The sequence below is a fragment of the Plectropomus leopardus genome, chromosome 9 (assembly GCF_026936395.1).
Source record: "Plectropomus leopardus strain MGB_pleo_1.0 chromosome 9, ASM2693639v1, whole genome shotgun sequence".
NCBI classification, from domain to species: domain Eukaryota; kingdom Metazoa; phylum Chordata; class Actinopteri; order Perciformes; family Serranidae; genus Plectropomus; species Plectropomus leopardus.
Window position 1 is genome coordinate 10,030,125 of NC_142184.1, and position 262,397 is coordinate 10,292,521.

A 262,397-nucleotide genomic window follows, 5' to 3' on the forward strand; every position below is an offset into this window, starting at 1 on the left:
GCCAGATACTGAATGCAATAACTGCAGGGAGTTTATGGATTTGGATGGATTTTGAGCAGATTAATTGTGTGAGTATTGCATTATGATAATTTTTTGGATTTTTTGGGGAGAGTTTTATATGATTCTTTCTCTGCATTATGTTTTTAAATGTACTTTTATTTAATTAATTATGCATATGTAATAGGCTTCTTTTTGACATATTCATTTTCTTCTCCCTGATGCTTGCACTGTAAAAAGAAACAATTTATTTTAACTTAAAGAAGTTAGTGTCTGGGTTGCCTTTAACTTTTAGGTAAACTGAATTTAGACAAGTTAAAGGTTATTTTCAACTTATCTTCTCAAATTCAGTCAACTTGACAATGTAAGGCAGCCTGGTGCTTACTTTTTTAAAAAACGTTAAGTCAAATCATTTCTTTTTACAGTGAAGCCTTTGTTCTATTGGCTCTTTAGTTGTTTCAACTGCATACTTTTCTAAAGCAGGATGAGGATGTTGAGCAGCAGTTGAAGGCTCTGTCAATAAGCTTGTGATCAAATCTTCGCCATGCCCTTATGACATTTTTTCGAGAAAAAAATACAATTTCATTTCTCCACCAAAATGTAAGAAATGCTAAGATAAAGGCCTACTGTATCATATTTTAAAAAGGTATTCTTGCACCCTTTAACCAGTGACTTAGCAGATGGTCAAGGAAATAAAACCACTCTTTTCCTGCTGCTCTCAGCCCTTCTCCAACTCCCATGAACAGCTTAGAGCTCTCATTACTTGCTACCGGGATGTTTAGCATCGAAGACACAACTCCGTGCATTTAGACATCTGCTGAATTTAATGACTGTGCGATATTCTACGACCACCTGTTATTTAAAAGTGAAACTTTAGTTTTTAAGTTTGTCCCACTGATCACTCATCAGCACCCTGTAAGGACATTCAAATGTTTTCACACCATTTCCTCAGGAAGTGACACCTCTGTAGTTCTACCATATGCTGGTTTAAATATGGTTCCCATAAATACAATAATGGGGCAATACCATTCATACCAGTGACAGTTGTTTTCAATGGGCCTAACACCTAAAAGTCCAGTGTGAATGATCTGAGGGGTTATAATGGTACAAATATATTATGATATAATAAGTATGTTTTCTTTAGTGTGTAATCACCTGACAAAGAAGAAAGATTTGTTGTGGTTTCATTACTTTAAGCCGTTTATATCTACATAGGGAGCAAGCGTTTATCGACATAGTTCACCATGTTGCACCGCCATGTTTCTACAGTAGTCCAGAACAGACAGATCAAACAATTTGCAAACAATTAGCATTTTCACATTGGCTACCAAAGTTAGCTAAAAGTGTCGGGAAAACACTGATTTTTAATGTGAAACTACATGTTTAATCATCACTGATTAGTTTTATAGTTTGATGAGAGATTTGTCAGCCTTGGAAAACAGCATGGCTCCCACCAGTGTTGCTCACAAACGCCCATATTACAGCCCAAAAGCACTGAAATATGTTTCTGAAAACTTTTTAGGTGAGAAATAGTCAGTGCAGGAACATACTTTTGCTTTATATTTGATCAGCACTGCTTAGTTTTACGGTTTGATTAGAATTGTTCATTTACACATCATTATAACACACAGCTGTTGAAAATCAGTAAAGAATCTCTTTAAAGAAAAAAAATTCAACTGAAAACACTTTGAAACATCATAATGGAACTCTTGATAACTTAAGTGCCAATGTTGTATTCAGGTTATAATTTGCATTTGTAAACTTTTCCTTTGTCTTGTTTAGTTTGTTCATTTGTCTATTTTTCAGTGACCAGACAGAAAGGATTTTTGGTCGTTCAGTATTCGTCATGGTTTTCATTTACTGAAAGTGAATTGGGATCCATATTTAAAGAAAGATTATGTGCATACCTGTGGCAATGATAAACTGCATAATATCATTCACAACTTAAGAAAAAAACAACAACATTTATGTATCCCATGTCTTTACAACTTTAGAAATTTTGGCTTGAATCAGTGCTAGAGCTGACTGTTTAATGGTCATTTTAATAGGTTACCATGCAACTAGACTATAAACAGCAAACTGTTACATCATGGCGTGCACCTTTAGCAGCTGAGCCATCGCAGCTCTTGTATAAAGCCCTTCAAATGTGGCCTCTCATGGTTCCTGCCCCCTCCTGTGTCGAGTACATTTTTCAAAAGGATTCCAGGAGCATTCAGGCTCCTAACTGCAATGACTCTCTGCTGAATGTCTCCCGACTTTGAACTAGGAAGTATCCATATCAGACTTCTTGAAACAAGTCTTTCTTCTCTGTGCAAAGCAAACATGAGCATATCAAGTCTCAGACCACTTTAAATAATTTCACTTGAGACTTTTGTATTCTCCACAAACCCTTTTGTACGGCTTTCAAACACAATCTGTGAACATGTCTTTTGTTTCAGCTTTGTGTGTTGTGGGATGAGTGAAGGAGATCAATTATATTTCCAATTGAGTTTAAAGGTGCCCTGTCGAGTTCTGTCAGCCCAGTTGAAAGAAGAAAATGTCGGCATTAATGCAAACCTTGTACATGTTAGATTTACATATAGCATAGTGTACCATATTAATGTTTCTGAAGTGACACACTTTATGATTTTATTATTGGAAGGTAGAGGAGATGGGAGATGGTGTGTCGTGTCTGCCAAGCTGCAGATAAGGCACTAAACATGAGTGGTTTTGTAGTGACCTGCTGCAGCTTTTCCAGCAGGGATCGTGACATGAAAAGTGGTTGTTTTTCATTAAGACATTACTGTGTTTCCTGCGGCAATAGTGGCGCAAAAGTGGTTGTTCTTGATTGAGACATTGCTGCATTTCCAGCTAGGATAGTGACACAAAAACAAGTTGCTTTGTTTAACCGAGATAAAACTTTTCTAGTGGGGATTGTGCCCTCAAAACTGGGTATTTTATCCCAAAACACACCATAACCACATGATAACCACAGTGTTGTAACATAAAGTTTCAGTATACTGTATATGCTACATAATGTGCAAATATAACACATCCGTAGTGTGCAGACCCATACAACGGCAACATTTCTCCTGTGAACAAACAGAAGTTATGTTTACATCACCTTATCAAAACATATTGTACGTATCCTTGAGCTCTAAAAAATGTGTTGCATGCGTTTCCTTTATCAGAAAGCATTGCAAGTATTTTAACTCAAGCATTGTTTGCATCCATTTTTAAAGACTGTCTTTATTGGACAGATAAAAGTGTATAGGCTGACTGGAAATGCATGCAAAGGAGATAACACACTGCAGTATATCTTGACATGTTACAACCACCTTTTAATCCCTGAAATAGTATGAACCACCAGCATTGTATGCCTGTGTCACCCTCTTGCGTGTGCATCCCTGTGTGCAAGCATAAGATACACAAAATTGGGACCCACTCATAGTAAAGCAGCTCCAAAGCGTCACTGAGGTCAAAAACCCCACAGGGAACTGCTCACATATACCAAGAATCAGTTTCATGACCTGCCTGCCCTGAATCAAAGGCAAAAGCAGACAAATACAACCCTGTGTATCTATATGCGGTGCTGCACAATTAAGAGGAAAAATGTATCAGAAAACCTCTGAAATCTAAGTAGGCCTATTTTTCCGTAAAAAGAATAATACAACAGTATCATGTTCACAACTGATGGATCCCAATCAGGCAGTTTTAATCCCCTCATCCCTCTGTAGATCTGTGCTGAAAGCCAATGTTGTTTCCCTCACATCACAATGTGTTGATCCAATCTAAAAATGGTGCAGTTCAAGTTTTCAACAGTAAACAACACAGCAGGCAATCAAGTCTGCTCGACTCAAACTCAAACATCACCGCAATGCGATGTAAACACCTGCTGTCTTGTCATTTCATATTTGCATGCACAAAGCAGCGAGGTAGCGAAGTCATCTAATTAAGTATCCTTTAGCTGTTTTGTACGATTTGCAACAAAGACAAACAAAACAAACCCATCCATGGCTTATGGGATACATTTTGCTTCCTCTGTTTATGTTTTGACTGGCATAAAGTGGTATTTAAGGAATACAATTCTGTGGGGACATCTTAGGCTGTTTCATTTTGTTTTCTTTTTCTTGTTTTTCTTTGCTACAGAAATCCCCTCGATTGTAATTGTTATTTGTGGTACCAACTGTTTCCCCTAAATCAGGGACCTGTTTCATGAAGCAGAATAATTGTTGGAAAACAGCAGCCACCTCAGTGGCAGATGTTAGGGGGGTAGGGGTTGTTGAGTTTTACTCTCAACAGTCGTCCACACAAGTTTAATAATCATGTTTTTTTTGAGAAAGTGACGTTAATTCTATTCTACCAGGAGATTTCTTATATTTCACACTTATAACACCTCTGAAAGCACAAGAGGTCTGTTCCAAGAAGCAGCTATTCTTCATGAGCACTGATAATTTCATTTTTTCACAGCAAGTTTTTCAGATGATCAAAGTGTTGGTTCGATCAGATGCCTGCTGTAGGTGTTTGTTTGGGGAAAAAAAATCCTCAATGGCACATTTCACGCTCCCTGCTTCACGGACAATCACCTGAACAAGTGTTTTGTTTTGTTTTTTATTTGTTAACAGATGTTTGGAAAAAAACTGCTCACCACTTCTACATGCACTAGACAGATGCGTCACTCCAGTAAAAATGCAGCATACACCAGAGAGACGACCACGACACCAGCAGCAACCAAAGCCCGGGTCCAAGCTGAAGGTCAAAGGTACACAGTCAATCCAGTGTCTTGGCTTGATGAATTTGCACTAAAAATTCAACTGTAAAAATACCCTTCCAAATAGGCTTTCATTTTTACTAAAGACATTTTGACAAAGCTCAGGTTTAAATAAAAATATGAATTTTAATGAGTTAAATGGCTGGCTCACTTTCACATTTTCATGGTTTGAATAGAACGTAGACAACTGGCAGGTTTCCATAACAGATTTGCACAAATTTTCAAAATGTCGATAAAACACAATAGTGAGATAACTGCGTTTCCACTAAGTGATGCTATACGACTTCTCTTCTTGCAATAACTTTCCAAGAAGTATAGCGATGGATGTATAAACAGGTTTATTTCTATTGCAGCCACAGCACTACTTGTCACTATTTACAATCGAAGGCAACGTAGGCGTTTTATGCGAGCGATAATGGAAAGACAAGCCCCTTATATGTGGGAGTGGCCACGTATGAGAGATTTCTGGGAGGTGATAGTCCACGATGTCATGGAGGAATTGTGGACGTTTTTGAAGAGTTATGCACCTCTTGTAGCACCTGTTGCATCATGCCCGAGGGAACCAGTTCCTACCGACAAGTGCATAACCAGAGCTACTTATAGACTGGCTACCTGTGAAGTGTCCTTGTGGCTAAGACGTACATCATGTGACCTATAAAAGCAAAAAAAAAAAAAAGTTTCCACTGCAGTTTTGTGTAATGTGGCTTTTCTGAATCACCTGAAATATCAACTCGTGAGCGTTAAAAACTTTTTTGTGATAAAGTGGACTTTTTAAAAAATTTACATGTTTCCATTAGGCATATTTTATAGTGGCATATTTAATTTGTGCAATTTGAGGGTGAATGGAAACCTGCATATTGTTAATGTTATGTGGCTGCTGAGGGGCCTACCGGGCACAAACCCATGAACCCAAAATGTCAGGGGCCTCCTGGGCCATCATCTGCAAAATGTCACTCAAATTACTGCTGTGCATAGTAGGAACGTCCAGTAACTCACCTGGTAGAGTGGGTGCCCCATGTAGAAAAGGTTATGTCTTTGTTGCAATGGCTCTGAGTTCAGCTCCAGCCTGTGGCCTTTTGGTGCATGTCTCCCCCTTTCGTTCAGTTATTACGGTCAGACTTTTGTTAGCAGCTCTGCAGCTACTCACAATAGCAGTCGTGTTAGTACAACTGGATATATCGCTGTCAGCAGAATTTAGGACATCTCCCTCCATAGGGCAAAACGATGGATGGTCACAACACTTTGATCAACTGGACATAAAATGGCTGAGTTATTGAGCATGAGTGCACTTTCACAAAAACAACCAACAAGTACTGCAGTGATGATTTAGCCCTTGTCAGAAACACTTTAGGATGCAATAGCAGCCTACATGCAAAAGATATGTGGTCAAATGTGTCCCAGACCACCTTGGTAATTGGTTTGACTGACTTGACCACAATGCATCTTGGTGGTTGTTTACACTTGCTACATCTTTACCTAGCCTGTGCACTTACAATCGGATCAGCCAAAATGAATGTTAATACCCAAAATGACAAAAAGAGACACAAAACAACAAAAAGACTACTACAAAGAGATGCAGAAGAACAACAAAAGAGGTAAAGACCCACAAAGTCTAATAATCTCATGCTAATAACACATGTGCTTTTACTACTATGACAAGTCAAGTGTAAACGTCCTCTATTTAAAAAAAGGCCTAAACAGAAATAAAATAAGATTATGTATTGGACAGGATTGAAATGATTTATTGTTTAAAGTTATCAGCTGGGAGCTTTGAACTTTTAGATTACATTCATTGGGTGGACAGGGTTAATCAAAACCCCTAAAACTAACTAAATGAAAAAGAAGATCAAAGTCACACACGCCTTATGGTTTTTATTTTATTTTCTAATAGATCAACAATAAAAAAAAAGTTTCATAAATAATTTAAATGTAACAACAATGAAATTTGAAGGTAGATAGCGAATCCCACTGATTAGTAGCTTTCTAGTGACGCTAATATAACTTTGGCTCCTTGCTGTGCTGTCAATCACGTCGTCGGCGGTCATCAGCTGCAGCTGTTCTCAGTTCAGTTTGATCCTCAGACCTCAGGCAGGAGGTTGCTCCCAGCAGCTCTGTCGGGTGTTCATGTGACTCACTGCAAAAGACGTTTTCTTATACAGATACAAAGAACAACTAAGCACTGGTTTGGCCACTTTTTAATTTCTGCGTCCTCTTTGTGACATGTCGCTGTTTGTGGAGGACCCTGCTAACCTCTCTAAATCTAGACTCAAGTCAGATTTAGTCGCCCACAATGTCGCGCTGCCACCTGCTAAGAGCAAAAAGGAGGTTTATGTGAAGTTGCACTTAAAACACATCGACCGGACAAACGCTGCGGATTTTTCTAGCGACGAGGAGGGAGATCATCAAGAGCAAGATGTGGCAGTGAGTGATCAAACTTTTGAATGTAATGCTAATTGACTTTTGCAGTCACAACGTGTAACGTTACGTGTTGACTTGACATAATGATAGCATTAAATATAGGAGACCAATAACAACAGAACAGTGTTTTTCCGTTCTGAATAGTAAAAAACATAATTATAAATGTGATGCTTGGTAAAAGGCATTTTAAAAATGCTTTCTTCAAGGACATCAACTTAAAAAAAAAAAAAAACAATTATAAAGAGGGGCCATTGTGCATCATAACAAGTCCTCTTTATTTACAGGGGGTGGCAGAAGTGAAATTTGTTATAAAATTTTGTTTTGATCCTCTCTTGAATGTCTGGGGGCAATGCATGAACCTCCCTCTAACATAAATAGGCCCTAACCATATGTTTTTTATATTCATATGAAGGCCAATGCAACAAGCATACTGCATGAGAATAAAACTTATTTCCAAAAAGCAGCACCATAATTTCAGTCTTTACAGTTTCTGGTGATGATAAATGGTTTAATTTTGAGAAATTGTAAAGAAGAAATGCCTTTCAAACCTGCTGGTAGGTTTTGGAGTTCAGCTGAGATTAAAAATAAAAAAGTAAATATGTAATACAACCACTTTAAGTTGTATGTCCCTCCCTAAACCCCAAATTATAAAAAAAACAAACAAAACATCCCTCTCCAGTGATTAAAAAAATATTTGACAAGCCACTTCTGTTGTGCACCACCCCCTCCCTACACACAAATAACATACAGGCCTATTATTATTACTATTAATAATAATAATGATAATAATAATAATAATAGTTATGAACTGAATTAAATGAATGCTGTGTGAGGTCAGCAGCTGTGGAGGAAATAGAGGGAGATCTGGGTCACCGCTAGTCCTCTCAGCTTGCGGTAGTATTTTGACCATGAGCCACCAGCTGTATAGTTGGTATAGATTTACACGAGACATTTCTGTAGCTGGCTTCTGCCATTGCAATCTTGTGCATGTGTTTGCCGCACCTGTCACTTTCATTTGTGGGTGCCAAGAAGAGCACTAGCACTTGAGGTCTGGAAGTTGTTTCTGTGCCGTGTCATGGGGTAGAAAGACTGTCTGTTTGGGCAGACTGTGTTTAGTCTATTAAGCCTCAACTATGAAATGGTGTAAAGTCAGGGGTAGAGTTTAATATCAAGAAACTGATGCAAGATTTGCACTTAGGGCCTAATACTGATATTTGGAGCTGAAATACTTAGGGAAATTCAAGCAGAGTAATTGGAACCACTTTGATATTCACTTAAGCATTTAAGTCATTATTCAAGCATAATACAAACTGGTTGCAGCCTTTTTAATGTAGCAATTTGCTTTTTTTTTACTGCTTTATATAAAGCTGTATCAATTAGTCCATTATGAGAATATTAATCGCCAACTATTCTGATAATCAATTATTCATTTCAGTCCTTTTTTTAGAGAAAAAAAGTTAAACGTTTGCTGGTTCCAGCTTCTTAAATGAGAAAATTTGATGTGTTTCTTTGTCATTTATGATAGTAAATAAAGAGTTTTGTATTGTTGGTTAAAGAAAAGAAGCAAACTGAAGATGTCACTTTGCATACTGGGGTATTGTTATGAGCATTTATCAGAATTTTTATTTTATACGGACTACACAATTAATAGTTTCATTGTGAAAATAATTGATAGATTAGTCAAAAATGAAAACAATCATTAGTTGAGACTAGTTTTGTATCATAGCTAACTGAATATCTTTGGGTTTTGGACTGTGAGTTAGGCAAAACAAACATTTTAGAACTTTTAGAACTTTTTTGGCATTTCACACATTATACTAATACAAGATTAAATTAGAAAATGATTGGCAAATTGATTGATCATTAGATAGATAATAGTTAGATGCAGCCCCACTGATTGTTGACAGATCATTTCAGTGTTGCTGTTAGGAGCTGTGACAATTATGAGCATTTTACAGCCAGATAATAAACCTATCATAGTTATCTCTCTGCCAGATAATACCTGATAAACCAGCATTAACTGATATCCTCTTCTTCTGTGGTTGTTCAGAATAGGTAGATGTTATAAGAACAGAATAGAATATTAATTCAGTACCCAAATAAAATGAGCATTGAACAGATTTGTAAAATGCAGCCTCCAGCTGTTTTTTATGCTCTGCATCCCACACCTGAAAACTGCTGACGTTCAAGCTGCAGCTTTTGTTGTGTATCAAATAGCATTCGGTAATTTCAACAAATTGTGTTTTGTGATGACAAGGAGGAGGATGCAGAGATGCCCGACCCATGTGGTTTGACTGACGATGACCTCAAGGCTGCGCTACTCAAATATGGGGTTAAAGCCGGGCCCATTGTTGGTGAGGTTGCACTTAACACTCTCAAAATTGGTTTTCATTGTAGAAAATTGATTCCTTCTGGCCATCAATAATGCAGCTTTATTTTAGTAATTGTGTTAAGACATCATGTTCACCTTCACTCTATTCTTTTTAAGTCTATTCGATCCCATCTGAAAATACTAATTGCCATTGCATTGTTTGTCTGTGTTAGCCTCCACCAGAGCCTTGTATGAGAAGAAACTCAGGAAGCTGCTTCAGTCTGAGGAACAAGGCCATCTGAACAGAGCAGAGAAAGATGTGTTGTACTCAGACAGTGAAGAAGATGAGGAAAATGGGGAAGAGGAGGATAAAGGGTCAGGTATGACTAATCAGGGTTTCCCACACATCCATTTATTTGTGGCGGCTCACCACGATTAAAACAGCTGCAGAGACATATTGATTTTATATCTTTGTAGCTGGACCATTATTAGGAACACTAGTGGATTGCATATTGGTTATCAATTGCACAAAACTCTTGGGAACGTAAAGCGTATTCTGGGCACAGACGGAGCAGCAGGATCTCAGACGCAGTTAAAGTTAAACTAAGCGTTCATTGTGTTGGATCTAGAAGTCTGCAGCACCTTCTCCTCTCATCCACCAGATCAACAGATCAGTTAACCACTCCGCGACACAAACTCCTCAAACAGCTGCTGAGGGAAAAAATAACTCACAACAAGTTCCAACACATTGTCATCCTAAGTTGTCACATATTGCCACTTTGGAGTGGACTTCCACATCTACAAACTACACTCAAGGTATCCTTGTCAGTCTGCTGTTGACGTTCTCTACTGTAATCCCACCACAAGCACACGGTTAGATTATGCCGCACCTGGTTATCTTCAGGCAACAAAAGCACATGGCAACCTTAATGGGATGTCAACAAACATATACGCTGGCACAGATGGTTAGGCTTAGGCAAAAGAGGCACGGTAAGGTGTAGAAAAACCCCCATCACATTCAGACAGGAAGTCTGGGTTTGTTGAACCCATCCATCCCCTCTCTTGCCCACCCTCTAGGGACCTTTCTGCTTGTTGTATCACGTCATCAGCCCCAGCATTTTACCCTGTCCATCGGCGTATCATGCAGGCCTGACCGGTTCCGTCTGGCCACGTTCTCAACTGACGCCAGCTGTGTTAAGGCAGGTGCCATCTGGCTGTCCGTTGGCGTATAATAACAACTTGAATGGTCCTGTCCGGCTGTGTTCTCAGCTGACAACGTCCAGTGGCGTAACGTGGATGTGAAAAGAGGCTTTTGGCGTTGGGATCTTGAGCATTGCAGTGGCCGTGGTATTTGATGACTTTGGAATGAGAACGGGTTATAAGTTCTGCATTCGCTGCGTATTCCAAATTCAAAATTCAGAGAGGGAATACAAATTGATAAAAAAGGAGCACGAACATGACACAACAAACAAACAAACAAAAACACCCCACAGATTATAATTATGTGGGAAACAATGTTAAATGTGAAATGTCTTTTCGTTTTTGTGAAGATATTTATTTTTATGCTTTGTATCAGATAATAATTTGCTTTGTATTGTTTTATGTGATTTGAACAGATCCTGAAGAAGCAGAAGAGGACGATGTTGAGCAATCAGACAAAGCACAACAAGTGAGCAGTCAGGTGAGAAAATTGCAGGACGTTTTTTCCTGTCTTTGGTGCAGTGATTTGGAGAACACTACCTGCTGGTTAAAAGACCTTGCATTTTAGCCATCACTAACTGTAATCTTGAAATAAATCTCCCCTACAGTGCCACTTAGTGGTTGCAGATTGCAACTGTAGACTTGTGTTCTGACTGGAAGGGTTCACTCTTTGCATGACTCTTTTTTACTTTTCACAGGTAAAGTTGTGGTTTCAGAATGGAGATTTTGTTTACCCACAGTGCTTTTTACCTTCATCAAGGCTGGTAAATACTACAGATATTCATATCTTTGCACAAAGTTCTGTCAATCTGAATTCTCAGGGGACGCTGATATGTTTTTATTTCCTTTTGTTTGATCGGCTTGGTCTTTTGTAGCGCGCTCATGCTTCTAGAGACAGTGAACCTAGTCCCAAGTGGAATTCAGGGAATGCGGTAAAATCATCAGAGCGGAGTCGGCCTCACTGCTTGCAGATTCCCGTAGGAATTAGTAAAGCATCCTCTGTAGATCAACGCTCAGGATTAGGATCAGGGGTAGGCTGGTCTTATTTCACTTCTCGTGGATTTGAAATTCTCTGCATTCCTTTCTTAGACTGTAACTTGATTGTGTGTCCTTCTCAAGCCACCAATGGGATATTTTTGTTTTACACTCATGGGCTTTGGTATTGCACTGGAGTATTGTGTGATGAATGATATATATTTGTGTTGCTGTTAACATGATAAAAATACAAATCCTTGCAGTTGCCATGTGGATCACAATCAGTAACCAGTGGCAGTTCATCGTTTTCCTCTCAGGCCTTCAGCATAACTCAAATGGTTGAAGAGGAAAGTTAATCCTACTTGCTTTCAAACCCACATTTCACATCTTTAAAAATGAAATTTTTGTTGTGCATTTTCATTGTTTAAGTGCTCAGTCAGTCATGTACATTCTTACCCGTAACAACAGATGGAGAGTCGGAGGTCACTCTCCAGTAGCACAGACACAGAGAGAGTGTTGAATGGGAGCAATGTGCAGGAGCATTGGTCACGGTCCAACAGGGTCAGTAGTGCTCATTGTTCAGCCACACTTTAAGCTCAAACTTTGGTGGTGGTTAAAGGAATACTTCACCCCACAAATGATCAATTGTATATCACTTATTCACTTCATGTTTACTTTGAGAAGAAAACTTTATTTTGCACGCCTGCATTAAATCAAGAATCCAGTAATTCTTGATAAATTTAAGTCATGGAGATCCACTTTTAATAACCACAAAACTATATCAAAAAATCTGTTTACAAACTCAAACAACTCGTGCAGTACAATCCAAGTCTCATTAATCCAGTTCTATGTCCAGCCCTTATGGCAGCCCTTTCCGACTGGGGCTGAACTAAAAGAAAACTCATCTATGCTCTCTTTAAAGCCAGATCCATTGACAAGTAACATTGCTGCAAACAGGAAGCTGCTGGTGTACTGTTGCCTCCATCAGAAAGTTAGTGTTAATGTGTGACTTCCTGTTTTAGATTTTCTTTTTAAAGGTTAGTTCAAATTCACAGAGGTAACACAATACTACAAAAAACTAATAAGTGAGGTGGTCAACTAGTACCTCCTGTATTTAGCAAGGCAACGTTAGTGGTTTTATAAGTGGAGTCTTGCTTTGAAGAGAGCATAAATGAAGTTTCCGGTTCAGTTTCTTGTTGAAAAATGCTGTCTGTTTGGGAAGTACTGATCCCAAAACTGGATAAATAGCAATAGTTGATAGTAATAGTATAGTAATATTTGGATTCAACTTTTTTTTCTTCACAAGATCAACGTAATTGACACATAAATGGTCATTTGTGGAGTTAATTATTACTTTAGAGTGGTTGGGGAAGTTCACGGGTGGGAATTTAGACTGTAGAAATCCTAATCTGTTATATTTCTTTTCCTTAGCTGAAAAGGACGATTGTGGACAAGTTCACCATGGAGAACCAGTCCCTTTACTACACTCCTGAGGCATCAACTTATAAATTGGAAATGAAGGCATAGACATACATGATGAAACATTTTTTATCACTTGATGGGATGTGTGTGTATTGTCTATGAGAACACACTTTGTGTGGTGTAACTTCCATGTGTCACTGTTACTGTGTTGAACACCACCTAGAAAATTATACACGCTTAAGTTAAAGGTCCCATATTATGCTCATTTACAGGTTCATGCTTTTATTTTGGGTTTCCTCTAGAACATGCTTACGTGCCTTAATGTTAAAAAAAAACAAAAAAAACCCCCAAAACCAAACATTATTTTTATCATAGTGTCTTTCTGAATATAATACATTTTATATATTTAGATTCAACAGGACATTGGTATTGACAGACCAAAAAAAAAAAAACCCACACATATGTCATTACACGAGTTGTAGGTTATTGACATAAGACACAGTGATACAGTTAAGCAGTTAGACCATTAATCTTTCAGTTCATTTTTTGCCATTTCCCCCCTGTTTGACATAGAAAATATTATTTTCTCCTAATGTACATCATTTGTCAGATCCTTCAGCTACATATCAAATATTGTTGGGTTCTCAGATATCCAAAATTATTGCAGCAACTTTCTCACTAGCAGTGTGGACAGATAGATGATCTGAACTTCAAACTCATTCACTCTGCTCGACTCACCCCAAATATAATGCGGTAAGAGGGGCCGGGGGAAACTCTTTCTTAAAAAGCCTTGGACAAAAAAAAAAAAAATCAAATAGATGACCCCCAAAAATGTGCAACTTGTGGCAATGAAAGACTTGATGAGACAGATTACTGCGATTAAGACACACTTTCTGAATTTAGACTGTGCATTTCTTTGTGCATTAAGCAATTTGATACTTTCACAATTTTTATATAGCCCCTTTACCTGCTAAAGAATAAATAGAATTTTGACTTCACCCTATGTGGGACCTTTAACAGTTGCTCTATTTTAACATGTCAGTTTGTGTCAGATCTCTGGTGATAACATTAATGAACACCCTTTTCCTCTATTTCTATCTGACTTGCCGGGCCTCCTCCTCTTTGGGAATCTGCTGTCTGGGACATTTTCCTCCTTTTCTCTGGTCCACTCTTACAGAAATTTCTGCTTTCTTTTCCAGCTTTCTCAGGAGCCTGTGAAAGATACACTCGAGGACATATTTCCAAACACTGATGCCACACCTACAGGGATCCAGTAAGTGCCACGCCAACACTATTACAGTACACCGATTAAATGTTGTTAAATAAAAATAAGATTTTACCACAGTACAAGAAATGTACCGGAATTGTAATTTGTGTGTGAAATGTGGACAGCTTTAACAGTGGCACATAGTAGGTTTTTTTTGGATTATCAGCATATATACGCTGTTGTATTCTAGCGCCACACGTCGGAGACCTATCAAGGGCGCAGCAGGGAGGCCTGTCCAGTACGTGTATCCAGACACTCCTGCCAGTCCCACAACCCTGGAGAGACGAGAGGTGGAGCGCCGCCTTGTGCCCATACATATACGGATTTTTGTCTTCCTCACCGTGGCGTGCCTCCTGTACCTCATTTATGTTTGTGTTGAGGATGATGCTTTCAGTCCATTTGTGGCTTTACTGGATGGCCTAAACCAGGGGTCAGACAGTGAGAAAGGGCTTTTGCTTCAGGCTGAGACACAAGACACACCAGCACTCTCTGGACAGGAGTAACTCTTATATTGACTTACAGATGTTGCTTTTTCGGTGATGCAAGCCTTGTTCAGGGATATCTTCAGGAAGCACATGTTGCTTTACTATTGTGTGTATGTGTGTGTCTGTATCAGAGCAAACCTCAAGTCCAGTTTTACATTTTTATATGTTTTGCTAACGGATGTGTAACCAAAGTGCTCCTGTCCATGTAGTTAGCTGAAACAATTTTTTCAAATTTATAAATAATAATGAGAATTCTATATTGTTTTTCTATGACCTAACCCACATTGTGTAATGCCATGGTGCCTTTTCAGTGAATTAATGTTGCTGTACTTGTTTGTATTTTTTAAATATTTGAACCATATTTCAATAAAGGATGTTTTGCTTCATACTTTTTGTTTAACTGATGATACTTGCTAAAGTGAAAACAAACACATGCAGACATAAAAATGATGGCATTAGTCGTATGGTAAAATCCACTTTCATCATGTCGTCATGATTAAGATTACAAGTTAGATAAGGAAGTGCACCTCAAAATTTTACAGAAAATATACCCAGCTAATTGTCTTATTGCAAAGTTTACAGGCACTGATACCCCCTGCTCCTTTTATAAACATATAGAAACTATTTCACATCCCTTTTTAATGTGAAATATTTAACATATTTTAGAAAAATCTTGAATTTCTTTGAAACCCCTAATTCAATTTGTTCCTTTAATATTATCTAATATAATAATCCAGATAATAGCTGTCTTGAATATCTATTTTTTTATGCTAAATGCTAATCTATTTATTTACAAACAAATATTCTCTCAGTCACTTTCTGAATTTTTACATTTTTTCTTATAATTTAAGGCTCTTCTCAAGTGTCTCATTTGATTAAAAAACAAAAACATGCAAAACCTTTGGAAAATAAAGCAAATTTCCCCTTGAATCCTCTGACTGAATATACTTTTTTTGCTCTATATGCTAGTACCCATGTTCATCACTTTTTATTATTTACTTTTTTTTATTTTTGTTTGTCATTTAATTGTCTTTAAAAACTGTCCTTTGTACTATTCATTTATATTTATGTCATTTTTTCCACAATATGCATGTAACTATGTTAAGCATTTTTATGATTTATTTATTTTTTTTAATTTGTCGTGTTTGTTTTTTTCTGTTAATCATTTTTATTATTTTCAATTTTTATTTTACTTTTTATTTATTTACTTTAAGTAATCAAATACTTTACTTTATTTATTTACTTACTTTCCATATACTCGCGTCATTATTGTTTTTTTATACAGAAGCTATAAAGGCATGTAACCCTATTTATTTTATTTTATTTATTTTTTCATTTTGTCTTTTTGTGTTTGTTTATTTAATGTAATCATCATTAAATGCTCTCATTTATACTCTTTATATATCATTATGTAATTCCTTTTTTTTTTAAATATATTTTTTTTACTCGTTTTGCTATTAATTACCTGATATTTTGTACATATTCATTTTGTAAATAAAAAAAATGCAAGTTATTCTGGCGCCAGCAGGTGGCTCTCCTTCAATAAACCTGAACTAATTCAGTCTGCACTCAGTCACAGTGAACGAGTTCCGCTGTCACAACAGACAACAATGACAGAGCCAGGGCCAAAGTTCAAAACAATTAAGTTTTTAAAGATTATTTTCTGCAGTTTTTTCATCACAGTGCTGCTATTATTTATCATAGCGTCTATCAGGACTCTTTCACTGGACGTAAATGTCGGACTTCAACTCGCAAATTGGGAAAAGACGAGTAACATCTCACCGCTCATAGACCAGCACCAGAGAGAGGAGCTTCTTGCAAACTTTAAAGGTAAATGTCGCTTGCTAATGTGCAAATAATCGTTAACTTTTGTGGAAAGTAGCTTAAAGAAACGCTTAGAAAGCGGCAGTGGCAGATGTTAACCGACGTTGTCTCTGTATTTATCCAGAAGCTATCCGGATCCCCACCGTGTCCTTCTCAGAGAGGGAGAGCAACGCCACCGCGCTGCTGCAGTTTGACAGGCTGCTCCGGAAAGGTAACGACACAGGCTGCAAAGAAACATGTCACACTATCAATTTCCTCATAAAGTGTCAGTAAGGTGTTCACGGTGTAATGGTTTCCCACGACGTAATTTAGCCGAGCAGGTCGAGCTAACTATTAGCCAAAGTTCAACAGTTAACAAGCCTAAATTGATGCTGTGCATGTAAGTGCTGTGCTTTTTTTCTGTCTCCTCATAACTGTGAATTTATTTATAACACACAGTAGAGTCTAATTCATCCCAGTATGTTATTTAAGGTAGCTTTTCTACGATTAAAGAGGTGGTTCACTCAACGTTACAGGTGTCAGCAGACCCTTTGTAGGAATAGCTGCTAGGATCAACTGACTGCTCAGCTAAGTCTATAATCAAGGATGACAAATAGTTTCTTATTTAATTTATTTTATACGTCTTCTATTCTCTTCTTGAGAATCAAGAATCTCCTTTTCAAATGAGTCCTGATCAAGACAGCAATAATGATTTAACAAGATCAAACAAACACAACAGCAAAAAGTTCAAACAAACAGCAAAAACATTTTCACACAAAAAACAACCCCAAAACAAAATAAACAAACAAATAACAGACTTGTGTGCAGTAATGGGACATGTGCATTCAGTGGCAAATTGAATTGGCTCAATTTCTTTAAAAAACATGGGAACAAAGTGACTAGCCAATTACTAAGAAAAGGCCTCAATATTAGCAAGGAATTAGAATATTAGTAAATTAAAAAAAAAGTTTAAAAAAAACAAAACAATTAAAGAAACAAGGAAATGGTCTAGAAAACATGCTTAAAAATTATAATAATTATTTAAATCTAATTTTAAATATGTAATTATGGACATGTAAATATAGTTTTACCTAGCTTTTTTCCCCTAGCTTTTAAAACATATTTTCTAAATCTGCTAATTTCTTGCAGTTTTTGGAACATTTCTTACCAAGTTGCTCATGCTGCTTTTTCCCCCATGTTATTGAAAAAAAAAATCTTACCATTATGCTTAGGGTTCAAAGGTTTCAATAATGAAAGGTGTCTGAATGTAGCACAAGAAAAGTAATGTTGCACCAGGTTTCAGGGGGTTAAATCGCCCATGCTTATAATAAAATCTAGTTGAAGTTGACTGAGGGAGCAAAAACTTTAAAAGCACTTTCACCAAAGACCATGCGGGTTTAGGAGTGACACACATAAGTTGTACACACTACAAAAGTTGCAGTTACTGACAGTTTTAGAATAAAATATAAAACTCTGTTTCTTGTGAGTATTAAAATGACCTTTATGTGTACAGTAGACAGAATTTCCCCTTTAAGCTCGACTTCTTCTTCCTGTGTCAGCCTTCCCAACAGTTTTCTCTTCAAGCCTGGTTCGTCATGAATTGGTGGCCAATTACAGCCACCTGTTTTCGGTGCAAGGATCGCAGCCTGACCTGATGCCGTACATGCTGCTGGCCCATATTGATGTAGTGCCTGCCTCAGAGTCGGATGGCTGGGAGGCTCCACCATTTTCTGCTGCGGAGATAGATGGCTTCATCTATGGTAGAGGGACCATCGACGACAAGGGCTCTTTAATGGTGAGAGAACAAGTGATATTTTGTGTGATCATGCAATTCAACAGTGTAAACTAATATTAGCATCAGCATATATTTATATTTCTAACTAACATACTAATTCTATACGTTGTATTGTAGCATAAGGAACAGTTTTATATTTTACACACTTTACACACTCAGCACTTTATACATGTTTATAATTTTGAATATTTACATATGAGTACTAATTACTGTATGTCTTTAGATTTTAGATTTTTACATTGTCACACATTATAGTGTTAATTGTTTTAGTTTTGCTGTGTTTCCATTTTGTATTTTATATTTTTACATACTTTGTGCTGGTACATATTTCTACATTCTCTAATACTCTATCCTTGGCAACAGAGCAACTGTAACGAAACACAATCACCCCTCAGGGAACAGTCAAGTATTCCTAATTTATGATTTCTGATATGCTTTATTTATTTCCCAGGGAATACTTCAGGCTCTGGAGTACTTGCTGATAAAAGGCTATGCTCCACGCAGAGGATTTTACATTGGACTTGGTCATGATGAAGAAGTACTTAAAATGTTTATTAAACTCTTACTTTTTTAAATTTGGACTTAAATAAGATGTCATATGTTAATGTTTGTGTCCTTCAATGTTTCTTTTTAAAGGTCAATGGTTACAAGGGAGCAATGAACATTGTGCGTGCACTGAAGCAGCGTGGTGTGCAGCTGTCGTTTGTCCTGGACGAAGGCCTGGCTGTGCTTGATGGAGTCATCAGTGGTCTTGAAGGACCTGCCGCTCTGTAAGAACCTGTCCTGCTCCAAACGTGATATTTCTTTTTTATATTTTCTGTGATAAAAATTATATAATTTGGATGAGTCAGACATCCTAGCAAGCTTACAAGAAAAGCATTAAATGGTATGTCTCTATTGAATTGTGTAAAGAATATAGGTGATTGTTATAAATCTATGTTTTATGTGTGTGTACTTGTTTAATAGAATTGGGATAAGTGAGAAGGGTTCTGCCACTGTAAAGCTCAGTGTGTCTATGGTTCCTGGTCACTCCTCAATGCCTCCCAGGGAGACCAGCATTGGGATCTTGGCTGCAGCAGTCAAAAGGTAAGAGTTAAATTTTCTCCAAATTTGGATTTTTAACTAGTTATATTAACTAGACCTGCCAAGTGTCAAATGCAGGTAGATATTTTGTTTTGCGAGTAAATCTCGGAGGGCTATCTGTCACACCGGCATGTACCAAAGTAGTCATGTCTTACACTATGCTGAGAGTCTCTGCTGGGTTTTGGTGTCATATGCTGGGTTCACACTGGACATTCAACGACCACAAAGTGTGCTGATTTTTTATGAGCGCTGCTTGTTTTTGGTGCCTGTGTTGACCAGTCAGACTGTTCACACTGGACACACCACGGCGCCGAACTACACGGCCCCAAGCGCTGCAGCAGGCTCGTGTTCAGCCGCGATAGTTTTGGCATCTGTTCTGTAGTTTGAGCAAGCGAATTTGGGAGGAAATCACACTAAAAACTCTTTTATGAACAATGTAAACCATTTAAATTTTTATTTTATTTTATTAAACATTTATTGAACTAGAAATAGTCACATTGAGATTCAGAATCTCTTTTTCAATATTAGAAATGTTGAATATGATTCAACATTTAAATGAATGATTTGATCATGATAAATGATAAAATATGCATCCAGTTCTTCCACAATACTTGTCAGTTGTGTCTACAGAGAGGGAGAGAGACATGCAGACACACAAAGACAGACAGGCACACAGTGAAAAAATCCTTTCTGATTTTGAAATCGGGCTACATCATATACATAAGAAGAAAATAAAAGAAAATAATGGCACGTCATTACATGATTGTTAAAATTATTGTAGCAGAGGGACCATGAATGCAGTACTTCTTATTGCTTGTGGAGACACGGTCTGCACGGGTTGTCTATTCTTCAGCGAGAAATGGAGATGAGATTTTAACTGACAGTTTTGATGTCTGTCAACAGTAGTATGCCAGATAACTTAGCCTCAAGGGCTACAGTGTTTACCGTTGCTTTTCAACATAATCAGCTGCTCCACACTGACGTGATCATAACCGTAATCATCCAGGATATCAGTCTGGACTAAGGTCGCAGACCGGATATCTTCTCCAATTGTAGGGGGTGAATCAGGGTTGAATCAGTCCATAAGTCCTGTGGTTTGAGCCCAGCTTTGTCTCTCTGTTCATGCTGTGCCATGTGTTTATCTACACTCTACATTTTTACCACCCCTGAAACAAAAAGCCCAAATCTACGACTTCAACTGTGTCATGCTGTTTCCTCAGACTAGAGGAGAACCCTATGCCGAGATTATTTGGTCATGGACCTGAATATGGAACATTTGAGCATCTGGCGCACAAGGTAAAATAACTTTTTTTTTAGTCCAGCACTCATCACGAGTAGCACATTAGATCCTTCTCTGTTGTTTCTAAAATTCTCATTTTCGTCTCCAGTTTGGGCTCCCACTGAAGTTTATAATGTCGAATTTGTGGCTGTTTGCCCCACTTATTGGCAGGTAATTGCATCCTAAAATTAATTTACTGTGGTGTCTTCTGATTGTATCCATTGAAATAAATCAGTGAACATGTTTATGTTACAGAGTACTTGAAAGAAAACCAGACACTAATGCTTTTGTGAGGACAACAACAGCAGTCACCATGTTTAATGCAGGAGTTAAGGTACAGTTACAAAGTATTTCAAGTTTAAAATAGAGGGTAATTTACAGGATATTAGATTAAAAATAATGCACTTAGTACAGTCTGAAATTCTTTCCTGCCATGTAGGTGAATATCATCCCTTCCCTCGCTGAAGCTCATGTAAATCTACGAATCCACTCAGCACAGTCTTTACAAGAGGTAGAGTCAGAAATGTCATTCCTCTTTTTCAGAGTCCTTGATGTCTGTAAATATTCTGAGTTGAATTAGATGTTTGCTGTCTTGTCTAGGTCCTGGACCTAATCCAGTCTACAGTTGGGGACCAGCGAGTGAAGATAGAGTTTGTTGAGGGGTTTGACCCTCTGCCCGTCAGCTCTGCTGATGAAAAGTCCTTAGGCTTCCAGATCATTAAGAAAACTGTGTTGGACATGTTTCCAACAGTAACAGTTGCTCCAGGTAGAATCCAGTTATTTAATTATGCAAAAATTTGGTTATGAAGATCCGTGTGTTTCATAAGTGTTTTGATGTAATGTTTTAATGTGCAGGCATCTGTGTTGGGAACACAGACAGTCGACACTTCAAGGACCTGACGAATGATATTTATCGCTTCGTCCCTGTCTGGTTTAAACCAGGTGATGCTCAGAGGTAAGAATCCAGTTATTCTAATATTAAATAAAAAAAAGTCTCAACAAAGCATGTTGGGGTCAGTTAATGGCTTGCACAGATTTATCCGTCAAAGACGAGGGCAACTTCTTGATCAAAAGAGCTTTCTGCGGTTGGTGACACATTAAGCTCCAAAAAACATAGTAAAAAGAGTTTTAAATTGAGCCAACCTACTGCACAATTTACCTCTAAGCTTTGACAATAAAAGGAAATTATCTTGCAAGAACAGTGCAAAGAAGTTGCATAAAGAAAACGTATTTTCTTATTCTTAGATACCTTAAAGGTTTTTTCTTTTTCTTAGATTCCATGGCATCAATGAACGGATTTCCAAAAAGAACTATGAGGACCTCGTAGTATTTTACTTCAGTCTGATTCAAAACTGTGACATTCAGAAGCTCCCTGAGCCTCACAGCTCTGCCCATGAACTCTAAGGAACAGAAAGAATGGTAATAACACAAATGCAACTCAATGGTTTGTGTTAGTATTAGTATGAATTATTTCAACAGCACCTAACGTGACCTTGACTTGCTATATAATGACTATATTTCAGACAAAATTATGTTATTTTACAGCCAGAGGGTACAATTCTACTTTTCACTTCAATCATAGCGTCATATAAACAATGGACTCAAGCATATTTAATGACATACAGTATTGCCTGAACATGAACATGGGATAACTATGTGGCATAACTATATGAGACTGCTGTAATGATTTTTGAATTTACAATCCTGATGGTACTATTTAATGAAATTGCATTTTTGTTGAGCTGCTGGTTCTTACTGTGGAAATGCTGAATGGTGATATTTCAAAATTTATTTTTTTTAAAATTTTTTTTGTTGAATCACATACAGTAGTAGAAGAATTCTATGCTAGGCTTGGGTAATATCTATTTTTTCATACCCTTCTGAATTTCACCGGGGTATATGACGGTGTTATTGCTCCAACAATTGCCGTCTCTATTTTGGTCAAAACAAATCCTTAATTAACAGAGTGAGATGTGAAATATTTAGTTGTGCAGTCTCTCTGCCGTTGTGGCTGTTCACAGTCCTATAATGGCATCCCGAACACTGGCTGGAGCAATGTCTTTCAGCTCAGCTGCCTGTTTCAACAGCAGAGACTGACCTCTGGTGGCGCTTGCTGTGCACTACACACAATGAGTTTTAATAGAGAGGTGTGCATCTGAATATTCAATGGTACTGAAAATCATCCTGCTATGATTCCTAAATACCCTGATATACTTTAATATCATGATACTGACCAAGTTTATTCTGTATTATCACTGACTGATTCTTTACAATGAATCATGATATATAAAGGTGTTTTGAATATGCACACCATCTTGAGACAGGCATTGTAAAACAGTACAAATAACTTTTAATGGCGGACTAGCTGGGATTGGCTCCAGCCCCCCCGCAACCCTTACGAGGACAAGCGGTTACAGAAAATGACTGACTGACTGACTGACTATTTATCATGTAAAATATTTGATTAAATTCTGTACATATTGCACAATACAGAAACAAAATCACAATTTCTCCACAATTTATGTTGTATTAAAAGTAAAAGGTTTATTCCAACAATAAACATATGAGCTCAAGAGTACCATAAAGTACAAAAAGTGGATAAAGCTTTTTTCTTAGCAGTGATAAAATAAAAAGAAATGAGACAAAACAGCTTCTAGTAATGCACTTTTTGTGTTCAAATTTGCATTTCACCACTCATGGATGGTAATTATGATGATGCATGCTCATTTAGGGCCAGTTGCAGCATTTGCAGCTCTCTTTGAAGACTAAACCCTTGGCGCAGTATTGGACATAGGTAATGCCATTGGCACAACTGTAATAGGAGTTTGGATTATTAGGGTTGGAGTGTAGGCCAGTCTTATCAATGCAGAAATTGAAATCTGGTTTCCCAGCAGTGGTTGTGGTGGTGGTGAGGGGGGTTGTAGTGGCGGTAGAGGTGGTGAGGGGGGTTGTAGAGGTGGTGAGGGTAGCTGTGAGGGGGGTTGTAGCGGTGGTAGATGTGGTGAGGGGGGTGGTAGTTGTAGTGGTTGGGGTTGTGACGGCAGTATTGGTCAAGGTTGTGGTGGTACAGCATTTGCACTTCTCTTGGAATATTAAACCCAGGGGACAGTATTGGACATATGTAATGCCATTGGCACAATTGTAAAAAGAGTTTAGGTCATTAGGGTTGGGGTGTAGGCCAGTCTTATCGATACAGAAATTTGCATCAGGTTTCCCAACAGTGGCAGTAGTGGTGGAGGTGATGGTGAGGGGTCTTGTAGAGGTGGCAGTGATGGGGGTTGTAGAGGTGGTGGTAGTGGCAGTTGTGGTGGTACTGGCTGAAGTTGCAGAACCAGGCTGGCCAACAGGGTCTGCAGTTGGAGTCTCTGGATTAAAAGCAGTTTGAGTACTATCATTGCTTTGTAAAATGAAGCTTAACTGCTGACATTTCACACGTGAAAGAAAACATTTACACTTGATAAAACTTAGAGTACAAGCTAATCAAAGTGATTACAATCTCATTAAAATACCGGGATAGTATCGACATTTTTCACAATCTTTGGGCTTACCTGAAATCAGGAGACGATGCAGATGGCTAATGAGGGGGTATTTTCCCTCTTTACAGAACTGCCCCTTGAAATCATCCAGGTCCAGAGACCAGACAGAGACTCCTCCAAAGTTGTTTTCTTTTATATACTTCGCCTGAGAGAATGTTAAAAAGACACATAGCACATGCAAACATACATACATAGCCATTGTTTAACTTAATTTTTATCACAATTTATTGTTTTCTGGAGAATTGCTGAGCAGTTATGAAATGCCTACCTTGTAATTAATGCTGTCTCTGTTGTCAAATCCCACCCACCGATATCCTGTGGTGCCATATGGGACTTTCTGGTCTTCAATCCAATGGATTGTTTCTCCTTCAAGATAAAAACAAATCTGAAAGGAAAAGTCAGATGTCAAATTTTAATCCAACATTTAGGGAGAACCCAAAACATGATGCACTGTACACATCAAAATCTATATGTATGATTACACTATTTATTCAAAATAGTTTAGAGCTTTCACTTTCACCTCGTAATAGGACCAGATACCCGCCTCCCTGGTGTAAAGGCCTGCATAATTAGCATAAGTGGCTGGTGCTCCAACCTCATTGGATGAAGAGGTCAACGTAAAGGTTCGCCCATATGCAGCAAATCCCAAAATGAGCTTTTCCGCAGGTACCCCATTGTTCAGCCAATACTGCATTGCAAAGTCCTGAAATATGGAAATATACATAGCTTGATGGTTAATATAAGCAAATCTTCCAATGGATTAAGGTTCAATCCTTCTTTTTTTCTGAGATAAAGAGCAAGCCACCGTGGGCCACTGGCAGAGTGGCATTTAGAGCAGGTAGTTTGTACCTGTAGTTTATATGATAATTTAATTGTGCTGGCAGATATTGCTCCCTGATGTCAGTGTTTCTGTCCCATTCTGTGAAGTTGCCTGAATACAAGAACATGACTTCAAATTTAGTATTCATAACAAAATGGCTTTAATAATATTGATAAACACATTTGGAAAAAACATACATTGAAAAAATAAAAGCTCAATTCAAACTTGCTTTCTAAAGTTGACCATATTATTATTATATTATATTATATTATTTTTATCATCTGGGGAATTAAAATAAGTTTAAAAAAAATCAGAATATGCCTGAATTGCAATAATTGATGAATACCATTTGAAATCAATAGGCTATATAAATTACAGTAGGAGTTAGTATACTCACACTGGTTAAGTATATGCTGCTTGCAGTGTCTTGTGATCTCCAGTGTAAGGGACTGTGATGAGCAGTGACACCCTCCCAGGGGCCACGAAGATCAAATGCCATCACAACCATAAAATCCAGGTACCTAAAGAAAGACAAGTATGATCAAGGTCACCAACCCATGAAATCCACTAATCACTGGAACAATAATTGTGAAATTAAAAAAAAAAGTTTAGTTTACCTGCCAAGCTCAGTCATTTCATAACTGATATCAATTATTCCTTTGTCAGCAGCCAGTGCAGCAGTGACCAGTAATCTGGGATAGCCAGTTAATGTTCCTTCAGCCTCATAAGCAATTAAGAGTTCCTATACAACACAAAAACATGGGTCACTCTAAGCTGATTAAATATACTGAATTGTAATAATATTCATCATGTATACTATATTTCTGCCTTGTTATGGATCTGACCTTGCACAACAGTGTGAATCTCTGTTTGTCCTCTGGAGCACTCCCTCGTGTTCCAGGAAATTCCCAGTCCAGGTGAATCCCATCAAAACCATAATCTCTCAGTAGTTTGATAGTAGACTGTATGAATTTTTCTCGGTTGGCTGGTGTTGATACCATCATGCTGAATCTGAACATTTAAACAAAAGGGTGCACTGAAAAAGTCATGTCACATACAGTATTAAATCAAATGTATTTTAGTCTGTTGTATTGACGTATCTCACCTCTGTGTGCCAAAGACCCAACCACCCACTGATAGAAGGGTTTTGAGATCTGCATTTCTATTGAGAGAAGTAGTTGAGCAATGATTAATTCATGCTTAAAAATGAAATACAGTTGGCAGAGGATTTAAAGCGTAAAGCACTGACCTATCTTTTAGTCCGTTAAAGGAATTGTAACTTTGTTCGTAACCCGCCTCATTAGGGTCCACCTCATTGGCATAATTTATGCCAGAAAAGGCATAGATCAGATGGGTACACAAGTTTGGATCAATATCTGAAATGGTGAACCCCCCTTCATTTGCTCTATTTTTGGACCAGTTGGTGAAGTAACACACCAGTTTGGAGGAAGTGGCTGAAACATGTACAACATCAGTGAGTTACTTTGTGGTAAAAATTATTAACAACACTTATTATTTAGGGACTTCATTTAGATGCTGGTAAGACTTTTAAAGCAAAATGTAAACTCACCCAAACTGGCAATGATCAAAGAAAGACCTTCAAAGTGACAGTTGGCATTAGCTAAAGAAAACAAAGCTTTTGAAAACATTTATTTAATTGATTTAAATTTTGCCTTACCTGCAATTAGAGTGAGCTTGTTCATGTTTGTGCTGTGGGATGAAAAATGGAAAAAAACAAACATTAATTTTATTTGCATATGACAAATATATCCACCATAATAGCCATCATTCAGGCAAACATTATTGCATTATTATGATGTTTTTGTGACAAATAATAAAGTCATATTGAAATTTTAAATAATGGTAATTCAATAACCAAACTATCTATAACCTCATAAAAGTCTCTCTCTTGTCAGTGCTTATGGTATAAAAATAATTTGATTAGACTCTCCTAGGTGCCATTATTATCATAGCATGTCAAGTTAGGTCATTGAAGCCCAATAATTTATTAGTCAGTTTGCTTTTTCACTTAAGAATGACAGAGTAAAAGAAAATGAACTGCAACTTAACATATCTATCATTTATGTCTTGTTTATGTCTGTAATACTCCCATTACTTATCTAACCAGCACTTTAAAGCTGTAATGGGCCATACTCACAAATATTTAAAAGGAGGAATTGAATAATTCAAAGATAATAAAAAAAGTCTTATTGTCCTATCTCCTAGCCAAAGCAGACAGCTCCTTTCAAAAATAATTTGTATCATTTATTTGTTTTTAGCTGGATCTAGGGCTGGCACTGCATCAGATTTTCACCACACAATTTCTCTGGCCATGATTTCTCAATGATTATATATTATTGTGATATTGATAGAAAATTTGAAAAAAAAATGCTTTCCTTCAAATTCAGATGGAAAAGAGCCTGTAACCATAACTGCATAAAATCGTACAAAAAGATAAAGTAGACTTAATGGACAGTGAAAAAGGCAACCCGATGGTGCTGGAGGAGGGCAACAAAGCAGTAACAGAAAGAAACAGAAATGATTTAAGAGGCGTCAAATTATTTACATGACATTATTATATGTGTATTCTAAACAGGAGATTACTATATCACTGCGTTTGTAAAATACTGGAATAATGTGACAATCCGAGCTGGATCTACCAGTTTTCACATAAATTTATCTGGATGAAGAATAATTCAATGACCAAAAAGCTTCTGGAATTATTAAATCACATAACAAATAAATTAGAACGTTTTATCACCACATCTATTCAAAAATCACTACATTATTTAATAAAAAAAGAAGAGGTTAAATAGAAAACTACCCTGTTGTACTTTACTAATAATTTTACGATGATTATCAGTCGCCAAAACTCATGTTGGTGACCTAACATGTTGACTACTGTATGTTTTTAGTAAAGTTTGTTTTTGTTTTGTCACTCTGGAATGCCAATAATTAAATCAGTGATAATTTAATCAATCCCCCCCACACACACACACACACACTGTATGGGAACATACATTCATTATTCATTATTGTTTTCTTAGTTTAAATAACTGAAAACATGGTGTAATAATAGCAGATATTAGGTTGATACTTACAGCAAGATCAGGGATGGAGGCAGCTACCGTCTCTCTCTGACTGAGGACATGTGATGATGAGGCCTTAAAATAGGCAACCAAAGAGGGTGGGGCAGATTTAGGGGATGGTGACAATGAATGCAATGCTCTCCATGAAGCTGTTTTTTTTCTTTTAGTTTGCAGTTCGACACTATTTGAAATCAATACACATTTTTATGAATTTAACTTCTGTTTTTAAAGTGATTGTTGTGTTTATTGACATGTCAGTCAATAAGTGAATCATAGCAAGGTCCAGTTATTTGCTTTTTCTTGATGCTGTTAATATTTCCACCTCACGTGTACTACTAACATCCCTAAACTCTGACAGCGTGTCTTCACCAGGATGAAAGTAGGAGATGTTTGTTGAGGTTGGACATTTTATTCAGACTGAGCTGGATTGCTCAGTTTCCTTACAAATGGCTATCACTCTGATGTTACTTGATGCCCACTGAGAGTTAGAAAGAAGAAATGGGTAAAATATAATGATAGTAAGTCCTCAAACAAAATCTGTAATCAAGAGTTAATGGTTACGTTGTCTCACATTTCTGGGAATGTTTTCCAAATTGGTGCTGCTTCTCTTAATATAATAGGTCTTTTTTCCTTTTTGCAGCAGTTTTTCTTTTTAACTCTCTTCCTGTACCTTATGTTTACTCTAACCTTGACATGCAAAAAAAAGACAAAATGCATTGATTGCGATTGATTACAAAATGTTGAAAAAGCATTACATAATGCAAAGCATGATTTGCTGGATGACATCTTGGCTTCAGTGTAAGCAAAGGTGGCAAACAGCATTCCATGACTGTCCCAGCTTGGCAATTATATTTTCAGTATGCAGATCTTATTGTTTGCCAGCACATACATGCATTCACATTGTCCTGTGCACAACAGTGACAAACGTACCATTATTTTTTATTTGGTTTTTTTTTTGCCTTTGGTAACACGTGTTCATCAAGGTTACACGTGTGCATAAAAAAACGTACTGTGAAAGAGTACAGAAAGGTACCCCATATGAGCTGGTTAGCAGTCTTTGATCGTCAAGTAGTTCCCTTTTGGCTGTTCAAACATCGAGACTTTAATCTAAACATGACTGTGCTCTGGCCATTAGGGCCCCGCGGTCTTGGAGTGGCTTGCCAGAGGAGATAAAGGTTGCAGAATTAATGACTTTAAATCACTTCTTAAAACCAGTTTTTATATATACTCGCTTATATGTGATGTTGTCTTTTAATTATCTGTTTATTTATCTTTTTATTCTGTCTTAAACCTTATTCTTTGTCATATTCTTCGTTATCTTCTTCGTCGGTGTTCGGCATCCATTGTTATATAATATATTTCTATATAAATGAAGTAAATAATAATAATATTATTACTTTTATTATTACTGTTACTTTTATTATTGTGTGACGAGTCCATTATGACACTTACAAACGGCTCCAGTTTAAACTGGAAAGTGGTCTCAATTTGAATATTTAGAACTCTTACCTTTTTATAAAGTCATTCCTAAGGTATATTAAAGTTAATTAATTTTCCATTCTTACATAATGTTCATTGATGCCTATTATAGAACTTTCAGAATGTGAGGTGTAAATGAAAGGTTTGGGGAGGTGATTACGTATTGATGCTGACACATCGGAAATTATGGAGGGTGTTTTCTGTTATATAACATTGTTAGACATTATTAATCATTACCATTGGGCACATTGTTTCTCTTAGTATTCTCTCCTTTGATCTCTCTTTTTTATGCAGTGATAGGTGCGAATGTTTACACATTCCCTGTGTCTTTTTAAATCAGTTGTTACCATGCCATGTATTGCACCAGAGTTGGCTTAAAACTCATTTTATCTGCAGTCTCTTGGCAGGTCAAAATTATATCATCCCTCACAACACTAAACAAACTGGACAAACAAGACAAGGCACATAATGTAAAGGTACTCACACACACACACACATGCACGCACACACACCATGTGAGTACCAGTTGTTTGTAAAAAACAAAAAAACAAATTCAAAAGCAAAGACATTTGTATCTAACTAATACAATGCTGAGTCAGTGATTATAAAGTTGAGTGGCTTTTAGAAGATCTTCCAATTTGACTTTAAAGCTAGCAAAATTATTTTTGATAATTGATTATATAAAAGACACAATTGTGAATAATATAACATTCTCTAAGCTCAGGAGATGATATTTCTCCAGAGTCCTACAGTGATGATTTTAGTTTGGCTTTTCACCCAGAGGGCTTGCTTGTACAAATACTCTAATGGTTAAATGAATGTTTGTCCAGTCTGCTCCCAACCATGTAATACCGTAAGACATGTGGGAAAAGATGATAGCATGCATAAATATCTTGGCTGCAACCATGAAGACACTCGTTTCTTAGCAATTACAGTGTAGTAAGCGCTTTATGTATGAAACCACCCTTTTGCCAGCTTTGTACATCTTTGATAAAAAGCCATTATGCTTCAGGGACAGCACCGGGAAATCGAATGAATGAAAGATATTTTAAACTTTTTTTTGTACACTGGTATAGACTGTGACCAAAATTGCCGCATTCATGCAGGTGCATGATGCAGACTGAAGTCTCTACTGTCAGTGAAAGAGTGACAGCTCACTCATTATGTCAGTATGTTTGACATGGATTAAATGCACATTGGCATGTCCAGGTTATGTGTAGGTATAACTAATGTGTTTTCATAAACAGACGTTTCTTTCACTTAAAACAGTTGTGTTTGTGCTATTTATTTGTAATCGTTTTTACATTTAATAACCTGTATCATGTGAGAAGCAACTTATCCCCAGGTATCTTCACATTATCTAATCTGGCCTCGCATTCAAAAGTGTTTGGACACCCCTGTTGTAGAGGAAACATGCATATAATATAATATGTTGGCAAACAAAACATATAATTAAAAAAACCACAACGAAAATAAATACAGTGATGTGAACCCTCTTTCTGCTTGTTTTGCCAAACAAAGCTCTACATAGGAGTAAAACATAGTTGCGATAAGTCTGAAATTATCTTCCCATGACATTGCAAAAAAAGGTTCTTCGTGTAAAATTATATACAATCCCAGTGTCTGCAGGACAATTTAATCTACATAATGATGTGTTGTTTTCACAATGCACATAGTCAATAAATGTGCCTTCATATGCACTAAGTTGTTAGACAACCTGAACAACCAACACCCATCCAACACCCTTTGTCTGTCTGAATATATAAAAGCAGCAAATTTAAAATTACAATGAGTTTCCCTCTGTAGCAGTTCTTTGTCTGATGGACTGGTTAACACATTTTATTTACACTGTTGAACACACACAGAGAGTCTTAACAGTAGCTTTATATCTCTGCCACGCATAAGCCTGGATGGGATCATGTGTTTGGTTGTGTATGTGTGCAAGTGTGAGTGTATCCGTCTGTCTGCAGCTCATCTCACATACTAAAGGACCAATTAGCCTAATATTTTGTGTTCACATTCATTACTGAATGCTTAAGGGCCTCTAGGGGTTGCAGTAATTCATCATTGTTGAAAAATCTGTTTTATTGACTGTTTTATAGCATCTCATATACACCTTATACCTCATCTAGCCTGTTGTGGGCCACATTTTAGCCTTTGTTGTGACTTAAAATCTGACATCCATTAAAAAACAAACAATGAAACTGATCTTATTTTGTACCAAAGCATTTGCAGATCAGCTATATATCCAATATGATATGATACACTAAAATAAGGCAAACAACGAGAATTATTACCTTCCGTTTTTATGATCTTTTCCACTATCTTGGCTATAAGGGAGGTGGGAGGGACAGTTCAACCGGCCATAGCTGTCTGCAGTCCGGCTGCAATATTTTGTTCCATCCACAGTACAGTATCACTACACATTCGGAGGGACGTGTATTGGTTTCTTTTAAATTGCTTTATTGATGTTGAGTGGCTGCAATCGGTCTGGGCAGCTGCTTGGCCACCTGGCTATACTGACTGCACGTTCCTTATTAGTAGCTGTTTTTTGTTGGTCTGAAATAGTAGCTGAAAATAGAAACCATTGTGCTGCTGATTGGGGTGTTCTTAAATAATCACAGTATTAGCAGCTTTTTCACATCACAAGGAATCGTTTTATTCATTATTGATATGAAAAATAGGACCTCACTTAGTATAGTCCAGAGTCTCACAACAGGTGGAAATCTTTTCACTAGCTGGCTCTGATGTAAATAACTACCAAACTAGTCTTGCTTGTGGGTCTTCTAATTCATACCTTAATTTATTGACTTTTCCATGAGTCTTAGTGTGGCAAGCTTGATTCTACAGTATATTTCATTCCCACCAAAATTTTGCTAAATTGCAAACACAACAATTAATGTGAATTCAGCCAATCCTCGTGAATTCTGCGTAACCTTGCAATTTTGTCCAATCACCATAACTTTTACCATTTAAAATGGGTAAAATCTAATTTTACTGTAAGGCTATGTGCAACATTCTGATTCACTCTGTGATTAAACACATAATATTAATCTGTGTTATCTCATAGACAAATAATATATGATGAACAAGCAAAAAAACAAAAGTAGAAAAAAAACATACCAAGTGCGCCAAAGTTTGTCTAGGAAACTTGTGATATTGTATTCACTTCTACTAATTAGCTAATAACTTTATTAATATTTATGCATATTAACATGCAGATATACAATATCTAAGTATATGCAATACACAACATCTTTACCATTATGTAGGACAAATCACTCAATGGCTAAATGTGAAACAGCAAGAACAAAACTATGCATTAGCTTTAACTGCACCAAAAAGTGACATTTTCATCAACCATATCATTAAGTAAGGCATGTCAGATATATATAATATAATAATATAATATAATATATATATATATAAATATTGCTATTAAAAGAACTGGGTTAGATACGCCCATAATTAGCAAACAAAATGCAAAGCTGTGAATTGATAAACAAAATATTAATAGTGAATATTAACTACATGGATTGCAGGACATTGCCATTCTTGAAATGTACAGACATTCCAAAATTGAGGAAAGTGTATGTCAATGAATTCTGAGAGGTTTGGTGTCATCACCTTAATGCTTAGTTTTGTGTTCTGCTAACTGAAAAGTGGAGGAAGTAATTTGGAAGAATTGTTCATTTTTCTGTTGTTTCAAGTCATTTTCCTGTCTTTTTTTGTTTTTGCATTTCAGTGGGGACAGGTAGCTTATGAAAATCCATCTAAAAATGACAGTGCTTACATTTCAAGCTAAAAGATAATCAGTCCATTAAGTGATATTCAACTAAATATAAACAAGTACACACCCATATAACAGATTTAGATAAACCGACAACTGGAACAACCTTATATTGAGTGTTGATTCTGAAGAAATTCTACATACATCAGCTTTTGATAGAACACTCCATTTATTGATAAGTGTAAATATTAACACTCATGGACAGTGAAATGAATTATTTCCAACTCTCTGGTTAAATGCAAGTCAAGGACAATGTGCTAAAAACTTGCCCTGATGGGCAAATTTGCAGGTGGCCTATCCCAAAAGCACAGTTGTAAAAACTGCCAGGGTCTTCAGTGTTGGGGAAGATTCCAGATTGCTCTCCATTACAGGGGTCAGAGGAGGCAGCTGCAGGGACTGATGTTGTCGGAGCAGGAGTTGTAGGGGCTGGTGTTGTTGGTGCAGGAGTTGTAGGGGCTGGTGTTGTGGCAGCAGGAGTTGTAGGGGCTGGTGTTGTAGGGGCTGGTGTTGTTGGTGCAGGAGTTGTAGGGGCTGGTGTTGTGGCAGCAAGAGTTGTAGGGGCTGGTGTTGTTGGTGCAGGAGTTGTAGGGTCTGGTGTTGTTGGTGCAGGAGTTGTAGGGGCTGGTGTTGTGGGAGCAGGAGTTGTAGGGGCTGGTGTTGTGGCAGCAGGAGTTGTTGGTGCAGGAGTTGTAGGGGCTGGTGTTGTGGCAGCAGGAGTTGTAGGGGCTGGTGTTGTGGGAGCAGGAGTTGTAGGGGCTGGTGTTGTAGGGGCTGGTGTTGTTGGTGCAGGAGTTGTAGGGGCTGGTGTTGTGGCAGCAGGAGTTGTAGGGGCTGGTGTTGTTGGTGCAGGAGTTGTAGGGGCTGGTGTTGTTGGAGCAGGAGTTGTAGGGGCTGGTGTTGTTGGTGCAGGAGTTGTAGGGGCTGGTGTTGTGGCAGCAGGAGTTGTAGGGGCTGGTGTTGTAGGGGCTGGTGTTGTTGGTGCAGGAGTTGTAGGGGCTGGTGTTGTGGCAGCAAGAGTTGTAGGGGCTGGTGTTGTTGGTGCAGGAGTTGTAGGGTCTGGTGTTGTTGGTGCAGGAGTTGTAGGGGCTGGTGTTGTGGGAGCAGGAGTTGTAGGGGCTGGTGTTGTGACAGCAGGAGTTGTTGGTGCAGGAGTTGTAGGGGCTGGTGTTGTGGGAGCAGGAGGTGTAGGGGCTGGTGTTGTGGCAGCAGGAGGTGTAGGGAGCAGGTGTTGTAGGGGCTGGTGTTGTTGGTGCAGGAGTTGTAGGGGCTGGTGTTGTGGCAGCAGGAGTTGTAGGGGCTGGTGTTGTTGGTGCAGGAGTTGTAGGGGCTGGTGTTGTTGTAGCAGGAGTTGTAGGGGCTGGTGTTGTTGGTGCAGGAGTTGTAGGGGCTGGTGTTGTGGGAGCAGGAGTTGTAGGGGCTGGTGTTGTGACAGCAGGAGTTGTAGGGGCTGGTGTTGTTGGTGAAGGAGTTGTAGGGGCTGGTGTTGTGGCAGCAGGAGTTGTAGGGGCTGGTGTTGTTGGTGCAGGAGTTGTAGGGGCTGGTGTTGTGGCAGCAGGAGTTGTAGGGGCTGGTGTTGTTGGTGCAGGAGTTGTAGGGGCTGGTGTTGTTGGTGCAGGAGTTGTAGGGGCTGGTGTTGTGGGAGCAGGAGTTGTAGGGGCTGGTGTTGTGACAGCAGGAGTTGTTGGTGCAGGAGTTGTAGGGGCTGGTGTTGTGGCAGCAGGAGTTGTAGGGGCTGGTGTTGTAGGGGCTGGTGTTGTTGGTGCAGGAGTTGTAGGGGCTGGTGTTGTGGCAGCAGGAGTTGTAGGGGCTGGTGTTGTAGGGGCTGGTGTTGTTGGTGCAGGAGTTGTAGGGGCTGGTGTTGTGACAGCAGGAGTTGTAGGGGCTGGTGTTGTTGGTGCAGGAGTTGTAGGGGCTGGTGTTGTTGGTGCAGGAGTTGTAGGGGCTGGTGTTGTGGCAGCAGGAGTTGTAGGGGCTGGTGTTGTAGGGGCTGGTGTTGTTGGTGCAGGAGTTGTAGGGGCTGGTGTTGTGGCAGCAGGAGTTGTAGGGGCTGGTGTTGTTGGTGCAGGAGTTGTAGGGGCTGGTGTTGTTGGTGCAGGAGTTGTAGGGGCTGGTGTTGTGGGAGCAGGAGTTGTAGGGGCTGGTGTTGTGACAGCAGGAGTTGTTGGTGCAGGAGTTGTAGGGGCTGGTGTTGTGGCAGCAGGAGTTGTAGGGGCTGGTGTTGTTGGTGCAGGAGTTGTAGGGGCTGGTGTTGTTGGTGCAGGAGTTGTAGGGGCTGGTGTTGTGGGAGCAGGAGTTGTAGGGGCTGGTGTTGTGACAGCAGGAGTTGTTGGTGCAGGAGTTGTAGGGGCTGGTGTTGTGGCAGCAGGAGTTGTTGGTGCAGGAGTTGTAGGGGCTGGTGTTGTGGCAGCAGGAGTTGTAGGGGCTGGTGTTGTGACAGCAGGAGTTGTTGGTGCAGGAGTTGTAGGGGCTGGTGTTGTTGGTGCAGGAGTTGTAGGGGCTGGTGTTGTGGGAGCAGGAGTTGTAGGGGCTGGTGTTGTGACAGCAGGAGTTGTTGGTGCAGGAGTTGTAGGGGCTGGTGTTGTGGCAGCAGGAGTTGTAGGGGCTGGTGTTGTAGGGGCTGGTGTTGTTGGTGCAGGAGTTGTAGGGGCTGGTGTTGTGGCAGCAGGAGTTGTAGGGGCTGGTGTTGTAGGGGCTGGTGTTGTTGGTGCAGGAGTTGTAGGGGCTGGTGTTGTGGGAGCAGGAGTTGTAGGGGCTGGTGTTGTGGCAGCAGGAGTTGTAGGGGCTGGTGTTGTGGCAGCAGGAGTTGTAGGGGCTGGTGTTGTAGGGGCTGGTGTTGTTGGTGCAGGAGTTGTAGGGGCTGGTGTTGTGGCAGCAGGAGTTGTAGGGGCTGGTGTTGTGGCAGCAGGAGTTGTAGGGGCTGGTGTTGTTGGTGCAGGAGTTGTAGGGGCTGGTGTTGTGGTTCTGGTAGGGGGAGCTGTAGTTGTCGGCACTGTTGTGGTTGTTGTAGGACGAGTTGTGGTAGTGGGCACAGCTGTTGTGGTGGGCATTGTTGTTGTGGAAGGGGGAGTTGTGGTAGTGTGCATGGCTGTGGTTGTGGTGGGCATTGCTGTGGTTGTTGTGGGGGGAGCTGTGGTAGTGGGCACTGTTGTGGTTTCTGTGGGAGGACTTGTGGTAGTGGACATTGTTGTGGTTGTGGTAGGGGGAGTTGTGGTGGTCGGCACAGCTGTTGTTGTTGTGGGCATTGATGTGGTTGTTGTGTGGGGAGCTGTAGTAGTTGGCACTGTTGTGGTTGTTGTAGGAGGAGTTGTGGTAGTGGGCACAGCTGTTGTGGTGAGCATTGTTGTGGAAGGAGGTGTTGTGGAAGGGAGAGTTGTGGTAGTGGGCATAGCTGTGGTTGTGGTGGGCATTGCTGTGGTTGTTGTGGCCGGCGCTGTGGTAGTGGGCACTGTTGTGGTTGTTGTATGAGGAGTTGTGGTAGTAGGCATTGTAATGGTTGTGGTAGGGGGAGTTGTGGTGGTTGGCACAGCTGTGGTTGTGGTGGGCATCGATGTGGTTGTTGTGTGGGGAGCTGTAGTAGTTGGCACTGTTGTGGTTGTTGTAGGAGGAGTTGTGGTAGTGGGCACAGCTGTTGTGGTGAGCAATGTTGTGGAAGGAGGTGTTGTGGAAGGGGGAGTTGTGGTAGTGGGCACAACTGTTGTTGTGGGCATTGTTGTTGTGGAAGGAGGTGTTGTGGAAGGTGGAGCTGTGGTTGTGGTGGCCATTGCTGTGGTTGTTGTGGGGGGAGCTGTGGTAGTGGGCATTGTTGTGGTTGTGGTAGGGGGAGTTGTGGTGGTCGGCACAGCTGTTATTGTTGTGAGCATTGATGTGGTTGTTGTATGGGGAGCTGTAGTAGTTGGCACTGTTGTGGTTGTTGTAGGAGGAGTTGTGGTAGTGGGCACAGCTGTTGTGGTGAGCAATGTTGTGGAAGGAGGTGTTGTGGAAGGGGGAGTTGTGGTAGTGGGCATGGCTGTGGTTGTGGTGGGCATTGCTGTGGTTGTTGTGGGCGGAGCTGTGGTAGTGGGCATTGTTGTAGTTGTTGTATGAGGAGTTGTGGTAGTGGGCATTATTGTGGTTGTGGTAGGGGGAGTTGTGGTGGTCGGCACAGCTGTTGTTGTTTTGGGCATTGCTGTGGTTGTTGTGGGCGGAGGTGTGGTAGTGGGCACTGTTGTGGTTGTTGTATGAGGAGTTGTGGTCGTGGGCACAGCTGTTGTGGTGGGCATTGTTGTTGTGGAAGGGGGAGTTGTGGTAGTGGGCATGGCTGTGGTTGTGGTGGCCATTGCTGTGGTTGTTGTGGGGGGAGCTGTGGTAGTGGGCATTGTTGTGGTTGTGGTTGTGGTAGGGGGAGTTGTAGTGGTCGGCACAGCTGTTGTTGTTGTGGGCATTACTGTGGTTGTTGTGGGCAGAGGTGTGGTAGTGGGCACTGTTGTGGTTGTTGTAGGAGGAGTTGTGGTCATGGGCACAGCTGTTGTGGTGGGCATTGTTGTTGTGGAAGGAGGTGTTGTGGAAGGGGGAGTTGTGGTAGTGGGCATGGCTGTGGTTGTGGTGGCCATTGCTGTGGTTGTTGTTGGGGGAGCTGTGGTCGTGGGCATTGCTGTGGTTGTTGTCGGGGGAGCTGTGGTAGTGGGCATTGTTGTGGTTGTTGTGTGGGGAGCTGTAGTAGTTGGCACCATTGTAGTAGTAACAGTTGTGGAAGAGGGCATTGGTGTGGTTGTTGTAGGGGTAGCTGTGGTAGTGGGCATGACTGTGGTTGTGGTGAGCATTGTTGTTGTTGTGGTAGGGGGAGCTGTGGTAGTTGGCACTATTGTGGTTGCGGCAGGAAGAGTTGCGGTAGTGGGCACTGTTGTGGTTTTTGTAGGGGGAGCTGTGGTAGTGGGCATTGCTGTGGTTGTAGTGGGCATTGATGTGGTTGTTGTGTGAGGAGCTGTAGTAGTTGGCACCGTTGTGGTCGTAACAGTTGTGGAAGAGGGCATTGGTTTGGTTGTTGTTGGGGGAGTTGTGGTAGTGGGCACTGTTGTGGTTGTTGTATGAGGAGTTGTGGTACTAGGCATTGTAATGGTTGTGGTAGTGGTTGTGGTGGTTGGCACAGCTGTGGTTTTGGTGGGCATTGATGTGGTTGTTGTGTGGGGAGCTGTAGTAGTTGGCACTGTTGTGGTTGTTGTCAGAGGAGTTGTGGTAGTGGGCACAGCTGTTGTGGTCGGCATTGTTGTTGTGGAAGGAGGTGTTGTGGTCGGGGGAGTTGTGGTGGTTGGCACAGCTGTTGTTGTGGGCATTGATGTGATTGTTGTGTGGGGAGCTGTAGTAGTTGGCACTGTTGTGGTAGTACCAGTTGAGGTAGTGGGCATGGCTGTGGTTGTTGTAGGGGGAGCTGTGGTAGTAGGCACTGTTGTGGTTGTGGTAGGAAGAGTTGTGGGAGTGGGCATTGGTGTGGTTGTCATAGGGAGAGTTGTGGTGGTGGGCATGGTTGTAGTTGTTGTGGGGAGAGCTGTAGTTGTCAACACTGTTGTGGAAGGAGCTGGTGTTGTGGGAGTGGGAGTTGTAGGGGCTGGTGTTGTGGGAGCAGGAGTTGTAGGAGCTGTTGTGGGAGTCGGAGTTGTAGGGGCTGGTGTTGTGGGAGCAGGAGTTGTAGGGACTGGTGTTTGAGCAGGAGTTTTTGGTGCAGAAGTTGTAGGGGCTGGTGTTGTGGGTGTGGGAGTTGTGGGAGTGGGAGTTGTATGGGCCAGTGTTGTTGGAGCAAGAGTTGTAGAGGCTGGTGTTGTGAGAACAGGAGTTGCAGGGATTGATGTTGTTGGAGCAGTTGTAGGGGCCAGTGTTGTGGGAGCAGGAGTTGTGGTAACGGGAGTTGTCTGGGCTGGTGTTGTGGATGCAGGAGTTGAAGGGGCCGGTGTTGTGGTAGGAGGAATTGTGGGAGCAGGAGTTGTTGGTGCAGGAGTTGTAGGGGCTGGTGTTGTGAGAGCGGGAGTTGTAGGGGCCAGTGTTGTAAGAGCAGGAGTTGTAAGGGTTGGTGTTGTGGTAGCAGGTGTTGTGGGATCAGGAGTTGTAATTGCCAATGTTGTTGGAGCATGAGTTGTAGGGGCCAGTGTTGTGGGAGAAGGAGTTGTAGGGGCTGGTGCTGTGGGTGTGGGAGTTGTAGGGGCTGGTGTTGTGGGAGCAGGAGTTGTAGGGGCCAGTGTTGTAGAAGCAGGAGTTGTAGGGGTTGGTGCTGTGGGTGTGGGAGTTGTAGGGGCTGCTGTTGTGGGATCAGGAGTTGTAGGGCCCGGTGTTGTGGGAGCAGGAGTTGTAGGGCCTGGTGTTGTGGGAGCAGGAGTTGTAGGGACCAGTGTTGTTGCAGCAGGACTTGTAGGGGCTGGTGTTGTGAGAGTAGGAGTTGTAGGGGCCAGTGCTATAAGAACGGGAGTTGTAGGGGCTGGTGTTGTGTGGGCTGTCGTTGGAGCAGGAGTTGTAGGGGCCAGTGTGGCAGCAGGAGTTGTAGGGGCTGGTGTTGTGGGAACAGGAGTTGTAGGGAGTGGTGTTGTGGGAACAGGAGTTGTAGGGGCAGGTGTTGTGGGAGCAGGAGTTGTAGGGGCAGGTGTTGTGGGAGCAGGAGTTGTAGGGGCTGGTGTTGTGGGAACAGGAGTTGTAGGGACTGGTGTTGTGGGAACAGGAGTTGTAGGGGCTGGTGTTTTTGGAGCAGGAGTTGTAGGTGCTGATGTTGTGGGAGCAGCAGTAGTAAGGGCCACTTTTGTGGTAGGGAGTGTTGTTGCCTTTGTAGTCAGATGAGTGGTAGTCGTCTTTGGGATTGCAGTTGTGGCCAGGTTCATGGTTATAACAGGGGGATTTGATATCGTGGTTGTTATGATTGGTGTATTTGTAGTTTTTGTTATAGCAATGGTTTTTGTTGTGTTTGTGGGAGTAGTAGTAGAAGTGAGGCCAGGAAAACCTAAAAAGGTCAAATAGTGTTATAATTTCTTTCTTGCACTGCTATATCATCACATTACCCTTTCTGTTAATGTTATAATTGCCAATACAATTCTATGCCAATGATGCTGATAGAGATGATCAGATATACTTTTAAAACCTCCACCCCATGACAGGATAGGATGGAAACAATTCAGATTGTGTTACCTGGAACCAGGAGAGTGTGCAGTTGGCTGATGAAGGGGTTGTTTCCCATGTTACAGAATTTTCCGCTAATGTCATCGAGGTCCAGAGACCAGACAACGGCTCCTCCAAAGTCATTAGTCTTTATGTAATTAGTCTGAGAGGACGAGAAAAAAATATCACTAGTTGAAATGATATTGATAAAATAACTGTTGTACTAAATGTTTGTACAACCAAGAATTTGTATAGGATTCCAGTAGCAATACTTAAGTTTGAATTAAACAGATGATTACCTTGGTATCAATGCTGTCTTCATTGTCAAATCCAACCCATTGATTTTCTGCAACCGCATATGGAACTTTCTGATCAACAATAAGCTGCGGTGTAATTCCCTCAAGGTAAAGGCACATCTGAAAAGGAGGGTCCAATGTCACATTTAGATCAAATTTATTCCTTCAGACAGAATATTACACACCCAGAACAGTAAAAGCATTAGAGCAGCCTCTAATAAGGCTATTGATATAAATCAATTTTATTCATAGCCTGCAGTTTTACCTCATAAGAGGCCCAGAATCCTTCTTCACCGGTGTAGCAGCCTTCTTCACCGGGACCACTGGCTGGTGCTCCAACATCACTGGATGCAGAGGAGAGGTCAAAAGCTCGCCCATATGCTGCAATCCCCATGTTTAACTTTTGTGTGGGTACTCCCTGGTCCCTCCAGTACCGCATGGCAAAATCCTGTTATGTAGAAAAGTAAGGATTAAAAATGAAAAGACATCTCCAGAGATGTTATAGGTCTTACAATGTGAATCCCCATACTTACAGTGTTCAAGTAGGTTTGATTTCCAGTGTCCTGGGATCCCTGGAATAAGGGGCTGTGATGTCCAGTGACACTTTCCCAGGGGCCGTGAAAGTCAAATGTCAGCACATTGATGAAATCAAGGTACCTGATTAAATGCAGAAGACATCATATTCACCAAAATATGACAACAGCTAATTGTAATTATTATACTAAGAATTATATTAAATTTGTCTTACATGGCAATCTGTGCAACTTCGTAACTGGCATCGATGGTTGCTTTCTCAGCAGAGACACTAGCAGTGAGGATCAATCTGTCTCGATTAGTTGCTGTTCCCTCAGCTATAAAGGCCTCATTTAGCTCCTATAAAACACAGAAGTTTAAGTGTAAAATATATTTTCATCATTTGTCCATGTTATATGAATTCTTTATCTGCAACAAAAAAGATAGAACCTTTATTAATATGAATAAACCCCCAGTTTGATTATTTTTCTGAATTAACACCCCCCACCCCCGAAAAAACCAAAAGAAACAAAAACGAACAAAAACCCCTTTGGCATATATTATCAAATTAAGCAATACCAAAATTTGCTTTGTTCTCTCTCTCTCTCTCTCTCTCTCTCTCTCTCTCTCTCTCTCTCTCTCTCTCTCTCTCTCTCTCTCTCTCTCTCTCTCTCTCACACACACACACACACACACACACACACACAAATCACAAATCACACAAAACCCATAACCTTTCATATACAGTAATGCATATTTCTGACAGTTACTGTCACAAAACATATAGTCATGATCTGACCTTGCACAGCAGTGTGAATCTCTGTTTGTCCTGTGGTTGGCTTCCAGCTCCTCCAGGGTACCTCCAGTCAAGGTTTAGCCCATCAAACCTATTTGCTCTCAGAAGTGTGACAGCAGACTGGATGAATGCTGCTCTGTTTTGTTGTGTTGCCACCATTGTACTGAATCTGGTAAACATTTAAACAAAACAGTGCTCTCAAGAAAACACTCCATATACTTACATTTTAGGATTTTAAGAACACAAACACTGAGTGTAGTGCTCTTAAAAAAATGGGCAAATAGTCTAGTTTTTCACTTGTAATTATATATAACGAAAATGAGCCATGCAGTGATCCACATAACTTTAATGCCATATCTGACCTCAACATTAGGCTGCAATACATTTTGCACAACTATTAGTAGAAGTGTAGTGGCAACATAAAAGTCTATGTTAAATTGTTTTATATGGACTTTGAGTTGAAATGGTATGAGATTTTCATGATGCTATCAGGGCTGCCCCTTGACAGTCGGAGACTTGAATCATCAGTCGGAGACCCCTCAGTCGGCAGATTGCTTAAAGTCAAGCAATCTTTTCTTTCTTTGCAGTTTACTTCTGGGGATGTTTTGGTCCCCAGATTTTGCTGCGGAGTGAGTGCTCTTGACTTTGACAATACTCTGAGCAGCTGCTTGATGCAGCAGAGGCATGGAGGAAAAGAGAATGGTGACTTTACAGCCCACAGCGTGTTAATGGGTTACTGTCTCTGGCTCTTGTTGATATCTAGTGTTGGCAAAAAAATGTTGTTGCACATTTGCAATCTGTTGTTAGCACTGTTAGCTTGTTAACTATTGATAGGAGGAGTTTTCTAGGAGGACTCTTATTCAACACTTGAGACCCTGATTGATGCTTCAGTCAGGCTACATATAATATAAGTGTGTGACCAAGAACCAACATAAAGAAATGGTATATAAGTGCTTCTCACTGTTTACTCATATGGTTTCTATCAATTATCAACACATCAGTGGTATGTTCAGACTTCCTGGCGCCTTTCCAGCATGAGGTACAGAAACATGGGGCCTTTTGTCCCTAAAGTTGGTGCAATATCTCCAAACATAACTTGCAGGAACAAAAACTTTACTATGAGTAGTTATGAGCTTACATAAGGTAGATACAGAGTTATAAATTAATTATAACAGATGCGTATTTGAAAAAAAACCCTCATACTAACAACTATAATACATGGATGCTACTGCACACTGAACATCTTGCGGATCCCCATTCAAACTTTATATGGAAAACAAAACAAATTGTGAAATGTTTGTATTGAACAGGCAAATCCAATTCGACTTGCATAATTCTGAGTCGGGTACAGCCCTAGATGTTATAACTGTCTAACGTTAGGCTTTCACGTCCTACGGTATACACACTAATTGATATCACAATAACCTTTACGGGAATAAAAACAAAAGTATATGTAAAAAGTCTGGTAGGCAGTCAAGGAGGAAAGGAGATGTGCATATACAGGTTAGATTCTCTGTACGTTTGTAGCCTTTTTGTTCAATACCACATACAAGCAAATGTACATGATATGTTGACCATGACAGTGGTACACTGCCTCAGGCCTATATGGGCCTTAAGTGATTAATTTGGTGGTGATATGATAGTAACCAGAGTAAAGTAAATGCAAACACTTAGTGGTTTCTCAACATAAACAAATGTTGTTTTTTTTTTTTTATTGTAGGCCCTTACTTCACTTTCATTATGATGTCAGGTGAGCAAAATTAAATAGAGTCATGGCCAGGAAAATGCCAATATATTGAGATGTTGCATACACTTTTCTTTGCACTGATAATAAAAATAAATAAATTGCTCTTGTAAGTAACTTACTTTTGCGGGCTAAAGGTCAAGCCACCAACCGCCAACAGGGTTTTGAGCTGTGGATTTCTGTGGGGGCATAAAAGTTAAGTAATGATTATTTAAACATAAAAAACACAAAATTCCTCATCATTTTAGCAATATTTATAAGCTAAAACACTGACCTTGTTTTGAGTCCATTAAAGGACTGATAGCGTTGTATGTCACTTTCTTTGCTGGGTACCAGTTCATTCAGGTTATTGATGTCAGAAAAGGCAAAGATCAGATGGGTACACTTGTCCGGATCAATATCTGAAACTGTGACCTTCCCATCCTCGGCTCTGTCTTCAGCCAGGCTGTTGTAGTAACACACCAGCTTGAGGGAAGAGGCTGAGACGTGGAACAAAATCAGAATGGTTTTAATTAGTTTTTGAACACAAATGATTTCAAGATCCTTATCTTTCAAGAATTGTTTAATAGTGACATTATTTATCTACTAGTGAGATTGTTAATTATGATTATTGATGTCAAAAACATACCCAAGCTGCTGAGGATCAAACAGAGACCTAAAAGGCGACACACTGCTTAATATTAGGTTAAAGTCAAAGCTTAACAGTTCGGTTCATCAAAAAAATAGAGAGAAAATATTGCTTTTGTCACTCACTTCTACTGTTCTCTAGCATTACAAATTAGGAATGGGCAAAACCAAACGTTTTAAAAAATAATGTGATGCCAATACTTAAAATACTGTTCAAACTTTCATGATGCTGATACTGATACTCTCAAATGGGAAAATGATTTATCAAAGTAACTTAATAAATTGAAATATCTAACAGTCATTCCACCCAATGGCAAATCACATGACACATACAGGCTATTAAATACAAATGTTTAAAAAAGCATATATGAGTACAATTAAATACAAATATTTTTGCCAATAATTCTTAAACAAATAGTCCAGTATTTTACAGAAAAACTATGATTACATTTTTAATTTGAATGAATTTTTTAAAAGTTTACTGTTGTTGCTGTTTTGTGGCACTTTGTTGTCACAAACAGTGCTTTTTGCTTAATCTTTATCTGCAGGTGAAACATAGGACCACGCCACTTCACGTTTCCTTTCTACCATTCTCTCACATTTATTGCACACTGAGTGGACAAGAAAGTGACTGGGGCAAATTAGAGTTTAGATTTAGCAGTGAAGCTATCAAGTGAGTGAAGAGTAGTGGTGCAGTAATTCCCAGATTTTATCATTTAATTAGTAACCATAAGTAATGACAACTAACAATTCAAAATGATGCATCATGAACACTTTAATTGGTACCAGAGATGAAGGGAGAGTAATGTTGCTCAACTGCAGCTTTCAGATATCAAATATCAGCATTTAAAATCAGGACAGCACTCCACTATTATTATTGCCACATGGACGTTTAAGACCAGACACCCTTCTTCAGTGTGCACATATGCCAGTATCACAAAGACAGCCCACAGGTTAATTATAAGTCCTCACATAAAACCATATACAATGCATCCCAGCAGGGGGAGCCAACATTTTTAAGACACAGAATAAAAGTAATATTTATTTTAATCTTAAAGAAATAAAAAAAATAAATAAACATAAAAATAGATCAATAAGTAGATGTATAAAATGATAATTATAACAAACTATAATTTATTACATTTAACATTTTGAAGTTTCAAAATGTTGAAATGGAGTCTCATAATCTAAGGACTGCAATGTGTTTTTTTTCCTTATGAACACTGACTTGACATTCATACACGCAGTGTCTTCATTGTGGCATTGTAGAATTGTGAATTCTTCAGTTCTAATCATAGATTAGAAAACCAGCTTGCAGCAGGTCTCTCTCATATTTTGAGCCCCCCTCCCCAAGAAATCAGTTAACATTTTCACAAACTTACACTACAGAAAAAGCTGTACAGCTGATAATCATAAAATTTAATAAAATTCAACCATACTGTATTTGGATGTTTAGTTTTCGAGCAGCAATGACAGCCAAAATGTGGCATGCAACAGACAGTAAAGCTTGTGTTTTTAGCCAAGCTGATATCCATATAACAGTTCCTTACAGTTTGTCAGCAGTTAATAATGTTATAAAACATTCAGTAAAACAGGATTTTTAAAATAATTATGGAAACCTCAAAATCATGAGATGGCCTTGAACATAGTTGTATATGTGCACTTAAAACACGATGTTGATTAATCCAGTAGTTAGTAGTGCAAGATTAGTTGCCGACAGATAGATCTTGACCAGTGTCCCTTACCTGCAGATAGATGGAACTTGCACATGTTGTCACTGTCACTGTGGATAAGCAGAGAAAAAAATAGAAAACAATATTTAATATGCAGCTGAAAAAAATAACAGGATTTTCAGATAAATCCAATTGTCATTAACCTGTTGCCAAAAATGCATTTCAAGTCAGAGAACTGCACATCTTTAATAAATTCTAGTTCAGCACCCAAAGTATTTTACTGTCAATTCTATCTTCACTTTAATGCAGATATGCATTTCAGGTATCAAAATTCAAAACTAATGGGTTTCATGAGCAGCCATAGTTAGAAGTGTCACTCAGAAAATGATATGGTTTAAAATAAAAATAGATTATCACAGACATTCATCATTTATTCTTAATTCATTCTATTCTTCTAATGAAAAAAGATACAATTTATTGACCAATAGTCTAGATGAATTAAAGTTTGGCATATGACTGGAGATTGCAATTTAAATCCCAAGTTAGAAAGACTGTTTCTTATCGTTATGCCAAGATGTTACAGCCTGGTGAGGCTGTTTTAACCTTTGCAAAAATGTGTTGCAGCGCAATCTTTGAATTCACTGTTTAAAGTCTCATTTCATAATAATATCATTTGGGCCAGGGTTAGAGTTTAACCCTAAGCCTAACCCAAAAAGACAGGTATGACTAACTAAAACATACCTTTTTGAATATATATTTTTAATTGTGTTTAGACTTAACTTAAACTTTAGATATTGTTACAGTAACAATAAGTTTCTCCTTGCATATCCTCCTCCTCCTCTCCTTGCGTCTGATTAACTTTTATCTGATTAAATTAATCTCCTAGTCCATTTTTGAGATGTCCCAAAAATCATGGTGCAGTCATGCAACCTTTTCTTATTAGCATAATTAACATCAATTGTGTAAAAATGTTGGTCAAAATCAGGTATGGCTATAATTTGGGTTTTAGTCAACTTACAAAGGTGATTTTGCAGTTTAAATTTGCATTCTCATATATGGAAATGCATATCTTGCCATAACAAAAAACAACAAAGTAAGAAGATGGAAAAAATAACTAATTTACAGTGTGCAAGTTACAGGAGCTGATGGGACCACATTTCACCGCAGCTGTACCCTGTATAATTTCCATGTGACACACAAATGATTGATTGATAACCAAAATATTCTACCTTTCCCAATTTTCATAATTAGTAGGTGTGTTATGGTACACAAAGAGAATGTGACACAAAAGAAAGAGTGGCAACATGATACTAGATGTACTAGATGTTTATGTATGTTAGCTCATTTGAAAGATAGAAACATGTAGACTGTAACAAACTCAAAGCATTTACATAATTTAGAATATTTAGCTAATAAATCACAGATGGCAAAAAAAGCAATGAGTTCACTTGAAGTTACCTTAGACAGCAACAACCACAACCTCACACTCAATGCCAGTCACCCTCTTCAACTCTCAAATTTTTCCAGGACATTTCATTAATAAACTAAGAATTCGAGTAGCCACAACTGCACTCCGTCAGCTGCTGCTAAAATGCCACCACCACCAAACAGCACGTCACACCCACCCACTATTATTGAACTGAAAGATTCTGCGAACCAGCTTCTGATTAGCACAACAAACAGCAGCTGAAGCACCAAATTTTATCAAAACTAATCTTACAGCCTGCCATGGACTCAAATCAACACAGCCTGGTTTTTCAAAGCAGCAATAAATCACTTTCCTCAATGAGTTCCTGACAGCATCTGGGCTGCAGTGAACTGTACCGGCTGCATTGTTGATATTTAGGCCGTTGGCCCCAACTCAGCAGTCAGGCTAAGCTTTTTTTGATAATCAGCAGAGTTTTTCCAACATAAACTGAGCTGAAGATTTGTGAGAGCATAGAAATTCATCATACTTGGTTACAAGAGCATCACCATTGATGGTCTTCAGTACATCATAGCTGCTAGCATGCTTGTGGTGGAGCTTGACAAAGACTGCCATCCACAAGCTAAAGGCTTTTACAGACAAACCCCACCTCCTCCTCCTTCTGTATCGCAGCATCGAACCCATCCTCCTGAACTGCACCACCAGCTATTTCAGCATGCTCATCCCCACCAAAAGAAACAAGCTCCTGAAAGTCACCAATATTCCTTGTAAAATAATTGACCTCCCCAACTCCAACCCTCCTCTCAGTGACACTACCGCCACTTGCAGAGCACTTAACATTGCACGTAACCCCTCACTCCTAAACCCATGCTTCATCCTTCTCCTCTCTGGCCGCAGATTCAGACAACAACTCTGCAAGAAGTCCTCTTTGGGAGAACTTGTGCCCTCAACCATTATTGTTTTAAATAGCCATGGCACATCGTAACGGACTTGTTTTATTTTTATTTGATTTCACTTTATTGTCAAAAATTCTGAAATTTGTCTTGTGTCCTAGGACGTAAGCTGTTTCACATAAATACAAAAATACAAACAGCACTTAACAAAACAACTAAATCATCAATAAACACTACAAATCACCACAGACATTATGAAAAGTATATGCAGTGCATCACATTACTCATTACCTTTTACAGTCAGTGTTCAACTCCAGTACAGTGAGGCTACTTAGATGCCGTACTCTGATTTAATTAGCTGACCTGTTAAGTCAAGCCTGTGGGACTCTAAATCTCCTGTGTGATGGCAAAAGCTCGAAGTAACGTGAGAGGTATCCGACGTAATATTACCAGGAGTAGTCTAGCCACTCTAGCTTTAAGCTGAATAGAAATAATGCACTAATTTCATTCCTCATATTGAAAATCAACAGCAAGGTCTATTTGTTGTGTTGTGTTTATTGTAATGTTCTTGTCTATTTATATCCTGTTCTTAGTGTTTGTACAGACAATGAAAACAAAATCTCCCAAGAGGGTGATAAAGTTTGAATCTGAATCTTGTTGCTCAGATCCCCTACATGAACTTCTTAACTTCATCATTCATTTTCTAACTTTTCCACCATTTTTTTTTTTTTTACCATTTTCATTGTTTATTTATGTACTACTTGAACCTTACCACAGCACCTCAACCCTCCACATTCATAGCTATAATTTCTTCACATAATATTCACCTACATTTGCAAATATTTGGTTGTTATGAAATAAAACGTAAATAATATACAGCCCATCTTTTCCCTCATTCGCTCTGTAAGGAATTTTGAAGGCTCTTTGATTGCTGGCTTGCGTGATGTAATTAACTTAATTTTGTGAAATCTTGGACGTTGTCCAGCAGCTTTGGTTATACCGAACATCACTGGCATGCAAACACCTAATTATGATGGGTGTAACAGTTCCGAAACAGAGACCAAACCCTTGGCACAAACACAATTCAGTCTATTGTCACCATTCCAGCTTATGTTGTCTTTTTGTGTGCTGTTACACACCTACTAATTCTACTAATGAGGAAAGTGGTGAACGAAGTATTTAAAAGCCACACTTGACTAAAAGTACAGATATCTCACCAGTAAATGACTCTTGGCTATTACTTAATAATAATTAATATTACTTGGATTAAGTCTAAAAATATTTCATATTTACTGTATCAAAAGTCAATTAATGATATTAAATGTACTCAGGTATTGATATTAAAAGTACAAGTAAATGCTGGTAATAGAAAATCAGTCAGAATTCTGAGGATTGTTCAGTTTGTTTCTTCGTAACATACATCACCTAAAAAATGAAGTTTACATTACACTTGAAGAAAAATGTCTCTTTATCACAACTTAAAATATTTTAATAACAAAATCAAGTTTTTCCTTCCTTACCATTTTTTGATTCTTCTGCCCCATCCCCCCATCTCCCTCTTTCCTTTCTCTCTTCCTTCCCTATTTTGTAGTAAGTAACTTGAATAATCAGGGGAAATGTATTGGAGTAAAAGTTCATCATTCATCATTCATCATCAACATTTTATTTAGGAAATGTCGAAAGCTAAAAGAGAAAGTTGACAAATATAAAAACTCACGGAAGAACAGATACTACCAAACAATTGGGTTAGAGGGTAAAGATTTAATCAGTGTTCTACCAGCAACACAAAATCAAAACCTTAAACATATGCATGTCATTGAAATAGAAATGATGTGATAAGAATTTAAAGGAAGTTTGAAAAATCAAATGTCAAAGGGCGTGGAAGGGTTATGTAGCTCAGCAGCCACCCACACAGTATCACCCTAACCACAGATGTATCATTGAAGGTATGAATTGGAAGATGCAGAGGGACAACTAGTTTTGCAATCATTTCCAGACGTGTGTGCCAACTGCTGCATTGTAAATCAGTCTTCAGTCTTGTTTACAGCTCTGCATTGTCAGTAATAGGGGGTGACAGATTATCGGTCTGGCCAATAATTGGGGCAGATATTTGGCATTTTGCAGATTATCTTTATCAGCATTTTATTTTAATGATAGCCAATAAAATTAGGTTATTAAAAATTGCAAAGAAAGTGTCAGTGTGGGATGAACTTTTACTTTGTAAAACCTCAGGGTGCTATTTTTAATTACTAATTTCTTTTAATTTTCACTTAGTTCTATAAAAAAAAGTTGCTGGGATCTTGTTGTATATAATGTTGAATGTTTCAGTTTTGAAACATTCAACATTATAAACATTTTTAAACATTTGCTAAAGGCATTTTGAGAAAGTTTTGTGTTGGAGTTTTTTTATACTCCAAATACTAAATAATGACAAAAAGACTTTGATTTTTCATTGTAAATGCATATGGATCCCAAATATCGTTTTTTGGTCTCATTAACTACTAATAATCGGTATCAGTGCTGAAAAAATCATATCAGTCGACTCCTAGTCAGTAACTCTCTATATTATGGTTTTAAATCCATTAGAAGGTCTTTTAGATAAGGTTTAATTGAAGTGGACAGGTTGGTTACTTTATACCTAGAAACAATCAAATTTTATCAATGAAAAACTCAACTAATTATTTGCCTTCGTCACATCACAAACACAGATTTAAGACTAAGGATTATCACAGAATTCATAACTAGTACCACACACACAATTATCACATTATTACATTGAAATTAGAAATCACCTAATATTAGGTTTGTTAAAAACAGAACGGGTACTTACAGATTCAGTGGTGAACAAAGCATATACTTCTCTCCTGGCCCTCCAGATAAATGACTGACAGACATCTGGCTGTGCTTCTTCAAACTAGAAAGACAGCTGACAGGGTGTGGCCATTAAATAAGTCAGAGCTCATTCTTGGGCAAAGATGGTACGGTCCTTTGATCCCTGATAATGATTTCAGTTTGTTTATTTTTTTCCCATTTTTGTTTAACTTGCTTCTAGTGTAGTTGGCTCTGATGTCAAGAACTTTTTGACAAATAACTTTGGCTCTGATGTGTCCTAATTCATACTTTAATGTAAACGGCTTTTCCACGAATGACAGCAAGGCAGATTATGGCTTTTATCCCACAATCACCTGACAAAGAATAACCAAAAAAGAACAACCAAACCAAGGGCAAACCCGGCAATATGTGCCACAATTTGTCTGGGAAATTTTTGGTATTGCATTACTGTGCTACTGTTAACTCGTTAAATCAACAATAATTATTTCTGTTGTTTTACATGGAGACATACTATATAAATAAATGCATATGCAACATCTATGTCATTATCAGGCAAATCTCATAAACCAACAAGATCAAGCCTGTATAAGATGCAACTAGGGCTGGGGCGACGCATCGACGTAACCGATTACGTGAATACGTCTATTCACATGATATGCGTTGACTCGTTGTATCGTTTCACACACTGCGCATCATGAGAGCTTGAACAGCGCCAAGTGTGTTGTTTTTTGTTGTGGCGCTCATATTAATTTAGAGCGTGCACACTGCTTGCCTGAGCAGCGCTTGTCAGGCACGTCTGGGCTGTGTGTCAGCTGCAGCACATCTTCATAAACGGTGGCTCACTGTTTTTTTACATGTGACGCTCGCGTTTGTTGACTCCATACCATTTTATACTGCAGTTTAAAGTCTCTCTCTGTTACAGAGATGAGGAAATACAAAAATGTTTGTTTTTCCTCAACTTCCTTGCTTACCTTTCAAAACAAAAACTATCTGTCTGTGTCTCTGTAGACAGATAGCCATCAGTTGCTGATACAATGCATTTTACTTTGAAACATTTACAGGACGGGGTTTTCAGCTGTGCAGGAGCTTGTATTACTTCATAAATGAGTGGAATACGTGCTTATTAATATGAAAATATAGCAGTCATATCAGCAGGCAGCGGTATGCGTTGAGGCCCAGTTAAGGCTGGACTATTCTGATGCTTCTGATGCAGAAAGAATGTACTAGTTATAATTGTTTCTGGTAGAGAAAACTTTAATTTCAATAATTTTACTATAAGATTTTTGTTGGACTGCTAGGTACGAGGTTTGACTTTATATCAGACTATAAAACACAAATTACCAGTTAGGATGAGGCTATTTTTTTGTTGGGGAATAATGCCCTGCAGTGTAGTTTTAAAATGTTATTTTTGGTAAATTCGTTGCTCGATTTTTTTTTTATTAATTATGAATTAATTTTTTTATTAATAAAAAAATAATTGTTATATCAATAAAAAAAAATCATTAGATTAATCGAAAAAATAATCAATACATTAATCAATAAAAAATAATTGTTAGGTGCAGCCCTAGATGCAACAACAATGAAATAGGTATGCAGCAACCATGTAGTAGTAAAGTATGTCAGATAAGGCAATGTCATTTAAAAATAAAACACACCCATCCAACTGGCTTGGATACACCGTTAATTAGAAGACAGTAACAGGACAGCAACTGAAAATACACAGTACACGTGAATTAATAAATAATAGAATAAATTAATTTAAATAGTATTGTACAATGACAGACATGAAAGAAAGGACATTGCCACTCTTAATGGTACACCATGCATGTTACTGATGGCAAGAATGCTCCCAAGTTCCGACCTTACCAGCATGCGGTGGGGGGACATGTCCAGAAATGTCCCAAATATAGCCAAATAAGGATAAAAAAAAGAAAAGAAAATACAGGTTTCATGATATCATGGCAATAATGCATATTTATTTCCCAACTGAAAAGAAGAGTAAGTATTTTAGATCAAATCATTTTCCCATCTTTTTTTTTGTTTTCGCATTTCAGTGGGGACAGGGAGCTTGTGAAAAGCGATCTGAAAATGGTATGCTTACCTTTCAAGCAAAAAGATTATCAGTCCATGAAGTGATATTCAACTAAATATAAACAAGAACACACCCATATAACAGAGTTTGATATACCGACAACTGCAACAACTGTATATTGAGTGTTGATTCTGAAGAAATTCTAAATATATTGGCTTTGGATAGAACCCTCCATTTTTTGAAGTGTAAATATTAACACTCATGGACAGTGAAATGAATTATTTCCAACTCTCTAGCTAAACACAAGTCAAGGAAACTGTGCTAAAAACTTGCCCTGATGAGCAAAATTGCAGGTGGCCTATCCCAAAAGCGCAGTTGTAAAAACTGCCAGGGTCTTCAGTGTTGGGGAAGATTCCAAATTGCTCTCCATTACAGGGGTCAGAGGAGGCAGCTGTAAGGGCTTGTGTTGTGGGAGCGGGAGTTGTAGGGGCTGGTGTTGTCGGAGCAGGAGTTGTTGGTGCAGGAGTTGTAGGGGCTGGTGTTGTGGGAGCAGGAGTTGTAGGGGCTGGTGTTGTGGGAGCAGGAGTTGTAGGAGCTGGTGTTGTGGGAGCAGGAGTTGTAGGAGCTGGTGTTGTGGGAGCAGGAGTTGTAGGGGCTGGTGTTGTGGGAGCAGGAGTTGTAGGGGCCGCTGTTGTTGGAGCAGGAGTTGTTGGGGCTGGTGTTGTCACAACAGGAGTTGTTGGTGCAGGAGTTGTAGGGGCTGGTGTTGTGGGAGCAGGAGTTGTAGGAGCTGGTGTTGTGGGAGCAGGAGTTGTAGGAGCTGGTGTTGTGGGAGCAGGAGTTGTAGGGGCCACTGTTGTTGGAGCTGGAGTTGTTGGGGCTGGTGTTGTGGGAGCAAGAGTTGTAGGAGCTGGTGTTGTGGGAGCAGGAGTTGTAGGGGCCACTGTTGTTGGAGCTGGAGTTGTTGGGGCTGGTGTTGTAGGGGCTGGTGTCGTCGGAGCAGGAGTTGTTGGTGCAGGAGTTGTTGGGGCTGGTGTTGTCACAACAGGAGTTGTTGGTGCAGGAGTTGTAGGGGCTAGTGTTGTGGGAGCAAGAGTTGTAGGAGCTGGTGTTGTGGGAGCAGGAGTTGTAGGAGCTGGTGTTGTGGGAGCAGGAGTTGTAGGGGCTGGTGTTGTGGGAGCAGGAGTTGTAGGGGCCGCTGTTGTTGGAGCAGGAGTTGTTGGGGCTGGTGTTGTCACAACAGGAGTTGTTGGTGCAGGAGTTGTAGGGGCTGGTGTTGTGGGAGCAGGAGTTGTAGGAGCTGGTGTTGTGGGAGCAGGAGTTGTAGGAGCTGGTGTTGTGGGAGCAGGAGTTGTAGGGGCCACTGTTGTTGGAGCTGGAGTTGTTGGGGCTGGTGTTGTGGGAGCAAGAGTTGTAGGAGCTGGTGTTGTGGGAGCAGGAGTTGTAGGGGCCGGTGTTGTTGGAGCTGGAGTTGTTGGGGCTGGTGTTGTAGGGGCTGGTGTTGTCGGAGCAGGAGTTGTTGGTGCAGGAGTTGTAGGGGCTGGTGTTGTGGGTGCAGGAGTTGTAGGAGCTGGTGTTGTGGGAGCAGGAGTTGTAGGGGCCGCCGTTGTTGGAGCAGTAGTTGTTGGGGCTGGTGTTGTCACAACAGGAGTTGTTGGTACAGGAGTTGTAGGGGCTGGTGTTGTGGGAGCAAGAGTTGTAGGAGCTGGTGTTGTAAGAGCAGGACTTGTAGGGGCTGGTGTTGTGGGAGCGGGAGTTGTAGGGGCCGGTGTTGTTGGAGCTGGAGTTGTTGGGGCTGGTGTTGTAGGGGCTGGTGTTGTCGGAGCAGGAGTTGTTGGTGCAGGAGTTGTAGGAGCTGGTGTTGTGGGAGCAGGAGTTGTAGGGGCTGGTGTTGTGGGAGCAGGAGTTGTTGGGGCTGGTGTTGTCACAACAGGAGTTGTTGGTGCAGGAGTTGTAGGGGCTGGTGTTGTGGGAGCGGGAGTTGTAGGGGCTGGTGTTGTCGGAGCAGGAGTTGTTGGTGCAGGAGTTGTAGGGGCTGGTGTTGTGGGAGCAAGAGTTGTAGGGGCTGGTGTTGTGGGAGCTGGTGTTGTGGGAGCAGGAGTTGTAGGGGCCACCGTTGTTGGAGCTGGAGTTGTTGGGGCTGGTGTTGTAGGGGCTGGTGTTGTGGGAGCAAGAGTTGTAGGAGCTGGTGTTGTGGGAGCAGGAGTTGTAGGGGCCACTGTTGTTGGAGCTGGAGTTGTTGGGGCTGGTGTTGTAGGGGCTGGTGTCGTCGGAGCAGGAGTTGTTGGTGCAGGAGATGTAGGGGCTGGTGTTGTGGGAGCAAGAGTTGTAGGGGCTGGTGTTGTGGGAGCAGGAGTTGTAGGAGCTGGTGTTGTGGGAGCAGGAGTTGTAGGGGCTGGTGTTGTGGGAGCAGGAGTTGTAGGTGCAGGAGTTGTAGGGGCTGGTGTTGTGGGAGCAAGAGTTGTAGGGGCTGGTGTTGTGGGAGCAGGAGTTGTAGGAGCTGGTGTTGTGGGAGCAGGAGTTGTAGGAGCTGGTGTTGTGGGAGCAGGAGTTGTAGGGGCTGCCGTTGTTGGAGCAGGAGTTGTTGGGGCTGGTGTTGTCACAACAGGAGTTGTTGGTGCAGGAGTTGTAGGGGCTAGTGTTGTGGGAGCAAGAGTTGTAGGAGCTGGTGTTGTGGGAGCGGGAGTTGTAGGGGCCACTGTTGTTGGAGCTGGAGTTGTTGGGGCTGGTGTTGTAGGGGCTGGTGTTGTCGGAGCAGGAGTTGTTGGTGCAGGAGTTGTGGGAGCAGGAGTTGTAGGAGCTGGTGTTGTGGGAGCAGGAGTTGTAGGAGCTGGTGTTGTGGGAGCTGGAGTTGTTGGAGCAGGAGTTGCAGGGGCTGGTGTTGTGGGAGCAGGAGTTGTAGGGGCCGCTGTTGTTGGAGCAGGAGTTGTTGGGGCTGGTGTTGTCACAACAGGATTTGTTGGTGCAGGAGTTGTAGGGGCTGGTGTTGTGGGAGCAAGAGTTGTAGGGGCTGGTGTTGTAAGAGCAGGACTTGTAGGGGCTGGTGTTGTGGGAGCGGGAGTTGTAGGGGCTGGTGTTGTGGGAGCAGGAGTTGTAGGGGCCAGTGTTGTAGAAGCAGGAGTTGTAGGGGTTGGTGCTGTGGGTGTGGGAGTTGTAGGGGCTGGTGTTGTGGGAGCAGGAGTTGTAGGAGCTGGTGTTGTGGGAGCAGGAGTTGTAGGAGCTGGTGTTGTGGGAGCAGGAGTTGTAGGGGCTGCCGTTGTTGGAGCAGGAGTTGTTGGGGCTGGTGTTGTCACAACAGGAGTTGTTGGTGCAGGAGTTGTAGGGGCTAGTGTTGTGGGAGCAAGAGTTGTAGGAGCTGGTGTTGTGGGAGCGGGAGTTGTAGGGGCCACTGTTGTTGGAGCTGGAGTTGTTGGGGCTGGTGTTGTAGGGGCTGGTGTTGTCGGAGCAGGAGTTGTTGGTGCAGGAGTTGTGGGAGCAGGAGTTGTAGGAGCTGGTGTTGTGGGAGCAGGAGTTGTAGGAGCTGGTGTTGTGGGAGCTGGAGTTGTTGGAGCAGGAGTTGCAGGGGCTGGTGTTGTGGGAGCAGGAGTTGTAGGGGCCGCTGTTGTTGGAGCAGGAGTTGTTGGGGCTGGTGTTGTCACAACAGGATTTGTTGGTGCAGGAGTTGTAGGGGCTGGTGTTGTGGGAGCAAGAGTTGTAGGGGCTGGTGTTGTAAGAGCAGGACTTGTAGGGGCTGGTGTTGTGGGAGCGGGAGTTGTAGGGGCCACTGTTGTTGGAGCTGGAGTTGTTGGGGCTGGTGTTGTAGGAGCTGGTGTCGTCAGAGCAGGAGTTGTTGGTGCAGGAGTTGTAGGGGCTGGTGTTGTGGGAGCAAGAGTTGTAGGGGCTGGTGTTGTGGGAGCAGGAGTTGTAGGAGCTGGTGTTGTCAGAGCAGGAGTTGTTGGTGCAGGAGTTGTAGGGGCTGGTGTTGTGGGAGCAGGAGTTGTAGGGGCTGGTGTTGTGGGAGCAGGAGTTGTAGGGGCTGGTGTTGTGGGAGCAGGAGTTGTAGGGGCTGGTGTTGTGGGAGCAGGAGTTGTAGGCGCCGCCGTTGTTGGAGCCGGAGTTGTTGGGGCTGGTGTTGTGGGAGCAAGAGTTGTAGGGGCTGGTGTTGTGGGAGCAGGAGTTGTAGGAGCAGAAGTTGTAGTGGCTGGTGTTGTGGGAGCAGGAGCTGTAGGGGCCGGTGTTGTGGGAGCAGGAGTTGTTGGTGCAGGAGTTGTAGCAGCTGGTGTTGTGGGAGCAGGAGTTGTAGGGGCCAATGTTGTGGGAGCAGGAGTTGTAAGAGCAGAAGTTGTACTGGCTGGTGTTGTTGGAGCAGGAGTTGTAGGGGCCAGTGTTGTGGGAGCAGGAGTTGTAAGAGCAGGAGTTGTAGTGGCTGGTGTTGTGGGAACAGGAGTTGTAAGAGCAGGAGTTGTAAGAGCAGGAGTTGTAGGGGCCAGTGTTGTTAGAGCAGGATTTGTCGCGGCTAGTGTTGTTGGAACAGGAGTTGTAGGTGCTGATGTTGTGGGAGCAGCAGTTGTAAGGGCCACTTTTGTGGTAGGGAGTTTTGTTGCCTTTGTAGTCAGAAGAGTGGTAGTCGTCTTTGGGATTGCAGTCGGGACAGTGGCCAGTGTCATGGTTATAACAGGGGGATTTGATGTCATGGTTGTTATGATTGGTGTATTTGGAGTTGTTGTGATAGCAATGGTTTTTGTTGTGTTTGAGGGAATAGTAGTCATAGGAGTGAGGCCAGGAAAACCTAAAAAGGTCAAATAAATGTTATAATTTCTTTCTTGCACTGTTATATTATCACATTACCCTTTCTGTTAATGTTATAATTGCCAATACAATTCTATGCCAATGATGCTGATAGAGATGATCAGATATACTTTTAAAACCTCCACCCCATGACAGGATAGGATGGAAACAATTCAGATTGTGTTACCTGGAACCAGGAGAGTGTGCAGTTGGCTGATGAAGGGGTTGTTTCCCATGTTACAGAATTTTCCGCTAATGTCATCCAGGTCCAGAGACCAGACAACGGCTCCTCCAAAGTCATTAGTCTTTATGTAATTAGTCTGAGAGGACGAGAAAAAAATATCACTAGTTGAAATGATATTGATAAAATAACTGTTGTACTAAATTTTTGTACAACCAAGAATTTGTATAGGATTCCAGTAGCAAATACTTAAGTTTGAATTAAACAGATGATTACCTTGGTATCAATGCTGTCTTCATTGTCAAATCCAACCCATTGATTTTCTGCAACCGCATATGGAACTTTCTGATCAACAATAAGCTGCGGTGTAATTCCCTCAAGGTAAAGGCAGATCTGAAAAGAAGGGTCCAATGTCACATTAAGATGAAATTTATTCCTAGAGACAGAATATTACACACCCAGAACAGTAAAAGCATTAGAGCAGCCTCTAATAAGGCTATTGATATAAATTAATTTTATTCATAGCCTGCAGTTTTACCTCATAAGAGGCCCAGAATCCTTCTTCACCGGTGTAGCAGCCTTCTTCACCGGGACCACTGGCTGGTGCTCCAACATCACTGGATGCAGAGGAGAGGTCAAAAGCTCGCCCATATGCTGCAATCCCCATGTTTAACTTTTGTGTGGGTACTCCCTGGTCCCTCCAGTACCGCATGGCAAAATCCTGTCATGTAGAAAAGTAAGGACTTAAAATGAGAAGATATCTCCAGAGATGTTAAAGGTCTTCGAATGTGAATCCCCATACTTACAGTGTTCAAGTAGGTTTGATTTCCAGTGTCCTGGGATCCCTGGAATAAGGGGCTGTGATGTCCAGTGACACTTTCCCAGGGGCCGTGAAAGTCAAATGTCAGCACATTGATGAAATCAAGGTACCTGATTAAATGCAGAAGACATCATATTCACCAAAATATGACAACAGCTAATTGTAATTATTATACTAAGAATTATATTAAATTTGTCTTACATGGCAATCTGTGCAACTTCGTAACTGGCATCGATGGTTGCTTTCTCAGCAGAGACACTAGCAGTGAGGATCAATCTGTCTCGATTAGTTGCTGTTCCCTCAGCGATAAAGGCCTCATTTAGCTCCTATAAAACACAGAAGTTTAAGTGTAAAATATATTTTCATCATTTGTCCATGTTATATGAATTCTTTATCTGCAACAAAAAAGATAGAACCTTTATTAATATGAATAAACCCCCAGTTTGATTATTTTTCTGAATTAACACCCCCCACCCCCGAAAAAACCAAAAGAAACAAAAACGAACAAAAACCCCTTTGGCATATATTATCAAATTAAGCAATACCAAAATTTGCTTTGTTCTCTCTCTCTCTCTCTCTCTCTCTCTCTCTCTCTCTCTCTCTCTCTCTCTCTCTCTCACACACACACACACACACAAATCACAAATCACACAAAACCCATAACCTTTCATATACAGTAATGCATATTTCTGACAGTTACTGTCACAAAACATATAGTCATGATCTGACCTTGCACAGCAGTGTGAATCTCTGTTTGTCCTGTGGTTGGCTTCCAGCTCCTCCAGGGTACCTCCAGTCAAGGTTTAGCCCATCAAACCTATTTGCTCTCAGAAGTGTGACAGCAGACTGGATGAATGCTGCTCTGTTTTGTTGTGTTGCCACCATTGTACTGAATCTGGTAAACATTTAAACAAAACAGTGTTCTCAGAACATTTAAGGATTTTAAGATCACAAACACCAAGTCCTGTGAGACCAGCCAAATGGGAAAATAGTCTAGTTTTTCACTTGTAATTATAAATAATGAAAATGAGTCTTGCAGTGATCCACATAACTATAATGTCATCACTGACCTCAGTATCAGGCTGCAATACATTTTGCACAAGTATTAGTAGAAGTGTAGTGGCAACATAAAAGTCTATGTTAAATTGTTTTATATGGACTTTGAGTTGAAATGGTATGAGATTTTCATGATGCTATCAGGGCTGCCCCTTGAAAGTCGGAGACTTGAATCATCAGTCGGGAGACCCCTCAGTCAGCAGATTGCTGTCTTTTCTTTCTTTGCAGTTTATTTCTGGGGATGTTTTGGTCCCAAGATTTTGCTGCGGAGTGAGTGCTCTTGACTTTCACAATACTCTGAGCAGCTGCGTTGATGCATACTGTCTCTGACCTTTGTTGATATCTGGTGTTGGCAAAAAAATGTTGCACAATTGGGATCTGTTGTTAGGTTGAAACCTTTTTTTTAAATGCAAGTATTTGTAAAACGTCTGGGAGGCAGTCAAGGAGGAAAGGAGATGCATATACATATTTAGATTCTCTGTACGGTTGTAGCCTTTTTGTTCAATACCACATACAAGCAAATGTACATGGTAATTTGACCATATCAGTTGTACACTGCCTCAGCCCTATATGGGCCTTAAGTGATTAATTTGGTGGCAATAAGATAGTAACCAAAGAGTAAATGCAAACATTTAGTGGTTTCCCAACATAAACAAATGTATTTTTTTTTTTAATGTAGGCCCTTACTCCACTTTCATTATGATGTCAGGTGAGCAAAATTAAATAGAGTCATGGCCAGGAAAATGCCAATATATTGAGATGTTGCATACACTTTTCTTTGCACTGATAAAAAAAATAAAATAAATTGCTCTTGTAAGTAACTTACTTTTGCGGGCTAAAGGTCAAGCCACCAACCGCCAACAGGGTTTTGAGCTGTGGATTTCTGTGGGGGCATAAAAGTTAAGTAATGATTATTTAAATATAAAAAATACAAAAATCCTCATCATTTGGCAATATTTATAAGCTAAAACACTGACCTTGTTTTGAGTCCATTAAAGGACTGATAGCGTTGTATGTCACTTTCTTTGCTGGGTACCAGTTCATTTAGGTTATTGATGTCAGAAAAGGCAAAGATCAGATGGGTACACTTGTCCGGATCAATATCTGAAACTGTGACCTTCCCATCCTCGGCTCTGTCTTCAGCCAGGCTGTTGTAGTAACACACCAGCTTGAGGGAAGAGGCTGAGACGTGGAAGAAAATCAGAATGGTTTTATATAGTTTTTGAAGACCATTCATACAATTTTTTTTTTATCACAATTGTTGAGGTAATGACATAATTTATCCTTCAGAAAGACTGTTGATTATGATTAATGCATGTTATAAACTCACCCAAATTGACGAGGATCAAACACAGACCTGCAGAGTGACAGACAGTTTAAAATTTAAAAAAAAAGAGAGAGATTGCTCTAATGATATTACAGCCCTGAACAGTTTAATAGAGTGAAATTTGTCCTTTTTTTCTGATTTCAATTACCTTATCTGTGTGGCAAACTATAAAGGCCCTGCTTGTAATTTTGATGGACTGACCCCTTAAGCAAAAAATAAATTGAGTAGTATGCCTTACCTGCTGTTAGAGTGAACCTGCACATGTTTTCACTATATGAAAAAGTATAGGAAATAGAAATAATGTTTAATATGCAGCTGAAAACAACAAATCCTCACTCTGTTGTATTTGTAGTTATAAAAAAAAGCATTTCAAGTTATCATTTCAAGATTTTTATTGTGAAGAAATGTTGCATAGCAGGCTGGTTATTGCTCAGCATAGTTAAACCATCTAAGCTAGCAATGCTTATTTAAAAATGTGTTAGAATACTGTCAGGAAATCTCAACTGTAAACAGAAACATTCCTCTTCCCAAAGCCATAATATTTTCATTTCATCCCCACTGGTTCACCAAATCCATAAAATATGTTAAGTTTAGCTTGTGTGAGAGATTTGGCAAGTATAGAAATATAAATATCTACAACTAAGAAAGCACTTCAAAATTGGTTTGTTCAGATCAGAGGAAAAGGGATACTTACAAATTTAATGATGAAAAAGCATAAACCGTATCTCTGTAAGTGACGAATGACTGACAGTTGTCTGGCTGTGCTGTTTTAAATTGGGTAGACTGCTGACAGGGTATGGCAGTTAACTGGGGTGTGGATAATTATGGTATCGTTGCAGCGTCCTAAACAATTGGATGCTGACGGAAACTGAAACAACAGAACAAATCACCTCATCACCTCCCTCTTGACTTTATATTAAAATTGTATTTACTGAAATAACGCCATGTTCACATTTCTGTCTGTCTGTCACTCTCATAGAGGGACTGAGAATCTTACAGTCAGCAGCATTAATGTGCACCACAGACAGTCAGACCCCTCAAAAACAGTTGATTTTGATAGATTAAGCGACGAATGAAAAAAGAACGTTTTCATCACTTCAACAACAATTCAGCTCTTTCTTTTTCACTTTTTTCGCATCGTAAGCTTTCAGTTTCTTGTAGTTGCCTGTGTAAAATGATCAAAGTGACCATAAAAAGAGAAATACTTGCCCATTATAGGACAATAGCACAGCAGTGATTCTATAGTACTTTTAGACATTTTTTTTTTTTCTTCAAGTAATTAGCACAAAGAGCAGAGATAATATGCTACAAAGATCTCCATCCAGACTCAGACCAGGGATGTGGCAATTTCATTGCCAATATCTTAAAACCTTATACCCTTACGACACCCCACGTTTAGGGTATATTTTGAGTCATTTAATTATACATTTGTGTTAGTTGCATTGTACTTTAAAGGGGAAAACAATCAATTTAATCAATCAAAAAATTTAACATACTCTCAATAGTAACAGTTGTTTTTCTCTGCCATGATGATTCAAAATGTGTGTTTTCACCCGCCTTTCCTGGCCATTGTTGATAGACGTTTTTTATTCAACAAATATGTTTAAACAACGTCATGGTATGATGTATGGTATGTCAAGTTAACATAATTGTTTAAAACAAAGTAACAATACATGCGCACAACAACAGGGCAACAATTAGAAGAACTGAGTAACTGCAGCATTCTTAAGGCACGCCTAATTGCACAGTAAAAATAAGTCAGCAAGAACAAACCATGACAAAGTTTTGCTTCAGTGACAAAGAAAACAATGATTGACATAATGAACGGCACTGTCATAAAATAAGGCATGTCTTCAGATAATGCCGTACACAACCAAAAGAACAGTACACACACCCAAATAGTTTAGAAACACCCATGTTCCACCTTGTTGTACTCTTTGTTCACAAACAGTTCTAATAAGCACTGTGTGTTGACAAACACTGGGTGGAATGCAGTACAGCTTTCTATTTCCGTATTGCTTTAACTGAATAAGCAAACTGACCAAAAGTAGTGCTTAAGCTATAAATGGATTACTATAAGGAATAGGTCCTTATAGTAATCCATCCATAGCTTAAGCACAGGCCCAGGGGCCAAGAGTGTCAGGGGGCCCCCAGACCTTCACTTGTAAAATGTCACTTAAATAAAGAAGTACAGACCAGGAAGAGACTCACCATGACAACCAACACACAGAAAAAGATGACAAAGAGATGCAAAGGAACTGCTCAGGGACACTAAAAAACTGCAAAATTGGGCAAAAAGACCACAAAGAGACACAAAATGACTACAAAGAGATACAAAACGACCACAAAGAAACACAAAATAACCTTAAAACCACAAAGTTGACACAAAATTACCCCAGAATTATTACAAAAAGGCAGGCAGCTACATGAAGACACAGTAAATGAGCTCAAAGAGACCAATGATGGAAGAGGTATGCAGTTTATTTACCTAAATAAATGTACTAATGCCACACTGTGTTAATACTGTGTTACAAGTAAACTATTACTTAAGTAAAAGTAAGTATAAAGTAACTAAAGTAAATAAAATGTACTCACGTTATTAAAAGTGAAAGTATATAATACAGAAAAAAACCCCAAAGAAAAAAAGGGAAAACATAATACAAAAGAATCTTGAAAGAAGTAGAAAAATACTTAAATGTTTACTCAAAAGTTGTCCATTAATTTTCTCTGTTGATTGGCTATAAATGAGAACAAATAAATGAGAACAGGAAATAAAGCATAGAAGGTGTGAAATATAAAATATAAAAAACCTTGAAAAACATGTGGGTCTTCAGCTCAGCCCTCAAAGGTTAGGGTAGATGTTTGGACAAAGTGCAGTGCTCTAAATGGTTGCTAGGAGGTGCACAGGCATACAGGGACCATGTTTTTTTTTTTTTTTTTTAAATGAAACAATCCCTTTTAAAACCCATGTCACTCCAAAAAAATCCCACTATAAAACCATTTTTTTTAAAATAGAATAAAATTATATAAGAAACTGAGGTTTAATAGGACCACCAACAAAGGAAAGGCAGTGTGAGTTTCAGTTTTTATGAAAAAAGACTTCGCTGGTCTCTGACACAGCTTTCATTATAGACACCTAAACTGAGCATTAACATGATAATTAATAAAAAGTTGTTTAACTAATAACCATGAATAAATAACAGAAGGGATTTATATTCGAAAAGGAAGGATCTTAAAATAAGATTAGCCTTGGCATGGCGATTAGGTTTAGACTGAGGTTATTTCTTAAATGTTACAGTCCAGCTTCTTGAAATCTGACCTCAAGATATCTGAATGAAAATGGGTACTGTGGGTACCCATTAGTCTCCTGTTTAAAGACATGCCCACTTTATGCTAGTTCCATGCAGTTTTTTGCTCTAATTTGATTCTTGACCAAAACAGTCTGGTAAGAATTGTCAATATGGACTTCAAAACTGTTTTGTAATGCAAATAATTGAATAGAAAAAAATGGGATTAATCATGATTATCTATTGAAATTATTATTGAAATTCTGTGATTAATCGCAATTTAAAAAAAAATAATTAGTTTGACGGTCCCAGTATGTATAAAAACGTGAAAGGCAGAATATTAAAAATATAAGTGAATTCGATAATCAAAAGAGAGAAAAACTTATGAGAAAAAATATCTAATTAATTAACCAAATATTTAACCCACAGAAACAAAACCACAAACACAGACACATTTTGTTCATCAGGGAGATTTATTCAGATAACAGAATCAAAAATATTTAAAGGCCTTCACCACAATTGAATGCTATTCTAAGTAAAGTGAGAAAGTGAGAAAAGACCTGCTTTGAGTCTTGTCTGAGCAGATCAGAAACCACTCAGTGCTTGATACATTTATTAATAGAATTTCAAAGTGGATTTTACTATGAGACAGAGAAGCAATTAAAGTCATAGTAGCTTTGTCTGTATAAGTTAGGACTGGCTGCTGAGTTTCAAATGAGCTTAAGCATTTTCATTCTTTGTTCTGGTAATCAAGCAATAAGATAATCAGTCCATGAAGTGATATTCAACTAGATATAACAAAAACACACCCACATAACAGAGTTAGATAAACTGACAACTATATATTGAGTGTTGATTCTGAAGAAATTCTAAATATATTAACTTTTGATAGACCCCTCCATTTTTTGATAAGCGGAAATATTAACACTCATGGACAGTGAAATAAATTATTTCCAACTCTCTAGTTAAACACAAGTCAAGGTCACTGTGCTAAAAACTTGCCCTGATAAGCAAAATTGCAGGTGGCCTATCCCAAAAGCGCAGTTGTAAAAACTGCCAGGGTCTTCAGTGTTGGGGAAGAATCCAAATTGCTCTCCATTACAGGGGTCAGAGGAGGCAGTTGTAGGTGCTGGTGTTGTGGGAGCAGGAGTTGTAGGGGCTGGTGTTGTGGGAGCAGGAGTTGTAGGGGCTGGTGTTGTGGGAGCAGGAGTTGTGGTGGTGGTGGTGGGAGTTGTAGATGCAAGGTCAGGATGGCCTAAAGGAACAATAGTCCAATGTTGTGTTAATTGCTCTTAAACCCTGTATTATCATCATATAATATTTTTATTTATTACTGAGCAACAAGATTTCTTAATTAAAAGAGCACACATTTGCACTCTGCATAATAAATTGTGATTTGGTCAATTAAAGGTTATTGCATTAATGTTGATCACCTGAAACCAGGAGAATGTGCAGGTGGCTGATGAAGGGGTTGCTGCCCATGTTACAGAACTGTCCACTGGTGCCATCCAGATCCAGAGACCAGACAACGGCTCCTCCAAAATTGTTAACTTTAAGGTAACTGACCTGAGAGGATGATGAACACAGTACTTAGAAAGCTGATGTCATGGTGGCAAGTTATGTATTTGACCAGAGTGGTGTATGACCAGTTGTTTGTTCAGAAATTATTGAACAATACTTTAAATTAAACAGATGATTACCTTAATGCCAAGGCTGTAGTGGTTGTCAAATCCAACCCACTGATTTCCTGTGGTGGCATATGGGACTTTCTGATCAGTTATCAGTTGGACTTTAACTCTTTCAAGATAAAGGCAAGTCTGTAGAGAAGGGTCAGATGTCATATTTAAATTTAATGTGTTAACATCATCAGATATGTGACACAACAAATACAGCAATTGCTAATGATAATAATAATAATAATAAGAAGAAGAAGAAGAAAAAGGAAACACAAAGCAGTAAGATACAAGTTGTTTTAAGAAACATAAGGTAAGAAAATGGATGCAAAGCACTGAAACAGGAAAAAAACAAAAAAACAAAACTGATACAGGTAAAAGAAATCAGTATATGACTAATAAATCAACATCGAGTCAGAATTAAATTTAGCATTGGCATAAGCTGGCCAAAGAATCTGATTGTCGAAAATGAAGTAGGAGTTAATTATATTCAGAGCTTGCAGTTTTACCTCATAATAGGCCAAGAATCCTTCTTCACCAGTGAAGCGGCCTCGTTCACCAGCACCATTGGCTGGTGCTCCAACATCGCTGGATGCAGAGGAGAGCTCAAAAGCTCGCCCGTATGCTGCTAATCCCATGTTTAACTTTTCTTTGGGTGCTCCCTGGTCGCTCCAGTACTGCATGGCAAAATCCTAACATGTAGAAATGAACAATTAGAATGAGAAGACATCTCTGAAGGTGTTAAGGGTGTTAGAATGTGAATCCCTGCACTTACAGTGTTCAAGTAGGTTTGATTTCCAGTGTCCTGGGATCCCTGGAATAAGGGGCTGTGATGTCCTGTGACACTTTCCCAGGGGCCGTGGAAATCAAATGTCAGCACATTGATGAAATCAAGGTATCTGATTAAATGCAGAAGAGATCACATTCACCAAAACATAACAACAGCTAATTGTAGTAATAATACTAAGAATTATATTAAATTAGTCTTACATGGCAATCTGTGCAACTTCGTAACTGGCATCGATGATTGCTTTTTCAGCAGAGACACTAGCAGTGAGGAGTAATCTGTCACGGTTAGTTGCTCTTCCCTCAGCCACAAATGCCTTTTTGAGCTCCTGTACAACATCACAAAACTTTGGTTCAGTCTTATTTAAGTGTTAAATATAATATTTTCATACAAGGCATATACAGAGATGCATATTTCTGATAGTGTCTGTCCCAGAGGAGAAATTTTGACCTTGCACAGCAGGGTGAATCTCTGCTTGTCCTGTGGTTGGCATCCAGCTCCTCCGGGGTACCTCCAGTCAAGGTTTAACCCATCAAACTTATTTGCTCTCAGTAGTTTGATAGCAGAGCGGATAAACTTTGCTCTGTTTCGACGTGTTGCGACCATTGCACTGAATCTGGTGAATATATGAACAAACCAGTGTTCACAAAAGACATAAAGTATTTATAAGAGCACAAACACAAAGAACAGCTCATAGTATAAGATAATGTGGCAACGATGAGCTTACAGCCATTACCATGTTTTTTACTCAGCTAAAGCACATTTTGTAGAAGTACCAGTGGAGTAATGTAACCCTGAAGTAACCCTATGGTTTGCAACAAACATCTTTACTACATTTCATTACATTTTTTTGGGTGACTTTCTCATATGAAAAAAATAAAATACAAATAATTTAAGTAAAATATTTAAATAAAACACAAATGTATTTGGAGTTTGCAGATATCAACAATATGGACAACCTTAAGTACACCTATTTGTGTCATTTTGTTTTTCCAGCAACTGCAACTACAATGTAATGACGTTTTCTGCATGATTGAATCAGGAATTCACTTTACTTTAAGTAATCAATATCAGCACCTTACTTTGTTCTACATCATATGTACAAAACTCTCCACCATGCATGCTGTGCAAAGCACAAAAATAAGTGAGCAGAGCGAGTTTCGTTGTCAGGAAATGCCAACATGGGGAAGTGATGCTTACACTTGTCTTTGCAATGACACAAAGAAGGGCTGAAACTTATTGTGAGTAACTTACTTTTTTGTTTTAAAGTTTAAGCCACCAACCGCCAACAGAGTTTTGAGCTGTGGATTTCTGTGGGAACACAGAAGTCAAGTCATAATCATTAAACAAAACTGAAAATTCAGCATCATATCCACAATATTTATAAACTAAAACACTGACCTGTTTTTGAGTCCATTAAAGGTCTGATAGCATTGAACGTCAGTGGCTCCGTTGGGGACCAACTTGTGTTGGTTGTTAATGTCAGAAAAGGCGTAGATCACATGGGTACAGTGGTTTGGATCAATATCTGAAATCGTGCACTTTCCATCATCCACTCTATTTTCAGCCAAGCTGTTATAGTAACAAACCAGCCTGGAGGAGGCTGCTGAGGAAGAGGCTGTGACAGGAGGAAAATCGCAATGTTCAGTTATACATCAGGTTTATCAAGATCCTTGTTTACCAATAATTGTTGACTTAATGACATTATTTTATCCACTAGCTAGACTGTTAATTACAATTAATGCATTTTATTATCTTACCCAAGCTGGTGAGGATCAAACAGAGACCCGCAAAGTGACAGATTGGTCAGTATCAGATTAAAATGAAGTTCAACAGTTAAAAAAACAAATTAAAAAAATCAAAAGAAAGAAACAGGAAAACAAAAAAGTTTTCTCACCCAGTCTCACTTTTTTCTAAAAAGAGTTAGTAGTGAATTTTCTAAATGCAATGTGCAATTGGTAAGCACCCCAAACCAAATCCCATTCACTCTCACTAATCTGAGAAACAAAAATGTTTGTAAGCAAAGCAAAAAAACATTTCTTTATTGCTTGATGCCATTTGACATTTGACATTTTGTGATTTGGATGGACTGACCCTTTAAGGACTCAGTAACTTGAGCAGAGTGCCTTACCTGCAGTCAGAGTGAGGCTGCACATGTTGTCACTGTATGGATGACAACATGTGTTGTCACTGTATGGATAAGCAGAAGGAATAATAACAAAAAAAGTTTGATATTGGGCTGTTTATTTCATTAATATGTTTGTCTTAGCTTTAGGTGTCAAAATTGAAAACTGATAAGTTGTGCTTGCAGTTAGAGTTAGACATGTCACTCAGAAAACAATTTGGATTGTAATTAGACAGACTATAATGAGTGTATCATTGATTCTTTATTTAAAAATTGTCTCCCAGAGCAAGCTTTGAATTAACCTCAAAAGTGACTCACATTTTTCAATTATAAAATATGTATGTACATATAATTGACATCAACAGCCGGTTGAATCAGGGCCAGTCCACTGTTGTGGCAGGGGTTTAACAGTCCTGTGATGGTAAAATTGCACAGTTTATGCCCAAGTATTTTTGCATTTCAAAGACACTGTTCACCATCATATGATGCAAATTTTGACCCTCTCTCTACGATCTATGATCTTTTTACTTATCATCATCAGGGAACTGAGTAAAGATTCAGCCTGTGATCGAATAGCATCTGGAATCATTAAAGCAGATCGCTCTAACACACATTCAAAACTTTAAACACACTGATGTCAGAAAGTTGGAGAAAAATGTAGCAATAAAGCTATGAATTGTCAAAAGTAAAGGAAGTGGGAAGGACATGGTGCTTAGCAGTAGCCCTCACAGTATTCTTCTAACCTTGAAATTGTCTCACTGAAGGTATAGTAAATTAGAAAACACACAAAAAGACAATTATTTAGCAATAAGTCAGAGGGATGGAGCAGGAATAGCAATATACAAAGCAACAACGAATAAATTAATGAAAATGTGGTTTAATAAAATCAGAGTAAAAAGGATACTTACAAGGTAATGGTGAAAGAACCAAACACTGTCTCTCCACTGTGACTGATGTCTGATGGATGTCTGGATGTGCTGTTTTAAATCGTCTGGACAGCTGACAGGGTGGGGTAGTTCACAGGGGTGGGGATACTTACTGTAATGTTGTAATGTCCAACCAGAGTAATTGGATAATGATCGAAACTGGGGTCAGTGGATCTTATTCACCTCGCATTTTTGACTCTCAGTTCAAATTTTGGTCACTAAAATAGCAGTGTTCATGTTTGTCTGTAAAGGAAGTTCTTGAACTCATTTTTGGTTTAGTTAATCTTTATGTAGCCAGAAAAAAAATCTCTTGAAATTAAAAATATTTTTTTCAAGAGTGCCACAGTCAGCAACATAAGTTACAGACAGAAAACATTAAAAAAATACAAAGTCAAAAAATGCAACTCCAAAACAAGCACCAAAAAAAGAAACAGTTACGAAGACCGGCTAAAATAACTAAATAAATACATGGGAGAAAACAAAAATAAAAACAAAAAAACAGTAGCCCAACAACCACATTTTAAGATACTATAAATAGCAAGAGTTGTTTCAGCATACTTAGTCAAGAGGTGAATTTTCACCTGTAGTTCCTGGACATCATTAAAACAATTAAGTTGTGACATTTAAATTACAGTAGTTATTAAAGACAAAGCAATAATTAATGTGGAGAACAAAGCTAGAATTCGTGGAAATGACCAACAGCGTTGTTGTGATGTAAGGCGTATGTAATTACACAGTGGTTAAAAATACATCCGCACAAAAGTTTCTTTTCAGTGACAAACAAAGCAATAATTAACATAATAATCTGCACTGTCATAAAATGAGCCATTTACTGAAACAATGTCGTTCAACAATAGACAAATAGGACACACATCCTGACATCTGACATCTTGCTGTTATTACTCTTTCATGAAAAACAGTACTGTGTATCTCAAACATTGGCTGAAATTAAATGAATTTGCTGCTTTGCGATGTGGACCAGTGCAACTTTCAGTGAATGGCAGACTGACCAAAAATACTGCATAACTTGCTAAAGGTTCCACTCTTGTGATCTTGTGAGTAGACAATCGAGAATATGTTTTTAAGTAATGATTTAAAGTAGCTGTGTACAATCTTCTGAGCATATTGTGGATTCAGAGTCTGATTCAGGTTGTCTAGTTCGGTTCTCAGCATGGTGACTGAGCCGACGGCTAGCACCTTAATCTCCTAAGTCCATGCAAAACAAAAAACAGCAGGACTGCTGATAGAGCTAACAGTGTTAACTGTTGGGAGAACTGGAGGGAGGCCAGCAAGTGGGGCATATACACAGGGACTCATATTCAACAGCATGCACACGATGCCGGACTGTTTACCACTAAAACAAGCAGAGAAACTCAAATTTACAACACACACATTTCTGTCTGTCCTCAGGATACCATTATTCCACTATATCTGTACAGAGCTAATAGCTCTTTGCTTTAATAATGATGTCAATGTCGCATAAAACTCCTTTAGAAAGTGGCTAAAATGAAACACTCCATCATTCATGCACATTTTATTTTCTGCCTAATATTTAAGTATTTATTCAAACAACAAAATTACTAGCATTACTTAAGCAGATAATTGTCCAGTGGGGGTTACAAATTGTTCTTGCCCCTTGGCGATGGCCCTTGAGTCGAATATATGAGGGGATCATGAGACTAACTTAGTAAGAAGAACATCATCAGTATGGATGCTTAAGTGAACTTCTACAACCTCTTGATGTAACATAATTCAAAGTACATATGTGACAAAAATAGGGTACCACAGACACAATATTGTATAGAGTCTTTTGTGCTGAATTTGATGTACATCAAACACACGCCTTTGTACAACATGTATGTGTATGTATGTGATGAACATAATGTACTGAATTTTGGACCCCAGGAAGACTGGCTGGTGCCATAGGAATCAGCAAATGCGGATCCTTTTAAATAAATACAGAACACAAAAGAAAACAAAATCAGAAACCCCAACAACCACATTTTAACATACTATCATGAACAAGAGTTTTTTTTTTATTAATAGAATCTCAAAATGGATTTTGTATCTTACTTTGAGACAGAGAAGTAAATGAAGTACTAGTAGCTTTGTCTGTATGAGTAATGACTGTGTTTTGAATAAGCTGGAGCATTTCCATTGTTTGTTGTGGTAATCAAGTGAAAATTATCATTTGGAGTACAGTAAGTGGTATTCCACTACATATAAACAAGAACACACCTATATAACAGAGTTAAATAAATCTACAATTGCAATAACCATATATTGATTGATTGTAAAAACTTCTAAATATATCAGCTTTTGATAGAACCCTCCATTCTTTGGTAAGTGTAAATATTAACACTCGTGGACAGCGAAATTAATTATTTCCAACTCTCTAGTTAAACACAAGTCAAGGAAACTGTGCTAAAAACTTGCCCTTCTGGGCAATTTTGCAGGTAGGCTATCCCATGAGCACAGTTGTAATAAGTGCTTGGGTCATCGGGGTTTGGGAAGTGCCCAGAGAGCTGCCCATTACAGTGGTCAGAGGAGGGGGTAGTTGTAGCTGTAACACAAGTCAAGGAAGCTGTGCCAAAAACTTGCCCTTCTGGGCAACTTTGCAGGTAGGCTATCCCATGAGCACAGTTGTAATAAGTGCTTGGGTCATCGGGGTTTGGGAAGTGCCCAGAGAGCTGCCCATTACAGTGGTCAGAGGAGGGGGTAGTTGTAGCTGTAACACAAGTCAAGGAAGCTGTGCCAAAAACTTGCCCTTCTGGGCAACTTTGCAGGTAGGCTATCCCATGAGCACAGTTGTAATAAGTGGTTGGGTCATTGGGGTTTGGGAAGTGCCCAGAGAGCTGCCCATTACAGTGGTCAGAGGAGGGGGTAGTTGTAGCTGTAACACAAGTCAAGGAAGCTGTGCCAAAAACTTGCCCTTCTGGGCAACTTTGCAGGTAGGCTATCCCATGAGCACAGTTGTAATAAGTGCTTGGGTCATTGGGGTTTGGGAAGTGCCCAGAGAGCTGCCCATTACAGTGGTCAGAGGAGGGGGTAGTTGTAGCTGTGACACAAGTCAAGGAAGCTGTGCCAAAAACTTGCCCTTCTGGGCAACTTTGCAGGTAGGCTATCCCATGAGCACAGTTGTAATACGTGCTTGGGTCATCAGGGTTGGGGAAGTGTCCAGAGAGCTGCCCATTACAGTGGTCAGAGGAGGGGGTAGTTGTAGCTGTAACACAAGTCAAGGAAGCTGTGCCAAAAACTTGTCCTCCTGGGCAACTTTGCAGGTAGGCTATCCCATGAGCACAGTTGTAATAAGTGCTTGGGTCATCAGGGTTGGGGAAGTGCCCAGAGAGCTGCCCATTACAGTGGTCAGATGAGGGTGTAGTTGTAGCTATAACACAAGTCAAGGAAGCTGTGCCAAAAACTTGCCCTTCTGGGCAACTTTGCAGGTAGGCTATCCCATGGGCACAGTTGTAATACGTGCTTGAGTCATCAGGGTTGGGGAAGTGCCCAGAGAGCTGTCCATTACAGTGGTCAGAAGGGGTGGCAGTTGTAACTGCAACACAAGTCAAGGAAGCTGTGCCAAAAACTTGCCCTTCTGGGCAACTTTGCAGGTAGGCTATCCCATGAGCACAGTTGTAATAAGTGGTTGGGTCATTGGGGTTTGGGAAGTGCCCAGAGAGCTGCCCATTACAGTGGTCAGAGGAGGGGGTAGTTGTAGCTGTAACACAAGTCAAGGAAGCTGTGCCAAAAACTTGCCCTTCTGGGCAACTTTGCAGGTAGGCTATCCCATGAGCACAGTTGTAATACGTGCTTGGGTCATCAGGGTTGGGGAAGTGCCCAGAGAGCTGCCCATTACAGTGGTCAGAGGAAGGGGTAGTTGTAGCTGGAACGCAAGTCAAGGAAGCTGTGCCAAAAACTTGTCCTCCTGGGCAACTTTGCAGGTAGGCTATCCCATGAGCACAGTTGTAAAAAGTGCTTGGGTCATCAGGGTTGGGGAAGTGCCCAGAGAGCTGCCCATTACAGTGGTCAGAGGAGGGGGTAGTTGTAGCTATAACACAAGTCAAGGAAGCTGTGCCAAAAACTTGCCCTTCTGGGCAACTTTGCAGGTAGGCTATCCCATGAGCACAGTTGTAATACGTGCTTGGGTCATCAGGGTTGGGGAAGTGCCCAGAGAGCTGCCCATTACAGTGGTCAGAGGAGGGTGTCGTTGTAGCTATAACACAAGTCAAGGAAGCTGTGCCAAAAACTTGCCCTTCTGGGCAACTTTGCAGGTAGGCTATTCCATGAGCACAGTTGTAATAAGTGGTTGGGTCATTGGGGTTTGGGAAGTGCCCAGAGAGCTGCCCATTACAGTGGTCAGAGGAGGGGGTAGTTGTAGCTGTAACACAAGTCAAGGAAGCTGTGCCAAAAACTTGCCCTTCTGGGCAACTTTGCAGGTAGGCTATCCCATGAGCACAGTTGTAATACGTGCTTGGGTCATCAGGGTTGGGGAAGTGCCCAGAGAGCTGCCCATTACAGTGGTCAGAGGAGGGGGTAGTTGTAGCTGTAACGCAAGTCAAGGAAGCTGTGCCAAAAACTTGCCCTTCTGGGCAACTTTGCAGGTAGGCTATCCCATGAGCACAGTTGTAATAAGTGCTTGGGTCATCGGGGTTGGGGAAGTGCCCAGAGAGCTGCCCATTACAGTGGTCAGAGGAGGGGGTAGTTGTAGCTATAACACAAGTCAAGGAAGCTGTGCCAAAAACTTGCCCTTCTGGGCAACTTTGCAGGTAGGCTATCCCATGAGCACAGTTGTAATACGTGCTTGGGTCATCAGGGTTGGGGAAGTGCCCAGAGAGCTGCCCATTACAGTGGTCAGAGGAGGGGGTAGTTGTAGCTGTAACGCAAGTCAAGGAAGCTGTGCCAAAAACTTGTCCTCCTGGGCAACTTTGCAGGTAGGCTATCCCATGAGCACAGTTGTAATAAGTGCTTGGGTCATCAGGGTTGGGGAAGTGCCCAGAGAGCTGCCCATTACAGTGGTCAGAGGAGGGTGTAGTTGTAGCTATAACACAAGTCAAGGAAGCTGTGCCAAAAACTTGCCCTTCTGGGCAACTTTGCAGGTAGGCTATCCCATGAGCACAGTTGTAATAAGTGGTTGGGTCATTGGGGTTTGGGAAGTGCCCAGAGAGCTGCCCATTACAGTGGTCAGAGGAGGGGGTAGTTGTAGCTGTAACACAAGTCAAGGAAGCTGTGCCAAAAACTTGCCCTTCTGGGCAACTTTGCAGGTAGGCTATCCCATGAGCACAGTTGTAATAAGTGCTTGGGTCATCAGGGTTGGGGAAGTGCCCAGAGAGCTGCCCATTACAGTGGTCAGAAGGGGTGGCAGTTGTAACTGTAACACAAGTCAAGGAGGCTGTGCCAAAAACTTGCCCTTCTGGGCAACTTTGCAGGTAGGCTATCCCATGGGCACAGTTGTAATACGTGCTTGAGTCATCAGGGTTGGGGAAGTGCCCAGAGAGCTGCCCATTACAGTGGTCAGAGGAGGGTGTAGTTGTAGCTATAACACAAGTCAAGGAAGCTGTGCCAAAGACTTGCCCTTCTGGGCAACTTTGCAGGTAGGCTATCCCATGAGCACAGTTGTAATAAGTGCTTGGGTCATCAGGGTTAGGGAAGATCCCAGAGAGCTGCCCATTACAGTGGTCAGAAGGGGTGGCAGTTGTAGCTGTAACGCAAGTCAAGGAAGCTGTGCCAAAAACTTGTCCTCCTGGGCAACTTTGCAGGTAGGCTATCCCATGAGCACAGTTGTAATACATGCTTGGGTCATCAGGGTTGGGGAAGTGCCCAGAGAGCTGCCCATTACAGTGGTCAGAGGAGGGGGTAGTTGTAGCTATAACACAAGTCAAGGAAACTGTGCCAAAAACTTGCCCTTCTGGGCAACTTTGCAGGTAGGCTATCCCATGAGCACAGTTGTAATAAGTGGTTGGGTCATTGGGGTTTGGGAAGTGCCCAGAGAGCTGCCCATTACAGTGGTCAGAGGAGGGGGTAGTTGTAGCTGTAACACAAGTCAAGGAAGCTGTGCCAAAAACTTGCCCTTCTGGGCAACTTTGCAGGTAGGCTATCCCATGGGCACAGTTGTAATAAGTGCTTGGGTCATCAGGGTTGGGGAAGTGCCCAGAGAGCTGCCCGTTACAGTGGTCAGAGGAGGGGGTAGTTGTAGCTGTAACGCAAGTCAAGGAAGCTGTGCCAAAAACTTGTCCTCCTGGGCAACTTTGCAGGTAGGCTATCCCATGAGCACAGTTGTAATAAGTGCTTGGGACATCAGGGTTGGGGAAGTGCCCAGAGAGCTGCCCATTACAGTGGTCAGAGGAGGGGGTAGTTGTAGCTATAACACAAGTCAAGGAAACTGTGCCAAAAACTTGCCCTTCTGGGCAACTTTGCAGGTAGGCTATCCCATGAGCACAGTTGTAATAAGTGCTTGGGTCATTGGGGTTTGGGAAGTGCCCAGAGAGCTGCCCATTACAGTGGTCAGAGGAGGGGGTAGTTGTAGCTGTAACACAAGTCAAGGAAGCTGTGCCAAAAACTTGCCCTTCTGGGCAACTTTGCAGGTAGGCTATCCCATGAGCACAGTTGTAATAAGTGCTTGGGTCATCAGGGTTGGGGAAGTGCCCAGAGAGCTGCCCATTACAGTGGTCAGAAGGGGTGGCAGTTGTAACTGTAACACAAGTCAAGGAGGCTGTGCCAAAAACTTGCCCTTCTGGGCAACTTTGCAGGTAGGCTATCCCATGAGCACAGTTGTAATAAGTGCTTGGGTCATTGGGGTTGGGGAAGTGTCCAGAGAGCTGCCCATAACAGTGGTCAGAAGAGGTGGCAGTTGTAGCTGTGACACAAGTCAAGGAAGCTGTGCTAAAAACTTGTCCTTCTGGGCAACTTTGCAGGTAGGCTATCCCACGAGCACAGTTGTAATAAGTGCTTGGGTCATCAGGGTTAGGGGAGATCCCAGAGAGCTGCCCATTACAGTGGTCAGAAGGGGTGGCAGTTGTAGCTGTAACACAAGTCAAGGAAGCTGTGCTAAAATCTTGCCCTTCTGGGCAACTTTGCAGGTAGGCTATCCCATGAGCACAGTTGTAATACGTACTTGGGTCATCAGGGTTGGGGAAGTGCCCAGAGAGCTGCCCATTACAGTGGTCAGAAGGGGTGGCAGTTGTAGCTGTAACACAAGTCAAGGAAGCTGTGCCAAAAACTTGCCCTTCTGGGCAACTTTGCAGGTAGGCTATCCCATGAGCACAGTTGTAATAAGTGCTTGGGTCATCAGGGTTGGGGAAGTGCCCAGAGAGCTGCCCATTACAGTGGTCAGAAGGGGTGGCAGTTGTAACTGTAACACAAGTCAAGGAGGCTGTGCCAAAAACTTGCCCTTCTGGGCAACTTTGCAGGTAGGCTATCCCATGAGCACAGTTGTAATAAGTGCTTGGGTCATTGGGGTTGGGGAAGTGTCCAGAGAGCTGCCCATAACAGTGGTCAGAAGAGGTGGCAGTTGTAGCTGTGACACAAGTCAAGGAAGCTGGGCTAAAAACTTGTCCTTCTGGGCAACTTTGCAGGTAGGCTATCCCATGAGCACAGTTGTAATAAGTGCTTGGGTCATCAGGGTTAGGGAAGATCCCAGAGAGCTGCCCGTTACAGTGGTCAGGAGGTTGTTCCGATGTGGTGGTAGTGGGTGTTCTCGTAGTGGTCAGGGTGGTTTTGGTGTTGGGAGTTGTCATCCTATGGTTAGGAAATCCTACAAAAATTTAAGTCAGATATTGATTTAACTGCTTTTTTACATTGTTTGATAAATTACACATAATATTTTCATATCATTGAGACTTCTGAAACTTCCTTATAAAAACAGCACACATTTGCACTTTGCATTAAAAAATACACTCAAGTCAATGAAAGGTTATTTCATCAAAGCTGACTTTTTTGAATCACATACACATGCAAACCAACCTGACAGGACAGAAAAAATTTTGTATTTACCTGGAACCAGGAGAGTATGCAGGTGGCTGATGAAGGGGTAGTTGCTCTCTTTACAGAACTGCCCACTAAAGTCATCCAGGTCCAGAGACCAGACAACGGCTCCTCCAAAATTGTTAACTTTTATGTAACTGACCTGAAAGAAAAAGGAGCAAAACACTTCAACAACTAGGTTATGTTGACAAAATATATTTTTTAATATTAATATTAATATAGGGGGCATGCAGCAAAGGGCCGAGGCTGGATTTGAACCTGCGGCTGCTGTGGCAAGGACACTCTTTTCACTTGCTCCATTCACTGAGCCACCAGGCACCCTGGCAAAATATCTTTTTAACCAGATATGTGTCTAATTTTTTGCCCTCATTAACCTAGCAATTACTGAGCAATAATTCCAATCAAACAGATCATTACCTTAGTGTCAAGGCTGTCTTTGTTGTCAAATCCAACCCAGCGATTTCCTGTGGTAGCATATGGAACTTTCTGATCAGTAATCAGTCGGATTTTAGCATCGTCAACATAAAGGCAAATCTGAAAAGAATCAGAATCAGAATCAGAATCAGAATCACGTTTATTGGCCAAGTTCAACAAATGAGGAACAAGGAATTTTTTCCGGGTTGGCAATGCTCACAGTACAGGGGAGGGAAATAAGTTAGGGATAAGAAAAATAGAAAAAAAAGACAGACATAGACATGTAATTGTATTTACAAAAGGAAGAGATAGAGAATATATACAAAATGTACAGTATGTGATTCCATTTAGATGTAATGTATTAGCATAAACAGATTTTTTTTCATAACAGCAGTAAAAGCAGTACAGCCTTTAATAAGGCTATTAATTTAAATCAGTTGTATTCATAGCTTGCAGGTTTACCTCATAGTAGGCCCATAATCCTTTTGCACAGGTATAGCAGCCTTCTCTACTGGGACCATTGGCTGGTGCTCCAACAACACTGGATGCAGAAGAGAGGTGAAAAGCTCGCCCGTATGCCGCAATCCCCATGTTTAACTTTTCTCTGGGTGCTCCCTGGTCCTGCCAGTACTGCATGGCAAAATCCTAACACAGAGAAAAAAACAAACAATTGAAACAAGGCGACATCTTTACACTGAAAGGTGTTTAGGCAATCCAATTGTGAATCCCTGCACTTACAGTGTTCAAGTAGGTTTGATTTCCAGTGTCCTGGGATCCCTGAAATAAGGGGCTGTGATGTCCTGTGACACTTTCCCAGGGGCCGTGAAAGTCAAATGTCAGCACATTGATGAAATCCAGGCACCTGATTGAATGCAGAAGAGATCACATTCACCAAAACATGACAACGGCTAATTTTGGGTACAATTTCAAGAACTACATAAATTAATTTTACTTGGCAATCTCTGCAACTTCATAACAGGCATCGATGATTGCTTTCTCAGCAGAGACACTAGCAGTGAGGAGTAATCTGTCACGGTTAGCTGCTGTTCCCTCAGCCACAAAGGCTTCTTTCAGCTCCTATACAACACAAGAGCATGGTTTAGTCCCCAAAATATATTCATTTGTGGTAAACACATTATTAACAGTGACTGTCACAGAAGATATATCCATGATCTGACCTTGCACAGCAGTGTAAATCTCTGTCTGTTCTGGGTTTTTCCAGCTCTTCCAGGGTCCATCCAGTCAAGGTTTATCCCATCAAAGTCATTTTCTCTCAGTAGTGTGATAGCAGACCTGATAAACATAGTCCTGCTTTGTTTTGTTTCCATCATTGCGCTGAATCTGGTAAACATTTGAACAAAACAATGTTATCTGGAAGACTCTCCACATACTGTATTTAAGGACTTCATTTAAAGAACACAAACACAAAAAGCTGTGAAAAGCACGAGGTCATGAGCAAAAGACAATATACAGCAATCAACAAATGGTCTGATTGCTGATTTGCATCGTCATTTCACCAGTCCTTTTTTTGTGTGACGTTGTAACATTGATCAGTTAAAATGAAATAAAATCAATTTAAGTTAAATATTTCCAAGTTCCAATGTGTAAGGTTCAGTGGCAAATGGTGGTGAGGTTGCGCAACTGAAACTTCTCCTATGTGCCTTGCATGGAGGAGAACTCTGGAGACTGTTGAGAAATTGCAGATAGCCCTATCTAGAGCCAGTGTTTGATTTGCCCATCCTGGGTTACTGCAGAAACACCATGAAAGACCGTGGAAGGCAATCCTCATGAATATTCAAACGGGCCATTCTAAAGTGACAAAAATCACAATGGCTCCTCCTTTTTAAGTGATTGGTTATTAATGAAAACATAGTAATGGATATAATTAGGGCTCTACCTGACTCAGATTTATGCCAGCTGAGACAGATTTGTCCATTTAAAACGAATATTCGATGATTTGCTTTTATTCCATACAAAGCATCTCACCTTGTGCTAGCTCATTTATATGTAACCATGCATGCTGTGCAAAGCATAAAAACAGCTATAATGGGCAAAGGGTCAGTAAAGTACCTACATGTTGAAGTGCTAATTCTTGTCCTTGCACTGACACAACTATAAGCCTTAATGTTTTTGTATGTAACTTACCTTTGTGCGTTAATGTTTAATCCACCAACTGCCAACAGGGTTTTTAACTGTGGATTTCTGTGGGAGCATAAAAGTTAAGTGATGATCATTTACAAAACAATAAATTCGGCATCATTTACGAATAGTATTTATACGTCTTTTTTCACATTTGGTAATGTTGAAGCCTCATGCTAAAACCATTTAACATTTTCCATCATAAATCTGTGCCTCATAATGACATTTTTAGATATTTTTTGTGTTCATTTATTATAATGAAATAAACTGAAACATCATATCAACGTAAGAGAGACTCTTTGCTATTTAATCTTTGCTATTTAATTTGAAGTTTCCTTGTGCATATCAGAGTAAAGCCATGAGGTGGAAGGAGCTGTTGTTTTGGCTCAAGCACTGACCTGTTTTTGAGACTATTAAAGCGTTGATAGCGCTGTATGTCAGTTGCTCTGTTCGGGGACAGCTTGTTTTTGTTGTTAATGTTAGAATAGGCGTAGATCAGATGGGTGCAAATGTTCGGGTCGATATCTGAAACTGTGCACCTCCCATCCTTGTTTCTCCTAACAGCCGAGCTGTCATAATAACACACCAGCTTGAGAGAAGAGGCTGAGGAAGAGGCTGAGAAATGGAAGAAAATCTTTATAGGTATTCATTAGTTTTTGAAGACATCCATTATATAGAGATCCTTGTTTACCAACAGTTGTTGACTTGGAGATATTATCTGCTTGTAAGACTGTTTATTGTGTTGATTATAAATAATGCGTGATATAAACTTACCCAAACTGGCGAGGATCAAACAGAGACCTTCAAAGTGACAAATTGATCAGTATTTGATTGAAGACTTTAATGAACAGTTCACCAAAATTACAACACATAATCTTTGTTAAAGTTTGGCAACATGGTGGTTCTTTGTGTTAGTGTGGATTTTCTCTAGGTTCTTTGGCTTCTTTCCAAAGTCCAAAGACATGTGGGTTAGGTTTATGGGTAAAAAGTTAGTTAGTTAGTTATAATTAGTGTGAATGGTTTTCTGTCTCTATGTGTCTACTCTCTGACTGACTGGTGACGTAACAGAGGTGTATTACGCCTCTCACCCAACAAGCTGTTATCGGCAGAGGAGACTTAAGAGAATGAACAGTTATAAAAATTAATGAAAATTATATGGACAGGAGATTTTACCAGTCTCTTTTACAGGTCTCTAGCATTACAGATTGTGTTTGTTTTATTTGTCCACATTAATACTAATACATTGAAAGTGAATGTAATGTAAATCCTGGATTCTCAACACTGCATGTGTAGCATGGATTATCCAAAGTAATGGGGACATTGTTTCTCAAGAAAGTTAAGAATTTTCATAATGCAAAACACAGCAGATATTTTAGACAATTCTTATATAATTCTTATAATCCTATAATAATTCTTATTCCAGCAGATGCATCACAAATTGTCCCAGAAACTAAAACAAATACACACCAAATCCACATACACACTCACACATGCTCACCAAGTGCATGATGACATGAATGCATGATAACAAAACCAATCTGTATGGCCATATATCACCAGTGTTAAGAAACATCCACTAGTCCAGCGTGCCTTACCTGCAGTTACAGTGAGCTTGCACATGTTGTCACTGTGGATCAGCACAAATAGAAGCGTTTACTTCAATAGTTCAATTATCAACGAAAAAGTTCACTGGACTTTTTTTGTAATAATGATAATTGGAAAAATATCATTGTATCATATTATTACACTCTTGCCACAAAAATGTATTTCAAGTCTGGAAAACTGCACATATTGCTGTTTTAACGATTAGCATTGTCTTTAGAAAGTAGGTCAGTTTTATATTCTTTGGCATGTTCATTAATGCCACATAGACCCCAGGCTGCTGCCAATTTGTGGGTTAACTTAAAGAATTAGAACAATTATTTTAGGCATATTGCACACAGCCTGTGTGTTTTTGCATTTAGGCAACAGCCATTGAACAGTTACATTGTGATCTGGCTTTATACCACCACATGTTCATGCATATCATTTGTATTGTTTGAAAAAAAAAGTTGCATAGCAAGATGATTTTTATGTAGCATGGATTTAATATCCACTTCAGCCATGCTAATTTGAAAACAGGGTAAGGATGGCAGGAAAATTGTTTCACACAGTGTATCACATTGTCAAACCAAAACGCAATCAGAAATATTTTGCACCCTTTTAAGTACAAGCAGGATATTTTAACTTACCTTTATCAGGGTACAGGGTAAAGATTAAATTTATGATCAAGCAGCAGCTGGAATTATTGAAGAACAGATGAGAATATTTTATTACACCACTCAATAAAAAAACAAAAACAAACTGATGTAATCACAAAACAGACATTAATGAATCAGAAAAAAAGTCACAAGTTCAGGAGTGAAAAGGACAAAGCACTCAGTAGCCACCCAGACAGCCATAGCCAAATGCTGCATTGTGAATCAGTATTGAGTCAGATGACTGTATCTGGGTAATTTATCCAATAAAAGATCTGGTCAGATGAGATCCAATCTTACTAAACAGGGTTGTTACTGTACACTTATAATCAATAACATTGGATAAAGAGTTATAGTTATAGTTGTTAATCGTAATACAAGTCTTTACAGCACCTTATGGTTCACACCTGCTCCTCAAAATCTGTGCATTGCAACAGCAAAATGAAATTACTTAAAATTTTGTTTGTTAAAATGAGAGTAGAAGGGATACTTACAAAGATGATGCTGGAAGAAGCACATACTCTCTTTACTTTGACTGGTGACTTATGGCTGATGTATTTCTGCCTGTCCCGTTTCTTATATTGGATAATTAGCTGAATGGGGGTGGCAGTTAACTAGCCAAGCCTCTGCTAATAAGGTCATGGTTTGTTTTGTTTTGCTGGTGTGTTTGTTTTTCAGCAGAACAACTACTTGCCTTTTTTTAACATTGGTTGAAGAGTGTATGGTCTGGATCTGAATCATGTGGCAGATTAACAAATATTTTTTTTACTTTTGTTGACACTCAGTGGGGTACCTGGCCTTGTCAGTGGTCTGTACTCTCAGAGTGCCCTTCCAGTACATTTATGTTACAATGTTCAAAGCAGTTGGATACCACCATGTTCACATTTCACACTTCATTCTATTATTTTTTTTAATATAATATATGCAGGATGTATAGTATTCTGGCCATCCTCTAAAATGTATACAGGAGCAACAGGAGTATTATAAACAGAGGAATACTGTTCCAAATGAGTAGGATCAGCATCTGAACACCTGAAACATTGAAATGATTTTCGTACAACATTTCAATGAACAAGTCCACCTTACCTTTCTCAGGTTGCTAAGATAATACATTGACACAATAAAAAATATAATAATTCCTTGTGGTAGACCATAATTAACAAACACACCCGCTAATTTTGAATGTGTTGGAATTTAGGTCAAGTGACATATTGTGTGAGCCAAGTCTTAAATAGGTCAAGTTTCAGAGCACTTAGTCACAAGTCTCCAGTTCTCTCTTCTGAAACTCCAGTCCAGGTCTAAAGTCTATGGCTCTGGCTACAGCAAATGATAAACGTAACCACTAGGTTTCCATAAAAAGACACTATATCCATTTATTCAGCCAAGTCCACATTAATATTAGCTACACTGAACTATACAAAGGAAAACAAAGAACAACTCCTCATATCATCACACTGTTAAAAGTTCTTGGCCAGTTACCAAAAGACTGACAAAATCAAAAAATATATATTTATCAGTGACATGATATGATGTTAGGCATGCCAGATTACACAGCTGTAGATGACAAGGGACCAAAACATGCATCCATCTATGAAGCAGAGAAGCAAAATTGGCAGCTCACTGCCTAAAAAATTGCACTGAGGCATATAAAATTAGACAGTAAAAATAAAATAAAAAGAACACAAGACCTAATGGCAGTGTAAGATGATAATGATTATGGTAATAAAATAAGACATTTAAAATGAACAGTGTGCTAAAATTAATTAAAGGTTCTTTTAAACAGATGACTTTGAAGAAGTGATTTGCAGTTTTTGGAAGTTCTGTATCATTTTTCAGTCCCCTACTTTACCCATTTGGTGCAGCTGTCCAGTTTGGTTACAGCCTGTCTATCAGTTGTGGGTATCAGTTGTCACAACAAATGTTTACACACATACTACTAATAGTAAAAATAAGTTACTGATATTATCTTCATGATCAAATGTTAAATTTGTGTGGTGTTTTTCCCAAGAAAACACCTTAAACAAAAAATGTTTCAAAAACATTTATCTATATATGTATCTATCTATCTATCTATCTATCTATCTATCTATCTATCTATCTATCTATCTATCTATCTATCAGCCTCTATTATTGACATACCTAAAAGGGCGTTACATTTTCTGCACACACATGTTACAGGTTTAGGCAGGTGCAGCAGGTGCAGCAGGGCTGATGACAAAGCATTCATGTATTCTCATCAATCACAGTTTAGGACATTGTGATCACTGGGTGTGATTCAGGAACTCTTTAATGAGTTGTGATTTACAGCATTTTCTCTTCTGCTTATGCAAATCATAGTTATGTTGACACATCCCAACTTTGTCATCAAATTATACAGGCATTACGGACGTCAGACCAATTGCATTTCACAAACTCATTGTTGTTCCTGTTTTGTTAGGGAAAACATGTGAAGGTGACTGAAATAACAACTGAGCCTGAGTACTCTCAGCCAACATTCTTATGAAGTCAGAACAGTACTTAACACCATAGTCATTAATTGCAATGAGCTGTGACATTTACATAATTGGTGCATCTCATTTGGAAAACATTGTTTGAATAGTTTTAAGGCCACTGGTTCCACAACCATATTAAACCTCAGGTGAACTACGCCATGGCCTAGGGCCTAGGGAAATACATTTGATTTTGCAGTATAAAGGCAGCGGTGAAGGAAGTACTTGAAAGCTATACTTGAGTAAAAGCAGAGATTTCTCTCATCAGTAAATGACTTTGGAAAGCAGTTAAAGCCACATATTAGAAAACTACTTGAGTAAAGTCTTAAAGTATCTTATATTTTCTGTACTTGAGTATCAAATGTAATTTTATGATGATATAAGTTCTTAAGATGCATGCATCTTTACCTCCCTATTTGTATTAGGGAACTGCTCAGGGAAAATGTATTGGAGTAAAAGTACACATTTTATTTAGAAAATGTAGTGAAGTAAAAGCAAAAATAAAATAAAAAACTGTATAAAAAGTGTAGGTACATTACACCACTTTGTAAAGGAAATAATTGTGTTTTAATTGCATCAGACAAGATTTATTTAGTTGTTTTAAAAGAGAAAAAAATGGATTTTTAAGAATCAGTTTCACTTAAAAAAAATGTATCTTCCCACTTCAACTACATTTCAATTTATAAACTAAGCAGAAAAAGCACTCATTTTTAATATGGATATCAGAGCTTGTGTAACAAAAATTTATTGCAAACTTTTAGGGCCAGTTGCAGCATTTGCAGCTTTCTTGGAAGACCAAATTAGACGTGCAGTTTAGGATCCAGGTGATGCCGTTGGCACAACTGTAAAAGGAACCTGGGGCATCAGGTTTGGCATAAAGCCCACCAGTTTTTGTAGTACAGAAGTTGTCTGCGATATTGGATGAAGTTGTGATTGTTGGTCTGGGACGAGGTGTGGCGAGAGGCTGATCTTTGTGCGTAGGTGGATTGACTATAGTTGGGATGGTTCCAATAGTGGGCAAGGGAGGAAGATCTGTAGAAATAATACATTTTAAGTATTCACAATTGCCATTAAATTAATGCTACCAGGGTTGCCTGGTACACTTAAAAAGTTTTAAATGGCATTGAATTCATTAATCTAAAAATAAGGGCTTAATTGGTATTAAAGTGTATTAAATCAGTTCTTTAAAAGTCAAAAAAATCAGACAGAAAGTAGAATTTTATGAATTGTTTTTTTCTGATGATGTATTGTAAAATCTCAAAATAATTAGTCTATTTTATATTTTATTTTTCTATAATTTACCAGAACCCTCAATTCTTCATTATGGTTATTAAAGCAGTGGAATAATCCTACATACAATGCATAACACAAAATCTGTGATAAAAATCACCATTAAATGCCAAGTATTTCCCAATTCTAACCAGATGTGTCTTTTTCACTGGCCCAAAAAATGTTTTATGTTATTTACCTTAAGCTGTAGGAACCCTGGTTGCTCCTGCAGTGTGGATAATTAAACAAAATATTTGAACTTGCAATTTATAATTTCTACTTACTTGGGTCTAAAAGAGTGCGGAGATAGCTGATGAGGGGGTAGTTTCCCTGTCCACAGAACTGTCCGTTAAAGTCATCCAGATCCAGAGCCCAGACGAAAGCTCCCCCAAATCTGTTATCCTTTAGGTAACGCACCTGAATAAATAATGATGGAAACACTTCAGCATAAATGTATACACTTAAGTGATGTATTTAACTTCTGGTTTCTGGCAAAAGTAAAAGACCAATGGTTTTATAGGAACACATAATTACCTTAGTCTCAAAACTTTCTTTGTTGTCATATCCAACCCACTCATTTCCTTTGACAGCATATGGAACTTTTTGTTCCTCAATTAACTGAACAGAGGCACCTTGACGAAATGTGCAAATCTGAAAAGAGGGTTAAATTTCAAATTTTAATCTAATGTATCAAAGTCTTACTCATAATAAGTAACTTTTTATTTAAATCACTAACATAGAGTTGCTAACAAAGCAAAGTTAAATGCAATGAGTTGCTGTCAGTTTCACCTCGTAATAAGACCAGAAGCCAGCCTCCCTCGTAAAAGTACCAGCAGCAGCTGGACCACTGGTTGCTGCTCCAACCTCACTGGATTGAGAGGACAGTCGAAAAGTTCTTCCGTATGTAGCAAAGCCCATATTAAGCTTTTCCACAGGTGTCCCCTTGTCTCGCCAATATCTCATGGCAAAATCCTGAAATGTGAATAAAAAGCATCAGTTTCCCTTCAAAATGTGCATATTTAACCAAAATTCCGAGTATTAGGAAGAGAAAATGCAGTTTCGTGTGGATTTCATTTGTCCTATTTTTGTTAATATTAGGAGTTGGGCTTATTGAGAGAAACAGTTAGTGGTGCTTTTCCTTTTTTTTTCCAATCACCATTAAATCTTTTGAGAAGAAGACAACACAGTTTCTGAAAATAATAATGGTTGGGTTTTTGTTACCTAAAACAAGGTCTTCATTTATAGAGATCACCATGTTTCACCTCCATGTTTCTACACTAACCCAAGAACACACAAACCAGACACTGGCTCTAGATAGGGCCATTTGCATTTTGATGACATTGACCTTTTTGCGTTATCACATCTTCATGTCAGCCACCATAGTTAGTGGACCAACTGCAATGAACAGTGCCTGAATTATAACATGAAACTATAACATGAAACTTCTTTATTCTGTGTTTTTACCAGCTGAAATCGCGTGGTCCATTTTATTTGGAGAGGAGAAGAAACCTGCGGATAATTCAGTAAACTTCTTGAGTGTCTGAATCAGAAAAAGGTAAGCACACATTAGCAGGTGCTGGGTTAATGGCCTGTGTCTGAGATGCCAAACAGCATCAGCTGACACTTATTGATAGCATGAAACTGCTGTATTAAACGTTTTTAGTGGTTTCTGTCAACTGTTCTGTTTGTTTTGTTTTCTCCCAAAAAACAAAAAAAACCCCACAATCTGAGCAATGAACACTGTAGGAATTCTTGGATAAGTTTTAGTAGGTTGTAATCTGCAGTTCACCACTAGATGCCACCTAATCCCTCTAAATCTGTTTTTCCATTGCATTTTTTCACATTAATGGAAGCCTAACTTTTCTACATAGGCCAAGCATAAAACTCTTCTGCAATATTTGGGGTTTCAGGCACAGTTTGAAAATGTGCATGGTAACTTGTGGATTGAAATACATTTAATGAGAAGGAAACAGAAAGAGAGAGTTGGCATTAGCAGAGAGAGAGTAGACTTTACATCATAATCCCTTTACTCACAGTACTCAAGTAAACATGGTCCCCGGTGTCGTGGGATCCGTTGTATAAGGGGCTGTGATGTCCTGTCACACTCTCCCAGGTGCCATGAAAGTCATATGTCATCACATTAATAAAGTCCAGGTACCTAATGAAATTCATGTGAGATCAAATTCACCAAAACATGATGACAGCTAATCATAGTGATAATGTAGAGGAGTAAAGTTGTAGTTTACTTTGCCATCTCTGTGATTTCATAACCAGCATCAACAGTTCCTTTCCCAGAAGCTACAGCTGCAGAAATCAGTAATCTGGGCTGGCCAGTTGCTGTTCCCTCAGCCTGATAGGCCTCTAAGAGCTCCTGTACACCATAGAATCATGAGAAAGTCACTTTGTGGTTTCTTTTAAACATTACTGAACATCCAAACAGTATTTTATGATCTCACCTTGCATAACAATGTGAATCTCTGTTTGTCCTCCAGAGGACTTCCTCTTGCAGCAGGGTATTCCCAGTCCAGATCAAGTCCATCAAAACTGTACTTTCTCAGTAGTTTGATAGAAGACTGGATGAATGTATTTCGGCTGGTTTGTGTTGACACCATTGTAGTGAATCTGGGTTGCATATGGGGAAACAAAAGTACTCTCAAGAAGACAAAGTGCATTGATTTTTTTTTTTTATTGATTTATGCTAAATATCTCACTTTTGTGATCCAAAGTTCCAGCCTCCAACTGCCAGCAGTGTTTTAAGATTTGGATTCCTGTGGGAATATATAAATTAGGTTGGCCAAAATTATTATTTTGCGTAACAGTTTGCAGAGATGATGCTTAATTACTCTGGACTGACCGCTGTTTGAGTCCATTAAAGGATTTATAGAGTTCATCATCATTCCATTCTAAGGTGGCCAACTCATTTGCCTCGTTTATGACAGAAAAGGTATAGATGAGGTGGGTGCACAGGTCTGGATTTATATTTATCGGCATAAACTTCCCGCTGCCAGGTCGGTATTGGGACCAGTTAGTGAAATAACACACCAGTCTGAAGGATGAGACTAAACATGGGAGAGCAGAAATCGTTTTCATTAATCTTCGATGACTAGACATTTAAACATTTAGAATTTGTTCAGCTTCTACTAAGATTGTTCAGGAATAATTATGGATTCGTGAACTCACCGAAACTGCCAAGGGAAAGGCAGAGACCTTCAAAATCACAGATTTAGTTAAATCTTTGGATAAACAGATTTTGTGAAAATTTCCTGCTTTTTTGTGTCTTACCTGCAATTAGGATTAACTTGCTCATGTTGGTTGTGCTTGGATTAGCTCCTGTTATGTGAAAAATAGAGCACCGAATAGCTTTCTTTAGCTGATAAAAAAATACACCAATCAGGGTAATCATTAACTAGGGACAAATCGTACTTCCCAAAGTTAGACCACTGAGCTGCTGCGTCATCCGGGTCAGTCAAATAACAGAAGCTGGTAAAAGAAAACAACCTGTGAGTGACCCTTGTAATCAATACAGTGTGACTGCGGTGCTGATAATTTCTCAGGAGAAATTTTGACAGTTAAATCAATCATGCATCTTGCACTTTGATTGGCATCAATACTACATTTTCTTTAAATACTTCCAGCATTCTTCATCCTGTGTTTGGTCTTTGTCATTTTTTATTGGCATTGAGCTCATGTGACTGACAAGAATTTGTGCTTCTTTGGACTTCAGACTGACCACTCAATTTCAGTGTATGTTCATGTTAGTGTCCTGCCAGAAAGAAAATACTCGTCCTACAAACTGCAGCCAAGACAGTTTAGCCAGTGTAGTAGGTAACATTAACTTTATTGTACAGTAGAAAATATACCAAAATGGGAACAAAATCTTGTTTTCTACACAACCTGAAGAGCATAAGCATAAAGTTGAGTGTTGTGTTACACAGTCTTGTCTTGTTTTTGTGAAGTCACCCTTTTCTGATTCATGTAATTATCACATTTTAGTTATCTAGTAGATCATACAAGTGAAATTATTCAAATTAAATGAAACATAAAAAAAACACAATCAAACAAACACAATCAAAATGCTATTTTGATTTAAGAATAATACATTTATTTAAGGCCAGTCGCAGCAGTTGCATCTTTCATTGAAAACAAGATTAGGTGGACATTGCTGGAGGTACGTGTTTCCATGGAAACACTGATAAAAGGAGTTACGGTTCTTATCATTCAGGTAGAGGCCGTCTACCTTCCCGGCACAGAAACCACTTCCAGAAATAACACTTGTGGTGGTAGTTTTGGCATCAGTAGTTGTAGGAGTAGTTGTCTGAGTTGCAGTCGTGTAGGTGGCTGAGCCGGGATTGCTCGTAGTAATCTCTGGTGCATGTGTGGTTACAGGAGGTGGAGGTGGCAAATCTAGTAAAATAAAAGTAAGATTTAATTCAAGAGATTCTGGGAGGTTTTACTTGTTTGAAGCTTGTATGTCACTCTGGAGAAAAATAGTTGATTGTTTAGAATAATTTCCAGGTCATCAAATACCAATGCTTTTGGTTGGTGGTTTGGCCAACCCAAAGTGTCAGTATTTAACGACCTGGAAATGAGACTGAACAATCATTAATCTTTATCTAGAGTAACATACAGAACCTTTAAGAGGAGATAATGAAACGTTTACAGTGGTGTGCAGTGGTGAGGTCTGATCTCTGTTTACCTGAATCCAGAAGAGAGCGCAGATAACTAATGAGGGGGTAGTTTCCCTGTCCACAGAACTGTCCAGAAAAATCATCCAGATCTAGAGACCAGATGAAGGCTCCTCCAAATTTGTTATCTTTCAGATACTGCGCCTATGGAGTGTCAGTTATAGAGAGTGCTGCAGTTTAAAATACAAGTTTTGTTGTTTTATTACATACAACCAAGTGTTAAGTGTAACATGTTTATTACACTTTCTCAAGGTGAATGAAATTTAAAAAAAGGTTTTTATTCATAGAGTGCAAAAGTCAGATCTGTTAGTTGAATCAAAACCTATTTGGGAGAAGTTTGCATCCAGATAGAAAAATATCTTAGTTCCAAATCCAGTTGAAGGTGAAATTGTTGCTGTGCTAATGCTATGTTTGCCTGTGCACTTTTGGCCCCTGAATGGTCTGTCATGGCCTAATGCCAGAATTAATCTAACAAAATACACAATAAACTAAAACAGATCTCTGTGAGGCATTTTCAAATAAATCCTAATCTAACAACATAATGATTTTTTTTTACATGTCAATTATTTTTTTTTTCATACAATGGATGTTTTCTTTCCTGTATGTGATAGTGTGACCCAGCTCTGCTCTCGTTGGTCCAGTCTGAGAATACGTTGACTCTCAGTCGTGCATAATGCAAACAGCCACCTTGGTGATGAAAATGTTTGTGCCCCCTGTATTTGTTTGTGATTGTTCGCTCTGCTTTTTTTTTTTTTTTAATGACAAATTCTGACAAAGCAAAAATGCAACACAACGTCACAACCTCTTCAAAAAAGATTCCAGTCCAAAGTTGCATACTTCAATTAATGTGCCTTGCCATGTTGCTTATCACATGAAAGTTGGAATTGCTGTTACATGTGCCAATAGTTTTCCACCAATGGCAGACTTGTTTGGATGTTTGGACACACTCTTCCTGTCTTCATTCCTTTAACCTCTGTCTTGAAAATGTTGGTATTAGAACATATGCCCATACCCAAAAACCTGTTGATATCCAGGTCTGTCATCACGGTTAAAACTAGTTGTGTTTCTCCTTCCAACCAAAATTGCAGGCTTTTCTTTTGGACTTGCATCTCTACCCCAGCCTTGCAAACTGTTGTCTATTTGGTTTTGAGTGTAGGACACAGAGCTGACTGCAAACAGGCAAAATGCCGTGTGTCGCAAACAGTGGTAAAAACTTCAGCTGAGAGACATATTCCAAATGCGCTGTAACATGTCCAAATAATGCTCCCTTAACCTGATTTATATTGGCATATCCCACATGTCTTAAACAGAAAATGCTACATTCCGAAAAAGGGCCAATTGGGAATATCTAAACAGAATATACTGTTTACATGATCTGTATTAAATTCAGAATATTGTCATATTTGTAATAATAGTGGAATATTAGTGTGCATGTAAACATACCCATTGTGATCAGTCATATCTACAGCAGGTACTAATTTAGAAAAACAACGGATAGCTGGCAAGTAGTGATAGTGATAAGCTTGTGTTATCTTGTGTAAATAATACCCATAAACATAGATAAGAAGGATAAGATGTTAATTATTACCTTAATCTCAAAGCTCTGCCTGTTATCGAACCCAACCCACTCATTTCCTTTAATGGCATAGGGCACCATTTGTTCATCAGTCCAGTGGAGACTGGCTCCTTGAAGGAAAGTGCAAATCTGTAGAAAGGGAAAAAAAAAACTTAAACATTTTGTGAAGTCTGAGTTTGAAACTCTCTATTCATTTTGGGCTTTTATTAATACAATCTAAGTTCACTTTGTTTTGTTTTATAGTATGCCTCCTTTTTTGCTCTCAAGTTTTATCTAACCTCGTAGTAAGACCAAAACCCAGCTTCACGGCTGTAGGGCCCAGCAGAGGCTGCTCCGCTGGCTGGTGCTCCAACACCATTCGCTGATGATGTTGTGCGAAATGTGCGGCCATACGTAGCAAAACCAAGTATGAGCTTTTCAAGAGGAGCTCCTTGGTCCCTCCAGTATTTCATAGCAAAGTCCTGTCAGAAGAAAATAAAAAATAACAAAATTAAAAACCAAAAAATGTGAGGCATTTAGCCTCTTAGACACTGAGCATGATAAATGAACTATGTAGAGAATTTAACCCACCGTATTGAAGTAGATGAGGTCACCCTGATCGAAAGAGCTGCGGTACAGAGGGCTGTTGTGACCAGTGAATGGATCCCATGCTCCATGGAAGTCATAGGTCATGACATTTATAAAGTCTAAGAACCTGTTAGAGAAACATTATAATGGTTCATTATAGTTATAATATATATTGGAGGGGACAAATTCTCTTAAGTCTTAAGACCACCCAACCCACATATATATATTTTTACTGCTATTCTATTTACAGGCAAACATGCACTGCCATCCAAAAAAGCATAGCCAATTTATATTAATCATAAATATACTTAACAAATTGCTGTTACTTCACTATTACAGAAATTTTTGGAAAAGTATTATTGTTTCATAAAAAAGGATTGCATCATATAAAATCATACTACATACTATGTCATTAAAAATCTAATTTTAAATGTAAATGTAAAAAAGTCGTAATCACGTCATAGTACGGACACTTTTCGTGTACAGCCCTCGTGTATATGCTGGCTCTCTAAAATGGCACTCAGTCATTTTAGAACTTTTAGAACCCCTGTTGCTAGATTTTTGTTTCCAATGTTTTAAAATGGTCAGTTTAGCTTTAACCCTTCTGGAAAAAAAACACAGACTTCACTCTTCTTTGAGGGTTTCCAGACCCCCCTTTGTGAAAAAGTCAATTTGAAATGTTGAAAATGTTAAAGAGGAGCTACGTCCTGCTCCCAAATTAAAAAACTAGAAGGTGTTTTAAAAAAAATCAAATTTGTGATTATGGCCCTGATTATACAAAAAAAGCATATAAAAAAAGCATTTATATTTGCAGCTTTAAAGCTAAATGACTCACTTTGAGACATCGGCAATCTCATATCCATTGTCAATGTTTCCCTTCCCAGCAGCCACTGCAGCTGTGAGCAGCAATCGTGGTTTTCCGGTCTCAGCTGCTTCTTTTTCAAAAGCGGCAAGTAATTCCTGAATGTAGAAGGAATTAGGATAATCATGTGTATAATGTGAGAATATTCAAAGCCACATTACTGTGTTATCTCAGTGTTGGTGTGGCATACAGTAGGATTCTGTCAATGCTGCTTAAGAGGGGATGTGTAGATTTTACATACGGACCTGGCACAGCACTGTGAACCTCTTCTTGTCCTCTGGTGGACTTCCTCGTGCTCCAGGATACTCCCAGTCCAGGTCTAGCCCATCAAATCCGTGCAGTCTTAAGAATTTGATGGAAGACTGGATAAATCTCTGGCGGTTGGCGGGGGATGAAACCATGGTGGTGAATCTGTAAACATGTTAAACAAGACACAGTTGATAATGTTCTTATTAAGATACAGCCTCGGGATCTGTTGATGTTGAAGCCTTGGTGTTGACTCACTGTGTGGTTCCAAAGTTCCATCCACCTACAGCCAAAAGAGTCTTCAGCCGAGGGTTTCTGTGCAGGATTTGTGCAAAAACGTGAATTAAAGATGAATTAGTGTAGAACTAGAATTAGTGTAGAAGAAGAAGTGCCACCAAATAATAATATTCCATTACAAGTAAATACCTGCATTCAAAATACCAATCAAAATGTTCTTTTCTTTCACTTCATGTATCTGTTTAACGATAAAACTGCATACAGTTTACCACTACACTTTCCCCCCTACTTTCCCCCTTCTGTTTCTTCTTTTGTGCGATGTTTTGTGTATTTTCTGCAAACTGTTTTCCTTTCTTCTTAGTTAACATTCCTCTACAGCAGTTAATCTCACAGTTTTTACAATCTCCTTGTATGGAAAACTGAATGACATCCTTTAACCAACTTCAGCTTGACTGTCAATGTCATTAGTTGTGAAATAATGGTAGATATGACTAAAGATAGATCAATACTGCATGCAGGAATAACTCACCTATTCTTGAGTTCATTGAAGGATTTATAGAGAACGTCATCATTCCACTCATATGGCGACAGCTCGTTAGAAGGGTTGATTATTGAAAAGGCGTAGATCAGGTGCGTGCAGAGATTGGGGTCCACATTGGCAGGGAGATATTTGCCAGCACCTGGTCTATACTGGGACCAGTTGGTGAAGTAGCACACCAGTTTTGTAGCGGACACTTTTGGAGAGAGGAGAAATGATTAGAATCAAGTTTCTATGGGGCCGGGTGGTTAAAGGGTAAGTCCACACCAAAATTGACAGATTTTTCCGCTGACTTGTAGTTCTACTTATAAATTTAGATTGTTTTGGTGTGGGTTGCCGAGTGTTGGAGATATCGGCCACAGAGATGTCTTCTCTCCAATATAATGGAAGTAGGAAAGTATTTTCTTACTAACAAACTACACCTGCCAGCTATCTCACAGAGCAGGACATGTGCAGCTACTTGTGGACAAGATGCCGATGCTCATGACAACATGAGATGTCGTCCTCCTCAGCTCAGCTGTAACATTATCTAGTTCAGTGGTGTGAGGTGAGATAGCAGTAGACTGATGCTTCCTTCTACAGGTAGAGGAAAGATGTGTATTTTTTTGAAGAAGCAAATGTAAAAATGTAAAGTAAATAAATAATGAAAGCATACCCATCTGGAGACACATCAAAAGGGACAGCCCTAAAAAAGAAGACATTTCATATATTTAATTGTCTTTTATTTTTTGTTCATAAGATCACTGCCTTTGCCTGAATGATCAACTGAAAGATGGTAACTTACCAGCCAAGATTGTTAATCGAGCCATGTTGTGTTAGCTGAGTCTTTTCCTTACAGCTGCAACTACAAAAAATATTGAGTATTATAAACTTTTAAAAGATTGCATTATATTCTTCATAAACTGCAACCAATTCTATGGGCTTTACTGCAGCAAATAATGCTGCACATACTAAATATATTTTCCTGTAAAATGTAGGCCACTGAAACTTCTGTGTGCTGATGACTTACCTGTTCCCAGAGTGACTGGCTGGATGTGACTATGATTCACCTGTGAGTCCTTTTTATGGACGTGATAAGACGGGGACAAAGGCTACATGACAGTGGGGTGTAACAGATGCTTCAGGAGACAATAATTGCTGGTGTAAAATGAGTTGTAATATGTTGAGCTGTCAGAGGATGACAAGATGGACGGATGAAATTGGTTTTTATTGCCTGATAAATCTGGATCAGATTACACAAGGTTATATAAACTTGCCTCTGTAATGTCACACAGAGTGTGAGAGTTTGATCATTCATGCAGATAAGATGACTTTGATAAAAGTATGAAGTTAAAGGATTGTATTTTATGTAACATCAAGATCAAAATGATTCCCATGGCACCAACAACCAACACAATACTTCTAACCTTGAGATTCATTTATAAAAGACTCACATTTAGGGTTTAAAATCCTGCTGCTTAGAGCATTTGTGTGTTATAAGGTTGTAAAAAAAAAATCTTGGACTTAAAGTTGTGTTGAACTCGTCTTTGGCTCGTCAATCGGGTTGTCCATTAAATGTCAGTTTGTTAATAATGCACATCATCATTTCTTACAGCCTGAACTGTTACTTTCAAATTGGTTGTTTTTGCACATCAATTTTGCATGTTCTCAACCCAACTTTTTTTCAGTTTATGGCCACAATTTAATCAAGGATGATCCTGGTGAAAAAAAAAAAATTCTAAGAGCATGATATTTGAGAAGACCATTTTTCTTGCCTAGTCTCAGTCTTTAAGAGTATTGTTTGCGCTTGACCTGTTCTGGCCTCCTTGACTTTGCATTGACAAGAAACTCAACAAAGTAAAAGCCTTGTATATTAATCTTACATATCAGTGGGGTACAGTAATAAAAATTCAACATCAGAAACTACAGTATCATATCAGAGGTCTAATAAACCTCAAAGATTATTAGATAAGATGTCCTTTTCCATTAAGCCGTAATATCCATGATGTAACCATGAGTTATCTTGTATGTCAGCGAATTGGCCAAAGTTCACTAAGATACTAATATTTTTTCTTTTTGCTGAAAGACCAATTGATGCAGGCAGTGACAGTTAACGGAAGAGATTTACATTTTGTTTAATAGGCTTATTCCCTCTGTCTGGGGAATGAGACCTAAATGAGATGACTGATACTGCTCTCATCTGTATGGTAGATGTGAGGCTAAAGCCAGCTTATTCAGAGATTGTTATTGATCTTCTCATCGAGCTGTGTGAGAAGATTGATGAGTAAATAAAGTACAAAATTCTATGATTCAAACACAGACACCTGCAAACAATTTAAACCCAAAGTCTCTGATGAGTCTTAAAAATATAAAAAAGTTGGTGAATTAGTGAAAATAAAGTCCTTAAAAAGATACTGAAACATCTAAAATCCCATTTACAAGGCATATAATTTTGTGTCTTGTTGTCAATATTAGGCCTTTTTTTGTCTTTATTCCCACTTTGTATAATATGAAGCATCACTGCAAGCTATTCAGTGTTGTTTATAGCCATTATTAGGGGATGTCAAAATCTGACTTCTTTCAATATACTTTACTATTGCCTTTTTGGCCATTTTTTGACATACTAAATTTTGAGGGTTTTTGGCATTTTTGGCCTTTATTCCCATTTTGTATACTATTATGCGTCTCTACAAGTTATTCTATGTTGTTTTGAGCCATTTTAGGAGCGGTCAAAATTTGACTTTTTTCAAAATACTATACTTTTGCCTTTTGGGGCAATTTGTTTGACATGCTAAATTATGCGGTTTATGGACTTTTTTGGTCTTTATTCCCACTTTGTATACTATGATGCGTCTGTACAAGCTATTCTATGTTGTTTTTAAGCCATTATTAGGAGGGATAAAATTTTGACTTTTTTCGACATGATATACTATTGCCCTTTTGCCCATTTTTTGACATCTATATTATGAGGGTTTTGGCATTTTTTTGGCCTTTATTCCTATTTTATATACCATGACGCATCTCTCCAAGCTATGTTGTTTTCAGCTGTTTGGAGGAGCGGTCAACATTTGACGTTTTTAACATACTTTACTGTCGCCGTTTTGGCCATTGCTGTGACATGCTCAGTTGTGAGCTTTTTGCCTATTTTCCCAACTTTGTATACTATGATGTATCTCTACAAGTTTTAATTCGTTGTTTTCAGCAGTTTTAAGGAGCAGTCAAAATTTGACTTTTTCCTACATACCATATTATTGTTTTTTGGCCTTTTTTACGTGCTAAATAAGATTTCAGCCATCCCCTTTTTGTAACTCATCTCTACGTGCTATTTTATAATGTTTTCAGCCTTTTTTCAGGAGCAATCATAATTTGACATATTTTGACAAACTATAATGTTGACTTTTTGGCAATGTTTTTGACATACTACATTATGAGGTTTTTAGCCATTTAATTAAGCTATTCTTCGTCATTTTTAGCAGTTTTTAGGAGCAGTAGTTTGACTTTTTCTAGGACTAACATTTACCCAAAGTTAATCCAAATAACTCATAATTTAGCATATCAAAGAAAATGGCCAAAAAGGCAATAGTATAGTATTTCGAAAAAGGCAAATTTTGACACCTCCTACAAATGGCTGAAAACAATATTGAATAGCTTGTAGAGACGTGTATTAGCATGCAAAGTGGAAATAAAGACCAAAAAAGGCCAAAAATCGCATAATTTAGCATGTCAAAAACAACAGCCAACAAGGCAATAGTATAGTATTTCGAAAAAGGCAAATTTTGACACCTCCTAAAAATGGCTGTAAACAACATAGAATAGCTTGCAGAGACGTGTCTTTGCATGCAAAGTGGGAATAAAGACCAAAAAAGGCCAAAAACCTCATAATTTAGCATGTCCAAAAAAATGGACAAGAGGATAGTATAGTATGTTGAAAAACTCAAATTTTGTACACTCCTAAAAATGGCTGAAAACAACATAGAATAGCTTGTAGAGACGTGTATTAGCATGCAAAGTGGAAATAAAGACCAAAAAAGGCCAAAAATCGCATAATTTAGCATGTCAAAAACAACAGCCAACAAGGCAATAGTATAGTATGTCGGAAAAAGTCAAATTTTGACCACTCCTAAAAATGGCTGAAAACAACATAGAATAGCTTGTAGAGACGCGTCATAGCATGCAAAGTGGGAATAAAGACCAAAAAAGGCCAAAAACCTCATAATTTAGCATGTCAAAAAAAATGAACAAGGCAATAGTATAGCATGTCGAAAAAAGTCAAATTTTGTCCCCTCCTAAAAATGGCTGTAAACAACATAGAATAGCTTGCAGAGACGTGTCTTTGCATGCAAAGTGGGAATAAAGACCAAAAAAGGCCAAAAACCTCATAATTTAGCATGTCCAAAAAAATGGACAAGAGGATAGTATAGTATGTTGAAAAAGTCAAATTTTGACACTCCTAAAATGGCTGAAAACAACATAGAATAGCTTCTAGAAGCGTGTCTTAGCATGCAAAGTGGGAATAAAGACCAAAAAAGGCCAAAAACCTCATAATTTAGCAGGTCAAAAAAAAAACGACAGCCAACAAGGCAATAGTATAGTATGTTGAAAAAGTACATTTTTGACCACTCCTAAAAATAGCTGAAAACAACATAGAATAGCTTCTAGAAGCATGTCATAGCATGCAAAGTGGGAATAAAGACCAAAAAAGGCCAAAAACCTCATAATTTAGCATGTCAAAAAAAACGGCCAACAAGGCAATAGTATAGTATGTCGAAAAAAGTCAAATTTTGACCCCTCCTAAAAATGGCTGCAAACAGCATAGAATAGATCTTAGAGAAGCGTCATAGCATGCAAAGTGGAAATAAAGACCAAAAAAGGCCAAAAACCTCAAAATTTAGCATGTCAAAAAAAAAACGGCCAACAAGGCAATAGTATAGTATGTCGAAAAAAGTCAAATTTTGACCCCTCCTAAAAATGGCTGCAAACAGCATAGAATAGCTTGTAGAGACGCGTCATAGCATGCAAAGTGAGAATAAAGACCAAAAAAGGCCAAAAACCTCAAAATTTAGCATGTCAAAAAAAACGGCCAACAAGGCAATAGTATAGTATGTTGAAAAAAGTCAATTTTTGACCCCTCCTAAAAATGGCTGAAAACAACATAGAATAGCTTCTAGAAGCGTGTCATAGCATGCAAAGTGGGAATAAAGACCAAGAAAGGCCAAAAACCTCAAAATTTAGCATGTCAAAAAAAAACGGCCAACAAGGCAATAGTATAGTATGTCGAAAAAATTCAAAATTTGACCCCTCCTAAAAATTCCTGAAAACAACATAGAATAGCTTGTAAAGACGTGTCTTAGCATGCAAAGTGGGAATAAAGACCAAAAAAGGCCCAAAACCTCATAATTTAGCATGTCACAAAAAAAATGGACAACAAGGCAATAGTATAGTATGTCGAAAGAAGTCAAATTTTGACCCCTCCTAAAAATGGATGAAAACAGCATAGAATAGCTTCTGGAAGTGTGTCATAGCATGCAAAGCTGGAATAAAGACCAAAAAAGGCCAAAAACCTCAAAGTTTAGCATGTCCAAAAAAAGGCCAACAAGGCAATAGTATAGTATGTCAAAAAACATCAAATTTTAACCCCTCCTAAAAAGGGCTGAAATCAAGATAGAATAGCTTCTGGAAGTGTGTCATAGCATGCAAAGTGGGAATAAAGACCAAAAAAGGCCAAAAACCTCAAAATTTAGCATGTCAAAAAAAACGGCCAACAAGGCAATAGTATAGTATGTCGAAAAAAGTCAATTTTTGACCCCTCCTAAAAATGGCTGAAAACAACATAGAATAGCTTCTAGAAGCGTGTCATAGCATGCAAAGTGGGAATAAAGACCAAAAAAGGCCAAAAACCTCAAAATTTAGCATGTCAAAAAAAAGGCCAACAAGGCAATAGTATAGTATGTCGAAAAAACTCAATTTTTGACCCCTCCTAAAAATGGCTGAAAACAACATAGAATAGATCTTAGAGAAGCGTCATAGCATGCAAAGTGGAAATAAAGACCAAAAAAGGCCAAAAACCTCAAAATTTAGCATGTCAAAAAAAAAACGGCCAACAAGGCAATAGTATAGTATGTCGAAAAAAGTCACATTTTGACCCCTCCTAAAAATGGCTGCAAACAGCATAGAATAGCTTGTAGAGACGCGTCATAGCATGCAAAGTGGGAATAAAGACCAAAAAAGGCCAAAAACCTCATAATTTAGCATGTCAAAAAAAACGGCCAACAAGGCAATAGTATAGTATGTCAAAATTGAATTTTTGACCCCTCCTAAAAATTCCTGAAAACAACATAGAATAGCTTGTAAAGACGTGTCTTAGCATGCAAAGTGGGAATAAAGACCAAAAAAGGCCAAAAACCTCATAATTTAGCATGTCAAAAAAAATGGACAAGGCTTTCGTACAGTATGTCAAAAAAAGTCAAATTTTGTCCCTTCCTTAAAATGGCTCAAAACAACATAGAGTAGCTTGTAGATACATGTCATAGCATGCAACGTGGGAATAAAGACCAAAAAAGGCCAAAAATCGCATAATTTAGCATGTCAAAAAAAATGGACAAGGCTATAGTACAGTATGTCAAAAAAAGTCAAATTTTGTCCCTTCCTTAAAATGGCTCAAAACAACATAGAGTAGCTTGTAGATACGTGTCATAGCATGCAACGTGGGAATAAAGACCAAAAAAGGCCAAAAATCGCATAATTTAGCATGTCAAAAAAAATGGCCAACAAGGCAATAGTATAGTATGTCAAAATTGAAATTTTGACCCCTCCTAAAAATTCCTGAAAACAACATAGAATAGCTTGTAAAGACGTGTCTTAGCATGCAAAGTGGGAATAAAGACCAAAAAAGGCCCAAAACCTCATAATTTAGCATGTCAAAAAAAATGGACAAGGCTATAGTACAGTATGTCAAAAAAAGTCAAATTTTGTCCCCTCCTTAAAATGGCTGAAAACAACATAGAGTAGCTTGTAGATACGTGTCATAGCATGCAAAGTGGGAATAAAGACCAAAAAAGGCCAAAAACCTCAAAATTTAGCATGTCCAAAAAAAAAGGCCAACAAGGCAATAGTATAGTATGTCGAAAAAAGTCAATTTTTGACCCCTCCTAAAAATGGCTGAAAACAGCATTGAATAGCTTGTAGAGACGCCTCATAGCATGCAAAGTGGGAATAAAGACCAAAAAAGGCCAAAAACCTCAAAATTTAGCATGTCAAAAAAAACGGCCAACAAGGCAATAGTATAGTATGTCGAAAAAAGTCAATTTTTGACCCCTCCTAAAAATGGCTGAAAACAGCATAGAATAGATCTTAGAGAAGCGTCATAGCATGCAAAGTGGAAATAAAGACCAAAAAAGGCCAAAAACCTCAAAATTTAGCATGTCAAAAAAAAATGGACAACAAGGCAATAGTATAGTATGTCGAAAAAAGTCAAATTTTGACCCCTCCTAAAAATGGCTGAAAACAACATAGAATAGATCTTAGAGAAGCGTCATAGCATGCAAATTGGGAATAAAGACCAAAAAAGGCCAAAAACCTCAAAAGTTAGCATGTCAAAAAAAAACAACCAACAAGGCAATAGTATAGTATGTCGAAAAAAGTCAAATTTTGACCCCTTCTAAAAATGGCTGCAAACAGCATAGAATAGCTTGTAGAGACGCGTCATAGCATGCAAAGTGGAAATAAAGACCAAAAAAGGCCAAAAACCTCAAAATTTAGCATGTCAAAAAAAAAACGGCCAACAAGGCAATAGTATAGTATGTCGAAAAAAGTCAAATTTTGACCTCTCCTAAAAATGGCTGCAAACAGCATAGAATAGCTTGTAGAGACGCGTCATAGCATGCAAAGTGGAAATAAAGACCAAAAAAGGCCAAAAACCTCATAATTTAGCATGTCAAAAAAAAATGGAAAACAAGGCAATAGTATAGTATGTCGAAAAAAGTCAAATTTTGACCCCTTCTAAAAATGGCTGCAAACAACATAGAATAGCTTGTAGAAACGCATCATAGCATGCAAAGTGGAAATAAAGACCAAAAAAGGCCAAAAACCTCAAAATTTAGCATGTCAAAAAAAAACGGCCAACAAGGCAATAGTATAGTATGTCGAAAAAAGTCAATTTTTGACCCCTCCTAAAAATGGCTGAAAACAACATAGAATAGATCTTAGAGAAGCGTCATAGCATGCAAAGTGGGAATAAAGACCAAAAAAGGCCAAAAACCTCATAATTTAGCATGTCAAAAAAAACGGCCAACAAGGCAATAGTATAGTATGTCGAAAAAAGTCAATTTTTGACCCCTCCTAAAAATGGCTGAAAACAACATAGAATAGCTCTTAGAGACGCGTCATAGCATGCAAAGTGGAAATAAAGACCAAAAAAGGCCAAAAACCTCATAATTTAGCATGTCAAAAAAAATGGACAACAAGGCAATAGTATAGTATGTCGAAAAAAGTCAAATTTTGACCCCTCCCAAAATGGCTGAAAACAACATAGAATAGCTTCTAGAAGCGTGTCATAGCATGCAAAGTGGGAATAAAGACCAAAAAAGGCCAAAAACCTCATAATTTAGCATGTCAAAAAAAATGGACAACAAGGCAATAGTATAGTATGTCGAAAAAAGTCAAATTTTGACCCCTCCTAAAAATGGCTGAAAACAACATAGAATAGCTCTTAGAGACGCGTCATAGCATGCAAAGTGGAAAAAAAGACCAAAAAAGGCCAAAAACCTCATAATTTAGCATGTCAAAAAAAAAAACGGCCAACAAGGCAATAGTATAGTATGTCGAAAAAAGTCAAATTTTGACCCCTCCTAAAAATGGCTGCAAACAGCATAGAATAGCTTGTAGAGACGCGTCATAGCATGCAAAGTGGAAATAAAGACCAAAAAAGGCCAAAAACCTCATAATTTAGCATGTCAAAAAAAAATGGACAACAAGGCAATAGTATAGTATGTCGAAAAAAGTCAAATTTTGACCCCTTCTAAAAATGGCTGAAAACAGCATAGAATAGCTTGTAGAAACGCATCATAGCATGCAAAGTGGAAATAAAGACCAAAAAAGGCCAAAAACCTCATAATTTAGCATGTCAAAAAAAAGGCCAACAAGGCAATAGTATAGTATGTCGAAAAAAGTCAAATTTTGACCCCTTCTAAAAATGGCTGAAAACAGCATAGAATAGCTTGTAGAAACGCATCATAGCATGCAAAGTGGAAATAAAGACCAAAAAAGGCCAAAAACCTCAAAATTTAGCATGTCAAAAAAAAGCGACCAACAAGGCAATAGTATAGTATGTCGAAAAAGTCAATTTTTGACCCCTCCTAAAATGGCTGAAAACAACACAGAATAGATCCTAGAGAAGCGTCATAGCATGCAAAGTGGAAATAAAGACCAAAAAAGGCCAAAAACCTCAAAATTTAGCATGTCAAAAAAAAAACGGCCAACAAGGCAATAGTATAGTATGTCGAAAAAAGTCAATTTTTGACCCCTCCTAAAAATGGCTGAAAACAACATAGAATAGATCTTAGAGAAGCGTCATAGCATGCAAAGTGGGAATAAAGACCAAAAAAGGCCAAAAACCTCAAAATTTAGCATGTCAAAAAAAAAAGGCCAACAAGGCAATAGTATAGTATGTCGAAAAAAGTCAATTTTTGACCCCTCCTAAAAATGGCTGAAAACAACATAGAATAGCTTCTAGAAGCGTGTCATAGCATGCAAAGTGGGAATAAAGACCAAAAAAGGCCAAAAACCTCATAATTTAGCATGTCAAAAAAAATGGACAACAAGGCAATAGTATAGTATGTCGAAAAAAGTCAATTTTGACCCTCCTAAAAATGGCTGAAAACAGCATAGAATAGCTTGTAGAAGCGCATCATAGCATGCAAAGTGGAAATAAAGACCAAAAAGGCCAAAAACCTCAAAGTTTAGCATGTACAAAAAAAGGCCAACAAGGCAATAGTATAGTATGTCGAAAACAGTCAAATTTTGACCCCTCCTAAAAATGGCTGCAAACAGCATAGAATAGCTTGTAGAGACGCCTCATAGCATGCAAAGTGGGAATAAAGACCAAAAAAGGCCAAAAACCTCAAAATTTAGCATGTCAAAAAAAACGGCCAACAAGGCAATAGTATAGTATGTCGAAAAAAGTCAATTTTTGACCCCTCCTAAAAATGGCTGAAAACAACATAGAATAGCTTCTAGAAGCGTGTCATAGCATGCAAAGTGGGAATAAAGACCAAAAAAGGCCAAAAACCTCATAATTTAGCATGTCAAAAAAAATGGACAACAAGGCAATAGTATAGTATGTCGAAAAAAGTCAAATTTTGACCCCTCCTAAAAATGGCTGAAAACAACATAGAATAGCTCTTAGAGACGCCTCATAGCATGCAAAGTGGAAATAAAGACCAAAAAAGGCCAAAAACCTCATAATTTAGCATGTCAAAAAAAATGGACAACAAGGGAATAGGAAAGAATGTCGAAAACAGTCAAATTTTGACCCTCCTAAAAATGGCTGCAAACAGCATAGAATAGCTTGTAGAGACGCGTCATAGCATGCAAAGTGGAAATAAAGACCAAAAAGGCCAAAAACCTCAAAATTTAGCATGTCAAAAAAAAAGCGGCCAACAAGGCAATAGTATAGTATGTCGAAAAAAGTCAAATTTTGACCCTCCTAAAAATGGCTGCAAACAGCATAGAATAGCTTGTAGAGACGTCATAGCATGCAAAGTGGAAATAAAGACCAAAAAGGCCAAAAACCTCAAAATTTAGCATATCAAAAAAATGGACAACAAAGGCAATAGTATAGTATGTCGAAAAAAGTCAAATTTTGACCCCTCCTAAAAATGGCTGAAAACAACACAGAATAGATCTTAGAGAAGCGTCATAGCATGCAAAGTGGGAATAAAGACCAAAAAGGGCCAAAAACCTCAAAATTTAGCATGTCAAAAAAATACGGCCAACAAGGCAATAGTATAGTATGTCGAAAAAAGTCAAATTTTGACCCCTCCTAAAAATGGCTGAAAACAACACAGAATAGATCCTAGAGAAGAGTCATACCATGCAAAGTGGGAATAAAGACCAAAAAAGGCCAAAAACCTCAAAATTTAGCATGTCAAAAAAAAAAAACGGCCAACAAGGCAATAGTATAGTATGTCGAAAAAAGTCAAATTTTGACCCCTACTAAAAATGGCTGAAAACAGCATAGAATAGCTTGTAGAGACGTCATAGCATGCAAAGTGGAAATAAAGACCAAGAAAGGCCAAAAACCTAAAAATTTAGCATGTCAAAAAAAATGGACAACAAGGCAATAGTATAGTATGTCGAAAAAAGTCAATTTTTGACCCCTCCTAAAAATAGCTGAAAACAACATAGAATAGATCTTAGAGAAGCGTCATAGCATGCAGAGTGGGAATAAAGACCAAAAAAGGCCAAAAACCTCAAAATTTAGCATGTCAAAAAAAATGGACAACAAGGCAATAGTATAGTATGTCGAAAAAAGTCAAATTTTGACCCCTCCTAAAAATGGCTGCAAACAGCATAGAATAGCTTGTAGAGACGCCTCATAGCATGCAAAGTGGGAATAAAGACCAAAAAAGGCCAAAAACCTCAAAATTTAGCATGTCAAAAAAAAAAGGCCAACAAGGCAATAGTATAGTATGTCGAAAAAAGTCAATTTTTGACCCCTTCTAAAAATGGCTGAAAACAACATAGAATAGCTTCTAGAAGCGTGTCATAGCATGCAAAGTGGAAATAAAGACCAAAAAAGGCCAAAAACCTCAAAATTTAGCATGTCAAAAAAAAAAACGGCCAACAAGGCAATAGTATAGTATGTCGAAAAAAGTCAAATTTTGACCCCTCCTAAAAATGGCTGAAAACAACATAGAATAGCTCTTAGAGACGCCTCATAGCATGCAAAGTGGGAATAAAGACCAAGAAAGGCCAAAAACCTCAAAATTTAGCATGTCAAAAAAAAACGGCCAACAAGGCAATAGTATAGTATGTCGAAAAAAGTCAAATTTTGACCCCTCCTAAAAATGGCTGCAAACAGCATAGAATAGCTTGTAGAGACGCCTCATAGCATGCAAAGTGGGAATAAAGACCAAAAAAGGCCAAAAACCTCAAAATTTAGCATGTCAAAAAAAATGGACAACAAGGCAATAGTATAGTATGTCGAAAAAAGTCAATTTTTGACCCCTCCTAAAAATAGCTGAAAACAACATAGAATAGATCTTAGAGAAGCGTCATGGCATGCAGAGTGGGAATAAAAACCAAAAAAGGCCAAAAACCTCAAAATTTAGCATGTCAAAAAAAATGGACAACAAGGCAATAGTATAGTATATCGAAAAAAGTCAAATTTTGACCCTCCTAAAATGGCTGCAAACAGCATAGAATAGCTTGTAGAGACGCTCATAGCATGCAAAGTGGGAATAAAGACCAAAAAGGCCAAAAACCTCAAAATTTAGCATGTCAAAAAAAAAAACGGCCAACAAGGCAATAGTATAGTATGTCGAAAAAAGTCAATTTTTGACCCCTTCTAAAAATGGCTGAAAACAACATAGAATAGCTTCTAGAAGCGTGTCATAGCATGCAAAGTGGAAATAAAGACCAAAAAAGGCCAAAAACCTCATAATTTAGCATGTCAAAAAAAAAACGGCCAACAAGGCAATAGTATAGTATGTCGAAAAAAGTCAATTTTTGACCCCTCCTAAAAATGGCTGAAAACAACATAGAATAGCTCTTAGAGACGCCTCATAGCATGCAAAGTGGGAATAAAGACCAAAAAAGGCCAAAAACCTCAAAATTTAGCATGTCAAAAAAAACAGCCAACAAGGCAATAGTATAGTATGTTGAAAAAAGTCAAATTTTGACCCCTCCTAAAAATGGCTGCAAACAGCATAGAATAGCTTGTAGAGACGCCTCATAGCATGCAAAGTGGGAATAAAGACCAAAAAAGGCCAAAAACCTCAAAATTTAGCATGTCAAAAAACGGCCAACAAGGCAATAGTATAGTATGTCGAAAAAAGTCAAATTTTGACCCCTCCTAAAAATGGCTGAAAACAACATAGAATAGCTTCTAGAAGCGTGTCATAGCATGCAAAGTGGGAATAAAGACCAAAAAAGGCCAAAAACCTCATAATTTAGCATATCAAAAAAAATGGACAAGGCAATAGTATAGTATGTCGAAAAAAGTCAAATTTTGACCCCTCCTAAAAATGGCTGCAAACAACATAGAATAGCTTTTAGAGACGCGTCATAGCATGCAAAGTGGAAATAAAGACCAAAAAAGGCCAAAAACCTCATAATTTAGCATGTCAAAAAAAATGGACAACAAGGCAATAGTATAGTATGTCGAAAAAAGTCAAATTTTGACCCCTCCTAAAAATGGCTGCAAACAGCATAGAATAGCTTGTAGAGACGCGTCATAGCATGCAAAGTGGAAATAAAGATCAAAAAAGGCCAAAAAACTCAAAATTTAGCATGTCAAAAAAACGGCCAACAAGGCAATAGTATAGTATGTCGAAAAAGTCAAATTTTGACCCCTCCTAAAATGGCTGCAAACAGCATAGAATAGCTTCTGGAGACGCGTCATAGCATGCAAAGTGGAAATAAAGACCAAAAAAGGCCAAAAACCTCAAAATTTAGCATGTCAAAAAAAATGGACAACAAGGCAATAGTATAGTATGTCGAAAAAAGTCAAATTTTGACCCCTCCTAAAAATGGCTGCAAACAGCATAGAATAGCTTGTAGAGACGCGTCATAGCATGCAAAGTGGAAATAAAGACCAAAAAAGGCCAAAAACCTCAAAATTTAGCATATCAAAAAAAAATGGACAACAAGGCAATAGTATAGTATGTCGAAAAAAGTCAAATTTTGACCCCTTCTAAAAATGGCTGAAAACAACATAGAATAGATCTTAGAGAAGCGTCATAGCATGCAAAGTGGAAATAAAGACCAAAAAAGGCCAAAAACCTCAAAATTTAGCATGTCAAAAAAAACGGCCAACAAGGCAATAGTATAGTATGTCGAAAAAAGTCAATTTTTGACCCCTCCTAAAAATGGCTGAAAACAACATAGAATAGCTCTTAGAGACGCGTCATAGCATGCAAAGTGGGAATAAAGACCAAAAAAGGCCAAAAACCTCAAAATTTAGCATGTCAAAAAAATGACAACAAGGCAATAGTATAGTATGTCGAAAAAAGTCAAATTTTGACCCCTTCTAAAATGGCTGCAAACAGCATAGAATAGCTTGTAGAGACGTCATAGCATGCAAAGTGGAAATAAAGACCAAAAAGGCCAAAACCCTAAAAATTAAGCATGTCAAAAAAAATGGACAACAAGGCAATAGTATAGTATGTCGAAAAAAGTCAAATTTTGACCCCTTCTAAAAATGGCTGAAAACAACATAGAATAGCTTGTAGAAACGCATCATAGCATGCAAAGTGGAAATAAAGACCAAAAAAGGCCAAAAACCTCATAATTTAGCATGTCAAAAAAAATGGACAACAAGGCAATAGTATAGTATGTCGAAAAAAGTCAAATTTTGACCCCTCCTAAAAATGGCTGCAAACAGCATAGAATAGCTTGTAGAGACGCGTCATAGCATGCAAAGTGGAAATAAAGACCAAAAAAGGCCAAAAACCTCAAAATTTAGCATGTCAAAAAAAAACGGCCAACAAGGCAATAGTATAGTATGTCGAAAAAGTCAATTTTGACCCTCCTAAAAATAGCTGAAAACAACATAGAATAGATCTTAGAGAAGCGTCATAGCATGCAGAGTGGGAATAAAGACCAAAAAAGGCCAAAAACCTCAAAATTTAGCATGTCAAAAAAATGGACAACAAGGCAATAGTATAGTATGTCGAAAAAAGTCAAATTTTGACCCCTTCTAAAAATGGCTGCAAACAGCATAGAATAGCTTGTAGAGACGCCTCATAGCATGCAAAGTGGGAATAAAGACCAAAAAAGGCCAAAAACCTCAAAATTTAGCATGTCAAAAAAAAAAGGCCAACAAGGCAATAGTATAGTATGTCGAAAAAAGTCAATTTTGACCCTTCTAAAAATGGCTGAAAACAACATAGAATAGCTTCTAGAAGCGTGTCATAGCATGCAAAGTGGGAATAAAGACCAAAAAGGCCAAAAACCTCATAATTTAGAATGTCAAAAAAAAAACGGCCAACAAGGCAATAGTATAGTATGTCGAAAAAAGTCAAATTTTGACCCCTCCTAAAAATGGCTGAAAACAACATAGAATAGCTCTTAGAGACGCGTCATAGCATGCAAAGTGGAATAAAGACCAAAAAAGGCCAAAAACCTCAAAGTTTAGCATGTCCAAAAAAAGGCCAACAAGGCAATAGTATAGTATGTCGAAAACAGTCAAATTTTGACCCCTCCTAAAAATGGCTGCAAACAGCATAGAATAGCTTGTAGAGACGCCTCATAGCATGCAAAGTGGGAATAAAGACCAAAAAGGCCAAAACCTCAAAATATAGCATGTCAAAAAAAATGGCCAACAAGGCAATAGTATAGTATGTCGAAAAAAGTCAATTTTTGACCCCTCCTAAAAATGGCTGAAAACAACATAGAATAGCTTCTAGAAGCGTGTCATAGCATGCAAAGTGGGAATAAAGACCAAAAAAGGCCAAAAACCTCATAATTTAGCATGTCAAAAAAATGGCCAACAAGGCAATAGTATAGTATGTCGAAAAAGTCAAATTTTGACCCCTCCTAAAAATGGCTGCAAACAACATAGAATAGCTTTTAGAGACGCGTCATAGCATGCAAAGTGGAAATAAAGACCAAAAAAGGCCAAAAACCTCATAATTTAGCATGTCAAAAAAAAATGGACAACAAGGCAATAGTATAGTATGTCGAAAAATGTCAAATTTTGACCCCTCCTAAAAATGGCTGCAAACAGCATAGAATAGCTTGTAGAGACGCGTCATAGCATGCAAAGTGGAAATAAAGATCAAAAAAGGCCAAAAACCTCAAAATTTAGCATGTCAAAAAAAAACGGCCAACAAGGCAATAGTATAGTATGTCGAAAAAAGTCAAATTTTGACCCCTCCTAAAAATGGCTGCAAACAGCATAGAATAGCTTGTAGAGACGCGTCATAGCATGCAAAGTGGAAATAAAGACCAAAAAGGCCAAAAACCTCATAATTTAGCATGTCAAAAAAAAATGGACAACAAGGCAATAGTATAGTATGTCGAAAAAAGTCAAATTTTGACCCCTCCTAAAAATGGCTGAAAACAGCATAGAATAGCTTGTAGAGACACCTCATAGCATGCAAAGTGAAAATAAAGACAAAGAAAGGCCAAAAACCTCAAAATTTAGCATATCAAAAAAAAATGGACAACAAGGCAATAGTATAGTATGTCGAAAAAAGTCAAATTTTGACCCCTTCTAAAAATGGCTGAAAACAACATAGAATAGATCTTAGAGAAGCGTCATAGCATGCAAAGTGGAAATAAAGACCAAAAAAGGCCAAAAACCTCAAAATTTAGCATGTCAAAAAAAAAACGGCCAACAAGGCAATAGTATAGTATGTCGAAAAAAAGTCAATTTTTGACCCCTCCTAAAAATGGCTGAAAACAACATAGAATAGATCTTAGAGAAGCGTCATAGCATGCAAAGTGGGAATAAAGACCAAAAAAGGCCAAAAACCTCAAAATTTAGCATGTCAAAAAAAATGGACAACAAGGCAATAGTATAGTATGTCGAAAAAAGTCAAATTTTGACCCCTTCTAAAAATGGCTGCAAACAGCATAGAATAGCTTGTAGAGACGCGTCATAGCATGCAAAGTGGAAATAAAGACCAAAAAAGGCCAAAAACCTCAAAATTTAGCATGTCAAAAAAAAATGGACAACAAGGCAATAGTATAGTATGTCGAAAAAAGTCAAATTTTGACCCCTCCTAAAAATGGCTGCAAACAGCATAGAATAGCTTGTAGAGACGCGTCATAGCATGCAAAGTGGGAATAAAGACCAAAAAAGGCCAAAAACCTCAAAATTTAGCATGTCAAAAAAAAAAGGCCAACAAGGCAATAGTATAGTATGTCGAAAAAAGTCAATTTTTGACCCCTTCTAAAAATGGCTGAAAACAACATAGAATAGCTTCTAGAAGCGTGTCATAGCATGCAAAGTGGGAATAAAGACCAAAAAAGGCCAAAAACCTCAAAATTTAGCATGTCAAAAAAAAAACGGCCAACAAGGCAATAGTATAGTATGTCGAAAAAAGTCAAATTTTGACCCCTCCTAAAAATGGCTGAAAACAACATAGAATAGCTCTTAGAGACGCGTCATAGCATGCAAAGTGGGAATAAAGACCAAAAAAGGCCAAAAACCTCATAATTCAGCATGTCAAAAAAAATGGACAACAAGGCAATAGTATAGTATGTCGAAAAAAGTCAAATTTTGACCCCTCCTAAAAATGGCTGCAAACAGCATAGAATAGCTTGTAGAGACGCCTCATAGCATGCAAAGTGGGAATAAAGACCAAAAAAGGCCAAAAACCTCAAAATTTAGCATGTCAAAAAAAATGGCCAACAAGGCAATAGTATAGTATGTCGAAAAAAGTCAAATTTTGACCCCTCCTAAAAATGGCTGAAAACAACATAGAATAGCTTCTAGAAGCGTGTCATAGCATGCAAAGTGGGAATAAAGACCAAAAAAGGCCAAAAACCTCATAATTTAGCATGTCAAAAAAAATGGACAACAAGGCAATAGTATAGTATGTCGAAAAAGTCAAATTTTGACCCTCCTAAAATGGCTGCAAACAACATAGAATAGCTTTTAGAGACGATCATAGCATGCAAAGTGGAAATAAAGAACAAAAAAGGCCAAAAACCTCATAATTTAGCATGTCAAAAAAAAATGGACAACAAGGCAATAGTATAGTATGTCGAAAAATGTCAAATTTTGACCCCTCCTAAAAATGGCTGCAAACAGCATAGAATAGCTTGTAGAGCCGCGTCATAGCATGCAAAGTGGAAATAAAGATCAAAAAGGCCAAAAACCTCAAAATTTAGCATGTCAAAAAAAACGCCAACAAGGCAATAGTATAGTATGTCGAAAAAAGTCAAATTTGACCCCTCCTAAAAATGGCTGCAAACAGCATAGAATAGCTTGTAGAGGCAGCGTCATAGCATGCAAAGTGGAAATAAAGACCAAAAGGCCAAAAACCTCATAATTTAGCATGTCAAAAAAATGGACAACAAGGCAATAGTATAGTATGTCGAAAAAGTCAAATTTTGACCCTCCTAAAATGGCTGCAAACAGCATAGAATAGCTTGTAGAGACGTCATAGCATGCAAAGTGGAAATAAAGACCAAAAAGGCCAAAAACCTCAAAATTTAGCATATCAAAAAATGGACAACAAGGCAATAGTATAGTATGTCGAAAAAAGTCAAATTTTGACCCCTTCTAAAAATGGCTGAAAACAACATAGAATAGATCTTAGAGAAGGCGTCATAGCATGCAAAGTGGAAATAAAGACCAAAAAAGGCCAAAAACCTCATAATTTAGCATGTCAAAAAAAATGGACAACAAGGCAATAGTATAGTATGTCGAAAAAAGTCAAATTTTGACCCCTCCTAAAAATGGCTGAAAACAACATAGAATAGATCTTAGAGAAGCGTCATAGCATGCAAAGTGGGAATAAAGACCAAAAAAGGCCAAAAACCTCAAAATTTAGCATGTCAAAAAAAAAAGGCCAACAAGGCAATAGAAAAGTATGTCGAAAAAAAGTCAAATTTTGACCCCTTCTAAAAATGGCTGCAAACAGCATAGAATAGCTTGTAGAGACGCGTCATAGCATGCAAAGTGGGAGTAAAGACCAAAAAAGGCCAAAAACCTCAAAATTTAGCATGTCAAAAAAATGGACAACAAGGCAATAGTATAGTATGTCGAAAAAAGTCAAATATTGACCCCTTCTAAAATGGCTGCAAACAGCATAGAATAGCTTGTAGAGACGCCTCATAGCATGCAAAGTGGGAATAAAGACCAAAAAGGCCAAAAACCTCAAAATTTAGCATGTCAAAAAAAGGCCAACAAGGCAATAGTATAGTATGTCGAAAAAAGTCAATTTTGACCCTTCTAAAATGGCTGAAAACAGCATAGAATAGCTTCTAGAAGCGTGTCATAGCATGCAAAGGGGGAAAAAAGACAAAAAAAGGCCAAAAACCTCATAATTTAGCATGTCAAAAAAAAACGGCCAACAAGGCAATAGTATAGTATGTCGAAAAAAGTCAAATTTTGACCCCTCCTAAAAATGGCTGAAAACAACATAGAATAGCTCTTAGAGACGCGTCATAGCATGCAAAGTGGGAATAAAGACCAAAAAAGGCCAAAAACCTCAAAATTTAGCATGTCAAAAAAAAAAGCCAACAAGGCAATAGTATAGTATGTCGAAAAAGTCAAATTTGACCCCTCCTAAAAATGGCTGCAAACAGCATAGAATAGCTTGTAGAGACGCCTCATAGCATGCAAAGTGGGAATAAAGACCAAAAAAGGCCAAAAACCTCAAAATTTAGCATGTCAAAAAAAATGGCCAACAAGGCAATAGTATAGTATGTCGAAAAAAGTCAATTTTTGACCCCTCCTAAAAATGGCTGAAAACAACATAGAATAGCTTCTAGAAGCGTGTCATAGCATGCAAAGTGGGAAAAAAGACCAAAAAGGCCAAAAACCTCATAATTTAGCATGTCAAAAAAAAATGGACAACAAGGCAATAGTATAGTATGTCAAAAAGTCAAATTTTGACCCCTCCTAAAAATGGCTGCAAACAACATAGAATAGCTTTTAGAGGCAGCGTCATACCATGCAAAGTGGAAATAAAACCCAAAAAGGCCAAAAACCTCATAATTTAGCATGTCAAAAAAAAATGGACAACAAGGCAATAGTATAGTATGTCGAAAAATGTCAAATTTTGACCCCTCCTAAAAATGGCTGCAAACAGCATAGAATAGCTTGTAGAGACGCGTCATAGCATGCAAAGTGGAAATAAAGATCAAAAAAGGCCAAAAACCTCAAAATTTAGCATGTCAAAAAAAAACGGCCAACAAGGCAATAGTATAGTATGTCGAAAAAAGTCAAATTTTGACCCCTCCTAAAAATGGCTGCAAACAGCATAGAATAGCTTGTAGAGACGCGTCATAGCATGCAAAGTGGAAATAAAGACCAAAAAGGCCAAAAACCTCATAATTTAGCATGTCAAAAAAAAATGGACAACAAGGCAATAGTATAGTATGTCGAAAAAAGTCAAATTTTGACCCCTCCTAAAAATGGCTGCAAACAGCATAGAATAGCTTGTAGAGACGTCATAGCATGCAAAGTGGAAATAAAGACCAAAAAGGCCAAAAACCTCAAAATTTAGCATATCAAAAAAATGGACAACAAGGCAATAGTATAGTATGTCGAAAAAAGTCAAATTTTGACCCTTCTAAAAATGGCTGAAAACAACATAGAATAGATCTTAGAGAAGCGTCATAGCATGCAAAGTGGAAATAAAGACCAAAAAGGCCAAAAACCTCAAAATTTAGCATGTCAAAAAAATGGACAACAAAGGCAATAGTATAGTATGTCGAAAAAAGTCAATTTTGACCCCTCCTAAAATGGCTGAAAACGTCATAGAATAGATCTTAGAGAAGCGTCATAGCATGCAAAGTGGAAATAAAGACCAAAAAAGGCCAAAAACCTCAAAATTTAGCATGTCAAAAAAAAACGGCCAACAAGGCAATAGTATAGTATGTCGAAAAAAGTCAAATTTTGACCCCTCCTAAAAATGGCTGCAAACAGCATAGAATAGCTTGTAGAGACGCCTCATAGCATGCAAAGTGGGAATAAAGACCAAAAAAGGCCAAAAACCTCAAAATTTAGCATGTCAAAAAAAATGGACAACAAGGCAATAGTATAGTATGTCGAAAAAAGTCAATTTTGACCCTCCTAAAATAGCTGAAAACAACATAGAATAGCTTCTAGAAGCGTGTCATAGCATGCAAAGTGGGAATAAAGACCAAAAAAGGCCAAAATACTCATAATTTAGCATGTCAAAAAAATGGACAACAAGGCAATAGTATAGTATGTCGAAAAAAGTCACATTTTGACCCCTCCTAAAAATGGCTACAAACAACATAGAATAGCTTTTAGAGGCAGCGTCATAGCATGCAAAGTGGAAATAAAGACCAAAAAAGGCCAAAAACCTCATAATTTAGCATGTCAAAAAAAATGGACAACAAGGCAATAGTATAGTATGTCGAAAAAAGTCAAATTTTGACCCCTCCTAAAAATGGCTGAAAACAACATAGAATAGCTCTTAGAGACGCGTCATAGCATGCAAAGTGGGAATAAAGACCAAAAAAGGCCAAAAACCTCAAAATTTAGCATGTCAAAAAAAAACGGCCAACAAGGCAATAGTATAGTATGTCGAAAAAAGTCAAATTTTGACCCCTCCTAAAAATGGCTGCAAACAGCATAGAATAGCTTGTAGAGACGCCTCATAGCATGCAAAGTGGGAATAAAGACCAAAAAAGGCCAAAAACCTCAAAATTTAGCATGTCAAAAAAATGGACAACAAGGCAAAAGTATAGTATGTCAAAATTCAAATTTTGACCTCTCCTAAAAATTCCTGAAAACAACATAGAATAGCTTCTAGAAGCGTGTCTTAGCATGCAAAGTGGGAATAAAGACCAAAAAAGGCCAAAAACCTCATAATTTAGCATGTCAAAAAAATGGACAACAAGGCAATAGTATAGTATGTCGTAAAAAGTCAAATTTTGACCCTCCTAAAATGGCTGCAAACAACATAGAATAGCTTTTAGAGAGCGATCATAGCATGCAAAGTAGAAATAAAGACCAAAAAAGGCCAAAAACCTCATAATTTAGCATGTCAAAAAAAAATGGACAACAAGGCAATAGTATAGTATGTCGAAAAATGTCAAATTTTGACCCCTCCTAAAAATGGCTGCAAACAGCATAGAATAGCTTGTAGAGACGCGTCATAGCATGCAAAGTGGAAATAAAGATCAAAAAAGGCCAAAAACCTCAAAATTTAGCATGTCAAAAAAAAACGGCCAACAAGGCAATAGTATAGTATGTCGAAAAAAGTCAAATTTTGACCCCTCCTAAAAATGGCTGCAAACAGCATAGAATAGCTTGTAGAGACGCGTCATAGCATGCAAAGTGGAAATAAAGACCAAAAAAGGCCAAAAACCTCATAATTTAGCATGTCAAAAAAAATGGACAACAAGGCAATAGTATAGTATGTCGAAAAAAGTCAAATTTTGACCCCTCCTAAAATGGCTGCAAACAGCATAGAATAGCTTGTAGAGGCAGCGTCATAGCATGCAAAGTGGAAATAAAGACCAAAAAAGGCCAAAAACCTCAAAATTTAGCATATCAAAAAAAAATGGACAAAAAGGCAATAGAAAAGTATGTCGAAAAAAGTCAAATTTTGTCCCCTTCTAAAAATGGCTGAAAACAACATAGAATAGATCTTAGAGAAGCGTCATAGCATGCAAAGTGGAAATAAAGACCAAAAAAGGCCAAAAACCTCAAAATTTAGCATGTCAAAAAAAAACGGCCAAAAAGGAAAAAGTAAAGTAAGTCGAAAAAAGTCAATTTTGACCCTCCTAAAATGGCTGAAAACAACATAGAATAGGTCTTAGAGACGCGTCATAGCATGCAAAGTGGAAATAAAGACCAAGAAAGGCCAAAAACCTCATAATTTAGCATGTCAAAAAAAATGGACAACAAGGCAATAGTATAGTATGTCGAAAAAAGTCAAATTTTGACCCCTCCTAAAAATGGCTGCAAACAGCATAGAATAGCTTGTAGAGACGCCTCATAGCATGCAAAGTGGGAATAAAGACCAAAAAGGCCAAAAACCTCAAAATTTAGCATGTCAAAAAAAATGGACAACAAGGCAATAGTATAGTATGTCGAAAAAGTCAAATTTTGACCCCTTCTAAAATGGCTGAAAACAACATAGAATAGCTTGTAGAAACGCATCATAGCATGCAAAGTGGAAATAAAGACCAAAAAAGGCCAAAACCCTCAAAATTTAGCATGTCAAAAAAAATGGACAACAAGGCAATAGTATAGTATGTCGAAAAAAGTCAATTTTTGACCCCTCCTAAAAATGGCTGAAAACAACACAGAATAGCTTGTAGAAGCGTGTCATAGCATGCAAAGTGGAAATAAAAACCAAAAAAGGCCAAAAACCTCATAATTTAGCATGTCAAAAAAAAAACGGCCAACAAGGCAATAGTATAGTATGTCGAAAAAAGTCAAATTTTGACCCCTCCTAAAAATGGCTGAAAACAACATAGAATAGCTCTTAGAAACGCGTCATAGCATGCAAAGTGGAATAAAGACCAAAAAGGCCAAAAACCTCAAATTTTAGCATATCAAAAAAAATGGCCAACAAGGCAATAGTATAGTATGTCGAAAAAGTCAAATTTGACCCCTCCTAAAATGGCTGCAAACAACATAGAATAGCTTGTAGAGACGCCTCATAGCATGCAAAGTGGGAATAAAGACCAAAAAGGCCAAAAACCTCAAAATTTAGCATGTCAAAAAAATGGCCAACAAGGCAATAGTATAGTATGTCGAAAAAAGTCAATTTTTGACCCCTCCTAAAAATGGCTGAAAACAACATAGAATAGCTTCTAGAAGCGTGTCATAGCATGCAAAGTGGGAATAAAGACCAAAAAAGGCCAAAAACCTCATAATTTAGCATGTCAAAAAAAATGGACAACAAGGCAATAGTATAGTATGTCGAAAAAAGTCAAATTTTGACCCCTCCTAAAAATGGCTGCAAACAACATAGAATAGCTTTTAGAGACGCGTCATAGCATGCAAAGTGGAAATAAAGACCAAAAAAGGCCAAAAACCTCATAATTTAGCATGTCAAAAAAAAATGGACAACAAGGCAATAGTATAGTATGTCGAAAAATGTAAAATTTTGACCCCTCCTAAAATGGCTGCAAACAGCATAGAATAGCTTGTAGAGACGTCATAGCATGCAAAGTGGAAATAAAGATCAAAAAAGGCCAAAAACCTCAAAATTTAGCATGTCAAAAAAAAAAGGCCAACAAGGCAATAGTATAGTATGTCGAAAAAAGTCAAATTTTGACCCCTCCTAAAAATGGCTGCAAACAGCAAAGAATAGCTTGTAGAGACGCGTCATAGCATGCAAAGTGGAAATAAAGACCAAAAAAGGCCAAAAACCTCATAATTTAGCATGTCAAAAAAAAATGGACAACAAGGCAATAGTATAGTATGTCGAAAAAAGTCAAATTTTGACCCCTCCTAAAAATGGCTGCAAACAGCATAGAATAGCTTGTAGAGACGCGTCATAGCATGCAAAGTGGAAATAAAGATCAAAAAAGGCCAAAAACCTCAAAATTTAGCATATCAAAAAAAAATGGACAACAAGGCAATAGTATAGTATGTCGAAAAAAGTCAATTTTTGACCCTTCCTAAAATGGCTGAAAACAACATAGAATAGCTTCTAGAAGCGTGTCATAGCATGCAAAGTGGAAATAAAGACCAAAAAGGCCAAAACCTCATAATTTAGCATGTCAAAAAAAAAAAGGCCAACAAGGCAATAGTATAGTATGTCGAAAAAAAGTCAAATTTTGACCCCTCCTAAAATGGCTGAAAACAACATAGAATAGCTCTTAGAGACGCGTCATAGCATGCAAAGTGGGAATAAAGACCAAAAAGGCCAAAAACCTCAAAATTTAGCATGTCAAAAAAAGCAGCCAACAAGGCAATAGTATAGTATGTCGAAAAAAGTCAAATTTTGACCCCTCCTTAAAATGGCTGAAAACAACATAGAATAGCTTGTAGAGATGCCTCATAGCATGCAAAGTGGGAATAAAGACCAAAAAAGGCCAAAAACCTCAAAATTTAGCATGTCAAAAAAAATGGACAACAAGGCAATAGTATAGTATGTCGAAAAAAGTCAATTTTGACCCTCCTAAAATGGCTGAAAACAACATAGAATAGCTTCTAGAAGCGTGTCATAGCATGCAAAGTGGGAATAAAGACCAAAAAAGGCCAAAAACCTCATAATTTAGCATGTCAAAAAAAATGGACAACAAGGCAAAAGTATAGTATGTCGAAAAAGACAAATTTTGACCCTCCTAAAATGGCTGCAAACAACATAGAATAGCTTTTAGAGACGCGTCATAGCATGCAAAGTGGAAATAAAGACCAAAAAAGGCCAAAAACCTCAAAATTTAGCATGTCAAAAAAAAATGGACAACAAGGCAATAGTATAGTATGTCGAAAAAAGTCAAATTTTGACCCCTCCTAAAAATGGCTGCAAACAGCATAGAATAGCTTGTAGAGACGCGTCATAGCATGCAAAGTGGAAATAAAGATCAAAAAAGGCCAAAAACCTCAAAATTTAGCATGTCAAAAAAAAAACGGCCAACAAGGCAATAGTATAGTATGTCGAAAAAAGTCAAATTTTGACCCCTCCTAAAAATGGCTGCAAACAGCATAGAATAGCTTGTAGAGACGCGTCATAGCATGCAAAGTGGAAATAAAGACCAAAAAAGGCCAAAAACCTCATAATTTAGCATGTCAAAAAAAATGGACAACAAGGCAATAGTATAGTATGTCGAAAAAAGTCAAATTTTGACCCCTCCTAAAAATGGCTGCAAACAGCATAGAATAGCTTGTAGAGACGCGTCATAGCATGCAAAGTGGAAATAAAGACCAAAAAAGGCCAAAAACCTCAAAATTTAGCATATCAAAAAAAAATGGACAACAAGGCAATAGTATAGTATGTCGAAAAAAGTCAAATTTTGACCCCTTCTAAAAATGGCTGAAAACAGCATAGAATAGCTTGTAGAAACGCATCATAGCATGCAAAGTGGAAATAAAGACCAAAAAAGGCCAAAAACCTCAAAATTTAGCATGTCAAAAAAAAACGGCCAACAAGGCAATAGTATAGTATGTCGAAAAAAGTCAAATTTTGACCCCTTCTAAAAATGGCTGAAAACAGCATAGAATAGCTTGTAGAAACGCATCATAGCACGCAAAGTGGAAATAAAGACCAAAACAGGCCAAAAACCTCATAATTTAGCATGTCAAAAAAAAATGGACAACAAGGCAATAGTATAGTATGTCGAAAAAAGTCAAATTTTGACCCCTCCTAAAAATGGCTGCAAACAGCATAGAATAGCTTGTAGAGACGCGTCATAGCATGCAAAGTGGAAATAAAGATCAAAAAAGGCCAAAAACCTCAAAATTTAGCATGTCAAAAAAAAATGGACAACAAGGCAATAGTATAGTATGTCGAAAAAAGTCAAATTTTGACCCCTCCTAAAAATGGCTGCAAACAGCATAGAATAGCTTGTAGAGACGCGTCATAGCATGCAAAGTGGAAATAAAGACCAAAAAAGGCCAAAAACCTCATAATTTAGCATGTCAAAAAAAAATGGACAACAAGGCAATAGTATAGTATGTCGAAAAAAGTCAAATTTTGACCCCTCCTAAAAATGGCTGCAAACAGCATAGAATAGCTTGTAGAGACGCGTCATAGCATGCAAAGTGGAAATAAAGACCAAAAAAGGCCAAAAACCTCAAAATTTAGCATGTCAAAAAAAAATGGACAACAAGGCAATAGTATAGTATGTCGAAAAAAGTCAATTTTTGACCCCTCCTAAAAATAGCTGAAAACAACATAGAATAGATCTTAGAGAAGCGTCATAGCATGCAGAGTGGGAATAAAGACCAAAAAAGGCCAAAAACCTCAAAATTTAGCATGTCAAAAAAAATGGACAACAAGGCAATAGTATAGTATGTCGAAAAAAGTCAAATTTTGACCCTCCTAAAATGGCTGCAAACAGCATAGAATAGCTTGTAGAGGCAGCGTCATAGCATGCAAAGTGGAAATAAAGATCAAAAAAGGCCAAAAACCTCAAAATTTAGCATATCAAAAAAAAATGGACAACAAGGCAATAGTATAGTATGTCGAAAAAAGTCAATTTTTGACCCCTTCTAAAAATGGCTGAAAACAACATAGAATAGCTTCTAGAAGCGTGTCATAGCATGCAAAGTGGAAATAAAGACCAAAAAAGGCCAAAAACCTCATAATTTAGCATGTCAAAAAAAAAACGGCCAACAAGGCAATAGTATAGTATGTCGAAAAAGTACATTTTTGACCCCTCCAAAAAATGGCTGAAAACAACATAGAATAGCTCTTAGAGACGCGTCATAGCATGCAAAGTGGGAATAAAGACCAAAAAAGGCCAAAAACCTCAAAATTTAGCATGTCAAAAAAAAACGGCCAACAAGGCAATAGTATAGTATGTCGAAAAAAGTCAAATTTTGACCCCTCCTAAAAATGGCTGCAAACAGCATAGAATAGCTTGTAGAGATGCCTCATAGCATGCAAAGTGGGAATAAAGACCAAAAAGGCCAAAAACCTCAAAATTTAGCATGTCAAAAAAATGGCCAACAAGGCAATAGTATAGTATGTCGAAAAAAGTCAATTATGACCCCTCCTAAAAATGGCTGAAAACAACATAGAATAGCTTCTAGAAGCGTGTCATAGCATGCAAAGTGGGAATAAAGACCAAAAAAGGCCAAAAACCTCATAATTTAGCATGTCAAAAAAAATGGACAACAAGGCAATAGTATAGTATGTCGAAAAAAGTCAAATTTTGACCCCTCCTAAAAATGGCTGCAAACAACATAGAATAGCTTTTAGAGACGCGTCATAGCATGCAAAGTGGAAATAAAGACCAAAAAAGGCCAAAAACCTCATAATTTAGCATGTCAAAAAAAAATGGACAACAAGGCAATAGTATAGTATGTCGAAAAAAGTCAAATTTTGACCCCTCCTAAAAATGGCTGCAAACAGCATAGAATAGCTTGTAGAGACGCGTCATAGCATGCAAAGTGGAAATAAAGATCAAAAAAGGCCAAAAACCTCAAAATTTAGCATGTCAAAAAAAAAACGGCCAACAAGGCAATAGTATAGTATGTCGAAAAAAGTCAAATTTTGACCCCTCCTAAAAATGGCTGCAAACAGCATAGAATAGCTTGTAGAGACGCGTCATAGCATGCAAAGTGGAAATAAAGACCAAAAAGGCCAAAACCTCATAATTTAGCATGTCAAAAAAAATGGACAACAAGGCAATAGTATAGTATGTCGAAAAAAGTCAAATTTTGACCCTCCTAAAATGGCTGCAAACAGCATAGAATAGCTTGTAGAGACGCGTCATAGCATGCAAAGTGGAAATAAAGACCAAAAAAGGCCAAAAACCTCAAAATTTAGCATATCAAAAAAAAATGGACAACAAGGCAATAGTATAGTATGTCGAAAAAAGTCAAATTTTGACCCCTTCTAAAAATGGCTGAAAACAGCATAGAATAGCTTGTAGAAACGCATCATAGCATGCAAAGTGGAAATAAAGACCAAAAAAGGCCAAAAACCTCAAAATTTAGCATGTCAAAAAAAAACGGCCAACAAGGCAATAGTATAGTATGTCGAAAAAAGTCAAATTTTGACCCCTTCTAAAAATGGCTGAAAACAGCATAGAATAGCTTGTAGAAACGCATCATAGCACGCAAAGTGGAAATAAAGACCAAAAAAGGCCAAAAACCTCATAATTTAGCATGTCAAAAAAAAATGGACAACAAGGCAATAGTATAGTATGTCGAAAAAAGTCAAATTTTGACCCCTCCTAAAAATGGCTGCAAACAGCATAGAATAGCTTGTAGAGACGCGTCATAGCATGCAAAGTGGAAATAAAGATCAAAAAAGGCCAAAAACCTCAAAATTTAGCATATCAAAAAAATGGCCAACAAGGCAATAGTATAGTATGTCGAAAAAGTCAAATTTTGACCCCTCCTAAAAATGGCTGCAAACAGCATAGAATAGCTTGTATAGACGATCATAGCATGCAAAGTGGAAATAAAGATCAAAAAAAGGCCAAAAACCTCAAAATTTAGCATGTCAAAAAAAAAAATGGACAACAAGGCAATAGTATAGTATGTCGAAAAAGTCAAATTTTGACCCTCCTAAAATGGCTGCAAACAACATAGAATAGCTTGTAGAGGCGCCATAGCATGCAAAGTGGAAATAAAGACCAAAAAAGGCCAAAACCTCATAATTTAGCATGTCAAAAAAATGGACAACAAGGCAATAGTATAGTATGTCGAAAAAGTCAAATTTTGACCCTCCTAAAATGGCTGCAAACAACATAGAATAGCTTAGAGACGCGTCATAGCATGCAAAGTGGAAATAAAGACCAAAAAGGCCAAAAACCTCAAAATTTAGCATATCAAAAAAATGGACAACAAGGCAATAGTATAGTATGTCGAAAAAGTCAAATTTTGACCCTTCTAAAATGGCTGAAAACAGCATAGAATAGCTTGTAGAAACGCATCATAGCATGCAAAGTGGAAATAAAGACCAAAAAGGCCAAAAACCTCAAAATTTAGCATGTCAAAAAAATGGACAACAAGGCAATAGTATAGTATGTCGAAAAAAGTCAAATTTTGACCCTTCTAAAATGGCTGAAAACAGCATAGAATAGCTTGTAGAGACGCATCATAGCATGCAAAGTGGAAATAAAGACCAAAACAGGCCAAAAACCTCATAATTTAGCATGTCAAAAAAATGGACAACAAGGCAATAGTATAGTATGTCGAAAAAAGTCAAATTTTGACCCTCCTAAAATGGCTGCAAACAGCATAGAATAGCTTGTAGAGACGCGTCATAGCATGCAAAGTGGAAATAAAGATCAAAAAAGGCCAAAAACCTCAAAATTTAGCATGTCAAAAAAAAACGGCCAACAAGGCAATAGTATAGTATGTCGAAAAAAGTCAAATTTTGACACCTCCTAAAAATGGCTGCAAAAAGCATAGAATAGCTTGTAGAGACGCGTCATAGCATGCAAAATGGGAATAAAGACCAAAAAGGCCAAAAACCTCGTAATTTAACATGTCAAACAAAATGGACAACAAGGCAATAGTATAGTATGTCGAAAAAAGTCAAATTTTGACCCCTCCTAAAATGGCTGCAAACAGCATAGAATAGCTTGTAGAGACGCGTCATAGCATGCAAAGTGGAAATAAAGACCAAAAAAGGCCAAAAACCTCAAAATTTAGCATGTCAAAAAAAAATGGACAAAAAGGCAATAGTATAGTATGTCGAAAAAGTCAAATTTTGACCCTCCTAAAAATGGCTGAAAACAACATAGAATAGATCTTAGAGAAGCGTCATAGCATGCAAAGTGGAAATAAAGACCAAAAAGGCCAAAAACCTCAAAATTTAGCATGTCAAAAAAAATGGACAACAAGGCAATAGTATAGTATGTCGAAAAAAGTCAAATTTTGACCCCTCCTAAAAATGGCTGCAAACAGCATAGAATAGCTTGTAGAGACGCGTCATAGCATGCAAAGTGGGAATAAAGACCAAAAAAGGCCAAAAACCTCAAAATTTAGCATGTCAAAAAAAAAAAGCCCAACAAGGCAATAGTATAGTATGTCGAAAAAAGTCAAATTTTGACCCCTCCTAAAATGGCTGAAAACAACATAGACTAGCTTGTAGAGACGTGTCATAGCATGCAAAGTGGAAATAAAGACCAAAAAAGGCCAAAAACCTCATAATTTAGCATGTCAAAAAAAAAACGGCCAACAAGGCAATAGTATAGTATGTCGAAAAAAGTCAAATTTTGACCCCTCCTAAAAATGGCTGAAAACAACATAGAATAGCTCTTAGAGACGCGTCATAGCATGCAAAGTGGGAATAAAGACCAAAAAAGGCCAAAAACCTCAAAATTTAGCATGTCAAAAAAATGGACCAACAAGGCAATAGTATAGTATGTCGAAAAAAGTCAAATTTTGACCCTCCTAAAAATGGCTGCAAACAGCATAGAATAGCTTTAAGAGATGCCTCATAGCATGCAAAGTGGAAATAAAGACCAAAAAAGGCCAAAAACCTCAAAATTTAGCATGTCAAAAAAAATGGCCAACAAGGCAATAGTATAGTATGTCGAAAAAAGTCAATTTTTGACCCCTCCTAAAAATGGCTGAAAACAACATAGAATAGCTTCTAGAAGCGTGTCATAGCATGCAAAGTGGAAATAAAGACCAAAAAGGCCAAAAACCTCATAATTTAGCATGTCAAAAAAATGGACAACAAGGCAATAGTATAGTATGTCGAAAAAAGTCAAATTTTGACCCTCCTAAAAATGGCTGCAAACAACATAGAATAGCTTTTAGAGACGCGTCATAGCATGCAAAGTGGAAATAAAGACCAAAAAAGGCCAAAAACCTCATAATTTAGCATGTCAAAAAAAAATGGACAACAAGGCAATAGTATTGTATGTCGAAAAAAGTCAAATTTTGACCCCTCCTAAAAATGGCTGCAAACAGCATAGAATAGCTTGTAGAGACGCGTCATAGCATGCAAAGTGAAATAAAGACCAAAAGGCCAAAAACCTCAAAATTTAGCATGTCAAAAAAATGGACAACAAGGCAATAGTATAGTATGTCGAAAAAGTCAAATTTTGACCCTCCTAAAAATGGCTGCAAACAGCATAGAATAGCTTGTAGAGACGCGTCATAGCATGCAAAGTGGAAATAAAGACCAAAAAAGGCCAAAAACCTCATAATTTAGCATGTCAAAAAAAAATGGACAACAAGGCAATAGTATAGTATGTCGAAAAAAGTCAAATTTTGACCCCTCCTAAAAATGGCTGCAAACAGCATAGAATAGCTTGTAGAGACGCGTCATAGCATGCAAAGTGGAAATAAAGACCAAAAAAGGCCAAAAACCTCAAAATTTAGCATATCAAAAAAAAATGGACAACAAGGCAATAGTAAAATATGTCGAAAAAAGTCAAATTTTGACCCTCCTAAAAATGGCTGAAAACAACATAGAATAGCTTAGAGAAGCATATAGCATGCAAAGTGGAAATAAAGACCAAAAAGGCCAAAACCTCAAAATTTAGCATGTCAAAAAAAATGGACAACAAGGCAATAGTATAGTATGTCGAAAAAGTCAAATTTTGACCCCTTCTAAAATGGCTGAAAACAGCATAGAATAGCTTGTAGAAACGCATCATAGCATGCAAAGTGGAAATAAAGACCAAAAAGGCCAAAACCTCAAAATTTAGCATGTCAAAAAAATGGACAACAAGGCAATAGTATAGTATGTCGAAAAAAGTCAAATTTTGACCCCTCCTAAAAATGGCTGCAAACAGCATAGAATAGCTTGTAGAGACGCGTCATAGCATGCAAAGTGGAAATAAAGACCAAAAAAGGCCAAAAACCTCAAAATTTAGCATGTCAAAAAAAAAAGAACAACAAGGCAATAGGATAGTATGTCGAAAAAGTCAAATTTTGACCCTCCTAAAATGGCTGCAAACAGCATAGAATAGCTTGTAGAGACGCGTCAAAGCATGAAAAGTGGAAATAAAGACCAAAAAGGGCCAAAAACCTCATAATTAAGCATGTCAAAAAAAAATGGACAACAAGGCAATAGTATAGTATGTCGAAAAAAGTCAAATTTTGACCCCTCCTAAAATGGCTGCAAACAGCATAGAATAGCTTGTAGAGACGCGTCATAGCATACAAAGTGGAAATAAAGACCAAAAAAAGGCCAAAACCTCAAAATTTAGCATGTCAAAAAAAAATGGACAACAAGGCAATAGTATAGTATGTCGAAAAAGTCAAATTTTGACCCTCCTAAAAATGGCTGAAAACAACATAGAATAGCTTGTAGAGACGCGTCATAGCATGCAAAGTGGAAAAAAAGACCAAAAAAGCCCAAAACCCTCAAAATTTAGCATGTAAAAAAAAATGGACAACAAGGCAATAGTATAGTATGTCGAAAAAAGTCAAATTTTGACCCCTCCTAAAAATGGCTGCAAACAGCATAGAATAGCTTGTAGAGACGCGTCATAGCATGCAAAGTGGAAATAAAGACCAAAAAAGGCCAAAAACCTCAAAATTTAGCATGTCAAAAAAAATGGACAACAAAGGCAATAGTATAGTATGTCGAAAAAGTCAAATTTTGACCCCTCCTAAAATGGCTGAAAACAACATAGAATAAGCTTGTAGAGACGCGTCATAGCATGCAAAGTGGAAATAAAGACCAAAAAAGGCCAAAAACCTCATAATTTAGCATGTCAAAAAAAAATGGACAACAAGGCAATAGTATAGTATGTCGAAAAAGTCAAATTTTGACCCCTCCTAAAATGGCTGAAAACAACATAGAATAGCTTGTAGAGACGATCATAGCATGCAAAGTGGAAATAAAGACCAAAAAAGGCCAAAAACCTCATAATTTAGCATGTCAAAAAAATGGACAACAAGGCAATAGTATAGTATGTCGAAAAAGTCAAATTTTGACCCCTCCTAAAATGGCTGAAAACAACATAGAATAGCTTGTAGAGACGTCATAGCAAGCAAAAGGGAAAAAAAGACCAAGAAAGGCCAAAAACCTCAAAATTTAGCATGTCAAAAAAAATGGACAACAAGGCAATAGTATAGTATGTCGAAAAAAGTCAAATTTTGACCCCTCCTAAAAATGGCTGCAAACAGCATAGAATAGCTTAGAGCACGCTCATAGCATGCAAAGTGGAAATAAAGACCAAAAAGGCCAAAAACCTCAAAATTTAGCATGTCAAAAAAAATGGACAACAAGGCAATAGTATAGTATGTCGAAAAAAGTCAAATTTTGACCCCTCCTAAAATGGCTGAAAACAACATAGAATAGCTTGTAGAGACGATCATAGCATGCAAAGTGGAAATAAAGACCAAAAAGGCCAAAAACCTCATAATTTAGCATGTCAAAAAAATGGACAACAAGGCAATAGTATAGTATGTCGAAAAAGTCAAATTTTGACCCTCCTAAAATGGCTGCAAACAGCATAGAATAGCTTGTAGAGACGCGATCATAGCATGCAAAGTGGAAATAAAGACCAAAAAAGGCCAAAACCTCATAATTTAGCATGTCAAAAAAAATGGACAACAAAGCTATAGTATAGTATGTCGAAAAAAGTCAATTTTTGACCCCTCCTAAAAATGGCTGCAAACAACATAGAATAGCTTCTAGAAGCATGTCATAGCATGCAAAGTGGAAATAAAGACCAAAAAAGGCCAAAAACCTCATAATTTAGCATGTCAAAAAAAATGGACAACAAGGCAATAGTATAGTATGTCGAAAAAAGTCAAATTTTGACCCCTCCTAAAAATGGCTGCAAACAACATAGAATAGCTTGTAGAGGCCGCCATAGCATGCAAAGTGGAAATAAAGACCAAAAAGGCCAAAAACCTCAAAATTTAGCATGTCAAAAAAATGGACAACAAGGCAATAGTATAGTATGTCGAAAAAGTCAAATTTTGACCCCTCTAAAAATGGCTGAAAACAACATAGAATAGCTTGTAGAGAAAGCGTCATAGCATGCAAAGTGGAAATAAAGACCAAAAAGGCCAAAAACCTCATAATTTAGCATGTCAAAAAATGGACAACAAGGCAATAGTATAGTATGTCGAAAAAGTCAAATTTTGACCCCTCCTAAAATGGCTGCAAACAGCATAGAATAGCTTGTAGAGACGCGTCATAGCATGCAAAGTGGAAATAAAGACCAAAAAGGCCAAAATACTCATAATTTAGCATGTCAAAAAAATGGACAACAAGGCAATAGTATAGTATGTCGAAAAAAGTCACATTTTGACCCTCCTAAAAATGGCTGAAAACAACATAGAATAGCTTGTAGAGACGTCATAGCATGCAAAGTGGGAATAAAGACCAAAAAGGCCAAAACCTCAAAATTTAGCATGTCAAAAAAAATGGACAACAAGGCAATAGTATAGTATGTCGAAAAAGTCAAATTTTGACCCCTCCTAAAAATGGCTGCAAACAACATAGAATAGATCTTAGAGACGCGTCATAGCATGCAAAGTGGAAATAAAGACCAAAAAAGGCCAAAAACCTCAAAATTTAGCATGTCAAAAAAAAATGGACAACAAGGCAATAGTATAGTATGTCGAAAAAAGTCAAATTTGACCCTCCTAAAATGGCTGAAAACAACATAGAATAGCTTCTAGAAAGGCGTCATAGCATGCAAAGTGGAATAAAGACCAAAAGGCCAAAAACCTCATAATTTAGCATGTCAAAAAAATGGACAACAAGGCAATAGTATAGTATGTCGAAAAAGTCAAATTTTGACCCCTCCTAAAATGGCTGAAAACAACATAGAATAGCTTGTAGAGGCAGCCTCATAGCATGCAAAGTGGAAATAAAGACCAAAAAGGCCAAAAAACCTCAAAATTTAGCATGTCAAAAAAATGGACAACAAGGCAATAGTATAGTATGTCGAAAAAGTCAAATTTGACCCCTCCTAAAATGGCTGCAAACAACATAGAATAGCTTAGAGCAGCGTCATAGCATGCAAAGTGGAAATAAAGACCAAAAAAGGCCAAAAACCTCATAATTTAGCATGTCAAAAAAATGGACAACAAGGCAATAGTATAGTATGTCGAAAAAGTCAATTTTTGACCCCTCCTAAAAATGGCTGAAAACAACATAGAATAGCTTGTAGAGACGCAGCGTCATAGCATGCAAAGTGGAAATAAAGACCAAAAAAGGCCAAAACCTCAAAATTTAGCATGTCAAAAAAAAATGGACAACAAGGCAATAGTATAGTATGTCGAAAAAGTCAAATTTGACCCCTCCTAAAATGGCTGCAAACAACATAGAATAGCTTGTAGAGAGACGCCTCATAGCATGCAAAGTGGGAATAAAGACCAAAAAGGCCAAAAACCTCAAAATTTAGCATATCAAAAAAAAATGGGAAAAAAAGGAAAAAGTATAGTATGTCGAAAAAAGTCAAATTTTGACCCCTCCTAAAAATGGCTGAAAACAACATAGAATAGGTCTTAGAGACGCGTCATAGCATGCAAAGTGGAAATAAAGACCAAGAAAGGCCAAAAACCTCATAATTTAGCATGTCAAAAAAAATGGACAACAAGGCTATAGTATAGTATGTCGAAAAAAGTCAAATTTTGACCCCTCCTAAAAATGGCTGCAAACAGCATAGAATAGCTTGTAGAGACGTGTCATAGCATGCAAAGTGGGAATAAAGACCAAAAAAGGCCAAAATACTCATAATTTAGCATGTCAAAAAAATGGAAAAAAAGGCAATAGTAAAGTATGTCGAAAAAAGTCAAATTTTGACCCTCCTAAAATGGCTGCAAACAGCATAGAATAGCTTGTAGAGGCATCATAGCATGCAAAGTGGAAATAAAGACCAAAAAGGCCAAAAACCTCATAATTTAGCATGTCAAAAAAATGGACAACAAGGCAATAGTATAGTATGTCGAAAAAAGTCAAATTTTGACCTCCTAAAATGGCTGAAAACAACATAGAATAGCTTGTAGAAACGCATCATAGCATGCAAAGTGGAAATAAAGACCAAAAAAGGCCAAAAACCTCATAATTTAGCATGTCAAAAAAAATGGACAACAAGGCTATAGTATAGTATGTCGAAAAAAGTCAAATTTTGACCCCTCCTAAAAATGGCTGAAAACAACATAGAATAGCTTGTAGAGACGCCTCATAGCATGCAAAGTGGGAATAAAGACCAAAAAAGGCCAAAAACCTCAAAATTTAGCATGTCAAAAAAAATGGACAACAAGGCAATAGTATAGTATGTCGAAAAAAGTCAATTTTTGACCCCTCCTAAAAATGGCTGAAAACAACATAGAATAGCTTCTAGAACCGCATCATAGCATGCAAAGTGGGAATAAAGACCAAGAAGGGCCAAAAACCTCAAAATTTAGCATGTCAAAAAAATGGACAACAAGGCTATAGTATAGTATGTCGAAAAAAGTCAAATTTTGACCCCTCCTAAAAATGGCTGAAAACAACATAGAATAGCTTGTAGAGACGCCTCATAGCATGCAAAGTGGGAATAAAGACCAAAAAAGGCCAAAAACCTAAAAATTTAGCATGGCAAAAAAATGGACAACAAGGCAATAGTATAGTATGTCGAAAAAGTCAAATTTTGACCTCCTAAAATGGCTGCAAACAACATAGAATAGCTTGTAGAGACGCATCATAGCATGCAAAGTGGAAATAAAGACCAAAAAGGCCAAAAACCTCAAAATTTAGCATGTCAAAAAAATGGACAACAAGGCAATAGTATAGTATGTCGAAAAAGTCAAATTTTGACCCTCCTAAAAATGGCTGCAAACAGCATAGAATAGCTTGTAGAGACGTCATAGCATGCAAAGTGGGAATAAAGACCAAAAAGGCCAAAAACCTCATAATTTAGCATGTCAAAAAAATGGACAACAAGGCAATAGTATAGTATGTCGAAAAAAGTCAAATTTTGACCCTCCTAAAATGGCTGCAAACAACATAGAATAGCTTGTAGAGGCAACGTCATAGCATGCAAAGTGGAAATAAAGACCAAAAAAGGCCAAAAACCTCATAATTTAGCATGTCAAAAAAAATGGACAACAAGGCAATAGTATAGTATGTCGAAAAAAGTCAAATTTTGACCCCTCCTAAAAATGGCTGAAAACAACATAGAATAGCTTGTAGAGACGCGTCATAGCATGCAAAGTGGAAATAAAGACCAAAAAAGGCCAAAAACCTCAAAATTTAGCATGTCAAAAAAATGGACAACAAGGCAATAGTATAGTATGTCGAAAAAAGTCAAATTTTGACCCTCCTAAAATGGCTGCAAACAGCATAGAATAGCTTAGAGAACGCATCATAGCATGCAAAGTGGAAATAAAGACCAAAAGGCCAAAAACCTCAAAATTTAGCATGTCAAAAAAATGGACAACAAGGCAATAGTATAGTATGTCGAAAAAAGTCAAATTTTGACCCTCCTAAAATGGCTGCAAACAACATAGAATAGCTTGTAGACGCATCATAGCATGCAAAGTGGAAATAAAGACCAAAAAAGGCCAAAACCTCATAATTTAGCATGTCAAAAAAAATGGACAACAAGGCAATAGTATAGTATGTCGAAAAAAGTCAAATTTTGACCTCCTAAAAATGGCTGAAAACAACATAGAATAGCTCTTAGAGACGCGTCATAGCATGCAAAGTGGAAATAAAGACCAAAAAAGGCCAAAAACCTCATAATTTAGCATGTCAAAAAAAATGGACAACAAGGCTATAGTATAGTATGTCGAAAAAAGTCAAATTTTGACCCTCCTAAAATGGCTGCAAACAGCATAGAATAGCTTGTAGAGGCAGCCTCATAGCATGCAAAGTGGAAATAAAGACCAAAAAAGGCCAAAAACCTCATAATTTAGCATGTCAAAAAATGGACAACAAGGCAATAGTATAGTATGTCGAAAAAAAGTCAAATTTTGACCCTCCTAAAATGGCTGCAAACAACATAGAATAGCTTGTAGAGACGCGTCATAGCATGCAAAGTGGGAATAAAGACCAAAAAAGGCCAAAAACCTCAAAATTTAGCATGTCAAAAAAATGGACAACAAGGCAATAGTATAGTATGTCGAAAAAGTCAAATTTTGACCCTCCTAAAATGGCTGCAAACAACATAGAATAGCTTTAGAGACGTCATAGCATGCAAAGTGGAAATAAAGACCAAAAAGGCCAAAATACTCATAATTTAGCATGTCAAAAAAATGGACAACAAGGCAATAGTATAGTATGTCGAAAAAAGTCACATTTTGACCCCTCCTAAAAATGGCTACAAACAGCATAGAATAGCTTGTAGAAACGCGTCATAGCATGCAAAGTGGGAATAAAGACCAAAAAAGGCCAAAAACCTCAAAATTTAGCATGTCAAAAAAAACAGCCAACAAGGCAATAGTATAGTATGTCGAAAAAAGTCCATTTTTGACCCCTCCTAAAAATGGCTGAAAACAACATAGAATAGCTTGTAGAGACGCGTCATAGCATGCAAAGTGGAAATAAAGACCAAAAAAGGCCAAAAACCTCATAATTTAGCATGTCAAAAAAAAATGGACAACAAGGCAATAGTATAGTATGTCGAAAAAAGTCAAATTTTGACCCCTCCTAAAATGGCTGAAAACAACATAGAATAGCTTAGAGAAGCGTGTCATAGCATGCAAAGTGGAAATAAAGACCAAAAAGGCCAAAAAACCTCATAATTTAGCATGTCAAAAAAATGGACAACAAGGCAATAGTATAGTATGTCAAAAAAGTCAAATTTTGACCCCTCCTAAAAATGGCTGAAAACAACATAGAATAGCTTTAGAGACGCCATCATAGCATGCAAAGTGGGAATAAAGACCAAAAAGGCCAAAATACTCATAATTTAGCATGTCAAAAAAATGGACAACAAGGCAATAGTATAGTATGTCGAAAAAAGTCACATTTTGACCCCTCCTAAAATGGCTGAAAACAACATAGAATAGCTTGTAGAGATGCCTCATAGCATGCAAAGTGGGAATAAAGACCAAGAAAGGCCAAAAACCTCAAAATTTAGCATGTCAAAAAAAATGGACAACAAGGCAATAGTATAGTATGTCGAAAAAAGTCAAATTTTGACCCCTCCTTAAAATGGCTGAAAACAACATAGAATAGCTTGTAGAGATGCCTCATAGCATGCAAAGTGGGAATAAAGACCAAAAAAGGCCAAAAACCTCGTAATTTAGCATGTCAAAAAATGGACAACAAGGCAATAGTATAGTATGTCGAAAAAAGTCAAATTTTGACCCTCCTAAAATGGCTGCAAACAACATAGAATAGCTTGTAGAGACGCCTCATAGCATGCAAAGTGGAAATAAAGACCAAAAAGGCCAAAACCTCATAATTTAGCATGTCAAAAAAAATGGACAACAAGGCAATAGTATAGTATGTCGAAAAAAGTCAAATTTTGACCCCTCCTAAAATGGCTGCAAACAGCATAGAATAGCTTGTAGAGAGCGTCATAGCATGCAAAGTGGGAATAAAGACCAAAAAAGGCCAAAAACCTCATAATTTAGCATGTCAAAAAAAATGGACAACAAGGCAATAGTATAGTAAGTCGAAAAAAGTCAAATTTTGACCCTCCTAAAATGGCTGCAAACAGCATAGAATAGCTTGTAGAGACGCTCATAGCAGGCAAAGTGGAAAAAAAGACCAAAAAAGGCCAAAAACCTCATAATTTAGCATGTCAAAAAAGTGGACAACAAGGCAATAGTATAGTATGTCGAAAAAGTCAAATTTTGACCCTCCTAAAATGGCTGCAAACAGCATAGAATAGCTTGTAGAGATGCGTCATAGCATGCAAAGTGGAAATAAAGACCAAAAAGGCCAAAAACCTCAAAATTTAGCATGTCAAAAAAATGGACAACAAGGCAATAGTATAGTATGTCGAAAAAAGTCAAATTTTGACCCTCCTAAAATGGCTGAAAACAACATAGAATAGCTTGTAGAAGCCTCATAGCATGCAAAGTGGAAATAAAGACCAAAAAGGCCAAAAACCTCAAAATTTAGCATGTCAAAAAAAATGGACAACAAGGCAATAGTATAGTATGTCGAAAAAGTCAAATTTTGACCCCTCTAAAAATGGCTGAAAACAACATAGAATAGCTTGTAGAGGCAGCGTCATAGCATGCAAAGTGGGAATAAAGACCAAAAAAGGCCAAAAACCTCAAAATTTAGCATGTCAAAAAAAATGGACAACAAGGCAATAGTATAGTATGTCGAAAAAGTCAAATTTTGACCCCTCCTAAAATGGCTGCAAACAACATAGAATAGCTTGTAGAGACGCCTCATAGCATGCAAAATGGGAATAAAGACCAAGAAAGGCCAAAAACCTCAAAATTTAGCATGTCAAAAAAAAATGGACAACAAGGCAATAGTATAGTATGTCGAAAAAAGTCAAATTTTGACCCCTCCTAAAAATGGCTGAAAACAACATAGAATAGCTTGTAGAGACGCCTCATAGCATGCAAAGTGGGAATAAAGACCAAAAAGGCCAAAACCTCATAATTTAGCATGTCAAAAAAATGGACAACAAGGCAATAGTATAGTATGTCGAAAAAAGTCAATTTTGACCCTCCTAAAATGGCTGAAAACAACATAGAATAGCTTTAGAAGCGCGTCATAGCATGCAAAGTGGGAATAAAGACCAAAAAGGCCAAAAACCTCATAATTTAGCATGTCAAAAAAAATGGACAACAAGGCAATAGTATAGTATGTCGAAAAAAGTCAAATTTTGACCCCTCCTAAAATGGCTGCAAACAACATAGAATAGCTTTTAGAGACAGCGTCATAGCATGCAAAGTGGAAATAAAGACCAAAAAAGGCCAAAAACCTCATAATTTAGCATGTCAAAAAATGGACAACAAGGCAATAGTATAGTATGTCGAAAAAAGTCCATTTTTGACCCCTCCTAAAAATGGCTGAAAACAACATAGAATAGCTTGTAGAGACGCGTCATAGCATGCAAAGTGGAAATAAAGACCAAAAAAGGCCAAAAACCTCATAATTTAGCATGTCAAAAAAAAATGGACAACAAGGCAATAGTATAGTATGTCGAAAAAAGTCAAATTTTGACCCCTCCTAAAATGGCTGCAAACAGCATAGAATAGCTTGTGAGAAAGCGTCATAGCATGCAAAGTGGGAATAAAGACCAAGAAAGGCCAAAAACCTCAAAATTTAGCATGTCAAAAAAAATGGACAACAAGGCAATAGTATAGTATGTCGAAAAAAGTCAAATTTTGACCCTCCTAAAATGGCTGCAAACAGCATAGAATAGCTTGTAGAGACGCCATTCATAGCATGCAAAGTGGAAATAAAGACCAAAAAAGGCCAAAAACCTCAAAATTTAGCATGTCAAAAAAATGGACAACAAGGCAATAGTATAGTATGTCGAAAAAAGTCAAATTTGACCCCTCCTAAAATGGCTGAAAACAGCATAGAATAGCTTGTAGAAACGCGTCATAGCATGCAAAGTGGAAATAAAGACCAAAAAGGCCAAAAACCTCAAAATTTAGCATGTCAAAAAAAACGGCCAACAAGGCAACAGTATAGTATGTCGAAAAAAGTCCATTTTTCACCACTCCTAAAAATGGCTGAAAACAACATAGAATAGCTTGTAGAGATGTGTCATAGCATGCAAAGTGGGAATAAAGACCAAGAAAGGCCAAAAACCTCATAATTTAGCATGTCAAAAAAAATGGACAACAAGGCAATAGTATAGTATGTCGAAAAAAGTCAAATTTTGACCCCTCCTAAAAATGGCTGAAAACAACATAGAATAGCTCTTAGAGACGCGTCATAGCATGCAAAGTGGAAATAAAGACCAAGAAAGGCCAAAAACCTCATAATTTAGCATGTCAAAAAAAATGGACAACAAGGCAATAGTATAGTATGTCGAAAAAAGTCAATTTTTGACCCCTCCTAAAAATGGCTGAAAACAACATAGAATAGCTTGTAGAGATGCCATAGCATGCAAAGTGGGAAATAAAGACCAAGAAAGGCCAAAACCTCAAAATTTAGCATGTCAAAAAAATGGACAACAAGGCAATAGTATAGTATGTCGAAAAAGTCAAATTTTGACCCTCCTAAAAATGGCTGAAAACAACATAGAATAGCTTGTAGAGACGCCATAGCATGCAAAGTGGGAATAAAGACCAAAAAGGCCAAAACCTCATAATTTAGCATGTCAAAAAATGGACAACAAGGCAATAGTATAGTATGTCGAAAAAAGTAAATTTTTACCCCCTCCTAAAAATGGCTGAAAACAACATAGAATAGCTTGTAGAGATGCCTCATAGCATGCAAAGTGGGAATAAAGACCAAAAAAGGCCAAAAACCTCAAAATTTAGCATGTCAAAAAAAATGGACAACAAGGCAATAGTATAGTATGTCGAAAAAAGTCAAATTTTGACCCCTCCTAAAAATGGCTGAAAACAACATAGAATAGCTTCTAGAAGCGTGTCATAGCATGCAAAGTGGGAATAAAGACCAAGAAAGGCCAAAAACCTCAAAATTTAGCATGTCAAAAAAAATGGACAACAAGGCAATAGTATAGTATGTCTAAAAAGTCAAATTTTGACCCCTCCTAAAAATGGCTGAAAACAGCATAGAATAGCTTGTAGAGATGCCTCATAGCATGCAAAGTGGGAATAAAGACCAAGAAAGGCCAAAAACCTCAAAATTTAGCATGTCAAAAAAAATGGACAACAAGGCAATAGTATAGTATGTCGAAAAAAGTCAAATTTTGACCCCTCCTAAAAATGGCTGAAAACATGATAGAATAGCTTGTAGAGATGCCTCATAGCATGCAAAGTGGGAATAAAGACCAAAAAGGCCAAAAACCTCAAAATTTAGCATGTCAAAAAAATGGACAACAAGGCAATAGTATAGTATGTCGAAAAAAGTCAAATTTGACCCTCCTAAAATGGCTGAAAACAACACAGAATAGCTTCTAGAAGCGTGTCATAGCATGCAAAGTGGGAATAAAGACCAAAAAAGGCCAAAAACCTCATAATTTAGCATGTCAAAAAAAATGGACAACAAGGCAATAGTATAGTATGTCGAAAAAAGTCAATTTTTGACCCCTCCTAAAAATGGCTGAAAAGAGCATAGAATAGCTTGTAGAAACGCATCATAGCATGCAAAGTGGAAATAAAGACCAAAAAAGGCCAAAAACCTCATAATTTAGCATGTCAAAAAAAAATGGACAACAAGGCAATAGTATAGTATGTCGAAAAAAGTCAATTTTTGACCCCTCCTAAAAATGGCTGAAAACAGCATAGAATAGCTTGTAGAGACGCCTCATAGCATGCAAAATGGGAATAAAGACCAAGAAAGGCCAAAAACCTAAAAATTTAGCATGTCAAAAAAAATGGACAACAAGGCAATAGTATAGTATGTCGAAAAAAGTCAATTTTTGACCCCTCCTAAAAATGGCTGAAAACAACATAGAATAGCTTCTAGAACCGCATCATAGCATGCAAAGTGGGAATAAAGACCAAAAAAGGCCAAAAACCTCATAATTTAGCATGTCAAAAAAAATGGACAACAAGGCTATAGTATAGTATGTCGACAAAAGTCAAATTTTGACCCCTCCTAAAATGGCTGAAAACAACATAGAATAGTTTAGAGACGTCATAGCATGCAAAGTGGAAATAAAGACCAAAAAAGGCCAAAAACCTCATAATTTAGCATGTCAAAAAAAAATGGACAACAAGGCTATAGTATAGTATGTCGAAAAAAGTCCATTTTTGACCCCTCCTAAAAATGGCTGAAAACAACATAGAATAGCTTCTAGAAGCATGTCATAGCATGCAAAGTGGAAATAAAGACCAAAAAAGGCCAAAAACCTCAAAATTTAGCATGTCAAAAAAAATGGACAACAAGGCAATAGTATAGTATGTCGAAAAAAGTCAAATTTTGACCCCTCCTAAAAATGGCTGCAAACAGCATAGAATAGCTTGTAGAGACGCGTCATAGCATGCAAAGTGGGAATAAAGACCAAGAAAGGCCAAAAACCTCAAAATTTAGCATGTCAAAAAAATGGACAACAAGGCAATAGTATAGTATGTCGAAAAAAGTCACATTTTGACCCCTCCTAAAAATGGCTACAAACAGCATAGAATAGCTTGTAGAAACGCATCATAGCATGCAAAGTGGAAATAAAGACCAAAAAAGGCCAAAAACCTCATAATTTAGCATGTCAAAAAAAATGGACAACAAGGCTATAGTATAGTATGTCGAAAAAAGTCAAATTTTGACCCCTCCTAAAAATGGCTGAAAACAACATAGAATAGCTTGTAGAGACGCCTCATAGCATGCAAAGTGGGAATAAAGACCAAAAAAGGCCAAAAACCTCAAAATTTAGCATGTCAAAAAAATGGACAACAAGGCAATAGTATAGTATGTCGAAAAAAGTCAAATTTTGACCCCTCCTAAAAATGGCTGAAAACAGCATAGAATAGCTTGTAGAGACGCGTCATAGCATGCAAAGTGGAAATAAAGACCAAAAAAGGCCAAAAACCTCATAATTTAGCATGTCAAAAAAAATGGACAACAAGGCAATAGTATAGTATGTCGAAAAAAGTCAAATTTTGACCCCTCCTTAAAATGGCTGAAAACAACATAGAATAGCTTGTAGAGATGCCTCATAGCATGCAAAGTGGGAATAAAGACCAAGAAAGGCCAAAAACCTCAAAATTTAGCATGTCAAAAAAAATGGACAACAAGGCAATAGTATAGTATGTCGAAAAAAGTCAAATTTTGACCCCTCCTAAAAATGGCTGCAAACAGCATAGAATAGCTTGTGGAGACGCGTCATAGCATGCAAAGTGGAAATAAAGACCAAGAAAGGCCAAAAACCTCATAATTTAGCATGTCAAAAAAAATGGACAACAAGGCAATAGTATAGTATGTCGAAAAAAGTCAAATTTTGACCCCTCCTTAAAATGGCTGAAAACAACATAGAATAGCTTGTAGAGATGCCTCATAGCATGCAAAGTGGGAATAAAGACCAAAAAAGGCCAAAAACCTCAAAATTTAGCATGTCAAAAAAAATGGACAACAAGGCAATAGTATAGTATGTCGAAAACAGTCAAATTTTGACCCTCCTTAAAATGGCTGAAAACAGCATAGAATAGCTTGTAGAGACGCGTCATAGCAGGCAAAGTGGGAATAAAGACCAAGAAAGGCCAAAAACCTCAAAATTTAGCATGTCAAAAAAAAACGGCCAACAAGGCAATAGTATAGTATGTCGAAAAAAGTCAAATTTTGACCCCTCCTAAAAATGGCTGCAAACAGCATAGAATAGCTTGTGGAGACGCGTCATAGCATGCAAAGTGGAAATAAAGACCAAGAAAGGCCAAAAACCTCATAATTTAGCATGTCAAAAAAAATGGACAACAAGGCTATAGTATAGTATGTCGAAAAAAGTCAAATTTTGACCCCTCCTAAAAATGGCTGAAAACAGCATAGAATAGCTTGTAGAGATGCCTCATAGCATGCAAAGTGGGAATAAAGACCAAGAAAGGCCAAAAACCTCAAAATTTAGCATGTCAAAAAAAATGGACAACAAGGCAATAGTATAGTATGTCGAAAAAAGTCAAATTTTGACCCTCCTAAAAATGGCTGCAAACAGCATAGAATAGCTTGTAGAGACGCCATAGCATGCAAAGTGGAAATAAAGACCAAGAAAGGCCAAAAACCTCAAAATTTAGCATGTCAAAAAAAATGGACAACAAGGCAATAGTATAGTATGTCGAAAAAGTCACATTTTGACCCTCCTAAAAATGGCTGAAAACAGCATAGAATAGCTTGTAGAAACGCATCATAGCATGCAAAGTGGAAATAAAGACCAAAAAAGGCCAAAAACCTCATAATTTAGCATGTCAAAAAAAATGGACAACAAGGCTATAGTATAGTATGTCGAAAAAAGTCAAATTTTGACCCCTCCTAAAAATGGCTGCAAACAACATAGAATAGCTTGTAGAGACGCCTCATAGCATGCAAAGTGGGAATAAAGACCAAAAAAGGCCAAAAACCTCAAAATTTAGCATGTCAAAAAAAAATGGACAACAAGGCAATAGTATAGTATGTCGAAAAGTCAAATTTTGACCCTCCTAAAATGGCTGAAAACAGCATAGAATAGCTTGTAGAGACGCTCATAGCATGCAAAGTGGAAATAAAGACCAAGAAAGGCCAAAAACCTCAAAATTTAGCATGTCAAAAAAATGGACAACAAGGCAATAGTATAGTATGTCGAAAAAAGTCAAATTTTGACCCTCCTAAAATGGCTGAAAACAGCATAGAATAGCTTGTAGAGACGCCTCATAGCATGCAAAGTGGAAATAAAGACCAAAAAAGGCCAAAAACCTCAAAATTTAGCATTTCAAAAAAATGGACAACAAGGCAATAGTATAGTATGTCGAAAAAAGTCAAATTTTGACCCTCCTAAAATGGCTGCAAACAGCATACAATAGCTTGTAGAAACGCATCATAGCATGCAAAGTGGAAATAAAGACCAAAAAAGGCCAAAAACCTCATAATTTAGCATGTCAAAAAAAATGGACAACAAGGCAATAGTATAGTATGTCGAAAAAGTCAAATTTTGACCCTCCTAAAATGGCTGAAAACAACATAGAATAGCTTGTAGAGACGCATCATAGCATGCAAAGTGGAAATAAAGACCAAGAAAGGCCAAAAACATCATTATTTAGCATGTCAAAAAAATGGCTAAGAAGGCAATAGTATAGTATGTCGAAAAAAGTCAAATTTTGACCCCTCCTAAAAAGTGCTGAAAACAACATAGAATAGCTTGTAGAGACGCCTCATAGCATGCAAAGTGGGAATAAAGACCAAAAAAGGCCAAAAACCTCAAAATTTAGCATGTCAAAAAAAACAGCCAACAAGGCAATAGTATAGTATGTCGAAAAAAGTCAATTTATGACCCCTCCTAAAAATGGCTGCAAACAGCATAGAATAGCTTGTAGAGACGCACATAGCATGCAAAGTGGAAATAAAGACCAAGAAAGGCCAAAAACCTCAAAATTTAGCATGTCAAAAAAAAACGGCCAACAAGGCAATAGTATAGTATGTCGAAAAAAGTCACATTTTGACCCCTCCTAAAAATGGCTACAAACAGCATAGAATAGCTTGTAGAAACGCATCATAGCATGCAAAATGGAAATAAAGACCAAAAAGGCCAAAAACCTCATAATTTAGCATGTCAAAAAAATGGACAACAAGGCAATAGTATAGTATGTCGAAAAAGTCAAATTTTGACCCCTCCTAAAATGGCTGAAAACAGCATAGAATAGCTTGTAGAGACGCATCATAGCATGCAAAGTGGAAATAAAGACCAAAAAGGCCAAAAACCTCATAATTTAGCATGTCAAAAAAAAATGGACAACAAGGCAATAGTATAGTATGTCGAAAAAAGTCAAATTTTGACCCCTCCTTAAAATGGCTGAAAACAACATAGAATAGCTTGTAGAAACACGTCATATCATGCAAAGTGGGAATAAAGACCAAAAAAGGCCAAAAACCTCATAATTTAGCATGTCAAAAAAAATGGACAACAAGGCAATAGTATAGTATGTCGAAAAAAGTCAAATTTTGACCCCTCCTTAAAATGGCTGAAAACAACATAGAATAGCTTGTAGAGATGCCTCATAGCATGCAAAGTGGGAATAAAGACCAAGAAAGGCCAAAAACCTCAAAATTTAGCATGTCAAAAAAAATGGACAACAAGGCAATAGTATAGTATGTCGAAAAAAGTCAAATTTTGACCCTCCTAAAATGGCTGCAAACAGCATAGAATAGCTTGTAGAGACGTCATAGCATGCAAAGTGGAAATAAAGACCAAAAAAGGCCAAAAACCTCATAATTTAGCATGTCAAAAAAATGGACAACAAGGCAATAGTATAGTATGTCGAAAAAGTCAAATTTTGACCCCTCCTAAAAATGGCTGAAAACAGCATAGAATAGCTTGTAGAGATGCCTCATAGCATGCAAAGTGGGAATAAAGACCAAGAAAGGCCAAAAACCTCAAAATTTAGCATGTCCAAAAAAATGGACAACAAGGCAATAGTATAGTATGTCGAAAAAAGTCAAATTTTGACCCCTCCTTAAAATGGCTGAAAACAACATAGAATAGCTTGTAGAGATGCCTCATAGCATGCAAAGTGGGAATAAAGACCAAAAAAGGCCAAAAACCTCAAAATTTAGCATGTCAAAAAAAATGGACAACAAGGCAATAGTATAGTATGTCGAAAAAAGTCAAATTTTGACCCCTCCTAAAAATGGCTGCAAACAGCATAGAATAGCTTGTAGAGACGCGTCATAGCATGCAAAGTGGAAATAAAGACCAAGAAAGGCCAAAAACCTCATAATTTAGCATGTCAAAAAAAATGGACAACAAGGCTATAGTATAGTATGTCGAAAAAAGTCAAATTTTGACCCCTCCTAAAAATGGCTGAAAACAGCATAGAATAGCTTGTAGAGATGCCTCATAGCATGCAAAGTGGGAATAAAGACCAAAAAAGGCCAAAAACCTCATAATTTAGCATGTCAAAAAAAAATGGACAACAAGGCAATAGTATAGTATGTCGAAAAAAGTCAAATTTTGACCCCTCCTAAAAATGGCTGCAAACAGCATAGAATAGCTTGTAGAGACGCGTCATAGCATGCAAAGTGGAAATAAAGACCAAAAAAGGCCAAAAACCTCAAAATTTAGCATGTCAAAAAAAAACGGCCAACAAGGCAATAGTATAGTATGTCGAAAAAAGTCACATTTTGACCCCTCCTAAAAATGGCTACAAACAGCATAGAATAGCTTGTAGAAACGCATCATAGCATGCAAAGTGGAAATAAAGACCAAAAAAGGCCAAAAACCTCATAATTTAGCATGTCAAAAAAAATGGACAACAAGGCTATAGTATAGTATGTCGAAAAAGTCAAATTTTGACCCTCCTAAAAATGGCTGCAAACAGCATAGAATAGCTTGTAGAGACGCCCATAGCATGCAAAGTGGGAATAAAGACCAAGAAAGGACAAAAACCTCAAAATTTAGCATGTCAAAAAAAATGGACAACAAGGCAATAGTATAGTATGTCGAAAAAAGTCAAATTTTGACCCTCCTAAAATGGCTGAAAACAGCATAGAATAGCTTGTAGAAACGCATCATAGCATGCAAAGTGGAAATAAAGACCAAAAAAGGCCAAAAACCTCAAAATTTAGCATGTCAAAAAAAAAACGGCCAACAAGGCAATAGTATAGTATGTCGAAAAAAGTCAAATTTTGACCCCTCCTAAAAATGGCTGCAAACAGCATAGAATAGCTTGTAGAGACGCGTCATAGCATGCAAAGTGGGAATAAAGACCAAGAAAGGCCAAAAACCTCAAAATTTAGCATGTCAAAAAAAAACGACCAACAAGGCAATAGTATAGTATGTCGAAAAAAAGTTAAATTTTGACCCCTCCTAAAAATGGCTGAAAACAGCATAGAATAGCTTGTAGAGACGCCTCATAGCATGCAAAATGGGAATAAAGACCAAGAAAGGCCAAAAACCTCAAAATTTAGCATGTCAAAAAAATGGACAACAAGGCTATAGTATAGTATGTCGAAAAAAGTCCATTTTTGACCCCTCCTAAAAATGGCTGAAAACAGCATAGAATAGCTTGTAGAGACGCCTCATAGCATGCAAAATGGGAATAAAGACCAAAAAGGCCAAAACCTCAAAATTTAGCATGTCAAAAAAAAATGGACAACAAGGCAATAGTATAGTATGTCGAAAAAAGTCAAATTTTGACCCCTCCTAAAAATGGCTGAAAACAGCATAGAATAGCTTGTAGAAACGCATCATAGCATGCAAAGTGGAAATAAAGACCAAAAAAGGCCAAAAACCTCAAAATTTAGCATGAAAAAAAAAAAACGGCCAACAAGGCAATAGTATAGTATGTCGAAAAAAGTCAAATTTTGACCCTCCTTAAAATGGCTGAAAACAACATAGAATAGCTTGTAGAGATGCATCATAGCATGCAAAGTGGAAATAAAGACCAAAAAGGCCAAAAACCTCAAAATTTAGCATGTCAAAAAAAATGGACAACAAGGCAATAGTATAGTATGTCGAAAAAAGTCAAATTTTGACCCTCCTAAAATGGCTGCAAACAGCATAGAATAGCTTGTAGAGACGCATCATAGCATGCAAAGTGGAAATAAAGATCAAAAAGGCCAAAAACCTCAAAATTTAGCATGTCAAAAAAATGGACAACAAGGCAATAGTATAGTATGTCAAAAAGTCAAATTTGACCCTCCTAAAATGGCTGCAAACAGCATAGAATAGCTTGTAGAGATGCCTCATAGCATGCAAAGTGGAAATAAAGACCAAAAAAGGCCAAAAACCTCATAATTTAGCATGTCAAAAAAATGGACAACAAGGCAATAGTATAGTATGTCGAAAAAAGTCAAATTTTGACCCCTCCTAAAATGGCTGAAAACAGCATAGAATAGCTTGTAGAGACGCTCATAGCATGCAAAGTGGAAATAAAGACCAAAAAAGGCCAAAAACCTCAAAATTTAGCATATCAAAAAATGGACAACAAGGCAATAGTATAGTATGGCGATAAAAGTCAAATTTTGACCCCTTCTAAAAATGGCTGAAAAGAGCATAGAATAGCTTGTAGAAACGCATCATAGCATGCAAAGTGGAAATAAAGACCAAGAAAGGCCAAAAACCTCATAATTTAGCATGTCAAAAAAATGGACAACAAGGCAATAGTATAGTATGTCGAAAAAGTCAAATTTTGACCCTTCTAAAATGGCTGAAAACAGCATAGAATAGCTTGTAGAAACGCATCATAGCAAGCAAAGTGGAAATAAAGACCAAAAAAGGCCAAAAACCTCATAATTTAGCATGTCAAAAAAAATGGACAACAAGGCAATAGTATAGTATGTCGAAAAAAGTCAAATTTTGACCCCTCCTAAAAATGGCTGCAAACAGCATAGAATAGCTTGTAGAGACAGCGTCATAGCATGCAAAGTGGAAATAAAGACCAAAAAAGGCCAAAAACCTCAAAATTTAGCATGTCAAAAAAAACGGCCAACAAGGCAATAGTATAGTATGTCGAAAAAAGTCAAATTTTGACCCTCCTAAAAATGGCTGCAAACAGCATAGAATAGCTTGTAGAGACGCGTCATAGCATGCAAAGTGGAAATAAAGACCAAAAAAGGCCAAAAACCTCATAATTTAGCATGTCAAAAAAAAATGGACAACAAGGCAATAGTATAGTATGTCGAAAAAAGTCAAATTTTGACCCCTCCTAAAAATGGCTGCAAACAGCATAGAATAGCTTGTAGAGACGCGTCATAGCATGCAAAGTGGAAATAAAGACCAAAAAGGCCAAAACCTCAAAATTTAGCATGTCAAAAAAAAACAGCCAACAAGGCAATAGTACAGTATGTCGAAAAAAGTCCATTTTGACCCCTTCTAAAAATGGCTGAAAACAGCATAGAATAGCTTGTAGAAACGCATCATAGCACGCAAAGTGGAAATAAAGACCAAAAAAGGCCAAAAACCTCAAAATTTAGCATGTCAAAAAAAAAACGGCCAACAAGGCAATAGTATAGTATGTCGAAAAAAGTCAAATTTTGACCCTTCTAAAATGGCTGCAAACAGCATAGAATAGCTTGTAGAGATGCCTCATAGCATGCAAAGTGGAAATAAAGACCAAAAAAGGCCAAAAACCTCAAAATTTAGCATGTCAAAAAAAAGGCCAACAAGGCAATAGTATAGTATGTCGAAAAAAGTCAAATTTTGACCCCTTCTAAAAATGGCTGAAAACAGCATAGAATAGCTTGTAGAAACGCATCATAGCATGCAAAGTGGAAATAAAGACCAAAAAAGGCCAAAAACCTCATAATTTAGCATGTCAAAAAAAAATGGACAACAAGGCAATAGTATAGTATGTCGAAAAAAGTCAAATTTTGACCCCTCCTAAAAATGGCTGCAAACAGCATAGAATAGCTTGTAGAGACGCGTCATAGCATGCAAAGTGGAAATAAAGACCAAAAAGGCCAAAAACCTCAAAATTTAGCATGTCAAAAAAAAACGGCCAACAAGGCAATAGTATAGTATGTCGAAAAAAGTCAATTTTTGACCCCTCCTAAAAATAGCTGAAAACAACATAGAATAGATCTTAGAGAAGCGTCATAGCATGCAGAGTGGGAATAAAGACCAAAAAAGGCCAAAAACCTCAAAATTTAGCATGTCAAAAAAAATGGACAACAAGGCAATAGTATAGTATGTCGAAAAAAGTCAAATTTTGACCCCTCCTAAAAATGGCTGCAAAGAGTATAGAATAGCTTGTAGAGACGCCTCATAGCATGCAAAGTGGGAATAAAGACCAAAAAAGGCCAAAAACCTCAAAATTTAGCATGTCAAAAAAAATGGACAACAAGGCAATAGTATAGTATGTCGAAAAAAGTCAAATTTTGACCCCTCCTAAAAATGGCTGCAAACAGCATAGAATAGCTTGTAGAGACGCGTCATAGCATGCAAAGTGGAAATAAAGATCAAAAAAGGCCAAAAACCTCAAAATTTAGCATGTCAAAAAAAAACGGCCAACAAGGCAATAGTATAGTATGTCGAAAAAAGTCAAATTTTGACCCCTCCTAAAAATGGCTGCAAACAGCATAGAATAGCTTGTAGAGACGCGTCATAGCATGCAAAGTGGAAATAAAGACCAAAAAAGGCCAAAAACCTCATAATTTAGCATGTCAAAAAAAATGGACAACAAGGCAATAGTATAGTATGTCGAAAAAAGTCAAATTTTGACCCCTCCTAAAAATGGCTGCAAACAGCATAGAATAGCTTGTAGAGACGCGTCATAGCATGCAAAGTGGAAATAAAGACCAAAAAAGGCCAAAAACCTCAAAATTTAGCATATCAAAAAAAAATGGACAACAAGGCAATAGTATAGTATGTCGAAAAAAGTCAAATTTTGACCCCTTCTAAAAATGGCTGAAAACAGCATAGAATAGCTTGTAGAAACGCATCATAGCATGCAAAGTGGGAATAAAGACCAAAAAAGGCCAAAAACCTCAAAATTTAGCATGTCAAAAAAATGGACAACAAGGCAATAGTATAGTATGTCGAAAAAAGTCAAATTTTGACCCCTCCTAAAAATGGCTGAAAACAACATAGAATAGCTTCTAGAAGCGTGTCATAGCATGCAAAGTGGGAATAAAGACCAAAAAAGGCCAAAAACCTCAAAATTTAGCATGTCAAAAAAAACGGCCAACAAGGCAATAGTATAGTATGTCGAAAAAAGTCAAATTTTGACCCCTCCTAAAAATGGCTGAAAACAGCATAGAATAGCTTGTAGAAACGCATCATAGCATGCAAAGTGGAAATAAAGACCAAAAAAGGCCAAAAACCTCATAATTTAGCATGTCAAAAAAAAGGCCAACAAGGCAATAGTATAGTATGTCGAAAAAAGTCAAATTTTGACCCCTTCTAAAAATGGCTGCAAACAGCATAGAATAGCTTGTAGAGACGCCTCATAGCATGCAAAGTGGGAATAAAGACCAAAAAAGGCCAAAAACCTCAAAATTTAGCATGTCAAAAAAAACGGCCAACAAGGCAATAGTATAGTTTGTCGAAAAAGTCAATTTTGACCCTCCTAAAATGGCTGAAAACAACATAGAATAGCTTCTAGAAGCGTGTCATAGCATGCAAAGTGGGAATAAAGACCAAAAAAGGCCAAAAACCTCATAGTTTAGCATGTCAAAAAAAATGGACAACAAGGCAATAGTATAGTATGTCGAAAAAAGGCAAAATTTTGACCCCTTCTAAAATGGCTGAAAACAGCATAGAATAGCTTGTAGAAACGCGTCATAGCATGCAAAGTGGAAATAAAGACCAAAAAAGGCCAAAAACCTCATAATTTAGCATGTCAAAAAAAAATGGACAACAAGGCAATAGTATAGTATGTCGAAAAAAGTCAAATTTTGACCCCTCCTAAAAATGGCTGAAAACAATTTAGAATAGCTTCTAGAAGCGTGTCATAGCATGCAAAGTGGGAATAAAGTCCAGAAAAGGCCAAAAACCTCATAATTTAGCATGTCAAAAAAAGGCCAACAAGGCAATAGTATAGTATGTCGAAAAAAGTCAAATTTTGACCCCTCCTAAAAATGGCTGAAAACAACATAGAATAGCTTCTAGAAGCGTGTCATAGCATGCAAAGTGGGAATAAAGTCCAAAAAAGGCCAAAAACCTCATAATTTAGCATGTCAAAAAAAATGGACAACAAGGCAATAGTATAGTATGTCGAAAAAAGTCAAATTTTGACCCCTCCTAAAATGGCTGAAAACAACATAGAATAGCTTGTAGAGACGCGTCATAGCATGCAAAGTGGAAATAAAGACCAAAAAAGGCCAAAAACCTCATAATTTAGCATGTCAAAAAAAAAGGCCAACAAGGCAATAGTATAGTATGTCGAAAAAAGTCAAATTTTGACCCCTCCTAAAAATGGCTGCAAACAGCATAGAATAGCTTGTAGAGACGCGTCATAGCATGCAAAGTGGAAATAAAGACCAAAAAAGGCCAAAAACCTCAAAATTTAGCATGTCAAAAAAAAAAGGCCAACAAGGCAATAGTATAGTATGTCGAAAAAAAGTCAAATTTTGACCCCTCCTAAAAATGGCTGCAAACAGCATAGAATAGCTTGTAGAAACGCATCATAGCATGCAAAGTGGAAATAAAGACCAATAAAGGCCAAAAACCTCAAAATTTAGCATGTCAAAAAAAAAGGCCAACAAGGCAATAGTATAGTATGTTGAAAAAAGTCAAATTTTGACCCCTCCTAAAAATGGCTGAAATCAACATAGACTAGCTTGTAGAGACGCGTCATAGCATGCAAAGTGGAAATAAAGACCAAAAAAGGCCAAAAACCTCGTAATTTAGCATGTAAAAAAAAAAGGCCAACAAGGCAATAGTATAGTATGTCGAAAAAAGTCAAATTTTGACCCCTCCTAAAAATGGCTGCAAACAGCATAGAATAGCTTGTAGAGACGCGTCATAGCATGCAAAGTGGAAATAAAGACCAAAAAAGGCCAAAAACCTCAAAATTTAGCATGTCAAAAAAAAAGGCCAACAAGGCAATAGTATAGTTTGTCGAAAAAAGTCAGTTTTTGACCCCTCCTAAAAATTGCTGAAAACAGCATAGAATAGCTTGTAAAATTTGACTTTTGTCCCACTTTGTATGCTATGATGCGTCTCTATAAGTTATTCTACGTTGTTTTGAGCCATTTTCAGGAGCGGTCAAAATTTGACTTTTTTCAACATAGTATGCTATTGCCTTTTTGCGCCCTTATTGGCCTTCATTCCCACTTGGTATACTATAACGCATCTCAAGAAAGCATTCTAAGTTATTTTCAGCCATTTTTAGGAGGGGTCAAAATTGGACTTTTTTTTAGTATGTCAAAAAAGTCAAATTATGACTGCCACTAAAAACATTTCAAAATGATGTAGAATACGTTGTAGAAGTTCAAACTGTGCGTACATTATTTGATTTTCTCAGAAATGAACAACTGTTTTAGCTGGATTTTACCATTACGCCAACACACGTGGGGGTGGGAGGGCCCTTTCATCGCTGCTTGTAGCTTGTTATGTATTATTGTATGTTTCCTTCATGTACCCTTTTATTCTAAGAATTATATTCAAACAATAAGAGATTTCTCCCAAATATCAAGTAACAGAGAAGCTAAATTCCATATTCAGAAACATATTAAATATGCTACAAATAATATTTCCACTTTATTTACATATGTGACATAATTCTGTCTATGCACAAATTATGTTAGTACTCAATAATCTAAAGCTATTACATCAAGATTGATGAAATCAATCACTATCCTCAGTAACTGAATTAGAGACAGTTAATTAATAGATACATCACCAACTTATAATTTTTGAACTTATTTAAGGGCGCCTGCTGATTCCCCAAATGGTTTGATGTCTATTCTCGTAGCAAAGCACAAATTTACAACTGACTCTGCAGATAAATCATTAGTTCCTGGAAATATTTATTATTATATATCACTAACAACACTTTTATACACTTACACTGGACAAAAACAATTGTGTATAAAACAAAGAGTATGCAATCTCCGTTCAGAGAGTACATTATGGCTCCCTTGATCGTGAAAGTATGGTATGCAGTCCTTATTTTGAGCAGCCAACGCAAAAATAACACAAATATTATTGTAATTAGCGGAAAGAAAAAGATATACTTACAGGGGTTAAATTTGTCCTTGCAACAGTTTTTATCAACATGATAAACTGATCTACTTCTGTCTCTTCTGATATGCCAGTGCATATGCATGTGCACAAACACGCAGAACTTTTTTTTTTTTTAACAGGAAATGCAATACAAAAAATTAATGGAAAAGCTTGCTTAAGATAAGCGTCCCAGCTCTAGCACTGTCCCAACAATTCCACCGTTGTCGTCTTTAAATGTGCGAGAGTTGGTTTGTCTGCATGGACACAGAGAGTAACAGCACCTCAGGCTCCAGCTGAGTCACATGACAAATGGGAAGGTGCTTTAAATTTTAGGCCAGAGAGTAGATGGTGTTTATTGGAGAGTGGAGCTCCAGACTTCCACCAAAGTCCAACTCCCTGACATCTCTCCTGGTTCCTGTGTACTGCCCAATGAATGAGCCATCCTCGTTGAACGGTATCTCGCCTCCTTCTCCATAGTCCACCAGACTGTCGTCACTGTCTGATCGCTTCATCATTGCCTCCATAGATGGCTGGCCTCTTTGAAGCCCTCTTTCCTCCTCTCTGCAAAATAGTGCAAAACATTAAAAACCTGACATGAGGAGACTAGACACTGGAGAACAACCTAATGTATCAATATTTAAAATTTTAAAAGTACATGTACATACCGCCGAGGGTAAGGCAGAGTGGAGACACGAGTAATCCTAAAATAAGAGGAAAGTTTGTACATTAGTATGACAGGACAGATGATATTATCACATTTAATTGATCATCTACTAAAAAAATGCTTAAAACAGTTTCAATATTCTGTTATGAATACACTACTCTGTTATTTACCTACTGTAGAAAAACTTAATATATACCCCCGTGTGCTAGCTTTACAGTTTAAATGTCAATAGTGTCAATGTGTCAATAGTTGATCTTTCCATACCTTTCAAGAGACCTTGAGTAGTTGAATGGAAAACAAACAGGGTTGAGGGAATAAAGGTTTAGGTAGAAAAGGTAGCATAAAAAGAAAAGAAAAACAGAAAATAATGTAAGTATAATCAAAGTTATCATAAATAAGGCCATAAATACTGTAATCAGTTTTGATTTGTACCTGTGCATCATGCTAAAAATTAATTCCAATCTAAAGGCACCTTGTAGAGTTTCTGGCCCCTAGTAGCGCTATGGAGCAATGTTTTTAATGATCGTGTCCCCATTTTGTTTATGCACATACAGCCATGTGATGTGCTGGCCTGCTATTCCACTGATCTGCGAGCTAGCAAACAATGTAAACAATAGGGCTGGGTATCTGTATGTTATACCTTAGACATACTGACCGAAAACATTTGAAATTATAGCTGTACAACATGCCATGACATACTCTATCGGCATCCGTAGCATTTTGATGGTACTGGCATCTTAATTTTTTAAACAATACACAGCTGTAGTAAACAATGCACGATATAAAATGTTTTTAAAAATTGACATAATTATGATAATTGGGCTCAACACGTTTCAAGCCTCAAGAAAAATATGTCATTGTTGTGAGTAACACTGGGTATAAACATATAGTTTGTTTGTTTACAAGATAACTCTACAGGGCAGCTTTGTTCACCAAATTGAAAGCTAATGCACAGCTACAGAGCAAATGGATGTAAATATAAGGCTACTGTTATAGTTTTCAATAATGATAGTGCTTTACAGTGTTATGGGAAACATAATGATCTATTCACTGTTGAGTATTATTATCATGGTATTAAATGAATAATAGTGCATAACAGAACACACCTTATTTTGTCAAACACTTTGATAGATAGTAGACCACTTACAAATAACTAAAATTTTAGTATATTGCTTATTTTCCACCAGCTGTTTGCTGTAATGCTTACCTGTAGTCAAAGGATCCTTCTTGGTCTTTGTCATCCACCGGCTCCAATGAAATGTCTTTCTTTTCCCGTACTGAAATTTAAAACAAGCTACACTGTAACGAGAGATTCATATGATTTTACTGGACATCACAGAAAATGGGGAATCGACACTGTACCTGGGTATTTCCCCCCTCGGCTCCTCTTGATGAAGCACACTATTAGTAGGATGAGCACAATGAGAGCCACAGCACACATAATCCCAATGAACCAGCCCTGAGTGGTGATGTCCACCTGGTCCTGAGCATACGCTGAAACACACATGTAAGTACACACATCTTCAAAGTGAGCATCCACTGAGCACTATTAAGTGTTTCTTTGGTAACCCACCAAATGTTTTGATACATGGACAAAGCAGTAAATTACTTTCAGTGGTGTAGTGGGGTGACTCCTCCGTATGCCATTCTCCTATCCCAATTCGAGTTCGTGCCGCCACTGAGAATCTGTAACGAGTGTAGCGGTCGAATCGCCGGATTGAAAAACTTGTAACATTTGGAGGGAACTCCTCAATTCTGAGCTCCTCTCCCCGGGTGGCATTCACTGTGGAGTGGAAATTTAAGTGCATTAGGAGGACTCTTGATGCAGGTAGAGTGCACATGACAGAGCTATTGAGTAGTATACCTGCTCAGAGAGTGCCAGCACAAGTGCTCATTACCCTCTTGAGAGCACACTTCAGTGTTATTTTGGTCTTTGAATACATATTTAAGAGTGCCATTATGTTCTACTGGGATGTGGTTTAAAGTGTCATGTAGAAATCTTTGTCAGATTTAGTGAAATAAATGCTACCTTTTCTGTTTCTCTAAGGAGGACTGTATAATGTTACATTATGAGGTATTTGAGTCTTTCAGATGTTGGTGCATACCTGTCTGGTACTTGAGGGAATACCCAGTAATGATACCATTTGGTTCTGCTGGCAGGTCCCAGTCGACATAAATACTATCCAGATGTCGCTGTTGGATCCTGAAGGATCGGGGAGCAGATGGTACTACGGACAAAAACACAGCAGGAGACAACACATATAAGGTTAGTAAATTAACACTGATTTGTGATTTATTTGTGCTTGGTAGAGGAAACTGCTGTTCTTTTGTTCCTTGGATGGTGAAGTAATGGCTTTTCTACAGGGTAACCATGGGTTATTAAAGGAAATTAATTAATTAAGTGACACTGAAAGTCCCTAAATAAGCATTACAAAGCCTGGAAAACAGTTTTCCTATGTATTGACTTTGTAGCATTATTTCAGTTCCGTATTTTTCTAGACAGGTTGAATGTTCAAGTTTGCATGAATTTAATTATTGTGTAAATGTGTGTTGGGGTTTTGTTTATGAAAATCATGACATGATACACTATGACTTCTTAATGACAAACAAGCTTATGACATTTTAAATTTATTTTTAGCTTTAGGGGAGACTTTCATGAAACACTATACTGTATTGTTTTATGTTTTTGAAATGACATACTAAACTGACATTTTCATGCTATTTTAATGGCAAACTACTATAAACTTTGACATATTTTCATAATTAAAACTATTTTTAACTACTATATTTTTCAAGATTTTTACAGGCATACTATACTGTTTTTTTGGTCAATACAGTCCCTTGTATTCACAATATCAGGGTGGGGGTGTTGCGTGCCGCCCAGTTTTGTGTGTAAATAACGCACTGTGTTGTTGCCGTTGCAGCGGTTGCTGTCCTCCTCCTCTCCCCGGGCGCTCCCTCCACCCTCCTTCCTGAGCACCTATTGCCAATTCCTTCATTCAGGAGGGCAGGTAAGGGGGTGCGGAGTGGGAGGTAGGAGGCTCTTCCTTGGTTTTTGTTTCTAGCTTCCGCCTTTTTTTTTTTTTTGTTAATTCGAGAGGGGTTGGACTCTCTTGGACTCTGGGGGCACTGGGCAGGGGTGGCAATACTTATTGACCCCTGGCTCAGTGCCTGTATGTTGGAGTTTACCCCAGTGGACAAGAGGGTAGCCTCCCTCCACCTTCGGGTGGGGGGACGGATCCTGACTGTTGTTTGTGCCTATGGTCCAAACAGCAGCACAGAGTATCCACCCTTTTTGGAGTCCTTAGAGGGGGTGCTGGAGAGTGCTCCTTCTGGGTTTTCCCTCGTTCTGCTGGGGGACTTCAACGCTCATGTTGGCAGCAACAGTGAGACCTGGAGGGGTTTGATTGGGAGGAACCCCCCCTCCCCGATCTGAACCTGAGTGGTGTTTTGTTATTTGACTTCTGTGCTCGCCACAGATTGTCCATAACAAACAACATGTTCAAGCATAAGGGTGTCCATATGTGCACTTGGCAGCAGGACACCCTAGGCTGCAGTTTGACGATCGACTTTGTAGTCGTGTCATTGGACTTGCGGCCACATGTTTTGGACACTTAGGTGAAGAGAGGGGCGGAGCTGTCAACCGATCACCACATGGTAGTGAGTTGACTCCGATGGTGGGGGAAGACGCCGGTCAGACCTGGCAGACCCAAGCACATTGTGAGGGTCTGCTGGGAAAGTCTTGCAGAGTCTCCCATCAGAAGGAGCTTCAACTCCCACCTCCGGGAGACCTTCGACCATGTCCCGGGGGAGGTGGAGACATTGAGTCCAAGTGGGCCATGTTCCGTGCCTCAGTTGTTGAGGCGGACGATTGGTGCTGTTGTCGTAAGGTGGTTGGTGCCTGTCGTGGCAGAAACAGCCCAACCCGTTGGTGGACACCGGTAGTGAGGGATGCCGTCAAGATGAAGACGGAGTCCTACCAGGCCTTCTTGGCCTGTGGGACTCTGGGGGCAGCAGACAGGTACCGACAGGCCAAGCAGAGTGCAGCTACGGCGGTCGCCAAGTCAAAAACCCCGGCATGGGAGGAGTTCAGTGAAGCCATGGAGAACAACTTCCGGATGGTTTCGAAGAGGTTCTGGACCACCATCCGGCGTCTGAGGAGGGGGAAGCAGTGCTCTGTCAACACTGTGTATTGCGGAGACGGGGTGCTGCTGAACTCAACTTGGGACGTTGTGGATTAGTGGAAGGAATACTTTGAAGACCTCCTCAATCCCACTGACACGCCTTCCAGTGAGGAAGCAGGGCCTGGGGACTCGGGGTTGGGCTCTCCCATCTCTGGGGCTGAGGTTGCCAAGCTGGTCAAAAAGCTCCTCGGTGGCAGGGCCCTGGGGGTGGATGAGATCCACCTAGGGTTTGTTAAAGCCTTGGATGTTGTGGGGCTGTCATGGTTAACACATCTCTGCAGCATTGCGTGGACATCAGGGGCAGTGCCTCTGAACTGGCAGACCGAGGTGGTGGTCCCTCTTTTTAAGAAGGGGGACCGGAGGGTGTGTTCCAACTATAGGGGGATCACACTCCTTAGCCTCCCTGGCAAGGTCTATTCAGGGGTACTGGAAAGGATGGTCCGCCGGACAGTCGAAACTCAGATCAAGGAGGAGCAATGCGGTTTTTGTCCCGGTCATGGAACTGTGGACCAGCTCTGGACCCTTGGCAGGATCTTTGAGGGTGCCTAGGAGTTTGCCCAACCAGTCCACATGTGCTTTGTGGACTTGGAGAAGGCATTCCACCGTGTCCCTCGGGGAGTCCTGTGGGGGGGTTCTCCGGGAGTATGGGTTATCGGACCCCCTGATATGGGCCGTCTGTTCCCTGTACGACCCGGGCCGGAGCTTGGTCCGCATTGCCGGCAGTTTCCGGTGAGGGTTGAACTCTGCCAGGGCTGCCCTTTGTCACCGATTCTGTTCATAACTTTTATGGACAGAATTTCTCGGCGCAGCCAGGGCGTTGAGGGGGCCCGGTTTGGTGACCTCAGGACTGAGTTGCTGCTCTTTGCAGATGATGTGGTCCTGTTGGCTTCATCAGGCCGGGACCTTAAGCTCTCACCGGCCAGGATAAGAATCAGCACCTCCAAATCTGAGGCCATGGTTCTCAGCTGGAAAAGGGTGAAGAGCCCTCTCCAGATCGGGGAGGAGATCCTGCCCCAAGTGGAGGAGTTTAAGTAGCTCGGGGTCTTGTTTACGAGTGAGGGATGGATGGAGCAGGTGATCGACAGGCGGATCGGTGCAGCGTCTGCAGTAATGCAGACTCTGCACAAATCTGTCGTGGTGAAGAGGGAGCTGAGCCAAAAGGCAAAGCTCTCGATTTACCGGTCGGTCTTCGTTCCTACCCTCACCTATGGTCACGAGCTTTGGGTAGTGACCGAAAGAACAAGATTGCGGGTACAAGCAGCCGAAATGAGCCACAGGGCCACAAATGAGACAAAGGGGGTTTAAAACGTCTGGCATCCTTCATATGTGCGGTCTTCGTTGAGCCTTTTTGTTAGTTTTGTTATAGGCCGTAACAGTATGGTATCACTTTTTTTTTTTTATCATATTTCGGACAACATACTACACTATGACCTTTTCATCATATTTTGGACAGCATACTTTACTATGACTTTAGTATCCTAGTTTGGATGACATCTTTTAGTATGACCTTCTTTTTGCAATTTTGGATATATACAATATAACATATTGTATTATGACTTTGAATCAGGTTTTGGACAACATACTGTACTATGACTTTTTATTCTATTTTGGACTACATACTAAAGAAACCATGAAATACTGAACTGCTGAATTTTTATACATTTTTTGGAAAAGACACACTATACTATGACTTTTTCATAATATTTTGGATGACATAATTTAGTATGACCTTTTTTTGCAGTTTTAGACAACATATTATACTATGACTTTTTATCACATTTTGGATGACATGCTCTTGTGTACTACTGATATTACTCTAATAAACATTGCAGGGGCACTGAGTTCATTGTCTTGTCTTTTGTTTTCAACGCATTTACTTGAATTATGTTGCAATGATGCAGTGATACAAGTAGTTACAATCAATGTGTAAGAAATGTAAATAAAAGTGTGTCACTTGTGGAACTTGAGAGAAGTGGTAATGACGTCTTAAAAAGGTATTAAATTTAATGTAAATGTTACTGCATATACCTGTTCTTACCTCCTTCAGGCGTTGAGAAGTGTATGTTATTGCTGGGCGGTCCTTCATATCGATTGTTTGCCACCACTATGTACAGCTTGTAGTTGCTATAGGGGATGAGCCCAGTGACAACTCCAGAGGGCTCTGGATCATTGTCTGGAAAAGATTTGGACTTCATCCCTCTGTTGACTCGATGCCACCTGAGCTGACTGCTGTCCCTCCAGTAGTAGACCTGAGAGACGAAACACACCCAGCATTTTGATTAAGTTCAAGGTATTCATATATGTGATTCATACATATGTGCACTTCTAAAATGTTCTGATTTTTTTCATTTCATTGCATTCAGTTGGCCAAATAACTTTCTGTATGAGAGTACACATGTTATCATGTATTGGGAGGGAAGGTAATGAACAGGATATGTTGTTGTCATTGTGCATTAAGTGTGTTGTGATTATGGTTGTCATTAATAAATAAGGCTTTTATTTTTAAGAGTTTGTTTCCTTGCCAAGTAATTGTGTCAGCACTGAGTTCATTAGTGCAATATTTCCATCATCAGGCATGAAATTGTCATCTTTCTAAAAACACCATAGGCTGTAACAACCAGTCAAAATAGGAGCCAAATCTTGAAAACCTGCACAAAATATCACATCAATTATTGACAAAAACATCTGAGACTTTATGTCAAAACCAGTAGAAACAAATGAACCCAGGATATTAGAGGAAAGGTTTTACAAAAATAAGATTGGCTCTATGAAATGAGGGGAGGCGGATTAAATAATAACCATAACAACTGGGAATATCTTCCCAACTATAAAAAGAAATCAATTATATGAAACATTATTTTACCAAAAATAAAACAATTTATGAAACTGATTTATGATTAGTTTGATGACTATATTTTACAACATTCAGGCAAATGCTAATAGGTGACACCTAAAATTGAACGTGGCTGAGGTTGCGTTATTTTTAGGTTTGAGCAACAGCCCCTTAAAATGTGTATGTGCACGTTGTGACAAATAATAGCGTAAATATTTAAGTCAACTGCTAAATAAAAAAAATGTATGAGGCCAATTGCATCTTTCATAGAATTGTGTTTCTATGTCTTTTTCTCTTTCATTTTGGACTGGTTACTGCCTGATCTGCTTTCCCTTTTTGATTTTTTCTTGTAGATAATAATGATATATTATCAATACTTATTTTGTATTTCCCATCTAATCTTTTGAAAGCATTTTTAAATTTCTTTTTGTTTCTATTTCCATTTGCATTCAATGAATTTTAACACGTTTGCCTCATTTTAAGGATCTTTTTTATCAAAATGTGCTGGATGATTGGATCAGGAGTTTGAGTTTGAGATTTTGCTGTTTTGGTTTATTTAATTATGGTTTTGTATTTTTCACAAACCTTGTATTCTTTCAGTTCACCCATCATGGAGCCGCGTGTCACTGCGTCCCAATGCACCGTCACCTGCGTGCTTTCGATGTCGGACACCCTCAGGTTCAGGGGTGCAGTTAAAGGACCTGAGGGAAAAAAAACAGAGATGACTTCATCTTGGCTCATCAGTGAACACAAAGAGAGATGATGGGATGGATGACGTGATGATGTAAAAAAAAAAATTACTTAAACAGAAAAGGGGTGTTATTAGCCAAGCATAAAAACCTTTGTTAAATTTTGGTTTTAGTTTTTTTTTTAACTTTCCGGAATTTACGATGACGGTTTCTTACATGCAAATTCAAAATGTGCCTAAAAAAATGTGGGCAGAAGCTTACTTGCTGCTGTTTACACTTGCTTAACTGTGATTTAATTTTGATTTATTTAGAACATATAAAAAAAATGAAAAGATATATATATATATATATATATATATATATATATATATATATATATATATATATATATATATATTTACATTGAATAATAATTGAATAAGCAAGAGAAGTGGTCAAACACATGATGACTTGGTTTATATATTAGAAAAGAAGTGAGAAGTGAAAAAAGTTTTTAACCTATTTTGTAATTAATTAAATATATGCATTCACCCACATACTCAAAACCAAATATCTATGATTTTTCATGGTTTTTTACAGAAAAAAAGAGGAAAATTAGCGTCTTTGGAAGTTGGTTTTTACAGAAAGACGTGACACTTTGTTATTTTTCCTTTATTTGTTACTCATCATTATATCATAATGCAGCAAAATTTAGGCACTTACGGTCTTCCCCGGAGTAACCGATGACAACAGGAGACTCAGGACCCAGCCCAAAGTCGTTTACAGCCTGGACTTTTAACTCATACGGAGTGAAGGTATCTGCATCGTAGATGTAGTATTTCAGCCATTTAGTGGTTGCGTTCTTCCACTCTTCCCTGGAATCTTTCCTTCTCCACCAGACCAGATACTTCAGATGAGGCCCGTTCCACTCTCTGTAGGTCAGAGGCTGAAAGCAACCAGCATAGTTTGATTTTATTGTGGTATAAATTAAAATACTCAGTAGTCAAGATAAATATGAAAGTGTTTGATGGCTTTATTACCTCCCAGCTGATCTCCATGTTGTTTCTCCAAGTGCCCACACCCTTTAAGTTTTTAGGGATGATGTCTGGAGCTGTGGAGGAAAAACAAAACAGTGGTAAAATCATTAGCTTTAAAGTGATAGTTCAGCCTATTCAGCCCACGACCAGGTCGCAAGATGGTCACAAGCTTTGGGTAGTAAATACTGAACAAGTCCTTTAAAATTTGTTACACAATAGTTTTTTTTTTTTGCTCACTTACAATCTTTCTCAAGAATGTATTTCAGTAACATCAAACTCACGTGCACCGCTGCTCTGAAACCGCATGGATGGACGACTTGGGCGACTCATTCCGATTTCATTGATAGCGATGACCCGGAACTCATAGTAGGTGAAAGGTATAAGATGCAGAATGACAGAGTTGAGGTTCCCTGGGTACGTCGAGAGGTTTCTCCACTTCCCGGGCAACCAGTCATCATCATCATACTGCACTAAGTACTCTGAAACAAAGCAATAAATAGAGACAAAAATGTGGTGAATACCAGGATTCTCACGAAAACAATAATACTTGTGAGTTTATTTATTTGAACGGCTCTTACCTGTTATAGGATTATGATTGCTCTTTCCAGGGACCCAACTGAGTCTAACAGTGCGTTCATATGGATCTGACAACTCCAAGTTAGTGGGAGGATCTGGACGATCTATAAACAGAAATACACGAACAATTAAAGAGGCAAACACAGCGTATGGTGTATGAAATGTGATTTATTTTAAACGTGTCATACCCATCACCATTAGGCGTGCTGAGGCAGACTTCTGGTCCAGTTCACTCTTAATGACACAAGTGTAGTTGCCCTCATCGCCAGTGTTTACGTTAGTGATGACCAGGTTTGATTCATCCAGAGTGAGTCTGAGGATATAAGGGAGAGACGGATGACATCAAGATGCTTATTGGTTCCTGAAAAATTAAACACTTCAAAGGTCCAGTGTGTAGGATTTAAGGGGATAAATTGGCAGAAATAGAATAAAATAGAGTAAGTGTGTTTTCTTTGGTGTATATTTTTGTGTTTTGTTACCTTAGAATGAGACATTTTTATTTACATAGGGGCCAGGTACTTGTCTACAGTGAACGCCATGTTGCACTGCCATGTTTCCACAGTAACCTAGTAAGTAAGCTAGTGATCCATCTGCAACATACCAAACAGTGTCAGAGAAACACTGATTTTTTTTAACATAGAAACTGCTTTATTCAGTGTTTTTACCTGTCTAAATTACTGGGTTTATTTGTTATGGAGGAAAGGCAACCTCTGCAGATAATTCAGCTCACAGACAAAAACTCCTGAATATCTCGATCAGAAAAAAGGTGAGCACACATTACCAGCTGCTGAGATAGCAACATGCAAAAACAGCATTGGAGAAACATTAATTTGAAACATGAATCTGCTTTATTCAGTGTTTTTACTGATTTTAAATCACCCAGTCTATTTGTTTTTGAGAAGAGACCTCTGCGGATAATTCAGCTCCTGGTAAAAACTTCTTGAACAATGAACACTGGAGGAATCCAAACCACAAGAAGTTTCAGCTGGTTTCAATCTGCAGTCCTCACTGCTGGATGCCTCTAAATCCACCTAAATCTCACACACTGATCCATTAATTAAAAACAGCATACATCTCTATAGAGGTCATGTATTTAAAGGCATACCTCCAGCCAAGAGTGACTTGTTTTTTGTCTTTCATCCAGGTGGTTGTGACAGGAGTTGTGACATCTGTTTTCACACCACACTCAAAGCGCACGTCGGTTCCACGGATGACTTTCATATCCTGGGGTCTCGTGACAATTACAGTAGGCTCTGAGAAGAGTGGATAAAAAAACATGAGGGGTCACACAATCAAACAAGGATAAATTAAAAGTTTTTTTAGTATAAAACAGTGGGACCCTGACCTTTGACCTCTATTCGGACTTGGTTCTCATCTCTTCCTGCGATGTTGCTGACGATACACAGGTAAGTTCCCTGGTCCTCTATCCGTATGTGTTTGATCTCCAGAGTCCCATTACCGTAGGTCTTAAAACGATTTCCTTCTAGATTTCCCTGTCCATATTTGGACCTGTGTGAGCAGACCCATAAACACACACACACACACACAAACACACACACACACACACACACACTCTGTGAGAAGATGTCTGAGCACTCTTTGCATTAAAATATCAATCAGCATGTTCTCACCATCGCAATTCAGGCACTGGAGAACCAAAGTAGCGGCAGTCTACCAACGTACGGCTGCCCTCTACCACTTTGATGAGTTCATTCCTAGGCCCGAGGATACGTGGCGTCGCATCTAGAGAAAGATTGATAATTAATATGTGAGTATAAAATAATATCCTCTTTGCTCTTGCCTGTTTTCTGCTGTACATGTAGTGTATTTATTTAATTTGTCAATTCCCAAATGCCTCTCACCATAATTTGTATGTAAGTGGAAAGAAAAAGAACAAATGCAACATTGGAGCAAAGAAAAAGTTTTTCTTTACTTATGAAACAGAATATTTTTTGGCATCATTGCATTATTTTACTGAAGACTGAGGCTTCTGAAAGCGGAGACACTGATATCTCTACCGTGATGAATTCCTCCGTGTGTCAGTTCATAATGTAAAAAATCTCTGTTCCCCAAAAAATATATATAATATTGTAGTGTTTGTTGTTTGTAGTTCAAGTGCTACAGGGGTTTTTTTTCTTAAAAGGCTATGAAAATATGCAATATTTTCTTAATCAGCTTCTTGCTGTGAAGGATAAAGTTCTATGTAAACTTACATTTCTGCTGGATTTGTTTCTTATTCTTACCTGAGAGATTTGATGTGATTTGATCTTCATTTGTTTGATAGTACACAAATAAGAATTTAGTAGTATTGTTTGTTTTGGAGCACATATTTTGATTTCTTGTACTTCTTTTGTCTTGGCATGGACACTGTAGATATTTTTACATTTGGCCGGGACAAATAGATTTTTAATCTCAAGAGGTTTTTTTTTCTGTTTAACTTAAGGTTGAATAAAGTCAAGCATGGATTACCTATCATGTATATGATTGTAAGGCATTTGATGTTTGACACCAATGGTTTTTAAGCATTTTTTCAGGTAACCACCACCTTTTTAAATGCTCTTATATTTTACATACAGTTTTTGGTTATCAAATGTATAAAAAGTATACAGGGTTCCCAATTCCAAAGCCTTTAAATAACGTCCTACTTAATTTTTATGACTGTGTGTGTAACAGTGATGCAGCTAAGAAGCCACTTTTAGAGGCGCCATGACACTAAATATTTATTTCAGTAATTAGACATAGACAAGAATAATGTTTAAAATTACCAAATTATTCTTATTTTCCTTTATAAAATTGGTGACTCCTTAGAAAACAATTTGAGAACTCCCACAACTCATGGCTGAGTCAAAAAAAAAAAAGTTTTACAATTTAAATGTCACTGAAGACGGAGACGTAACTTACGTAGCACGTTGACAAAAGCGTTGGCCATCAAGTATCCGAATTGATTGGAAGCATTGCACTGGTAGACGGCAGTGTTTTCAGCGGTCACACTGCGTAAAGTCAGCGTGTCTCCTGACACCTGTCTGTTGGGCTGTGGTGTTGCAGCTGGAGAAAAAGAAATATTAAGTTGTTGAGATTTACTTTTACAGTTAGCAAGCATGATCTCCAAAAACATACTTTCAACTGGTTCCCCATTGATGAACCAGCTGACTGTGGGACGAGGAGCTCCGTCAGCACGACACACCAGGCGTCCATTTTCCTCCGGGGCCAAGACCAAATCAGCGGGTTTCTCCAGCCAGAACGGTGCCGCTGTCAAATACAAGTATTTTAGTTGTTTCATTATTGATAAGCAGGGTGAAAATATAATTCTGGAAGTGTCTCTCACCTTTGACCCTGACGGTTATCGTGTGCTCAATGTATCCGATCTTATTGGCAGCAGTGCAGGTGTATTCACCCACATCTTCAAATGACGCCTTTGGGATTTGAATCATCTTGTTGAAGTTCTTTACTTTCATGCGTGGCGTCACCACCAGGTCGTCACCGTCCTTGGTCCAGGTAATGCGAGGAGTTGGCCTTGATGATGATAAACAAGGCTTTACACAGGACGACTTTCATGAAATCAAAGTTAAAATATACTCAACAGAAACTACACAGAAACAAAGTGGCTTTTTGAAACAGTAGCACTGATTTTTGTTATATACAGTAACAGTATAAGTCATGATCTTGAATTGACACTCACACTCCTGCAGCGATGCACTCCAGGAGCAGTTCTTCACCCAGCAGGACCAGTACGGAGCTGGACGAGCCTGTGGGAGACAGCCAGGTGGGGGCAGCCTCGGTCACTGTACGAGCTGCAGAGACAACAAACCAGAACACACCAGTCACACAAGCACTCACACTGACCATGAAACAACACAATACGACAGTGACAGTTAACTGAGAAAATAAGAGAGGACACACTCTGGCTCACCGCAGTTAGTATGTCTACCTGCAGTAAATAAAAAGCATTTTTAGAGTTTATAGTCTGACATAAAACAAAATGGTCCAGTGTGTTGGTTTAGTAATCACAAAATCACAGGGAGTTAATGTGTGTCAGTTTGGTTAGGAAAAGTGGAGTTTGTATAGATAAACAGAACAGACAATGTGCAACACTATATTTTGACAATATATTATGTAAATCTACACTGTATTAAAAGTCCAGCTGCCTGTATGAAGGATGCTTTTTCATAAAACTAGGCTGTCTATGCAGAAGAATGATGCAAATACTTTTTGATGCTATAAAAAAAGAGAAAACAGAGAAAAGAGCTGTGACATTAGTTTTTGCTCAAGCGGTAGAAAACCTACAACTACCAGAGTCCACTGTGCCACACCAGACTGATAAACGCTCCCACTTGTGGGTCTCATAATGCATCTTGGCTGCTCAGACACAGATAACACGTGACCTTCAGTTACACAATAAAACTAAAACGTGCTTCTGAAAACTTTTTAATGGTGAAAAGGGCATCACAATAGCAGAATCTTGGGTATATAGTTTTTATTAGTTTGATACAGTTTGCGAGAGCGTGTCTCTCTATTCCCCTTTATATTTTTGTGTGGGTGGTGTAGTGCATAAAATGCAGAAACTAGACATGCATTGTGAATTTAATAGCAGGGAAATGACACATGGAAATAAATATTTTTACATCTGTTGTGGGCAAAGTTAACATATGATTCGTATTAAGAATTAACTCAAACAAATTTTACTTGGAGTGTGGGTGTTTTTTACTTTTGCTGGTATTTTGCAAATGCCACACAGTAAGAAGACTATCTGACCTGACCCACAACAGGCCAGAGGCCCTAACCACAGATCCCTAAATCCAACCCAGCTGAAACTACACCAAATGCATTAGGTAATTTGCTTTTGTTTTTAACTATCTAAGTCTTACCCACACAGCATGCAAGTCACAATGTAAACACTAAAAAATGTGTCAAACCATGTGACCAAATGACCAAAAAGACAAGATAATGGCTAAAATCGAGACTCTGTGAACACATAAACACACTCACTTGTAAGCACTTTAACAACTACGGGCATCTTCTGCTGGATGACGTTCTTGTAGGGGAAGCGGGCGTTACAGCAGTAATCAGCAGCAGAGTCATTGACCAGGACGTTAGAGAAGTACAGATCTCCGTTTACTCCCATGGATACCCTGCGGTCCTGCCGCACAGGCTGCATGGTGGGGAAAGCTGTCTGGATGGGCCAGTTGAAAGGTCTTGCATAAGAGCCTGAAATAAAGACATAACCCTCGAGAAAACACGTTTCAACAGATAGAATTCTTGACAGCTTGTCTGATTAGCATCATTAAAAAAACTCCCTGTTGAGGCTTATTGATAAAAACTTTTTGACCCAAAAGGGAGACACTTACAGCTGGACATCCAGTAGGTTTCGGGTTTGGGCGGGCCTGGTGGTGGGTCACAGGACAAGACCAGAGGCAGGCCGGCGCTGACCACCACGGGCTCCAGGATCTCCTTCGGCCACACAGGAGGTCCTTCAGAAACACAGGAGTAAACATGTGAGCAGCAAAGTCAGGTGGTGTTGTTTACATGCAACAACAGGTTGAGGTACTAATTACTAAAAAATATAGTAAACATGAACATGCTCCCAAATTCAAAAACCAGTTCTAAAACTCAAATTTGTGTTATAGGGTATAAAGTCAAGAGCTGACACTGTTTATGGGTTTTTGGGGTTTTTCCTTAGTTTCTGTGAGGATCCAAGGATTGAGGGATGTCGTATGCTATAAAGCTCTCTGAAGCAAATTGTTATTGAAAATGGGCGTCATAAATAAAATTGATTTGAAATTGAATAATATAATATAATGAATGGTGAAAAAGATGACACTGAGAGCAGCCACGGGAATGTTCTGAGTATTTGGACACATTTTCTGTTTCAGAGCTGAGAACAGTACAACAGACTGGACTCTTTATCAAGTCAGGATTACTGAAACTTAAAGATCTCATGGAATTACATACTTGTGTACATATGTTCGTTATAATCAGGGAAAAAAAGGAAAGTATTACCAGAAAATACACAAAAACTGTTTGTTTTTAGTTCAGAGGACGAGAGGCATCGAAGAAGGAAATTTAATTTTAAACATCAGTACGCGCAAACTACTTTAAGGCAAATGTGTATTTCAGTATGTGGTGTCAAACTGTGGAATTCTTTAGAGAACAATTTAATGAATAATATCAACAATGTTTTAAGTTCAAAATTATGAATAAGGAGAAAATGATTAGACAATATGAAGTTACCAGGTAATGTTTTTTTGATTGATGGTGAGTTGCTGTGTATGGCTTTTGATTTTTTTTTTGCTGTCTTTCATTTTTCTGTAAATACTAACTGCTAAGTAGCTGACGGACACACTACCTATTTCTACTTATCTATTTATTTTTGAGGAAGGGGCTGGTCCGCGTTATATCAGAATCCCATTCTTGGTCTCTGGAGCACCTCTAGACTTCATACCCTATGACGTCACAATTTTGGGACTTACTTCTCTGGTTTCCAGCTTTTAGAGAAAGTAGCTCATGAAAATAACATATTTGAATTCTTAATTTAGGTGGTTTCTCCCTTTAATGAAAAAATAACTCGTTAGTTGCATTTCACTGTTGCGTGTCACAGCACGAAGTGAGGTGACTGTGTTGCGCATCACGTGCCAGTGGCGGATATAAACAAATAGTTCTCTAATAGTCTCAGAGCTCATCTTACTGTACAGCCGTAGCCTGATTTTGTTGGAGTATGCAGATCCGTACTGATTGGAGGCAATGCACTGGTACTCTGCCTCATACTGTTCTGGATTGTTCCAGGCGTAGATGTCCAGCGTCCCTGATCGCCTTCGCATCGATGTTTGAGCATCACGCGCCACATTGAAATACTTCCCGTTACGCCTCCATGAGAAACTTCACAAAAGTGTAAAGGAAGAAAGAAAAGACAGTGAGGTGGTTTGCAGACAATAATGTCAAGAACAAAACTGTTTAGTGGTCTGCGTCAGCTCTCACATGGGATGAGGGTTTCCTTTAGCTTCACACTCTATAACCATGGTGTCTTTGGGGTCAACAATATGGTCCTTCACCGACTGCTTTATGATGGTCGGGGGCTGCCGGACTGCAGGCGGAGAAAAAAATCAGATCATTATTGTGTAAAGTTAAATGGTGAGACAATATATATTACAAATTACCAGAGGTGGGATTGAGTCATTGTTTTCCAAGTCACAAAGTGTCAACTCTCTGCACTCAAGTTGCAAGTCAAGTCAGGCAAAGTCCTAAACTTTGAGATTTGAGTCCTAAATAAGCCATAATGGGCTCTTCACAAAATGTAATGCCAATTTAACAACAGATTAATAAAATATAGATTTACAAAAGTGAAGTAACAAGTCAATGGTGTTCAAGTTAAGGGCAAGTTGCAAGTTTTCTTTTTTTTTGTCAATCTGAGTCGAGTCAATAAATTTGTGACTCCAGTCTGACTTGAATCCACCGGTCATGTGACTCAAGTCCACACCTCTTTAAATTAAAACACCAGAGTTGAGTAACTGACTCACTTTCCAGAGGGATGTCGAAAGCGCAAACACTCTGCCACAGAAGCAGAAGCAGCGCTGGTTCGACTAGTGTCCCCATCTTTACAGAGCATGGAAACGAGCAACTCTTTTCTTCACCAACTCTCCTGTTTGAAGATTAAACAAAGACGAAAAAGACAATCATGTAATAGAGATAAAATCCAGAAAAATTTCTGTATGTGAAACTTCTTATTACAGATTTCAGTAATGAATGGTTCACAAATCATCTGCATTGCGGTGATGAACATCCCAGTGGTGAAACCACAATGTAAAAACTGGTGCTTTAGTTCATAAAAAATACTATTGAGAGCTTGAATTAGCACCGTTTTACCACATATACTGAAACTGTCACTATATTTACAAAGTATTCCATGAGATAGATAATCTGTCAAAGAAAATCATGCCGCTGTCCTCGTCCTGTTTCAAAAGACATTTGCAAGAATCCACCAAACGTGAACAAAAACAACCAATCAGAGTCACAGTCTCTAATGCTGTCAATCATGTCAATCACAGTTTATGAACTGCAGTCAAACTGTCAAACTGAGCAGTGCTGATCAAACACGGATCAATATTCTGTTGCTGCACTGCTTATTTCTCGCCTCAAATGTTTTCAGAAACATATTTTAGTGAGCTGTTTAGTTGTAACATGAAAAAGTTCCTAAAATATGCTTTTAAAGACTTCTGAGGTGAGGTGTTATGCAGTAACAGAGTCTTGATTCATATTTGATTGGTGTTGCCTACTGGAACAGTTTGACCACAGTTCACAAGCAGCGATTGTCACGATTGACAGCTACGTTAGAGAGTCCTCAGCTCTGATTGGTTGTTCTTCTTCTGCCACGATAGATTCTAGCAAATGCCATTGAGAGAAATACAAGGAGGAGGCACTTCAAGCAAGATTTATCTATTTTTTATAAAAGTTACTCACTGTAGTTTTAGGTGTAAGAACATGAATATTATAAGCAGAATGAACTTGTTTGAGCAGCTTTATACTGAGTTTTAACTACTTCATATTAAGTTTGGTGACTTAATCCAGAGGTTCTCAATCTGGGTGTCAAGAAAAATCAGAGGGGGTTTTGGATAATTTAAAGGACATTTTTAATACAATTCTTTTTAAAGCTATAATTCTGTAACCTTGAGTGTCAAAAGACACAAAAATGAAGACATTTCTGAAGATTTGAGGGGAAATAGCTCTTCAGTGAATTTGCTAGTTCATAGACTTCATTAAATTTTGGCACAGGGGCCTCATGTAAGGGGTCACAAAATGGTTGGTAACAATCAGTTAAATATATAACAATGTGCTTTATTTTATAACATTCCACTGCATTTGCAATTTGCTGCATTTGTCCCCCACAATGAAAACGTAAAAGTAGGCGAGGACTGTTTTGGAGAAGATTGTACATCATCAATTGGTGCATAAAAATTCACCTGAATGCAGAAAATGAAGAGTTCTATGCTCCAGATCTTCTGGTTGAGGACCCCTAAACTTTTAGTTTCATGTGTTCCCTTTAATGTTGAAATGAAACTTGCACTTAGCTATCATGTAAAGAGACAAAAAAAAATCCCTGTGAAATGTAATGGGGTTGAATCGTAAAGTGGTATTGAATTAAAATAATCAAATGCAAGTACCTCTAAATTGTGTATAAGTATAATTCTTGAGTTAATCGGTTATTGTAAAGTTATTTCTACGACTGCATTTCCACTGCCTAGATCACACTGTTTCATCAGATTATCTAACAGAAAAGTTTATCATCATCTTCACACAGTACAAATAAAATAATGGGTGATTAAAAATAGTCCCAAGCTGCCCTGAACATGTACTTTCTAAAAAACTCACAGGAGCAAAAAGGTTTCATTAAATGTCTCTCCTCGGATTCTTTCCGTCATGTTATTGCAGTAAATATGCAGTGAACCACCAATCATGTCAGTATGATGAGAACAAAAAGTTCAGCGCCTACCTCTCTCATATAAAGTCAAATCAGGGCTCTCTCCTCCCCATCTCTGCGGCTTCCCCAGCACATCGATAATTCAAATGACTTTTCTCCACTAAATTATTCTTGTTTGTGCAGAACACCAATTAAAGCCACGGTCCTTCAAATATCAGGTCAAGAGCCCTCGAGGAGTTGATACACTTCAGTAATAGAGTTTCTGTCTGTCACTGCCACTTAGACTCTGCCCACCCATCTCATGAATAATGAATGAGCATCACACACCACCTACTCCTCACCCACATCACTTCACTGTTCTGACCGGACTCTCATGATCCTCGACAAGCCATCGCAATCAAACACGCTCACAATAAACAAACCGAGGTTCTCAGGAGATGAAATACATGTTTGCATTGATTACACGGTACAACAGTTAGGGTCTGATTTTGGCTGAGAAAAGAAAGGAATACTTTTCTTGAGCCTGATTTTTTTATTTTCTCACAGCACCAATTTGCATTCTTGTTGGTTTTGATGACATCAAAATGTGGGCTTCATTGTTGACTGAGAGAAACAGAGTATGAAAGCAATGTTTGTTTCTGTCATATGAATTTTACATGTGGCTAATCTCAAATCACATGACTTCAGAGCGATAGCCCTGAGAAAGAATGGAAATATGGAACATTTAGAATTTTTCTCGATACAAATCTTTCTATTCCTGTTACCGTTAACCCCTTGAAACCTGGATACACATCACTTTGCTTATGCAGCTATACCAGATGCCTTCACAAGTATTTAAATCTTCAAACCAAACCATAAATGTCTTTCTACTTTCTTTTGAACAGATGGGGAAAAGAGCAATTAACAACTTGGAAAAAGATGTTCCACAAATTGCAGGAAATTAGTCGATTTCGAGAATAATTAAAAAATAAAAAAAAGCTTGGGAAAAATGTCCCAAAACTATACTCATTATCAACATAATTATATATATAAAATTATTATTATTATTATATTTTTTTGTTTTTTGTTTTTTTTATACTTCTTTCCTTGATTTTTTTTTTTTTTGTCTTGTTATTTTTTTGTTTTGTTTGCAAATTTTTGGGTAGTCTATTCTTAAGTTTCTCATTGCCTTTTTCGCATGTTTTAAATTTATTTCATTATTTATTTTAACTTCATTTATTTATAATTTCCTCCACTTTTTCATAATACCAAATAGAACTCATCCTTTGACATTTTTTCAGCCATTCACATGCATATTTCCTCAGAGGAGGAAAAGGTCATTCCCATTCAGCTGAGAAAAAATCTTACAGGGGCAAGCAGCAGTTTTCTTTTCTAGAAACAGTGCCAGAGTTGCAGGAGAAGCTGTATTTGTGTTAAACAAAAGCCATCTCACGACTGTCGACAGAGTCCTGACCTGTGTAGGCTTTCAGGCATCCACACGGGGACGCGTATACAAACCAGCACTGACTGGGCTAAACAATAGCTCGGTAGCAGGGAGGAGGGGTGGGGGGTGAAATGAGGTAGCTCTACCTACAGATGAAATTAAAGTGGAACGTTTGCATATTTGTCATGATAGATTCTTCATATATTCATTTATATTTGGAGAGAATATCAGATCACTTGTCATGTAAACCATCCTCTGGCCCTGATCCCCCGCTCTGTGTCCACACAGCTGAACCTGCCTCACACACAGCACAAAAGCAGAACTGGTATGTTGAGCTTCTTGGCTCTCAGAATGGGCTTTTTTTCCGCCCCATACATCGGGCTGAAGCAGGCCTGGCAGCGAGCAGTGATCAGTGCCATGCACCAGATTGCACAGTGAAGAGGCAGAGAGGCGGACAGAGCCAGCTCAGTGACGACAAGAAGGTCTCTATACTCGCGGGTCTCCTTTGGCACGTGTGCCCAGGGCTCAGCTAAAAGCAGATGGCAAGTGGGAGGGAGCGTTCGACAGCACAAGCTGCCTGTTCAGACCCGGAGCACCTTTTATTTGCACTTTGACGTCAGTGCATCGGGGAGAGCACAAGAAGAGGAGACTGGAGAGAAACTCCAGATCACTGAGTCATCCCAAGTAATCCCCGGTAACAGCACTAACATGCTGATTGTTAGCAGATATTAAATTTCCTAGTTGCAAAGTGAAGCTGAGGCTGATGGGAACATTTTGAGTTTTGGTCATCAACCAAAGTATTGCAGAAATAAAAAGTCTGACAAGATGGCTGCACCACAGGAAATGTTGAGCGATCATTATAGTTATTAAAATTAATTCTGAGGGGGAAATAAATGTCAAATTTCATAGCAATTTAACCAAACGACATGCAGACATTTCACGCAAAACCACAAATATCCATGTGTTACAACAAGAAAGTCAGGGGATCACCACAGTAAGTTGGATTCTTCATCCAAGGACGTTGTTGAGACATTTCAGTTTAGACCAAAGTGGTCAACCAATCAACGGACCAACAGTGTCATGCACAGAGCCCGCTGTCAGCATGGCTAAAATCTAAAAACAGGTGGATATTTAGTGCCATAGACTTAAATCACAATGTTTATTTACAACTAGTTCTGGGTAGAAAATCCCTGCGTCACATACATAAAATGAAAGGAGCTGAGCAAACACTGCTGTAATTGGTTTGATTTTGGCCTCTTAAAAATGGACACCTTAAAAAAATCAGTTTAAATGTACACTTTATTCAGAATACTTTCATTTTACCTTGCCATCAGTTAAAGCCATTATCTCAAAGTCACCAAACTCCTTGACAAAAACACTAATTTTACTTTGCGAGTTGCTGGTTTACCACTGCCTCCATTAGTGCTTGAGGCAAAGCAGTGGAAATATTCAAAATATCAAAATATAACAATCGCTTACACTGATACTATTTTTTTACGTGGCAAAAATATGCGTTCACAAGAGTGCATTGTTCAGCTTCAGTGGCGGTAGATTTGGTTTATCAAAGATGGAAGAAAAGCAACTACATAAAATAAACACAGCAGAAATGTCAGATAGGTCGGCCCACCCTGTTTAAATACATATCTTTAAACGTTGGTCACAACTAGATTGGAAAACAGAAATAAACAAGTTTGCCGAGTTCACACATCTCTGCAATTCAAATCAATTGCTATATTATAGTTTTCTTGTCTGCTCCTGCATTAACAAGTGTTCTAATAGAAAATACAAAAATCCTATTAAGAATAATGCTGTCAAGTTTAATAATGTCAATAGATGTCAAACATCATGGTAAACTTTGAGTTTACTTTCCAAACATCATACAGTAAGATAAGCAGATCATAAAGTCAAATGCACATCACATTTGTCACTGAAATATTGCCACATAAAAAGTGATGCATTATTAACCTCATGGCAGGTGTCAGTGCTGAACAATATTACGTTCACTCTCGCAAAAATCTGCTGATGCAGCTGTAGACACATCCCACTTCTCAACACAGGCTATGACATCATTAAAACCTTGACAGGCGTCTTGAACGACAGCTGCATGGACTAAACCACTCCTTCACATGAGGACACACTCGATGCTGCTACTACTGGTGCCTGAATGTGCTCCAACACTGTGCACTTTACATCCAAAATACTAACAATCGAAATCAACAAAACAAAGCACAAAGTAGTGAATATTTGGTGTCCTACCTTTAGTGTGAAAGCGGACTCCTTCTCATTTCCTGTCGCAGAAGATTCACATCATCCTCAGAGAAAACTCCAACTTTCCAGCAGCATGTGGTTTTAGTGTTGTCACTCCATCAGCTTGAAGCAGGTGACAGGCCAGATAACAGTCTCATGTGGGGCGTCAGGATGGCCGCCCCGAGCCTGGGTCACACGTCTTACCAACAGGGCCTATAATAATAAATCCATTGTGAAATCCACACATAAATATAACGTCATCTTCACAGCGACGGGAGGATAAAGTTAAACACAGGCGACATGTCATGTACTACTGAAGGATTGAGTTTAGGTGTCATCCAGCTCCCATAAAGTAACAATCAGCTGCAGCCAAAAGATCATATCATTTTTTTGTATTTTTTCATGTATGCGGTTGATTTTCTGTGTGTGTCAGATGGGGGGTTGGTTACTAACCTTGTATCTTCACTCTGGCTGGCACGAACGCACACTCTCTCACACAAAGCGTTTCTGTCTGGAACAAAGTCAGTCTATTGTGGACAGTGAGGGCAGAGCTTCCACACACATGGGGGGGTTCAGCTCGTCACATTCAAGTGATTGGATGGCTTCTCCCTCATTGATAAAGTCTTGCATCATTTGTCAAGGGTGATTCATTTATTGGGTTTAAAGTGGTGGGGTTTTTATGTGTCCAGTACAGAAAAAAGTTGCAATGACAAGGAAAAAACTTCATAAATATTCATTTATTCAAAACAAATAAAATGACCAATAGCATAAAAATATATTACATCTGCTATATCACTTGATTTATAACTTAGATTACATTCAACAACACTGAGAAGTGCAATATTAATAGTAATGATCAGACAGTAGATAATGTTACATGTGCACAAGACACGAAGCTTATTTAAATAAAGTGCATGGGAGTGCTTATGTCATTGTTACGCATGTCTGCTCTATGTCAAGAAGTCATCAAACAAAATACTATATGAGTGAGGTACGGCTGCAGGATATGCAAAAACCAGCATATTGCAATTATTCTGACAGATACTGCGATATGAGTCACAATTTTAATCAAAATGGTAATTGCTCAATTTTCACTGAAACATATATAGAAATACCAAACAAGCATGTTCCCTAATGTCTGGAATATGATTTGTAAGCTCTGTAGCATCACAATATTTAATTTATGATGGTATGTTTCAACACATTTCACCTCACAAATTGCAGCCTCTGTGATGTGGCTATTGCACTTGGCCAAATTGCAATTTTGACAATATTTCAATAAACTGTGCAGACCCTGAGTGAGGCATGTTGACAACATCATATTGATTTGGCATACAGTTCAAAAAAACAAAAAAAGGAATTGGACAAAACAGCAGGAACATATTTTGATATAAAAACCTTGACAAATTTGATGAAGCTTGGCAGCAACTATCTGGCTTCTTTGTTTCTCTAGAAGTTTTCTTAAATTGACTTAAGAATCACAGTAATCACAGTATCTGTTAACTTATCTTCTTACTCTGTCTTGATCGTGCTTATTATTAGCATTATTATTAATGTTCTGTGTTTACTGCCTTTAATTTGTTATTGTATTTTTCTAACATGTTTCTGCCTCTAATTTCCTGTTTAATTCTACTTTAACTCTAACTCTTGAAGCTAGGACAATGGTGTTTTGGCATGCTAAAAAACCAACACACAATTCACTGTAGCGTGTAAAAACTGAAAAAAAATGGACTTGGGCATAAAAACACGTTTTGGTTTATGCTGTCGATACTGTAAAATTCACACTAGCTGCTCTGTTAGACGTTACTTTGAGCTACATGCAGCATGCTAACCTGCTCACTATAACAATGCTGACAAAAGGTGTTTAGCAGGTACTATGTTCCTCATGTTTATTCTTTTAGTTTGGTGTGTAAGCAAAATGACATTTGCTTATTTGTTTTTCTTAAAAAAAAAAAAATTAAATTTTATTAGTGTTGGGGGTAGTGTCACTCTAGAATTTTGACCTGATGTGGTACTAAAAGAAAATTAAGGATCACTTAAGTTAATTTAGTTAGTTAATCCTGAGGGGGACATTTATGTCTGCGCCACGTTTCATTCAATAATTTCATTTGTTTTTACCTCATGGTGGCGCTACAGAAAATGTCAGGGGATCACTGAGCTTCATCTTCTCTGGACCATAAATGTTTGTACAAAACTCAGTTTTTACTTACCCTCACTCCTTTTTGAAGAAGTAAACCAAGTCATTATGAATTTGACCATTTCTTTTGCTTTATGTTTTTCATTGTCTGTAATTATTACTTTTTTGTCTGTTTTTGCATAATCATTTACCTTTTTTAAATGTTTGAAATTAATAAATCAAATCAAACTTTAAAAAAAAAATGTTTCTGTTATTTTGTCCAGGACCTGCATGTGTGTGCACCTGTATGCATCTTTGTGTCGACGTACCTCCTCACACTGCACCTGCTCACACCCATCTCTGCTTCATCTCCCAGGCCCTCTCACTCATCCAGTCCTTAGATCTGCTGGCAGCTGAGCGCTCTGCCCCGAGCACCAAACACAGCCGGGCCAGTTTGGGCCTGTTTCTCTCCAGGTAGTTCTGGGTGTCTCTCTGCAGCTGGTCCAGGGCCTGCGGTCGGCTCTCGTCCAGGGACACCAAAGCACTAAGCATGGGGTTGAAGCGGAAGTAAACATCTGGAGCCAGCAGTTCGTCCAAAAGGGTGTGGACCCCTTCAGTGTCAGTGGCACTGCTGATGAGGTTGCTGATTTTGGCCCTCAGGCTGGTGGAGGTGGCAGGTCCCCGCTTAGCATTGTCATAGCGGCCGGTGCCGAGGGACAGCACACACTGGAAGGGCTGGTTGGGCCACAACAGACGGCTCTCATGAACAGCCAAGGCACAGGGATTGTTCAGGATGATTCCTCCATCCTATGAAGACACAGAAAAAAATCGAAATGTGACATGAAAAGAAGAGTCTTTTTTTTCCCAAATTGTAACCCGCTGAAACTTGGAGGGACATCACTTTTCTCGTGCTGCTTTTAGACTATTACATTATGCAACAGAATTATTAAATATTTTTAGCACTTTTTCCAAGTTTTTTTTAAATTTGCAGGTAATTTTTAATACGCATTTACTCATTTCTTAGTAATGGGGTCATTTCTACTTTGGTTGCTCATAACCTTGTTTTCATGCGTTTGAAAGAAATCAAGCTAATGTCCTCAGGTTTCACAGGGTTAAAAAGGGAAAAAGATTTAATGCTTTCTTGTTTTTATCTTAAAAGGCTTAATCTTATAAACAACAAAAACAAAAAACAAAACCTAAAACAAGCCTTTATTCTCCTTTTTCCATTCTGTTTTGTTTTGTTTGGGTTTTTTAAGGTTATTTTGTATGCTACTGTTTTTTCTTTGGGTTTTTTAATCTTTGCTCTCATCCTAGATATGACCTTTTTTCTTTGAAGTTACATCAAGACATAGCTTTTATGTGCACCACAGGCCATAAAAGTGTGTCTTGCCACGTGCACAGGACAACAATGCTGTAATTACTGTAGTAATTAGGAGTTGTACCATTAACATATAATTGGGTTACACCACCTCTAATTATTTATGCACTTAAAGTAATTAAGAGTAATTGACTGTTTTTCTCTTTGTCAAAGGGAAGGGCAAAATAAAAATGTGTTGATGCTGGGAAGGGCCTTGTTTTTAATGAAGTGGCACATCAAGTTCATCCACACTCCCCACTGAGTTATTTTCCCACAGTCCCTTATCACTCAGGGTTTCCCACACATATATTTATTTGTGGCAGTCCACATCAATCAAAATATCTGCCACTATTCACTGATTTTATATTTTTGGAGTTTGACCATTTATTACTAGTGTTGTTGGAACACAGCAGCAGAACTTGAGGCACAGTAAAAGTGAAACTTTACCATTCATTGTGCGGAGTCTAAAAGTTTGCTTTCACTCACTCCTGCAGCAGCTGCACCCCCATTCATCGCACTGATCTGATTAGCTGTGATCAGATCGACAGATCAATTATCTGCCCCACATCTTAAACTTCACGAACTGCTGCTGAGGAAAAAAAGACCAAATGAAGAGTTCTGCTTGTGCTGTGATCATGGACCTGCAAAAATGTCCAAAAAGGGACAAACACAAAAATCACAAAAATGACTTCTTTTAAATCACACAAAAATCATAAGCTCTGACATTCAATCTAGATTCTAATTTTGTGATTTAAAAAAAGGCATTCATTTATCACATTTTCATTCACTCAAATATATTGCAGCAGGATTTTGAGTCTTCCACTAAAAATCTGAACTGAAAATCCACTGAAAATGCAGCAACAACAGCAGTTTCCTACCTGGTGAATGTCACTTTGTAAGGGAAACTCCTGGAAGTATCCTGGAGCAGCCGATGATGCTCTCACTGCCTCCCACATCTGGCAGCCTGAGCCTCCCGCGTAGCGGCTCAGAGAGCCGGGCTTGTGGTTGTAGTTGCGGAAGACGAAGGCCTTCGGACTGGTTCCCCAGTTTACTACTGCACTCACTGCTGAAACCTGAGTGGATACCAACAACCTCTGTAAAATGCTTACAAAATGTTAGCAAACTGCATTTTTAATGCTTGATACAAAATAATACTACAAAATCAGTGACTTCTTTTAAATCACTTTTTAAAACCCATTTTGCTTTTATGTGATGTCATCTTTTCATTTTGTATTTTATCTATTTGACCTTTTAATTTATGTTTTATCTATTTTATTTCTTTATGGTCTTATTGCTTTTATTGTTTTTGAGCAGTTTCTTTGTGTTATTTTATATTGACATTATGTGGCCTGCATCTTGTATTATTTATCTTCTGGTTTTAACTTTATCCTAACTCTACCCTAGTTTCTTCTTGCTTGTGTTCAATAGGACTTTTTGGTTTTCCATTGTTGTATTGTCGTCTATATATCCTGTGTCTGCTTTGCTTTGTTTGTCAATGCACTTTGTAAACTCTGCTTTTAAAAAGGTGCAACATAAACAACATTATTTATTTAATATGCTAATAATAATGCTTCCATTCTACCACAGCGGGGGATTTAATGTTAGCAACTGCTGCCTCATGAATCTAACAGTATTTAAACAGGGCTGTGACCCTGTTGATGATATTATAACATTTTTATACAATCAATTACTATGGTAATTCCAGGGTTCTTACCTTGGGACTCAACTCATCTCCGGCTGTTTTGATAAGTACTCGATTTCCCAGCTTTTCTCTAAACAAAACAAAAACAGAAGATTCCATCACACCATGTGATTGTATTGCTGTCTTACTATCATGTCAAGAATTCATTATCATCACTAGAGCACTTATATTGTGTTAAAAAAATATCTGTGAATACTGAAGTATTGTCTCCCAGGTCTCAGTGTTATAGTAGGAGTGACTCCAGCCCATCTTCACGGTGCCAACCAGCGGGTTCTGCCGAAACACTTCAGAGCCAAAGCGACGATACATATCAGCACACTCCTCCAGAGAAAAATGGGCCAGACCCAACATGAAGGCAAGAACAGCACCTTTAATAAACACATGCAGAGACACACGAGTGAGACATAACTGATGGATCAGACTGAGAAGCATCGAGATGTTGAGAAAACATTTTTTTGTTATTTTTAGTAACTCTCAGTTCTGTTGTTTGTCACCTGTGCTCACGCCACAAATGTAGTCAAACAGCTGGTGGATCTTCCTGCCTGTTTCAGCTTCCAGTAGCTTTAACACTTGCAGAGGTACCACCCCTCTGGAAAAGACACAAACAAAATATTGATAAAATTTAGTGTTGTGTTGTTGTTTGGTCCTGTGGTCTTGGTACACTTCCGCAACAACCCTATTCTGATATCAGCTTGGATTCTCAAGATAAAAATAAACCATTACTCCACTATATCTTTACATAGCAAATAGGTGTTTCCTGCTATATTAACGCCCTGAATGTCATATATGATCAATTTTCTTGCAGTTACCTTGTGCCACCACCATCAATTGAGAGAACTCTAATGCCGCGACCTTTGACTGGACCCACATAACCGATCAGAGCCAAGCTTTCTCTAATGGCGCTCTGAAGCATCAGGTTATCTCTGCAAGTTCTTCGCTTCCTCAACAACGTGACTGCAGTTTTCTCCTGAAAACAGAAACATCTTTAGGAACTCACTATGGTCAAATCAATACGTTAAACGTTTATAACTGTGAATGTTTCACGTCCAACAGACCTGCCACATTAAAGCTTTGCATGATGGGTAACGGATGAGGTGTTCATTGAGTGCCTCCACGCAGGCCAACAGAGCTTCTGAAGATGAAGCCTGGGACAGGGAGCCAATCAACCCGCGTGTCATTTCCTCTGCCTGCCTCCGACTCAGGACAAGCTACGAACACAAACAGAAATTACTAACAAACTTTTTGCATTTGATGTATTTTAGCTCCTATAATAGTACCAACAATGCTGTTGCAACCTGTTGGGACAAAGTTCAAATTAAAGTCTGTTTTGAATTAGCACTGCAGTACAAGCTTAAATAATGAGATTAGGCATGATGAGAAATGTCTGCATATGCTTTAGGTGACACACTTGCTAGACTGACAGTCAATTTCTTTTAATATTTGCGTTCTTGATAAACGTAGAAGCACTGAAGATCTAATCTCAGCTCACCTTTTTATTCAGAATTGTACCAGGTGAAGTCACAGCAGGATGGGGTTTACCAGTCTGGGTCAAGGGGCCCAGTTTTAAATAAGAACCCAACAAGTCAGGGATGGCACTCGTGGGGTGGCGAAGGCAGTCCATAAAGGACACAATCTTCAGTGTCTCAGAGGTAGCAGATCCAGGGTCCATCGCTCTTCTATCAGTGTCCTCGTCCAATTCACTTTGACCCTTGAAATACTGATTGATGTGGCCGGCCATCTGGAAATAGTTCTCACCAAAGTTTGTGGTATTGCGGCTGCTGTGGAAAAGGCCTCTGCTTTTAGGGACGACTGCTTCGTCTGTCTTTAGTTGTGACAAGGCACCTTGAGTTTGTGAGGTAGACTGTGCTGAAATATGTTGCTTGTAAGTGCTATTTTTCTCCATAGGAAGTTCTTTTCTCCTATTCTGATCTTGGTTAACTTTTTCTGCAACTTTGGATTCAAAGTATTTATTGACGTGTCTCGCAAAGTAAAGGTAGCTCTCCTCCCAGCTGCTGGACATATTGTTGGGTTCAACTGTTGCCTGATCAGGACCTGATTTGACTTCAGACACTTCAGTGTCTTTAGACTTCATGATGTAAGTGTTTTGCATTTTTCTCCTTGTTTGCCTCCTGTTTGTCCCTCTGGTGGAAGACATGGTTTCTGTATTCTCCTGCATTTGAACTTTTGAAAAACTGCGAGAGAAGACTGAGTTAATGTGATTCGCAACGTAACTGTAGCTCTCACCGAATGTTGTCGCCAAAGAGCTAATGTGAAAAAGTTGGAGTCCAGAGTTGTCCTTTGTTGAAGGACTCAATTCTGAACCCTCCTGTTTGTCTTTGCTTTTCAGGGTCTGTGTTGAGTCCTTGCGCTTGGATACATTTCGCTCTCTGGGTGCCTGTTGACTTTGATGACGCCTCTGTGATCTGCCAAGATATTCTGAAGTTGTGACAACAAAGTCGGTGTTTTCAGCAAGAGGTACAACATCCTTTGTCTTGAAATAAATGTTAATGTGTCTGGACAATCTGTTAAATGACTGACCAAGACGTCCGCCCAGTGAACTCAAAACAATACTGTTCTGAGCCTCCTCAAAGATCCCAACTGGAGCTTCAGGTTTGAAAGTACTCTTCTTGGAGGACGAATAAAAACGCACCGAGAGATGTTTCAGTTCTTTGCTAAAATCTCTGAGGAAGTGGTTAGAGGTAGAGCCCGTACCAGTTGAGTTTAAAATATAAAAAGCAGCTTTTCTTGTAAATCTGGACGGATGAGGGGATGACAGCAGTGAATATCTGTGGAGTTCCAGGCTGAGTGGTGCTTTAGCCAGACGAGGGTACTTTCTGAGAAGGCTCATTAGGTACCTAATTTTGCAGGACACAGAACTTGAACACAAGTTGGTGCTGAGGTAGCGACCCATGTTTAACCTGTTGTGTTGAGCAGCAATCAGTCCATATGTGACTCTTGAGCTTGCACTGATTTAGGCTGGAGCAGCATTTTTCAACAGCAATCTAGGAAAACATAAAACAAACACATTAGAAACAAGCTAACAAGCTAAGAAATGTTGCATATTGATGTTAAGCAGGTATAATGTTTACCATGTTGACCGTCTTAGCGCAGTTTGGGCATACTAACATTTGCTAATAAGCATTTATAGTGCACTGGGGCTAATGGGAATGTCACTTTTGCAGGTATTAATTGGACTACATTTAAAGTTTTGACCTGGCGCCAGATGAGAAATCAGGGCATAATACAATTATAGTTAAACCTTACAGAAAGCGAAAAACAAAACAGAAAAGCACAAACTCAAGATAAAAACAAAAGTATCAGGTAAATTACATTCATTACTTTTATTTAAGTATAACATGATTAAAAAATAACACCTGTGCTGTAGCTGTGTTGATGTGTGATATGTTATTAGTATGCATCTGCTCCATTTATGACTATTATAACTACTTGTTTGTTTGTTTGTTATATTGTCACGCTAAGGAGCGAATTACTGTCAGAATTTGAGTCGATTGTAAATTCTGGTGGAGATTTTTACGATAGGCCCCTTCTGGTTTCTTAACCTTCCTGCAAATTTCTTGTCATGTTTTTTTTTTTTATAAGTACTTGTTTTTATCAAATCTTGTGTGCTAATAAATCAAAATTAAATCAAATCAAATAAAATTTAAAAAGTCTGGTATATCATTATGTCGTCTCTTCAGCGCAGAGGCGCACTGTGACTTTAAATGGAGAGTGCAGCTGAGCTGATTGTGTACAAACATAACGTTCCATTATAACCTTGCCCACCTCTACCTTTTCCTAGTACTGTGTCCCCTCATGAATGTAACATGAAACCTGGCAGCAAACACATGAGTGTAAATGACTATACACAACTCTATATAGACCTATGTCCACAATGTGACACAGAAACTTGAGAACGCAAACAGCTTTGCCCGCAGTTGCTCCAACATCCTAACCAAACCAATCAGTTTAAAAAAAGTAATGTAAAAAAAGAAGTGCATTCACGAACAGTTTCTGTGGTGCCTTTACAAAGAGAAAGGCAAACAGTTTGGCTTTGCAATAGTCAAACATCTACTGTGGCTGTTTTCTACTCAAATGGGGGAAGGTCATGAACCAAAGTAGCTTATAGCTACTCTAACCTTGACAGGAAACGTCAGATAAAAGCACTTAAGATTTACCTGAAGCACAACACTTAGTTCTTCTGTCTTCACAATTCCTCTTCAGCCAAGTTTCCTTCCTTTGATATCTAGATCTCGATACACCACTTCTGACAAACTGTCAGTATGTCTTTTGTGTTTTGACACTTAATTCGACCCTTCTCTCCTGCAGTGCTTTAAGCTTATTGGTTGAGCTCAGCTGGGGGGCGGACAGGCACCACCAATGCTTTGTAAGACCACACAGGCTTAAGATCATGTGCTGTCTCTGCTGACTGCAAGACTGGAAGCACAAGTCTAAAATTAGGGAGGGGGCTGACAACTTGAGGGTCTCAGTGAGCTGACGTTAGCTGCTTCTTACGTCACAGCTCAAGGCACAGAAACAAACAAACACACAAACCCTCCAAAACAAACAGGCTTCCTGGAAACTGGACCCAGGCCAAAACATGTGACACAACATGATAAGTCTGTAATGGTTAACAGATCAGATTAAATGCAGTGTGCTTTAAATTACAGCCAAGAAGTTACAGTGTAACTACTTTCTGCATATTGGGTACCAAATACTTACTGAGTACCATCTGTTTGTACAGGAAACAAAGAGAGTAAGACCTTTTCTTTAGGTGTCTACAGTGTAACCACAGTGCTAAAGAGCAAACAATGGAACTATTTTTAAAAAGCTAGAGAAAAATTTCCAGTGACTTATTTTCCTAATTATAATTTTCAAATTATTATTTTTTTTTAAATTATTTTAATTGTTTGTTTTTTCTTTTAATTTCTTGTACTTTTACCAGATTTCCTGCTAGCTTCTGGTTCATCTCCTCTTTTTTCACTTATTGCCTTCTTCCCATATTTTTGAAATAAATAAATAAATAAAGCCAATTTGCCCAGGTTACTAAGAGTATGTCAGATTAAAAGGTCTTGTGTCTGTTTGTGTCTGTCCAGGACACAGATTTAAGTAACAAAGAGTAATTTATTACATTAAATTTTTCTATGTCTCAATGTTTTCCTCCTAATGACTTAACTGTCTTCTCCAGTAGATCCACTAAGGACTATTGTAATGTGGATCGGGTTGCTGCTGGGGGTTGTATGTTGATGTTTTGTTGTTTGTTTTCAATGTTAAATAATAAAAAAGTTGATAACAAACAAAGTAACAAAGATTAATTCAAATTAGAAACATTGTGCCAATTGAGTCAGTTTTGGTGTTTGAGTTCCCTTTATTGTGAAAAACACTGAATATTGATTTCACACAAAATTCCTGCTTAATATCTGTTACAAGGCAACTTTGAATGAACAGGTTAAATCATGATCTGGCAAATAATCACACCTGCCATATAACACAAGTCTTTTGGAGCAATTTCACTCTCAAGGATGATATTAGTTTGGACTTACGATGACATCTAGTGGCAGCTTCCTGACAGTTTGATTCTCTATCTGTATTGAATGAGCCTCAATCTCAGACGCTGTGTGCGACAGGAAATTGCCTGTATTTTGCTTCAGCGATTTTCTCAGTTCTGTATATTTGTCATTGTGTGACAGTCTGGTATACAGAGCACCATTACTCTGTCTTTTCCAGTAAAGTTTTTTCCTCTGCTGCATCATATTTGTTCGGGCTGGAGTTACAAAGCTCATAGTTGCAGATGAAGAGAATACAAGCACCAGTTATTGATCCCAATAAGTAAATCTCTGTGAAAATGGTGTTACTAGACAGAGGGAGCTGTTTTTAAACTTTTTTTAATTGCTTACGCTAATTTGTCTCTTAAACTCATATCATTGAGGTGTTTTTAACAAACTTAAAGTAAAAATATATATAACCCATCAAATAATTTCAAAACATACACATTTATAATAAGGCAGCCAATATTTCCCTTAAACTAAGAACAGTCTTTAAACCAGACCAGGTTCATAATAAACTGATATTTTAACAGGTAAAACGTGTTTTTTTTTATTCTGTTCGTCTTCACGATCAATTAATTTAATCCACATACTTTATTTTTTCAGCTTGTTTTCTTTTCACAGCGCCCTGTGATGCACTCCTCCCCACGCCCAGTCCACTTTAGGCGGTTCTTGGCAAAGATGGCATAGGACTTGTCCATGAAGGGTCTCACAGGTTTCCACATCATGAGGCGACCCACCCAGCCGAGGCCCACTGCACCGTACATGACTGCAAACGCTGGGATCCCACTATGAACCTGCCAAAGCACAGGAGGTTAGCAAACTGGCAGAATACTACATTCAATCCGCAAATGTCTTTCAAAATGGCAATTATGTGACATACAGGATTTCGTAGTCTTACTGAAGTCAGTAAAGTGTGCATTTACCTCGCCTTTCTCATCAATCACGTGCATTTGCTCCATGGCCATCTCGTAGCTGATATCCTTGTATTTCTCTCCGTCGTAGCCTGGCAGGGCGATATCAATAAAATCTACTTTCTCAGGTCGGTTCCTCTGCAGAAACTGGAGGAACCGGATCTCCGTCACACATATGGGACAAAGCCCATCATACAGCACCTGAAACAGAGCAGAGGATGAATGGAAACAGCACTGCTGTCTTTAAGTGCACGAGACCAAGATGACTTATGGCAGGGAAAAGAGATTTCCAAGCTGGCAGACCTTGAATGACCTCTTTAGTAACTTATTGCTTTTTCTGGTGGAAAAACACTTTGAGACTTTCATGAACAACTGTATCAATGTCTTCTGTACTATGTATAACATTTGATGTAACCGTGTTTGGTTCTGCGTAAATGTGAGATACCATATGTTTGCATCATGTTTGTTTTAGAGGGAGTCCAAATACTACTTTTCTAGACAGCCAATGCTCTAAGATCAATAAATAATACAGTAAAAATGTTACACCCTTAGAGCCAAAAAACAAAGTAAAATTGTATGAGAGCTGAATTTAGATATCTTATACACATACATTTAAATTGTTTCATATTAAACTAATCAAATGACAAAAACATTTAGAAAACAAAGTCATGAAAATTAATGAAAATGTGGGTATGTGAACATTACAACTCTTTGTCTCATAAAGGATTACCTGTGCACCAGTATGAATATTCATCAGTACTTTGTTAATATTTTAGATCTTATAACTTCCTGAAGAGGGCTTGATGCCCATATGTGTCACAGTTTTTTTTTTAGCATGACCATGCCATGAGAATAAGGCTTTCAATTTATTTCAGAAAATAGTGCCTTGTTGCTTTATGTGATTTTTGTGTCTACATGTATGATGTATCGTATCCTTATCTAAAGAGCACCTTAAACAAACTTAATTTGAGTTCACAAAGCCATCTTTGGAGTTCTCACTTGGAAGACTAGTGCAAATAATGAACCACTATCTCCAGCAAAATATGAAGAATTAGGCATGAAAACAAACAAACAAAAAATTAATGGAATCAGAATTATTACACAACCAAAATATACAACATCAATATGAGATCAAGTTAAATTAGATATTCTAATTATTGTTGATTATACAGTCAGCATTATATTTAGCATTGCTGGATACTGTTACATATTTTCCCACGTATTTTAACAACTACCAGCTGCCACTTTTGACATTTGAAGCTTGGCCCAAGAAGGGGTATCTCATATCTGGGTCATAGTGGCCCCCTAATGTGATGTTACATGACCGACTAAAGCTCAGTCTCAACTTCTGCAGCTGAGTTGAAGTTAAAATTATAGTTTCGCAAGAGTGGACAAGCTGCTGCTCGGCCTTTCAAACTCTGCTGGACCAGATTCAAAACTCAAGACAAGATTCAGATATTAAGAGGTGATGTTTGCTTAAAAGTTAACTGAGAAAACTATTTGTTTGTCTGGTTATGTGTAGGCCAGTTGCCCTGCTTGACTGCCATGTCGCTAACAGTTAGCTGCTAACCATCTGAAAATGTGAGCATAGAACTGTCATGTTAACAGTTCTATGCCACTCTGATCGTGTTTTGCAACAACAAACACAACAATTCATTCACTTTTACCTCTTGTTTTACCATAATGGCAGAGTGGTGGTCTTTCTGTGGTGGACATCTTTTACCGAACGTACAAACACAGAATTGGCAGTGCACTTTTACCATTCAAAGTTTTAATATTTTTGTCTAGCAGAGGGAATTAACCTCATTTTAATTAAACATTACTTTAATTTGCTACAGCAAATAACAACCAATCCTACCATTTATAGATAACATATCATAACAGATCATTACTGGTAGACAGACATTGGTGATTAAAAAACAAAATCCCCTTTAGGGACCGTTCATTATTTATGAGAGGGGAGGGGGTGGTGGAAAAAAGGGACGCATGTCAAATAATTTTTTTAAGCACTTGGTAGGGACTTATAAGCCTATGTTTTTTTTTTTCTTTTGGCTTTTGGAAGGAGCATCTATCTCTAAATTGCTATATTTTGATTTTTTACTTAATAATTTATTTTACTTATTTTTGAAGAAACATTGCCTTCCACATCTGCATGTTTTCTTTAAAAAATCGCCAAAATCATTCCATATTTCATAGCAAGAAACTGTTAAAAAAAAAATATATATGAATTGTCATTGGATTTTCACATTTCCAATGATCCTTGAACACAGTTTGTGGGATGAACACTTCCATCAAAACTAAATTCTAGTCTATTCTATTTTACAAGTGTAATTTGAAATTTTGCCAAAATAAACTGTTTGCACTTACTACCCAGCCTGCACAACAAAAGGTGGAAAAACTAGGATTTTTTTTCAACTCTCATATGTCATCTTCAATTTCTAACTTTCAAACAGCAAATGGTACATTTAAATCAATTTATTAGCTTTACCAAAAGTAAACAAAACCAGCATGTTCACATAAATAGCTCACTTCTTAAGGAAAACAGATAAAAAATAAAAAACCAACACACATCTGCCACAAAACACAAATCCAGCCATCAAGCCATTGTGTAAGCTTTACAAAGCTACAAACTGATTTATGGAGGGTCACCCAGAAAGGGTCAAAAAAATATTTGTTGCTACAGGGAGGGTAAAAAAACAATGTCACAGCCCAGCCACCCTCTCCTTTGACAAATAAAGAACAGTCCCTTAGTTGTAGCAACATAATAAGCTCAACCCCCACTCTGGTAAATAACGAACAGTCCCTTAGCGAAAGCAACATTGTTAGCTAAATTGTTAGCTTAAGCTACTGTAAATAGAGGCTCACTAATGACTGTGTTTTTCAAACTTGTAGTACGTTGCCTAACTATTCGCCAACGCTACTGGTATATTATAAAGTCATTAGATTATTTAGCCAAAAAATGTAAGTCAAACTGTTTGTGTAATGCAGTAACTCACAGAGAAACTCACCTTGACACCTGCAGATTCAGAGCTAAAGGTCCGGTGCTGATGTCTGCACAGGGCAGGTGTCGCTTTTATTGCCGTCGTTGAATTAACATAAGTGGGCAATCTGGTCAACCCCGAGACTACACACATCCTCACTTTGGAAAACATCTCGAAACACACTATTTGAACCCACCACAGCGACGAACCTGCTACTTAAATAGTGCTAACGCGACTAAAAAGCTACACAGCTAAGCTAGCTCCACTTCAGTGTAGCAGACACTAGCCAATGTTACCAAACAACAAACGTCCGCGTTACACAAGCGGTTGTGTAACACAAACAGAGGCCACGCGCTGATGTGTTTAAAACAAACGCTGGAAAGAAAACTCTGAACATTATCTCCCGTCCTCAAATTCGTCTAGTCATTTAGCTAAATTTTAATTCATTCAAACTTTCAGTGAGTTAGCGGTAACAGCTGACCGGAGAGCATGACTGAAGGAGGCGTGGTGATCGTGTAGCTCCACTGTGACGTAAGAGGTGTCACTCTGCTGCATTTCCACAAGCCGGAGGAGGCTTATCTGCTTAGTGATAATACAACCTTATTTACTAAAAATAAATTATTTTATGTAATTTCCTTAAGATTGCAGGGTTCCCACAGTCATGGAATACCTGGAATTTTCACAGTATTTTCCCAGGCCAAGGAATGTCATTGTATTAGTAAAATCCTTGAAAGGTTTGCAAAAGTCATGGAATTTTGTTGTGTAATGAAAATGTCACAGTAATGTAATATGGATATAGCCTACTTACATGTAATGGCAAATGTAATTTCTGTAGCTGTTAACTTAATGTAGCTCTAATATTCATTTATTTTATTCATCTATGTATGCTAATGAACTGAAATTAATTTTGTACAGAATTTAAATCTGATATGTCTGATTATCATCAGGCTACTGAGCTGAGAAATATAATGTCACAGTGGGAATTAACATGTTTTCATACTGTTGCCCCTTGACTATTTATAAAATGTGTCGCATTTTTGAGATGGAGCAAGTGACATGGGCAGCATAGATTATAGCATACAGTATATGTTCTGTCTTATGGTTGGATTTTCACATTTTTGGTATTCCTTGAACAAATCATTTGGGACACTGAAATTATGTCTAAATAGAGTTTGAATCCAATATGTTTGAAAAACGGTGGGTGAGTGGGGCAAAGGAAAAAAATTAATTTTGGATCCTTGAAAAGTTATCATAAAGTTTTGGTATTTTGTGTGTGAAAATGTGTGGGAACCGTGGGATCTACAGTAATTAAATCTGAGCACCTCATAATTTTAATTAAGATAACAACAGATTATTTTGTTAGAGTTCAAGAACCACAGGTCCCTCAGTGCTTCGGCGGCACATCTGTGGCTGAGACCCAAGGGGCTCATGTTTTGGTTGAATACTATCACAATAAATGTAGTCTCCAGTAGGGTTGTTGCCTCTCTCTATATATGGTCACTCGTATTTGTCATGCAAGCACACGTGATGAGATCAAAGGCCTTAAAGCAGGGTCTGAGGCAGCCACAGCCTGGTACAACAACAGTGTTCGTAGCCTGGCCAGTACGCTTTCAAGGATTGTGTGTAGAGGTGAGCTCTTGTGATTTGTAGAATGTATGTTTCAGGGTCATGTGAGCGTTTAACACAGCTTTAAAAATGTGTAGTAGTTTTTAGTAGTAGTGTTCACTTCTTGTATGTGTTCCCATTAGCCAGCGGGTGGACCAAACATGCCCCCTGCAGCAGGAACCAAACTAGGCTACACACCACCAGACGGAGGCTGGGGCTGGGCGATCGTCTTTGGTGCTTTCATCTCAATAGGATTCTCCTATGCCTTTCCCAAGTCCCTCACCATCTACTTTAAGGAGATTCAGGAATATTTTTCAGTTTCCTACAGTGAGATTGCATGGCTGTCCTCAGTCATGCTCGCCTCAATGTATGCAGGAGGTCAGTGGAAATCATAAACACAGTACTTCAAAACTATTTTCTTATCCCTGATTTAATCAAAACAGATAAAGTCTCAGTGCTGTAAACCTTCAGTGAAAGAACATACCAAGAAAGTGAGATATTCCCCTCCTCTGTACAGGACCTGTGAGCAGTATACTTGTCAACCGCTATGGCAGCAGACCGGTAGTGATGGTCGGTGGGCTCTTGGTTAGCGCCGGCATGGTGCTTGCTTCTTTTGGTACGACTATTGTGCATCTGTATCTTTGCGTTGGAGTAATTGGAGGTAAGAACATGTTGTTTTTATCAATAATCACATAAGATAAGCAGCATTGGTGAGGTTACTTTTGAAATGTAGTGAACTAGTCAACTTTTCCAACAAATGTCTTAAACAGGACAGTAAAACTGAAAAGACATATGACTTATGTACATAAATGTTGCCTCAAATTTTTCTTAACAGCTTTTCTGACCCGCCTAGTCTAAAAATATGCCTTAAGAAGGCATTCCTGCATGTTAGAAAGATGTAAAGCAACAGAATTTATGATTTATTTAACATATAAACTTTATACTAAAAATATTTTTTCATGTGTAACCTCTTTGTAATCAACAACATTTCGATTAGTAAATGTAATTTAATTGCATATTTTTTCTCATTAACTACAAGTGATTACAATTACTTTTACGTTGTAATTTAATTACTCCCCAACACATGAGTTCATGAATTTTACTAGTAAGGTTGCTGCTGTTCTCTATAGCGTTTCCTTTATGTTGCCCGGCTGTGACTGGTTGACGCAGGCGGATGCAGGAGTTTTTTTGATATCAGGTTCAGTCCACTAGTATCGCTGGTGCCCCTGTGCGAGGTTAACTGAGGCCGCTTTGTGCTATGTTTAAATACGTTCTCAAATCACAATGAAACATCTATGCCCTGTTGAAACTGTGCCATCAGAGCAATACACAAACTGGGGCGGGACCGTATTTTTTTTAAAAATAACTCACTAAATCGGCTGCATTAAAAAAATCCCCACCGGCCTGCGTGTACCCCAGACACACCACATGATCACGCTAATACCAGTGAGTAAACAAACCTCTCAGACTTTAAACTTTAATCTAGTAATGATTCTCCACAAAGTGTGGCACAGAAATGAGCTGGATGTGCAAGGTTTTATCAAAAACTTATGAAATATTTGACCGCAGTGGATATAAAAATAGAATATTATCAGTAAATTGTAGTCAGGGATGCAACTCACTGATTAATCTGCAAGTAATTTTATTGAGTCATCAATTAATTCTTTGGTTAGAATGGTATATTAATAATAATTCAGAATACTGTGAAAACAGTCATACACAATTTCCTAAAAGCAAAGGCAACATCTTTAAATTGCTTCATCTGTGAGATCTACAGTCCAATCCCAAAAGATATTCAGATTACTATCGCAAATGTCAGAGCAAAAAAGGAAACCTTTAACTGAGGGGCTAATATCAGAGAAAAATTGCATTTTTCTTTAAGTCATTTCTATTAATAATCCATTGTTAAAATACTGACATATGAACTTTGCAACAACCAATTAATTAACTAGTAGTATCCACTGTAATAATAAAAATTCAAAATTTGATTGTTGTTCATATTAGTTCTCCAAAGTACATCTCTATCAACATTTCAGTACATTTTTGAAACTTTTAAACAGCACATTATGCAGATAATATAGAATAGTAATATTAAATCGTTACAGCAGCTAAAATGTCATTTTCCTGCCCCCTCAAGGTGGACACGATGGTTTGATGATGGTAGTTTGTAATTAAAATACAATCACAACTTCTCCTTGGACAAAACGTAACTACGTAACGTAGCTGGAGAAAAAGACTTTAAGGGACAGGTAACATTACCTAGCTCAGTTGTGACTAGGTGAGCTAGCAGTTGATGCACACTTTCTTCTGCGCGACAATATGGTAGGTGGTTGTAGTTCGGTGGAGAGAAAATAGTTCCTACATGAAATTGCTGTCAACAAAGTCCATGGATTATCTTGAGTGACTGGGTCATGATTTCAGTAAAGAGACTGCTCTTGAGTTTTTCAAATGTATTTTTTGGTGCTTTGGGGACCATAAGCTGAGTGCCATCCAGTTCTGTTATATTCGAGAGCAGGCAGACATCTCTATGTCCGGTATCTCCAACACTTTGTAAGTCACACCAAAACAATCTAGGCTAATAAATATCACAACAGGTAAGACCAAAAATATGTATTTTGGATTTTGGGGTGAATTCTCCCTGTAATTCAGGTGTCAATGTGCATCAGTGTTTCTTTATCCGTCTTAAAATTTCATTTTTTATTAGATATCAGCATCACAAATTTTGTTGTACACTGATATGATAACAAAATACATTATTTAAGGGATGGTAATGAACAATTTTATTATTTCAACAGGTTTAGGCCTTGCCTTCAACCTTCAGCCGGCCCTGACGATCATAGGCACCTATTTCCAGGTCAGAAGGCCTCTGGCGAACGGGCTCGCCATGACAGGAAGTCCAGTTGTTTTATTCACTCTGGCTCCTCTCAATCAGTTTCTGTTTGATTCTTTTGGCTGGAGAGGTAGCTTCCTCATCCTGGGATCCATTGTTTTGCACTGCTGTGTAGCTGGGGCATTGATGAGACCAGTCAACAAAAATGCCCTAGCGAAACCAAAGACTGAGCCACCAGAGTGTAACGGGGAAGCCGCAGAGGAAGCTGCTCCTTCAGACACCAGTGCACAGTCAGCTAACCTTCTGACTGAAGAAAGCCAAGATGAGAGCAGGAGTCAGGGCTGCATACACAAATTCATAGATCTCACCCTTTTCAAACACAGAGGCTTCCTCATTTATCTCATTGGTAACGTGGTCATGTTCTTCGGGTTTTTCGCGCCTGTGGTCTTCCTGGCTCCGTATGCCAAACATCAAGGGATTGATGAATATTCAGCAGCTTTCCTGCTCTCTATTTTCGCTCTGGTGGACATGTTTATCAGACCAGCAACAGGCCTCATCGGCAACACCAAGTTGATTCGGCCGCGGATCCAGTACTTTTTCAGTTTCGCAGTTTCATACAACGGTGTGTGCCATCTTATATGTCCACTGTTGCCTGGATATACAGGTCTGGTTGTATATGCTGTCTTCTTTGGGTTGGCATTTGGGATGCTTTCTGCACTGCTCTTTGAAGTTCTGATGGATCTTGTTGGAGCTCAACGCTTCTCCAGTGCCGTTGGACTTGTGACTATTATCGAGTGTGCACCGGTGCTTCTTGGACCTCCACTTTCAGGTTTGTAAACTTCAGAGTTTTTTTTAAATTTCAGATTATAAATGCATGAACAAAATGTTAGAATGTATAAAACTGTGACTAATGAAGGGTGTGTCTTGTCTTTCAGGAGCTCTGGTTGATATTTTCGGGGACTACAAATACATGTACTACGCCTGCGGAGTGTTTATGCTAACGCCTGGCATATATTTCTTCGTCATGCATTACTACAACTACAAAAAGCTGGACGAGGAGCGGAGGCAGAGCGAGGCTGTGGAGATGAGGACTAGCGAAGAGGCAGTGCAACTTAAAATGAGCCAGGATGATAAAACAGCGCATGAAACAGAAGGATGAACATGCTGACTATGATATTATTTTAGTGAATATAGAAAGATGACACTACACAGGCTTTAGAGCACAACACACAGTATTATTGATAGCAATTATTTTCTACCTTGGAAGAGATTATTGGACTCTTTGGACCTTTGCTAGATAGATCAACACTTGGTATTTTAATAGTTGTTTTATATATGTTATTATTACATTATGTTTACTATATCTGTAATGACCTTCATTTATATAACATCCAGAAATGCTGCTGTTATTTCCAAAGCAATTACTGTAATGGCTCTATGAATTTATATAGTTCCTCTGTTTTTTTTTCAGTGGCTGAATAAAATGTCATTTTCCTGTGAGACTGATAAAAAAAATTACAAGCCGCATCCCACAACACAGAGCCAAGCTACCTCTGTTTATTATCATCTTATTACCACTAGATGGCACTGGACACTGTCATGTCAGGACATAAGTTGCAACACATCTCTCCTATTAAACTGCAATTAAACAACAGGCAGCGTCAATGGTGGTTTGGTTCTTTACAGCATCGCTTTCCAAAGTCTAGGTCCTGACCCTCCCAGAGGGCCGTCACATATTATAAATGGATCGCCAAGAGCACAGCGATTAAAAAAATGAGAAAATTAAATGTCTGTTGTAAAGACTACACACCTTCTCTCTCAAAATACCTTCCCTGGAAATCCTCTCCTGCTGCCTATAAGTTTAACTCCCACTTTTAGAGAAAAAAATCTTTATCCATTCTTCAAGTCTACACAGTAAAATATTCTTTCAGTGCCACGGGGATCTGTAAAAGTTGTTTCACTGCAGCATCACTTTAGTGCAGTCATAAAAAAAATCAGTGTGAGGTTTTGGAAATGTTTTAGCATTGAAGTTTTAAATAAGTTGTGGAACCCTATATGCATTCAATGATAAGACTGCATTTGCATGTGCAGGTAAAGAAATGTTTTACTTAGCCTCACTGACATAAAAAGTATAAGGCTGCACATTTATCAAAGCAACAGGCCAGAGCTCCAAATATATTAGTGTTTTAAAGTGCTGTTTTTAGATGTTTGTGTATTTTAAATTGACACAGTCTTATGTATTTCTCTTGTTGTGATGGCCCTAATAATACAAAATCAAAGATTCAAACTCATCTATCACACCACTAAGAAAATATCTGACTGCAAATACAATTTGTGATCCTATGTCAGGTCACCACTCCAGATTAAACTTTATATTCTAACACACTGCATGGTTACAGCCCCTTTATGCCAGGCCCTGAGCACCTGCAGTACAGGATACAAAGTGAAGCAATTCAGGAAAAGAACAATACCATTACTGGAGATGTATGCTTAAATGATCCATTCTTATCATGTCCCTGCAAGGTGCATATTGACTTCCTTTTTTCAAATGGACGAAAATTGCTTAAGTGAGGGAATCAATACGTTTATTTATAACCTTGGATAACATTATGTGATGCAAAGTCAGATACACAGTGGAAAATCAGGGCTTATGGGCGGTTTCCTCTTTGGATGCTGGTTTAATTTCAGTCAACTAAATTATATTACTGTTGGCTTATTTACCCAAGGTGGTTATTTTTTATCCATTGTTACACACACAAGCTCAGGTTTTACAATAAACCTGTCACCTGCGTATTTGTTACATCAAGTGCTGCAGTGGAGGAATTTATATAAAGATTCTTAACTAAGCTGCTGATACCACTTTAATGTTTTGGTGTGAGTTGCTGAGTGTTGGTGAGCTGAGTGGTTAATAAAAATGAATAAATAAATGAATAAATAAAACATTTGAGAAACTCAGCATTAGCAATGTCTCTTTCGAGAAATGATGACCCAGGTACTCGAGATAATCCGCAGACCTTGTTTTGGCCAGTTTCATGTAGGAACTATTCTCTTTCTACCGAATTACACCTGCAAACCATAACACTGCACAGAGGGAAGTGTGCATCTACTGTTAGCTCACCAAATATCAGAAAGCTAGCTAATATTGCAGCACAGCTGAGGAGGATGCCATTATTCTTTACATGGCTCCTTTTCACAAGCACGAGCCTCCTGTCCATAAGAAGTTGCACGCTCTCTTCTGCGCTGTGATATGTTTTGCAGGTGTAGTTCAGTAGAGACAAAATAGTTCCTACATGAAACTGCTCACGACGAGGTCTGTGGATTATCCTGAGTAACGGGTTCATCATGTCTGGAAAGGGATATTTTTTGGGCACTTTGAGCACCATAATCTAAGTGCCTTCTGGTTCCATTATATTGGAGAAAAGGCAGACATTTCTAACCAATATCTCAAACACTCTCACACTTGGCAACTCACGGCAAAACAATCTATAATGATAAATAGCACTACACAAAAGAGGAAAAATGTTTTTTTTAGAGTTTGGGCTGAACTTAAGTACTGAACTTTGGTAGATGTATTTTGTACATTTCCACCACTGTGCATATTATATTAAAAATTGCAAAGGGTATCCATATCATTAACAACTAGAAAGAAATAGCAACTGTAAGTTTAAAAATAGCTTGAGTAAGTGCAGTTCTACCATATTTTAGTGTGAGTAAATAACCCAACAGTACCCAAATTGGGTCAGTTTTTACACAGTGATTTTTAGTGTGTAGAGGGAAGCATGAATACATTATTTAAAGCACTCTTTTTTAAAAATATAGGTATAAATGTTATTATGCAGATATGGGCCAAATTTGTAATCTGTTCCTATGTAAATTTATTAGTGAGTGGTCACAAAGTGAGAGAGTGAAAACCTCCAATTAGTGGCAGTTCCCATAAACTCTGTATCATCTCTCACTGAACAGCTTGAGCATAATCACTGTGATGAACTGTGACTGATGTCAGTAAATCTGACTTTAATTGGGACCGAAGCGATTAAATCCAGGCAGCTCTGCGTCCAATCCCTGTGATGACTGCTACCGCGCTGAGACATGATGTTTTAACTGCGCGGCTGGTTTGAGCGGTTGGACCCCAAGTTCTGTTTTAACTGCGTGGTCAGGATGTCAGTAAAAAAGGGAGTGATACTGTCTATTTAATCCAACATGTTTGTTAATAATCTCTGCTAATCTTCTTTACCCACAGCAGCAGAACTAATCTGTCTTCACAATGTTTGCACTCGGAGGGAAAGCAATGTCATGTAAATACCACAGACTTAAGAGTTTATTCATCAGCACTGTGGACGGAGCTATTCATGACACATCTCTGGTCTAAAATAAACATCGATAGCCAGAGCAGCTAACATGAATACACAGGGCATGTCGACAGAGGAGCAATTGCCATGTCAGTCTATCCAAGGAGCTCTCAAGGACTCAATCACACCTTCCAGAGACGACAGGCACCATGTCCTGCAGTGTGCCTTAACTGACTGTCGTCCCCAGTGAAACACAAGATTTACTGAGATCATTTGGTGAAAACAAGGTGCAGAGTACTCTACTCTCAGAATCAATAATCTTTGCAAACAGCTACCAGAACATCGATCATGGTCACCTTGATATTTATGTGGCGTAAAATCATCTGTACTTCTCAGATACTTTTAAAAAAAAAAAAGATTTTCTCGAGCACAAGCAGTCAACATCTGAATGTGCAGAGGGGGAAACAGAGGAAGTCGAGATTTTGTTTCTCATCCCTGGAGGGAGAGCCTGAATCAGATGAAAGACATCTGTTATACAAAACTCTCAGCTGATTATAGTAGTTAATATTCATCTTCAAAGGGCATTTGTAAACAGCTATACAGTATGTACAGTAAGCTGTGTACTGCTATGGTGAAAACAAAGTACAGTTACTCAAGTAGCCTACTTTTCTCAGGTTACTTATAAGTTAGTCTGTGTTCAATTACCACAACTTTTTACTTCCTCTCCATTAAGTTTCAAGCTAAATACACCCTATTTATCTATCAGCTGTAGCTTTGCAAAGTAGAATTTACAGAAAAGAACAAATGATACATTTATGAAAAACAATCTATTATTAAAGACGGTATTTGAGCTGAAACTACTGAATATTTATTTCAAAATCCACTTTTGTTATTGATCATTTTGACTTCAAAATTTCAAAAAACAATGAAAAATTTCCATCCCCATTTCCCACAGTCCAAGATTTCACAAAAAATGTATTGTCTCCTTTTTGTACAGCCAAGAGTACATTTGTTTATCAATGACTCACCCTGTGTTACATTAAATTTGTCAAGAAAATACTTGTATGGCTCTGGTGAACAGAGTCCAAAAATTGAGAAAATAATCAATGAACTGACGTCATCGGCAACAACGTTGAACAGCAAAACTATTTAAAAACATCCATTTACAAACATGACTACATGACTCATGTGACATAATCCGAGTCTCATTTATCCTGTGGTATGATGAGCACTTTCCAAACAGACAGCCTTTTCCAACACTAAACTAAATTAAAGGTACAACACATCTATGCTGTCTTCAAAGCCAGACTTCATTAACAAAAAACGTAATTTTACCTCATTGTACATGGGAGCTGCTTGTCTATCGCTGCCTAAATCAGTAAGTTTGTGTTTTTGGTGAATGTGATTTAACCCATTAAAATCAAAGTCACACAATAACAAACAAACTACCAATTAAGGCAATGGCAGACAAGCAGCTCCTGTGTGCAGTGAGGTAAAATTACTGTTATGTATGTGAAGACAGTTCCGATAAATTTCACAGTTAGTTCAGTTCCCTGCCAGAGAGGGCTGTCTGTCTGAGATGAATTAAGCATATGACTGGATAAAAAAGACTTTTACACTGCATGAGTTTTGTAAAAGTTTGTAAAGGGAAGTTGTAATATGGTGTTTTCAATTTATCAAGAATTTTCTCCATTTTTGGATTCTTCATTTACTGGAGGCATGTGAGAAAACAAACTTCACAAACTCAATGTAACACATGTGAGTAACTGATAAACAAATGGTCATTTAGGTGAAGTATTTCTTTAAGTAAAGTATCTGAATACTTCTTCTACCGCTGATGTATTGTGCTGAGAAGGTGTAAGATGTTTTTAGGAGAAAAACAACAGTCTTTGGACGGATACATTTCTGGATGTTTCTGTCTTTACTAGGCCAAGACAGTTTGGTATTACAGACTCTCGACCAGGCAAGCTGTGCTGTTGCCGCTGCTGGACATCAGGCATCCTTGCGGAATACAAATTGGACAAAACAGGCCCTTATGAAGACGGCCATTTTTTGAACTCAAACAAAAGAGGAACTTAAACCCCTAAACTACTCAATCATGACTAATGCTTGTAAAAGAAATTGAGTCGCAAAGCAAAAGGACTTAATGAGATTATGTTACCCATAATTAACAATCTGTGAAACACATTTCCCAAAACCGAGAACACTACGGCTTTTTTGTCCGCCGTCGAGCCTATGAATGTGTGAATTATCATCCAAACGCACATTTACCCCACTTTTCAGAGTTGACAATGCAGAGCCCCTGACCAATATCCTTAATCTGCCACTCAAAATACATTTAGCCTTTGTGAGAACAAATGTGCGCCGCTGAAACACTGGTTGTGGAGGCTCTCTGCTGCCTATTAGAACCATTGTTCTTCTTTATCTGGTGAACACAGACAACCACTAAAGCTTGCATGTCTGGGGACGCTGGTGCTGTTGTGTGCATATTACAGGAAGAATACAAGGATTGTCCTGTGGATTATAATCTTTCCTTTGAATACCACACTGAATTACACTGCTACATAAACAATTTTGATTGAAGAGCTAAAGGACTGGGTGACATAAACTACCCGCAAGCACTGTAGCATTTACACATAGTGCACACACTCAGCCTCTAATGTAATCTCTGGCATATGGATGATAAAAAGTAAAAGGCTCGTGTTATCAGTCTATCAGAGCAGCACACTTGAGCGACCAACTCGACCTGAGAGATAACATTGTAAGATTTCGTTTAATTCCTCAGTCTCGATTTGGAAAATAGTATTGAATCTAAGATTGTTCCCAATCCCCATGTGCAGACGCCTGAGATAGGCATTCCAGCATCATGTCCTCGGGGATCGACACCCAGGCCTAGGCTGAGACTGAGAGCATGACACAGAGACTGGGCATGGAAAAGGGAGAGGAGCAGAAATAATTATAAGAGCAACTGAGGCGTATCGGCTTGTCCTTGCCTCAAAATGAAAAGCAGGATGAAACATGATGGCACAAATCAACTGCAAGCTCTTATACAGTACCTGATTCACCCATAACATCTGTGTAATTACACATCAGGAACCTTGTAATACTGGGATTCTGCTACCAAATTGTGTCATCTGCACAATTCTGGCCTGGACCCAGAATAATTAAACGTATCATTTCACCGAAGCGAAATTGTTGATTTGCCGGGATGACAGTATATCTCTCCCTCAGAATGTGGGAGGCATTAATGACGAACTTATTTTGATACCCAGCGTGCACTATGCCGTTTTATTGTCACTCGCCTGAGCTGAAAAGGTTTTGAGCACACTGGCCTTTGTGATTGCGAATGAGCGCTACAGTAGCTGAAGTGAATCAATGTCATCAGGGGTTCTTTGTGTTTCAAGGACAGTCTCTCCTGAGTCTGAGGCTGACATGACGAGGTTGTTGACTGTCGCAGCTGCCTCACTAAGCCCGCCAAAGGTGTGTGATTAAATTCCCATTCTTTTTCTAAAGAGAAGTCAAGCCATTTAGAAACCTATAAACCATATGGACAAGTCAATAAAATGTCTTTAAAGTAGAGCCTATAGTTTCTCTCTGAAGGAAATGACAACAGAAACTGGATGCATTTGTGTGCAGCACACAGTATGGACAAACACAGTGGGTTTTCTTTTTTTCAGATCTCATGTACAGTGGCTGAGCAGTTTTTAAGGTGACAATAGCTACACAGGTGGAAAGAAAGTCATTCAGAACCTAGTTTTCTTGTTTGTAGGTTTTTGAAGAATTGTTGTGTAATTTTGAAAACTGTTTCAAGGACTAGCACAGAATAAAGCTGTTGATATTCCCTATTTCCGTTTTTGTTAACAGGCCCAATGGAAAGATTTAACTGCCACACAGAGGACTGAGAAGTTGCAGTCTTGGGAAATGGACTAATCCATTGTTGGTTTTAGTCCTTTCGAGGGACTGATTGCAACAAGTCCTCCTGCCCTTCATAACAATACATATAAGCATTGGCAGGACAATGTCTTTATAAGCCACTTCTGTTACCGAATAACTGTTGCAAAGAGAAAACTTTTTTTTCTGATCTCACTGCTAAAGTAAAGGTCTGGTTATGTTCAGACACAAAAACAACTTAGCTCACCATAATAGACAGGACAGGAAGGGGAGAAAGCAAGTCAACAGTATATGCCACATAAAATGGTAAACATTGTCTGAAAGCAGGAAACAGCAGGAAAGCTCAGCACTGTGTTATAAAAATTGTGTTTTTTTAGGTGCCTATTCAAACTTTAAAGTTTGAGTGTGTAACACCCAGGCCACACTGCATGCATGAGCAGCATGTGACTGCTATTTTGCTGAACTGCTGCAGCTTGCATGCTTGCAGTGTTTACACTGACAGTGTTGTTGCTGCAGCACTGCTGCAGAGCTGCTACGACTACTGTATTTCCACGATTAAAATCTCCACAAATTTATGAAACCGTGTAAACTACTGCATTGTCAACAATTCAATCATGCAAATATTTCAAAGTAAAAAAGCCTTGTGTTTAAAACTGAAGGGATTCTGTTCACTGAAACACTGTCAGAGGGCTTTTATTGTTAAACAAACAAAAGGTTGAGTAAAACAGATATTTGTATTTCTATTTCTATGTCTGTGACTGATCTAGACACTGAAACTTTAGTGAAACTTTAGTGAAAGTGGTATGAAATCAATATCATTACCAAAAGACAATTTTCACTGTCCAGTTTTGCTGAAAACTGCAGAAAAAAAATCTGTGAGCCTCCGTTTTTCTAGATGTTCCGCAGCTGAACAGCAGCCGCGCCTGAGAAGCACTACTCATGCCAGCAGTGTAGCTGCTCTAATCTGTTAACATGGGCGACACATCCCGGCACATCCTCTCCTCAAAAAAAAATAAGAGGGTCCTCGGGCAGTGTGGCCAGGAAGTAAGGCCTCAAACAATATGATGAAAATATATGATGGCTATCTCCATGCTCATTTATGTCTTACAAGTTTTTAGCAATTTTGGGGTTAATACCATTTGTTACACAATTTTGGTGCTAAATCTAAGAATTTTTCACAACTCGAGAATGGATAAAATGGCCAAAAATCCACCCAAAATACCACATTAAGACACAAAGACTGTGAGACACCACACCACAGACACCACAGTAAAATCCATGCTGTGTTTTGGTGTTTAAAAAATGGACATTTGGAGATTTCTGTAAAAGTGTTTTTTTCTGTGATTGAAAGGTGAGCGCCTCTGGTCTGGAAACTGCAGAGAAACCCCCTTATTGTCAATATGCTTAAGAAAGCGAAACATCCTCTTAAAGCCCAAGGTCTCTAGTTTGTGGTTGTAAAACTTCATGAGTCTCTGATTATCCGAGAGGTCAAATTAGGTCATTTTTTTTTTTTTTTTTAAATGGTCGCATGAAATGGCTACTATGGAGACCAACAACATCACACAGGAATAAAACTAGGCTTATTGAATCCATAAGTCTAAGCTTTCCGGTCAGACCCAATATATGGATTTCCAAGCCTGTTAAGGGGCCCCAGTATGCAGATATATTCAAATACAGTAGATGAAAAAAAAACACATATAATGCATGCAAATAAAGATTCAAGATTCTTGATTATTCCTCCCTGAGGAAATTTGTCTTGGATATAAAGGCTGCCACACAGAAACGCATGCTTTTTGCCCAAAACTGCATGGAATTAGCAAAAAGAGGGTATGTCTTTAAAGGAGAGACTCATGGGTACCCCATGAACCCATTTTTATTCTGAAATCTTCAGGTGAGAGGTCAAAGGACCTATGTAGAAATGGCCATTCCTGTTTTTCCTTCACCAAAATTGAGCCTAACTTTGGAGCTTTATTTCGTCCCCCTTCTTGAAAAAAAAATGCCAGTGTATTCCTTACATCTTCTAGTTTCATGTAATGTAAAGTTTAAAACTTGGCCTCTTAAAGACAGGAATGTCAGCCAGGATCACCAGCTGCCCCTTGGGTCTAAAATTGGTGTTTGAGTTAAAATGCAATGATGGTTAAAAGAAACCAACACTGACTGTCTGTAGAAAATCAAACACAAACAGCAAACTCCTGTGTTAAAGAGCAACACTTTGTTGATCTACCTCTATAGCAACGTCACACCATGTCCTTTGCTGCTGATGGACAACAGTTATGATTTCTATTAGTCTAATTTGTTGAGTAAGAAAAGCATAAAATAACACCAGCCTTATCCTCTAACTTTTGACTGTTCTCCAGAGAAAAATGACAGCATCTGTTGTTTCAACAATGCCCAAAAACAACATATGTTTTAGTACAAGTGACAAAACCCTCGAGCAGCTGTAGTAATTATGATGGGAACAAAAGAGGTCAGGTGACGAAATCATGGCACGACAAAGACCGTGTAGGGAGGAGATTGGGGTGGGTGGATGGGTCAACAAAATATTGGACATGGGAGAGGGCTTTTTCGTTTCCAGTTTCCAGTTTCCAGCCAGCAGCCAGCAGCCAGTGATGTTTTAAAAGCATGACCTGTATTATTCAATAACCTTATTCAAGTGTTTATTATTGTCACCATGACGACAAGGCTCCTCTCACCTTTACAAAAGCGCTATTCGAACCATGATCTTCCCTAAACCCTAACCAAACTGTGTCTGTTTCAAAACCTGATAAAACTACACCCGCCAACCATGTCACCATGCAGAAGAAAGCGTGCAGCTACTCACGGACGAGAGGCTCATAATCGGGATGGTCCAACGTGTAAAGTCTACTGCCTCCTTCTAGGTTAAACTGTACATTAGCTGGCTCAGTGGTGCTAGGTGAGCTAGCAGTGGATGCACATTTCCTTCTGCATGGTGATATGATTGGCAGGGTAGAAAGAAAATAGTTCCTACATGAAACTGCTCACAACATGGTTTGTGGATTATTTCAAGGAACTGGGTCATGATTTCTGGAAAAAGACATTGCCATGGAGTTTTCCAAATGTTTTTCAATTTTTCCAATTTTTTTGCCTCAAACTGACTGCCATCATATTAAAGGGAAGACATTTCTACAGCCAAAATCTCCGACACTTCGCAACTCACACCAAAACAATCTAGACGGATAAATAGCACTACAGGTAAGAGGAAAAGTATGTATTTTTGATTTGGGGGTGAATTGTCCCTTTGACCTCAAGAGGTGGAAGTTGAACTGAGAAAATGGTTTGAAATATCATTAGCCCAATTCGAGACTTTATCTATGCATTGTTAAAAACAAACATACCACCACCACCCGGTAACAAATCACAATTTGCCCCTTAAGGCAACTGACTTGACAGATGTGTGCACATGTAACTACATACTGCCACATAAGATATAAGGTTCTATCTGTGTTTTGAGCAGTTTTGCGATATTAGGCTCAAGTTTTTCCATTTTAATAGCAAAACTGATCTGAGCCTTTTTGTTTTCCAAATAAAAAGTCCAAAAATGCGTAGAACCTCACAAAAAACCTCCTTAATAAGTTGTCACAGAATAAGAATATACCAATAATTCAATTTTGACAAAAATGTCCGATAGATCCTTATAATTCCAGGACAACAATCTGATTTTGTTTGTGTTACGTGTAAAGCTGCAGAAAGCTTTGTGGTTAAGCAGTTCGGGAAGCACAGCATGTTTTGATGTTTTGTCTCACACCTTTTATTGTCTTCACACTAGTGTTTCTAAATTTAAAATAATAACAATATTACAATATTGCAACAATAACTACATTTACTTCCTATCAAACATGATTAGCAACTGACAGGCTCCGTCTTTAACATTATATTCTTAAAGCCTCAGTTTAATGTATATGTCACTTGTGCTTCAAAAAATATTTTGTGAATTTTCTTAAACAAAACTAAAATCAGCAAATCAAAGAGCATCAATGCAGTTTGTGATAATTGCTTTTTACACTTTTTGCAAATACAGTCAGAGCCCCTCAAAGATGAGAAAAAACTGAAGCTCCTTTCTCGCCGTACAAAAAACCCACTAACACCCACTAACATTGGCTTTTGTATGTAAAGGTTGCAGTTGGCCTTCACTCCGGGGTCAAATGACTCCACAATAGTCACGGTGCACAAAATAAAGGCATGCCTGTCTGCTGCAGCGCTGTGTACATGAACCTAGTATACCAGCAATAGGAAAGAAGTATATTGTCTATTTTAAGTGTTTTTTCCCCATGTTAAAAGAACCTGCATACTTGCACTAATTTTGATGGAAAAAAGTGTGTAACAAACTTCTGATTTCCTTTTGCAAACTCATATACAATAATGTACTTTTTGCAAACGTTTCACTGTAAATTTTGCCTTTTTAATGAATATGTATTATCAAAGGCAGTCTTCATGGCCATAGTTCATTGGTTATATTTGAGGGTCTTTTGGACTCTAACCATGGGCGGATTATGAGACAATGGGCCCCTGGGCCCATAGATATGCAATACACCCACCCATCTCTACACGACACAAAGATTTGGTGGTGGTTTTGCATGTTTTTTCTGTTATTTTGTTTGTCTTTGTCATCATGCATTTTTTAATGTATAGTTTTGTGTGTCTGTGATAATTGTGTGTATCCTTTTGATAGATTTGCATCTCTTTGTAGTTATTTTTGCTTTTTTGTTTTGTCCATTTTTTTAGTTATTATGAGCCTCTTTGCAGTTACTTTGCATCTCTTTTAATAATTTTGTGTTTCTTTGTGGTTGTTTTGTCCATTTTTGTAGTTATTTGAGTTCAATTGCAGTTCCCATGCATCTTATTCAGTACTTTTTGTGTCTCTTTGTGATTGTTTTGTCTGTTTTTGTATTTAATTTTGGTCTCTTTGCAGTTCCTTTGCATCTCTTTGCTGTCTTTTTGTGTTTCTTTGTGGTCATTCTGAGTCTCCTCCGGATCAATACATGTTAATTTGAGTGACATTTTGCCATGGGGCTACAGCAAAGTGAAGGTCATGGGGCCACCTGACACTTTGGGCCCTGGGTTTGTACCCAGTAGGCCCATTCAGTAATCCATCCATGCCTGTAACTGATTTGGAAATGTCAAAATATCACATTTTTTGGGGGTGCATCTAAGGAAAGGTATTACTGGGTATTTTCTTAACACTGGATATTCTTTACTAGAAAAGGAGGATTTATTCTGTCACTACAAATGCTTAAGTGGCAGCTCAACTGCAGCAAGTTTCTCTTACTAACTGATGATTACTGCTGCTTTAGTCACTGTTTAAAGTGCTTCAGTTCATTTATATAACCTATAATTAGTAAGGACAGCACTGTGTTTATGTATGAATACTATGTATAGATTTCACGTCATTTCAACACCTCTATTGTTTTTGTTTTGCTTCTCCTCTAAAATCAGTCCTGTCATTTATGTCCCTGCCAGGCAACACAAATCAATGATCAACCTTTAACTCATCAAGTATTTGTTGGCTCTGCAATACGTGTGTCGCCTCTACTGAAGCCTAAAGTGAGCATTAGAAATTATTTCCTTTATTTCTCTCATGTGGAAAATTATACCTCAAAGAACTATTTGACATAGATTTTTGGAGATTTTAGCAAACAGTCTCAGCAGCATCTATCTTTTTAGAGTTAAGAGCTAATGCAACAGAATGACAAACCACATAACTCACAAACTGACTCCTGTGCAGCCAATCAGCTTTAATGTATTGTAATGTATTCATAAGGTCGTTCGGTGGTGATGGATTGGCTGAGCTTCAGAAAGAAGGAAGCTAATAAACAAATTTGTTAAGTCTTTATCTCTGTTGCTGTTGCAGCTCAGGATGCATCACCACATGAGCGGCTTTAAATATGTCACTCGCATATATTTTTACTATCAAATCAAGAAGAGAGCAAATAAAATGTCTAATATGGTGTATGTAAAGATAAAGTTTGAAAACAATAAAAGCATAAATTAAAAAGGCCAATGTGATTAATTCATAATCTGAACTATGAAAGCCTGTAGTTAAAAATTAAGCTTGTTTTGCAGTTGAGTTAAACTGCTTACATAAAACAACCAAATAAGCAAAATATACACAAAAGACCGAAATTAACCTCATCACCGCAGAGTGAAGAGCATGATTGCAAGCGCAGGCAGCATTATACAATACCATGTTTCAAAAAGCAGCCCTCTCAGCTGTCTAAATAGGATGATTGCTGCTGGTCTGAAGGGTCCTTCAGTGAGAGGAGCTTTGGAGGAAAGAGACAGAGAGAAAAGAGGCAGCAGCACATGTGGGAGGTGCCAAATAAAACATCACTGATTAACTTGTTTAGTTGTGCAGTGATTTCCACAAGCCAGTGTGTGTGTGTGTGTGTGTTTGCACTTTTAGTCCATACGGCTACAATTTGTGAGCGCCCACGTGTCTAAAGACGGCAGATTTACTGTCACTTTTGATAAAGGAAAATGAAAGATGTCTGGACGCTCTTTTTTTTTTTCTCGCCTCTTTGAAAAGCGTTCACGGCCAGGTGAAGGACAGAGTCAAAGGAGGACGTCCTTTGTTGCAAGAAGCTGATCCTTATTATCCTTTAACAGCATGATGATCTAATTATCTCCCATGTAACTGCTGAGTATAGAACTAATAGCGACCATTTATCAGGGCATATTAATTGAAGCAGACTTCCAAAATTAATCAGTGGTTCTGGCTATTGTCATGCGCCACACTGCTTTTGCAAAGCCCAATAAAGCATTTGTAACCACATGATAATAAAATTGAAATGTCTCATTCCTGTTTGTATAATTCAACAGAGGTGTTTTAATGACTATAGCTTTCTTTTCTATTTTTCTAGTCGTGCTGACCTGCATTATAAAAACCGCTCATCCCTTGTGTCTGATCCGGAGCTTCTTGCTGCGTATTAGCATGCTCATTACAGCCCACGTCTACTCTGTTTTAAGCCATCGTCTGTGTCTCGTCAACCTTCATGTGAACCCGAGCGTCAAGCACATGTAAACTGGATCATGACACTGGCTTTAATTTGATTAGCCAATTATTTCCTTTGCAAATGACAAATCTGCAGGGGAATCATTCTTGAAAGTGTGAGTGTGCGAGTTGTCTGTTTGATGTTTCCAGTCATGAACACTTAAAAATATATTTTTATGATGAGACAAGTGATGATGTTTATTTTTAAGAGAGGTCAAAGTTGTTGTTCATCATAACTTGTGTTTAAGAGGTGCAAGTCCTCATAAAAAGTGGTGTAAAATACAGTACAAAAGAGGGACTCACTCTACACATCTACAGTATACTGTATATGTTGTTTTCTGCTGTTGAGTTATGGCAATAGCACACAATGGATGATAGGACCATAGACTTATCAATAATGCATAAGATAGTAAGAGAAATGACAGGCACTCTGCTGGTAGGTTCTCTCCAGAAGCAAGCCATAAATTTGCAGGGCAATAATAATGACTCTTCTCAGGGAAATAAAGGCCACCCTCTGCTCCCCATAGTCATAAACCTGACTCACTCTTCCATTGGTTGGAAGAAAAATGCTTCCTCTCCCACCACACAGGAGTCATACACAGGAGGTACTTCAACCAGCCAACTTGATATGCAATCATCTCTCTTTACAGAGGAAAGAATACAATTTCGTTTTTTATATTAGCTATTTTCCTATTATTCCTGTGGAGGTGGGGAGAAATGGTGAGCACAGTAATGGTGAAATGAAGTTCACTTGAGCTGCTCTGGAAAATATTCAAAAGAGACCTCCAGTAATTCTTTCACTTCAACCATCTTCTAATCCTGTTGTGCAGCCGTCTGTGTTGACCTGCTGCAGGGGGAACGCATGAGAATGGGCGAGATTCGGGGAGTTGGACGTTACGCTCAGTGTCAACGAACAGTAACAGTAAAAAATTACTGTGAAAGTCAAAACTCAATATTAAAATGTACTATTTAATGAACATGAAGTCAACTGGTTGTTATTTGGAAAATAGAAACACTGTTGTATTAACAGTTTGTAAAATTTTATCCATTGGACAAAATTAATTTTTTCACTCCAATAGTTTCATTTTATCAGAGTGGTTCCTGTCACATCTGTCTGCATGATGCGTATGGCAGGTCAATCCTTCTCCATGGCTGCCTGCAGCTACATGTTCCCTGTCCTCACAACTAGGGCTGTACAATATGCAAAAAAAAACAACCTTTTTTTTAAAAAATCACCTTGCGATTATTTTTTACAAATATTGTGTTTGCAAAATTAGTCACAATTTCAGTGGGAATGGAGATTTTTACATTTCATTTTCACTGAAAAAATACTATAATTTTGGGATTCCAGTAGCCCACCTGGTAGAGTGGGCGCCCCATGTACAAAGGCAATGTATTTGCAGCAGCAGCCGCAGGTTCAATTCCAACCAACAGCCCTTTGCTGCATTTTTTGTGACAAACAGGAGAAAATTCCCATCACCTGCTCATAATTCTGCTTATTATTTTGCCAATAAATCAGTAAAAAGTAAAATAAGTGAAACTGCTTTATTCAGTGTTTTAACCAGATTTTAATCACAACATCCAGCTGTTCTGGAGAAGAGGTGACCTCTGCAGATAATTCGGCTCCCAATAAAAACTTCCTGAACAATGTACACAGAAGGAATGCTAACTAGGGGAAGTTTGAGCCTGTTGCAAGCTGCAGTCCTCACAGCTAGATGCCACTAAATCTTACACACTGGGCCTTTAAATAGACAATTTCAGGTCGTTCTGTGCATTACTGCAGGCAAAAGGGGCAGCGTATTTAAAAGCTGCTTTGCCTAGTTTTGTTCCTCTAACTCTGGGGACCAACATCTGGAGAATATTGTGAGAGCGCCAGTGATACTGACTCTGTTTTTTTACATGTATGTACACAGATAAGAAAGAACAAGCCCAAGCAGAGATCTATACATAGAAATTAGTCAATGTGAAAGTCTGCAGACATACAGAGGGGCCATTCAACAGTAGCGTACAGAGTAGAGTGGTGTGTGCAATTTCCACAGCCAGTAGTAAAAAGCAAAGCACACTGGTATACAGTTTCCAGCTTCTTGTAGCACTGGTCAGGTGTGTTCATAAAAAGCAGATCACCATAATTCAATAAAGTTGATGAAATTAAGAGTTTAATTGCTTGGAGAGAAAAATTGGATCTATACCTGAACAAGAAACTCAATCTAAGTCAACAAGCAATCATTAGATAGATGGCAGAAATATATTTGTCACTTATAGAAAAGCTGATATATGTCGGTGAGGTTCCTCCAGCTGTTCAAGTCATATTCCACAAGCAGTGGCCCAGAAAAAATATTCTACTGGGATGTGAGAGTGTCGAGCTGGGTCTCCATAGTCGACCTGAGTGAGCAGCCCTTAGAGTGCAAACAGCAGGTATCAAACAGTTTGGGGTCCATTTCTTGTGCTGAGTGCTCTCCACAAAAGGTTGCATGAGGCACTCTGACCTTGTCAGGAGGGTTAGACTGAGACTTCTGCTGAATCCCTTCAAGACTGCAGAGGGGACCAGCAGAGATTTGACATGTCTCACTGATTTCATCCTGAATTATGGATCTTTAACTTGCTGTAACAGCCACCTGAGACCACAAAAAATGACACATTTTCTGTCCTTGTATGATTGTAACTTGTGGAGGTGGAGACTGCTGTGTGTTAAACCTGTTTTCTGACTAGTTTTTGTGTTTGGCTGTTGCAGAAACAGAAGAGGATGTACTTATCAGCATGTTCTCATCGCAACCCGTCAAATATCGCCGCTTTGTCAGTTTAAATCTGACAAGCTAGCTACCCTTGTACATCTGTTTCAGACGTTCTGGGACAGCATGTCATTTTATGCTTGTTATATGCATCATCTTTTCAAAACACACTTTTGTTTTCACAGGAAATGTACAGTTTCTGCTCATTAGATGAGTACATTCTTTTTCACAATAAACTTACATCAGTTAAACACCTCGTATTTATATTCATTTCCTTGTGCAACAAGGAAATAAACCTAAGCACTTCCTTAGGTTTAGAAGAAAACATCATGGTTTGCCTCAACTTTTATACAGGAAACAAACAGCAGGCACCCGGGTGAAGTCCAGGGTTTCTCGGACCCGGCCACAGTCCTGCCTGCCCTATAGGGACATTCCAGTTCCTTATATTATGTCGTTACTGGCAACATTTTTAACTGACACCATCCAGTGGCATATCACCTTTTGCGGTGGCTTAGGTGTCAGCGTCTGACACTGAATTCACTGACCAAGCGCTGGTATCTGACAACTTTGGAATTAGAATGACTTCCTCTATAGAGACTCTTACGCCCCAGATACGCCCAGTGCGTATCCTACCACCACTAAAGGTGCCTCAGTGCATCGGTGTCTGACGCTTACGTCCACTGGCAAAGCAGCGGTGTTTGACAAGTTACATTGTTGCCCGCTGCCACTAAAACTGAAGCACCCAGTACATGTCACACCACCGGGAAAGTTGCCTCTTTGCCTCAGTGTCTGATGCTGACATCAGTGACAAAGTGGCAGCATTTGACAAGATGGGTTGTTGTCTGCTGCCTTTAAATGATGTGTGTGTATCCCACAGCTGCAAAAGGTGCCACTTTGCGTCAGTTTCTGATGCTGATGTCAATTGACAAAACAGTGGTACTGGATGTGTTGGTCTGTTGTCCAGTGCCTCTAAACTGACTTGCTTGGTGAATGTAATATTGCCACAAAAGGGGCCTACTTGCATCTGTGTCTAACTCCACTGCCCGCTGACAAAATATCAATATTACAGAGTTGGGTTATTGCCCCCTGCCTCTAAAACTAGCATGCCTGATGCATATCATACCACCACAACAGGTGCCTCTTTGTGTTGGTGTCTGACGCCAATATCACAGTCCAGTCCAGCATCAAGTCAGGCATAAGCACAGACACAACCCTTTTACAAATATGATCTGGTGTGTGCATCCCTGACGTGTAACATACGGCAGTTACATGAACATGACCAAATTATTATGTTCATGCCATTCAGGTGCTAATGTAAACATCTGGAGGGCAAATGTGGCTCCATCTCAGGAGATGAATACAGGCATCAGAGAGCTGGCAAGTTCAATAACATGAGGAACCACAATTCTGGGGCTTGTCATGTGATGTGATGGAGCCAACATGACTTCAATGCACCATGTCAACCGCATGAGGTGAGGAGGCAATGAAAATGATTGATTGTACGACTAAGGCGAAAAATGATTTCCTCCCTTTTCAAAGAAATCCCTCAAAGAAGCTGTTTAATGTTTTCATATCGGACTCTGCAATCTTAAAAACGCACATCACACTTGGCATATACATTTAATCTCAATTATTAACACAGCCTTAGGCACTTAACCTGGATAACCGCTGATGGTCGATGACATTTTTAAAAGGCGGGAGTAAAAGCCACCTATTGTATTAGTGTTTTTCGTCACCTGGATGCCACGAGAGAGTAGGTTTTACAGTAGCAAATCTCAGGAGGCACAGAGGTAGTTACTGGATTGGAACGGTGAAGCCCAGAGCCAGAAGGCAACAGCATCTGCTCTCTCTGGAGACTGTCATCAGCAGTTTGGGCTAAAAGAATGGCTACTTATGTTGAAATGCTACCTCTGTTTTTTCTTTTCTGCCTGACACTGCAATACTGTAGCCCTCTTTGTTAATTTGAAATTTTCATAATGTGCATGCAATGACATTTGGCTTAATGGTGGGATCAAATAGTGTAGCTCTCGGTAAATGTCAATCGGACTCAGAAAATAATGGAGGAGAAAAGGCATTTCCAGTTTTGAATTATATGCTTTAAAGGAAAAAAAAAACATAACAGAGCTGGGCATGCATTACGTCGCAAACTGTTTTTATTCCACTTTTTTCACCTGAGTTTTCTCATATCAAACCTCAGGTGTAGAAAGGTTTGTGTCTGGGAAATTAATGAGTTGTTTGGCCTGAGAGAAATATGCCTCACTCTTATCCACGACAAAGATATAATGGAAAAGATTAATATCCCTAAAAGAATCTATTAAATGTTAAGATCAACTGATGTAAAAGGTGAGACACTCAATTTCCATTCAACATGAGGGGCTCAGCGAATTGAAAAAACATCCCGCTCAAGACTCCAGTTATTTTAATAGCAGTTTGGGCTGATTCTACCCGCTAAGACATTAATACTCCACTGAATAAGATTCAAAGGCCAGATCCTCACACTGCCTTCTATAAAGATAATCTTATTTCTTACTTGGCTGAACTTGAGAGTTGGCTCATGCAGATAAAGTAGACACCAACCGTTTCCCATTGACCTTTGCAGAAAGGAGCAGAGAATGCTTCAGAAAACAAAAACACTCAATGAAAATGCAAATGAATCACTTGAAAGGGATCCCTCACTGTTTCACTGTAAGTAATTTCCTGGCAGTGATTTATTGATCTCGGGGAAAAGATATTCGCGTTGTTAAACCAACAGCGAGATAATATCTTCTTCTCTTATTGAATCTTTGGAACTGTTTTCACACCACTTGTCTTTTTTTGTATCTCGCAAGCTTGTGCGAGTAGACGAGGCATGAGGCAAGAGCATTTTTTTTTGTGTGTGTGAAATTATAGCAGAAATGCCTTTAGAAATATATGACTTTTATCTACAAGAACTCCCCCCGCTTGCTTTATTGTTCAAAAGGCATTGATGCGTGACATGATCTACCGTATGACATGTTCTCTATGTCTAATAGAAATCGGCCTCCGGGGAATGGTGTTATTGTAATCAACAGTAATATCATCTTAAAATGTCACATGTTTTTTTAGGGCAGCGAAACATTTCGTGATCCCTGTTATGACAAGAGTAGGCACAGCTGAGGGGGAAGCAAAATAGAAAAACTGCTCCATAGTTCTTCCCGAGACATCTCCAGCTCTCCCACCCTGAGCAAAACACAACGATTTATTGACATTTTTACTCTGCTTAGCCACCCTCGGCATAAAGTAGCAACCAACACCTTATCTTGTGGGCATGCCATTTGGAAAGGGAATTTGACATGGAATCAGACAGGCGTTAAGAGTAGACCCATATTGCTGCCATTATTTGTAAAATACATGACTTTATGCTGTCTTTCTGCAGATGTACGGAGAAGCACGATGCTTTGGATATGTCCCCAAGAATCTCATCACTGTAGGTATGTAACATTCAGGCCAAAAGCCTGTGGGAGCTTATGGGCTGTCTGCTTCCTGGCCATATCTGTACCGACCGTTTTAGATTTAGGAGACAACGCTCGTGAACATTCTTACAGAAAATCGTCTCTCTTTTTTTCAGGGTTACTTTTCAGAGAGCAGCCGTCAGAACCTTTCAGGGAGGAGTCCATTTAATCAGCAGTGCATGAACCTTTTTCAGACAGAAACTGGTGGTCTGCAGGTCAGGAAAAAATCTTTTTGATTGGTTTGTTGCATGGCAAGAATGATAGATGTAGATTCAGGGGTATTTGGATTTTTTTCCAATATAGGAGAAACTGAACAATAAGTTTGCGTTTTGTATTGAGCTCAGTGATTGTGGGTCGTTGAAAATTACATCTGTGAAAAAAAGTCCATGTAAGAGCCACTTGATCACATATTATAAACTTGGTAAAAATGTTTTTGTTGGTATATGAGATACAATATAGATTCTGATTTTATTTATTTACAGGCCTTCTAGTTGTACTTTACTGATCCCATGTCTACTTGTGCTTATTTCTTGCTATTGTAGGATTCTGTCCTTTTTTTTGTAATCCATTTGAGGTGAGATTCTCTAAGTCTCTAGAGGTTTTCTGTATCTCACCTGTACAATCTACTTCTATTGTGTTGTTGTTCTGCTGTTTGTTTGTTTTTACTGTGCAAAACGAATACATAAAAATTAAAAAATAAATTTAGGTTTACATAACAGTTTTGTATATTTTTCAGTTTTATATAGTTTTCATGTATATTTTGAATAGTGTATAGTAGTAGCCATGTTTATATTTGTATTACTCATTATAATATTTCTGTCAGAATACAGGGAGAGCTGTATACCACAGCTATGGAGCAGTAAGGCAGTTTAGTGTGCACGACAACTGAGGACAGGATGACGTCCTGCTAAAAGACGACCAGAAGTCTGCATAGATGTGGATCAAAATAAGTTTTTGACCGTGCTTTATCGTGTAGGAACGTGTTGTACTATTTTATGTGAGATAAGAAAAGAACATCACGTCAGTAGTGTACCAGACAAGATGTGATTATGGAAGGACTTCTCCTGCTGTATTTTTCTGTTTTTTTCTGCATTCCAAAATAAACTTCATTAAAGTTTTTTCCTGCCTCACATGAGTGTTTGGATTTTACAGAGCTGGAACACGAGTCAAAACGGCGACACCTTGCAGACGAAGTGGTCTAGGAACTGAGGTTTGTTGAAACGGCCACTATAATCCAAATTATTAACACATATTTTAGATGTAAAAGTTAAGGGATGTAACAGCAAAGCACACTCGACCTTATCAGTAATCTAAGAGGAGAATCTGTTTTGTAAATTTCACTTGTGCTGCTCCTGTAAAGAGTGTGAAACAATGACAGAAATATTTTAGATCGAACAAACAGCAAATAAAGCAAGCAAATGAAGTATTGGTATTCATTATATTAATCTACATGGTCATTTTACCACTGATGGTAAATGATGAGCCTGTTAATATTTGATATTGTTACTATTATCAATAAATTACATGTAAAGACAAGACTCACTAGGGCTCCAAATGTGGATTAACCAGCTACTGAAAATAATCCACAACAAATACACAATTTACTCCTGAAAAGGAGGAGGAAATGCCCAGCTGTTTAAGAAAACTGTTGATCATTAATAAAATGTACAGGCATTATTTGTGACCAGTTTTTAAAGATTTTAACCTTCAGTAGGAACCTATGGACTTGGTGTAGTGTGACAAAGACAAGCCAGGGAAGTCAGAGATTACTGAGAGACAGACTACAATATTGTTGGTTTTCTTCTATTTGCTGGATTTGTTTACAATAAGAAAATTACAACACCAGACATAACCTTTAAAGACCAGACCAAACAGATGCAATCATTTTTAAAGAGACAATTCACTCCCTGTCAGTAGAGACGTCTGCCTTCTCTCTAATATAATGGAACTAGATAGCGTTCAGCTTCTGGTGCTCAAAGTGCCAACAAAATACATTTGAAAAACTGCAATGTCAATTTCAGCAATTTCAGAAATGATGACCCAGTTACTCAAGATAATCCACAGACTTTGTTGTGAGCAGTTTCTTGTAGGAACTATTTTCTTTCTAAAGAACTTCACCAGCCAACTGTATGATCCCGCAGGAGGAAGTGTGTATCTATTGTTAGCTCATCCAGCACCACTGAGCTAGCTAACGTTACAGCTCAGCCGAGGAGGACACCTTTAATCTTTACATCTCATGCTGTCATGAGCACAAGCATCTCACCCATGAGTAGATGCACACTTCCTTCCGCACAGTGATACAATTTGCAGGTGTAGAAAGAAAATGAAAATGCTCACAACAAAGTCTGTAGATTATTTGTGTATATTTGGTTTGGGGGTGAACTGTCCCTTTAAGTTTATCATGGACGTGGATATTACTGAATTAAAATGGAAACACATAGTGTATGTGACAGAATATTAGCTTTGGGAATTCTGGGACTCTGTGGCCACATTAGGCTCTCGACATTCATGATGTCCAAAAATAAAAAAATGTCAATAAAGGCTTGTTGTTTTTGAACAAGCGGCAAAGTAACCTCTTGACTGTGCTTGACTGGGTTCCAAACCCTTTACAGTTATTGTCAAGAGTGATTTGTTTTGTGTTTAATTGTGTCCAACTTCATTACAGACCTTTACAATGTTTACCCAGGACTTTAGAGACTTGCTTTTAGCCAATCATAAAGGTGAAATGGTTGTTGCACATTAGAGATGGGCAGGTTGATAAAAAAAACTCACTGATACTACTGATACTAAGTCTAAGTCTACAATACAATACTATGTTTTGAGTGTCAGTACTGCCTTCAATGGGACTGATGCTTCTGCACTCATGAACTTCTTAGCGCATGGCCTCTGCTTGTAAATGTATTGAGAAATATATTAATAATGATGCATTCACCACTGATATCATGACATAGGACTTTCTTGATTGGGTTGGGTATTGTTTAAATAATTAAGATACCAGTACCAACACCAGTATCCTTAAAGTGATACAGAGTAATCAGTAATCAGTAATCAGTAATACCTTTTTGTCTTTCTTATTCTTTCTTCTCTCAACACATGGAGCTGCTAACTCTGTCAAATACAACATGTTCAACTTCATCACACCACAGACTCTATGTGTTGTAGTCAGTGCAGTTACTTTTAAAATGTACCTCACTTCAGATTACTTGATAATTGACCTAAAACATTATTTGTAATATAGTCAAACTAAGTCACACTTCCAAAATACTTTTAGAATAATTCAAAATTGCCTTGCTGAGCTTTTGTCTGGGTCTTTTATTTCCATGCCAAAAACAATTTCCTGACAGTGTCCTGGATGAGCATCTCATCTGCCATTTTTGTGAAGCCAGTGAGCTTCACACATTAAAAAAAAAAAAAATCAGTTTATGGGAAATGCGTGCCTCATATGAATTTTATACCGTGCCCTAACAACAAGCCAGAGACGCTTTCTGTCAAAACCGAATCCGTCAAATATGCACTTCTGTTACATCATGTAAACAAACCACAGAGGCTACCAAACAGCTGTGTGCTTGACTTAAGATGAAATTGCTTAAAAGCTGGGCAAGTACTCAATTTCATGAATCAGCCATTCTTCGTTAAATGGATTATTGTTGCTACCTTCAATGCAGTGATACTCAACTTGCTTTGATTGGGGGCCACATTTGCAAAATGACAGGAGGCCAGGGGCCAACATAGTAGCCCCATACATGTTTTTAGGACTATAGGACATATCTGGGATTTTAGGTAAGTTCTAGGACTTTAGGATGTTTTAGGATTTTAGGACATTTCCCAGCTTTTAGGGTGTTTCTAGGTTTTTAGGACATCTTTTAGAACATTTCTAGGATTTCACATCACTTCTGAGATTTTCTGACGTCTCTAGGATTTTAGGATATTTATAAGATTTTAGGGTATTGCTCGGATTTCAGGACATTTCAAGGATTGTATGTTGCTAGCATTTAATATGCACTCTGATACCTTACGTTTACTAATGCACAAAAACAGTTCCCACCGTGAACCACTTTATTTTTATTGTGAAATAAAAATTGGTTGGGGAGCCGTCGGGCACCCTATCAAGGGCCATATTTCTCCCGAGGGCCTTAAGTTAAGTATCGATGCTTTAAGGTATTGAGTACCTAAACACAGCGCTATTTGCTGATCGCATATTAGTCTCCTGCTTTAAAAAAGAATTGATATCAGTATCAATATCAGTGATTCTGTGATATCACATTCCCTGTTCCACATCTTTAAGTATGACCATATTAACTCTTCTTTTCAAGTGATCTGGATATCTGTCTGTGTGTCTCGTAGGAATAAGGATCAATTATATTGTTAACTGTGTTCCAGATACATGACCTCCGATGTGCTCCAAGAACTCTACACATCTCTGAACAAACTCCTTGTGAAACAGATGGCTCGAATAAAGTTCACTCCTCGTGAGTCAAAGCACAGTGTCAACACGGGGAAATCTCTATGAACAATTAATGACCGCCCCATCTTCAGAAACCATTGTTCTGCTTAGAACAACTCAGCAATTTATGCTATTTGGCTTCCTCCTATATGTCCCAAATCCCCTCTGCACACAGTTGACTCTGCCAAAGCCTCAGACATTAATGCTGTGTTGTAGTGTGCCTACATCTCAAGCAGTTTCTAGCTGTTCCTCTCACTCTGGGTATTCTTCACTCCTTCCTGAACTGGGAATGCACCCTGTCTTCCTGAGCAAGCATCAAAATAAAATGTGAAGTCTTTATGCCGTAGAGATGGCAGTGTGAGCTGCAGGCCTTGGGCATGTTCTGCATGCCAGTGATAAAAAATCCAGACACAATGCAAAAGTAGAGCTCACCATGTAGTGAAGGTGGCGAGGCACGGGGAGGATCGAGCTGTTAACCACACATACAGATCTGGGCTGATTTACTCCCAAATAACAGCACTCGCCTCCCCTTCTGTGCTCCGATCACCATTACGTCTCCATCATGCACTGAAGAACTCCCCCACTGTAGGTGAAGATTACCTTCAGCTGAATGGACATTATTATTTCTCATCACAATCCGCTTTCAATTTTCTTTTCTGCTCAGCTTGTTAAAACATGTGCTCATAATCTCCTTCTTTGCACCTTCCTCTGACAACACAAAGGTAAGCTAAGGATCGAGGGTTTATTTTTTCCCTCCTCACATCCTCAAATCTGGACACGTTGGATCTCTCACTGAGTTTCTTGAAATAACTTTAAATCACTTAAAAGCGATTAAGCATGTTCTTTATATAGGGGAGAGTAAAAACTGACAACAACAAAAAAAAAAAGGAATAAAAGAAATTTCCCTCAGGTGAAAAAGAAATCCTTTCTAAATGTAAATAATTGTTAATCATGTGGTCACAGCGACGTGAGTGGTGCCGGTTTCTCTGATTTGCATTTGTCAGAAGCATATGATCAGGTGGAGTCCCACCATGCCATCTAATCCAGAGGCAGTCTGGCTTTAAGACATGTGATACAGTCTTTACACACAGCCAGGCTGCACGGGAACATTTGTTTCTTAGTGCTCGCTGAGGGGGGACTCAGCAAAAGCCGCTGCTCAGAGGCTGCCTCTCACTGGAAGGATGCAGACGGTGAAAGAAGAGATTCCACTACAGTTAATTAAGGAGCACTCCGCACGTGCCTATAAATGCGAAGGGGCAAATGAATTCAGTGTCAGTGGGAGCAGCTCCTCAAGGGGAAGCAGTGATATTTCAAAGGTGGAATTGAAAGAGCTGTAAATCTATTTCCTGACTTCGGCTTGACGGTCATTTCTGAATCACTGGACTGTTGCTATCAAAGTGTGGAGCAGGGAGGCAGAGTCAGTGGAGTTCCCTCCTCGAGCTATATTCAGAGTTATTGGATGGGATCAACATGAGCGGCATTATGGATGGATTTATGTCATTCTTTTGAGATATTTATACTCTTTGTTGGGTTTCTCAGGTAAGATTTCCTTCTTTCTCCTCTGGGCAAAAATAAATCATGTCATTGTCAAGAGATTTAGATTTTTGCATAAAACTGGCAAATCATACATGTACCGTAAAAATCTGTTTGGATTTGAATATGAAATCTGCAAACATAATTATATTCTCTAGCATACTGTTGACATAAACAAAAAGCATTTTTATTTTATCTTATTCCATGATATGATTTAGTGTCGATTATACTGAGAATTTAATTGAATTAAACATGTGTGTGCCGTTTTCTAAACGTTTTTATTGCTACTTTGGAAGCTGAGAATCACAATGAGAGTGAAAAGCATGAAAAGTATTCTGCACTCTAAATATCACTGGCAGAATCCAGAGAATGCACTTCTGTTATGACCTTAATAGCACAAATCGATGCAATGCATTTTTTCTTCCTGCTGTTCTATAAAAGTTTTGTGTGCTTGAAAAAATTCAATATCATGTTGGAGAAGTGTCCTGGAGAACATATCTCATAAATGTTACTCCTAGTCTTCAATATGAATTATTGCATTTAAAAAGAAGGTTAATAATCTAATGCTTGTTGGCAGTTTGCTGCTGTGAATAAAACTGTTTCCAGGGCTGAAACATTTTGCATTTTCTCCTTCATAGATTTCCTCCACAGCCACCCTTCTCCTATGACCAGGAGCATTCCTCGCTGTTGTTCTATTTCTTTTCTTTTTTTTCTCTCCTTATCTATAACAGCATGGTGAAACATTACAAGGCTTTTGATTCCTATTACTGCTGTGTCACTGTCACATTATTCTGACAGATACAGAAAAGCCTCGGCAGCCAGATGCTTCGAAAAAAAAAAATCTTATCTTTCTTTAAGTTTGATTTAGGTTTTGAGGCAGGAGCACAGCTCAGGAGTTGAAGGGAGTCAGCCTGTCAGGGGAAATCTCTGCTGCATGGGAAAAACTCCCCAGGGATCACTCCACATTTGCAGCGTTGTGGCTCAGGGACAAGACAGGGCAAACTAGGAAGACGAAACAGTGAAGAAGTCATACTTATATAATCATGCTAATGATAAATTCCGATGACTAAAAGACTCCGCTGAGGAGCGTTAAGGCCAATTATAGACCAGGGTGCTTTTACAAAAATTATTTTTTATTTGTATTTATTAAATTATTTTGCTCATGACTCTGGAAGTGTGTTGGGGAGAGGAGGGGGGGTTTAAGGTCATAGGTTGAGAACATGATGTATTCTGCTTTGACTCCACCTCTGCCGGTCCTTAGCAGATGTGTCCTGTCATGTCCTGGCTGCTCTGCCTGTGCCTCTGGGTCAGCGTGACTGCCATTCAGCTGTGTCAGGCCACTTTCTACGACACCATCCAGCAGCATCATGGGACGAGGCCTGGACGAACCACCATCCACATGATCGGTGAGTCCTCCTCTGCCATGCTCTGGGTGCTAAAAATCTCTCAAAAGCATCACAATGAGAAGCAACTGTTCTTTCCGTCACCCCTTTAGCAGTGTTTTGTTGCATCCTGGGTGTGGTTGCTCATGTGTTTAATTAGATTGTCACAAGGTTGGAAAATAACTTTTATTTCGCTCTGGGTTCATATTTCCATCTTGATTTCACGAAGCTGTTACATTCATTGTTATAGTATCAGTAAAGCTTGGACTAACAACCAATTATTTAGCAGGAACAATGTACAAGGGCTTTTTTTTCATTAAGATTTGGCCTTGATAGCATGAGAGTTTCTGTGCTGAAGATCACAAAGATAGACAATGACTGCCTTTGCGCTTTCTGTCTTGAGCTATTACAGTTGATATTCATGCTACACTGCTCCCTCTCAATTTGATCTGTGCGATTGTGGTTCCTGTGAAATTGCACTGAATAGGATATGACCGAAACATTGCGGTTCGAACTTTTGTTTTTCATCAGGCGGATGTGCGCCGTGGTTATGGTAAATAATTATGATCTCAGGATTCGGCGGAGGAGAGGAAGTCGAATGCTGTCAGAACTTCAAAGGGAGAAGTAGCTGCATGAGCGTGCAGGTCCTTGGTGTCTGTTATTTCCTCTATTCGCCCGGTGCACCTCAAGCATATCAGCAAGGGGTCTTTTCAATACTCTCAATATTGTGAGTCAGAAGACTTCCTGTTCCAACACCTTCATTTCATTACTCACGTCTGCACATATATTGGAGGAGGAAAAATGTTTAAAAAAAAAAAGAAAGAAACACTCACAAATAGGATATCTTCTAGAAAATGTGCTCAAGTCAACAAAAGGGAAACGGAATTAATATTTCAAATGTGCATTGAGGTACCTCTTTGGAGGAAACGAGTTCAAAGCGGACAATTTGAATCCTTCAGGACCCTCTGCCTCTAAAAGTGTAAATGCCCTGTCATTCCATTTACCATAGTATGGCTAGTCCTCACTCCTGGATAAATGAGATGCCAGTTTTATGAGAGGAGGATGGGAAGCCTGTCTGGATTGATTCTGACACTGGGACATTTGTTCTGTGCCGTGTGCTGTGTGCCTGTTGGATTGGTGGGAGGATTGGGGTTGACGGGTCATGAATTGGTGGCAAGAAGGCCATTGGTTGCAGACCATTGGGCCAATCATTAAAGGCAGCCAAATGCCACAAGTTCACGGTGACTGGTATTACCGGCGGAAATCGAGATTACAGAGGCCGAGGGATCAGTTGTGTCCTTGCCAATAGAAATTTAGATCTATTTGGGGGGGACGTAGCTTGGAAAAACCAAGTCAATCACATGTGGTGAATTTGCTAAAGTGTGACCTGATGCTCAGACACACAAACTCCAGAGAAATGATGAATAAAAACACCTGTAGCGTGAAAAAGGCACACAAGACAGGAGGATTACAGATTTATCAGCTGCTTTATGTTGCTCACTCCAGTTCTCAGTGATAATTTCTTTCACAGCATGTAAGCATCTATTCCACCCATGCGCCATGATATTGACAGCCTCATTGCAAAGAGCGTGTGTCCAGAAGTCCATTAGCTGGATGACCCTTGAGTAGCTGCTTGTGTATGCTCAGTGATTCGGACAAGGCAGCCCGCTTTCCACCCTACAGCTCTACTTACAGATTGCTGCCTGCCACTCTCTCAGATATGCTTACGGCTGTTCTCTGCCTTCCTGGTGCAGGCTGTGTTGCTCTCTGCGGTATGATTCATAAGGTGCTGTATTTATTTGGTGCAAAGAGCGTGAACTGTGCACAAAAGAGAACAGATTGTATTTGTCGTGCATCCGCAAAGTGCTGGGCAGAGATGTTGCTTTTGGGGTCATGGGTTTCTCGACCCTTAAATATGTTCAGAGGAAACCTCAAAATGAGGACTGTCCTCAGCGGAAACTCACTTCACAAAAAAATAACCCTCCCACTTGCATCGATTTTCAAACTTAATCCTGAAAGTATGCTATGCAGGTGTTACAAATCACTTCAGGAGTAACAGCTTAGATCTTGTATGTAATATTTGCTCACTGCAGAGACAACAAAGGTGCATTGACTGTGTTGAGCAGCAGTCTTTTTCTTGTGGAGGAAATTGCACCATTGGCGATGCAGTGCATCACATGCAGGTGATAACGGAGACAAAAAGTAGATAGCGGCCGCCTGAGGTGGCCTTGCTCCCTCGTGAACTTCCTCCCACGGCCAAGCGGCTTTGCGGGGTCAACCTGTTCATAACTGAAAGGGCATCAATTCTCAACACTGTGCAGATAATCTCTTACCTAGCGGTTGCTGTAAAATGTGTAGCGAGCATAACGAGGCAAGTTATTCAGAGCAGCAGAACAGGGGATACAAGCAGAAGTAACTCACTTGTAAGTATCCACTGTATACTATAATTTATTCAGACTTAAGTCATAAATACTTTACGCTGTGCAATATCCATTTCACTGTCTTCCTCTCGCCTCACACTGTTAGCTACTGTGATAGTCCTTTAGAGCAGCTGTGGTCACTCTCCCTCCTCGACCCTGCTGTTCCTTCTTTAAAAACATGGATGCAATTTTTAAGCAACTTTAATACCAGTTTTCTTCTAGAGCTCTTATAGTTTCATTTCTTTCCAGAGCAAAAATACCATTTAAATCCCTCATGTCTCCCCTTCAGGAGCTTTAATGACAAGTAGAGGATCTGGGCTTTTTTTTTTTCAGTGCGCTCCAACAAAAGAAACCACTCGCTGCTAAAGCTCACAATGAAACAAACATGAAAAATGGATTTTCGGCTGTCACAAACAAAGGTTGTATCCTCTATGCACTGTTTTAGACACTGACAATTTAATAGCCTTATATAATGCATCCTGCAGGCACATTATTTTGACATACATCTTCCTCCGCCCCTAGCCTAGACCTCCTCTCAACAATGCTCTCGCTAGTGTCATCCCTGCTCCGCTGCAGCGCCAATGGGAAGTGGCGTGCAGCCTCTGCCTGAGGCCTCTCCACATCTGGAGCTCAGCAAACCCATTTTGTCCTGATGTTGTTACACATGCCACTGTGACGTCTAAAGGACCTCTGACCGGTCTGTAAAACACCAGAAACTTCCTCCCTTAAAAGTGGCTTTGCTTTAGTCGAAAGGAAAGGCAAAGCTTGATTACTTCACCAGTGTTTTATCATATTTTTTTTACCAAAAATAAACTATCCGTGTCATTTCCTTGGTTAGCCCTGAAAGAAAAATATATTCTTAAGTAAATGAATCTCAGAACAATCAGTGCTGTAATTATTACTGTATGCTCACAGCTACAAATAGGTTTTACATATTTCAGTATTTCCCATTTATTTTCTCTTCCCGGCTATGAATAATTCATAAGAGAGAGCTCCTCTAAGCTTGTGGATATTTGTTTAAACAGCATGTTTAATTGAAGTCTTTCAGCCAATTCTGTGCAGGGGCTATGGTTTGTGGTCACAACGCTTATATGCAAAATGAATTTCTTTGGCCCACAGCTTAATTAATTAGCCAGCTTTCTCTCTTAAGACTACACCAGCTGTTTCTTGTCTTAGCCAGAATCCCCAAGCATTAATAAAAAGGGTGTTAACAGCAGACAAAGTTCACGGCTCGATACGTGTCGCAGTGTTGAGGTCACGGTTATATGTGGTACACTGGGAAGAATAACATTTCTTTTCATTTTAAATATCAGAGTGCTATGTTTTTTTCAAGCATTCCTACATATGTTGGGTCTTTAGAGACTCATTATTTGTTAAACACAAATTGAGCTACAAATTAAAATAACGTTGCTTGTAAAACTCTCAGAACGCTTTGTTAACAGCAGTGACTCCCACATTTATTTTTTTACCATAAAGACTATTTGTTTCCTTTCCAATATACACACTGAACTGTGTTACATGAAGGTAACTGCTCAATGACTGGCAGGTATAAAACACAAACTAGTCAGCACAGTGATCACAAATCGTACAATCGTGTGGTCATTGCAACATGTTTGTACACACTGCAAGCAGCACAAAGTTATTTTCCCATTGAGTCAATTAATTCTGAACTAGAATTGTCAAACTCAGCCTCCAATTGTGTTTCTAAAAGATCTGACTTATCGTTCGGCACACAAATGTAATCATTATCATCAGGCAAAAGATATAAAACTATATATATTACAACAAGTCCAAGGAGGCTTTCACATCAGGGACATGGACCCAGATCTGAGTACACTTTACCGCAAAGTGCAGTTTGTCTGATCAGTGTGATCACTGAAAGGTGGTCTAAAGTATGGTTTATTTGTTCTCCGTTACGGCTCAGGTATAAAAAAACAACTACACCGAAACACTGAAGAGGACTTCAATTTAACACAAGCAGCTTTTGGCAAATAGAGTTGCAAAGGCAGTTCTCAGCACCACTTGTTTCCTCCAAAATCTGCATTTGCGTACAGCACCCACCACTCTCATCCTCTGAACTGCTTTGCCATGGGTGATAAAGTAGACAGGCAGGCGAGAGGGTCGTTCTGAACACTGTCCCCAAAATACAAATAATAGTAGCCACAATGTAGAGGTTGACTATCTTGTATGGGCTTGGGATCTTTTGGTCTCTTTTCTACACTGTAAACACATACAGGACTTAAGAGCTGCGCCCACTGTGGCCAGTTTTAAGAAGCAACTCAAAATGCTTCTGTTTAGACAGGCGTTTGCAGAACATTTGTGACTATATATCTATTTTTATTTTTATGACTGTAATTGATTGCAGTTCTGTTTTCTGAGTTTAAATTGTTATCTTGCATTCTATATTCTATTGTATTTTGTATTTCTTTTATCCTTTGTAAAGCACTTGAGTCCTCTCTGTGAGAAGTGCTATATAAATAAAATGTACTTTCTTAAACGAATGTCACATAGATGATGTGATGATGACAAGTGTAAAGAAAAATATAACTGTATTAATGTGAAAGCTGGGAGGAGGGTGAGTGAAGATGGCGGGCAATCATACTTGATCAAATAAGAAAAGACCTAACATCCTACCCTAGTCTACAGTAATGTCAGGCTGCACTTGTGCACAACACAAAGTACAGCTGAGGCTGATGTCATAAGTGCATCCTGTCAATTAGCTATACCCATTTGTACTTAAGGGTCATGGGGGGCCGATCCCAGCTTAAACTGGACAAGAGATGGACCCTGGAAAGGTTGCTAGTAGATCATGGAAGAGACAGACATCTGATGATGGCGCTACAGGAAATATTCAGCCATCATCAAGGTTGTTGCCATTCATCATGAGGGTGCCGGGAACGTTTACATCAGATTTCACAGCAATCAATCCAAAGGTTGAGATGCTTAACTGAAATCCACAAATGTCAATCTCACGGTGGCACCAGAGGAACTAGAAGTAGCACCTTGTGGTTGTATGCTTCCACAAACCAGTCAAGGTACAGTTTACATCCATGTCCATCAAGACTCATCAGACTGACAGCTAACCATGCTTCAAATACAGATGTTGCTTCAAAGAAGCTACAAATTCTAAAACATGGATTCTTCACACACATCTACAAACTGGCAGCACAGAAGATCTATACAATCAGCACAGTTTCAGGGTGGACACCCAAAATTAGTGCTACTGGTTCAGTATCTGACCAAATGTCTCCCCTATGTTATGACGTTGAGTGATGGACAGAAGTGTTTTTGCAGAACATTATGAGGTCACGTGAAGTTGACCATTGACCTTTTGGATATAAAATGTCATTACTTCATTATTTTGTCCTATTAGATATTTGTGTGACATTTTGTCATAATTGGCATATGATTTTTTGAGTTATGGCCAAAAACTTGTTTTGTGAGTTCACAGTGACCTTTGACAACCAAATTTTAATAATGTCATCTTTTGAGTCCAGTCCATTTGTGCCAAATTTGAAGAAAACCCCTTAATGGCGTCCTTGAGATATTGCATTCACAAAAAATTTATGGACACAAAACCCAAAAGCATAAAGCCTCTGGCCATGGCTGTCACCGGCACGGGGGTAATAAAGGTCAAGGGATCACAAAAATCATTAGGCTTCATCCTGCAGGCACCATGACTGCCTTTCCAAAATTTCATGGCAATCCATCCAATAGTTAGACTGGATCAAAGTGGTGAATGGCCATTAAAACAGATTTTCTGTCAGCACAGCTACTAAAAAGTACTTTCAACAACTTCAGCAATCTGAAGCAAAAGAATTATTAGAGACAAATAGTTTGAGAAACAGCAGGGACTAAAGAGCTTAACTGAATAAAATGAATCAGTTAGACAGTGTAACACTGACCTCAGGTATGGCTTTCAGGGTGAAGAAATGAAGAAATAAACAGCTGTACATGAGCTGTCTGGTCAAACGCTGACATACTTTCAACTTTTCTTTTGTAAGACTCAGACTTTTTAATAATTGTTATGCAATTTATAAAATGTAAACTGTAAGTAGGGTGTATTAAACTACTAAGTCTGTGATTATTTGGATCACAGCATAGGGGGAATGAAACACTTTGTGTACTAAACCAAATGTCCTGTTCCAAACAGCTAATGAGGAATATACTGCTACAACCCAAATTAAAAAGTACATTTATGTTAGTGAACTGCTACCATGGATTGCAGCCTCTAGCCAAAAAAAATAATCATGACTGCACATAAAAGGAGGCTTGTAGTTAAGAGACGTTTGCTTTTTAATAACTGCAGAACACATTGTGCCTCAGAATGGGATTATTAGTCGTTCCAAACCACTTTGCTCCGTTGGGTAAAAGAAGCAGAGCATCCTCTTGGGGTCATTAACAAGATTTTAAGACCCTTGTTTTGTTTGGTAGTTAGCAGCAGTTTTCTAAATATGTTGTTGTGACAGCTGACATAGCTGAAGGATAGTTGACTCTGAAACCCTGAGTCCTGATAAAAGTGTTCAGTTTGCTTTAATCCAAAAATAGTCCAAAACAAAGCTCAGCTATTACAGATACCATTCCTTTTTGTGTGTGTGTGTGTGTGTGTGTGTGTGTGTGTGTGTGTGTGTGCAAACAGCAAAACAAATAAGTGACTTTGCTCATATTAAACAATGTTCTGGAAACTTATTGTGCCTGCAGAACATTTAGAACTATCTGTAGCTGAAAATAAATTAGAGGCTTCTTAACAGAGTTTATGTATTACATTAATTTTTCACATTGATAAATGTGTAATGATGATGTTAGCTGTAATTAGCGTTAAACTTTCATGACTGTTAATCGTGCCTCTGCTTTTGACCAGGAGTTTTAAAAACTTTTAGATGTTGGGGGTCAGGCCAGGGCAAAGTTTTACATTTGTAAATTTAGTCAAAAATATGTTAAGACTTGCATTTAATTTCCTGGTTCTGGGCAATGAAACTGTACATTATTAATAGTTACATTGTGTATTCATTGAAATAAATGAATGCCAAATAGAAGTTGCTGCTGCTGCTGTGAAATATTTATAATAGCTGCTATTTGTAACTCTAAATAACTCATAGCCAAAGACAGATTATTAGACAATGAGGCCCTGGACACAGAATTGAAAAATGTCTTCTGCAGGACACTCTTTGTAGTAATTTTCCCCACTTTGTCATCTTTTGGCACCTATGTTTAGTCTTTTTGCTTGTCTTTTCAGTCGTTTCACATCATTTTGCACCCATGATACTAAAGCTTTGTGTATGCTTAAGCCATACAGCATGGCAGGGGAGTTACAAGCATGCAGAGGCTTTTATGCCCAATGCTTTCTCTGTTGCCGTATTTTCCAAAAAGCCAGGGGGCATTCAAAGAAAATGTTGTTTGCCGAAGCACAAACTCAATAAGTGTTAATCACTGACTACATAAAAATCATGGATGTAGCCATCATGTTGTCACTCAATGGTTTGTGGACTCCAGCTTTGAAGACTCAAATTTGGCATTTTGGCAGTCGCCTTGAAACTGTGGAGCCAGAAGTGACCATATTTAGGCAAGATGGTGGGCAAATATTCATTTCTTAGGAATAGTGAAGGGACGACTCCCCTCTAATCTCTCTCTGATTGGCTAGTACTCGTTCCCTACCTTGGTATGACTGGTTAGGTTTAGGTAAGAGGAGTGAGATTGGATAGAGGTAGGGTAAGAATGTCAGGGGAGGTCAATCAGATGCAGACTAAAGCAGTGTAGGGCTGATCAAGCCTTCACCATCCTAGGAAACTTGCAAAGTGCAGCATGGATGTATTAAGAATCTAGATACACCCTTTGAGGCGGGGCCTCATTGGCACATGAAGCAAAAAAGGCTCTTTTTCCAGGTATAAAACTGGCCCATAAGGCATACGCACTAGAGACTTGTGGTGGTCGAGTGTGTCTGAGTTGGTAACTTCTGCTGGTGGAGCAACTGACTTCCACTTTAGCACTCTGCTTGTGGTTTAAAAGATTTAAGCTTTTAAGACTTTACAAGTGATAATTGTGATAATTAATGAGACAATTGAACTGGATGGCTTAAATCTAAATAGTGAATGAGTCATTTTGCGGGGGTTTTGACGCTCAAAAAAAATTATTTACAGACGTCTTTTTCCCCATGTAAGTCAATGGGGAAAGTCTTTCTGGGTCAGTGGACATCACGTGACCGACCCGGACAGTGTAATTTCACTTTTGACCACTATGTTTGACCACTGGCGTACTTCCTGGGGGCTTAGATTGCAGGAAGTGGAAGCCCTGTCTATGGTTAACTGAGGTAATGCTCATGCTAATGTTAATTTTTGCCAGAAACAGGCCTAAAACCATTAAAATACAATGTACTATATGTGAAAACTCAACATCTCCTCAGACGGTGTCATGTAAAAACACAAATTAAGCAAAATTTCATTAAGTGACCAAAAATGTTACAATTAACTTTCATGAGCTGAAAATACATTGAAATAGCAACTGTACAGCTAAGCCAATGCTTTGTGAATCTAAGGTTACAACATAGTTATGTTAGATACACAATATTATCGCTGTGGTAACAATTTGCCAGCAGACGGCCCCCACCTGTCACTCAAAGCAGCCACACACTTTAATCTGCATAACTTTAAGCTCTAATAACATTTAAATGGGTGAATTCTAAAAGTTAATACAGTTGTCATGAAAGAGTATATTTGCTAGAGAAACCAAAACTGTTTTTTTTGTTACCTGTTTCTGCTGTACTGTGGGGCATTTTAACATGAGTGTCTAATAGGGATTTACTTTGTAGCTGGCCTCGAGTGGCCATTTGAGGAACTGCAACTCCCTGGAGGTTGCAGTTTGGTATCACTGAAAGAACAATCATTTATTTTCAAAAAGGGTTTTTTTTTTTAATGCAGGATTAGGAATAGGAATTTGGTTTGGTGCTTTCAGTAAAATGTGGGTACATTAACATGCACACCACTATCCCACTATTATTCTGAAAATGGCAATATCTGATTTAATATGGGTTGTGTGAACAGCATATTCTGTTTGGATATTCTGAAGTAGCTTTTATTCTGACAGAAACATTTACTAATTAAGCCATGTGGGATATGCCAGTATTATTGATGTTTTAGGTGCATGGTTTTGACATGTATACAGCACATTTAGAATATACTGTATGTCTCAAATTGGGGCATTTATCGCAATTTGCGGCAGACAGCCTCTTGCCTGTTTACTGTCAGCTCTGTGTTGCCACGGATGCACTGTGCACAAACCAACTCACCAATCCTTTGTAAGGCAGTGGGGTAGAGATGCATCTCCAAAAGAAAACCCCACATTTCTGGTCTGATGGAGAAACACACCTACTTTTACACATCATGAAAGACTACGATAACATGTTTTTTTTAGATTTGCACAAATATTGCAACAGCTACTTTTTCAAAAAAGGTGGTTGAAGGAATGAAAGAGGGAGGCTGTGTTTGCACGGTCCAACAAGTCCAAAACCAAACTTTGAAAAATCCTGGCACAAGTGACAGCTGTTCCACTTCTCCATATGTTGGTTTGATAAACAGCATAAGGCACATTAATTGTGGTACGCACAGCTGCATGTAAACGTGAATATTAGTGGGATATTCATTTTCTTTGACAATGTAAACAGCTTGGTTGGAATATTGTCTTTTTTCAGAATCAGGGCAGAAAAATGAACATTTTGTGCATTTAAGAAGGTGACCACCACACATCTGAAACACTTTACAGCAACACATATGGATTCAGTACATTTTCAGTCATGGGTTGTCCTTTCTGGAGTCACACCCTTCAACCCACTGAGTTACAAGATAACAGACTAAATTAAATGTGCCCGACGCAATAACAGCACTTCAAAATTTCTCTTGATTAATAACATAACAAAAAATAAAATCAATCCAACCTCCTCTATCTTTTGTTCTCATGCCAGAGAATGAAAACAAGCCCTCACAATGGAAAAGATCCCACCATCGCCGCACTTCACAGTAATTGCTGATGTCAGTGGCTGCACAAGCCTTTGTGGGTTCATGTGTGAGCACTGCTCCTCTTTAATTCAACATTCTCCCTAATGATAGCTTTGTGTCCCCACGGTTTGTAAATATTATATCAGGGAGTTCAGACCTTCTTGTCTTATGTGTTCAGAGGAGCAAATATGCTCCCCGCCAAGGTAAAAGACAACCCTGCTGCCTGCTTTTCCTGTTAACCCACATTATACAGAGGGATGTAACAAGTTTGTCACAGGGTGTTTTTGTCCTTTTATTCCTTTGTGGAGGATTTTCAAGGTGTGGCAGTCCTCAGGCTCTCCCTGCTCTTTAGACGACGAACAGGGTTTTTGTCACTTCACTGCTGGCCATTCGTGGCGAGATTTAGATGTGATTTTGAAGATTTGGTGACCCACTTGTGAGACACATCGTTTATTCAAATCTAGTTAAAACTGGGTCTTTCAATTCTGTGCAATTTCATGTGACTAATACCCTACCATCCCCAAATGGAATCAGCGTGAAGAAAAACTACTTCTATTAATTCATCCTCTGTATTTGTGATGGTGGAAATGGGACCTAATTTCCTCATTTCTGATTTTCTCAATGAAAGAAATACTTCTTGCAGAATGGGAATTATGCTTGAGAGATCATTTCATATGGCATTGCCTTTGTGGTTCCACTAGCCTATTTTAAATGCTTGGCAGGAATATGAAATTCATTATCGTTACTTAGACCTCATTAAACTGAAAAGAAGCATCTCAACTTACTAATTGGTTCCAAGGGGGAGGGTAGTGTGAGAAATAAGCAAAGTAATTAATATTGGGTTTATCAGGCTCTATTGCAGATTTCAGTTTTTTTCTCTGCTCTAATATCTCCTTGGTGTGCCATAAGTCTTCTGGCATATTTACACTACAGATCCAATTACCTTTCCTGGAGTGACTGGAGTGTGCATGTGTGAAAATGGGGGGGAGAAAGTAGGAAAAGACATTTTGTCAAATATGAACAACATGATAGCAGGATTGACTGAAATATTTCATGTCCTGCCTCACAAAATGAAATTAAATTACAATAAAAAAGCTTGTACATGGTATTTTTTATAGGCTTCTACTATGATCTGATAGTAAAGCCTGTAAATTAACAATTTAATTTAACAAGGGAGTCATTTAAATAAACATTTATCGACAATTTAAAGGTCCAATGTGTAAGATTTAGTGAGATTTGCATCTAGCAGTGAGGATTGTAGATCGCAATCAGCTAAAACTTCTCCTGGCTAAAATTCCTTCAGTGTTCGTTGTATTGTAAATGAACTGGGCAATTTAAACCAGTAAAACACTAAATAAAGCAGTTTCACATCACAAATTACTGTTTCTCCAATGCTGTTTAGATACGGGCCAGTGTTTGGTTGTCTGTTCTATAGAAACACGGTGGTGAAACATGGTGATCCTTGTAGATGAGCACCCTCTCCCCATGTAAGGTAACAAAAAAAAATCTTATTTCGAGATAAAAATACACCACAGTAAATATATTTATTTTATTATATTCCTTTTCTGTCTATATATCTCCTTAAATCCTACACACTGGACCTTTAAAACACGTTGTATAGGTGTTTCAAATATCACCCCACACAGCAACACATGTTCTATACCTTCCTTAACTGCAGTAAGATGTGATCAAAATGTCGATCATGTGGCACAATCTGCTCTGTTGCATCACACCAAATAAATAAAGGACCCTCTCGACCAATTACTCCCTTTATCAGCTCGCAGTGTTGCGTAATCGTTGCCGTCGACCCTTCAAAGAACATCATACAGCACAGAAGGTCATTTAGCCTTTGCATTATGCATTATTGCACAGTTTACATGTTGCAGGCACACTGACACCCTGTGTGGATTGTCTGGCTGTCAGTGAGAGGGCCAGCAGTCACATCAGAGGCTAGCAGCTGTTCTCTAAAGGCTCTCTGACTCGACTCTATCTCTGCTTCCTTTTCTTCCTCCTGAATGCAACTCTTTCATCAGAGCGGGCGATCTAAAAATATGAAATACCAGTTCTGGACATTTGCCAGGCGGGGAAAAGGGCTAGAACGAAGGACAGGAACAGCCTGACATTTAAAAATGAATGACATCTCACTGACAGAAGACGTGTTTTTGCATTGTTATTTTTCTGTTTCAAAGAAACCCAGAAGTGAATGTGTGTCAGAAGAGGAAAGCGTAGATAGAGTGGCTTTGTTTATACGTGTTTAATGGACATGAAAGCTGCTGTGCGACTGCTGTTGTACAGTAAATCGCTGTCATGCTCAACAAGCCACACATCTCCACCATAAAAACCAAATAACCACGGGCACTTTCTCTTGCAAGGATCCTTCTCGTCGAGAGTCAGAATAGCATTTAATGCCCTTGATCAGGACCAGACTCGCGGTGTCCTGGGCCCGCATTGTGTGTGACAACGGAGACGACAGGCTTTGAGGCTCACATGCAAATGCAAAAAGCCATTCCCTACTACTCGCTGCTTCCTCTGTTCCATGCAGTTTTCATGCATCTTAAAAACAACACCAGCTCTGCTCTGCGAGTAGTCATTTTGCATTTCAATAAAGTATCACCCATCTCTGGCCCACTGCACAGGACCAATCTTACGGCCTCCTCATGTGACACGCTGTCAAAACCGCCAGCCATATTTCAAGACTTTCTGCGCTTTTATTTGTCATGGACAGTGATTTTTTTTAGAGTAGCAATTGGTAAGTTTTCTATGCTTTGTAAATTGTTTTGGCTCCTCTCTCCGGAAAGCACATGCACTCTCTCCTACATGCACACACGTGCACTTAAAAAACACACACGTGCACTTTAAAAAAAAAAATCCTCACGTGTTAACACCTTTGCTATCTGAGCCTTTTCCTCCCAAACGTTAATTCTCCAAACAATTCTCAGATTTACTCAAGCGTTTTGTAATCATTTACACCAACACACACAAGAAGCCCTCTGCTTTTTCTTCAGCCTCAAACCAAATTTGCCTTGCAGTTTATCGAGCAATATGTCACTCACTTTCACCCCGGCATTTATGTCTAGAATAACAACAGTACTATGGGGACTTCAGATGTTTTCACACAAGCAGGGGAGAAAAAAAATAGTCACTCAATTTGACACCATGCAGTCACATGTTTTGTACCTCTCACTGTCTTCCATCTGCATTAATTTGACATTCTCTAATCTGGCGCTCCCATTTCCTGTCAGCGACGGCACCGCTGTTGCCTGCTGGCTTGGATGTCTGCAGAGAGCATGCACGGAGAAAGTAGAGCCTATTATGGGTCACCTTGGATGCATTTCCCATTAAAAGGTGACAGGCATGCTGCTCTGAAACACGGACTGCTGTGGTTTGGAAATCAGGGCCTGCTGTCTCTTGTAAATGACTTTTAAAGCCACAAAATAATTTACCGCAGGTTACAAAGACTCTGAGTTTGCAGGGACTCACATGTGACACGGACTCTGAGCTTGCAGGGAGGTATTCAAATGTCACGCAGTTATCAGTTATATCGTCACGTGTAACTTAAATGTGTGTGTGAGCATGCACATTCAGAACGAGGTGTGCAAATAGTGCCACTGGCTGCCAATCACCCGAATCCAAAGCCCCAGAGAGTCAGGTTACCTGCTAAATTGAGTCCCTTAGGCTTTCCATTTGGAGTGTAACAATGACTACTCTCTCTGCTATCCTCTCAGTCGTACGCTATACTCATTAAATCCACATATTTCACTTGAATTATTAGGTTTTACCCAAATGATAGATGTTAAGAATCCCTCTATAAATCGCAGATATATTATTTTTCATGTACACATCGTGTCGAACGCCGAGAACAGATGGCAGAGGAGTGTTGCCATTCAGACAGTATACTTGCTATCAGCGTCTCCAGAGACAACCACACAGTCTGGGCTCATTACTGTAGACAGCCAGTCATTGCATACTTATTGCATACTGACATTTCTATTGAGATAGAGTGACCATTTTCCCCCGCGCTATGGCTGTTACATCACGTTTGAAGACCCATTTACTGGTCCCACATGAACTCTGCTCACATTCATTAGGCACGCAGAACCGCAGATCCACAGAAATTTTGAATCGGCGCTCGACGTTCATGTCATGCATGATTTGACAGCATTCGCCTTCATCCAGGCTTGCTGTCCATAACTCATCGGATTTTGATGCAACGTTGTTGGCTTCCAGCGTGACTCATCGTGCCAGGCACGGCGCTCGGTCTCCACCCAGCAGCTGAGGCACTGCTGACGCCAGGTGTTGTCATTTGTGTAGATAATAGCATTATAGTTTAGTGCTCTGACAAATTTCCACGTGGTAGACTCGAACAAAGCAGATCCTGCTGTGAGAAGTTACGTGGCTTGCCAAAGGGGTTTGTTGGGTTTCACAAAAGCCATTTTACTCTCACTGTTTAATTTATTTTACAGCAACTGTCAACACCATGTTACATCTTGATTTGCAGATGTAAAAGAGGCCTCTTGCCATGTGACAGGCAAAGAATAGAATAGAAAACTGAGGCAGACTGAAAGACAGGGTCATAATGAGACCAGAATTAAATTGAGCCTTTTTCCTTATTTTGGCGATTCATTTGTAAAGGTGACAATCAGCCCGGTCCAAAGAAGACATGTTGGCATTGTACGTTTCTGACGTAGTTCAGATTACATGTAAATGCAAGAGCAAAAGCTTTCTGTCAAAATTGGCAGGGGCGTACATGAAACAGGGGGTTTGGGAGTCCTCTGCCAGAGAATTTTTAAGTGAAAACTGAAATTTCTGCATTTTGATGATTTTTTTGTTTTTTCTTTTCTGAATAAATGATGGCATAAATGCCTTTAATTTTTGTCTAAATAAAAGTCCTCTGCTACTTTCATGTTTTTATTAGAGGAGACAAAACACTTTGACACACACACGCGCGCGCGCGCACGCGCGCACACACGCGCACACACACACACACACACACACACACACACACACACACACACAGCTGCTGAAGACCAGTGGTGTTTGTGGTGCCAAAAGTGGGACTACTGTTGTCAAAACCATGTGTCTATTATTACATATTGATGCTAAATACATTTGAAACAGTTTTGATACTCATATTTCACAGTATCAATACTACTGACCCACCTCCTATCACTCACTGTGGTGTTTTCTCTTCTCTCATCTCTGTCTCTTAGGTTGCATATCAGCTTTTGAGAGACAATTTTGTCTTTTACTTGCACTTTGTTACATTTTGAACACATGGCAATCTTAGAGACTTTTGAACATGTACACTATACTCTAAATGAATACAGTTTTTATTCATGTAAAAAAAAAAGAATTATTGTAAAGTCATTTGGCTGTTCGCTGCTTCTAACCAGGAAATTAAGTTGTTATTGTCATGTTATAGCCTTTTTATATTCAAATCTTTAGACTTTAAATTTTATGCAGTCAATGTCAATTTTTCAGCCTGATAACCAAAATGGCATTAAATATTGATATTTGTTAAGGTACTGTATTGAAATTAAAAATTCCAGTATCATGACAACACTATTAAGAACATTTCTGTCTATGGTCGTGATGACAAAACCGTGCCAAAACCTGATTTTTGACCACAAGTGTTATTTTGTGCCTGAACCTCACCACATATTAATCACAGTTCTCACACCATAAAATTAAAATCTGAAACATAAAGAAAGGTAAAGTTTCCACTTATCAGCCAAATATTAAATTTACAAATTTAACATATCTGTGGTTTACAGAAACATGATGGCAATAATTATTATTATTCTGTACTATTCTGACGATTGGGTTGAAATTATTTACACATTTTGGAAAATACAAGTAGATACACAACCCTGTTCCTTTACAACAGGAGGCAACTGATCCTCAGACATGAAACTGAACAATGTTGTTCTAACTTGAGAGAAGCTGCAGAGTTTGTGAAGTAAGACAGGAGAGTCTGACAGCTTGCTATAACATCAGATGATGAGAGTCATTAGACAGACCTGTTATTGAGGTAAAGTATTCGTTCTTGACCTTGGAAACAGGAATCGAGAAAACAATCTCACCACAAGGTTTATTTGTGATATTCCCACTTTTATACTTCAGGCTGAGTGCTTCTTCCAAGTCTGCATTTACAATTCAAATTAATGTTTTTTTCTACAAGTTAAAAATATATACAGCAGTCATGCAGTTATGAAATCAATCTCACCATGAGGTCCATTTTGTAGCTGAATTCTGAGAGTTTCCATCAAATCACATTATCTTCATCAGCAGATGGACGTAGTTGTGATGCTCTTGTAGATGTTTAAATATATGTACATTTTAAGCAGATAATAATAAAATTATAGCATCCAGCGGTGGAAGATATTAAAGTCACAGATATATTATTTACTCTAGTAATAAGTAATACTATACTGTAATTATTTTCAGCCAACTTAACTTTTAGTATCAAAGTAAGAGTACTGCAGAAAAGCCCATTTCACAGAGGTGTATATAGATTATATAATTGTGTCATTACTGTTGTGTAATTAGGGGTCAACTCCAACACAAAACTTAGTTTAAATGCCTTTAGCAAACCATTAATACCATTACAATTAAGTACCATTAAAATAAAAAGCTGATACAGATAATTGGCAAAATGCTAAATATCAGCCCCAATAATCTGTCAGGCCGACTAGTATTAATGTGTCAGTGGCATTTTACTGTTGCAACTGGTTTACATGGAGCAACTTTTCACTTCATTATATAAAATAGTGTGTAATGTGTAATAGTGTGTGTGTGTGTGTTAGTGGGTGTCTCACTCACTTGAGTCACAAGAGATCTGACTGGCTGAGTAGCATGTCGTGAGATGATTAAACGTCTCTAGTTCAGGTGCTATATCGTAGGCGACTGGACTTGCTTGAGTTTCTTGAAGACATTTCACCTCCCATCCGAGTAGTGTGACCTCATGTGCCCTCGACGACTCCGTGAGGCTTCGCACCCACGCAGGGATTAAATCCTGCAACTCCTGACTCGTCCATTAGAGCTGAAGAAGCCGCTCGGATGAGAGGTGAAAAGTCTTCAAGAAACTCAAGCAAGTCCAGTTGCCTAAAATATAGCACCTCAAATTACCATGACGTGGAAGACTGAGAATTTTCATATTGCCTGCAATTGTCCAGCTAAACCAACACTACGAATGGTAAACAAAATTTTATAATTATAATAGTTTATTGGTTATAGGTTCAGATAGGAGGCATCTGGGTCCACAACGGGGGGGATAGAATTGGATGGCAAGGAGGACACATTTTGGTTATATGGCAACAAGGGGATCCTAAAAAAACCTTTTCATAAAGGGCCAGAGTGAATAAATCTGATTAAGATTTCAGTATTTCCACCTGCTTTTAATTCAAATGAACCTTTCTAAAGAGCTGACTGTATCTTAAAGAGGACAATAAAAACATGTCCCTCAAATTATTCACTCAATCTATAAATAGTTCAAGTTCAATTAAATTGTCACATATGGTCTATGGATAAAAATCTAATAATAAAGCAGCATGACTAACGCTGCAAATATTCTTTAAAACTATTACTTTGTACTTATGTGCAGTATTTGAGTAAATGTACTTATATTCCAAGACTGTTAACACGTGCAATCTTGTGAGAAATAGGCAGACTCCATCTGCTGGTGAAGATGACGAAATATGACTAAAACCTCCAGAATGCCTTTAACATGGACCTCAGTGTGAGACTGATTGAATCACTGCTGTTTCCTTTAACGTGTTGAAAAACATTAATTTGAATAGTAAAGGCAGACTTGAAGAAACACTCAGCCTTAAGTATAAAAGTAGAAGCATCACAAATAAACCTTGTGGGAATTGTTTTCTCAACTGTTTCCAAGGTCAAGAAAGAATACGCTAACTCAGTATCAGGTCTGTCTAATGATTCTCATAATTTGATGTTATAGCAAGCTGTCAGACTCTCCTGTCTCACTCCTGTCTCCGTCTTACCAACTCAACAACACGAGCACAGTGTTTCACATCAAAGCATCAAAGGCCGTCTGTTGTATAGAAACACAAGTCGTAGGTCTACTAATGTTTACCTAAACTTGTGTATTATTGTGTCACTTTATAATGAGAGGTATTATATTTTAGCCCAATCTTTAATCCCAAACAAAAAAAATACATAGGAAAGAGATCCATAGAAATTAATTAATAAATATAACAATCTGAGTCTGGACTCATATTGTTACACGGATGAACAACTGAGCTGACATTTGAGTAATGAGTAGGTGTGTTTGATTTTAGGACTAGGACAGGCCAATCCTCACCTACACAGCCCGAGGATGCGTTTTAAGGCAAAGATAGGAAGCAATTGTTGGGTGTAATCATCAAAATGCTAAATTCTGTGTAAATTTATTGTATTCATTCATTCATTAGCCGTGACTGCTTATCCCATTACGGGTCGTGGGGGGGCTGGAGCATATCCCAGCTGACACTGGGCGAGAGGAAGGCTACACACAGGAATGACACACAGAGAAAGACAACCACTCACACTCACATTCACACCTATGGACCATTTAGAGCCAATAATTTACTTGCATGTCTTTGGACTGAAAGAGGAAGCCCGAGAACACAGAGAAAACCCACGCTGACACAGAAGGAACTCGTCACACGGCGACGGTCGGTCGGTGACCTTCTGCAAAGGAGTGTGAAGCCAAAAGCCGCGTTCCGCGTCCACAATCAACGCACACAGATGCATCAGATGATGACACGGCCGGATGAAACCAGTCGCATGCACCTGAAATGCTGAAGGACAGCATCAGGTAATAACGCAGCCAGTAACCACGTAATATAAGGATCACAAGTTCACTTTTAGGGCAACCCGGTGGGGAGGTGGATGGATCCAAAAAACAACTGACTGTTGTGCAGGCACATAGGGACGGCGCCGCTTCATCCCACCACACGTGCGTATGGTGACATCACTATAGCGGCATCCTAGAGCGCAAACAGCTGACGCACAGGGATACCTAAAATGTCATAGGTTGACGCGGAAGGTCACTGGCCGAGCATCATCATGTGACGGGTTCGGAGTAAGAATGTGTTGGACACAGCATCCGCATATTGGGAAAATAATGAGATTCGGGAGGAGAGGAGGACGGTAAATAATTGTTATTGCCATGTTATGCTATGGTTATTGTTTAGAAAGTTTTACCAACACGTATGTAATATTTCACATTAGAGAAAGAAGCTTTGGTGTTAACTCTTTCGAAACCTGAGAAAATTGGCTTGATTTCTTTCAAAAACATGGGAAGAACGCAATAAGCAACTTAACAAGAAATGGCAAAAAAAAAAAAGAGAAATTAGCTGAAAGCTACAAGAAAACTACTTGAAAATAAGGAAATTAAAAACAAAAGTAAAAAACAAAAGGAGACAAGAAAACAACCTTGTGAAAGTGCAAAAAATTAAAATAAAATACTTTTTTTTCTCTAACACCATTTGACATATTTAATGATAAGAATTAAAGATGGTGCCTTACTATGGTGACTTTGTGTGGCTGGCACTTGTTTGTCTGCTTGTTTGCTGCGTGTCTGGAAGTGGAAAGAGTGCACTTTTCAATCGATCGTTTGGCAAGTCTGCTGGACTTTAAACCAGGGCTGTTACACTTCTTGAGGAACTTTGTTGCCAATGAGCACGTTAAAGCCGCAGTGAGAGACCAAGCAAAAAGGGAGCGAAGAGCCGGCTTCCTGATGCAGCAAAGGTGACAGTGTTACCATACACCACTACCCAGGATGACACTTTTTGACATTCGCTCTTTGGCAAACAAGCTGGATTAACATTTTATTGGGTTCAAGGAGAGACTATGCTGACAGCTCAGTTCAATGTTTTACGGAGAATTATAAATATAGTTTTCTGGACATTTTTTCCTTTTTTTGGATAATAACTGCTAATCTCCACTAATTTTTCAAGTCACTTTCTTGTCACCTTTTACTTTTATTTTGCAATCCTCCACATTTCTTGCCAAGTTGCTCATTGCCATTTCCCCATGTTTTTAAAAGAAATTAAATCACTTTTCTCATGTTTCAGAGGTTTGAATGCTTGTGAAAGGTGTGTGAACACAGCACAACAAAACTGATGTCGATTCAGTTTCTAAAGCTTAAAACGTCACACCTGGTACGCTTCTTTTGTTATCTTGATGCCGGCATGTTGTCTTAAATCACACACTGGAGGGGCAGGATGCTGCCGTTGTTTGTTTCTGTGTAAAAATGCAAAGGTGGCGCAAAGAAGGGACATAGTGGCCCTATAGTACGTGTAAAAAAGACGGAAGCTTACAATATATTAAATGTTTGCGTGGTCACAGTCATTTTAGTCCGAGAATAAGTCAAGACTGAAATCAAATGCAAATAAAACAGAATAGAAAACTTTGACCAGCAAAACTAAATACAGCAAGTGTGGAGGAAGATTTTTTTTTTTTACAGCCAAAAGAGAAAAAAGAAATCTCAGCACGAGAAATAAATCAACATAAGAAACCAAAAGAACACCAGGAACAAAGCATCCCAGAACAGAAGACAGAATCTCCACATCACAAAGTTAAAACTTTTTCAGCTCTTTCAGGCCTGAAAATGAGAATGAAAATGAGCTGTGCCCTGTTGGGCGCAGGTTGTAGGTGGTCACCTTGTTTCCTGACAGTCTCTGTTTCCCGACTCAGTAATAAAGAGGCAGAAGCACAGAGCATGGCAACAAAAACAGGGCAGTTCCAGTTGAGACCCTCTGCTTCTGTGTGACCTCTGACTCCACGAATGACAACTTCTGTGTGACCCTTGTTCCCCATCAGTCAAAACGTTGCTGGAGAGACAACACAGGCACTCACACTCACACAAACACATACACACTGAAGCTGTCATTTGGGAGACTGACTTTGTCACTGATAATGGGGGAAAATGGAAATACAGAAAACAATTATACCCTTGCATGGCTCCAGCCTTCACCTGATGAGAGCGTTCATCTCCAGCCATGTTATTCTCCGTCTCCCTCTCAAATATTTATAATGCAAAGATGGGGTCTCGGAGCATGCAGCGTGTTGTACTTGCAGGCTGAAACCACGGGTGAACTTCAAGTGTTGCATCTCTTTTGTTTAAAAAAAGGTACGCAGCACACCTGCCAGCTGGCAATACCACACTGATTTGCATTTTTATTTGATTTTAATGTATTCTTCGGAGATGATTTCCAAATATAGAGTATCCCGATTCTTTGCTCTGTTTGCTAGCAACAAGCAATGCAAGTTAATTCTGTTGCGTAGTGTGTTTTTAATAGATCAAAGAGGAAATCTAGGGCTGTCTTATGCAATTAAGGAGATGCATTAAGAAGAACAAACCCCTGTGGGCTGTTGTTTTCAAATGATGCCCCACTGCTTCCACTGGTACATCACGATTAACGTTGTGCAGACATGCCCTTTTGTTGAGTGCATCAGACAGCAGGCAACATTCTCCCAGACCAGATACAAGATCTGGATATTTTTCGGTTAAACCAAAGGCTGTTGATGTTTTTTGAAACACAGAGCCAGCCGTCATGATAACCCCAAGAAACTCAACAGACTTGGCAAGACAATAAGGAAAGACATGCTTTCTTTATTCTTTCCTGTGCGTGAACTGAAATTTGGCTATTAATTTTGTTTCTCAAAACCATCAAATCCAATCAACACCTTGACACTAGTTCTGTTTATTATTACTTGTCAAGTGCGAGCAGATTTACAACCAGGCGCTGCAGGTATCCAGCATATCCACTCCTGAGAAACACTCGATCCTGAATGAACTGTAATCAAGTTTAACATAATCTGATTCTGATTCCTTCTGAAGTTGGAAGAGAAGATGATTTTTTTTTATGGTGCAATGTTTTGGAGATGAGAGCATCAAGTGTGAGGCGAGCCGACTGATCTACTTCTATCCAGAGGGTCAAGTGGGGCCCCGCTGGTTAATCCTCACAGGAGCTCACATGATGGTTCAATTATATCCAGAAACTGACACTCAACTCTCTCTCTGTCTGTCCGCTCTGAATTTAAGCTACTTTATGGCTTAGTTTGGCTGGTTTGAAATTGCAGGCTGAACAAATATGTTTCTATGTAATGCAACAATTTCCACTGTGGCAGATTTTAATTTTTTTTTTCAAACTTGATCACCAGTGCGCCCACACTCTTGTAATCCCAACTGACTTGCTGAGATTTGGGATTCGAAGCTAAATGATAATACTTCATTTTAACCCTCATTTAGCATTTATAGGTAAAAAAAACACAAGGCATATTTTTTAACAATTTGAGAGCTGCAACTCTTAATAGATTAATGTTATGTGATTGACAGTAGGGCTGCAAATAACAATTATTTTTATTGTGGATTAATCTGACAGTTTCTCAATTCACTGATTTCTTTGTTTGGTCTTTAACAGAAAATGGTGAAAAAATGTGAATCAGTGTTCCCCAAAGCCCAAGATCCCCAAACATCCAACATCCTCAAATGTCTTGTTTTATACACAACAAACAATTTTTCAATTTACTGTCAAAGAGGATTAAAAAAGCAGAAAATATTCACTTTTAATACACTAGAACCAGAGAACTTTGACTTTTTTTTCTTGTACTTGATTATTCCATTCCACCAATGACATTGACTGTCATTGTCATATACTATTCTTTCTATACAAAAAGTTTAAAGATTTCGGGATTAATCGTCAGAAAAACATCTGCAGATGAATGCAGAATGAAAATAATTGTTAATTACCACTTTAAATAGTTTTTTTAATTCCTCCTATAAGCCATCCATAAACAGTGTTTAAAGAGTTAATAAATGCTTGATAATATCAGTTGGCTGTAATCATGTTTAATTTTTTTGATCACGATTAATCGCAGGATTTATATACAGTAGTTAATCGCAATTAACGGCATATTTTATGTTTTCAATTGCATTACTTTACATTACAAAGCAGTTATGGCATCTATTCTAGCATTGTACCTTTCTGCAAACCATGGATACATTTGTACATTATTATGTAGCAGATACATTGACTTTACATTACTTTATCTTTCAACAGCACTGTGGCTAATGTGAGGTTACACTTGGTCACAAAAACAACTTTGCTTAAAATGCCCCGTTTTTGTGGCACAATGCTTGCTGGAAAGGTAGCAATGTCTCAGTGAAACCACCCACGTTTGGAGGCTAAAAAGCTGCTGGAAACGCAGAAACACTTGTTTTGTTGTTTTTTGGTCTCAAACAGCAACAAAGTCAGCTCATAGCTGCATCACTTCAGAAACGTTAATATCATATGTATGAAACGTGCAAATGTAATGTGTCTGTGGTTTGCAGAAAAGTCCAATGCCAACATTTTCTTCTGGTGCCTGTTCTACAAATCCTCATATTTAAGAAGCTGGTACAAAAAAGTATTTGGTATTTTTGCTTCATTAAACAACCAAGATTAATTGCATATTAAATTGCTGCAGATTACTCTTCTCTCAGTTTATCATTATGTATGATTACAACTTTGTAATATTGTGTTTTCAAGCATTAATCGTCCATTTATATACCAGCTAAGGATGTTTCATAGAACAAGCTAAAAAGGAGGCTTTATAGTCATTGACAAATAAAAATGTTTTTATATCTTCTTAAAACGACGCTATTGTTTGTTGTTGTGTTTATGCTGCTTCTAAATGCCCATTAGAGAATGTTGAAATAAGAGCCACTTGGCTTTTATAATGATTGAATTATGAGCTGCAGTGATTCGATGGTGTTTGCTGCTTTAAGTACAGCAGGTTTTCTCTTAAGATATCATTCCTGCCTCTAAGAAACTGCTCAGCATCAGGAGGGCCCCACAAACCAAAATATTCAAATGTAGTAAAGTGATATATGCAAATCTAGCCATGACACATTTCACAAACTCACAGCTCATTGTCAAACATTACTTCAAATCACTTTGCTGGCAAAATACTAGCTACGTTTTTCCCCGTCTCTCTGCTCTTTCTCTCCACAACCTCCTTGATCTTGTGTCACGCTGACGGGTGTAATTGTCAGATGGTCCTTTGCTGCAGAACTCTCAAATGTGGAGAGTTTGAGCGCAGTGGGTGGGAGAGGCCAGCGGTTGAGGTGGGTCGAGTCCGTTCAGTCCAGTCCTCTCATCCTTCAGGGCACAGCCAGTAGCTTGGTGATAATTGCATGCTGGAGCCAGTGTTCATATTCATGATAACCCTGAAGCAGGCCTCTCCTCCCGCGAATAGATGTCATTTTTTTTCTGCCCGCTCTCACATATCTCTTCATCAACATTCAACAAGCTGCAGGGCTCGGAGAGTGTACAGCGCAATTATTCTTGTTTACAGCAAACTTGTGCAGTGTTTAACAGTTATTTTATTGCGTGAAATAAACCTGTGAGATCATTTCTGAATAAACATAGGGAAAATTGAGCAAAAGATATATGCCTTCAAACTGTTTTATTTAAGGAGTGTTAAAGCTAAAATGTAAAAAACAAAAACTCTGCTACAAGTAAAATTAATTAATTCAAAATCCTACTCAAATTACAGAGCAGCTAGAATATGAGTTAAATGCATTTGAAGTATCAAAGTAAAAGTACTTGTGATTATATGTTGACCGTACTGACGCATAAATGTCTAGCAGTATTTTAGTGGATGTAGCTGGTAGACATGAAGCTTGTTTTATATACAGCGAGGTAGGTTAGTCCGACAGTCTCCAACTTCAGGGTCGAGCCCCTCCAAAGACTCACCAAAACCATCCAAGGGATCATGAGATGATTAATGGGAGTGGAAGGAGGAAGTTCTGCTACACACAATTGTTTTCAATTTTTCCCTTTGTAATGAGATATTGGATGGTATGAACAGTTATTTAAATTAAACTATCAGAGAAATTTGAAGTGCAAATTTCTGCTAACAACTCAAAGACATCTAAAACCAACAAGGGCCCTAAACACACACTGTTTTTTAATATGAGGTTTGAAGCCAAAAAGCACTGGTTTAATTGTTAACAATTAATTTAATGCGGTTATTGTATGGTAAATCTTTCTCTGTAAAGTAACTACCAACAGCTCTCTGATTATCTTGAGCAAGCCTGCAGTTAAAAATTAATCTGCTATTTATTTTGAGTTGAAGGGATACTTTGACAATTTTCAAACAGCTTTGTATCCTGACAATGTGGGCTGTATGTGTAGGGGAAATGTGGGGAAATCTTCCCTCCATCTAACTTGTATCTAGACCTCATTTGGCAGATTTTCACTGGCTCTCAGGCTTTTACTCGAACTACAGGCTGTACTTACATATTTTTATATTGCCCACCATCGCAGACAGAGTATAGAAAGGCATCAAGAGACAGACCCACCTCTCTCTGTCTCTCTCAGACTAAACTCGCATCATGCCTAAGCAATACTGATCAAATATAAACTGAGATTATGTTATTGCGTTGCCTATTTCTTGCCTAAAATGTTTTAAGAAACATATTCTAACTTACTGTTTAACTATAATAAGAGATTGTTTGTTACCAGCTGGCTGCCATTGCGTCAAACAGACAAATTTGCATTACGTCGCCTGCCAGCGATGACATTTATTTTTCTGTTGCAGCACAATGTATTCTGGTAGTTGTAGGTTTTCTACCTTTTGAGCGAAAAAGCAAATGCTGCACATCTTTTCTCTGTTTTCTCTGGTCACAAGGCACCAATTTTTCTTTAATTGTTTGGTCAAGAAAATATCAGAAAACCATGAGAAATATCCATCAAGTTTCTCAAAAACCAAGGCGACATCTTCATGTCTCGTTTTTGTTTGACCAGCAGCCAATACTCAAAAATATTCAGTCTACAATGACAAAGAACAGAAAAAAGCAGTAAATCCCAGCATTTGCAGTTAGTTTTCTCACAATCGATTTATGGATTAATTGACTAATCGCTACAGCTCTAACTCAAAAGGGGCAAAAAAGTACCATATCTCTCTCTGGAATGTGGGGAGGTAGAAGTATAAAGTAGTGTTAAACAGAAGTACCTAAAATGCAATATGCAACATTTAGAGTCTGTGTCGGTAATGCCTGCTCATAGCTCACACCTCTGACATCACAAGCAAACATGGAGGTGACTGAGCCAAATGGCTGCAGCTAACAGTGTTCACCCTGCTAACAGCACTAACAGCACTAACAGTGGCAACAGTGCTCACGGAGCTAACAGGATATCCTGAGGAGGAACCGGAGGATGGGCGCCACCGTTATGAGCAGTGACTGCTGTATGAGCGCAGTGCTAAGCTGCAGCTATAAGCTAGCCAGTGGGACGTGACGGGAGGGATTTGCATGCACACGCAGCCGGCCCAGCTACCCAAAAACAACAAAAAACAGAGAAGCTCAGATTACAACACAAACAGAGGGAATGTGACTTAATTCTCTGCTCAGGATGCCATTACTACCCTATATCTTCACATAGCAAGTAGTGGTTTGCTGGCTGCTTTATTTAATGTGCTGAATATCAAATATTGCACATTTAAGTAGGCTACAAGTACCTCAAAATGGTACTTAAGTGCAGTACTTGAATAAATGTACTTAGTTATAATCCTCCATTGACAACAGTCTATGTTTAGTCACAAATGTCCCCACAGCGAGGCGTTCAGATGTTCTCAGAATGTTCTGTTTGATCACCCCTGAGCGGCTGAATTAATGTAGTTTTTTGTCGTTTTTTTTGTTGTTGTTTCCTTATCAGAGGGGGGCACATGTGAAGTAATCGCTGCTCACCGATGCTGTAATAAGAATCGCATTGAGGAGCGGTCACAGACGGTCAAGTGTTCATGTCTGCCAGGGAAGGTGGCTGGAACCACCAGAAACAGACCTTCATGTGTCGACGGTGAGTATTTTAACAGATAGAGAAGAAAAAAGAAAAATGATCTTTTACTACAATGCTGTCCTAATGTTGCATAAGGAGGAAAAATTAGTTTCGAATGCAAACAACACTGCAGGAGAATTTAATTCAACTTTAAACATGCACTAAAAAGTAAGACCCTGCCAGACAAAACTGCTATGTTTTGTAAAGATACAGAGATCTGTTCAAATAAAAGCCTAAGTCACCCATGCAATGCCTTGTCCCAGATAAGATTAACATTACCTGGGATAATGTCACATCCAAATTCTGTTGCTGACAGACAGCAGAAGGTATCTGCAGGGGTAAGCTTACTCCAACAGTCAAACACAACTGCTGAATGTAGCACACCTCAGGGAAGAGAAGAAAAATAAAGAATAATATAAAGCATATAAAGAGATGCGGAGGAAAGCAGCAGTTGATTACATATGAACTTTGTAGATACTTCATGACGGTTTACACATGCTTTGACAAACGTCTGCTGCACAGGCTCAATCCCTTGTAAGAAATGGATTTGCAGCTCAGGTCTGACACAACTAAAACATATATTGGCTTTAGTAAAACCTCTCACCTGCAGCTTTTATCTTAAATCCTTTTGCAAATATTACTGAAATCTCAGAGCGGACTGGGGGAATATGAGGTTGCTCGATGTCAGCTCTGACAGATTCCTTTCCACTGTCACACATTACAAACCATTTACTGTCTACTTACCCTGTATTTAAGGCAATTTTCTCTCCTGACGGCAGAAATGTGGCGTGCATTAAAGTCAAGTCACAGTCACATCTACCGATCCACTCACTCAATGAAAAGCCCCGGTTCCACCCACTGCATTCATGTATAACTGCATCTAATAAAGAAACCACATTGTACTCTGCAACAGTTTTGCGCCATAATAAGTTGTCTGAAGCGTACACATGTGACGCACAAGTTACTTACTGCCACCTTTAACATTATACATTTAATAATGAGAACTAGACACCTCCGCCTAATGGCCATCTATCTGCAAAGTGCCACGGCTGTGCTGTCTGGTTTTTACACTCCGTTAGAGTGAAAGGTACCTGCATCACCATTTCTCTTGTATTTGTTGCCTGTAGCATCCATAGTAATTGGGAAGTGGTGGTGTGAGATGGAGCCTTGCCTGGAGGGGGAGGAATGCAAGACGCTCCCTGACAACTCAGGCTGGATGTGTTACGCTGGCAACAAGATCAAAACCACAAGGGTAAGATAACCTCTCTTGACCGCCGGGAAACAAGACGTTATAGCAGAAACAGTGGGAGAGAAATGTACAGCGTTGCGACACACAAAACAGCATAGCTATCGGGACTGAATTCTGCTGCAATCTGACTTGTTAACCACACAGTCTAACCCCTGAATTTTCTCCTCCTTTTTTTCTTGTCAGAACACTCAGCCATACACAACATCAACATATTAACACTTTGCGGAAAAGGATGTGAGGGAACGCCTCTGGTGGGAAAGGTTAATCTGCAGGTCAGCCTCTTCATTTATACTGGGACACCGGTATGCTAATTAATTTCTCTCAACTGTTTTAATTGCTTTGTTGAGGGGCAAACACACACTATATATGCATTTCTGTGATATTCACGCCACCCTGTATTTCCTTCTCGTTGCAGCGCTGTCACAGGACCAATTATCACAAAGACAATGAACCTATTGTTGCTTTAAGATATGTGAACACTTCTCAGATCAAAGTGTATAAAAAAAAAAAAAAAGATGTAGAATACATAAAGCACATCCTGCTCAAGGCTACTGAAAATACTGACACTCCGAGATGCCTGCAGGGGAACTTCATCATATCCTTGTAATGAATATATTTTCATCGTTTCTTTCCGACTTTGAGATGGAACGTGATCGTATGTGCATTTGGATTAATATCTGGAGAGCATCTGACGTCCCTCCTCAGACATCAGTGAGACAGATGTTCTCTACGAAGCGCTAAACAGGAGAGGAATACATCAAAGGACATGGGATGAGCAAGTACAGTAGTTGACAGCCCTCAGGTTTTTCTTTTTTCCTTTTTTTTTTAATATCGTAAGAGGAAAAATATTGTACATAACATGTTTGTCCTTCCTTGTGTACATGACCTTTATTTATGGTGGTGAAAAACAGTCCCTGAATGCAGTCTTGATCTTCCCTCTTGTTTCCCACGAAACCTAACACAGCCAAAGTTGGACGAGTTCAAGGACGTTAAGATAAAACAGATGCATTGCGGGGGTTTTACAAAATACAGCTTGTGTGTCTTGATTCTGTACATTTTACCATTTTCTTTGTATGGTACTTGTATGCCTTTGATCACCTCTTAAATGACTTTACCAGTCGAACTCGGTAACGTGTCCGCGACCCTGAAACGGATTGATTCACCAAAAATGTGATACCAGTAGGTTGTTTTTCGATACTTGAAATGCCTTATTTGTGTCAAATCATTCAAATGATGATATTGTACATATAAAGCCATCTATTGATATGTGCTGAAATTTCATTAAAGTCATTGTTCCTGTAACTAATGGGACTGCATCCTTGCTCACTGCGCTCACAGGTGTCAGTGCTCGGTCACAGTAATCTGGATACACCTCAATGCTTAAAGGAGCCAAACTGCTGCTTTAAAAGAGAGTTTGACATTTTTGGAAATTCCTTTTTACACAACGACTGTCTTACTAAGAACTACAAAGGAAGATTAACACCACTCTCATGTCTGTATGATAAATATGAAGTCAGAGCCAGGAAACGGTTAGTTTAGCCTAGAATAAAGACTGGAGGAAGGCTCAAATAGTCAGCCTGGCTCTGTCAAAAGTAACAAAATCTGCCAACCAGCACCTCTAAAGGTCTGCAGTTAACATATTACAGCTCATCGGTTTAATCTGACTAAAACTGAAGTGTAAAAATGGTGTCTTGTGGTTTTACGGCAACACATTATCACTTGAAATACTGACAATAAGTCAGTGGCCCTCAGTGTCAGATACTGAAGCACCGAGGCACCCTATGGCAGCAGTGTGAGATGCACACAGTTTACGCTCATTACATGCATTGTGTCTTTTCAAAGTAAACTTCCATTTTTACAAGAATTACACAGTTTATGCTCGTTAAATTAAACTGGGGTTTGGTTTATAAGTATGATTGTAACTTATGTAACGTAACATCACGTGATATAATCACTAGTGTATTATGTTATATGCCAGCCCATTACGTTCATTACGTTCCAAAATAGGTCGTTTTTCTTGGGGGTTCATACGGCATGCAAACAGTGGTCTTCCTTCAATATTTCTGATTTTGTAGGTGTTTAATAAACAGAAACCACGCTGGTGAATTTCCGCAGGAGCTGTAGTGTTTGTTAGTTCACAAAGTAATTGCAGTTCGCGTTTATTAAAATTTATGTATGGGTTACAATGATGAGATTCCCTAAAAAACGACACAACAGACCAATCACACAAACAGTTAATCACAACCCATATTGAAGAGTAGTGTAGGCGGAGACCTCTAGTGACTACAATAATTATGACAGATGTAAAAGAGGAAATCAGATGACTCTGTATAAAGAGCAATAAAGTCTGCATAGGCTGGTGGTCCGGGTAGTTGGATGGGTCAAAAAAACACAGGACTTTGACCCAGGAGACTGGAGTTCATGAACTGTTATAAACTAAAACTCAACACCGACATACTTACTGTCACTATCACGTAAGGTCACGTTAAGTATGTGACACAACCACGATTTTCCTAAACATAACCTAACAGCTATGGGGCGCTAAGAAAACAATCCTGTGGGTCATACAGAAAGAAAGAACAAATGATGTATGTGTTTGTATGGACTTGAAGGACTTCTTTGTGGTAATTTCTGAAAGCATACTGTACCAAATAATATGACTTCATAATAAATAAACAGATACGAGAGTGGTATTGATCCTCTTATCAAACTCTCGGCATGAGCGAAAGGCATAAAATGTCAAACTATGAAAAACATCAGCCTCTTCAGACTTGCATCTTTAAGCCAGGTTATCGACTGGAGTTACTCTCGCTCTCAGTACACACAGGTACATAAAGTTAAGATATGATTATGCACATAGATGAATGGGCAACAGGACTCGCTCCTGTATTTACAACACTTTGATGCATTATCACAGTGGGACTCTGGCCATTGCTTTCACAGCCTCTGCCCCTCTGGGATTATTCCAGGAGAAACGCTGGGTGACTGCTGGCTCTGTGCATCATCCATCTTCTGGAAAAATGAAAGTTTTTCCAGGGCCTTCCACCTGTTTCATTATTTCCCACTGTCCACTTAAATTCAGCTTTGTTTAAAAGCACTGCTTGTCTGTTCATTTAAATGGACCACTTGCCCATTCAGATAAAAATAGAATAATAGTTTTTTTCCTTTTTGTTTTCCTTGAATGTCATCTGCTTTTAAATTTAAAAATAATTTTGCCCCAGCATCTGACCAATGATCTGCCATTGTCAACGATGTTAGAATAGGAATAGAGAGCTTCTGTTTCAGTTGCCTCTTGCACAGTTTATTTATGCACTCAAGAGGTTTCTTTTATTAGTTTTTGCTGATATGATGTGATACTAGGTATCTACATTGTACCTGTGAGTGACACTTGATCATCTTGTCATTTAAACTAGGATAAAACAGTGATTATTTTTGGTAGTATTCAACAATGACAGCTTTTGAGTCTTTCAGAACCCTGTTTCCGTTGTTCCGACTCCATGATCTGGTCACGCAGCTTTACTTGTGCAAACCTTAGAAGGAAAGTCAAAACATTTTTTATGTGTTATCCAGAAACAGGCTGCATCTTGAAATGTGTTGTCATGATCTCACAGATTTCCGCTTTGTTCTCAGACAGATGAAATGCTGACCTATGGCAAATCCAGTGTTTGAAACCAGTATTTTGAAACAAGCTTTAAGACCATTGCTCACAGGCTGCAGTAGTGACCAGCGCAGTCTGAGGAAATATTAGATTTAAACGTTGGTTTTGCCTCCGGGCAAATATTTTATCTTTCTGAGCTGACAGTGTGGTGTCATGAAAACACCTTTATTGATACAACCTGCTGCTGAATAACAGATAAAAAAAAACAGATGACTTTTCCCATAAGTCAAGTACGCGACAGTGGCGTCATCGCTCTCTATTTCTCCTCAACGTTTTGTATACAGTGCAGGTAATGCCACTTTGAAAACATAATTGCATGAGGGGATCAAATACCATTTGTCTAGTGTGTTGACCATTTTTCTGAAGCCTCCATCGCTCACAGTGGTTTTTGGACATGTATCTTTGGCCAAGTGGAATGTGATTGCCTTGGATATTTCAGTTTGTCTTAAGGAGCTGGAGGAAACGGTGAAGCGCTCTACATTGTTGTTATGGATGTCTTAGTTGATGCTACACAAGGATGGGACTCAGTGGACTTTATGCATTCATCGTAGTATCATTGATGATGATTTTTTTTAAGGTGGTTGAACCAGGCCCACAGGAAGTGCTTTGGGATTTGAGGCCAATTTTCGTTGTGGCCAAACTGTGGAATTCAAAGTCCATGACGAGATACCATTGGGCCCAAAAAGATTTTCTCCCAGAGACGTACATTAGGAAACAGACAACCGCAAATCCTCTGGGAACTATAAAATTTTTTAAGCATCACAACCCCAACGAAATGACTCGTTTCACTATCAGAATTTGATCAACTCAGTTGGATAACATTAGGAAAGTCTTGAAGAGCCAGAAGATTAACTAATTTTATCCTCATTCAAGTTAGCGAAGCACTAAACTGGAAGTAGGCAGCTCAGCCAGCAGAGATCTCTAGTGCGCTATGGGTCCAATGATACGGAGGCAGCACTGATCATCCTGGTAATTTTTACATGGCAGTGTACATTTTTGGCTTCATGCGCCACTGACCAACTTTCATAGGAATGAACGGTGCCTCCAATGCTGTATCCAGGTCTCTTTAAACATCCATGGATTAAACAAGCTTTGCAGCGCAGACAAAAGTCTGATGCACTCTCTACATATGATTTGTTTGTGCTAACATCACTTGTCCTAAATCCAGAATATCACCACACAACGGATGACGGTCTGTTTTGAGGAAGTAGTTCTTTGCCTTCTGCTCCAGACATTTTATTTCCTCTTTGCCAACTTTATGTGTACAGCCTGGTACAAAAAACAGTTTTGGTGTCTATAGCTAATCTCAACATTCATGACAACTGCACGTGGAGTGAATTTTTGTATACCTCATCCGTTTAAATCTTATTAAGGCTTAAAGTTATGCATAATTAAGGGAAGGCTGCTTTGAGTGACAAACTGTCTGCTGATAGTGTCCTCAACTTCTCCATTAGACTCTCCCTCACTCCTCCATAGCTTCACCCTCTCGCCCCAATATGGTCACATCTGGCACCAAAAAAAACAAGATGGCACAGCCAAAATGCTGAAATTGAGTCCACCAACCAATGGGTGATGTCATGATAGCTACATCCATTATTTTTACAGTCTAAGGTGTGTGCAAAGAGGCATGATACAGCCCTCAAAAAGTAAAGCCAAAACATATCGATCTCACCCGGTGGCTGGCTTTTACCTTAGGAAGCTTTTGTTTTAATATGCACTGTTATTTGTTGTTTTGTTTTTTGAGCGGAGTGCATATTTTAAATGTCAATATCACAGTCAATCACGTTCATTTAATTGTGGAAAGGAAAAAACATGATTGTGATTAAAATTCACTCTCAAGTGTGCTCTTTGATGTGACAGAATCACAGGTTGACGTCTGCTGAACTCACATATCAAATCCCCGAATCCAGTTCAGCTTCCTAGAAAGACTTGTGAAAGACACTCACTTCTGCAAAAATACAGCGCAAAAGCAAGTGGAACAGAACCTGGGAGTGAGGCGACTCTTTGGCTCTCACATGAAACACATGCTAAGCTTATTTGCATGGCAGCTAGAGTCAACTTGCATAGCTGTTACTTGTCGCACTAGCTGTTGCCACCCCCATTCATTACCATACAGCTTGTGAATTTGACTCAATTAGAAAGTTTAATAGAGAGACAACCATGTTCAGCTGTAATGAGGGGGAGGACATTGGACTGTGAATCCAGTTAGTGCAATATTAGAGATCAATAAGCATCTGAATGCCATGTATTCAGTGTTTCCTTGCTGTGTTTCTGCCCTTGCACATGTTGTCTCTTGGCTCCATCTGCGCTGCGGATCGTGCAGCATAAACACAGATGCCAAATTACAACACACTGTCCATCATCCATTGTGCTGAAATTACAACATTTGTCCGAGACAGCAGTGACTGCGAAACATGGCGTGGTAAATACATGAAAATGTTGTTTAGGCCGTGCCTTATTTGCTTCAGGCTGTGACAATTCAAACTAGCCTCTGAAATAATGTTTCCTGTCCAACATGGGGATAGCTAAATGGGCATAATATGTGCAAGATGGCAGTGAGCAGCATCTCATTTTCTGTCAGTCTTCGGAGTGGCTCTCTGGGCTACCGCTGTAGGCTCTGATGTCTCACATCAAGCTGCAGAACAGTGAGAAATAAGACACAAGTGATGGTGATGTGCCCTGACTTCTCTTTATGATGCACCAGGGACGTCCTGGGAATTGAGGCTCCCATGGGTTTGTTCTGAAGACACATTTCATTCAAGACACTCAGACAGTCTAGTCATGCCCCATTCTCTGCACTTGGAAGCCGCTGCTCTGTTTCCATGAATATCAAGGTACAACTTAAAGCAACAGGATATGATGATCAAGTGTTAAGTGTGAAATAACTCCTATCAAGACAAAATCCCCACGCACCAATAATTATCTGCTTGAGAGAAGATCGATGCTCAAGATGCCTTTTTATTAGTAGTGGATAAAATTAAGTGCACGGCTGTTGCAAACACTAGATCTGCACCAAATACACGTACAAGAAACTGCAAGCGATGCACATACACACAAAGCATTTAACAAGCTAAAAGTCATTGACCCCTCTTTGTTTTCTGTGGCATCAAGCAATCGCCAGAATTACCTAGTCTAATCACATCCTGTAACCGAGAACTGTCTCCACTGCCCCTGCAGGATTCTGAGATTTTAAAGTCAAGGTAACGCCGACCAAACTGGATTCTAATTAAAGTTGACATCAGGTGCCTCATGCTCCTTCTCCCCCCTCCTCCTCAGGCTTTCATCTAAATGATTCATGCAGAGAACACCAGGCCTTTCATGCCGTTAGGTCCTCACAAAGGAATAACAACTTGATCACACAAAGCAAACACAGACAGATTTACAATGACACCGGCACAGTGTCTGTTGCACCGACTTATATCAAGTTATGTCAGAGCGATGCCGAGGCACTCGGCTGACATTTGGTGTTTTTGCAGGGACGCTTTTGCTGATATTCGTGCTGACAAATGTGGGAGAGTAAATTAAATCAGAGGGCTAAAAATGGTTTTCTAATAGAATCACACTGCACCGTGAAGTCGAAACACAACAAAATGTTAAGTTTCCTGGTGTGGTAATTTGAAAAGGGTGTGTGACCCGCTGTGAACCTGAAGTGATTGTTTGGAAATGAACGTGACAAGTGTGTCGGCCATATGTCGTGGGCTGGAGCGGTGGAATTGTGGAAGAGGATCAGTTTAAGCAACTCAGTGTCGCTCTGGGTAAGAGCATCAGCTAAGCGCCTAACGGAAACATAAAATTGAATCCCTCTCTGAAATTGCAGACGATACAGGTAGGCTAAATAATTGCCGAATACAGAAATGAATACTTGCAGGCTTTTTTTCTCCGTCTTATAAGTGGGAAGAGGATTTATCTCACTGTGAGAAAACTGCCTTGAATTAAAGATGAGCTCTCCCTGCATTTTTTCAAGCTATTGTGAACAACACAGCATATAGTACACAATAACTACAGGTATGCAAAAATAGGTCTGGTATTATAGTTTAGCTTTATGGAGAGGCTGAACAGACATACCATGACATGGAAGTGCCTCCAGGCTGAGTAAGAGGACTGTGTGCGCCTATTATTGGCATATTAGAATTGCAGGCTGAATGAAAAACCTGAAAATGAGTTGAAGTTGCGCTGCTAATGAATACCGACAACTTTAACCAGGCTGGTAGTTTGGTTTACGAATGCCTAAGCCCTGAAAATAGAATTCTCTGTGCCTTTAAAGGGACTGAAAGGACTTCTTAAGGCTTAAGGATTTTACTCCCTTTATGTATGAAAGTAGATTTTTCAAATAAAGTAAATATCACTATCCTCATACTTCCATACGTCCTTTACATTGTCATAAATAGAGCCAATAGATGGCATTTGAGGGAAGAGTCAAAAATTTCACACAACAAACGAGGCGACGGGGCAGGAGGTCATTATATTGTACCTTTGAAAGGCGGCAGCGTTATAGATGGTGGAGGTTTCTGCAGCCATTGTATACATCCTGACATGTGGAATTCTTTTCACTATTATTACTATATATTATCATACACAGAACTATTCTGTACAGCAAAGTTGAAAACAAGTTACATACACTGAAAGACTGAAGTACAACTGACTTGGGATCAGGTTTATTTGACCAGAAAGGTTTATTTTGAATCATTATAAAATTACCTCAACTTGTCTTCTCAAATTCAGTCAACTCAAAATTTTAAGGCAGAATGGACACTAAATTTAAGTTAAAACAAATACTCATCTTAAATTCAGTCAGTTTAAATTTTTAAGGTAGAATGGAAACTACGTCTTTTGAGTTAAAACAAATGGGCCATGTGCTAAATTTCTTCTAGCAATTAGCCCGTATCCCTCAGTTTTGCATCAAGTCATACACTGTATACAAAAACAGACGACATAACAGCTCCCCAAAAGTGAAGTCAAAACATCCTGATCGCCCCCTGGTGGCTGGCTGCAGTATAAGTCATAAACCCTGCCCCTCCATGTCAGTTGATGGGGCATGCATGGATGTATTAAAAGACCTGAACACCGTGTTCAAGGTGGGACCCCGTTCATTCCTATGAAAGTTGATCAGTGGCGCATGAAGCCAAAAAAATGCTCTTTTTCTGAGGTAAAAAATAAGTCAGATGATCGGCACTGCTTCCAGACTCATGGGCCAGCACACTAGAGACTTCCACAGGCTGAACTGGCAATTTCTGATTTAGTGCTCCGCTAACTTGAACGGGGATGAAATGATTTAATCTTGCAGCTATTCTAGACTTTCCAAATGTTAAAAAATTCTGATAAGGAAACAAATCATTTCACGGGGGTTGACACGCGAAAAAATGTATCAACTGATTTACAGACATTTTATTTCCAAATGTAAGTCAATGGGAAAAATCTGCCAATGATGCCCAGTAGCTTCTAACCCCAGCACATTTCCCGCGGGCCTGGGCCAAACAAAAAACTCAAAGTATGGATTAATTTGGTTTAATTAGTCATGAAACGCTTTAAAAGGGGGATTTGACATCATAACCGACAGCTGTGCGTGCCAATCTGTGTGCTCGCATTTTGGTTGTCTGGGTGTATTGGGTGGGAAGTTACCATGGAGATCGCTACTGCACAAACTCTAGCTCCAAATGACATCACCAGCACAAGATCGCATGGGCGGGATTTGGTATATTTTGGCTTTGTGTCTTTGCAATGAGAGTAAGTGTAAATGCATTGTCCATGTTTATACAAAGTCTATTTGTGAAGCTGTGCTCTTTTTTTATTAGATGTCTTGTTTGATTGATTAATAGCGTGATACCTGATTTGGTAACAAGTCACGAGCCCAGATGTGTCCATGCTTTTCTATCTGCATCAGATAAATGGCACATCTCATCGTGATAATACCATTATTGCCACAGTTGCATCTGTTCACCATCAGTGACAACATTTGATTACCTATGAGGGTCCTAAAGAGTTGCACAATTTACCCCTGGTAACTCCGTTTTAAAAGGCATTCAAAACGAGGGGTAAAAGGTAAAAATAAGAAATGGGATGGGGCCTAAGATTCACCTATTTACTCTACATATCCGTTTAAACATTTTTGGTTAGGGATACTATTGTGTTTATCTCCAAGAAACTGCCTGCCTGTGATTTTAATTTGTTTGTTTGTTTCATGGCAAGACAATGACATAATGCGAGCGTCACCCTTTGAGGCGAAGGACGCGAAATGAGCAGCGAGCGACTCGTGTCCAATCCTTCTCCCTGTCTGTGGTGTCTTGCTGTAGGTTATTTTCTTCCTCACCACACTGGCCTCACCCTTACACTTGACTTTAATGGAGACTGACAGTAAATCACAATTACCCATACAAGACACTTTAAAAATAGTTTATGAAATTAGACTGCCCTAATCTGAAGGGTGAGCACATGGCCCGCGCTCAGCAGCATTCTGTGACGGCCTGTCATGTGAAAGTTGAGAGTTCAGAGGACATGCATTCACACCCTCGTCCTTGTTTGACTCCATAATACAAGAAACACTGCAATGGGAAGGGTGAGATTTCATTTTAAGGGGGAAAACATGCTGCTCATCAACATGTAGGCTTATTAAAAATGCCATGGTGACAATTATTTCCTAGGCTGTGTGCACACTTGCACAAAAATGACAGCTTGTCTTTTAAACTTACAACTAAGCAAGAGGTAACACCAGACAAGTTATGTTGAAGCAGCAAAGGTACTTTTAGCAGATCATAAATGTGATGTTATTTATAATTCACGTGTTTAACAACCAGTCTGTAAAATAAAAAGAAAAATGTTCTCAATCCAAAAGGTCTGCTTACTATCTTTTCCTGAGCCTACAACCTAATCCCAAAATCTTCATCAGTGAATGGAGCTTTCTAAAACATCAGCTTATTTTACCCACAAATAAAAAATATTTAAATTTCTTTGTGTGGAAATGGTTAACACATGCGTGCATCCCACCGTCACCGAATGGCATGCAAATAATATGGGTTTACGCTTTGAAAATATGTTCAATGTTTACG

At 38.7% G+C, this 262,397-nt stretch overlaps 12 protein-coding genes and 1 pseudogene across 24 annotated transcripts; 4 read left to right on the top strand and 9 right to left on the bottom strand.

Moving 5' to 3' along the window:
• Positions 1-4,603: 4,603 nt before the first annotated feature.
• On the top strand, positions 4,604-15,211 carry lemd1 (LEM domain containing 1). 4 transcript variants are annotated; one of them, XM_088081934.1, is made up of 11 exons: positions 4,604-4,738; positions 9,423-9,519; positions 9,710-9,856; positions 11,093-11,157; positions 11,375-11,440; positions 11,552-11,707; positions 11,915-11,996; positions 12,118-12,212; positions 13,083-13,172; positions 14,273-14,346; positions 14,531-15,211. In XM_088081934.1, exons 2-11 carry the CDS (start codon positions 9,438-9,440, stop codon positions 14,841-14,843), a joined length of 1,170 nt encoding a protein of 389 aa, XP_087938060.1. In that variant the 5' UTR covers positions 4,604-4,738; positions 9,423-9,437; the 3' UTR covers positions 14,844-15,211. The 4 variants fall into 4 exon arrangements, with proteins under 4 accessions (XP_087938060.1, XP_087938059.1, XP_087938058.1 ...); XM_088081932.1 differs by lacking the exon at positions 4,604-4,738 and adding an exon at positions 6,778-7,168 and having other exon boundaries at positions 14,531-15,208; XM_088081933.1 differs by lacking the exons at positions 4,604-4,738; positions 11,375-11,440 and adding an exon at positions 6,777-7,168 and having other exon boundaries at positions 14,531-15,209.
• Positions 15,212-16,373: 1,162 nt separating this feature from the next.
• pm20d1.2 (peptidase M20 domain containing 1, tandem duplicate 2) lies at positions 16,374-156,080 on the top strand. Of its 5 annotated transcripts, XR_015777438.1 has the most exons (16): positions 16,374-16,655; positions 16,774-16,860; positions 18,188-18,423; positions 18,875-18,961; positions 19,060-19,193; positions 19,390-19,509; positions 20,727-20,802; positions 20,895-20,956; positions 21,041-21,119; positions 21,225-21,296; positions 21,386-21,551; positions 21,641-21,740; positions 30,117-30,185; positions 88,386-88,473; positions 155,199-155,304; positions 155,963-156,080. XR_015777438.1 is itself a non-coding variant. In XM_088081939.1 (14 exons), exons 1-13 carry the CDS (start codon positions 16,436-16,438, stop codon positions 30,145-30,147), a joined length of 1,470 nt encoding a protein of 489 aa, XP_087938065.1. In that variant the 5' UTR covers positions 16,374-16,435; the 3' UTR covers positions 30,148-30,185; positions 66,369-66,584. The 5 variants fall into 5 exon arrangements, 3 of the variants coding, with proteins under 3 accessions (XP_087938065.1, XP_087938064.1, XP_042348385.1); XR_015777439.1 differs by lacking the exon at positions 30,117-30,185 and having other exon boundaries at positions 155,963-156,078; XM_088081939.1 differs by lacking the exons at positions 88,386-88,473; positions 155,199-155,304; positions 155,963-156,080 and adding an exon at positions 66,369-66,584.
• On the bottom strand, positions 23,480-26,605 carry LOC121947408 (acidic mammalian chitinase-like; annotated as a pseudogene).
• On the bottom strand, positions 32,734-84,363 carry LOC121947404 (uncharacterized). Its single transcript, XM_088081464.1, has 34 exons — positions 82,519-84,363; positions 81,698-81,724; positions 81,322-81,538; positions 80,930-80,986; positions 79,963-80,125; positions 79,737-79,861; positions 79,523-79,646; positions 79,247-79,429; positions 78,788-78,904; positions 78,380-78,512; positions 72,796-78,140; positions 67,543-67,667; positions 67,328-67,451; positions 67,062-67,244; positions 66,313-66,445; positions 57,581-58,248; positions 56,621-57,373; positions 56,390-56,421; positions 56,006-56,241; positions 54,773-55,746; positions 54,680-54,711; positions 54,296-54,546; positions 44,233-44,437; positions 44,081-44,137; positions 42,218-42,383; positions 41,654-41,778; positions 41,439-41,562; positions 41,171-41,353; positions 40,909-41,025; positions 40,660-40,772; positions 39,873-40,010; positions 38,580-39,050; positions 36,448-38,546; positions 32,734-32,738 (listed from the first exon to the last, which is right to left on the bottom strand). The coding sequence occupies exons 1-34, from the start codon at positions 82,541-82,543 to the stop codon at positions 32,734-32,736; spliced, it is 13,830 nt and encodes a 4,609-aa protein (XP_087937590.1). The 5' UTR covers positions 82,544-84,363.
• On the bottom strand, positions 33,794-53,722 carry LOC121946483 (uncharacterized). Its single transcript, XM_088081465.1, has 13 exons — positions 51,408-53,722; positions 46,331-46,368; positions 44,587-44,613; positions 44,233-44,437; positions 44,081-44,137; positions 42,218-42,383; positions 41,654-41,778; positions 41,439-41,562; positions 41,171-41,353; positions 40,909-41,025; positions 40,640-40,772; positions 35,815-40,454; positions 33,794-33,895 (listed from the first exon to the last, which is right to left on the bottom strand). Exons 1-13 carry the CDS (start codon positions 51,470-51,472, stop codon positions 33,794-33,796), a joined length of 5,982 nt encoding a protein of 1,993 aa, XP_087937591.1. The 5' UTR covers positions 51,473-53,722.
• Positions 58,215-61,779, bottom strand: LOC121946481 (acidic mammalian chitinase-like). The gene is made up of 8 exons (XM_088081941.1): positions 61,243-61,779; positions 61,092-61,148; positions 59,939-60,104; positions 59,411-59,535; positions 59,196-59,319; positions 58,928-59,110; positions 58,666-58,782; positions 58,215-58,528 (listed from the first exon to the last, which is right to left on the bottom strand). Exons 1-8 carry the CDS (start codon positions 61,500-61,502, stop codon positions 58,382-58,384), a joined length of 1,179 nt encoding a protein of 392 aa, XP_087938067.1. The 5' UTR covers positions 61,503-61,779; the 3' UTR covers positions 58,215-58,381.
• LOC121946480 (acidic mammalian chitinase-like) lies at positions 86,372-90,336 on the bottom strand. Its single transcript, XM_042491050.2, has 11 exons — positions 90,201-90,336; positions 90,099-90,125; positions 89,773-89,977; positions 89,630-89,686; positions 89,375-89,540; positions 89,165-89,289; positions 88,953-89,076; positions 87,708-87,890; positions 87,453-87,569; positions 87,203-87,335; positions 86,372-86,681 (listed from the first exon to the last, which is right to left on the bottom strand). The coding sequence occupies exons 1-11, from the start codon at positions 90,319-90,321 to the stop codon at positions 86,407-86,409; spliced, it is 1,533 nt and encodes a 510-aa protein (XP_042346984.2). The 5' UTR covers positions 90,322-90,336; the 3' UTR covers positions 86,372-86,406.
• On the bottom strand, positions 90,736-96,725 carry LOC148188683 (acidic mammalian chitinase-like). Its single transcript, XM_088081940.1, has 12 exons — positions 96,639-96,725; positions 96,414-96,473; positions 96,285-96,314; positions 95,621-95,825; positions 95,113-95,169; positions 94,854-95,019; positions 94,582-94,706; positions 93,750-93,873; positions 93,458-93,640; positions 93,192-93,308; positions 91,615-91,747; positions 90,736-91,322 (listed from the first exon to the last, which is right to left on the bottom strand). The coding sequence occupies exons 2-12, from the start codon at positions 96,436-96,438 to the stop codon at positions 91,024-91,026; spliced, it is 1,464 nt and encodes a 487-aa protein (XP_087938066.1). The 5' UTR covers positions 96,439-96,473; positions 96,639-96,725; the 3' UTR covers positions 90,736-91,023.
• Positions 152,162-176,062, bottom strand: nfascb (neurofascin homolog (chicken) b). The gene is made up of 28 exons (XM_088081936.1): positions 175,869-176,062; positions 175,425-175,628; positions 169,848-169,969; positions 169,309-169,414; positions 169,019-169,209; positions 167,682-167,804; positions 167,323-167,541; positions 166,016-166,127; positions 165,662-165,849; positions 165,454-165,585; positions 165,238-165,381; positions 163,968-164,079; positions 163,682-163,845; positions 163,442-163,589; positions 162,525-162,649; positions 162,339-162,440; positions 162,042-162,239; positions 161,764-161,834; positions 161,447-161,669; positions 160,641-160,756; positions 159,261-159,471; positions 155,144-155,266; positions 154,648-154,821; positions 154,401-154,532; positions 154,246-154,315; positions 153,303-153,314; positions 153,040-153,075; positions 152,162-152,935 (listed from the first exon to the last, which is right to left on the bottom strand). The coding sequence occupies exons 3-28, from the start codon at positions 169,921-169,923 to the stop codon at positions 152,704-152,706; spliced, it is 3,540 nt and encodes a 1,179-aa protein (XP_087938062.1). The 5' UTR covers positions 169,924-169,969; positions 175,425-175,628; positions 175,869-176,062; the 3' UTR covers positions 152,162-152,703.
• A 71-nt stretch (positions 176,063-176,133) lies between these two features.
• Positions 176,134-183,501, bottom strand: LOC121947008 (calcium-independent phospholipase A2-gamma-like). The gene is made up of 8 exons (XM_042491871.2): positions 182,080-183,501; positions 181,646-181,798; positions 181,400-181,557; positions 181,085-181,179; positions 180,787-180,958; positions 180,603-180,660; positions 179,767-179,961; positions 176,134-178,338 (listed from the first exon to the last, which is right to left on the bottom strand). The coding sequence occupies exons 1-8, from the start codon at positions 183,499-183,501 to the stop codon at positions 177,880-177,882; spliced, it is 2,712 nt and encodes a 903-aa protein (XP_042347805.2). The 3' UTR covers positions 176,134-177,879.
• Positions 183,502-185,935: 2,434 nt separating this feature from the next.
• On the bottom strand, positions 185,936-190,573 carry LOC121947567 (uncharacterized). Its single transcript, XM_042492675.2, has 3 exons — positions 190,056-190,573; positions 187,060-187,248; positions 185,936-186,930 (listed from the first exon to the last, which is right to left on the bottom strand). Exons 1-3 carry the CDS (start codon positions 190,197-190,199, stop codon positions 186,736-186,738), a joined length of 528 nt encoding a protein of 175 aa, XP_042348609.1. The 5' UTR covers positions 190,200-190,573; the 3' UTR covers positions 185,936-186,735.
• On the top strand, positions 188,351-196,117 carry LOC121946848 (monocarboxylate transporter 2). 4 transcript variants are annotated; one of them, XM_042491636.2, is made up of 5 exons: positions 188,351-188,512; positions 191,777-192,011; positions 192,151-192,294; positions 194,429-195,292; positions 195,399-196,117. In XM_042491636.2, exons 2-5 carry the CDS (start codon positions 191,795-191,797, stop codon positions 195,620-195,622), a joined length of 1,449 nt encoding a protein of 482 aa, XP_042347570.1. In that variant the 5' UTR covers positions 188,351-188,512; positions 191,777-191,794; the 3' UTR covers positions 195,623-196,117. The 4 variants fall into 4 exon arrangements, with proteins under 4 accessions (XP_042347570.1, XP_087938063.1, XP_042347569.2 ...); XM_088081937.1 differs by having other exon boundaries at positions 188,355-188,512; positions 191,781-192,011; XM_042491635.2 differs by lacking the exon at positions 188,351-188,512 and adding an exon at positions 191,550-191,657.
• A 25,226-nt stretch (positions 196,118-221,343) lies between these two features.
• On the top strand, positions 221,344-252,998 carry LOC121947348 (chemokine-like protein TAFA-1). 3 transcript variants are annotated; one of them, XM_088081461.1, is made up of 6 exons: positions 221,344-221,834; positions 223,090-223,234; positions 250,328-250,468; positions 251,575-251,699; positions 251,880-251,968; positions 252,112-252,998. In XM_088081461.1, exons 2-5 carry the CDS (start codon positions 223,093-223,095, stop codon positions 251,910-251,912), a joined length of 441 nt encoding a protein of 146 aa, XP_087937587.1. In that variant the 5' UTR covers positions 221,344-221,834; positions 223,090-223,092; the 3' UTR covers positions 251,913-251,968; positions 252,112-252,998. The 3 variants fall into 3 exon arrangements, with proteins under 3 accessions (XP_087937587.1, XP_087937586.1, XP_042348288.1); XM_088081460.1 differs by having other exon boundaries at positions 221,350-221,834; positions 223,093-223,234; positions 251,880-251,998; XM_042492354.2 differs by having other exon boundaries at positions 221,353-221,834; positions 223,093-223,234.
• The last annotated feature ends 9,399 nt before the right edge of the window (positions 252,999-262,397 follow it).

What these genes read in the sequence shown, in the direction of transcription:
- nfascb (XM_088081936.1), bottom strand. Translation starts at nt 169,923, where the DNA reads ATGGGGACACTAGTCGAACCAGCGCTGCTTCTGCTTCTGTGGCAGAGT. An exon ending in AATCAGGCTACGGCTGTACA is followed by an intron (nt 167,805 to 169,018) that starts GTAAGATGAGCT and finishes GTGTTTCTGAAG; the next exon opens with GACCTCCTGTGTGGCCGAAG. An exon ending in CAATCATAATCCTATAACAG is followed by an intron (nt 162,240 to 162,338) that starts GTAAGAGCCGTT and finishes GCTTTGTTTCAG; the next exon opens with AGTACTTAGTGCAGTATGAT.
- pm20d1.2 (XM_042492451.2), top strand. Translation starts at nt 16,436, where the DNA reads ATGACAGAGCCAGGGCCAAAGTTCAAAACAATTAAGTTTTTAAAGATT. An exon ending in ACGACAAGGGCTCTTTAATG is followed by an intron (nt 18,424 to 18,874) that starts GTGAGAGAACAA and finishes TTTATTTCCCAG; the next exon opens with GGAATACTTCAGGCTCTGGA. An exon ending in GACTTGGTCATGATGAAGAA is followed by an intron (nt 18,962 to 19,059) that starts GTACTTAAAATG and finishes TTCTTTTTAAAG; the next exon opens with GTCAATGGTTACAAGGGAGC.
- LOC121947348 (XM_088081461.1), top strand. Translation starts at nt 223,093, where the DNA reads ATGTGTCCTGTCATGTCCTGGCTGCTCTGCCTGTGCCTCTGGGTCAGC. An exon ending in CAGACCTTCATGTGTCGACG is followed by an intron (nt 250,469 to 251,574) that starts GTGAGTATTTTA and finishes TGTTGCCTGTAG; the next exon opens with CATCCATAGTAATTGGGAAG. An exon ending in ACAAGATCAAAACCACAAGG is followed by an intron (nt 251,700 to 251,879) that starts GTAAGATAACCT and finishes TTTTCTTGTCAG; the next exon opens with AACACTCAGCCATACACAAC.
- LOC121946848 (XM_042491635.2), top strand. Translation starts at nt 191,556, where the DNA reads ATGAGATCAAAGGCCTTAAAGCAGGGTCTGAGGCAGCCACAGCCTGGT. An exon ending in TTCAAGGATTGTGTGTAGAG is followed by an intron (nt 191,658 to 191,776) that starts GTGAGCTCTTGT and finishes TGTTCCCATTAG; the next exon opens with CCAGCGGGTGGACCAAACAT. An exon ending in TTGCGTTGGAGTAATTGGAG is followed by an intron (nt 192,295 to 194,428) that starts GTAAGAACATGT and finishes TTATTTCAACAG; the next exon opens with GTTTAGGCCTTGCCTTCAAC.
- LOC121947008 (XM_042491871.2), bottom strand. Translation starts at nt 183,501, where the DNA reads ATGGGTCGCTACCTCAGCACCAACTTGTGTTCAAGTTCTGTGTCCTGC. An exon ending in CATTTGTGGCGTGAGCACAG is followed by an intron (nt 180,959 to 181,084) that starts GTGACAAACAAC and finishes TGTTTATTAAAG; the next exon opens with GTGCTGTTCTTGCCTTCATG. An exon ending in GAGATGAGTTGAGTCCCAAG is followed by an intron (nt 179,962 to 180,602) that starts GTAAGAACCCTG and finishes GTATCCACTCAG; the next exon opens with GTTTCAGCAGTGAGTGCAGT.
- LOC121946480 (XM_042491050.2), bottom strand. Translation starts at nt 90,321, where the DNA reads ATGATTACCCTGATTGGTGTATTTTTTTATCAGCTAAAGAAAGCTATT. An exon ending in GATTCACATTGTTATGCAAG is followed by an intron (nt 89,290 to 89,374) that starts GTGAGATCATAA and finishes TATGGTGTACAG; the next exon opens with GAGCTCTTAGAGGCCTATCA. An exon ending in GCTTCTGGTCTTATTACGAG is followed by an intron (nt 87,570 to 87,707) that starts GTGAAACTGACA and finishes CCCTCTTTTCAG; the next exon opens with ATTTGCACATTTCGTCAAGG.
- LOC121946481 (XM_088081941.1), bottom strand. Translation starts at nt 61,502, where the DNA reads ATGAATGGTCTTCAAAAACTATATAAAACCATTCTGATTTTCTTCCAC. An exon ending in TTGACCTTTAGCCCGCAAAA is followed by an intron (nt 60,105 to 61,091) that starts GTAAGTTACTTA and finishes AATGTTTACCAG; the next exon opens with ATTCAGTACAATGGTGGCAA. An exon ending in GAAGTTGCACAGATTGCCAT is followed by an intron (nt 59,320 to 59,410) that starts GTAAGACAAATT and finishes GCATTTAATCAG; the next exon opens with GTACCTTGATTTCATCAATG.
- LOC121947404 (XM_088081464.1), bottom strand. Translation starts at nt 82,543, where the DNA reads ATGTGCAAGCTCACTGTAACTGCAG. An exon ending in CAACTCCAGCTCCAACAACA is followed by an intron (nt 44,438 to 54,295) that starts GTGGCCCCTACA and finishes TCCACGTCTCAG; the next exon opens with CCTCTTCCCTCAAGCTGGTG. An exon ending in TTTAATGGACTCAAAACAAG is followed by an intron (nt 44,138 to 44,232) that starts GTCAGTGTTTTA and finishes ATGCCCCCACAG; the next exon opens with AAATCCACAGCTCAAAACCC.
- LOC148188683 (XM_088081940.1), bottom strand. Translation starts at nt 96,438, where the DNA reads ATGGCTCGATTAACAATCTTGGCTG. An exon ending in TCGATTAACAATCTTGGCTG is followed by an intron (nt 96,315 to 96,413) that starts GTAAGTTACCAT and finishes CTTCTTTTTTAG; the next exon opens with GGCTGTCCCTTTTGATGTGT. An exon ending in ACCTCATCTACTTCAATACG is followed by an intron (nt 93,641 to 93,749) that starts GTGGGTTAAATT and finishes TTCTTCTGACAG; the next exon opens with GACTTTGCTATGAAATACTG.
- LOC121946483 (XM_088081465.1), bottom strand. Translation starts at nt 51,472, where the DNA reads ATGTCTGTCAGTCATTTATCTGGAGGGCCAGGAGAGAAGTATATGCTT. An exon ending in CTTTGTTCACCACTGAATCT is followed by an intron (nt 46,369 to 51,407) that starts GTAAGTACCCGT and finishes GCTTATCCACAG; the next exon opens with TGACAGTGACAACATGTGCA. An exon ending in AAGACAGCATTGATACCAAG is followed by an intron (nt 40,773 to 40,908) that starts GTAATCATCTGT and finishes TCGTCCTCTCAG; the next exon opens with ACTAATTACATAAAGACTAA.
- LOC121947567 (XM_042492675.2), bottom strand. Translation starts at nt 190,199, where the DNA reads ATGTTTTCCAAAGTGAGGATGTGTGTAGTCTCGGGGTTGACCAGATTG. An exon ending in CTGAATCTGCAGGTGTCAAG is followed by an intron (nt 187,249 to 190,055) that starts GTGAGTTTCTCT and finishes GCTCTGTTTCAG; the next exon opens with GTGCTGTATGATGGGCTTTG. An exon ending in TGATTGATGAGAAAGGCGAG is followed by an intron (nt 186,931 to 187,059) that starts GTAAATGCACAC and finishes GTGCTTTGGCAG; the next exon opens with GTTCATAGTGGGATCCCAGC.
- lemd1 (XM_088081932.1), top strand. Translation starts at nt 6,968, where the DNA reads ATGTCGCTGTTTGTGGAGGACCCTGCTAACCTCTCTAAATCTAGACTC. An exon ending in ATCAAGAGCAAGATGTGGCA is followed by an intron (nt 7,169 to 9,422) that starts GTGAGTGATCAA and finishes TGTGATGACAAG; the next exon opens with GAGGAGGATGCAGAGATGCC. An exon ending in ATTGGTCACGGTCCAACAGG is followed by an intron (nt 12,213 to 13,082) that starts GTCAGTAGTGCT and finishes TCTTTTCCTTAG; the next exon opens with CTGAAAAGGACGATTGTGGA.